We start from the raw sequence: 288,358 nt of genomic DNA, 5'->3' as shown, positions 1-288,358 counted from the left end.
CCTCTTTGCCAAATTTGGTGTAATTCCGTTCAGCAGTTCGGGCTGTAGCTGGATCAACAGGTCCTATGGGAAAATGTATGGGGAAAAAGCATTTTGGGACCCCCTTTTTTCTCGGCCCCCGCTTGACGAATCACCGTGAAATTTTCAGTATAGGAGCGGAGCGGAGCTGGCCAAAAGTTTAGAAAATTTAGCTAAGATTCGTCAATCGGTGCCAACTTTATTCCAAATAGAATGTTGCGGATTTCCTATGGAAAATAGGTCCCAACTATAACTACCTACTGGCGACTGCCAGTAGGTTTTATATATATATATATATATATATATATATATATATATATATATATATATATATATATATATATATATATATATATATATATATATATATATATATATATATATATATATATATATATATATATATATATACATATATATATATATATCCATATGAAGCTGCTCAAACAGTGAAGTGCCGTACGAAGGGTGCTTGGTTTTGCTGCAGCTTCCTGAATAAAGTTGGCAAAAAAGGAACGTCGTGTGTGGCACTTCACTGTTTGAGCAGCTTCATATGGATATGTAGTGGCCCGCTCTTGGCCACGAAGTTGCCCCACTACTGACTGCGTAGGTCCGGTTGCTCTTCAATTCAAGCACCACAAGGAACGATGTCGCCAGTTCAGCGAAGCACAAGCAAAGCAGCAAGAGCAGCGCTTCTAAGTGCAAGCAACCCAAAGGTAATTTATTGAAGGAAATCTGGGGGACAGCGGTTACTACTACAGTTTTCACTCACCTGAAACCACAGGAACCAGAATGCAATGCGCGCACACGCCCCCAAAGGGCGGGACTATTCACTCAAGTGCTCAGAGAGAATGCAACACAGCTGGTCCTTCCTCCACAAGCCCGCCAGTGATCAAGGGAGAATGACTCCAGAAACGCGTTTGGAAAACAGGCTTTAAAGACACAATGCTGTACGAAGGGTGCTTGGTTTTGCTGCAGCTTCCTGAATAAAGTTGGCAAAAAAGGAACGTCGTGTGTGGCACTTCACTGTTTGAGCAGCTTCATATGGATATGTAGTGGCCCGCTCTTGGCCACGAAGTTGCCCCACTACTGACTGCGTAGGTCCGGTTGCTCTTCAATTCAAGCACCACAAGGAACGATGTCGCCAGTTCAGCGAAGCACAAGCAAAGCAGCAAGAGCAGCGCTTCTAAGTGCAAGCAACCCAAAGGTAATTTATTGAAGGAAATCTGGGGGACAGCGGTTACTACTACAGTTTTCACTCACCTGAAACCACAGGAACCAGAATGCAATGCGCGCACACGCCCCCAAAGGGCGGGACTATTCACTCAAGTGCTCAGAGAGAATGCAACACAGCTGGTCCTTCCTCCACAAGCCCGCCAGTGATCAAGGGAGAATGACTCCAGAAACGCGTTTGGAAAACAGGCTTTAAAGACACAATGCTGTACGAAGGGTGCTTGGTTTTGCTGCAGCTTCCTGAATAAAGTTGGCAAAAAAGGAACGTCGTGTGTGGCACTTCACTGTTTGAGCAGCTTCATATGGATATGTAGTGGCCCGCTCTTGGCCACGAAGTTGCCCCACTACTGACTGCGTAGGTCCGGTTGCTCTTCAATTCAAGCACCACAAGGAACGATGTCGCCAGTTCAGCGAAGCACAAGCAAAGCAGCAAGAGCAGCGCTTCTAAGTGCAAGCAACCCAAAGGTAATTTATTGAAGGAAATCTGGGGGACAGCGGTTACTACTACAGTTTTCACTCACCTGAAACCACAGGAACCAGAATGCAATGCGCGCACACGCCCCCAAAGGGCAGGACTATTCACTCAAGTGCTCAGAGAGAATGCAACACAGCTGGTCCTTCCTCCACAAGCCCGCCAGTGATCAAGGGAGAATGACTCCAGAAACGCGTTTGGAAAACAGGCTTTAAAGACACAATGCTGTACGAAGGGTGCTTGGTTTTGCTGCAGCTTCCTGAATAAAGTTGGCAAAAAAGGAACGTCGTGTGTGGCACTTCACTGTTTGAGCAGCTTCATATGGATATATATATATATATATATATATATATATATATATATATATATATATATATATATATATATATATATAAACACACCTGGTCCTTAGTAGACTTACAGCTTGCTTTTTCGCCGACCCAGTCACCAAGGAATCACGAACCACGGATTTAAAGCAGCAATAAGTTTATTTAAGCTGTTGAATCCTTTGAAGACGCGTTTCGGGCGTCACTCGCCCTTGATCACATCAACGAAAAGAGGTAAACTTGCCATTTTTAAATTGTGATGCTACACCCATGTGACCACACATCGTGAATAAACATAAACAAAATACTTTGCACATTTGGATGTCAGGTATATATCTAAAAGGATATCATGGTCTTTTTGCAATGTTAATATTGTTTTACATTTCAAAAACATGTCCCTTAATTCAATACTATTGCTGTATTGAATTAACCTCTTATTCTAGTTGAGGTGAAAACCAAAATAGATGCATTTAAAATGTAATATGCAAAACAAAGTCCTTAAGAGATCATATTGGATTTCCTCAAATGGCCGGAAACATCAGATCCTGAGATAAATCTCATGGTGGGCAGTAGTGAGGATGGTACATTGCAATCATGCAAAATTAATTTCATCTGAAAAAATGAAAATATAAAATATATAAATATATAAATATATTAAGAATATTAAAATATTATACAATAATATTATTAATAATATTTGTGTGCAAAATCGCCATCCTTTCAATCTGCAACTCTTAGATAAGGAACCTGAAATGCTAATAATACTGCATAAATGCCAGTAAATGACCATCATATGATAGCCATGCCAATTACTGTACTTCTAGACCCAAAGTGCGGGCAAAACTTGCTTTTCTAATTAACAGGCCATTTCCTCAGTATAAAACACCTAAAATGTAACTGTAATGTGCAAAGTATAGTAAAAGTGTAACTGTGTAAATCACAGTAGTGTGATACCCATGGTACATGTATCCCTAAAAACATTTCAGCCACAAATAACAATAAAATATATTTCAATTAATTTATATTTCACTAGGCAAATATGTATGTGGCAATAATAAATATACATGTATCATATCTAAAAATATATATATATAGACATAAGGATAAGATACATAAAAAGAACCGGACTTAAAACAGATTTGAAAGATCTAATTTAATGATGCTAGTCTATAAGAAGTTATGCAAATCCTCAGTATTATTAAGGCCAGATGGGAACTTGGTATCGAGCTCAAGAATTAATTTAGATTCCAACTGTCTCAGGGCTTTCTCTCGATCTCCACCTCGGCGAAGTTTTGGAATGGCTGCTGCCACAAAATAAGTTAAACAACTAAGGTCATTGTTGTGAGTAGATTTAAAATGGCGTGCCACCGGGTATGAGGAGTCGTTGTTAACAATAGCGCGTAAATGTTGCAATATCCTGACATGCACCTGCAACTTAGTACTGCCAACGTACTTCAGTCCACAAGTGCACGTCAGGACATATACAGCAAACTCTGTTTTGCAGGTAAGGTTGCCCTTAATGGCTATTTTGTCAGGGCTGAAAGGCGAGAAATAGTGTGTGGTATTAATACCAAATTTACACGCCCTGCAAGTGGTCCATTTGGTAAAGCCATTTTTGGGCTGTAGCCACATTTTGGCATTAGTTAATTCCGGACATGCCTTACCTATTTGTGTGCACATGGAGATTCCCTTTCTGTATGTGACAGTTGGCTGGGATGGTAATCTGGTCGATAAAACCCCATCTGTTAAGATAATCGGCCAATGACGTTTGACTATGGCACGGATTTTCCTCTCTTGTTTATTATAAGCTGTGATCAACCTCACAGCAGATTTATCATCAGGTACAATGTCCACTTTGTTGGTGAGAAGGGATGCCCTAGATCTTTCCCTTGTTTTAATTAGAGCAGTTTTTAAAATTTTCTCATTGTATCCTCTTTCTTTAAATCTGCTGTATGCTTCCTCAGTGCATCTATTGAGATCCTCATGATTGTTACAGATCCTCTTGAGACGCAAAAATTCACCATATGGGATATTGTCCACCATATGCTTGGGATGTGAGCTGCTGGCATGCAAAATTAAATTGCCAGCTGTTTCTTTTCTGTGCAGTGTCGTACCTACAGATCCATCCCTTTTGTACACCTTAACATCCAAAAAGTCAATACTATTTCTACTCATATTGGATGTAAATTTAAGATTGACCGTATTGACATTCATTTCCTCAATGAATTGCAATGCTTCAGTTTCACTCCCTTTCCAAACTAAAAAAACATCATCAATGTACCGCATCCAGTACAAAACATTCTCCTTAAAAATATTGGCATGGGTAATCTTGAGGACCTGCTCCTCCCACCAGCCAACATGCAGACATGCATAGCTGGGGGAGAAGCAAGCCCCCATCGCCACGCCTCTTTTCTGTAGGTACACATCATTGCCAAATATGAAATAATTGTTGTGTAAACACCATGAAATTAGGCTCACAAGCATCTTATTATGCTGATAAAATTCAATAGGTCTTAGCCCCAGAAAATGTTCTATTGCTGCTAAACCTGTAGAGTGTTCGATACTGGTATACAAGGATGCTATATCCAATGTTATAAAGAGTAAATCCTCTGACCACGTAATGTTTTCTATCTTTGATAAGAAATCCCCAGTATCTTTGATGTAGCTTGGTAGTGTTTTAACAAATTCTTGTAAGAAAAAATCAACATATTGGGTCACATTTTCCCCCATGCTGTTGATAGCCGATATAATTGGTCTACCGGGAACTGGAGTAGTCTTTTTGTGTACTTTTGGGATGAAATAGAGTTTGGCCATTGTTGGATGTTCTATGTGCAGAAACTTGAATTCCTCCATAGAAATGACCCCTTCTCTTTTCCAAGCCATAAGTTCCTTTTTGAGAGTTTGTTTGGCCACATTGTACTTGTTAAAAGAGGTTTTCTCATAACACTCTACGTCTTGTAAGTGCCTTGTGGCTTCTAATATATAATCTTTCTGGGGCCAAATAACCATATTGCCGCCTTTGTCCGATTTAGTGACTATGATTTCATGCATGCTTCCCAATTTTTTAATCAACTTGGCATATTCTTTTTCTTGTTCACTTTTGTACCGCTTTTTATGTTTTGTACGGTAATGAAGTTTCTTTAAGTCTTCAATTACAACTTCATGATAAATGTCAATAGCATCCTTAGGCATAATAGGTATGAACTTTGATTTGGCTTTGAATGGACTGATGCCGGCTCCCAATTGTGATATGTGTTCTAGGCGTAGACCATCCTGCGTGGAGCTCAGCTCACCATCCAAATCAATCCCTGGTAATGTCTCTCTATCGAGGTGTTGCATATCTCGTAATAACATAGCATCTGAAGCATTTCATTCACTTTTACATGTGGTAAACTTCATTTGACATGTGTCTTGGTTGGCCTGTATTTCCTTCATTCCATCTTTGATGGCAAAGAACTTTTTGAGTTTTAATTTTCTAATAAAACAAAATACATCCACTCTAGTCTGGGAATAATTAAAATCGCTTACCGGACAAAAAGAAAGCCCCAAGCTCAAAAGTTGTTCCTCTGCTTGAGATAAAATTAATGGTGACAGGTTGATGATAGTATTATTGTTCGCTTTCACTTTCTGCGCCAATATGATTTTCTTGTTGGCGCTTTTCCTCTTTTTGCGCCGCTCTCTTCGTCGAATATTTTTACGTTTTCTTGCCTCTTGTTGGTTTGATTCCGAGGCCTTAGCGTTTGGCGTCTGTCGAAAGCTAAAAAATCAACCTCTTCTCCTAAGTTTAGGATCTTTGTTTGTCCTGATATTCCCAGACTGGACGTACTTTCATAATCAGATGAAACTTCACTTGTGAGGGAATCACTGTCAGTTGCCACATTTGTAGTGTGACTAATTCCTGCCGCCTCAGGCTTCTTCACATTTTGAGTGCTTTTTTCAAAAATCGCTTTTCTCGCGTTTTCATACTTGCGCGCGAAAGTAAAAATGCGACCTTCCTCATAATCACATTTGTCTCGTAGAAATTTCTGTGCCTTGCGATTTTTGTTTTTTTCCTCTTGTTTGTTCACCCTCTCCTCAATATCACGCTTAGTTTTAGTAATAAACTCACTTGGTTCTAATTTGGCCAGCTGCTCTGAGATAGTTGCTATTTCTTCCATAATAGCATGTCGATCTATTTCAGCATACTTAACCAAAATACGCACCAAATTCATTGATGCAGTCAGATTACTCTCTCCCCATTCCTTAAGCATGTTTGGGTTGGGGTTCTCGAAGCTGGGGGCTAACAGGATACGCAGGCCCCTGGGAATACGGCCGACCTCGATGTACTTAGTCAAGGATTTATGTTCCCACCATTTAGTCGTCTCCGCTTTCATGCATTTCTCAAGTTTCTTAAGCAGATTCTTCGCGTCTGTTTCCTTGCCGGTATTTGAAATATCTGTACCTTCCCGTTCAGCAGGGTTGTTGGGCATATCTTTAAACAATTCTTCTGCCGCAGCCTCTCGGGTACGGACTACCTCGGCTGACATCGTGAAAAGGAAAACACAGCAATATCACGGCAAAGGCACCTGGCGCCTGCCGAAAACTGCCTTAAATCACTTCCCCACCTTCGGTTGTACTGCAATGCTCACGAAACGTAGCACCAACGGAAAACAAAGTTAATATCGTACAGCTGTAAGCCGGTGCAATCTTCACGAGCGTTGTGCAATTCCAAAGGGGGTTACCGCCAAATCTCCTTTCTCGGATCCACACAGTTGTTGGTTGAGGGCGGTGACCTCTTGCAGGGGAGGGGGTTCGTCACGAAAGCAACCACCTTTCGCAAATTGGTATAGAAACACACCTGGTCCTTAGTAGACTTACAGCTTGCTTTTTCGCCGACCCAGTCACCAAGGAATCACGAACCACGGATTTAAAGCAGCAATAAGTTTATTTAAGCTGTTGAATCCTTTGAAGACGCGTTTCGGGCGTCACTCGCCCTTGATCACATCAACGAAAAGAGGTAAACTTGCCATTTTTAAATTGTGATGCTACACCCATGTGACCACACATCGTGAATAAACATAAACAAAATACTTTGCACATTTGGATGTCAGGTATATATCTAAAAGGATATCATGGTCTTTTTGCAATGTTAATATTGTTTTACATTTCAAAAACATGTCCCTTAATTCAATACTATTGCTGTATTGAATTAACCTCTTATTCTAGTTGAGGTGAAAACCAAAATAGATGCATTTAAAATGTAATATGCAAAACAAAGTCCTTAAGAGATCATATTGGATTTCCTCAAATGGCGTGAGTTATAGTTGCCTGCACTAACTATAACGGGGGAATTTCATTGGTTTTTTATCAGTAAAATTTCCGCTAACTATAACATGTGTGAAACCTATGGTTTTTTCAGTGAATTTGCAAGGTTTTTTAAATGCTAATTCCTAACTATAACGTGTGTGAAACCTATGGTTTTTTCAGTGAATTTGTACGTTTTTTTAAATGCTAAGTTACTTTACGCCATTCGAGGCGTGCGCGCCCACTTAACGCAGTGCGTTCCGTGCACGGTTTTTATCAACTTTAATAAGCCCTGTACATTTGGTGGCCTTCGGCCACCAAAAGCACAGGGGGTGGGGTCAATGTGGATAGTGTTTTTTTTATTTTGATTTTATAATTTCATGTTGCCAAAATATAGTTTTTTTACTGATGTAATAAGCCCTGTACATTTGGAGGCCTACGGCCACCAAAAGCACAGGGGGTGGGGTAAGTGTGGATAGTGTTTTTTTTATTTCTATTTTTTACCGTACGCTTACGGTAAGCGTACGGTAAGCGTACTCGGCGAAATTGCCGAAAAAAAAATAAAACCGTTTTTGCTCTTGGGGAATGTTTGGGGACTCACACAACATGACTATGTGGGAGGGAGTTGTCAAAACAGCCCCGTAACATGTTTTTGGGCATCATGTTTGATAAATAACACTCAGTGCGAGAGACAAAATGGCGGACGCCGCTTCCTGGTTTCGGCCGATTCGAATGTTTACTAAGATCTAAGAGCCAATCAGAATCGCGCTCGCGCACGCCACCGTACGCGTACGGTAAGCGTACGGTAAGCGTACCGTAAGCGGGCTCAGATATATATATTGATTTAAAGGCTATTTTCTCAGAATCTACTGAACAGATTTACACCAAACCTACAAAAGGCACTTCCTTGACATAGGGACTACCTCTCTGCCAAATTTCTAGTAATTCTGTTCAGCCGTTCGGGCTGTAGCTCGTTCTAAAGGTCCTATGGAAAAATGCATGGGAAAAACGCGTTTTGGGACCCCCCTTTTATCTCAGCCCCCGCTTGACGAATCCCCCCGAGACTTTCAGGGTAGGAGCGGAGCGTAGCGCCCCACCTATTTTGAGAAATTTGCGAGGATTCATCGACCGGCGCCAAAGTTATTCAAAATAGAATGTTGCGGATTTCCTATGGAAAAGGGGTCCTAACTATAACTACCTACTGGCGACCGCCAGTAGGTAATATATATATATATATATATATATATATATATATATATATATATATATATATATATATATATCCACAACACAAGGTGCCTGCAAAAGGAGGGACCCACAACAGGTAGATGAATTCTCAGTAAAATTTATTGAAGGTTGCCGCATGTAGAGCAAAGCTGCTGACACGAAAAATCACCCTTTCAGTCCAACGCGTTTCATGCACTTCAGCATTTCATCAGGGGCAGGGCTTCTCAACTAACGGGCTGACACCACAGTTTTATATATATGCTCGATATTCCTTCCACCACCTTCCCAGTCTCACGGAGCTCACGGAGCTTCGGCGAAGGATCACAGCACCACAGCCGGCAAGTAATTCCAAAGTGCTTTATTCAAAACAAGGTGACATAGACGGTAAGGACGGTCTACGCGTTTCTTTTCCCAGCCTTCTACTGGACCTTAGAGTCCTGGAGCCTAGAATGTCATTTTTAAAGTGCTAGTGCAAATGCCCATTTAAAAAGTGAAGACAGACTAGACAAAAATGCATCAATTAATTCAAAATTAACATTTTTCTTTTTCCGAATATACTAATCCATTAATTTTGAATTGGAGCAGCATGATGATAATTTGTAAAGTACTAATGAACATTAGGAGTAGTATCTGTTTTTTGGGGACGATGGCAAAATTCATTTGGGGTATATGTTTTTCTCTTTACTCTTCCCATCATTGTATATCTCAGTATAGAAATTGTGGTCATGGTCAAGTAGATATGCGGTATATTTTTGGCAGCATTTCTTCGTTTTGTTGAACCTTAATAAAATGGAATTTTTTATATATATGTGAAGTACAAATTTTTATGTATATGTTGGTGATTTTTACTCCCAACAATGTCTATATATCTATACTTTTATCTGTTTAGAAAAGACAGCCATTACATTAATAACTTGATTCAAATTTTTGAAAAAAGATAAAAAATATATGTACAGCTATAATGATTAAATGTAAAATACATAATCAATACCTAAATCCTAGATAAACTTTGGATTGAAAAATCGAATTGAAAAAATCACCTTTAGGTTCTAATCAAGCCACTTCAAAAAATACATGTATTAAAGTTCTCACAACAACAAAAAAAGGGAAATATGATTTTAGTCCATACTGAGCAAACATTATTCATCATGATCTCTCTCCCATCTATTTCATATGTGTCAAAAGAGCAAGTTTTTAATAGCAGTAATAGTGTTTTTCTGATTTTTTATTAGTTCAGGATTCCCGTGTCTACTTTAATGATGTAATTTCATTGAGGATCTCATCAGTCAATTTCTATCCTCCTTTATCATAGGTGTACGTGGAGTTCAGCGTCTAAGTTATGTCCTAACAGGTTCTCAGTACCAATGGCTAAGATTGTTCTGGACTCAGTTCTTCGTAGATCAAGGGTTCTGTTGCTTCCTCTTTCTTTTTGTTTTACGATCTTTATTCTTGAGTACTCTAGTTGCTTACAGTCACTAGAATGAAATTTGTGAAAATGTTTTGCCATCGGATATGTAAAATCTTTGTTTTTTAGGGCACGTAAATGTTGTAAAATTCGTAATTTTAGTTTGTTGATGGTTCTTCCTACGTATAACTTTTTGCACGGCATTCCAGACGATAGATAACAAATTTTGATTCACATGTTATATGATGCACACGTTTTTTCAATGTAACCATTTTGAAGCTGGTATGTGTTCATGTTTTGACCGTGATCACAGGCTTTGCACTTTGAGCATTTCCAGAACCCTGGAGTATTGAGCCAAGTTGAAGTTACCTCTTTTTTGGACTCAAAGTAACTCTCGTTAGTATGTCTCCCAAAGAAGCTGTTTTCCTATACGTTATTTTTGGTAAAGGAGACAATACTCTCTGAACGGTCTCATCTAACATCAAAATGTCCCAATGTTTTCGAATAATCCTTTTAAGTTCATTGCTTTGGTTGTTAAAGTCAACGATTAGTCTGGTCGTGGTCTCATCTGTTTTTTTACTTTTTCCTGGATTTTCTTTGTCTATTTGTAGAAGATCAGATCTTATTTTTGTGGTGACTCTATTTTTTGCAGTAATTATTACCTCCAGGGGGTATCCGCGTTGTAAAAAGAGCTCCCTCATTTCTTTTATTTGTAGATTCAGATCAGAGGTTTCAGAGCAATTCCTTTTTGCCCGCAACATTTCCCCATAGGGGATGCTCCATTTTAGATTTTCGGATGCCCACTGTTCGCGTGTAAAATGCTATTGCTAGCAGTTGGCTTTCTGTGCATTTTAGTGCATATTTTCTTGCCTTGAATAAAAACTCTACATCCAAAAAGATGATATTTGTTGCACTTACAGTGAAAATAAAGGTCAAATTATACTTGTTTGTGTTGAGAGAATGTAGGAAGTTCTGGAGGTCGTTGTTGTTACCTTCCCAAATAATGAAAAGGTTGTTGATATATCTTGACCAAAATTTGATATTCCCAGATCTTTAATTCTTCAGAACCTCCATCTCCCACACAGCCATCAGTAAGTTGGCATACGTTGGCGCAAAGGATGTCCGCATAGCGGTTCCTTGCTTTTGGAGAAAAAGGTCACCTTTGAATAAAAAAACATTGTGTGTTAAACAATATGTGAGCATTTGTATTAACATGTCTGTATGTTCAAGATGGCTTATGGATCTTGTTTCTAAAAACTGTTTTACTACTGCTATTCCATCAGTATGGAGGATGGAAGTATACAATGATGAGACGTCAATCGAGGCCATGATGTAATTATCTTTCCAGATAATTTTCTCGATTTTTTTCAACAAATCCATCGTATCCCTCAAGTAAGAGGGAAGTGCTGTGACAGAATTCATCAAGAAGATGTCAATGAATCAAGATGTTGATTTCAACAGAGAGCCAATGAAACTAACTATCGGTCTTCCCGGTGGATTATGGATTGATTTATGCACTTTCGGAAGAAAGTAGATAGTTGCAGTTATTGGATGGTCGGTTTTCAGATACAAGTATTCCTCCAGATCAATTAGGTTCTTATATTTCCATGCCAATAGTTTCGGATGGTATTCCTCCGTCCAAGTTGTTATCGGATTTGCTTTCAATTTTTCATAATGGTCTTCATTACCCAATTGTCTATTGGCTTCTTCTATGTAGCTTTCACGATTTTGGATAACGATGTTTCCACCTTTGTCTGAGGCCTTTATTATTATGCTCTGGTCTTCTCTTAATTCTTTTAGTACATTATGTTCCTCTAATGTAAGATTCCATGACTTCTTTTTTGCGTTTTTCTTTTTCTTTTTGTTGGTATTTGTGGGATTATTAATTGACATTTTATTGATCTCCTCCAGCATAATCTCATGGAATAAGTCAATCTTGTTTCCCGAGGGAAGTTGGGGACAGAAAGTTGATCTTGTTTTATATATATATACTTTAACACAATTAATAAATTATTTTTTTTAATTTATATAAAAAGTTTAAAATAAAATAAAAGATAAAAAAAGATATTAATGATTTAAATATAAAAAAACAAAATCTATAATAAATTAAAACATTAAACTATTAAAAGAAATGTAAACTTACATTTCACAATACAATGAGTGCAACAGTAGGGAAAGTGTTGGATAGCAAAGGGGTCAAAATAACTATTCCCACTCCAGTGAGTGCTACAGTAGGATATGTGTTGGATAGCAGAGAAATTTAATTTACTATTCCTTCTCCAGTGAATGCAACAGTATGGAAAGTGTTGGATAGAGGAGGGGTATAAATTACTATTCCCACTCCAGTGAGAGCAACAGTATGGAAAGTGTTAGATAGTGGAGGGGCATAAATTACTATTCCCACTCCAAATAGTGCAACAGTAGGGAAAGTGTTGGATTGCGGAGGGTTAAAAATTACTATTTCTACTCTACAGAGTGCAACAGTAGGATAAGTGTTGGACAGCGGAAGGGTAAAATTTACTATTTCCACTCCAGTGAGAGCAACAGTAGGGAAAGTGTTGGATAGCGGAGGGGTAAAAATTACTATTCCAACTCCAATGAGTGCAACATTTAGGGAAAGTGTTGGATAGCGGAGGAGTAAACATTACTATTGGGAAAGTGGTGGATAGCGGAGAGGTAAAAATTACTATTCACACTCAAATAGTTCTAAAACAAAAAATATTAAAAATTTTAAAAAACTATATTAAAAAAATGAAACATCAAATATATTAAATATATAAAAAGAACACATATTATAATATTAATTACATGTAACAAAAGCCTACAAATATTATATTTAATGAAATAATGAAACAAAATTGAAATAGAAAATATTTAGAAACAAAAAAATGTATTTATTTTATTTCCTACCCTGTAACACCATACTAAAAACAAAACATTTTAACATTTTAAATTGCATTTACTTCCATAATTAACATAATTAATAATCAATTTAAAAATGATTACCAATAAAAAAAACTTATAAACATTAATTGACTACACACACTTTAACACTATAATATCCACAACACACACCTAAATTAAATTATAAAATAATAAAACACAATTAAAATGTATTTTTAAATTAAAAATGAATACAATTAAGAACTAATAATAAAGTAATTAAAATGTATTTAATACCCACCCTTTACCCCTTTAAAAATAAAAACAACACACAAAAAATAAATAATTACCCAAAATAAATATCAAATAATTAACATTAATTAACTGCTATATAGTCATTTATTAAACACAAATTAATTCCCACACTTTACTCCTATATACACCACAACACTTAGCTGCGACGGGCCACAGGACAAATCACGATGAGGGAACGTTGGCAAAGGTGCGGGTGCTCAGCTGCAGCAGCTCTCTCTTAGCTGCGCAGCCCACAGGACAGATCCCAATGATGCAAAGTTGGCAAAAGAGAGGGCACTCAGCGGCAGCAGCTCTCTCTTAGCTGCGGCAGCCCACAGGACGAATCACGATGATGCAAAGTTGGCAAAGGTGCACGCACTCAGCGGCAGCAGCTCTCTCTTAGCTGACGGCGGCCCCCAGGACGAATCGTGACGATGCAAAGTTGGCAAAGGTGCGGGCACTCAGCGTCAGCAGCTCTCTCTTAGCTGCGGCGGCCCACACAGATTCAGCGAAGGTTCCCAGTCTGCGTTCCTCACAGTAGAACTAGAGGCTCCGGATTGCTCGATGGAGGCCTCACCTGCAAGCAGAATTCCTCGCACAGGAATTCCGGTGGCTGACGGGTGAAGTCTAATGTTCCTGAGACTTCGGCTGGAGGCGCTCTCAATTCAGGCCCTCGGGTAGTTTCTTCAGCAAGCTTGGTGAAAGTTTCAAAAGTCCTTTCCTCTGTTCACTCGGACAGAGTTTCACCTTGACATCCAGAAGGAACACACTTGGATAAGGTTCCAGCGCAGCGTTTTATACCTAAAAAGTATTTGTTCTCTAAAGCCACAAATCACTAAATCCAGTCAGAACCAGTTCGGTGGGGTCGGGGAGCACTTGGTTTACGAGGCGACAACCTGCCCTTTCGGAATGCGGGGTCTGCTATCAGACGCCCAGTGGGGGGGTGGAGCCATCATTCACCTTGCCAGGCAAAGAGTCACCCCTCCCTATGCTCTGAATACCGATCTCTCTCTGACCCAGCTGGCCCTGCTGTTCCAAAACCAGACGGCCAATACACATACTAGCAAAGCCTACAGGAAAGTTCAGGCAAGAAAATACCGCATTTCCAGAATAGGCATTTTCGAACATGGGATATATAAATGGTTCTAACTAAAAGGTGTATCTCAATGTCCTGCGCATAAACATATCAAATTCGAAGTTCCTATTAGGTTCTGGGAGTCAGATAGGATTAAAGAAGGTAATCCTCAACCTGCCGATTCTGGCATATGAGAACGGATAGCTTCACAATAGTAAAAGTGAAAGGGAGGGTAACTCGCTATTAGAACATGCTACACAGACCTAGGCATTATGGTCATCCTAATTTATACAGTCATATTTACATGGGGAGCATTCGCGCTGTGGCACTGATTAGCAGTGGCACAGCGTCCAGAGCATCTAAATCCAGCCAACATAAAATATAGGAAGCGAAAATAGGAAGGGAGACCCACGCCAATGATGCCAGGTCCAATATAATACATATAAACATTCTACTTTAGGTGAAATTATTTTAATGAATCTTTACAAATAAATGTATTTAATATATTATTTTAAAATTAATTTAATATTTAAATAAAAATAGTTCTATAGCATTGTTTTTCTTCTCCATTAACACATTAATATATACAATTACCTACAGTCAATGTACATTAAGATTTATCATCAAATATTTTGCCAGGTTTTTAAAGTGTAATAAACATATTTATTTTCCAGTATACATTACCATAGGGACATCTCTGCCCCGTTGACAGAGACCTCTGCCTTTGTGTGAAAAGTTACCAGCAGTAATTTTGCACTTGTAAATTAGTCTTCATTCACTGAATTCAGGGGTTGGGAACAATTATGTGTACATTTTGTGGGAACTTTACACTAGTAAATTATGAATAGCCAAAAGTTAAAATGGTACTACAAATTGTAAATGTATAGGATTAGATTTGCTCACATGTACCTTTCCCTTTGTGAATAAGCCCCCTTTATAGAAGAGATATGTGTGTGATAGTTGCATAACAGTGTAGAGTGGGGGAATGTCAGAGTTGCATGAGTGGTTGCATTATAATTCAGAACTCATAGGGATTTAGGTTTAGCCTAACATCGAGACTGATGGAAACAGGCAGGCCATATAGGTCAGGCGATGAGACAGAGGCAGATCCAGATGCCCCTCCAGGTACAAGCTATGACACCTGAATCCTGGAAAACATCCTAATCCTCCTCCTGTCATCCGACCATTTCTTTCTAATGTCCCCCCACACTGGGTGCTTTCTCCCCAATGCATTTACAAAGTATGTGACCCTCCAACCCACCATAATGCTGCCTTCTTTTCTCCATTGAGGTTGTATGCAGGCAGACCATGTACCTGCATGTAGTGTTTGACTGACAATGTAACTACAAGGGCTGTTTACTCCTGCATAAAGTTCCTCCTCTTCCTGAGTGTTATAGTATGCTTCTTGGAGCAGAATGTGGTTACTGTTGACCGCAAAATCACACAATACAAGGGAAAGATAACAAAGCCTATGGTGTGAGCTGTATTTATTTGTTTTTAAGTGAGTGGGTTTCAGGTGTGTGTGATTTGAGTCATGTATACAGTATTTGCTTTTTTCTTTCAATTCTCAGGTCTTCAACTAGGTGACAGAGGTCCCCACCTAGGTGGTGGGCATCTCCTTCAAATATGCAGAATGTAAATTATGATTATAAAGTTACTTGTAGTAACTTGAAGTAAACTTTAAAATCATAAGATTCAGTGTTAGGAGGCTCCACCGCCTCATGGGGAGGGAGAGACTCATAGGTTTATACCTGGGTGTAAATCTGCACTCTGAATGGTGAAGAGTAAAAAAAAGATGAGAATTTAACTTAGCAGTAGAAGTAGATCGAACTATGAAGAGACCTACACATGAAAACAAACCTTGTAAAGTTGGTGCATAATCTCTGCACCATATAAACTGCAACATTTCTTTTTTATTAAGACACCATAAATGTAACTTCTATGCCATTAGATAAAAGACAGAGAACTTAAACAGAAATCTCTGAACCTCTTTAATAACCATGTATGTTCATTAAATTTGTTTTTGTACAAATCTAAAAACATCATTTTAGCTTTTCAACACTAGGTGGCGATTCCGATCCGGTAAAAAAAAATACCGTACGACTCGTATCCGTATTTTTTTACGTACGAGTCGTACAAGTACCGTACAAACGGGCAAGTACGATCCGTACGTGAAAAATTTCTACGAATAGCGTCGGGAAAAGTCTACGAGAGTGCGCTGGAAATTTTTTACGTCCGAATATCGTCGGGAAAAGTGTACGAGAGTGAGCCGGACATTTGTACGTGCAAATCGTAAAACACAAGTCCGAACGCGCAAGTACGATCCCGACCGTCCGTCCGAATACACAATTGCACGGAAAAAGGCCCGTACGGAGCCAATGCAGTAGCACACATGTACACGGGTAAACCTATGCCCGTGTACGAGCCGTACAGCCCCCCCACCCCCAATTCTGTCAGCAACGTACACCACCCTGTCCGCACTGTACCCCCGTCCCACAACTGTATGCACCGTCCCCCCCTGTACGCGCATCACCCCCGCATGTACGCGCCGTACCTCCGCATGTACGCACCGTACCCCCTGCCCCCCACCGCATGTACGCACCGGACCCGAGCACCACCTGTATGCACCGCACCCCCTGCCCCTCACCGCATGTACGCACCGTACCCCAGCACCGCATGTACGCACCGTACCCCAGCACCGCATGTACGGACCGTACACCAGCACCGCATGTATGCACCGAACCCCCGCCCTCCCACCGCATGTACGCACCGTACCCCCTGCCCCCCACCGCATGTATGCACCGGACCCGAGCACCGCCTGTACGCACCTTACCCCCTGCCTCCCCGCCGCATGTACGCACCGTACCCCCTGCCCCCTGCACCCCCCATATATGCGCCGTCTCCCCCTGTACGCGCAGTACCTCCGCATGCATGCGCCGTACCCCAGGTCCACCCGTGTACGCACCGTACCCCCACCGCATGTACGCGCCGCACTCCAACACCGTACCCCAGCACCCACACCCAGCATCGCGTATGTACGGATCGCACCTACGCGAAAAAGACTCATACAGAACCAGGACACTGTAAAACAGCACAAGGAGGGTCAATTCGACTCACACAACACCACCAAAGACATCCACATGACAAAAAACATCTCAATGACTGACCCTGCACATCCAAACAGCCAAACAGAGGCCCCAAATCACAACCACCTCTTATAACACACCCACCAAAATTCAAACACAGCCACACCCAAAAATGGTCCAATAAAAAGGGCCCACACACACAACCCATGAGCCTTTGCAACAGACCCACTGCTGCCAGACCCCACACACAAACAACTCCACATCACTCATACCTTCACTACACCTTCACTCACACACCTTCACACAACCTCCACCACAAACATTCCCCTCTTCACATTCACACACACACACACACTCACATACACACCCACACACCCACAACCATCCACACCCACACCCACACCCCACACCATGCCCACAGACAAGAATCCAAAGTTCACTACGGCGGAGCTGGAGCTCCTTGTCAACGAAGTCATCAGAGTCGAACCACATCTGTTTGGAACATTGGTCAGACAGACCAGCATATCTGCAAAATCTGCCATGTTGCAGAGAATTGTCGACAAGGTGAATGCTGTTGCGCCCGTCCGAAGGACCAGGCATGAATGCCAAGCCAGGTGGTACGATCAGCGCCGGGCGGTCAAGAGGAAAATGAATGAAGAATATGCCCAGACTAACATCACTGGAGGTGGGCCGCCCCGCAGACTCGTACACTACCATCCCTGGGAGGAGAAGGTGATGGCCCTGCTACCGCCGGTGGGAGTACACGGAGTGGAAGGAGTCTCAGAGCCTGGTGAGTACACAAACAACTTACGTAACATGGGGGCAATGGGGTCCACGCAACATATACACCAAATGCACGCAACTTCCCCCAAGCACTCACCGCACACAACCACACTCACAAACCACGCTCATGCCCCTAACGTCTCCATGCACCCTTCACAAATCAAGGCAAGGCCATGTCCAAGGCTACAACAACCACAAACACAAGACTGGATGTCCGGGAGGCTGGGAGGGTGTGCCCCACACAACGCATTGTGGAAATGAGACGCAGACAACAATGCCCTCAGCCCATATGGCATATGTACATACCCATGCACAATGCACAGGGACTGGCAAACTACTGACAAGGTAGCTGACACTGGGCCCTGCTGTATGCAGCACAAGGCCCTCCTGGGACCACTGTACACTCAAACTCCAACTCCACAAGCACAGGTATCTAGCATAGGAACTCACACTCACTGTCATGCCAGCATGCACCATGAGGGGACAGACACATCACCTGGGAGACCCAATGACAACTCACACTACACACGACAGCACGCCCGGTCACACCCCTCCCCCCCTTACACAAGCACACACCCCCGGGGCAGGCAACAGATTGACACACTCCCACAATGGACATGTGACACAACTACACCAATCCAGAGCCAAATAAGCATCAGAGCCACCAATCTACAGGTCAAACACTCAGGAGAACATCCCAATATGTCCCCCGCAACATACCCATACCCAAGTGGACATTGAGAGGAATGCTAGGGACAACCAACTACCTGGAGGAACTGAGTCAACTTGAATATGTATGAAACATAGATGTGGCAGGAAACACCATTGACATTGTCTCTCTCTCACACACAGGTCAACGTCATCGATCTCCCCCCAACACTGGGGGGAAGAATCACTGTCCCAGGCTCCGCGTGAAGACGATCCCACCGGCAGCGATGACTCTCACCACTCCGTGGATGACCCCGACCAACCTGGCCCCTCTGGTGCCCAAGCACCTGCAGCACCTGCGTCAGGTACATCTGTGCCAACCACCACCCCCATTCCTGCCACATCCTAGGACACACCCAGGAGCCCTGCTCGCACTGAACAACAGAGCCAGTCTGACCAGGAGGGACAAGGTTCTCCGGGCACCCAGGAGGAGGCAGGCAACCCTGCAAATGCCATCCCTCAGGAGTCCGTAGACCCGATGTGCCCACAAGGGCAGGCCAGGCTCAAGTGGGCAGGGGTGGTGGGAGTGGAGGCAGGCAGAGGCGCGAACCTGACCAGCCAGCTCAGGACCCCGGTATGTCACACATACGCAACATCCTGGACTCATACCGGCGTGACACCAGAGGCATCGACCAGGTTGTGTCCAGACTTTCCGGGATGCAGGGGACCCTCGATGAGATTAAGAACCTGCAGGTCGAGCATCATGCCAGTCATCAACAACACCAAGGACGGATAGAGGCAAGACTGGCTGAGCTCCTGGCGGTGCACAGGGACGTGAGCCAATCACTCCGTCAGATCGCCCAAAGCCTGGCAAACCCTCCCTGTACCACCAGGCGTAGACCTGCACCAGACACAGGGAGGGACGAGGAGGAGGAGGAGGATTCGTCTGACGGAGCGTCCCTAACATCGTCAAGGCCTGCATCTGAGGGTCCCTGGAGGAAGGTGGGTCGTCCACGTAAAAGACCATGAGAGTCAGCGGACCATCCCCATCTCCCAGGTCACCTGGCCTGGCACCTGGCCCTCTAGCGCAACAGCAGCACCTCACCCAATGACATTCTCTGCCACATGGACTTGCTGGTCACAGTCTGACCAATGATGACCAACACTGTGGTCTGGACTCTGATGACTCAAACTGACAAGGATGCCATCTCCCCCTGAGAACTTTGGATTCTATTCCCCCGGTAGTGCACCTTAGCACATCTACCAAAAGACACACCCCAACAAAAATAAAATCTTATTTTTCTGCACATGAGATGTTGCTGTCATTTGGCATTATTCAACGACATATGTGTGTGGAAATGTCTAACTATGCCTGAGTGTTGAACTAACTCCAGCCATCCATACCCTGAGATCAGAGTCTGGTACAGGACACACATGGGTCACAAGGTATCCTACAAGGTAGGCATGGAGCACAACATTCACCTGTGATGGCCTCTGGCTGCTGAGGGGGTGCTTGCTAAACTGTGCGGAGAGACCTATTTGGGAGATTATCATCAAGGCGTAGGGGTCATGGCTCATGTGGAGGTACCCGGGGAGGGAGTCCCAGGTATGTGTGGCCAGGTGGGAGAACAATGTCCTGTATGCTGGAGTACAGTGGATGTGAAGAACGGTGCCCAGGGCAAGGTTGGATGCACGGAGATGGCCCAACGGGATCTAGGATGACAGACGTACAAGGTTGGTGTGGGGTCGGGTTTGTGGACTGCCTCCTGAGTGTGGGTGGAGAGTGTGGAGGTCATCCTGCAGCAGACAGTGATCCATTGCAGCTATCTATGCTGGACGGTGAGGTGGCTGGGACGCAGGGTGTTGAAGCTGAGGTGTGCAGATGCCCCCTGGAAGTGGACCAGTTTCCTGGGAGTTTGGATGTACTTGCTCCGTAGAGGGCAGGGCAGTATTTGACACGGATGTTGCCATGGACCTGGGGGATGGTCTGTCTTTACTTGGAGTGGATCCATCTGTGGATCAAGTGCATAATGCAGAGGGCGTTGAAGCAAGAGGTACAGATGCTGTGGACTAGCATGGCATATGTGAGCCAGCCAAACATGATGCACACCATCTTGTGTGTGTGGCCACTGGGTGCTTGTGCAGGGCCCGCAGCAGCAGGCGCCATCTCCCTTCAATATGCCACATTTTGCACACAAAGACTAGGATGTCAGAAGGACAACTGCAACAGGCGTGGGTGTAAAGTAAGGAGTGTCCAGTGTCACATGGCACACCCAGCGACAATGCATGCACAATCACCAAAGAGCCATTACACCGGATCAGGAAACTGAAGGACGACCTGCGCACAGGAGACACACCCTCAGCAGCTGTTGATGGCCCATTGTGTGGTCGACCTAGCAAAAAAACATACACGACCATGTACTACATGCCCAATCGGGTGCCTAATCCATGAGCAACTGCATGCATGTCGCTAAACTACACATGGACTCCTATGCATTATCTACAACAAGTATGCCAGATATGCCGCATGCTAAGTGGCAGGAGACCTGCATTGACAGTGATGAGGCACCTTGGAGTGTTACGAACACCTTTATTACTCAGCCTCACACTAATGGAAATGCAACCATTGGAACAGACTCACAGGTCATTTGGCTGAACATGTGTGGCCTACACAGGACACCCCCTTCAACACACAGATGTGGTAAATCCTACAGAGCTGGCACACAAGTGAAGGGGTTGAGCCTAACACCCCTTGCTGCACACGGAGAGTGTGCAATTCCCAATTGAGGCTGTCATGGGTATGTCCCACACCATGTCCACCATTAGCATCCCGTATGTTCCTGAGGGACGTTATACACACATTGATGCCTTCGTCCGAATCCACAATCCATGACAGATGACTGTCAGGAAGGGTGACTATCAATTCATGGGAGCCATGCAACACGTCATGTGGCCCATGGTGAGTCGACATGTATGCATGGTAACACAACATGCACAGGAGCAGTCCCCACAAATCACAAACACGTACCACCCACAAAACGCCTTGCTGAACTCCTTACCCCAAATGAATGTTCACCATGTCTGTGCATGTCACTCTGATCCAGCACACGTTGAAATACTCATGAGGAATAGCAGGACGGCAATGATGACATGAGCAGACGACAGCCGCAGGAACCTGGGGAGGACAGACACACAACAAGTCAGCTAAGAGCTAGTAATCCGCAGACATGTACATGTACTCTACAGGAATGATGCCGTCACCATGCTATTAATGATTTTTGTGTTACCGCAAAAATGTGTGGTTTGACATCATCACTTGAATGACACATCAGAACACACCTCCAAGCCACTCAGCACACAGTCAGCTCAACACACACATTGCAACACATGCCACACAAGGCTCTAAGCGTGCACACTCAGACACAGGGACTCACCATCATGAGAAGAAGTTGCGGATAAGCTGACTCCGGATGTCCTCATCCTCATCCTCCTCCTCATCCTCACTTGCCCCGTGCCCAAGCCCTTCATCCTCCACGGGTGGATGATCCTGCTCATCGGGATCCAGGATGAGTGGCACGGCCTTCTCCACTGCCATGTTGTGCAGCATGCAGCACACAAGGAAGATTTTTCAGACCTTCACCGGGGCATATGGGAGGGCGCCGCCGGTCTTGTGGAGGCACCGGAATCTGCTCTTCAGGAGGCCAAACGTCCTCTCAATAACGCTCCTCGTCTGCCCATGGGTGTCGTTGTACCGGTGTTCTGCGGCAGTTCTTGTGTTGCGGAGAGGCGTCATCAGCCATGGCATGTTGGGATAGCCAGAGTCCCCTACATGGAAACATCATGGGCAGAAGTGGGTCAGTAGAAGCAGTAAGATATTGAGATACCGCAAAACACTGGACTAACAGAGTATACCCACCAACAAGACATGCACGTTCGTTGCGCAGCTGCAGCATCATTTCAGGCACCCTGCTACGCCTCATGATGTAGGCATTGTGTGCTGATCTTGGAAACGGGCACAGACATGGGATATCAGCATGTTAGCAAGACATACCACAAGGGCATTGATGGAGTGGTAATGCTTGCGGTTACGAAAGGCTACCTCCTGTGCCTGTGGTGGTACCAAAGCCACATGTGTCCCATCAATGGCCCCAATGACATGGGGCATCCCTCCCAGGGCATAGAACTCACCCTTGACACCTGTCAACTGCTCACGAGTTGGAAAATGTATAAATTCATCCAGGTGTAACAACATGGCCTCTAACACATCATGCAGGACACGGCTGAACATGGTCTGGGACATGCCACCTACATCAGCTATGGTCAATTGAAATGTACCCGTGGCAAAGAAATGTAGGGCTGCCATCACCTTCATCTTGGGTGTCAGTGCAGTAGGATACCTGTGTAGTGGTTGGAGGTGTGGTGCCAGCCTTGCGGTCAAGTTGTCAATCAACGGTTGTGAGAAGCGGTAGCGGCGTATACAGTCACGTTCCCTCATGGCAGCCAAGTCTGGCATTGGTCGGGGGAGAGGCGGTGCCCTGCAGAAATTTGGAAGGAATAACGAAGATTGAGTACATCACTACACAAATGTCAATGAGCAGAGCACACGTCCAACAGCTAATACACATATGCCTCATACAGAGTCTGTTCTGTGCAATGAATCCAGGCCACGTATGGCAGCCAGGTGATACTCCTACGAAGAGTCAGCTACACACGTGGGTGCTCAAGGTCAACGCGACATGCCATGAAACTAGTTGTGGGCCAGTGTAAGTGAAAAGCCAGACGCATTACAGGAGTGACAGACATCCACATATCAGCATTTGAAGGATGTCATCTCATACAGACAGCTGGCGGGAGTCTAGACGCACAGGTCACATGTAATCTTGAAAAGGACAGACAACACACATTACCATGAAGGGGTACATGTCAAAAACTGATGACACAGACAATGAGAGAATGCAGATATTGCCTCATGTCAGGGAGGCATCTTCGAACCATCATAACACATGTAACGTGTGAGTCCACATGTGACATGGTGTGCGTATATGTGTGTCATGCACATATGCACACAGACACATGTTGGATGCTGCAACAGCAGATGGATTTGACGGAACACCAACGGAAAGCTCATGGGAACACCTGACACACACTTGACAAAGTCACATTGTGGCACGCTGGGAGTCACATGTGAGGTGTAATTATCTGTGTACCTGGCATCAGGGGACAGTTGCGGGTGTTGCTGACTGTGCCATACCAGTGATGCAGTGCTTGACACGTGTGTCCTACATGCACACATGTGCAAAGTGTGAATGGGAAGTGTGCCACGTAGTGCCCCATCACACATGACATGTGTAAACAGCTCATCACACATCTATTGTGCCACAACATGAGGAGACATGTGCCACATCACTGCCTGACACACCTAGACCCTGCACATGAAGGACTGCACTGACAATGACTTGATGTACAGCCTTGTGCGAGTCTGACGCCTCCATTCCTTTTGTGTGCGCCTCCTATCACCAGTGTAAGCTGTGAAAGGCAGTACACATGCTCTGAGGGCGTGTGTAGGGCCCGTACTCACACGTGTATGGGCCGTACACGCATGAGTACATGCCTATCACTAGGACCTACGGTACCCCCAACTATAGTGATACGGGCCGTACTGACGCGTGTACGGCCCGTACATGCGTGAGTACGTGCCTATCACTAGGACCTACGGTACCCCCAACTATAGTGATACGGGCCGTACTGACACGTGTATGGGCCGTACACGCATGAGTACGTGCCTATCACTAGGACCTACGGTACCCCCAACTATAGTGATACGGGCCGTACTCACGCGTGTACGGGCCGTACACGCGTGAGTACGGCCCGTATCACTATAGCTGGGGGTACCGTAGGTCCTAGTGATAGGCACGTACTCACGCGTGTACGACCCGTACACGCGTCAGTACGGCCCGTATCACTGTAGTGATGGTGCCCTAGGAGTACGTGCGAAACGCGCCGTACCTGTGTGGGGAGTTAAGAATTACAATGGGGACACATGAGGGACAAGTATTAGGGCCTAAATGCATGCAGGTTATCATGGATACCGAGTTTCACGTTCAAAATTGAACATCATGTGGTCTGGAAAAATCAGTTGGCCACATTTAACAATGTTGCAAAGTGGTTGTTGACTTGACATCATGCTGCAAAGTCGAAAGATGCAAAGGCTGTCACTGGTGTCTGTTTAAAGGGATTGGAGGAAACGTAGGATGCAAATGAGTCAGACCAATCACTCTGTCCTCCTGTAAATGAAATAGGCCAGCAGGGCAGATATAAGGCAGCCAGAACCCATGAGAGGGCACTTGCCTGCACAACATGTCAGTCGATACCACTGCTGCTGTATTGTCTCCCTCTGGCACCATGTCAAGGACTGTGGAGAGGGCCCAGCCTTTCACCCAGGAGGAGAACGAGGCCCTGCTGGATGTGATCCTCCCACAGTACCCCATGCTGTATGGTCGACCAGGGAAGCAGGTGAGTGCTGACTCCACTACCTTTGCCTGTGCACCTTTCTTGTGTCTGTCACTTCTGGCATTGTGGCCAGGTGTGACAGAAATGCAATGTTGGTTGGAGTGGGTCCCAGGGAGGGGGGGGGGCTTATGTCTCTCATGCAGTGCTTGATGTAGTTCATGTGTGCACTCCTCACTTGCATTGTGCTTACTGTGACATTCACTGCATAGTGCATGAAACATTCCGCCAGCCTAATCCTCTTGGGCATTCTTGTTCTATTGTCCTGCGGTGATTCAGTGGTCACCCTGGTGTGACAGGTGACTGCACCCACAGATGTGTGTGAGAGTTGAGTGGAGCTGTGGTGAAAGTGGTGAGAGTGTCCAAATGATGTGTACGCCCCCTGAACATTGATGTGTGTGAATGTTCCTTGTCATGTGGGTGAGTGTCCATGTGGAGTGTTGCACCACAGCTGCATGGAGGAGGCAACGCTCAATCCATATGATGTGTGAAGTAAGCCGTGCTGTGTGTCTGACTTGCTGAGGTAGCCCCACACCTGTGACCCCCCCCGGCAAGTGGCACATGTGCAGAGTGAGGTGTGCATCCACAGTTGGCAATGGTAGGTGATTGATGTGTGCCTGTGTGTGTCTGTGTGCTCTGCTGAGGTTTTGTCAGTGGCCTGGGGCATGTGACTGATTTTTGGTGCTGTCCATCAGCCTTCTGTTGCTTGGGATGCACAGTGTGTGCCATGATCAGGGATTGTTTCGCACCCCTCATGCCACCTGTGCACTTACTATGCCATGTTGTGCATTGTTGCGCCCACAGTGGAAAAAGGCCCTATGACTAAGGTGCTATTACTTGCCAGCATACTATGCCCTGTTCAACAGATCAAAGATGTTCAAATGTGTGTCTCTGTGACATGGTGCAGGTGTAGTGATGTTGTCCCACTTTGTCATCCACACAGGTATCCACCTACCACAAGGGGAAGATCTGGAAGGATGCCGTCAAGGCCGTGCAATCGGTGGAGGGTCGCAGGCGGCGCCTGCCACAAGTGAGGAAGAGATGGCAGGACATCCGGTGCTGGACCCGGAGGATCGCCCGGGTCATGCTGAAGGAGGAGGAGCCTCGCAAGCATGGCGGGCGCCGGCGCCTGACCCACCAGATGCGGCGTGTCCTGGCGGTGGTCTTCCCTGACCTGGATAGGCGGATACGGGAGTTACAGCAGCAGGAAGGGGGTAGGTACATGTGTGTTTGTTGTGTGTCGCCAGCTTTTTTGTCTGCTCAGTTGCCTGGATACACTGCCAGGCTATATATGTGCAGTGCATATCCAGTTCCCCAAAGTCAACCTGTGCTGTTCTTCCTCCCTTCCCCTCCTTGACATGTGTTACCTGGTCTGTGTGCCATCACTATTGCACATGGTCATCTAGGCTGCCAGTTTATCAAGGTGCACACTGCTTTCAGAATCATGTGTGGGGGTGGTCTGCCTGTGCCCTGTCCTGTTTGGTCATTTTGGGGTGCTTAATTGTTGGCACTGATGCTGAGTCTCAACATAGGAGTGTGAGGGTTCAAATGAACAGACTTGCAGCATGCATTACCAATGTTGTGGCCTCAGACATGATGTGCATGAGTGGGACATATGCTTAGTGCCGGGACGGTTGCTCCTGCGAGTCAGCTCATTCCAGGACCATGGAGCAGTGTGCACACCACAGTCCCCTGACACAGCCTGCCCTCCTACTCATGTGTGTCATCCAACACTGTGCACATTCACTGTGGGTACATCATGGCTCTGCCTCTGTGGCATTGTTCCCTGCCCTAGGTTGTATTTTGCACATGTGTGATACATTTGTCCACTGGACAGGGATACACCAGTTTGCTTGTGCATACTCACACTGGGCAGTGCCTGTGTGGCTATTCACAACAATCTGTTGATGTTTGTTTCAGACCAATATGTTTTGCCAGCCCTACAAGGAGATGTCGTGTTAATGAAGCTAGTTTTCAAGCACAGTTATTGTAACCCTGAATAAGAGGTGTCACTTCTTGATCGGTATCAGTCACATTGACTCAGGTATGGGTGGGTGTGTGCGGGAGGGGCGTACATGTTCAACCCTGATGTTTCATTGCCAGTTCTGACTTGTGTGTGATGAGTCATAGTACAGACAGTCATCGTGCAGTGCCCCTGTGATGTTGGCCAGTGCTTAATGTTCATGCGTCATTGCCAGTGTCAGTTTTTGACAATCATGTATCCTGGTTGTACATTTTTGCCACCTGTGTGTGGTTCAGATGCTACACAGTTGTGACTTTGTGTGCTGACATCTGTGGGTACATTCTGGCTTGCCATGAGGGGGAACCCACAGTACAGCTAGGCTTTTTTGCTACACAATTGCAGGCCCATTAGCTTATGCATTGTCCTGGGTGTGGACATGTGTGCCACTCCAGATGACAGTCAGTAGGTCATATGTGTAGCCAACTGTGTGATCAGGTGACGGATAGCCATGTGACAAATGACATGATTCAAGTTGTTACACAGAGAAAATGTCCATTGGCACTCACTACACCTGTCAACATGTCTCAATGTTTCATATGCGTGACCTTGTTGTTTTGTTGTGAAGGACAATGATGTGCCTGCATGCCAGATGTCTCCCAAGGAAGTGCACAAGACACCACCTTTACACTTTCCAGGGACACGCTGGCACATTTTACAGTAAGGCACAGTTTGAACAAAATTTGTTTGGAGTTCATACATATACATCTTCACACAGTGTGCTAGCAATTGGGTTCGTCCTTGGTTGTTTCTGATACCAACTTACGAGTGTCAAGTCATCCAGACCACCATGGTGCCATGTATATGTACTTACTGATACACCATTTCTGCCTAACAGTGGCTGATTTGAATGAGTCTGGCAGCTCAGAAAATGACTGTGTACATGTAGTTTGGTGTGCACCTCCTTGTGTGACTTCTGCTATACAGACACATGTGTGTTGTGTTCACAGAGTGCCACATTCACACATGCTAGACATGTCCATTATGTAAAGGGTTGTGAATCTCCAGGAGTCACAATGTATTGCTTTGGGGTGTCAAAAGTACTCACAGGTCTCTGAGTGTGGGGACACCTTCTGCATTGGCATGTGGTCTTTGGCCTTCATTGCAACAATACTGTTTGTTTCACAGTGAACAAGAGGTGGCATGCCTTCATAGTCTCGCTGTGCTCAACTGATCCCAGACACTAGCTTCTCATGATCGTGTGATTTCAAGTTATTTGCTGTTGTGTCCTAATTTTATTTTTATCCAAGTGGCATGGTGGGTCAACCAACTGGGAAGTGCAGGGCTTACATATGTGGGGAGTATCCTAGATGTTACTCATGATGCCTTTCCTGATATGCAGTGTTGCCTATTTTGTTTGGACTCATGTGTCAGATGTATACAGGTGACTGATTTTTTTCCTGTCTCTTCACCTTGCCCACAGCATCATCTGAGGACACCGAGGGAGACACCGGCACGGACGTCGAGGAGGGATCGAGCAGTGGTGCCACCACTGCTGGGGAGTCGGTGGAATACAGTGGCACGGAGGGCGAGGGGAGTGAGGCGGAGGACCTGCCCAGTACCAACACAGACTACGAGGCAGACGGGTCCGAGGCTGAGCTCCCAGAGGGGGCGGAGGCTGCTCCCACAGCTGAAAGCAGCAGTACATATCTCGCCGCCCCCTCCATTCCCATCACCGCCCTCCCACTTGCTCGGGTCCCTTCTGTCCGTGCTAGGCGCCCACATGTCTCCTTCATGCCAGGCACCGCACCCCCTACCCCTGTCCCCCCTACTGCCCTCGCTGCCGAGTCTGTGAACATTCAGCGGCAGTTGCAAGTTGGGCAGACATCGATCCTGACTGTCCTCCATGGCCACACCAGACTGCTGACACAGATGGTGGGCATGTCATCAGCGATGTCTGACCAACGGGGGTTGCTGAGGTCCATGGACTCAACACTGATGGCAGTAGCAAATCACCTGCAGCGCTGCGTCCCCCCTACCCCTGCCCCATCCACAAGTCCCACAACCATGCCTGTCCCAGTCACACCAAGACATCCACACACACGCACCCCACCAGACAGTAGCAGCACACCACCACATAAGGGCAAGCGCACACCTCCTGACACGCACACTCCGGGGGAAGCAGGCACACCCACTGGTCTGGGGCACACAGGCAGGTACGCAGCCACAGTCCTCGTCCACATGACTCACTCCCCAGTCCCTCCGATGTCACTCCCCTTGGCTCCCCTGCCCCAGATTGGGAGAAGGAGGCCTACTTTGCTGGGCTGGGCCTCAGCCCCACTAGTTCACCTGGGCGGAAACGGTCAAGGCACTCCACGGGTAGGGGAGTTAAGTCCCCCAGCCTGTCCACCACCTCCCCCAGTAGCGCTGCAACCCATCCCTCCGACTTCCCCCCCCCTCCTTGGGGCCTGTTGTTTCTCCGGGTGCAGGGGAAACGCTTGAAGAACTGAAAGAAGTGTGCAGCGCCGAGCTCGCCTCCACCTTTGGTGCTGCCCCACCTCCTGTGGTGGAGTCGTCCGTCCCTGCACCCACCACACCTACCCTTCCCCCTCCTGTCCCTGCTGTGCCTGGTCCTTCCCCACATGATGCCCCCCCCCCCAGTCGACGACACAGTCTTGTGATGTGCAGGCAAGCTAGGGGAGACGCATGGCCATGTGCCCCCCCCCAAGGACTGATGTAATGGACTGGCCATTGGCCTTTGTGAATAGTCTCGTTTACACATTATTATTTTGCTGCTGAATAAAGCCTTTTCTTTTTCGTTTGGAAAGTCTTGCATTTCAGGTATTGATGTTGATGCTGATGCTACAGGAGTTGGGGTTGTGGGCATGTGTTATGTTTCAGGGACATGTTGTACTCTGCTGCTCATGGGGTGGAACCTGGTATCTGCGTGCCATCACAAGGTCTCAGCAAAGATTCTTTGTAGTGTCTGCTCTTTGTGTTTGGAGACATTGTCCCAAGGAGTGTTCTTTCCTCTGTGTCACCTGGCATCTCCCCTGCAGAGAGTTACACAATTGTTGTGTTGCCCTGTGTCTACATATCCTTGGCTGATGATGGATCCCTTCAACTCTGGCCATGCCTGCTCAGCAATGTGTCCGGCTGCATAGTCTGTGCCATCCTTGGTACTCACTGTACTCATGTATAGAGTGTTTTGCCATGCCTTCAAGGAGACATTGTCCCTTTTCCGCACTATGCATGTGTGTAATCCCAGCCTAGCACACATATGGTACTTGTTCTGCAGGGTATTTGGGCACCTGACTCACAATTGTGGGCATTGTATCTGTGGTAACTCCACCCTATTCCTTCCATGAGAGACAACATCTTGGTGGCTGTCCCAGCACCTGTACATTCCCATCAGTCCTGGGATGTGCGTGACAGTGTGTATTCCCTTTGGCTCTCTTAGTTTAGTGGGCATTGACATGAGTATACAGTCTTGTGGCATGATCTGTGTGTGTGTATTGTGCTGCTTCCGCCAGGGGTGGGTATGCATGTGTCATTTGTCCTCACACCCACATGTGTTGTGTCATGCAGTGGGGGAAAGACATCCATCCTCCTGGGAGTGGGACACTGGTGTCAGTGATGTGTTGCTATGGCACTATCATCATTGTCCTAAGTTATGGATACGTACATTGACCCATGGAGCTGCAGTCATCTGATAATGATGTACACCCCCCCATATCTCTGTCCACTGCTGGGAGTCCTCTGCACCCACCCCCATGGCTCTGTCCACTGCTGGGAGTCCTCTGCACCCATCCCTCATATGTCTGGGCACTGCTGGGAGTGATAGGCACCCACCCCTCATGTGTCTGGGCACTGCTGGGAGTCATAGCCACCCACCCCTCATATGTCTGGGCACTGCTGGGAGTGATATGCACCCACCCCTAATATGTCTGGGCACTGCTGGGAGTCCTCTGCACCCACCCCCATGGCTCTGTCCACTGCTGGGAGTCCTCTGCACCCACCCCTCATATGTCTGGGCACTGCTGGGAGTCCTCTGTACCCACCCCTCATATGTCTGGGCACTGCTGGGAGTGATAGGCACCCACCCCTCATATGTCTGGGCACTGCTGGGAGTGATATGCACCCACCCCTCATATGTCTGGGCACTGCTGGGAGTGATAGGCACCCACCAACCCACTTGCGCCCTTGCTGTGGTACACTGCTGTCCTGGCCATACACCACCCCCAATTTACAGCTGATGTGCTGCCCAAGCCGTACGCCTGCATCCATGGCGTGTGTACGCCTTGTGTCCATCATGTAATGGGGCTGTAGGGGTACGCGTGTACGGACCGTACCCACGCTCTGGGGGTGCGGGTACAGTCTGTACACGTGTACCCCTACATCACCACTACTATTGTGGTACGGACCGCACCCACGCTCTGGGGGCTTGGGCACAGTCCGTACACGCGTACCCCTACATCACCACTACTATGGTGGTATGGCCCGTACCCACGCTCTGGGGGCGTGGGTACGGTCCGTACACGTGTACCCCTACATCACCACTACTATGGTGGTACGGACCGTACCCACGCTCTGGGGGCATGGGTACGGTCCGTACCACCATAGTAGTGGTGATGTAGGGGTACGCGTGTACGGACCGTACCCACGCTCTGGGGGCGTGGGTACGGTCCGTACATGCGTACCCCTACATTACCACTACTATGGTGGTACGGACCGTACCCACGCTCTGGGGGCGTGGGTACGGTCCATACACGCGTACTCCTACATCACCACTACTATGGTGGTACGGACCGTACCCACGCTCTGGGGGCGTGGGTACAGTCCGTACACGCGTACCCCTACATCACCACTACTATGGTGGTACGGACTGTACCCACGCTCTGGGGGCGTGGGTACGGTCTGTACCACCATAGTAGTGGTGATGTAGGGGTACGCGTGTACGGACCGTACCCACGCTCTGGGGGCGTGGGTACGGTCCATACATGCGTACCCCTACATCACCACTACTATGGTGGTACGGACCGTACCCACGCTCTGGGGGCGTGGGTACGGTCTGTACCACCATAGTAGTGGTGATGTAGGGGTACGCGTGTACGGACCGTACCCACCCTCTGGGGGCGTGGGTACGGTCCGTACATGCGTACCCCTACATCACCACTACTATGGTGGTACGGACCGTACCCACGCTCTGGGGGCGTGGGTACGTCCCGTAACACCATTATGGTGGTGACGGGTACGCGTCCACGTCCACTTCCGTTGTGGCGGGACGTGGGATTGGTGGACACGCCCCCCGAAGTGACCAGACCATGGAGGTAATTATTGTGCAGGGTGTATTAGTATTTTGTGGGGTGTGGGTTATGTTTCCTGCCCCTTGCACCCCCCCCCTTTGCCCCTGGGGGTTGTTCTGACCTTCTGCGGCGTCTGCGTCGGTTTCTGTACACGAGGTGGTAGGCTATGAGGGCCGGGATGACGCGTAGGTTGGGGTCCATCGCTGTCCGTCGCGTACCGGTGCTCCTTCTTCGCAAGGACTGTCCCTGGCCAGAGGACTGCCAGGAGGAACCACCATGGGACTGGATAGCTGAAATGCTGACTTGCAGCCTGTTGGGCTAAGGGAAGGACTGCTACTCTGACTACAGAAACCCTTGTGCTGGCCTACCTGCCTGCACCCTGTTGCTGGGGCCACGAGTGGTCTGCCTCTGAGGAGGGGGTGTGATTGCCTGTGTGCTCAGCTTCAAAGATGAAGGGTGAGCCCAGTGCCAGTCACCCTTCTATTTTTAAAAACGCTTTTGAAGCACTGCCTTTTTCGCATTTCGCTTTTGGGGAAAGCATGTAAAGAGCGCTCTTGTGTGCCGACAGCGCATGCAGCGCTGTCCTGCCTGCAGGGTTCTGGAGGGGAGAGCTGAGAAGGATGAAGCCCTCTCCCTCCCCCCTGCTCGTGAAGGCCGGGTGGGGCAAAGCAACTAGGGAACTGCAACTAGTGGGGCGTCAGTTGCAACTGGGACCCCAGACCAGGAAGGGATTGTGGCGTCTGCTGCATGGGTGGGGGCATGGCCAAGGGAAGCAGGAGTCTCCCAGCTGCACCCGGCAGACGAGCAGTGAAACGCCATGAGCCTCGTGTCTTTCTCAACAGAGACACATTGAGGGCTCCCCAAGCGATGGTGGTGCTCCGCCCCCTCCCTCTTTCTGGCTACAGAGCCGACCGGGGTCATTTTGTTGCTTGCAGTGTCTTCCGCATTTCAGAGCCCCGCTTCTTTCCTACACGAAGCTCAATTACAGGCACAGAAAAGGTACGGGGCTTGGCTGCTGCACCGCATGATCACTGCAGCTGCCCTGGGGTTTTGTTTTCTCCCAACTGAAGCAGGTGGGGACCCAGCAAAGTCTCCCCGCTGACTGAGGTGATGTGGGTGTGCACCCCCACACCCAGCTGTGGCATACCTGGGGGATACTTGTTGGGAAAACTGTGGGGTGGAATCTCCATGTAGGCCCCCTTGATTCCTGGATTCAGTGGAGTGCCCAGGAAGTATGGCATTCCCTGGTGTAGGCGGGCAGGTGGCCCAGGAGCCTACGTGGGAGAGTCAAAATTACCGTATGATCTATAATAGGAGCGCAGGTGCGCTTTTGGTATGGTAAAGTGTTTTTATGCCGTGTTGCTGCGATATGTATGTTGTTTTACCTTACAGTATCCGGGTCCTCTTTATTAGTGCAGGAAGTTGTCTGATGGGATGTCGTTGCTCATAACTCGCAATTGCCAGGAAGGCCACCTATGTGTTCAGTAATAGTGGTATGCCTAAGGTGGGCATGATGTGTTTATGATATGTGCACCGTACAAGTGGCTGCTATAGTGCACTGCTGATGATGTTTATACCTAATGCTTTACGCTAAGTGTAATCCTACCACTAATTACTGGTTACCCTGTTTGTGATGTTTATGACGGTGGCCTGATTGGCCAAGTGATTTATGTAATCCCGGTGAAGTCATGACTAGTGCCTAGTGGCACAATACTATATGTTATTGTGATCTAATGTGTTTTTATGGATAATACAAAGGATATTTTTATATAACCTAGTGTGGAGTTTCTTTTTATGGTGTGCCTAGTGTGTCACTGTTGTGTAAGTGTGCTGCGCAAACGCTTTACGCATTGCTTCTGGGATAAGCCTGACTGTTCTGCCAGGCTACCAAGGGGGTGAGCAGGGGTTATCCTTGTTGTTCAACTCCCTTGCCCTGACTAAAGTGGTGGGTTCTGTCTGGCTTAGGTGCATACCCTAGCCAACCAGAAACCCCATTTTTAACAGTGAGCATATCACAGAGGAAACACCTGGTACGTGGGTAAGTGTCCCACATGGTTTATATGATATACCGCCCCAAATGTAGGCGACATACCCAGGCAAGTAAAGGGTCTCTTTTGTAAGAACCTGACTTATGGTTACAATATTCTTTTGGCCAAAAAGGACTGGCCACCTGATTTCGTAGTGGATTGCCCAATAGGGGAAGAAGTTATTTTACCTGCTTTCCCCGACCTCGTACCACAATCAGTTAAAAATTAATATGCGCAGGAGTGGGCGGTAGCACTAGTTCCTGCACTTTACCGCAATCATGTTGGGTGGGATGATGCATCACCTCATCATGAAATCCTATGAAAATTGATTCCTCACCCACAGAGACAATACCCAATAAAGCATGAAGCAAAGAAACAAGTCATGGAGATCTTAGATCAATTTGAGTACCAGGGTGTGATGGAGAATTTAACCTCACTTATCAATAATCCATTGTTTCCGGTAATGAAACACAATAATTCACATTGTCTGGTCTTAGATTACAGACATTTAAATGCACCCTTACATTTGCAGTACAAAATGCACATAGTGTCGCACTGATGAATAACATTGTTCGGAAACAATACAAAACAACACTAGACATCTCAAATGGATTTTCTGTTAAAATATAGCGACTGGGAGCAGGTATTTGATAGCATTCTCATTGCTAGGTTCTCAACGCCAATTTTGTTAATTACCCCAGGGGTATAAAAATAGCCCGGGCTATTTTCAGCCAGGGTAACAGAGCTACTTCAAAATTTTCATGAGGAGGCATTCTCCTATGTAGATGACATCTATCTGATGGACAATAAATCAATGGCACATTTGTCTTGAGAGAACATAATACTTGGGTTTTCTCACCTGGGTTACAAATTCAATTTCAAAAAATCAAAAATTGCCCACCTCTGTGTCCTATTTGTAGGGCATGAGTTGTCACGTGAAGGGAAAAGCCTTGCTGCATAGTTTTCAGAAAAATGTTCACTGCTCCAACCTCTAACGACTTTGAAGAGACTACAATCCATTTTAGGATTTTTGAATTTTGGCAGGACATATATTTTAGATTACGCAGAAAGGTTGAAACCCTTTATGATCTAATTACATCTGATTTTTCAGTGCATCATTGGACAAAGGAACATACAAATGTTGTATGTTCCTTACAATCTGACATGCTAGCTTCTAAACATTTACACACATGTGTTAACGCGACTAATCTGGTGATACGCGTAGTTACTGGAGCAACTGGGTACACCTATATCACTTACAATGAAGGCGATACTGTCCCTATTGCATACAAATTACATTTGTACATGAACGCTGAAATGCGTTTTGCACCAACTGAGAAGATACTCACAGCTGTACAGACTACTGTAGTGAGAGAGCAAGAGAGAGAGAGAGAGAGAGCACAAGCGCAGGTGAAATGCATTATTGTCAGGACCCCGGTACTCCGACCTTAGAGGCCGGTACAAAAGCAAGCATCCCAAATGCTAAAGCATTATATCCAGGATGGATTCAATGGGCTAAGTACCTCACTGCAACAGATGTAGATTACAGATTTGATTCTACATTACAAACACATACATTTTTGCAGTACGAACAAGAATGTCCTCTGCCGAATGAAATTATGCCTCTAGATCAATATGAATGCATCATTTATACAAATGGTTCTGCCCAGCCAGACATAGGAATGAAACAGCGATATTCGGGGGCATGCGCAATTATAAAAGGGTGCATGCATGATGGAAAGTTCCGTCCTGGAAAAAACACACACCCAGTCCCTAGGGGACTGTACGGCGCAGCTGGTGGACCTAAAAGCATTAGTACTGGCACTTCAAAATACAGATAGTGAATTCTCCACACTAACTGTGTGTGATTCATTTTATTGTGTCCAGTCCTATAATGAATATTTACATTTTCGTGGCCAGAACGGATTTAGGGATTCCAAAGGTTGCACAGTAAAGCACAAGATGATTTGGGAACAAGTGGCGAAGCTGAAACAAGGCCTGCCACTGGCTCCTTTTATTTATACATTGAGTTATCAACATATTGGCGTGCACGTTGAAGGGAATTTGATGGTGAATAAAGGCGGAAATGCAACAGTTTGTACTGCTGCCATTGCTGCAATAACTTGCTCGAGTGCGAGGATAGACGAAACCACTTTGATAACTGTCAATGCCACATGTAATAGCTCATCCCTGCCGGAAGGCTTTCCACTCAAGTACTCCTATAAGTTAAATGCACAAAACATTCTGTATGATCAGATTCCAGGAGTGGTGGATAGAGTAATCCCAAACAGTGATCACAGATTGGGATTGATACTAGCTGCACACAAGGGTCTTGGTTCAGCTCATGCAGGCATTACTGCTACAGTTTCACTAATAAAGCAGCTCTATTGGTGGCAGGTTTCACTAAACAGACCAAGGACTTTTTCCTCAAATACGATATATGCTGGCGGATGAAAGGCTCCACCGTAGCACGTTCACCACAAACATCTTTAGTGATCTCAGACAAACCTCTTGCATGTGTATATTTGGATCACTGCGGCCCCTTGCACTCAGACGGGGCTTACAATTACGTCTTGGTGGCAGTACATTCATGCTCCAGGTTCCTGTGGGTTTCGCCCCAGCCCTCTGCTGACACTTGAACTGTTATAAAGGATTTGCGAGTCTTTATCAAGACATACGCAATTGGCCACTAAATGTCATCCAGGGTCCGATGTTTAGCTCGCTGGCTTACAAAGAAACCACGGGAAGTTTGGATGTGGCCTTGCAGTACTCCTCCCTCTATCACCCCGAGGGAAATTCAGTCATTGAGAGGAATAACCGGGACTTAAAGCAATCCTTAACAGTGAGGGTATTAGGTTCAGGTAGCAGTTGGGTCAATCACCTATATGGGGTCCAGAGAGCACTTAACAACATGCCAAGAAAATCCCTGGGGGCTTCATACACCTTATGAACTCCTGTTTGGGATGAGGATGTGGGTACCTAACCTCAATAGTGTCACCAGTATGGTGGCTGAAACCCCATTTGACATCAATGATTGTTTGGATGTTTTACAAGACCTTAAAGAATACCAAGCTTTACAAAGCAACGTCCAAGTAAAACCTCTGCGGAAGTGAAAGCAGTACCGGCACAACCTGGCTACTTCCTGAAGATTGGGGACCGGGTCAGAGAGAAAATTGTGGACAAAAAATAATTTGGGCCATCTCACAGAGCGCCTGTACCTGTCCTTGCTGTCGAAGGTACCAGAAATTTACTACTTCCGCAACTTGCTGGCCACTGAGACTAAAGATTTGTCTCAATTGATCTGATCAAATCACACCATGTGGTTGATTCTCAACAGTAGGCCACGTGGGCTCCTGGGTAGCCGTCGCACTCCTCTCGTGACTGTACTGGAAGTTCAGATGGAAGCTTTATAACAACTGAAGACTACACTCTCCAAAGAGAATCTGTAAACAACTATGAAACAACACCTCTCTCTGTTGGAACAACTACAACTGTACAATCAACAAGTATGGAAATTTCAGTTCAAAAAATTGATGACGTCTATGTAAATAAATATGCCACAGTTTGAGTCATCTACCAGTTCTACAAAACCTGCTGAGCTGCAAGATTAGACCGGATGGCATCTGGCTACTTCATGCATTATGCTGATTTCTTATGGTTTCCAAATGAACCTGAGCTACCATCGCAGCCTCTCCCTTCCTTTCAAGCTAGGAATCTATGCTCTCTATAATTGGCTTAAAAAGACTTAGGGGTCTATTATGATGTTGGGCGGATCGCCACCGCCCATATAGCGGTGGCGTTCTGCCTGACATCATCCCCCGCCCGCCTGCCATTTCCCTCCGCCATATTATGATGGCGGGGATTACCGTTGCGTACGGAAAGACCGTCCGCCACTTTACCGCCCGGGCGATGGTTGACCAGGCGGAAAGGGGTTGAATATGGTGGCGGTGTCTGCTAGACACCGCCATCCATATTACGATGTCAGCGGGAAGCAGCCTTTCGCCATGGAATGGCATGCGGATTCCTCAGTTGGGGGCCCGTTGCGGGCCCCCAGGATGTTGGGGGGTTGGGGGAGGCACATGGGGCATACCTATGGTACCCCCCTGCATTTGCATGGACGATGTGGCAGGCACCGCGCGGTGCCTGCCACGTTGTGCATGCAAATGCACAAATGCCTTTTTTGTATTGCGGCAGGTGCTTCTGACAGCACCGCCCGCCGCAATGCAATAAATGCAGAACGCGCCCGCCACTGTGGCGGGCGCATCCTAATTGCTTATGCGGGACCGCCGCACACATAGTGGGTGGTCCCATTTCCCGGGACGATGGCGGGCGGACAAAGTCCGCCCGACATCATTATAGACCCCTATCTTTGTTGTTCCCTGGATACATCTCAGGATTACAATTGAGTTTCTTTTCCAGGTACTTTTGATTGGTACAGTAACTGTCTTTTACTTACTTCTGAATGGACACTTTCTCCCAGCAACGCTCTGAAGTACAACTTGTGTACTTGGTTCTTAAACCACATGCATTATCGAACCATCAACTGTCTACAAAGGGTTTTGACTTTTAGAAAGACATTTTAGACATGAAATTGCTCTGGGGACAAAAGATTGGCAGGTTCAGGGAACAGAGGATTTATTTGGGACATGCCTCATACCACATCAAATGATTTTCCTGAACAAAACAGTGCAACAAACTTCTTGTCTTGGTATAGCAAAAATTAAGGATTCAAACGTACTGCGTATTCCCAGATTCTCACGCTTTGAGAATTGACAGCACTTAACACACTTCAGTGAGGATACACTAGATACCATGATACGTAATGGTTCTTTCATTTCATCAGACCTTAATTGAAAGGGTTGGTTGGTTTGGCCGATAGACACAAACAGGTGTCAGTTTAGATCCCAGGGTAACACCAAAGGATTAGGATCAATAGGCCTGGTCAGTGATATGTACAGACAGAACATTCAGGAGTGGTGACGTCATATAGTGTTGGGAAGTTATTCCTAGATTTGCTAAAGACCTCAACAATTTCCCAGATGAAGCAACGCTTGTCCCTTTTTCCTGATGACTTGAATCTCAGGGATTTTTTATGAGGTCCCCGGAACCCACGTCAAAATCACTTTTTGTATGGTATATACAACAAGCTGTGCAAGATTTCTCAACAGGAAGCTGCTGAAAGATTGCGCAAGATCAACAGGGTTAACCTAGAAAACGTTTTGGCTGTGGTTGACAATGGTATGTCCACATTATCATCCAAGATTTATTCACTGTCAACATAGTGTCTTCCGCCATTGACATAATACAGCAAGACATGCCTATTTTATGACATGGACAGTCACAATTACGGTCAATCGTAACACGGAGCTGGACGTTACAAACGCTACATTCTGGCCACGTGCCATGGCGCTACATCAATAGTACAAATCTGTTCTCGCCATACGAACTAACAGAAAGACAGATAACAATTGCACATAGAGATGCAACTTGCACATTGAAAAATTAGACCAATTATCTTTCACCATGGCTGAGACACCACCCACTGACTCTATAATCCATGGTTATATCACCCTACCCGTCAGAACGTAGCATTCCAATATTGTCTTCAATACCAATAGGTAGGCAGGTATGAAGCGCTAGAGAACGGTTAAGTGCATTAGTATTGGGAATGACCGTTCAGGTTTAGATGCAGGAATTGGGACACAGAGGTTTTCCTTAGTGGTTCAGATTTTGAGGTTACTTTAAGCAGTTCCTTAGTCTGCAAGCACATTGCTCTCCAAGGGTATGCAATGCTTCATTGGCGAACTTGTCTTGTTATCTGTAGGGTTCTCTAGTTGCTGTGATTCATCCGGTGCTCAGGCTGCTCTCGAATGGGAGCTATTTGATGCTGAATGCCCAAGGTGCAGCAGAATGGAACCGGGCATCGCTTATCTAGTGACGGTTAATTCCATAGTGACTTGTTGTACACAAGTACTGTTTCCACCTGCCCACACAATTATGGAGGCAGCGCTATGGCCTTCAATAAATGTTTCCGACATTCAGTTTGATTCTTTTAACAAACTGAAAGCCATGCTTTTTCAGAGGGATGTGGCCCTAACTTCAGCTAGAGAGACGTTTGATCTCCAGGTTGCAAGGTCCTCGTCTGAGATATAGACACTACTCCTCACTATCTTCCTACTGAATTTTGGGGAGCTGGTCCACCGTATCTCTAACATATCTGATACGATAGGAATAGTGAGCTTTTTCAAATGTATCGGCCCCAGACTGGTTAGCACCTTTTAGATGATTTTCGAAATTATAGTATCTTTTATACACTCAGTGTTTGGGAAGAGTTTTTGGAGAGCTTCCACTTGTCCTGCTACTTGTGGAGGGAATTCTGATTTAAATTTTTCTGCTCTGCAATGGATGTCCCAGTTCAACCTAGAATGGAGGCAGCACTATTGGTGCTGCGTTGCCGCGAGCGCATGGGATACTGCTTCAGCACATCTCGGCTTCGAGAATCGAATGAGCATTGGTTCTTATTCTTCAGGCCTGTCTGGCTTGACTGCATACAGCCTGTCTTCTGCTGTCTGCTTTGCAGCCACAAATGCATCCTGCATATATGTCGTGGATCAGAATTGGTTGTGCCACCGGACATTTAAGTACTGATGGATCCCTTGACGGACCATGGGTACTGCTGTACCCAGCATATTCCATTGATGATGAATGCATTCTTAAAGCCACCCTGGGATGCTTCAGGTTCTGGTGATATGAACAACGGCTCTGCAGGAAACTTATAGGATACAACGCCTCCGTGGTGGCTGCTGTGGAAACCAGATGGAATCGCCTTTGCTCCATAAAAATGCTAAGAGGTGGGCCTCTGGTAACGTCTGTGGTTGTGGGCAACAGTAATGTTATATCTACCACTCGGAATACATAAACAATTGACCTTTTCCATGTGGGAAAAATTTGGTCTCTTTTTAAACAAAATGAACCAAAATAGCTTTTGTTTTTTCTAGGCACTATGGCTTTCTGAGTGCTTGGGATTTCAAAAAATATAATTATTGATATGGCTTTTTAGGAGATATTTTTAAGGGAAGCTTGCTTTTAGATGATTATAGATCAGCTTTATGTTTTTTTAGCTTACATATTATTATGGCATGCAGACATTTTAGAATGATTCTTGATAGCTTTTAGATGTTTTAAAGCGTAGTTTTTAAAACTTTTTTTAAATGTTCTGCTGGCTTTATAGATAGCTTTTAGACATCAACCATTAGTGTGAGGAGTGGATAATTTATTCCCAAGTTAGGCCCATATAGCGAAGCAGCTTATTTCTTACATTGTCCTATTTTTCAGCAGTAAACTTTTGCACATATTTGTGTGCGCAACAATGTTGGATTAGTTTCCCCCGAAAATAACCTTGTTTACACATCTAGCTTCGCACAACATTATCACAATGCCCTAAATATCACATACACGATTAAATTTCACACTATGGGGTGTCAGGGCTATCTACATATCCATTACATCCATAATCTATACGCACATCTCAAGGCTGCTTTCTATTATAAAAGAGGAGCATCCCAATAGATTAGCAGAGGAGGCACTCCAGCTGTCACCAGAGGTCCTTGCATGCTGAGAATTTACCACGCAATGGTCTGACATCTCATGTAGGGTGTCCAGTTTGTGACCAAGACAGGGTCCTTCATTCTCTCCCACCAGGTAATGGGGTTGGATCATCCCTTGGGGGTTTCTTGGCTCTACACCTGAGTGGTCTGAGTTGTCATGGTCAGTGGTTGCTAGAAACCATTTGCTCCCTGGTAGGTTAGGGGGGCTTACGGCGGTACTGTGATCTAGCTGGTCTATAGGCCAACACATCCTACTGGGTTGTCCGTAAATAGTCTTGGCACCAAGTCCCTGGTTTATGTTGTTCAAACAATATGCAGATCCTACGGATTGGTAGGAACTACACAACACTCCTACAGCAACAAAAGCCCCCTCACACCAGTACAAGTAGTAGTAGTGCCCCAGGGGATTAGAAGGGTTAACCTTGGGCTCTGAAGTGGGTTGTCGCATAGTTAGAACACCCACACTTAGGGCCTCATGTAGGTAGCATACCAGTTACCACTTCTAAAATACCGAACGTTACCGAATCGGTATTTAAGAAGTGGTAACTCGTATGTAGGTAATGAGTCGGTATTTTTTACCGATTCGTTACAATTCGGTAATTACCGAATCGGTATTTACCGATTCGGTAATGAGGCATACCTTCCCATTGAGGGGAAGGTATGCCTCATTAACGAATCGGTAAATACCGATTTGGTAATGGTGGAAAACATGCAAGGGTGACAGGGTGTCACATTGACACCCTGTTGCACCCCTGATTCGGCCATGTGTGCACATGTGGCACACATACATGCCCTAAGGGCATGTATGTCTGCCACATTGCACACTGCTAAGCGTTTAAAAAAGCATACACACATCCATTAATTATTTACCACCAACTATAAGTTGGTGGTAAATACCGACTCCTAAACACACCCACACACTCCCCCTACATATCATTTCTGGATTCGGAATTTACCGAATCGGTAAAATTACCGAATCGGTAAAATTACCAAATCGGTAACGTTACCGATTCGGTAATTTTACCGATTCGGTATTTTTACCGATTCGGTAAATTCCGAATCCAGAAATTGTCCCCCTACATACCAATAGCCAAAATACCGGTCGGTAACGGTATAATTACCGAAAATCGGCCGTTACCGACCGGTATTTGGCTACCTACATGAGGCCCTTAGTCTTTTTTCATAACCATTAGTCTTTTTTCTTAAACTTTTAATCACCTACAATTTTGTTTTTATAAATAGTACCTTTATTTTGGTTTGTGGTACCCTTAATTTGAGTTTTAGAAATATGTGCCTATTTTGATTCAGCCAGTAATTATACAGATAACCTTATCAAAGGACCTATCAGGTCACATGCAAAAGCAGTATACACCCCCAAGATGGCGCCCGTCATTATGAGAGTTAACGCTCCAGTGTCTACTCCACAAGCTGTTTTCCAGCCTTTACGGTGCATATAACCTGAGCTCCCTGATTCACATGCTATTATGTGGTGATCATGGGAGAGAATAGGTCTCATGGCTGGAGGTGCTAACTAGACAAGTAAGATTTTCCTTTCACAGCTAATCTGTTCCAGTACTTGCTGGCAACCTTTTTTCTTTTCTAGCTCCTTGGCTCGCCAATAATGAGATTTTACTCATCACCTTTAATTCTCTAATTTAGGGATCTAGAGACCCTCTGCCCCAGCGACACCATGAAGTATAATAATACTTTTTAAAAAGTAGGTGAAAACAGCGGAATCCTTTATGTTTTTATGTTTGTATGTCTGTGTGTCCACAGTTTTTTCACTTGAGCACTTTTTTAAGAAAAACTCACTAATGCAAACTCTGTTACAGGAGATACCTGGCACCACGATATAACCTACTCCGATTTGTTTTCCTGTCCACGACATCCTGTGGACAGGTGTATATATCTAATCTTTGTGTGTCATTATATCTCTAAACAGATACATCATCCAGATGTGACTACGGATTATTTTTTCCACAAGGGAACCGTATGTATAGAAATAAGCATACCTAGTACGTTTGCTAAAAAATAAATACTTTCTATCTAATGCACGGAGTGGTACACACAGGGCTGGTCCTTGTGTGGTCCTGAGGAAGTGGTTGGGGTAACCACGAAACATGTCGACACAGTAAATAGGGACAGCCTCACATAATTGTCACTGTTCTCTGTTACTAGCCCCTTTTAATATACATTTACCAGATAGGAGCAGAATAAAGTCAGGGCTCACTATCTAGGTAATTTTTAATTCACTTTTGTCACTCCACATTCACAGCACAACACATAGTACAAAAACAAAAAAAACAACAACAAAAAAGTGCTCCAACGTAATCCGCAAGTTGCAGCACGCCCCAGACAGTAGATGCCTGGGAGGACCCCTATGAGGAAGCATGTCACCCTGGGGCAACCCTAGGTGAGTGAGGGGACTCTAGAAAAACAAGTGTTTTTCCAGGAATATTTTGTCTAGGACTCTGCCACTTTCAGAGTACCTAACCAAAGGTAGGTTTTTACTGGGATTCCTGAGGGAGATGACCTCAACCCCTGTGAAGGAACTGTCCCAGAGGAAATTGGGCCTGACATGGCAGAGTTCTTGGGGGCAGAGGGCCCTTACAGGGTAAACTTGAGTCTGGAGCAGAAAATCGCTTCCTTTCTTGAACAGCTCAGACAGCAAACTGCTGCTGAGGAGGCAGGGAATGTCAGTGGGCCCCATAGGATCTATAGAGAAGATGGGATCCTATTTTCTGAGAGTAGAGACCCCAAGCCTGGTGCCACCAGGAGGTTGGTCATACCTCAGAAATTCAGAGGGTTTCTATTATCCCTAGCACATGACATTCCCCCTGCAGGAAATCTTGGGCAAAGCAAGACTTGGGACAGGCTTGTCCCTCTCTTTCACTGGCCCCACATGTCCGAAGATACCAAGGAGTTTTGTTGCTCCTGTGTCACTTGCCGAGCCAGTGGTAAGTCAGGTGGCACTACAAAGGCCCCTTTAATTTCACTTCCAGTCATTGAGGTTCCCTTTGAGAGGGTAGGGTTAGACATTGTTGGTCCCTTAAACCCTCCAACATCATCTGGACATGAGTTATATACTAGTGGTGGTGGACCATGCTACTAGGTGTACAGAAGCTATTCCACTTAGGATCACTACACAGCTTCTGTGGCGGTTAGGTCCCTCCTGGGAGTCTTTTCCAGGGTTGGGTTTCCTAAGGAGGTCTTGTCAGACAGAGGTACCAACTTCATGTCTTACTACATCGCTGCTATGTGGAAGGAGTGTGATGTAAACTACAAGTTTATAACACCCTATCATCCACAGTGCAATGGGTTTGTTGAAGGGTTAAACAAGACCCTAAAGGGTATGATCAAGGGACTTCCAGAAAAGCTGAGGTGAAAATGGGGTGTCTTACTTTAAAACAAAGGAGAGTACGCAGTTCCCCAGTGGAGAAGGTGGATGAACCAACGTGGGTGGAGACACGCAGGAGGGGACTACTCCTTGTTGGAACTAGAGTCCTCACACACCCAGCAAGCTAGGTGTCATGCTTCATCATATGGACTCGCTCCTCGTCGGGTCGGCGGTGCAATACCCGACGGGCACCCATAAAGGGGCTCTTTAGCGGAGATCTTCTGTTCCTGCTGTATGGTACTGTGAGTGTGAGGGCCCTGGGTGTGAGTGTAGATGTGAGTGAGTGGTTAAAAATAGTTGGATAGTCCACAAGGAACATTTTATAAAGTGGTAATCCACCTTGTTAAAATACAAAAGCGGGGCTGCTCGCTGGCTCAATGGTCCAGGGGAGCAAAGCTCTACTCTAAACTTGAGGTCGACATGTTTCAAGCAGTGTGTTCAGAATGATACAGTGCATTTCATCAGGACCTAGAAACTATCTACACATAGTGGTCTGGTGGAAGAGTTCCAATCTCCCACTAATCTTGTGTGCGAGCACGTGGTCCCGCCAAATCTAGTGGAAACCTAGACAGGAATACACAAGCACAAACACATGGGAAAAGGTAAGCGGGGTCATCGTTACAGCCCCACAAAACGTGGTTCATCAAACAAGAGCATATGAGGCAGAGGTGTGTGCTCTTCATAACAAGTGTGTATAAAAAATAGGGTATAAAAACACTAGAGATGACTGGAAGAAAACGCATGAAAAAATGTTAATCTTGTAAGATGCCTCACCCTACTAGGTGGAAGCGCTTGCTTCAACGGTCTTCTCAGCAGTAAGCACCTCCGTTGTGGGGGCCCTGTATGACGGGGAATAAAACAATAGAAAGTGGATCAAGGGCCGCAGTACCCCTTGCAGCAGCATGTCGGGCAGTGGGAACCCCACTCAAGGAGGTAGCGTGCTGATTGTCCACCCCCACCATCGCTCACTAAGTGCAGAGCCCTCCGATGCCGAGAATGTCCGGCATGCTAGGTGCAGTGTAAGGGACTGGAGAGGAAGTGGAGGGTGCAAAGCGCAACACTACCGAGCAGAGTAGCCTCGGTGTGCGCTCCGATATCCCCAACACACCCGCCAATCCCAACACCATACACCCGCAAACTTGACTTAATCAAAACAAGAGGGCGGCGCCCAGTGGAGGTGCAACTAACAGGCAGTATCAGAGGTCCTCAGAGAGTAGGGACACACAGCGTGTGGACAACGCTACGTCTAGCAACACTTATACGAACACCCCCGCACAGGCTGTGACCCCGCCTGTGCACTCACCTGTCCGTAGTAGGACGAATGCCGGTCATCTACCCCTGCGCTAATGCCGAGAAGCCGGAGAGGAGTAGAGTCGGCTTGGCGGTGTCTGAATACATCGCTGTATTGGGGAAGCCGCCTGGTCAGGTGGTATGACTCTTGCGTGGCCCAGCATGGGTCACGTGGTGCATGGTGCGAAGATGCAGCGAGCAATGGGTGGCGGCCCCGGATCCAAGTTGACTATATTGGAATGTGTTCAGAAGGCCTAAGAAGGTGGCGAAATGGCGATCAAAAGTGTCACCAGGCCGGTGTTAAGGGGCGAAATAAGTCTACCCTTGGGAAATTCAAACACAAGCGCTCATAAAAACTCTCATAAAAAAAACACAGATTGATTTAAGGGTAATCAAGTTTCATCGGGTAAAAATGGCTGTAAATAGAGTATTGACTAGAGTATCACCTTGGGTGCCAGTGAGTAATTAAGGGCGCCAGGGTAGGGAGGTCTGCATGGACCTGGCGCTATAGAGTAGGTAGTCCTAGAAGAGCGATCTCTATTCAAAACTTCATTGCAGTAAAGCACTTCATTGTAGTGGATAACTTGGGAGCAGCAGATGGTGTTTTCATAAGTTACCACTAGTGTCAATGGTTGCGGTATGTGATGTCCGAGTCCAGAGTGGAACCCAAGGCATCAGCCACTTATTAGTCAAGGCAGCCCAGGGTATGTTGTCATTAAGGCCGCAGGTGTCGGTAGACAGGCGGTGCACCCATCTCTGCTCAATCCCAAAGAGTGCTTGGTGTGTAATCCTGGAGTGTGACTTGAGAACCATCCATTTTAAGGTTTCTACCTTATGGTTGAGGTCCCTACAGTGTGTGTATAGCTTAGTAGTTGTCTTCATGCATCTCACGTTACTTTTGTGTTCAGTAATTTGTAGCTTGATGTCTCATCGTCATCCTTATGTATTTTTTATCACAGGGACATATTAAGAGGTATATACATCTGGCTGTGTTGTAATTTGTGTGCCTCTTGAGTTGCCATGTAAAGGTGTCAGACAGTTGGATCTCCTTGAAGACATTTGTCTGATCACAGACTGAACATCCCCCACAGGGATAATGACCAGTAATCGGTGGTAAGTTCCATAGCGTCCTTTGGGCACCTGGTTCCTTAGTTCTAGGTCCAGTGTGTACCAGGGTGTCCTTAAGGTTGGATGTACGTTTAAAGGCAAATCGGGTCCCCTGTGTTTACTATACCCCAGTGTTTGTTAATCGTTTTCTTAATGTGAGACGAATTGTGGGGGAATGAGGTGACACAGGTGAGCGCATCAGTGAGTTTTTTATCTGGGACCTGAAGTAACGCCTCTCTTGGGTTCGTCATAGCCCTTTTGTAGGAGTGTCTGATCTGTTGGGCTGGATATCCCCTTTTCCTTAAGTTGTGTTGTAGGTGTTGGGCCTCCGTTTTGTAGTCAGATAGGGTGGTTCAGTTTCTCCTAATACGGAGAAACTGGCCAAAAGGAAGGTTGTTTCTGAGTGACCTCTGGTGATGGCTATCGTATAGGAGAAGACTGTTCCTGTCAGTCGCCTTCCTATAAAGGTTGGTGCTAAGACCCGTGTTGGTGAGCCATATCCTTAAGTCCAAAAAGGGGATGTTGGAATCGGCTACAGTGTGGGTAAATTTCAAGAATATGTTTTGTCTTACTACCCTGCCTTCTCTCTGCCTACAGAGAGATGCCACAGCCCATTTGAACATCTGTTTGGACATCCAGTTACATCCAGTTAAGCGTCCATTGTGTCTGGTTAAGGAGGGATGAAAGCAGTCTCTCCGACCCCCTATGCATGACATATTGAATTATGTACGTGGCCAGCATTCTCGTATACTGAGTATATGAATGAGGCCAGCAAAAATCCTGAGGCTAGCCAGGAGCTTCTGAAAGCTTGGCATGACCAAAAGCCTTTCCTGACTGTTAATCAGTCAGGGCAGAAAATGTGGGTTTTGGAGCCTGTGGCCTGAGCAGTTCTCCAGGACAAGTGGAGTGGCCCCCAAACCATGCTTGAGAAGAAAGGTGAGGTCACTTACTTACTTGACCTAGGCACTCCAAGAAGTCCCCAGAGGGAACTTCATGTGAACCACCTAAAAGCTTTTATTGACGGGGCGGACATGAGCTTTCTCATGGCTACTGATGAGGGATAGGAAGAAGAGAGTGACCCTTTCCCTGATCTCTTCCCTCAGGACCCTGCTGATGGATCAGTAGAAGGAGTAGTCTTGGCAGACAGCATCACTGATCAATAGCAGACTGATTGCAGACTGGGTCTCAGTCAGTTTTCTGGTCTGTTCTCTCTGATACCCAGTCAGACCGCCTGGTGTACCTATCAAGTCTACACAGGGTACAGCCTGCCTGTGAAAAGTAAAATCAACAGACAGCCTGACCATGTCAGAAACTGCAGCATCCACCCTCAGGAGGTATAAGAAAAGAAAGAAAAAAACTACAATTTACAGGTCATGTGCCTTACCTACAATGGTGGGAAGCACACAGTGTTTCTTAAACACCCCTCACACACCAAAAGGGCCCTTGGTGTCATGCTTCATCATAGGGGTCTTCCTGCCCTGCTGCGGGACGGGGCGTGCTACGACCTATGACTACGTGGGAGCACTGATGTCACAACAATGTGTGGTGTAGGAGTGAGCAGCAATTTGCAATGGTTTTTTATTAAGTTCCGGGTATATAGCAATTATTGTGGGAAAATGTATACATGGAAAAATCGGTATGAAAGACACCTATGTATTTCTGAAATGGGAACAAATTATAGAGTTTAGAAACAGTACATATTTGCAAATTTTCGAAATTGGGAATACTCATACTAGCATGAGAATCATCGGTCATTTTTCAAAATGACTTCTTTTTTACACAATGTCTTTCATTTGGAAGGCAGAAATGCATCAAAAATCAATAGGTAATAACAGTTGCTTTACAAACATGAATTACCCTAAGTCTCCCGATAAAAATGGTACCTCACTTGTGTGGGTAGGCATAGTGCCCACGACAGGAAATGACTATAAACCCAACATGAACACACCACATTTTCAAAATAAAAATTTACCCTTTTTTTGTGAAGTGTCTAGCTGTAGTTTTTTAACCCTAGCTCTGCCGGCACCTAGGGAAACCTAGCAAACCTATACATTTTTTAAAACCAGACACCCATGGGCTTCCAGGGAGGTATGGCTTGCGTGGATTCCCCAATGATTCCTTACACAGAATTCCCTGCAAACCTCAATTTTAGCTGAAAAAATCACTTTTTTCACACATTTTTGTGTGGGAAAGTGTGGCATCACCGGGCTCACACAAATTTCCTACCACCCAGCGTTCCCCCTCATCTCCCTATAAAAATGATACTTCACTCGCATGGGCAAGGGCCCAAAACCTATTGAGGCAACATCAAAATTACCTGCAAAATTACCTTGCAAAAATATGTGGAAAATATGTTTTTTTCAACTCAATTTGAGGTTTGCAGGGGATTCTGGGTAAGGAAACGTTGGGGGATCCACGCAAGCCATACCTCATTGAAGTCCCCAGGGTGTCTATTTTTCCGAAACATGTGGATTTCATAGGTTTCCCTAAATGGCGGCAAGCCCTGGGCCAAAAAACCAGGTGATCCCCCCAACTCCCCAAACCCAGGTAATTTTGCTTTAGGTAATTTTGAAGTCTCCACAATACAATTTGGGCCATTTTCTGTTTCAGTCACTTAGTCTATCCACACGAGTGAGGTACCATTTTTATCGGGAAACCTGGGGCAATGCTGGCTGGGACGAAATTTGTGGATCCTCCCAGATTCCAGAACTTTCCCGCACAGAAATTTGAGAAAAAAGGAGTTTTTGCAGCTAAATATGAGGTTTGCAGGGGATTCTGGGTAGGAAAATGTTGGGGGACCCACGCAAGCCATACCTCGCTGGACTCCCCTGGGTGCCTACTTTTCAGAAATGTGTGGGTTTGGAAGTTGCCCAAGATGGCCGCTGAGCCCGGGGCCAAAAACCCAGGTAACTCCCCTTGCAAAACCAGGTTGTTTTGTGATAGGTCATTTTGATGTCGCCTCAATAGGTTTTGGGCCCTTGCCTGTCACGGGAACTTGACCCACCCACACGAGTGAGGTATCATTTTAATCGAGAGACCTGGGGGAATGCTGGCTGGGACAAAATTTGTGGATCCACCCAGATTCCAGAACTTTCTCACACAGAAATTTGAGAAAAAAGGCAAGGGCCCAAAACATAGTGAGGCGACATCAAAATTGTCTATCTCAAAACCACCTGGTTTTGCAAGGGGGGTCACCTGGGTTTTTGGCCCTGTGCTCAGCGGCCATCTAGGGAACCCTACCAAACCCACATATTTCTGAAAACTAGGCACCCGCGGGCTTCCAGGGAGGTATGGCTTGCTTGGATCCCCCAATGTTTCCTTACCCAGAATTCCCTGCAAACCTCATTTTTAGCTGAAAAAAATCACTTTTTTCACCCATTTTTGTGTGGGAAATTGTGGCATCACCGGGCTCACACACATTTCCTACCACCCAGCATTCCCCCAGGTCTCCCTATAAATATGATACCTCACTCGCATGGGCAAGGGCCCAAAACCTATTGAGGCAACATCAAAATTACCTGTCACAAAACAACATGGTTTTGCAAAGGGGGTCTCATGAGTTTTTATCCTCGGCTCGGCAACCATCTAGGGAAACGTACCAAACTTACACATTTCTGAAAACTAGACACTTGGGGGTGTCCAGCGAGGTATGGCTTGCGTGGGTCCCCTAAAGTTTTCCTACCCAGAATCCCCTGCAAACCTCAAATTTAGCTGCAAAAAATCACTTTTCTCTCTTAACTTCTGTGTGGGAAAGTTCTAAAATCTATGTGGATCCACAAATTTCCTCCCACCCAGCGTTCCCCCCAGGTCTCCCAATAAAAATGATACCTCACTCGTGTGGGTGGGTCAAGTACCCACGACAGGCAAGGGCCCAAAACCTATTGAGGCGACATCAAAATTACCTATCACAAAACAACCTGGTTTTGCAAGGGGGGTCACCTGGGTTTTTGTCCCCGGGCTTGGTGGCCATCTTGGGAAACTACCAAACCCAAACATTTCTGAAAACTAGACACCCAGAGGAGTCCAGCGATGTATGGCTTGTGTGGGTCCCCCAACGTTGTCCTACCCAGAATCCCCTGCAAATCTCAAATTTAGCTGAAAAAATCCCTTTTTCCATACATTTTTGAATGGGATCACAGTGCTGGCACAAATGTCCTACCACCCAGCATTCCTCTTGTTCTCCCGAGTAAAATGATACCTCAGTTGTATGGGTGGGCTAAAGTCGTGTGCCTAGGAAGAGCCCAAAACATAGGGATTTAGAGTATAGCACTGAGAATTCTAAGCGCTATATTTTTTTTAAAATAAGTTTTTTGCCAGTTCTGCTTTGGACACCCACACAAGTGAAGTATCATTTTACTCAGGAGAACAAGGGGAAGGCTCGGTGGTAGGACATTGGTGCCAGCACAGTGATTCCTTGCAAAAATATGTGGGAAATATGTTTTTTCAACTCAATTTGAGGTTTGCAGGGGATTCTGGGTAAGGAAACGTTGGGGGATCCACGCAAGCCATACCTCATTGAACTCCCCAGGGTGTCTATTTTTCCGAAACATGTGGATTTCATAGGTTTCCCTAAATGGCGGCAAGCCCTGGGCCAAAAAAACAGGTGATCCCCCCCCCCCTCCCCCCAAAACCAGGTAGTTTTGCTTTAGGTAATTTTGAAGTCTCCACAATACAATTTGGGCCATTTTCTGTTTCAGTCACTTTGTCTATCCACACGAGTGAGGTACCATTTTTATCGGGTGACCTGGGGCAATGCTGGCTGCGACGTAATTTGTGGATCCATCCAGATTCCAGAACTTTCCCGCACAGAAATTTGAGAAAAAAGGGATTTTTGCACCTAAATATGAGGTTTGCAGGGGATTCTGGGTAGGAAAATGTTGGGGGACCCACGCAAGCCATACCTCGCTGGACTCCCCTGGGTGCCTACTTTTCAGAAATGTGTGGGTTTGGAAGTTGCCCAAGATGGCCGCCGAGCCCGGGGCCAAAAACCCAGGTAACTCCCCGGCCCTTGCCTGTCACGGGAACTTGACCCACCCACAAGAGTGAGGTATCATTTTTATCGAGAGACCTGGGGGAATGCTGGCTGAGACAAAATTTGTGGATCCACCCAGATTCCAGAACTTTCCCACACAGAAATTTGAGAAAAAAGGGATTTTTTTCAGCTAAATTTGAGGTTTGCAGGGGATTCTAGGTAGGAAAACGTTAGGGGACCCACGCAAGCCATACCTTGATGGACTCCCCTGAGTAGCTAGTTTTCAGAAATGTGTGGGATTGGTAGGTTTCCCTAGATGGCCGCCGAGCCCGGGGCCAAAAACTCATGGGACCCCCTTGCAAAACCAGGTTGTTTTGTGAGAGGTAATTTTGATATCGCCTCAATAGGTATTGGGCCCTTGCCTGTCACGGGCACTACGCGCTACCCACAGTGAGGCACCATTTTTCTCAGAAGGCTTTGGGGAACGTGGTTTGACTGGAATTTTGTGGATACACGCAGATTCCAGAACTTTTCACCACAGAAATGTGAGGGAAATGTGGGTTTTTTCGACAAATTTTTAGGTATGCAAGGGATTTTGGGTAACAGAACCTGGTGTGACCACATTGCGTTTTGCGCCGTTTCCTGTCGCGAGCACTAGGCTGACCCACACAAGTGAGGTGCCATTTTTCTCTGAAGACTTTGGGGAACGCGGGGTGGGTGGAAATTTGTGGATCCATGCAGATTCCAGAACTTTCCACCACACAAATGTGGGGAAAATTTGTTTTTTTTGGCAATTTTGTAGGTTTGCAAGGGATTCTGGATAACAGAACCTGGTGGGAGGCAGTCAAGTCACCCCATCCTGGATTCCCCTGGGTGTCTAGTTTCCAAAAATGTATAGGTTTGCTAGGTTTCCCTACGTGCCGGCTGCACTAGGACCCAAAATCCAGAGGTAGGCATATTGTTAAAAACAAATCCGTGCCTGGTCGGCTTTCTGCTGCCCTGGGGGGAGATATCGGGGGTGGGGTTGCCCGGATATGCCCCCAAGGGGGGCATAAACACTGTGGCTATTGTTTTGGGGGTGGAGGCATTGATCTGCCCATTCTGGGCAGCCCCCACCCCCACGCATAAAAAAGCCAGCGTAATCGTTGGCGTCTAGTTGGCTTTTTGCCCCCCCAGGGGGGCAGATTGGGGGCTACTGCACCCATCTTCCCCCAGGGGGGCAGAAAGTCTGTAATTTTTGTGGGTGGGGGATGGGGGCATTGGCATGCCCATTTTGGGAAGCTCCCCTAATTAAAATGTATCCAAAAAAATTCCTGGTGTCTAGTGGGCTTATTGCCCCCCCGGGGGGGGGGCAGATTGGGGGCTTCTGCCCCATCTGCCCCCGGGGGGCAGGAAGGCTGTAATTTTTGCGGGGGAGGGTGTGGAGGCATGGGTATGCCTGTGTTGGTCAGCCCCCACCCTAATTGAAATTTGCCCAATTTGGGGCAAATTTTAATTAGGGTGGGGGCTGCCCAAAACGGGCATGCCAATGCAGGGGGCAGGAAGGCTATACATTTTGTGGGGGAGGGGATGGGGGCATGGACATGCCCGTTTTGGGCAGCCCCCACCCTAATTCCAATTTGCCCCAAAAAATCCCTGGCGTCTAGTGGGCGTTTTGCCCCCCCCCCCCCGGTGGGGCAGAATGGGGACTAATGCCCCATCTGCCCCCCAGGGGGAGCAGAAAGTCCACTAGACCCCAGGGATTTTTTTGGGCAAATTTTAATTAGGGCGGTGGCAGCCCAAAATGGGCATGTCAATGCCCTCACCCTAATTAAAATTTGCCCAAAAAAATCCCCGGCATCTACTGGGCTTTTTGCCCCCCGGGGGCAGATTGGGGGTTAATGATCTCTTGTATAAATTCAAAGTCAATGGTTATTAGTCTCTGCATGTTTATGAACCAGTTAAAATGTGGGTAGTTCGCAGGAGAGAGCTTAAGGTGCAGAATCAGAGTAATTATGAAGCCTACGTCTTCAAAGATGATGCCTGGAATCCTACAGGTCCTCGAAGTTAGGGGTTACATGTTATCGTGGAGGTGCTATTAAGGATGCTGGTTTTGTTTATCACGTAAAATAGAATATGAATTTGGGCTTTTTATTGTTTTTTTAAATATGAGATTGGATATTATACAGGTTTAATCTTTTTTATATATCTTGCTTATCATATTTATCATGTAAAATGGATTGTGAATTTGTCCTATTTATTGTCTATTTTAATATGCGATTGGATATTTTGTAAGTTTGTCTGTTTCATGTACCTTGGTTATCATGTCTGCTATTTTACGCTCAATACAAAAAAAGTTTTTTTTAAAAGAAAGATGTCTAACTATATAGTGGCTGCCCCAAACCCGGTCATGTTAGGTATCAAGCATGTTGGAATTATACCCCACCACTGATTCCAGTGTTGGAAATATGATACCATGTACTGTGGGGCTTCCTTAAGATACCCCTTCAGTATACGGGTAACAGCCTTTCAGGGTCTGACAGCAAACTGATGCTGCTGCCAACCACAGACACAATTCTACCCTCCTGCTGCTGAGCCAAGCTCAAGAAGGGGAAGGTAGAAGAATAGGTGTGACCACCTCCCAGACAGGACTTGGTGTATTGGGCTGGGTGCTCTTGCCAGTGCCACCAGACTGCTTTGAAGGGCACATTTGGTGTCCTCCTTGGATACTCCAACTTGAACCAGTTCGGGGAGCCCTTAGCTCGCAAAACTGGACACATGACATGGGAGTATCCTCTCCTCTGTCAAGCCCCTACTCTGGGGGGGGGCTAAGTCGTTCCAACCCTTTCCCTAGGGTACTTAAGATCTTACCTATGGGTGGTTCCTTAGATTCATTGTGGGACAAGACTCAAGCCTGAGACCACATCACTCTTTAACGTCTGGACACTTGGACTTCAACTGCAACCAAGACTGAACAAAGGAAGACTCCTGCTGCTCCTGGTCTCGCTGTTCTGCAAGTCTTCTTCATCGTCTGTGTCTGTGCTTCTTACAGAATCTTCCCCAGACCTGTGGGCATCAAGGGCACCAAAAGTAATCTCCCTTGGAGTGAAGGAGTCACTCCCCTGCATCTGTAGGCACCACAATAAAGCTGACCAGTCTGCAACTCCTGACGTCTCATGGACTTCACCAGGCTCAGCAACACAGGTGGTTGTTCTGTAACTCCCTCGAGCCTGACCTGTTCTCTCAATCAATCAAAATATTCTTTATTGTTTTAGTTAGTTAAAACCATAACAATATGCTTGTAGCAAAAAGATACTTATACTGAATTTAAAAGAAAAATATATTGGTTTTAAAACATCAGTTGCCCATAGTGCATTAGTTACACATCTCATTTAAAACACCTCATTTAAAAGTGCTAAAAGTGACAAAATACAATAAAATCAGACTGTGGGACAAAATATTTGTTTTGTGAAGTACAGTCTCAGCAGGGACTATTAGGCTTACCACCTCATTTCATTGGACTTATTAGCATATTGACATAATACAACAAAATCGAGTCAGGGCCGGAAGAGGACCATTATAAAACATGTGGACTCTAAAATGCCCGTCTGTAACTCCCCTCAGACCGAACTAGTTTTTCCTACAGAGTTAAAAATTTCACTAGGCTAAAATAGAGATGTGGATCATTTGGATCAAGACATTTTAATATTGCTGTTCTACAGGTATGAATACCTCTTATATTAAAATGTTTTTTCAATAACAGAAGACAATATGGTTTTAAGGTAGGACAGACGCAAATTAGATGAATGAGGTCCTGCTTCAGTGCTTCGCAAAGGCTGCATGATTTCGGGCCTATGTATTGCCAGCTTGGTTAGTCAGCATGTGATGGAATGGAGCCTAAGGCGTAATGCTAAAAACTTTCTTTTCAAATATGGAGCGTACATCTGGCCTAAATACATTGCCGGTTGCAGTTTGGTATACGATTGCAAGACCATCCATGCATGGGCTCGCTTACTTAAACTTGTTTTGTCCTCCATTAGCGAGTGCTTTATGGCCACTTTCTTTAGCGCTAGCTGAAAGGAAGAAAATGGAAGATTCAATTGCCAGAGACCTGTAGTATTTGTGAGTTTTAAGGATGATCTTAGGTACTTAGTGTAGGCAGACTGGGGATCATCTTCTAGGGCCCTCCACAGCGCATTATTGATTGAATTTTGCTGATTGGACCAAATTTTGTACCATGTTTTATTGTTATGTATCTTCTTTGCACATGCTGGTGCTGCAACACAAATTCCAACCTCACCTGGGCCAATGAGGAGTTGGGGGGTGTTAGATTGAATACTATCTTGTAAGCTTTTGTTTGTAAGGTGTCCAGGGTTGCTGCGTCTTTCCCATACTGGATTTCACTTGCGTATGCCACTGTGGGCAAGAGTTTAGCTCTAATAACTGCCGACAGCGTGTGAAAGATCGACCTTTCATGTATCTTGCCATTGAGCAGAAAGTGAATATTAGCCAGTTTCCTTTTTTTGTTTGGGTCTCACTATGTTTTCGAAAATTGAGTCGATTATCCATGAGTACTCCCAGATACTTGTAGCTGCTAACCACTTCCAAGTCTGTATTGCTGATTTTAAATGGCAATTGTTTCTGAGCTCGACGACTTATAATCATGGCTTTTGTTTTTGAAATATTGATTTCCATCAGGGTTTCCTTGACGAATTATGCCAGTAGCACTGTATCATCTGCATAAGATAGATGGGTGATCGGCAGAATGCCTAGGCGTGGTGGATGTGAATTCACTTCATCAAGCTTTGGGAAGAGATCAGCCATGAAAATATTGAACAGGTGTGGGGCCAAGACACATCGTTGTTTTAATCAGGCATTTGTATAGATCTTCCTAATGAGCCTCTTGCCGTCGGCGATTTTGACTTGGATCCAAGTATTTGTGTATTGTAGCTGTATGGCTCTTAGTGTTTTTTCAGGAAGTTCCCACTGTCTTAGTTTATGCCACAGTAGACCTCTGTTTACTTGCTCAAAAGCCGCTTTGAAGTCTATGAAGCAAAGGTATAAGCTCTTTTGTTGCCGTAGACTCTTGTCTGCCATTAAGCCTAGGGCACGAACATTGGTAGTGGTGGTAACGCCTTTGCGGAATCCGGACTGGTTGAGAGGCATTTTCCTGTTGGTCTCTGACCAGTCTAACAGATCTGATAGAATCAAAGATGCGTAGAATTTTGCTTCTGTGTCAAGCAATGCAATCATTCGATAGATAGCTGGATCAGCTCGGCCACCCTCCTTTATATACCGGGTTAATTATTGACCCTCTCCAACTCTCTGGCAGGCTATTTGTATTACCCACCTCGTGAAAAAGATGAGACTGTTTATAGATTGCTTGTGGAATCCCATTTGGGCCTGGTGCCCCGTCTCGTCTGCCCGCTTGAATAACCTTAGCTGTTTGTTCTGCTGAATATTGGGGTAATTGTGGGTCCACTGCCATCATGGCATTTGGAGTACTTCCTAGAACTTTAGGTTTCCTTACCGTTGCTTGTGGTGGCCCGAACTGGAATATTTGACTTGCTGCTTCGACTGATGTAACAGTTTGCGGAGATTCCTTCAATAGAGTTGTTAGGAATATGGTCCAAGCTTCTATCAACGAGCCTTCCTGTGTGTCGAGAATTGCGATCAGTTCCTTTACCCTCAATTAGATTTTTGGGAGGAAATTGCTTGTTTTAACTTAAGTGTTGTTACTGATCCTAGTTCTGATGACGCTGTTGTGTGTCTAGGGAAAGAGGTTGTCAGCACGAGATGTTGGCCCGAGTGATCACTTTCAGTAGTGTATCTGATTGAAAATTCCTTTGTTTTTGCAAGCAGTGGCAGGGTGAGGATTGTATAATGTATGATGGAATGGTGCTTAGGGCCGTGGTAGGTGCAGGTCGGGGTTTGTCTTGTTGAGATCTTCCATTCAGTATCCGCATCCCTAGATGTTCTATATCTACTACCAGTTTCTGACCATTTGCATTGCAGTGTTTATGTGTGGAACGATCTTGATTTTGAACTATCCATATTGTATTTGCTGCTATTATGTTGTCATTCTCATCCGGTGTATGTATTAGATTCGAATTAAAGTCCCCAGTTACTATTATGTCCCAAGCTGGATGCTCAAACCTTATTTCTTCAATTGCCCTGATCAGATTGTTGAATAAGGTTTTTTGATCTCTCGCATTGGATGTGCATACACATTGAAAAGAATATTGGTGCTTGAAACTTTGTTGCATCTAAGATCCATTTTTATTATTTGCATGCCTGTCGTGGTGGCGGGCATTTGGGTGGAAGCAATGTTTAATGCCGTGGAGATATAGTGAATCTAGCCAGGAGCCCTGAAGGTTCTCTGTGTTGTTTATGGCCTTCTGGGTGTTGTCATTCTCTTTTTCCTGTTTTGGGGTGGAGTGGACTAAATTGCTAATATGCACTTGGGCATAAGCTATTTTCCTGTTCTTCTCAGAGCAATTTGTTTTTGCATCCACCTGTTTGGTGTTCGTTGCTGTCAACATTGAATTTGTAATGTCCTTTGGATCCCTTCCTGGTAACATTGGGCACTGACCTGCACCTTGGGTTAAGACTTCCTCCATAGAAGTGCTATACTTTTCCACTGTTAATGGTTTAGGGAGACCTACTATTTTATCAGTCGTGGCATAAATGGTCTCCGTTGGATCTTTTAGAAAAGTAAATCTTCTGCTGGGGTTATTTAATTTGAAAACTGAAAGTATGGGTGATATCAATGTTGCGCCGGGAGTTTGCGTTGGATTTGATGTACTTGCCCGGAGATTTGTTTCGCCTTTTGGCATGTGTTTTGGCCCAGGATTTTTTTGCACCAGTTGCTTCCTAATCTTCTCCGATCTCATGTTAGTGTGTTCACACTGTCTTGTTGGGTAGCTCAAGTCGGGGACCAATGTCTATTTTTCTTTCTGATTTCCTTTACAAATTCTCTTGATATGGTTGCTGCTTGCTGTGAGCTGTTTACTGCTTGCTATTTTGATTACTATTTTGATTGATTGGTCTTACCAAGACCCGGGTTAGTAGAGGTAGTCTCAGCAGGGCGAGAGCCAAGGGATGCTTGTCAGACTGCTCCCAGCTGGTAGTGAAAAGATAGGCCAGCTAAGACCATACTAGGGCTAAGGAAAAGCTGGGACTAGGCTAGGTAGCGGGCATAGTGACTTGCACCATTGTTTCAGCTTTACTGGCCCCTGTGATTGTTGGATCAGGAAGATGCCTAAAGCTCTGGCTCAGGCTAGGGCTAGGTAGGCAGTAACTTGGCTAGACAGTAATGCACCACAACTACGAGTCACCCACAGATGTTTCTAATTGCTAGTTGAGTGGAAAGGCTGAGTGGATGAGTGTCACTGCTTCTGCTTCATCAATACCTTATGTGAAGTTGCTGCGCATTTATAGGCTTGTGGGCAGCCACACTTAACGTGGGGCTAATCTCAGTCTTTTTGACACAGTGATCTTTCCAGGGAAGTCTGGTCTGGACTGGACTCACCCTTTTGCGTTGAGTCTCCACTCGCTCCAGTCCCGTCCTGTTCTCATATCCCTCCGTGCCTGTAATTTTGGATGCAGTCGTTGCAGGGAGCTCTCCCCATAAGGAGAAAGCGAAGAAAGAAGGAAACAAGCAGGGACCATACGCCGTGTCTGCAGGCCGCACCGGAACCTAGTCGGGCTGCCTCCCCAGACCGCGGTGTCTCACGCTCAGCAGCCACCTACTAAGTGGCCACGCTTCTTTTTATGCCGCAGGCAACGTTTGCCTTTGTCCCTGCTGGATTGAACCAGGATTGGATGGTAGTTCAGCAGGCCGCAGCGCAGGCCTCTCCAATGGTGACGTGTCCTCTCTGTAATTTTGAGGCCAGTATCCCTCGTCAGAACTGCTGGAACCAAACCCCTGTGCACCGCATCAACTTGCTATTGCCAAGGCATGTTGGCTCAGCACTTCCGATATCTTTGAGCCACAAGAAGCTCCAGCCTCCAGCCTCCCTTCCTGCCAAGTGCACATCCTCTCTGCATCCTCTGCACTGTGGGCCTTCTTTCTTGGTGAGTGCTCGAGGTCCTGTTGCGACTCCTGTGGGTTCCCCTAAGAGTTTTCTCCTGCTTCAGTGGGCTCCCTGGCTTGCTAGGACCTGCTCTGACTCTCATGCTGTTGGTGAGTCCCTTGCTGGTCCCAATGTCACTACTTTTACATTCGCCACGCCTTTTGCAGCTACCAAGGTTTGTTGGTGCTCCTGTCGGACACCGACCACCTATTCACCGACACCAGAATTTTGGAAGGTTTATTTTTTCCAACATGGATTGTACTTTATCCTCCGCGGGTGCTTCTTCCTCAGTGTGTAAATCACTAAAGAAAGCTACAAATTCTTTTCTGATGCCTTCTTCGGTGAATTGTTGATTTTTCACCTGAATCTTTTCTACCCTGTTACGTGTTGCCTCCGTTTTTAGCTTCCACGCTAGTAGCTTCCCACACCCCTCTCCGTACTCGTAGTGTGATATTTTGCTTGCATCCCATTTATCCTTTACAGTTGATTCAAGGAAATCTACCAATTCCGTTTTTTTTAGGTTCCTCTCTTCCTCGAATCTAGTTTTTGCTTCGAGATTTGATGTCCTCTGAGGCTGCTATTCCTTCCTCTAATTCTCGGATCTTATTCCTTCTGATCTTGTTTCAGTAGGCCGCACGGCTAATTATCCTACCCCTAATAAAGGATTTGTATGCCTCCCATGCAGTTTGCCTCGAGGTCCCTTCTTTGTTTATTTGAAATAACTCCTTAGTATCTTTTGCCAGTGTTTCTAAGCAGCTTCTATCTAGAAAGACCCCCCTATCTACCGTACATCTGCGTATAGGTACTAAACAACTAAGATTAAGATGTAAGATCACTGCTGAGTGGTCTGATAGCTGTGCTGGTACATGTTCGATTTTTTGTGCTGCTGTTAGTAGGCCCTTATCTATTAAGAAATAATCTATCCTCGATGCGTGCCCCAACCTCTTGTTTTGCAACGTATATCTTTTGGAATTATTACCTTTCTCCCTCCAGACATCCATAATACCGAGATCTTTAATACAGTGGTTAACCCACTCCCTCATTTTTGGTAAGTTAGGACCATGTTTTGGTGGGAATCTATCTTTTTTTAAGTCCAATAATATATTGAAATCCCCTCCCATTATTATTGGGGCTTGTGCAGTTAGAAAATGAGATTAAAGTTTTTGAAGAGGTTCTGGGTCGTCCTGGTTGAGCCCATAATATCCAACCACTGTATATAGATTATTTCGTATTTTTAATTTCACCACTATCCATCTACCCTTCTTATCTACTTCTGTTGCTTCAATCTGAGCTCCTATTGATTTCTTTATTAAGACCATGACTCCTTTCAAAGTACAATTTTGGTTTGTACATACTCAGCTAGCTATCCACTTTTGATTTTTGAGAAACTTTCCCCATTCTTCTTTTAACAGATATGCTTCTTGCAATATCATTATATCACAGTCAACTATTTTTAGATATTCCAGTATCATAGCCCTTATTTTCTTCAATCTGAGGCCATTGACATTCTATGTCATTATTTTAAGGGACATTTATTCCCCCCCCTTTTTTTTCCTCTCTACTTTGTATCTTCCTCATATTTTTTGTTACAGTTTTCTGGACTCCTTCTTCCTCATATTGCTTTATTTGGACATGTTGTTTTTTTTATATATTTTTTCCCCATTTTGCTCCCCACCTTGTGCACTTTTTTATTTTTTTGTCTGTTTTTTCTTGTGACCTCCGTCCCTCCCTGGAAAAGCCTCCCCTAACTCTTCTTGGGGCATTCCTTAGCCCCTCTTAGAACTCCTTGCTCTTTTTTAACAGGTTTTTCCTTGATATGTCGTATTGATCCTACTTTTGTGATTTAATTTGCTCTATAAAGCTTTCTACTTCCTTTGGATCTCTGAGATTGTGCATTTTATTTTGCCACATTATTCTTAGTGCTGCTGGGAATCGCATTTGAACTGTTGCCCCCAGCAACTTTAGTTGCTGCATGTACTGGCCTAGCTGCCATTGCCTGTCTTGCGTTGTCTTGGATCTATCCGATCTGACTCTAGAGGACCAGTCATTTTGGGGAATGAGCCTGCTTTCAGGCCCTCGCTCAGTATTCTTTCTTTATTGGTGTAAGTCCTAAAGTTCACAAGGATCTTCCTTGGGTTCTTCCTGGTCTTATTTCTACCAAATGAGTCCTGATGGACTCTCTGGATATCCTCTGCAAGATCAGTGGACTTTGTCCAAGGTATTATGTCGCCCAATAGCTTGATTATAAACGCTTTAATATTTTCGCCTTCTAGGCCTTCAGGCACATTTAAAATTCCTAGATTGTTCCTTCTCGCTTGGTTTTCCATTGCTTCCAATCTATCATAGACCTCTTTGTCTGTGGCCTTAAGTTGATCAATTTCTTTTTTGTTCTCTTCCACCTTCGTACTTAATGCCTCTACCTCCAACTCCACTGAAGTTACTCTCTCCATAAGACTATTTATTTTTTGGTCCATTTCTTTGCATACTTCCTGAATCCTAGACTGGTTTTTCTCTGACTTCTCGAAATTGGATCTCATCTCCTCTATCATAGTAGTCATCATATTTTCCAAACAGTCCTTGCTCTTTTGTGGAGTTGTGTCATCCTCGGGTTTCTCTATAATAGCGGGGTTAGAGGCGTCTGTTTCTATCTCTTGTCGATCAGATGTTTCTAGTGCGGCGTACCTATTACTAGTACTTAGTTTGGACATTTTTTCAGGTGCCTGGGCCTCAGCTTGATATTTCTCCTCCTTCTGGTTCTCCTGCACTTTAAAAAAGTACTTTAGAGAGGGCGTTATCTTTTGTTTTGTCGAGCCAAGTGTTTTTAGTTTGGCCTGACTTGCTATAGACACGGGATATTGTAGTTTTCCAGTTGTATTTTATTTCTTCTTCTTTTTTCTACTTTTGGGGACTACGGGGGGGATATGTCTGACAACTTTACTATCTCAGGATGGTGCTCTAACTCTCCCTCTTCTAACGGGGAGTTTTGCTCCTTAAAGAGTAGCTTATGCCTTCCCTTTGTTGTCTTAATGTCTTCGTATCAGTTAATCCTTGAGGGGGTGTTAGTGCCTTAGATTTAGCACTCCCTTTACCATTTGCCACTCTAGCCCCTTCTGCCCTTAACTGATCCAGCTCTGCACTCTGTATTGTTTCCTGTAACTTAATTTGCTTTTTGTACTTTGTAACAGCTACTGTGAAAATATAGCTATCTTGTACTCTATACCCTGTTTTTAGGTTACACTTTATAGAGTATTTTTACGTTTTCTCAAGCCAATCGCTGCCCCTTCCTGCACTCGCTATTTTAATACAGCCCCCCTCCTCTTCACTTACCCGAGCAAGATGAGGGTTCTGAATTCCAATTCCTCTGCCCCAAGCAACAGGCTATCCGTGTGCTTTCCCTCTATTTGCTAATCTTGCGGTAACTCTCCTGCTTTTCTGGAGAGCTACGGCAGCTTCAGTCCACACCTGAATAGCGTGCTCCTTTCACCTCCACTTTTCCTTTCTTTTCCTTTCGTTGTGTGGCTCCAAAAATGCAGTTTTGCCGTTTTGTCGTTTTGCCGCTGTTGCTGCCTGCCTTGACACGGAACAGCAAGTACTCTGACTCCAGTGCTCTCCGCCTCACCCCTCCTCTCAGTCTCAGTCTCTCAGCCTTGCAGCTTCCGTATCGCGAGTCCCGTACCTCAAGGTAGTGTGCTTTTAGTTTTAAGTCTTTTCCGTATTCTCCGTATATTCTAGCTTCCTGAATGCTGCTTCACTGTAGGATCTATCTTCCGTCACGCTTTATTTTCATTCATTTTCACTGGCGTAGTTTCTGCTCTGTTTGTTGAGCGAGGAGCTCACGACCGTGATAGACCAGCTCAAAGTCAAAGTTTCAGGCCAACCGCGATGAAGCCCCGAGCGGCTACCCCTCGGGGTAGGTCCCGGTCACAGTTTTTACCTTTGTACTTAGAAACTTTTCTGGAGCTTTTTCTCGCGGGTTCCCTCGATGCTCTTCACCAGGCCGGATTCACTGAGGGTTCGCAGGCATCAGATTTCTTCTACTGCCAGTCAAACTCTGGAAGTCGGACCTACGGAGCTTTCAGCGGGATGAACCTGGATGGCTTTGCCGTCTCGCAGTTGAAGGCAGGCAGCTTGGCTGGCCAGATTGAGTCAGTGCCCCTTTGGAGCTTTTTTCCAAAGTCGCTCCAAAGTTCTCCAAACTTCTGGAACTTCTTCCTGAAGTTCCCCAAAGGGTCCCACAATGTCTCAAACTCACTCCAAGGGTCTGGAAGCTCCAATATGGTCCTTGAAAGTGGAGGACTTCAGTTCCCCCAAGCCACTTGGACAAAACCATTACAAATCCACTATTAGTTCTCCAGGTTGAGGATCCTTGGTGGTGATATTCCAGGTGAGCTCTATTAACCTGTAGCTTGCAGGCAGTCCACTCTAGTTCTTATACAGCAAGGTAGTCCACAGGGCTGTAGTTCCAGATGGTGCAGTCTTCAGAGGGCAGGCCTTAGAAATTGCACACCAAACGTCTCAGCATGGCACGTCTTGCTTTCTTAAGATTCAAGCAGCAGATCTGAGAGACTCTGCCCCTCTCGGATACTTATTCCAAGTTCTCTGGGTCAAGCAGGAGGTCACTCCTGACCAATGGTAGCAGGGTAAATCCCCTAGGGTATGACCACATCCTGTAGAGTGTGGCATTATTTTGTCCCAGAGTGCACCAAATCCTCCAAATGCATAATGGTTGATTTTCCAGCAGGGAGTTAAGAGCTGGCTAAACACACCCCTAGGATGGCTAATTTCCATAGACTCTCCCCCGTGCATCTGCTCATTCGTTCCTTAAGCCTAGCTCTGGCTTGGGGTCAAAAGAGTAGAGTTGTAAATGACACAGAGGCCTTCCCCTTTCCTTTGAAGACCATGGTTTACGAATCCTTCCTCTGCTCTGGCATTCCTGTGTAGCCACACACTGCTCTACCAACAGAGCTGGTTAACCCCAGGGGCTCTTTATCACCTCTTCAAAGCAGCCTGGCTAATCCACTTAATTCTGACCAATCAGGACAGACCACTGGAAAGCTGAATCTGGACCTACAAACAAGAAAGTCTTATAACTTCTTGTCTGTACATTATGGGAGAAATTCAACAATATCATATTGTTGGATTTATCACTACCATTCTGGGAAGTCTTTGAATGGAAGTTCTATCATTCTCCTAACAGGAGTTATTTGTCAGACTCTAGTTACGGTACTCTACTACACAGGAACAGAGATGCTAGTTCCCAAATCCACCCCGACAGCCATCCAGAGCTTAGTGTGACAAGTCTCTAGAGTGGCTATCTAGGGGGAAGGGGGAAAATGGATAAAATAACAAAAGAGAGAAGAGACTGTTCTGCGGCTTCCTTCAGGAGTCCGTCCAGCAGACTTCTATTGCTGAAGAGGTAACCTGTAGACAAGAGTTATTGTTATCATAAACTTTTAGTCCTTGACCTCTCTTATCTCTTAACCCCTATTGCCTTATTTCCTTACCATGCCAATTCCAGAACTCAGCTTCTCTTCTATTTCTTTTATTTCTTTTCTGTGTGTGCCTTTTAATTCCTCAACTATATTCTTTGTCTGCAATTAGAAAGGAAACAGCTAGAACCCAAAGTTTATCTGCCTTATGTGAATCTTTCTCCCTGTGCTTCTTACTTACTTTCCTATTTTTCTTTTCACTCTTCTATGTTTTATCTTCCTTGGTATCTGTCTTAGTTCACAGTTTCTTTTTCTTTTTGCACACCGCAATATATTTACATATATCTGTTAAGAACTTCTGCTCTCTTTTAACTTGGTATTATTTATTTTAATTTGGTATTCTACTTACTGAGTTTGAGGTCTTTTCCTATTTGTAATTATTCATCTGTGTATTTAATGTTTTCTCTTCTTATTCTTTTCGTGGTGGTATTTTACTCTCTGTTCTTAGCTACTGTCCGACGACTTATTTCTGTGGTAAGTATTGTTTTATCTTATTCTAATTATTTGTAGTTGCTCAAGCGTTCTAACATGTAATGCAATTCTCTCATCGTTTTCTCAGGACTTGCCGTTACAACTCGTTACCTCTGTGAAGAAATACTGTAAAGCCACTTTCCTCACAGTAAGTTCTATAACTCTATAGCTATCAGTAATTTACTTCAGTTCTCTGACGTGACAAATATACACTTGTTAACTTAGCTTTGTTTTCTTTTTCTTCCTTCAGATGCTCCTGTAGACGCTGCTTCCTCTCCCTGACGACTCGGTACGAAATCTTCACAAAACTGAGACTTGCTGTTCTCCTCAAACATCACTCAACTTCATTGAACTCGGATTACTAACTTGTATCTACAGACTTCCGAAAGCCCTTCAGTTTTGATTATGAAAAGCCTTCAAACAAAACCTGAAACTCTTTTTGTCAGCGCGCTCTGAAGTGCGCACCTGACTCTCTAGAATTCTTGGTGAAGTGCGCAGTTCCTAAGCAGCGCGAGTCTCACCTAGGATTCCAGCGTGTTCTCTGCCAAACACTAGAACGCTAACAGCTACTCGGTTCTGGTGGCCTTTTCCGGCGCCATTTCCGAGTCAGCTCCACCCATGTACCTTCCATAGCTCGGGGTGTACAAACTTTGAGTCTTCGATGCACGATTAAACCTATCTGTAATCTTGGAGTCCTGACATTATTAGTTAATAACCTCTTGCCGTGTTAACCTATGTGGCATGGGATTTGCAATGGGAAAAATGACTTGGGCCATTTTTCCAGCACCAGGCCTGATAAAAACATATTTTACAAGTACTCCGCCTATATCTACAGGACCCCCACCCCATGGAACAACTAGGGAAGACTTTAGGGGTTCTGAATCTGTAGAAATATTAAAGATCCTCCCTCCACAGTGCTCCTGGCATCAAAGTCGAATTTGGGCAGCACTTTATCACAATGTATGGAGTGAAATGAGAAATTTCACTTAACCCAGGGCATTTAAAACTCATTTTATAAGGGTCCACCTTATAAATACCTGACCCCCACCCCTGGGACACATATGGGAGACCATGGATTTTCTAACATGCCAAAACATTGTAGGTTATCCATTTTAAGTGCCCCAAACATCAAAATGTACGTTTTAAAAGCAGTCCTGCCACCAAGGGCTGCTTTTAAACTGACCTCAGGCTTCAGCAGTGCACACATGCAAGTGCAGAAAATGCTGCTGGCCTCTAAACTGCCATGCCCTATTGTGTACTAGGGACTTCTAGGCAGTTTCAATCACCCTGCCCTATTATTTACTAGGGTCTGATAGGGTAGGTCATGCCAATCACAGGGGTTCCCCATACCATAGTGTGCCCTAGTGTATGTAGGAGTTTTCACTGTATTCTGAATGCCTCTCTTTCAGCATAGCAGCCCTGAGCCTAGTTAGGCAGAGCCCAGGGTCAGTCAGAATCAGTTACCACCAGTACCAGTCAGCAAAACGTTGGGGGTGCCCAGGGCACAGGATGACTTTGCAACAGGTGGACATTGCTCTTCCGTGCCTCCTGGTCACTCCTGAGTAGCATGTACTCAGTCCCATCTGCTTGCAAGTTCTTCACTTTCAGAATCCACTTTTCTCCAATTCTTCCATTGTTGTCTGCGGAGGTTTCCGACATCTTTCCACCCCTATGCACCTGGCTTCCCTGGTGTACGTAACTTGATCTCCAGGGCATTCACGGGTGAGGTGGCTCTCCAACATTCCATCCTCCAAGGGAATTCTTCGGGGTCCACTGGGAAGGGTCCTGCCTCTCCAAAACTACAACTGTGACTACTCCATTGACTTCCATTGGGCATGTGGCTGCGTTCCTACTCTGCACACACCCTCCGTGGGGTTCCTGGGTACTTACCTTGGGTGGTTCCTTGTGTCCCCATCTCCTCTGGGTCTTCTAGTCCAAGTTCCATCCTCCTTTGCGGTTCACATTCCACTTTCTTAATATATGGTTTGGTCTCCCCCCTCCCCCCCCCCTGTATTTTGAACTACTTACCAATTGAAGTATTGTGTATGTGTGTTGATATCCCTGGGTAGGAGATATATACCAATTTGTTAGTTAGTGTTGTGTAAGAAATAGAAGTATTTCATATAAACACTGAGGTCCTTTTTCGTTTAACCTACACTACATGATTAAACTGGTAAAACAAGCTGCTTAACAAACCTTCAAGATAAGCCAGAAGGCTGCTCTCCACGGAATACCACTTTGAGAGTTTTCTATGGTTATCAAAGAGCACTAAAATCACCATAAGGGTTGCCTGGGTGAGTGCAAGGTGCATCACTTAAATAAGTGTGCACCATATACTAACCCAGCCTTCTACAATACCTATTTTTCTCTTTTTATATTTTACCAAATGAATTGCTGTAAACCCGGTAGATGATGAAAAACCATTGCAAGGTGCAGTTCAATTATTGGCTCAAGTTTCTTCAGGTTCTTGGACAGCTTATAAGCCCTATATATACCTGAAACCAGAAGGGTCCAGCGGACGTAACAGTATATTGCTTCCGAAAATGTGCCACAGTTAGAAGTTACAGATGAAAACATAGACACAAATTGCTGGGGGGTTTTCAACTCACTTTCAATATTTTTTTATTTTAACTGTTTCTTTTTATTGGAAAACCTTGAAGGGTCTACACATATGACCTCTTGTGGAATTCAGAATTTTGTTTACTTTTCCGAAATGTATAGCATTCCGAGATCCTCCATGGGTTCCACACCCATTTCTACCACTAACTGGAAGGAGGTTGAAAGCACAAACATTAGGAGAAATGGCCTATGTCCCTGAAAAATGCCAAAACTGTGTTGAAAATTTGTTTTTCTGATTCAACTCTGCCTGTTCCTAAAAGCTGGGAAGATTGTGACTTTTTAACACAACAAATCGTTTGTTGATGCCATATGCAGGAAAAAAAGTAGCTTTCTCCTATAGCACATCTTTCCCCAATAATCAAATTTTGTTGTATTTTGGCACATTTCTCGGTCCCCTCCAGTGGAATCCACAAACCCTGCCCCTCCAGTGGAATCTACAAACCCTGGTCCCCTTCAGAATCCCCAGGATGTTGGAAAAAAAAGGACGCAAAGATGGTATGAATACCTTAGACAAAACCTTATGGGGGAGGTGCCTAAGAGCAAACTACCCCAAATAGGCACAAAAAAAAGGCTTAGCACAGGGTGGGGGTAAGGCCTTGTGGTGCAGGGGTTAAAATATCGCAATGTTGGTGAATAGTGGCGCCGTTGCAGTCCGAACTGCCAATTATAGTGCCCTTATCAAAGGTGAGCTACACTGCAGGGCAGTTTCTGCAAAGTGCTGCACTGGGTCACTCAGCTTTCGCCACATCTCTCCTTTAACAGCTACCTCAGCTCTCGCGCCCCAAGAAGGCCATTGGCCGCTCTCATATTTTCACCCCCGTCATCGGACAGTTTCGGGTGTCGCCCTTACAGTGGGCGATGTTGATCTACTGAGCGCCTCAGCAATCTCTCCTCCTAGTGACTCGGCAGCCCTGCTCTTGTAAAGTAACGCTTGCGAGATCAGCTGAGCGCCTGGAAGCGATGGGGGACCCCGCCTGAGGGGAGGCATCTGCCACGGGAAAAGCAAACACGCCTCAGACACAGGATGCCCGAAGACGACGCACGAGGAGGGTGACAGCGGCAGCTCGGAGTGCGCACATGACACCGCTCCCGGATCTTATCTAGCGACCGCAGGCTCGGCTCCGGGAGGCGTCGGCTTCGGCTTCGGCACCCCTTCCTCGCCGCCTTCCGCGTGCGGCCAGCTCGCGGGGGCCCTCTGGCGGCAGCGGGCAGTCCGGCAGCCTCCCGTCCGCCTGACGTCTCCGGTGCTTCTAGGAATGCCCCTTCCCTGTTACTATATTTGGAGGTGGCTTCTAGGAAATCATTGCCAATGCTTTTCATGCCTGCGAACGGTTGGACTTCGAGACACCTCCCTGCAGAAGACCCTGCTCCGTCCAGGGACCCTGGAGAGCCGGGGCAGCAGCCAGCGGCCTCTGCCTCACTGTGCAACACCCAGCAACCACAGAACATCCCTCCCCTGCTCTGCCCTCCTGGCATCAGGCACTGCTTGCTGCATTTCTTGTAAAACGATATCATATCTTTTGGGTTGCGCGCGTGTGTGTTTTTTTCACTGCACTTGTGGATCTTTGTTTTTTCACCCCCTCTTCTGGGCGCTGGATCTCCCCTCCTCCCCTGCTCCGGCCTCTTGTTTGCTTGCGAGCTGTGTTGAAGAAATCTCTCAGCTTGCCAGGCAGAGTGTGATCTCCGTGTCATGAGTCAGGAACTGGAGCAGGGTTGCTGCTGGTTGCCCGTCCTCGGAAACGACAAGGCGGTGCTGCGGTGCTCGGCAGCTGCTGCTGGCCGGACCTCACACCCCTCACTCGCACTGTAAGTGGTATTTCATATATTTTTTTTACTTCAACATTTTGGCCTGTCCGTTTCCCCCCTGAAAACTCCGTGGTAGCTGGCTAATTTTCTTCTCGTCAGGTGGCAGAGGACGATGTCTCTAGTCAGTTCTGCGCATCTGGGGCGGGGGCTTCGGGGGTCTGCACTTTGCGACCAGGCCTGTACCACTGACGGACCCCCTGTGTGCCTGCCCCGGCGAGATGACGGTGCGGATACGGCCAGGTCTGCAGATCATAGTGGGATTGAAGGCAGCCAGACAATGGACCTTTACCTGTGCTCCCCTGAGACTACGCGCCAGACTGTCTGAGACCCACAGCCAAGCTGCGGCCGCGCTTTTTCTTTACTCTCATTTCCTTGACTGTCCTATCAGCCCTCTTAATTTCATGGCCTTTCCTTTCCTTTTAATTATTTTCTTTTCTTCTCTCACCCCGGTATTCCATTTAATTTAATTTCCTTTCGGTATTCTTTCCGCTGTTCCCTTTTCCTCCTATCTTTTCTCACTCCTTCATTTCATTTCCTGTCATGTCCTTTCATTTCCTTTCCCTCCTTTCCTCCCTTCGTCTGCTTTCCTTTTCCTTCCTCCCTTCGTCTCCTTTCCTTTTCCTTCCCTTCCTTTCGTTTCCTTCCTTTCTCTTCCATTCCTTCCCCTTCCCTTCTATTCCCTTCCAGGGCATTGTTAATACAGAAACAATTTGCCAAGATATCACTTTTCACATAATCGTACCGCAAAGCACGATAACAAATCTCGAGTCACACGACACACTTTGCAAGAGATAACACACCCTAAACTGCCGAGACGTCCTCCTTTTGAATGCTCTGCCTGTGTGTGTGTGTGTGTGTGTGTGTGTGCGTGGCTATGTGTGCTGGTCTGAGCTCCAGTATCTGTGCATATGGCTTTTCAGTCGCAGCTTTTAGGCCTCATGCGCTATAGGTCGAACGGACAACTATTAATGTGAGTAACTAGTGTAGTAATATCATTTAATACTCATCGTCATGCGATCTTAGCATAGTTTCTGTACTTCAAGACACATTTAATTGGGTTTGTTAAAAAACATAAGGATAGAAAGCTGTCTTGAGAATCCTGTCTATTTCTGAAGAGTTAACCCATTGGTAACACCCTCAAATTCATTTACGTGTAAGAGATGTGGAGAGAACATGATTTGGGTTTGCTTTTTATGACAGGAAGATATTCAATTTCTTACATTTTTCAAGCCATGTCCTGAAATTTAGTTAATTTTTATCACGTGCTATTCCGCACACACCCTTTTGCTATACTACAAGTCCTAACACTTCTGTAGCAGTCGGCAACAATCTGATCACTGATCACATACATTTAGACATTAAATATGCTTGCTACAGGGATATGGCATTAATATTTTTTATTTTTTTCTGCGAATCAGCTTCTTGGCTATCAAATTTAGAGGCCTGAACTGCAAATCATTGTCCCGGGAGCTAAGGTTCCCTTATGGCCTCTGCTCACATTTTGGAGAGTTTGTCACACCTTTCTGGCAAAATATTTACCGGTGACCACAATGGATTTACTAGACGCTAATCCATAGTAGATACATCTCCAGATAATGTCACTTGCCCTTGCCTGATATTTTGCTGTTTAAAAATTGCAAAACCTTAGCAGGCAGAAAAGTAGGCAACTCAATTGTTTTAATTTTACAAATAACTATTGGACATTTGTAACCGCATTCCAGGGGGTCCATGTGAAATTGTTTAATTTTTCCAGAATTAATACATGCCACAAATTGGCATACAAAGTAAAAATAAAGGGTCAAAGAAAGCAGTGTCCGATTGCCATAACTATGACATTTTTCAAGTGTTTTACTTGTTACTGAGTCAGTGAAATTCCCTCAGGTAAATAACTTTTTATCCTCTGTGTATTTGTATAAGGGAAGGCGTAGAGACTATACCATCCTTTGCCCCTGTATGCGAATGGGCTCACTTCGGTGCAAGTTGCATTTTGGGACAAAGAAGTAATATAAATAATATGTGGTGTTTAATATTCATAAGTCGTGTAATCGCTCATAGTTTTACAGGGGCTAATGTTGCCTGGGGTTCCGGGTTACGTGATATAAGGCGTATTGTGCTTTGGTCTGCTGGCCCACTTGGGCACAACCTTCGACACAGCAGTTGACTCAAGAGAACACTGTTGACTTTGGGAACCCTGTGGAGCTGCTCCCTTCTTCTTCAGTCTGAGAAACATGTGATTCTGGAACCGGGATTTTGGGGGCGAGATGAGCTGACGTTTTATCCAACTGGCCCGCAAAGTCCCGCTTCTGGTGGTCACAGTGTGCAGCGGAGACGAAGCACCCCGAGGCTTGGTGGCTCTCAAGGAGACCTGTGTGCTACGACAACACGAACGCCACAAATTCAGCCCATAAAGGAGTATGTATGACCGAATGCATGTATATGTATTTCTAGAGCGCAAACCTGGCTAGAGAGCAATAGAGTGCTGAACAGAGACGGTCAACTCTGGCGACAATTACTACCAGCAGGCATTCATTGACAGAGAATGGTAGCGTAGGCAGAACAATTGTGTTGGGTGCTAAACAACCCCAGCCAAATAAGAAACATCCTTAGCTTTTGCTAAAACTCAAAGTCCAGCACACATCACACCAGTCAACGTGACACTCTGTTAAAGTTTGGTCAGCAGATTAATTATCTGGTCAAACTATTGACTAATTGACCTCAATCTACTTTCTTTTTGAAGCATTGCACCACATTAGTTCTTGCACCACTGAACAGCTTGTGTCTGTACAGTTGAAGAGGAAGGGACTTAACTTGCTGTTCAACTGCAACACATTTTGTTTGTGCTGTGTGTCACATTTCAAGGCGGATGCTCTGTTGAGAAGTCATTGATGGTTGCAAAATGTAAGTGTATAAGTATTCATGTGTGTTAGTTTGCAGCCTCTTGACTTGGCTTTCTTTCAGACACAAAGTGAACAGCGATTGAAGTGCTGTGTTGCAATGTGGCGACTCCCAACGTACTCTTTGCGATGTGCTATGGGCATTGAATCCAAAAATTGTATTGCCAATGCTGGTAGTTTCTAGGCAAGAGAAGATTCTCCCTGAAATTCACAGTTTAGTGTGATTTTCCTTCCTACTTTAAACATTCACTAAAATATGGGGTTAAAACTAAAGCTAAGAGCGGGCTTCTAACTGGCCTACTCCGTTGGCCAACGCTACGCGTTGCGCTGTTTAGTAACAGTTTGGAAATCTTTTCCGTAGTAGGCAAAAGGCATCTGCAGGGCAGAACAACATAATGTTTGAGCGTGAATGTAGTTGAATATACGTATAGCGAGTATATGGATGTGAATAATGCGTTTGGCTGACAGGTCTGAGCTCCTTTGGCTCGCGCGCTTTTTCCTATGCAGATGTAAGGTTTCTTTTCAGCGGGCAGGAGCTTTTGATCCAGTGCAGGAAGTTGGCCAGCACTCAACATTCCTCACAAAATATGGCATAAAAACGGAAATCTTATACGACTCTGTGTAGAATGTATGCATACACTTATCCTTCTGGTGCAATGTGTCCTACGAGACACACATTAACAAATAATTTCTCCAATCAGGCATATCTAAACTATATCTGTGCGTGCCTTGGGCTCCTACTTTCACACGTTGGACCCGGCCATGTGCAGAAAAGGAAAAGAGATACGTAATTTTAAGTTAAAAATGATATACGTTTGCATGTACTTTTCCAAAATGTTTATAGAGTTTGACGCCTTAATTTTTTACGGGTTCACTGTTGTTTTACTAATTCCTTCATGATGATTTTTGTGCCTGTGTCACTGTGATGTTTTTGCTGAAATTGTGAGAACTGGGGCACTAAAACTGGGAGTTTTAAATGAATGATAATATGTGGTTACATTGCTAATTTTAGGCCAAAACCAGGAAAAACTAAAAGGGCACAGAGGGAGCCTACTTTTAGTTAGTTCAAAATAGACTTTGTTCTAAAAGTTTTTATTGACCAAGAAATAGAAGTGAATCGGACTGGATGTAAGGGCACACTTACTGTAGTCCGTGGTCTATCAGCTATGACATCTTTGCTAAAATTCTTTTGCAAGTATCATTTCATTGAAAAGACTTAAACTTTCGGGTTGGAAGAAATGGTGGTTGTAATTCTGAAACTGTACATTAAGGTAGTTTCTACAAAATTCTACGTAAAATACATGCGGTAGGGCCCTTGTGAATTGCAGATTTTTAACCAATAGGAATCATGATTGTTATTTTTTTTTAATTACACATTCTTTTAAAAAGGACATTTAGGATAAAGAGCAATGAGTATTAGCTAATAATGTCAACCTCAGGGTACTGCTGACATACAAAAACTGTTGGCCTGGTACTTATCATGCCGGCAGAACCACAACGGTGGCAGTGTGGTTCTGAAATATTAATTGCAATTTCACTCATAATAATATTAATGTAACTAATATTACTCCTACCACTACTGCTAATAATAGTGATACAGATAATAATATATATATATTTAAACAGGAGGCATCATTTTTAAACACATTTTGAGTATGTAAAGTGTGTAAAGGTACTTTAGAGTCCAGTGACCATAATTACAAACCACTCGATTTTCTGTCTCATGATTGCCAAGCCTCTAAAATACACCACAGGATTGTAGTTTAGGGATTCCTGTAATGTACTTTTGTGTGCATGTATACTTTACGTAGTTTGCTACAGGCCTTCTCAGTAAAGTTTACACTGCAAATCCTGCCTCTGCGGCCTTCTGGGTAGGTCTTTTCCTTTTGCCTTTCTTAGCCAATCGTCTTGAATTTTTGTTAGTTTTTTTTCAACTTACCTATTCTAGTTTATATGGTAAATTGGTGAGGAGATTGGGCAGGGTAAAGCTATAGGGGAGCCCGAAAAACAATTTCTTGTTCAATAGTCCATAGCACTTAATTAATGTGTTGGTTGTTAAATATTCCTCAACCGAAAATTCACCACATTTATTGCATATTTTAACGTGATGTGAGATTATTGCTGCCTCAGTGGTGAGAGTAAGTGTAACCGTGAAAGACAAAGATGTTCTAAATCCGGCTAAACTAAGGAAAGGTTCACACCATGCAAATGCGCAATGTCGCAGCTCTTTCACTGCTGAGTGAGAAAAGGCCTGGAGTGGCCTGCTCGGTGGAGAAATGTGTGACGATAATCTGGGACCTATTTCATACGAAGCCTACATGCCTCACACAAAACATGCCAGGTACATGCTAGAGGTGTCATTCTGTAGGTTACGCTAAACGATGTGATATGATTAACTATTTTTAATATTTGATTATCTCTTAAACTGAGTTGCACATTCACCACAATGTATTCGTTTCTCTTTACACTTGTCGGAGGCGTTTTTTTAAAAAGCAACTTTTTAGAAAAAAACCTCCTCTTATGCTCTAATATAATACTTGCTATTTTTTTTTTTTAGGAAAGCTAGGTGGTTTAAAGGTACAATTTATAGTCGGGAGCCTTAACTACGCCAGTTCTTTTAATAAACACAAGGGCCAGTTTATGTATTCGAGCAAGGAACGCTGGAGCTTATTTATGAGGCCTTGTGACAGTTTTGCGCTTTCGTTGCGTCACTTTTTGTGACGCATCGTCGACGTAAAACATGCTTCCTGTTGCGTCCTATTTACAAAGTGGCGCATCTAAGCAGATGCACAACTTTGCGTTCCCACGTAAGTAAGCCTCGTAGAAGTGATGCAGTGACATCTACGAGATTTCACTGCGCCACTTCTAGGGTGCAAATGTGTCAATATCTCACGCTTGCCTCACAGCAGGCGTAAGACTGACGCAGGCCCTTTCACATGGGGCTTGCCCCATGTGAAAGGACACATTGCTGGAGTTGCGTCACTTTCACTTTTGTGACACGCTCCAGCAATGCGTCACTTTTGCGCCTACAGATACGTCGGTAATACTGACGTATCTGTAACTCCTTGCGACATGATGCCTCGTACTGTAAATATGACGCATCCATCATGTCGCAAGGAGGGAGCACTGAGAAGTGACGCATCACTGCTTTCACGCAGCGATGCGTCACTTCTCATAAATGAGGCCCACTGTTTCTATGCAAGTACATAGCTGATGAACATTTAGGGCCTCATTTATGAGAGGTGACGCATGCTGCGTGAAAACAGCGATGCGTCACTTTTCATTGCACCCTCCTTGCGACATGCTGGATGCGTCATATTTACAGTATGACGCATTATGTCGCAAGGAGTTACAGATACGTCAGCATTTCTGACGTATCTGTAGGCGCAAAAATGACGCATTGCTGGAGTGTGTCACAAAAGTGACGCAACTCTAGCAATGGGTCATTACACATGGGGAAGTCCCATGTGAAATGTGCCTGCGTCAGTCTTACGCCTGTCACGAGGCAGGCGTAAGATATTGACGCATTTGCGTCCTAGAAGTGGAGCAGTGAAATCTTATAGATTTCACCGCGTCACTTCTACGACCCTTTCTTGCATCAGAACGCCCACCTGCATACATTATACCTGGCGCAGGTATAATGTGGCGCAGGGGTTTACAAAGTGACACATCTACCTAGATGCGTCACTTTGTAAATATGGTACAAAAGGCACACTTTTTACGCTGCTGGTGCATCACAAAAAGTGACGCACCGGCGGCATAAAAGTGACGCAAGGCCTCATAAATAAGGCCCTTGGTTATTATTAGTTTCTGCCGACATGGAGAGGCCCTCACACAAATATAAATAGGCGGAATCTGGAGGAGAGGCAGACTAGGCCCAAATCCAAAAACTAGGAAGCTTCTACAGTACGATGAGAGCAATAATTTTTCGGGTAAAGCCAACTTCCACATAGTTATCAAATCCAATTTTTCCTATTGTAAAACGTAATATCTCATAGGATAAGTAAAATTAGCGACACACGTTTTCATACCATGCTTGGACTTTTCTTTCACATGCACAGCTGCCTATCAATCTGTGCCTTGTCTTATGATGGTAATTACAAAAAAACATTGAATACATGAAAAAACTGACAGCATATTCTGCGTTCCTAATATGTTTTGCCTAATTCACCATACTGACTTATGAAAATGTATCCAATGCTGGATCAGATATTGATCCAAATGCCAGGATACATTAACTGACATCATTGCAGGAGTTTTAAAAAATACAATAATTTATCGATGTACAATAAATTTCATTAAGTGCCTCTTAAATTGTTAGGTACCACACAGTGAGACCTCGATGCCCCAGGAATCTTTTATATGAAATAAACCTTACTTTTATGGCTTCTATTAGCCGAATAAAGAATATTTTGACTGACTGACTGAAATAACCCACTTTTCATGTTCCCTAAACGTCTTGAATGAGATAGTGCAAAAAGAGACAGTCACCCACAAAACAAACAACAAAAAAAAACATAAAAAACTAAAAGTGAAGAGAAGAGAAAACTTTGTCCAAATGCTGTAACTCCGCCCATTTATTTGGGCCCACCTTTTCTATACAGCCCACACCAGCACATGGCAGTGCCAGTGGGATGGGCGTTTCACTGAAGTAGAGTGTGGTCCTCACTTCTTATGTACCTGCTCTATTTCTATGACCATTTTTAGCCCTAAAAGGGGGAATTCTTTATGGCCGTCTGCCGCACATATTGCCCCTAAGGGCATTAGCACTCCACACATTAACCATAAAACCTATTTGTGTCTTGTGACTTTGCATTCTGAAGGATGAAACAAGTATCTGCTCATATTCTGTTTACCTCATTCAGAAGTTGCAAACAGTGCGTTACAGTGGCGTAACCGAATATGATGGAGCCTCCCTGCAGAATGTGGTAAGGGACCCCTGGCCCTCCCATATCTGGCTGATACTAATAGGCCTTGAACTGATAGGTGGTCCATGAAGAGTGGAGTGCCCCGCCCCCTTGTACTGCACCACAGTTGCTACAGGGGCCTGTGTTACTCCTCTGGGCCGAGATTTACTATTATTTGGCACAACGCAACAAGACAATTCGCTGGGCTGCGTCAAATGGAGAGAGCAGAAATGTCCAGTAACTACTAATATATGGTATATTCTTCCTCTCTCTGCGTTGGCACTCTTGTGGCTGCCAAGTGCCACGGCAGGCACCCTTCTGCCATGGTGCGAGGGGCCTGTGTCGCAGCCAGAAATGTTTTTCTGCAGGAAGTTATATCTTCCTGTAAAAAAACGATCCACTGAGGAATTTTCCTCTTTCTATGTGTGCTGCAGAATGAAGCACTCATAGAAAGATGAAATAAGGAGGCGAAATAAACATATTTCTCATAGTTATGCCTCACCTAGGAAGGTGTAGCAGTCTGACTCATTTCCAGATTTACTAGTCTCAGTAAATTTGTGAATGCGCCAAAAACCTTGGGTGGATGTGTGGGAACACCCATGCTCCACCCGTGTAATGCCTTTCCCACGCAGAGTAACGCAAGGCAGAAACTTGCACTGAACAAAACCACACAGAGCTACACCAGGTGGCTCTGCGTGGCATAGTAAGTCCTACAAAAGGACTTGCGTTGCCTTGCGTCGCCTTCCGTGACGCCAAGGCAGCGCAAGCCCTTGATAAATCTGGGCCTCGGTGCTGTATTGCAGTAAACATGATGGCTAGCGATCATGAGATGTGCTTATAACCTTACTTTTAACTCATAGGAGTATGGATATGGTGGAGTCGAGGATGAAAACATGCATACATACAATTACAAAAACGTCCATACAACCATACACTCTCACATACGATGGATGTACGCTTGTGCATGCATGTACGAAACCAAACACATAAACAGGAAACAGAGAGTGTGTGAGAGATAAAGACATACAATAAATCGGTATGTGGATAGATAGATAGGCAGATAGATAGATAGGTAGATAGACAGATAGATAGATAGATAGATAGATAGATAGATAGATAGATAGATAGATAGATAGATAGATAGATAGATAGATAGATAGATAGATAGATAGATAGATAGATAGATAGATAGATAGATAGATAGATAGATGGATGGATGGATGGATGGATGGATGGATGGATGGATGGATGGATGGATGGATGGATGGATAGATGGATCGGGTCATGGATATATAATAAACAGATTGCACATTACATACATGGTATTTTGTTTCACATCACAAATGTCACAATAGATGACTTCCGTAATGCAGTTACCCACATTACATATTTAATGAACTGCCAGTCAAATCTGGAGAGACAAACCTATGTCCTTGGATCTGAAGCATCATACAAGGCTCATAGCTTCCCTTTATAGATTTGAAAATCATCTTACATACCCACGCTCTTTCTATTGCGGCATGACCAGCTGAACAGGTATGGAAGAGGAGCACAGCATGACCGCTCCACTCTGCATCCTAGAGGGTGGTAATGTGGCCCGATGGACAGGGCTTTTGACTTTCAACCTGGAGAACCAGTTTGAGTTTTGATGTCGGCTCAACATCCTATGATTCTGGGCAAATCACCCCATCTCCCCGTGCTTAAAAATTGAAATGTAACCTGATGTTCATACAATTCAAAAGATCAACATAAATAGTCACATTATAGACATTTTGCATGACATTAGTAAAGTGTTAGAGCACAGAAGATTCTATCAAAATCTCTATTGCATGGATTCATTGTATCACACACTCTAGACCCTAGCTTAGTCTGATTGGAAGGAAACTAGCTCCTCATCCCCCTCAAGACCATACTTCCACCTTTAGCTGATGAAACATACGCAGAGCTATCGCATGGCCTGCTACTGGCAGCTTTACTTTCTTCCTGCTTTTGTTTGTCACCATTCCCCAAACCCTGAGCACAGTAGTGTGCACGGATTCCGAGTGCTGCGGCAGAACCTGGAGAGTGGTGCTAAAAAGATCACAGGATGCTGCTTAGATCCTAACAGCACTGCACTTGCCTTCCCTCACTGAGGCATGGCAGCAGGCGTGAGTGGAATAACTGAAGATCCCCGGTCTAGGGTGGTGGGTAGTAGGAAGGATACACTTGAAATACCTAAGCTCATTGCATGTCTTCCTCGGCTTTACCTCTCATTTCACAGCCTAGTGCTTCCTTGTCTCATGGGTTCATCTGGTGGTCTATGCTGTAACTAAAGTGGATGCTCGGCTCCTGAGCAGGGAGCTAGTGCAAGAGTCTGGAAAAAACAGAAAGTTCAATCACAGTCAGTATTGGCAGGGGTGTAGCTCCAGAGGGGGTGTTTGGGGTGTTGCACCCCTAAAAATGTATTCTGCAGTAAATAGTTGGGTACAAGTGCTTTCAGTCGGGTAATGTGAAGCATCTGTTGGATTTCCCCTGGGATTTTGACATTCTCTCACTGAGAAAAACACACACACACACACACTCTCCTCTATGTTTTGAAGGCCTTAAACATGTTGATTAGTTTGAAAGATATTGCATTTTAAGTACGCCTAACATTCCACACTCCTCTCTCTCTTCCCACTGTCCCTTAAGCCCCACCCCCTCATGTCCTGCGTCACATATAATGTGTTTTCACAAGATGCCCCATCGTGATTGTTGGGAAATCTGAAGCTCACACCCCACCAATCATACTGCCCAAGCTACCCCCTGAGTATTGGGCACCAAGAGTCAAATTCAGTTTTCGGTTTGATCACAGAACCAAACATACCACGTGATGCAAAGGCATTTTACATCTTTTAACCCCTTGAGTGCCCCGCCCTTTCCCCGCCCTGTGCCGGCCCTTTCATTAGCGGGCGGGGTTCATGACGAGATAGTCTCGTCATGGGCACAGCGCAACCGCGGCCCATGACGAGACCATCTCGTCATGGGCACTCAAGAGGTTAAAAAGATCACAGAAACATGTTGAGTGCCTGAAATGCAATCAATGAATGTCCTTCATCCCAATCTCGTTTCTCTATAATTGCATTTGTCTAATTACTTTTGTTTCTTTGTCTCCACAGACCTGAGAAATCAATCACCCTTAAAACAGAGTGGGCCCGATTCATAAAGCCATTCAGCTTGCACTGGCATAGGGTGTGATATCAGAATACCGAGTTTTAAATATCGGGCTACAATAATATCATAGTGAAAATATAGACAGCCAAAATACCAAAGACGTAAGTATATGTAGGTAAGTGGAGGTTTACTATACCCAACTCCACATATATATTTATCTTGACAATAAATATATATCTTCAACGTTGACAATGCACATATATCTTCAAGATATGTAGATTTGGAGTTAAGAATAGTAAATCTATAATTACCTATATATACAAACCTCACAATATTTAGCATGCCAATATTTTTGCTTTGATAATCTTGTATTTCAGTTGTCAATATTGTGTCATACAACCTGTGGAAATTCTTGATTTCTGGGTACAAGAAATCTTCAAAAGGGAATGTTACACTCGTAAACTAGTTTTTCCATTTGTCGTATTACCATACAATTGTTTAATATAACCATGGGTAAATTGTATTCCAAGGCCGGGATGTTGATCTTGCAGGGCGTTGATATCCTTGAAACTGGAGAAACATCTTAAAACTAGAAAGTTCATGCAAATTTGCATATCATTTTCCAACCCATTCCCACCATGGAAACAGTAATAAATGTATATTTGTCAAGGACAGGTGTGAATATTTTTTAGGAGAGGTAATGGAAAGGGAACACACACAAACTTGGAGTGAAGTTGTAAGGGTAGGGGGTTCTCAAAAGGGAAATATAATTTCTGCACAGATAAAAATGAAAAGAGTTCCATTTTACTAATACAATGAGGTCACTCAATGTGCAACTTTTCACCGTTCACAATTATGCATTTGAAAAACATTTTATCTACAGATAATTTGGAATTTTCAAAAAAGTTCAAGTTTAAATACTGGAAACCCACAACTGCAACAGGTTTTCAAGAGCACTCTTGGAAAGGTTTGTGAATTCCTGATATTCCCAAATCTGCCCAAGGCAAGGGTGAAAATCTGTGGGTGTAGATTTACGAAAATCTTTCTTTCTCGGGTTCCATGTATTGTGTGAACAAGCAGGGAGTTATTGCAAACCTTAGCCTGGATATGACCATTACTGACAACTCACTGAAATGCAGATAATGCTTTTAGCAAATGTTTTTTCTACCATTCTTGGATTTTCCTGTCCCTCACTCAGGTAGTTATCTGGTTTGAAATAATCTATGTGACTTGTATACACAGGTAATTACTGACTACATTTGGAGTCTTAACATGTCTAAGATTATGCTAATATATGTTAAGGAGACTTATTCTCATTATCCATTATCAATGGGTAACACCTTAGCAATTTGACTCCATCCATTAATTCACTGAAAATTTATTTACTCCTCCCCTTGACAGGAGTAAACATCTGATTGGTTCTAGAGTGGGAGTGGATTAGGAAAAAGTTTTTTTTTCTGGAGGTTCCCAAACTTTTCAGGATTTGCACGCCCGGGAAGTATTTACCCACGTGAAAATAATATCCATTGCAAGGTAATATGCATGTGTAAATCAAACTTGTTTTCTCTGGGTATCTGTTAGATTCAGTCCTGTTTCTATGCCATCCTTATTTCAAAGTCTACTGTGAGTGTTCCATTTTCATTCCCTCCTGATCTCGAAAGGAGTACATTTCTGATCGTTTCCACTGTGGAAATGTCTTGTAAACAAAGTTTGCAAATATCCACAATCTTTTTAGTTTGTGAATATTTCCAAACTTTCCAGGATTTCCACACCCTGGAATACCTACTCCCTGCCCCGAAGTACGATTAACTTGTGGTTATATTTTATTGTTGAGTGGTAATCTTACGCATGAGTAAACCAGATTGTTGCTCAAGAATTCTGTTAAGCATAGTTATATTCTCCTGGTTTTAATTAATTATAGATTGTGGGTGTTCCATTTCCGTCCCTTTATGTTCCCTTTTGTCAGATGTAAACTCCTTGACGTTTCCAGTATGGGAATTGATGGGACAAAATCCACAATCTCAGTCGTTTTAAATGTTGTAGATGTTCCCAAAACCTTCCAGGACATCAATATCCTGGAACACTGATCACCCTACCTGCAGTAGGATTTTCCCTTATTTAACATTACACCATCGTGTGGCAGTATTACGTGTAGCTAAATTGGTTTATGGGTGTAATTTCGCCTTTAAGGTTTCTTTGCATTCGTAAATCAGATATTTTGAAAGTGCAAGTTAAATGGCTTTGTGAGTCAGAAAACCCATGTTAGAGGTTGTTTCATTCATTGGGGAAAAAGAGTAAAAACCGAAGGAATTGTAGGGAAAAAAAAGAAAAAGAAAGAGTTGCAAAAATGAAAAGTATTTCTAAATGATGTAAAATGTATTTTTTATCAAAGTCATTCTCTAGGTCTGTAAGCAAAACTAAAACTGAACTTACTGTTTGTGTCCAGTCTGATAATAGTTGAAGCTTCTCCTTTTACCAGATTCACGCTCTACCTCCCAGTCACAAGTCGAGGAGTAAAACAGCCATTTTTTCAGACCTGTGGACCTGTGGTTTTTACTATTTCTTGTTGGAGTTCCTAAACATATCTATAATTCCCACAAGGACATCTAAATCTGTTTTCAGATTTTGGACTGTATAGGTAGCTGTCAAACTGACCTGTTGCTAAAAATGAACTTATTTTAGATTGCGGGTCCGCTCTTTCAACCATAGGCTTGCTTTGCTTCAGCCTTTGACGTGCAAATGTGCCAATCACACCTTGGCTCAGTCCAGTGGAGCATTCATCTCTTACCTAATGTTATTGGCTGCTCGGTGCATTTCCCTGCTTACGCTTGGGTGCTGGCTCTGAACAGCACGAGGGACTACTTTTCAACAATAGTCCTCTCCATCCACTCCTGCTGAATCCTTGCTGTGCATCTTGGTTGGTTGCATTAATATTGCATGCTTTAGCACATTAAACTACACCTATTGGCTTTGTCAATGTTTATTTTACTTAATATTTGGTTATGACCAACAAGTCATCAGACTGGCCTGCAGTTTATTCACTTTAAGAACAAACTCTTTTTTTAATTTAAACCAGTGGCAAGCAACCCTTTTTCCTATCTCTTGGCAATAATAGTGATATTTATCAGACTGATATAGACAAAAGTGCAGAATGTTAACTCCACTGTATGGTCTTTCTGCCTTGTGTATTATTATCAAAATTATCAAATAGGATCTCTCCACTCCATTGTTAAGTAAATGTTGTGCAACTCTTGAGGCAATGCTTAATTTGTGTGGGGGCTTGTGGGTGCTTGCAGGCGGCTAGCACCGGCACAAATCTTTTTGTGAACCAGGACAAATTGTTTGACATTAGATTTTGACCTGGAGCAAGACAGAGAAAGACTGAAAAGGGAGAAGGAAGGAGGAAGAAAAAGGTAGAAAAACAGTGACCGCTAGAGAAAGCAGATATGAAAAAACAGGAGATGCAGGCAACAGTGAGAAAGAGAGACAAGACGTGTAGGTGGTGGAAGTAAGATCCAATAGGTGGAATCAAGATTAAGCAGTGCTTAATTTGAGCAGGTGGTTTTTGGTGCTCGGCACCAGCATTTAATTGGCTGAACCTATGACAGCTGCCACATGGTGATGCTGTTTGTGTAATTTAAAAGATTAGCAGAAAAACTGTTGTTTGATAATTCAGTATACATTAACAACAACAAATACCTGCAACCAAGCCATTCTTAAAGTGTTTGCGGCCTTGAACAGTCTGAATTGCCACACTTCAGTGTGATGGTTAGTAGTTGTTTAAGTACAGTGGAAAAGTGTGGTGCACACTGCAGTGGCCTCTTGACGAGGGATCTGGCACATATTTTTGTTACAAATTAAACACTGGTCTTGGCATTCTGTATTCCCAGCATTCATCAGCAGCACTGGACGTCTCCAAGGAATAACTTGCGCCTTGCATTTATTTATTTGTTTTTTTTAACAATTAAGACTGGCTAGAGAGAAAACTTTGGGCCAACACGCTCATCTGTGTAGTAGGCGATAGGTTGCCAGTACAAATTAGCCACGCAGAACAAGTGCGCATGAATGAGTAACAGGCTTCTCAAAGCAATATCACAAGTTCTGCAAGACATTATTGTAAACTTGAAACAAATTCCACAGCCCTTTACCAAACGAAAATGTTTAAATGCTTTCTTTGCGCGTGTGCTAAATTGCACATCAGAAAGCTACTTATGCCAGACTTCTCAGCTCCCAAATCCCTACAGCAGTTTTGCACAGTAAACTTCTTTGCCCCAATCATGTTTTACTAGTTTTTAACCCGAACATCTTATTTTTATTTCTGAAAACAAAATTAATATTTAAGCAGAGAATTTTGAAGTAAACAATGTTGGCTCCTTATGTCTATACCAAGACTGCTATTTAAACAGCTTCCCATGGGGACCGGCCTGATAGTCTCAGAAGAACATTACAAGCCACTAAGGATTGTTGAAACCTATATTGTTATTGATCTTGCACAGCAACTGTGACATCACTCCTGCGCACACACCAGACACTTCCCCTTTTTTCTTAAACATGCATTAAACATGCATGTGCAGAGTTATTGGTTTCATCTGCACGGCACACCAACATTGTCTTTCCATGTTGTGATTAACTTTAACTTGCTCATGACATGCTTATTTATTTATTTATTTATTTAGTCTGGTGCTTTAGTAAAAACTCCAGACACAATTTTCCTCCTTTCTCTTTGTACTATCCTCGTGCTCCCTAGGTTGTGGGTAAGTTAGCTTGCCAGGTGAAAATGAGTAGCCATGAAGCTGAAACATTAATGCAGGTTCTGTCCGTCTGCATACTTAATGGCATGTCAGTGCGCTGGGATGGAGGACTGAACATGAGTGGACTCTGGCTGGGATGTATGATGGAAAAACGCAGTCCGTTGTAATGCATGCCGTTACAACGCGGTCGTTACAATGCAAGTGCCTTTACCACGCATAACCTTTACCATGCTTATTTTTACAACGATTATGCCTTTCCACGCATGCCTCTACAACGAATTTTGTGGTAAAAGTATGAATGTTAAAAGCATATGTGTGGTAAAGGCTTTCTCTGATCCCAGCCCGAGGCCCTAAATCCATCCCCAGCTCAACACCGCTAGCCCCAAGTTCTTTAAAAAAAAGCAGGCCCCAGCCCTGAGCCCTAAAACTGGCCCCCGGCACAAACCCCCTTGGCCCCCAGCCCTTAAAAGTAAAACAGGCCCCAGCCCTGAGCCCTGAAACCAAATCCTGGCGCCCCCCACACACTAACTAAAACCGTCCCTGGCCCAGGCACCATCTCTGAAAACCCACATCCCACGCTCTCTTGTGCAATCCCCTTACCTCAGTTGAGACGTGCCTTTTCCTAGAGGCAGACACATAGGTTGTTTTTCTCACCTTAAGTGGAAGCAGAATCCGGGTCTCTTCTTCTTGAATGACGCCAATAGCCTTTACCACACCATGCCCTTACTACTGTTATCATGCATATGACCATACCACCGGTATCACGCATATGCATTTTACGATCGTACCTTTACAACGTAGTTCGTTGTAAAGGCATGCATGGTAAAGGCATATGCATTGTAAAATCACGCATGGTAAAGGCTATGCATGGTAACAGTACATACGTTGTAGTAACCAGTGATAAAGGCTATGCGTGGTAACAGCCGTGTTGTAATGGCTGTTTTCAACTCCGACGGCTTCTGGAATTTGATAATCACAGAGTTACCGATTTACAAGTCTTACATAGTCTACCCTTACAGAGTGAATCCTCTTGAAGAGCCTATCTTCTTGAGTCAGAGGTTAGCTGCACTGAGCAAAGAGCACTGAAGACATACAAAATATATACGTTTTACCTTTTTCTCTAATGCTGTGAGAAATTGTAGCCATTTTTGAGTGAAATGGTTATTTGGTCCAAATTGGCTTTGCATTCACTTACAACCTTGTTTAACAATTGTCACTCTAAGTGTTCCTCACTTAATGAATGGAGATGTAGAAGATCAGAATACCTTTAGCTTTTGTCCTAGATACAGCATAGGTGGAACACCACTTTATGCGTTGCTTAGCCATTAAAGTTTAACGTGGATCCTGACAAAAACCAGTAAATGATTTTCTGGTGGAATACTCATGATATATTTGACACATAATGCCCCCATCTATCCTTGCTTCCACTTTTTAACCTTCTCCAGCACACTGTTCAGACAAGGTTGCTGGCCTGTAGCCTACAATACATTTGGAAATGTTTCCTCCTCTTATGTTTCCTCTTCCTTTGGAAGAATTTTGTTCAGAAATTCATAAAAAATTGTGAAAAAGCTATTTCACCATGAAGATCACTTTTGCTTTTAGGACACTGCTCCTCAAATGACATCCACATGTTGCACGTGTTCTCATAATTTGATCTTATTTCCCAGAAATCTGTGATTTTCATGCAATCCAAAGAAAATAGCTTCTGTAATGGGGCATCTAACTGGAGGACGTGAATTCATCCACTTTTAATATACAACGGCACAATCTCTCAAATTGGCCTGTTTTGCTACTTACGGTGAAATCTGGTTATCAGAACATCCACTTATAAATGAAAGTACAGATGTTAATGATTGAATGTCCATAGGAGAGGGGCCATAACATTTTTAAATACAATTTGTGAAATGGATGGCCTCTTTTATACTCAATAATTCCGATTAATGTCCTCGGATTGAAAGTTCCTTGTTGGACTTTCCACCTTCTATTTGATGAAAAGACTTGGACATAAACATTTTCCAGAAAACATATATTGACAGAAAAGTGCAATGTTGCTTTCTTCGGCTCAAGCCTTTGTCATGGCAGCCATTAAGCAATGTTGTACATGGCTTGAACAATTTCAGGTCCTGAATCTCTTTTAAGCTCTGATAGAGTGTTATTAGATTTGACGTGTTCCATTATCTAGAAAAGTGCAAAGAAGTCCAAAAAGAACGCGTCCACATACATTTCTTGCATCTGAAAATGCAATAAGAATTTCCTAAGCATCTATCAAGGGTGTGCATAGGGGGCATACTAATAGTGACGTCTTGCATGGCACGCTGTACCATTTGTTTGGTCTCTAGGCGCTGAAAAAAGATATTATTATCCAAAGAAATGTCTCTAATTTTATCAGCTTCAAAAGTAGGAAAGGTTGAATGGACCCACAGGGATCCAACCTGGGACCTTCATGTCACATACAGATCTCTACCACTGATGCATTAAACCAGTCTGATATTTTCCCAGCTATACAAATGACTAAAGTGAAGCAAATGATAATTATCTAAATGGTCATGGGGTTACCCCAACACTAGTTGATCTAGGACAGGCATCTCCAACGAGTTGATAGTGAGCTACCAGTAGCTCTCCAGCTACCCGTGTGTATCTCACTTGTGTGCATCTCAGACTACTAACATGAAAGTCTTTGCTTGGTTATACTATTATTTGTGTGCCAAAATTAAAAGGCATGTATTGGAGATGAAAATGTGTCTATTTTCAGAACTCATAAGCTGATGTTTGGAGAAAAATAGTTAAATTTCCCAAAATAAATGTAAAGCTATTATTTGAACTGGAGACATTTATTACTCATATTATTACCTCAGTGCTGGTGAATAATAGCTATGGCTATTATGGGATGTATGTCGTTACAACGCACACTTTTACAACGCATGCACTTACAACGCATTTTTTACAACGCACAATCCATTACAACGCATGACATTACAACACAGGACACTACAACGCATTTTTAAAAACTACCTTTACAACGCATTTCCATTACAACGCATACTACCTTTACAACGCATACCATTACAACGCATAATATTAAATTGCATTTAAGGTAAGTATTAGATAGTATAGGGGTCAAAAATACTATTCTAACTCCAGGGGGTGCAACAGTAGGGTAAGTGTTGGATAGTATAGGGTTAAAAATTACTATTCTAACTCCAGGGGGTGCAACAGTAGGGTAAATGTTGGATAGTATAGGGGTAAAAATTACTATTCTAACTCCAGGGGGTGCAACAGTAAGGAAAGTGTTGGATAGTATAGGGGTAAAAATTACTATTCTAACTCCAGGGGGTGCAACAGTAGGGTAAGTGTTGGATAGTATAGGGGTAAAAATTACTATTCTAACTCCAGGGGGTGCAACAGTAGGGTAAGTGTTGGATAGTATAGGGGTAAAAATTACTATTCTAACTCCAGGGGGTGCAACAGTAAGGTAAGTGTTGGATAGTATAGGGGTAAAAATTACTATTCTAACTCCAGGGGGTGCAACAGTAGAGTAAGTGTTGGATAGTATAGGGGTAAAAATTACTATTCTAACTCCAGGGGGTGCAACAGTAGGGTAAGTGTTGGATAGTATAGGGGTAAAAATTACTATTCTAACTCCAGGGGGTGCAACAGTAGGGTAAGTGTTGGATAGTATAGGGGTAAAAATTACTATTCTAACTCCAGGGGGTGCAACAGTAGAGTAAGTGTTGGATAGTATAGGGGGTAAAAATTACTATTCTAACTCCAGGGGGTGCAACAGTAGGGTAAGTGTTGGATAGTATAGGGGTAAAAATTACTATATTATGCGTTGTAATGGTATGCGTTGTAATGGTAGTATGCGTTGTAATGGAATGCGTTGTAAAGGTAGTTTTTAAAAATGCGTTGTAGTGTCATGCGTTGTAATGTCTTGCGTTGTAATGGATTGTGCGTTGTAAAAAATGTGTTGTAAGTGTAGTGCGTTGTAAAAGTTGCGTTGTAAAGGTTGTTCCCCCTATTATGTATTACCCATGTGGATGCATTCCAAATTGATCGTGTTTTTTAACTTTACCGCTGGCTACCCTGCCTAATGCCCTGATGTGATCACTGCGGACAGTCTTAAATGGACTATCACATCACTTATAGTAGCTTGGAATTATTTTCATTGAACTTAGTAGCTCTTAATACAGAAAAGGTTGGAGACCCCTGCTCTAGGATTGTCAACTGTAATGGAAGTCAGAGTTTTATTTCTCAGCATACAGTTGGTAGAATAAAGGTTTCTTAATCTCTGCTTACAGAGAAGAAATCTAACAAAGTCCTGTTTGAACAGGGATCGCCCAAGACCTCCTCGAGAGGAGTGATTAAAGATGTCCATCAAAAGGCAAACAGTCCTAGTCCATATTTCGAATTACTTCTACTGGCAGCATTCCAAAGAGAATTTGGTTGGGTTGGTTGGGGAAAATAGAGGAATAAAATGTATTTAAGTATACACTGAATTTCAGACAATTTTCTACCCATGAGATCTTGATCTTCGAAAGCATTGCTGAATGCTAGACTGTCGGAGTTGGGAGGTGGGAAAATTCAATGGATAAGCTGTTAAGATAGCTCAATATGTTAGGAGCTCGTTGTTGAAAATCATGTATGATCAGCAGGCTGCAGATGTTGAATCCAGGCAACGCCTACTCAAATGTTTACCCTTTTCAGGTCAATAAACTGGTCGATAATTTCTATTGGGTCATATATATTTTTTTTTACAAACATGTTCTATGTAAATCGCTTTGGAAGAAAGTGCTATATAAATTACTTATAGCAATTATTATTGTTAAAGCTTAATGTGTGTTGTCTAAGTAAAATAGTGCATTTCAACTGGATCTCGGAGTCTCAGTAACTGAAACCAAAGCCCATGCCATTATCATTTTTAGTTAAAAAAATCAGCTAGAAGGTGATTGACTTAACTTGATGGTGAAGAGCTCCACATTGCTGCAGCTGGGTTTTGAGAAATAACTTTTTAATTATTAATTGTTTCACCATAAAGGGGCAGGGTAACAAAATATCCGAAAGGCATCAAAGTATGGTTGCCATTGAGTTCACTTTAATTTAAGAAAGTGACAGACTTTGTTGCCCGAAGAAGGTGGTTCTGTGCGGCTGACATCTGCAATGATCTAAAGGTCCCTAATTTATATCCCAACAAGAGATGCTCAGCCTTCCGTATTTCACATGTGGGTAATTTGAGCTACCACTAAATTGAGTAACAGTAATGTGTCATTTACCACACTTAGAAACAGAAGATTTAGAAAGATAACAGCTGTTACCCGCCTCATCGGATTTAAGAGGCAATGTCTAAGAAGGACTCCAGTGAGGGCCAAAGACATGCAGTCAGTCCAGAAGTTATTTCATCCATTGAATGCAATTTTTTACTATCATTAAAGTTAATGCAAGTTACACAGTTTCCTCAATTTCCCTGCACCTCCCCCCTTCTTGGTAGGAGCCCTAACAATCTTCCAGTCAGACTGTTGCAGCTCTTTTTATGGGTCTTGCTCAGCACCAAACCCCAAATACTCCAATAAGCCCAAAACTCTGACTTTCATCTGCATATCATCTGAACATCTTGTCACATCCCTGTGACTGCACTGGCTGCCAGCAGCTCATGGGATGGCTTTGCTAGTCCTGTGTCTGGGTTATGGTTACCTATTTCACAAATCACTCATTTATGTCTAGCACAATCACATTCCAAGCCCCGATGTACAAGAGCAGGTGAACAAGTAGGCAGGACAGGAGATTCGCTGCCCTGGGGACCATACTGTACATTTTCTGGTGCCACCTGGACTCCAAACTCACAAGACACTTTTTGGGGATACACTAAAACGATTTCGGGACATATCAGCATCAGCCAGCGATAATTATCGCTAAGCGCGAGCATAATTATCGCCGGCTATCGCTGGATTATGTCGCCGAGATAGCACATTATCATCAACGCTTATCTCCAATGCGATAACAAATCCAGCGATAGCGGCAAAATGTGCGATTATCGCTGGAAATCCAGCGATAAAAGCACAGCGATAGGCAAATCTTTGTTGATAGGGCAGGGTGGACTTATCCATACAATCTACCTCCCATAGGATATAATGGCTAAGTCAGATTGTAAGCAGGCGTTAAAAAACCAGCGATAAGAGTGGTTTGTGCTACTTTTTACATTGCTACCCGGGTTTGTGGCAAGATTGATGATAGGAGATAGTTGTGTTAGCGACATTTACCAAGTGATATTAGTAAGGGACGCCCACTTTGCATATCATTAGCGTTTCGATGCTGAACGTTAAGAAATCGGGCGCTGAGGCATGGATTCACGCGCTAGCGTGTCCTTGCTGATAGTGCAATAAAATTATCGACACTTTTCGCCTGAAAACGGATGCTAAAGCGGTGATAATTTTATCGCGGCCCCTTGATGATATGCCCCTTCGTGTTTAAGAACAAATTACCTCCTCATCATAGGTGCTTAGAAGTGATTTAGTTCACGGATACACTTATTAAATTGGCATTTGTTTAGACCATAAGCAAACATCTTCCTGGCTAGCTGATATTACGTAACATATTTTAAAATATATTTTGGAGATTCCTCCATAACATTTGAACTGTTCACTCAATGCATGCCAGTTGTCAACGGCTGGATATTGTCTTGCTGAATTTATTTTTAAAAGTGCCCTGAGCTATGATGCATTTTTGACACTGGTATTGTGACGGTTTTTATTAACTAATAACAATAAACTTATTGCTGACTGATACAAGCAAATTAATCAACATAACTTTTCTGCTCCAATATTAACCATGTCCCTCGGATCAGGCGGCATTACTATATCCATCTAGTGTACTTATAGTTTACATCTGCGAATTTTGCTGGAATTATGTGAGGTTGTTTTTTTAGTTTATATATTTTTTAATAAGAGATACAGTGTCTTTTAACTGTACTGCCAACCTAAAGGTGGCACGCTGGGGGGAAGGGCAGACCTGCTAATGTTGGAACTGGAGAACTTGGTTCAAGTCCCGGTGTCGGCTCAACGACCTGTGCTTCTGGGCAAAGCACTTAATCTCCTGGGCAAATCGGACTTTCTGAGCTTGTGTGATGTAACCTGGGGCTCATATAAAGTGCTCTGATGCCTTTGGGCTAATTAACATGCAAAAAAGCCACACATGGAAGGGGGGACTGGTAGACACTGGTTTGCTTCTAAAGTTTGGAGGCATGGTCCAAGGTGGACACCGTTGGGGTTGGAATCCGACGAGGTAGCACGCATGACGGTGGGCATGCTGTCTATGTTGGTTACATTTCTGTACACACCGGCAATGTACTCAGCTCACTGCCCTTATGTATATGATGCTCTGCTGCTCCTCCGTGCATGACTACGAAAGGCTACATGCTGAGTCTGTCATGTTTGTTACGAATGCCAATAAAGATATATTTTTTAAAAAAGCCACACATACCTTAAAACGTTTGTGGAAAACGCGTTTCATTATAGAAGGTTGTACTGTTAGTTGCCGGGGTCTCTACAAGGAGATATGTTCAGTTTCAAAGCTTGCACCTATATAATAGCTCCACGGGGCCCCGTTCGCACTGTGCACAGAGGGGGGACCCTGGCTGAGAAGGGGGTCCACATTACTCTGCTGGGAGGGAGGGGGGGGGGGTCGCCTCAAGTTTCGTTCCTTCACTGGGTAGTAAATATTCTGAAGTCGAGAGTTTTTACATGACCGTATTTCTGTCCTCAGTAGTGTGGTATTCAGTCATGAGCACCACAGTGCTATTTTTACAGATTACATATTATATATATGATAAATCGAGCGCAACAGCCCACCCTCTCTATATGTACCTTTGGGCTATTTTGCATTATTTCTTTTAGCAGGACTGAGTGCTGTTTTCCAGCAGCAAAAATCAATGTTAGAATTGTATCTTCATGGACAATTTGCAAGCAGTGATTTCTGCTGCAGCAAAACTGCACTGATGTTGCAAGCAGAAATGGAGCAAAAATGTCTCCCCCTTGTAATAAATATGTCATATGTTGCTAAATCACACCACATTAACTTCACTTGGAGGTTTTCTGTAACCCTGCCCTAGTTTCACCAAATACTTAAATTGGTCACTGAAGGATGCATAATCTTGGAAGGTCAACTCTTAATGTTGTTTTGTAACCTCTACTCTTCTGTATAAACTACTCTGAAGGGGCCTTGAAGAGGAATGATAGCATAATAAAAACAAAAGAAAGCCTACAGATATTAATCCCACTTGAAAAGGGACTCCTGCCCAAAGCCAATTAAAAGCTTACATTCTATTAATACAACAAATTGAAGAATTGTAATTCTAATCACATCTATCATATTTTAACAACATCAACAGTATTAATTAACAGCAGGATTTGAGGTGTGTTCCTCATACCCACAGGATTCACAAACCAAATTACCATGCACAAGGGATTTTCTTGATTACAAAAATAATGCATGAAGCAGATTCTGTAATATTGGTGCATGCGTACGCTGCTAAGACACCTGAGGAAGAACATCTGCTCATTGAATGCATAAATGCAGTGACAGCGACAGTTACAGATGTTATACATGGAGTTTCATTACATTAGTCTCTTGGCTGGGCCCGCCGCCACCCCCTGGCTGCACGGGCGAGTAGGAATGCTTTCAGAATACAGGAAGGCGCTGCTAAGAAATTAGCGACGCGCGGTGGAAAATGTGTCCTCTTTCTTGGAAGGGTCTAAATTAAGATTTTGCTCCGCAGGCAGCGCCATGTAGAGTATGTTAAATGTGATGAGTAAAGAGGATGCATTTCCGCACCTAAATCACGAGCCGCGCATCAGGCTTTGTGGCCTATTTAAGTAAGAATAAGGCGAGAGATGTTGATTGAATTTGAGGCTAACTAGAGGCCTTATTTTGGCTTTGGCAGTGTGGGAGCGAGGCCCCATATGTATTCAACCTGCAAATGTTTTATCAAGTTTGAATGTCCAATGGGTTTTAGCCATTTAGAGTACAATCCAGTCATTAGAAACCCTTTGCATTGTTTCCTTACTGTCACACTTTTCATGGCAGACTTACCGCTATGAAAGTATGGTGTTGAGGAAACTATTAGTATGCTTGGGAGTGCTGCAGTGGCACCACCAGCATATTACTCGCCTCACACCGCTGTAAGACCACCAGGGATCGCAGATCCCTGGCGGCAGCAGTGGGGCTGTGGCGGTCCAACCACCAGCACTACTACGGCCATCGAATGGACCATCATAGTCTTAATAAGGCCCTTAGTTTTACTTGCTATAGAGTACTGGGTGACCATTGTTTCCACATATTCTTTTTGATGACGTGTACCCGAAAACCATGCCCCGTCAGGGCCAATTGAAACGCCATCTGGTGGACAGGCATCCCCATTAAAAAAACAAAATAAGGCGCGCTCGAAAAGGACTAGGCATGTTTATTATATCCCTTTATCATATGGATTCTGGGGCCTTCATTTTATTCGGTGGCACGGAGGGTTGAGGGGTGGTCTCCTGAACAGAATGCTGATCCACAAACCAAGCTCCTTGCTTCATTTGACAGAGCTTAGTGTCCTTATCACAGTCTCTAAAAATGAGCAATCCACCAATTCAAGGATAATTGGCAAGATATGTTAGTAAGACAGCAATGTGCTGTTAAAAGGCGTCTAAAGAAAAGATTAGAAATAAAAAAATATAAACCATCAAAGCTATTGAGCTAAGAGTTGAAAAATACCCACATAAAATAAAGGAAATTTGGCAAAAAAACTATTTGTGGTGGGGTGGGCAGGAAGGCTTAGTAGGGAGCTAGAGTGTAGGCTCCAGGGAGCTTATCTAGCCCGCTACATACACCCACATGACCTCTCCTTTTTGGCTTGCTGTCTCCCCGCTTAATCCAGGGTCCTGTTCTTAACCCCATTTCCAACATGGAAGAGAGGCTAAGTGGAGATCACCTAGCTGAAAGGGAATAGATATGATGCAGGTTTACTTGATTCATAGGTACTGTTGTTGCCTAACCATAAATCTAAAAGCACACAGATAAAATTACCGCAGACAGAAACCAAATCCCTAAAAGCACAAACTGTGCAAAAATGTTTACAAATCAGATGTACAAAAACATATCATTTATTAAATATAAACACAGAAACTGATACAATTATAATTACATATTAAAATGAGATTCATACATACAGTATAAATAGGGCTCCCGGTTTTATGGGATTTATTTTTTTGCCATTTCCTTTTGCATTTATCCACATTTATTTTTTGCAAATTTTATCTGTATTCATCCACATTTATTCCATGATTAGTGTTCAAAAAGAAGCTGCAATATATTTATTTCCACATGTATTAAACCTGAAAATGGTAATTCAAGTTTGAATGCCCAATGGGTTTTAGCCATTTAGAGTACAATAAAGTCATTAGAAACCATTTGCATTATGGAACAACTTAAACAGCTGTTCTGCTGCAGTTATTTATGCTTTATTAGAAAATCGTTTACATTTTTTAACTTCCTTCCAGTCAATCTCTCCATCTATTGACCTAGCACTCACGATTGGCAGTAGTTAGTGCAAAAGAACACCCATGTTCAGTATTTATTCATATTTGAAAATATATAGACAGGAAAATAGATGGTTTTCTCTCTGCAATTATCTGTAAAAATTAAAAAAAAATGGCAGCCTTAATTATAAAACACAAGATGGACAATAGGCACATGGTAAGTTATCTCTTCGTTAAAATTGCCACCATTGTCTATTTTTCTTTAAAAGGCATGACAATGAAGTTGACGTCTGCCCTCTTTTCTTTACCTGTTATCCCTTATCTACTAGAATTATTCACCAAGGTTTGGTGTCTCAGTGGACTAATGCGTCCACTTCAGGGGACTGTGTTTAACCTCATGGGCGTAGGTTCAAGTCCTGCCAGGTTCCCTCAGCCTTTCCTCCATCTGAGGTCAATACAATGATTTCTGTTGGATAACAATTAACATCTGTTGTTCAGTGCCAAGGATGAATTTGAGCTTTACAAATACAATTGTTATGTTATTCGTAGGTTTGCGGGTTTTGTGTTCGAATTTCAGATTGAACCACATTTTTAGCATGAGCATTTATTCTTTTTAATTGTTATTGTGGAGTCAACAGAAAATAAACTGATGGAGTTCCCCAAAATGTCCAACATTCACGAGTATACACAGTATATGGGCAGGGAGGTAGAGTGACTCATTTTCCTATTTGTGATGCTCACACCGTGCACATAAACCTCTCAATATGTAGTCTGAGTGCTGCAAAACATATACTTAGCCAAATATATATTATGTATATTTTGAGAAAGTATTAAATTATTGACTAACAGAATGCGGAGATAATAGATGGTAAACATTTGCTGCTGAACCCATGTATTATTTGTCTTGTTTCCTTACTGCAGTATGAATAATTCTTATTACATTTTAAATAAAATATTCTCAACTGATTACAAAAACAAGCATTGACAAAGCGTCATGGCTGCCTTTGTCTTTGCTGGTGCTTTCTGTTTGATGGTCTGATAGCAGCAGTGGAAGGATACCTAAAAAAGTAATTTAAGATACAATGAGATCAGCATGCTCCTGTGTGAGACAAATGCAAGAGTGAGGAGCAAAGCCATTGACTCATTCACCCTCTAGCATCTTAGGTTCAATTGAACCTTCTTATTCCCTCATTTTAAATCCTACATGTCTTTGAATTTAAGGGCCATTAAAATGACAAACATCTGATTGATTGTAAGTAAGTCACACAATTCTTATATTATTTAAAATATTAATCTCTTGCATCACTGTTCATAATCACCATTTTAGTTACAAAAAATACAATAGACATTTTAATTCCTAATGCTTGTGTTTTGATATATTTATAACATTCCAATCAATATTTAAAGTAATAAAAAAAACAATAAAATCCTTAATCTACAGTTGTTTGTTATGTTAACATTATGTCTCCAAGCCAATGTCATAAGAATTACTCACAGAAACACATGAAATCAATCCCTCTTGACAAAGATAGAGATTTTAGTAAACTTTAGTAAACTGTAAAATGAATAAAATTACCTTGGGTACAGGTTCTTTCATGTAACTCTAACTATGAAGTTTCTATATCCAACTACTTAACATAATGGGTCTGCCTTAAAAATTGAGCCCTTTTAGAAGGGCTTGCCTCCGACAAGAATAGGATCACCCTACAAATGAGAGCTCCCAGGACCTTTTCTTTAAAAATTCCTCTGATTCCATGGCGGGATATCGCCTTTAAGAGTAAACAACAATCCTGTTTCTGTAAGCTCCATTGTTTTCGCATAGCCCTCCTCCCTGCTGAGGGCACCATGAGGAACTTTGTGACACTGCTCTGAGATGTGTGTGGTCAACCCTATCATCCTAAAGCTTAGTACAATTTCATCTTACGCTAGTCTAATGTTTGCAGGCTGTGGTGTTTTAATATCAGTGACCTGCCCCATCCGAATTATAAATGTAAAAGGGGATCAGCACCCACCATACATTCAATTCACTATATAAGCTTCGCAGTAAAACACCATTGTTATATACGTCACAGACTCCTTTCCGATTTTTCATCAAAATTTCCTTTATTCACATCTTCTTGTTTTTTTGTAGAATTCCCTGTGCCGTATATAGCAATTGTGTTTTACTGTGAAGCTTATATAGTGAATTGAATGTATGGTCGATGCTGATCGCCTTTTGCATTTGTCTTTGTGAAACTTGTTCCCGTATGGGAAGTTAGGATGCTGGTTTCCCAGATCGATGCACCACCGGAGCGTTTAAACTTTACTAATAGCTGTAGGTGATATTTGATTGCCTCAGCCTCATTCTTGTAAATCACCCATCAGAATTATGATCTGTCCTTTCACCTTGAGATTCCAGATGCTGAAAACATCTGAAATCTCCATCAGAAAATATGGAGGAAAATGAGCAATTACTGGGGGAATGTGTCTCAAAACTACCAATTCCCCAGTAATTCCAAATTTTTATTTGTAATGGGCTGAATTTTCTCCACCCGGGACTTACTGGTACTCCTGTTATCGGTAACTCTGGTGGCGGAAAAACTCCAGCCCGTTTACCAGTTCCCTCATAATGAAGGCCTCGGTAACATATTTCACACAATTCACTGTACCTCTATAGAACAGCTTGAGAGCACATGGAGATAGTTGAGTAAGGACATCCAAGGTCCTAAATTAGATGTATGATACTCAAGAGCTAATATTATAAGAGACGTGTTGCCAGTCAGTCAAACGTATGGCTGTGGGCACTGGGCCCAATAGAGCAAAAGGCAATATGACTGGAGCTTAGTATTCAGAAAGCATTCCTTTGCCCTGAAAAATTTTCAGTGGTTTCTTGTAGCCGTTTCCTTACCACTTTGACACAGTTCATAGAGACTTAATTTATAAACATATTTCTATGCCCTTATAAAATAAAATGTCCTTCAATAAGCATAATTTTAATGCACTTTTGAGGTATTTCAAAAAATAGAAGAGATGCTTGATGGTGTAAGAGTAGTGTACAGATTAGCGGGGCAATTGTTTTGCATTGTGATTTTCAGTCTGTTTCAATGATTTTCCATAATTTTACATTTAGGTGAATTTCCTTTGATAGATGTGTATGCAGATAAATTTTATGTGATCAATTGAGTGTCAATTATGTGCCTCCATGAGTGAGGCCATTGGAATTATGTAATTCTGTGTCTGTGATTTTTTCTGTATAGTTATAGATGTGCCACATTTCTCACACAATTCCTCATCTGCATCACAATTTACAGATTAAAAATGTTTCTACCTCAAACTGATCAAAAGTTACTAAACATTTGCGGACATCTTTTGGTGCATTGCACAGTGGACGTCCCTTTGTAAAAATGTACTGGTCACCTTTCAGATGCTTATTGCTGCTTTGGGGTGTTAAACTGGCACTAATGAGGTAACATATTTTTCTGTACGGTGGAAACATTTGTAAAAACGTGTAAAAATGACAAGATAATTAAATAATATGTTCACAAATACTATCATGAAACGTGCTGCACCATGCTGCTTTATTTGCTTTCTCTTGCCGCATAATTTACTCAACCCTCCTGCATAATTTGGTCCTCCACTGTGACAGAATTCCAGTGGCCCAGCTTATAGCCAATCTACGTTCAAAGAGAATAAAAAAAAAATGCTATAGTTGGAACCAGTGAACAAATTGTGGGACAGACTGCAAAGCAAAATAACCAAATGTTTTCTGTCACATAGTTGGGGGAGCATGTGGGCATATTTTTGGAAAATCCAACGATATGGGGAGATGATATAGCCTTATGGCTAGAGCAGTAGACCTCGAAGCTGGGGAACCGGTGAGAGTCTGGGCAAGGACACTCAACATCCTGTGATTCTGGGCAAATCACTTACTCTCTCTGTGCCTACCAAAAAAAAAATGAATGTGTCCATCTGTAACGAAACTGGTGCTCATGTAAAGTGCTCTGATACCCGATGTCTCAGGTCTAGTTCGCCCTCTATAAAACTCTAAAAATAAATAAATAATAATATAGTGAGTGTAAAGGTCTGCTTATTTAAATTTCCTTCTCTGTGGAAAATACGTCGGTGCACGATTTTAACGTGTAATGCAGCTTCTTGTATCACTAAACAATCAGAGAGTCGTTGATCCTCGCCAACTGCCTGTTGGATGGTCTCACAGTCACGTGGGACTTATCCATAAATGAGAGCATAGCCTTTTTTGCTGCCTTTACGAGCACCGCGTGCACTGTAGCGTCTCCCAAAATGCACTGCGCGCTGAGAAATGTTGGGTTGGCCTCAGCAAGGCGACGCTGAGGGTGATTTACAACCGACCCTAAATAGGATGCGACAGCAATTGTGAAAAAAAAATCCTATTTCCCACCACGGGGCGTTCTGCTGCGTGTATATTTCACTCTTTCGGAGCCGTTTTGCAGTCGGAGGCCCTAAATTGTGCAACCAGTATTGTGCTAAACTGTAATTGCAACACAGACGCTAGTTTCGCTGACTAGATATGTTTCCCATCGGAATGCAAACTGTTTTCCAGATGTATGGAGTGCTCTTTACATTTTGGTTTCTGGCATTTTTACTTTCAGTTGTAATTTCTGCATGTTTCAATCATACTGTCATTTTCCTTTTCCAATGGCAGAGACTAACACCTTTGAGTTGACATTTCCTTTTTTGTGGGTCTCTGTGGGACAGAACTGTTTGGTCAATGGGAGAATTTTAGATTTGTAGATGATTCAAGAATCTTATTAGTGTGTATAATCCCTGTGTTATGGAGGAGAGAATTGTTTGGTTTGTAATTTTTTAACCTGATTTGTACTTTTATGACCTATGCTTTTAAATGGATCGAATAAAGTGAAATGAATGAATGAGTTGACATTTCACTGCAAGCTGACATGGCCCATAATATTGCGGGAAAAGGAGTGAAAACCTGAGCTGCGTGCGGTACCAGGGAAAGAATTCTGAAACAAACATAACAAACAGGCCGCATCAATTTAAAAAAAGAAAAATAAGCCTGGAAAGAGAGAATGGACTGAGTAAATGTTGATATATGTTCTGAGGGAATGAACCAAGCCAAAAAACGTACGCTCCCATTACAAGTTGGGTAATTTCACATTGAGCGGTAATTCCAGGTACAATAACCCCAGTCCCCATTTCAAGTGTATCTGGGCCTAGATAATTCCGGCTCGGAGCCACTGAAACTATGGCTAATGTTGCAGCCAGCAGTATTACCTGTCCACGACACATGCTCCCCTCCCCGAGAAGTCTTGGGGGGAGACAGTGCTCCACACACAGACATGCACAAGCGTGCCCTCCAATATCGCCCACCAAACCCACCCTCCACCACCCATTGGCACTCCGCTGACATTTTCTACCTGTTCAGAGCAGGCAGAACATGTCAGCCATTTGTGATCAAAATTGTGGAAAGCTGCCCGGTATAGAACCCGGTAACACCAGGTCCAAGCAGTTATTCCTTATTTTAGGGGAGGGGAGGTCTTAATGGCCAGACTTCGGTGTGGAGATACTATCTTGTCATTTTATTTCCAGACCCCTGTTGTCTCTGCACTGAAGATTGGCTAACTCATAACGAGGGCCTTAGTTGCTTAATTTAAGCCAGTGGTTGCAGATGTTAGGCACCAGGACTTAATAGTAGGCACGCTTATTATATTCTGCAAATCTGGCCCAGGGTAGCGGTGGGGACAGACTCCTGAGAAAAACTTTGGCCTCTGCATTTTCTTATACAAATTAGGCACTGGAAACTGACATAAGAGGTTGCTTAATACGAATGGTGGGCTAATGGCTAAATTGATAGGTTTGGTAACTGAAGATCTGAAATATAACAAAGCTTAAGTATTTGACGAAAGTCATGATATTCTTAGAAAAGTACACAATGTCTCTGTGCCTCTAGTTGCAAAATTGTGTAATGTCAAAAAATCTGTGTTCAAATATGTAACTCCCCACCTGATGGACATGATCTTGAATTGTCTCCCTACCACCCATGTATATGCAATTTAGATTCACTCCAAAGCTAGGTTTGCACTGTAGTCCAGGAAAGTCCAAACTTTGTTTCAATGTGCTAAGTCAACGCCAGAGTTCACAATAACCACTAACTGTATGAATGATTTCCGTTTAGACTCACTGTATGTACATTTACCCTATATGGATACCCTGAAAACCTTGCATGAATTCAGTCTTCCTGGACCTACATTGCACATCAATGTGCCACCCAAATGCCAATACATAAAAAAAAACTGTGTGTATGGTCTTAACTGTAATCAGGGCTTTAAGTGGGAAAAAAAACTGGGGGGTGTTCTAAAAGGGGCGTGGCACATTTCTTAAAGGGGTGTGGCCTATCTGAGTAGGGGAGTGGTCTAACTCAAGATAACTAGCATTGTGTGCTTAAGAAAATCATGAAGTCGCATCCAGCAAAGGATAATAAAATAGGCAAAAAGGTATATTTATTAAGTATAAGCCATAAAATACCAAACACTTTAAAAAACATGTAAAAAAAAACAGACCCCCACAGATCCTCCCCCCCCCCCCCACTTAAAGCCCTGACTGTAGTTCTCCAAAGGCCACGTGATTTCAGAGATTTCCAGTAACAACAGTATTAGCAATCTGATACATGAAGTAAGCGCTGCCAAGAAAAATAGTTACAACCCGAGTTACTGTAAAACGACAAGAAATGATGAAAAGCTGAATTGTTGGATTGCACTTCATTTTCCAACTAACGTTTGACTTTGTAATTCCCCTGTAGTTTTTTTTTTACAGCGATTACCTTGAACGTGCCAGTAAATCGCAGGGGAAATAAGGGACTTTTGGGGGCAGATGTGCTTTGTTTACACTATCATAATGCCCCTAAAAATCCTTATTGCTCTTGCAGTATTCTTCTCTTGTTCTGGGCTCAAGCACCTTGAAGACCTCGCTACACAATGTCAGCGCCATGAAAACACCCTGCCTGTGTGTCTGTATATGTGTTTCATATTGTCCGACTGAGCATGTTCAAGTACTGTCAGCTGCAGTATGTTTTCTTCTCCATTGACTGGAAGGTGATGTTGCAGCAAAGATGGTGATTTGAAAGGAGAGTTTTATGTTATGGAAGTCCACTTTTATATACTTTGGAATCACGCTGAATGCACCAGAATTGCTATGTAACCACTCCATTCAGTTCGCTGTCATTGTCAACATTTCATGTACGATTACTTTAAACAAGTACTGTCTTTTCGACTCATGCAAAAGGTGGTACAAAGGAAACTACAAGTCCCAGAATGCAAATTGTTGTCGGCTAAAAGCTGAGGGTGTCAAGCAAGACCTAGGGCCACTTAGCTATGCATGGGCCCTCATTCACAATCTATTCTATTCAATCTATCTGGGTTTTAAGAGACACAGGCTCGCCGCAATGAATATTCATGACATATTTTTACATTCAATGGAAATGAATATGGCTTGTTTGCATATTCATTGGCATTATGGAAAATCTGAGTTAGTGGTCCTCCCAAGGACTGTCAGCGAGTCTTCGTAACTTAATATTCGACCTACGCAATGGGGTCTATGCGCAAAAATGGACCATGTTTATAATTCAGTGTGCACTGCACATCCATGGGTGTACAGTTCAGAGTCAGTTCTCTCAGGTAAAAAATGCATATTGCATTCAAATTTTAGCCATACTGAATGGATGCCAGTTGGACCAGTTTCATGGGTAACATGCCAGTCCTATTAGCCCACAGCATTGTCCAGTGGGGTAGCAAGGATGCTCTGGGGAAACATGCACGTAAGCTAAATGGCCACATTCCCCTGGAGAATGGTATTATAGATTAACCTGCCTTGATTTTTATGATTTTTCTTTGTTGTAATTCTTATGTGTTTACTTTATTATCCAGCGTTTTGATCCATTAAACTGTGAATGCGAGGCTCGGTGATGTGGAGCAATTTAGATCAAAGATATAATATTCGATTATATCGCTAGGAGCATGTGTGTTCTACATCAAACTCCTTTTTTTTAACCTTCCCTTCCTCTTCATCTTTTGCTACTCCCACACTGTTTTTTCTTGTTACAGGTCGCCGTTGCCACTTGTTCTCTCACTTGAGATCTCACCCATCACTTCTTGAAGTTATTGTTATTGTAAAGCGCCAAATCACCAACAGTCTCTAAGCGCTAACACATTGACCCAGAACCCAAATGCCCCCTATTGCCAGCTGATCAAACAAAGGTGGGGAAGCTTATCCAAATGCCTCAATAAACAGAATGGTCTTCAACTTCTTCCTAAAAGGAAGTAATGTAGATTCTCCACGTAGGCTCTCCGGTAGCTTATTCCAGAGCTGGGGAATTACCACAGAGAAAGACCGCCCTCCCAACGTAGCTCTGTTTCCATATTGCTCTGTGAAATGGTGTGGTTGTGCTCTTGTTTTGTGTGCATGTTTTTGAGAAGCAGCTGCAATCAGTTATTCGGGATGTTTAGCTACATTCATTATGCTATATTTGTTCAATATAATCGGGGCTTTAATTGGGGCAAGGCCCTCTCGGTCTCAGGCCTGGTAGTAATTTAAAAAGGACATTGAAACGGGTCCATTTTGGGCCCTTCATTAATGTTCCTTAACAGTTTATGCAAAACACTCATCGATTTCTGAACAGTGAGTGTAAAAAATGTTAGGCAATTCATGTTGTTCCTACTTATATTTCACATGCTTTGCTGAATCATGCATTCCCCATGAGTGTTTTTGCTTTTTCCAGGATGATGTTATGTTTTATTTTTAGGCAACACATTACTCTTGTCTAGTGCGTAGTTTGAATGGAGTTGCATCCATAACAGGGCACAGTTGAGTTGTGACTGAAGGCAGTGTGAGTTTCTCACTGCCTGTTAGAGGCAAAACAGTGTTTAGAATACATGGTCATCCAATACTTGGCCTCTCTGCAAAGTGCACAGAGAAATTGCCATGTATGTCAGTTGCAGTTGTGATTCTATGGAAATGTGTGGGTAGGGTGGTAATCTATGCAAAGTTTCATTTATATGCTTGGTAGAATATGGGTTACTGGGTGACTGGGGTCAAGCAGTGACCACAATCCTTGTCAGGGTAAGGCACAAGCAAACCCAGAATTAACCTCTGCTCACCCCCGGTTGCTTGGCACAGAACAGTCAGGCTTAACTTAGAGGCTATGTGTAAAGTATTTGTGCAACACTTCAAATAGTAAAACAGTGAAAACTCCACACAAAAAGATCCCACAGCACATTAGGAATATAGAGCTAAATTTAGTAAATAAAATAAAACTGAAACGCCAAAAATCCAATGAGTAGAACCGGAGCTAGGACTTTTTAAAGACTAAAATGAAAAAAAAACCAGACTAAATGCATAAAGTACCAACTGCGGTTATCTGCTCATGCTGGACTGAGTCAATGTCTCACTCAACTTTTACCTTCTCAAGATTTGTGGCAAGAGTCTTGTTTAGTTTAAAGAGGGTCGCGAGGAGCAAGGAGAACATCATGGGCAGTATTTGGCGCGGTGCGAAGAGCAGGCCAGGCGTCACGGACAGGTGGGCTGGAGCTTTGCGTTGGTGTTCTGCCAAAGGGTATCCATGCGGCTGTGTGAAGAGACAGACTGGCATCGGCTCATGCTGAATTTCAGTGTGAGTGGGGTAGTTACGGTGTGAACAGGCCCATTTGTGGTCTCTAAGGGCCCAAAGGCTTGATTTCAAGAGCTTGTGAGCCATACCAAGGGTCCAGGACCTGAGAGACACCACTTTTGGGTCACAAACCCCCTGAGGAAGGGTCTAGGAGTGGTTGGAGAACCTTTTATGTCCTTGGGGCTCAGATCAGGAGGCCAGCAGACTAGTCCTTGTAGTCATTCTGGGATCCTCGGTTCAGGATGAAGTTCATGTCCAGTTCTTCATCCCCAGTCAAAAGGGCAGCAGGCAGCGGGTCAGCACAACAGGGCAGCAGTTACTTCGGAGCAGCAGTTCAGCTGAGTGGCAGTCCTTGTAGCAGCACAGCAGGCCTTCTTCGTGGCAGAGTATCCATAGGTCCAGAAGTGTACTGAAGTGGTGGTATCTGGGGTCCTTCTTTTATACACAGATGTGCCTCTGAAGTGGGTGAAGCTTCTAGAGATATGCCTTTGAAGTGCACAGATGGCCTGCCTTCCTGGCTCCATACTCGCAACAGGGGGGTATGCAGCCCATTGTGTGGGAACAGGACACAGCCAATTCAAGAAAATGCGAGGTTGGGCCCAGCTCCTCCCTCCTATCCCACCAGTGATGGACCATCCAGTCAGACCTAAGGTCTCATTGTGTGTGACTGTCTAGGAGTAATGTACAAAGCCCACTGCCAACTGCACTCAGTCATGTCACCAGATCCAGGCTGCAGTTACCAAACGTCTACGGCAAGAAAATGCCACCTTTCTAAAAGTAGTCAGATGAGTTTGGGCAACCCAGTATACCCTTGTGGGCTTGGGTAGTTAAAGGTAAACAAGAAAAGGTGCCTACAAGTGACATGTTATACACCAAAGAGTTTGTATTAATCTATCTCTTATTCAAGATCGCGAAATATGGCATTACAAATCAACTAAGGCAGTATATGCATCAATAAGCATGATGAAATAAATTCTATTAGCCCGGTACATCTCTTCTTATTTAGTTGATATCAAAATATACTAGTCATCCATGTAAAAATACCCATTTCCTTGATGTCATAACTGGTGTCTGTCCTATATATATGGTCTCCCATACTGATTTTAACAGTATTTTTATATTGATGACTAGTTGCTTTTCATTAAAAAACTGTAACAACTGTTATCGATATATGTGAATTTGTTTTTTTATGAACCCCTGACTCTATATATTTTGATATAAACTGAAAAAGAAGAGATACACCCAGCTAATGGTATTTATTTCATCATACAAATTGAGGCATATACTGCCTTAATTGATTTGTGATGTCATATTTAAACATCTTGAATAAGACGTAGATTGATACAAACTCTTTGGTGTATAACAAATCCCTTGTAGGTACCTTTACCTGTTCAACTTTCTAAAAGTGGCATTTTCAGAATTGCAATTTAAAATCTGACTTCTCCACTAGTTATGATTTTAAATTGCGATTCCAGAGACACCAAACATGAACTCGTGATCTCTTCCCATTTGGAAATTACACTTACAAAATGTAATAAGGTACTTCAATGTTATTCTATGGGAGAGGTAGGCTGTGCAGTAGTGAAAAATGAATTTAGGAGTTTTTCACTACCAAGACATGTAAAACTTAAAAGTACATGTCCAACTTTTTAAATATACTTCACCCTGCCCTTGGGGCTGCCAGGGCCAACCTCAGGTGTTACATATATAAATTCAAGTGGAAGGAGTAGGCCTGGTAAAAAGGTTTATTTGGCAGGTAGAAATGGCAGTTTAAAGTGCACACACAGGCTGTGCAGTCGCAGGCCTGAGATATGTTTAAAGTGCTACTTCAGTGGGTGGCACAGTCACTGTGTCAGACCGCTAGTTTCATTTAATTTATATGTCCTGGGCAGATGTAGTGCCACCTTACTAGGGACTTATGCATAAATTAAATATGCCAATTGGGGATATGCCAATATTACCATGTTTTAAGGAGAGAGCACAAGCACTTTAGCACTGAATAGCAGTGGTAAAGTGCACAGAGTCCTAAGGCCAACAATAAACAAATCCAGCAAAACTAGAGCAGTGAAAGCAAAAAGTCTGGGGAAGACTCTGCAGAAAGGGCAAAGTCTATTAATGTTTAAGCCACACACTTTTTTCATCCCACTTAACGCTCTGAATATGATTGTTCATGGAGGCTCTTGCTACAGGTGCTCGAATATTTATAACTGATGGTTACAGTTCCTGATAAATTAATATTTGATTCAGCAATAAGTCTTGGGAATGACATTTAGGTACATAGGGTTAAATGAAGAGAAATAATACTGGTGTTAACATATGCAATAGGAGCGTGCTCAGAGCTTGCGATCTGGGTGGCACTGCTAGGGGCTACTGTGTTTCCAAGGCAATATTACTGTGCTGGCACTGACTTATTTTGGTTGTAAAGATGTGTAAAATCCACCAATATGATGGCAGTGTAGGCACTGCCAAGCCTCAATGCAATAGGCAGTTGTCTGTTTTGTGGCAGTAAAAGGTTGAGACTCAGTGTGACCTCTGTAATGTGGAAGATTAGCCCTTTGGTACCAACGTAGAGGCCCAATCACAAGTGGCCTGGTGCAGATGGCATGAAATTTTTAGGTGTGGTATTACAATCACCGTAAGGCACTGGGTCATTAGGTAATTCCATATAGGGACCGACATGCAGGAATAAGTGTTTCTGTTGTGCTTCCTGCATGTGATGCCAATTTGTGGACGGATTTCCACCTGGGCATTTGGCTTTTTTCATGAAATGCCCTGGGTGAAGCACTCCAGTTTTAAATTTGTAATTACGATTCAGATGGTAACTCCTGTTACTAGATGAATCTGGTTACTGACCGACTCGTGAAATCGCCAATTGAGCAATTTGGCAGAAGTGAATTGCTGCCCCACAGTAGCAGTGCTGTCCTGGCAGGGGCAGTATTGCCACTGTCCTATGCTGCACTGTAAATCCCAGTGTCACAGTCTAGGGCTGTGACCTCTACTTCCGTAGTACTACCGAACCTGGCTATTGCTCACCTTTTAGGGATCAAAGCAAAAAGAAGGGGGGGGGGGCAATTACAGCATGGGCCGTTCTTCTAAGTGAAAAATAATCGAAGAGGAACACTCAAAACTTTAACCAAAGATCATATTGCGAAGTGCAAAGATTTAGTAGAGTAATCTCAAGGAACCTCAGACACTTAGGAACTACTTCCCATCCCCCCACTCTACCTTAACGCTCCCTTTCTGCACTTTCGCCCTAATTTTCTCTCTGTCCACTCAGCTCCTATTTCGATTTCAAAATACTTCAGTCTTAAATCTGTAGAGCCGCGATCGCGGCTTCCTACTGAGTCCACGTCTACTCTGGTGTTTGTTGTCCAGCCACCTTTGTTAGACAAACCACCAAGTCTGCCTCCTAATCCTCTCAGCAGGGCCGGACTGGGAACTCAAAGCAGCCTTGGCAATTCTTCCAGCCCGGTGAGGGGATAATGGGTGTGCTAGCGAGAAGCGGCACTACTTCCACTTAAGCACTGCTGCCAGCTTTGTTACAGGAGGCCGATATTGCAGCACTGCGGCAAAGCTGTCCCACACTGTTTGAAAACGTACCCTCACACTTTCGGCCCACCAGGAAAACACCCGGTGCCAGCTACGGCCAGTCCGGCCCTGCCTCTCAGACACCCAATAGCACCAACAGCACTTTCAAAAGTATTTAGGCTGGCTCAAAAGTTGTTCAACTTCCTTAGTTGTAATTTCCGTTTTCCCCAAGATAAATCCAGCTGGGCATCACAATGTAAATGTGTGTAAAAGTCAAAGTGGCGTTCCCAAGCCTCTCCCCCATCCTGGTCTCTGTAATCTGGTTGTAGGAGGATTCCACACACAAAAGTGTGGCTTTTTTCATTTGCAGTACCTGATGCGCTTTCCCTACAAAGCGCTTTGCTTCTCATCGAGCTAAGTTTATGCCTATTGAATAGCTGAAAAGATTATGGGTATTTGTTTTATTGTAGACAAGTGAGTGATAATTGGTTTTAAGCAGTAATAGAACATTCTCTGACCTGCCAGATTACTTCGGTGCCACTGAGTGCTGAACGGTAGTTGTAGTTTGCAGATTTATATAGCGTGGCCTATCACCCGTGAGGGTATCCAGGTGCTGTCCATGGGCACAGGGAGATTAAGTGATTTTCCCAGAATCACAAGATGTTGTGCCGATGCAGAGAAGCCAACTCAAATCCCCAGCGCCCGAGTTGGCAGCTCAGCCCCCTGTGCCACATCCTTACCCCACGGTATCATAACTCTTCCACATTCACCCAGTGAAGAGCTTTTATTATGCATTGAGCTGTTGGTGAGCTGGAAACCACTACACAGAGTGGGTTTTCAACTCTGCGTGTAGAGTTGTTGCACAGATGGGCTCCAATGCCAGTTTTTCAACCTTCCCAAGACAGGGGAGACTCAATCAGAAGCCTTTGTTTGGATTTTTTAGTGGGGGAGGGGCGTGAACCACCTACTGAGAAAGGACTAGGTCGGAGCCCCTCCTCCTTAATTGCCCCTTGACGGTTACTCGGGTAGTGATAGTCTCAGGGCTCCGCCACCTTGAAGACTCCACCTCCCCTTTCACTAGTTTTTATTATTTACAGTTGGCAGATCAGCACAATATGAAGGTTGATAATATCTAAATAGAGATTGCTTCTACTACATTCCCTACCACTACCTTATCGACATAAGGACACAATGACTTTTTTAAAGTTACCTGCCCTTAACTTGTGATATCATGGATAGGTCGATGTAGTGGATGCAATATTTTTGACATGCAATATATTACATGCAATGTAGTGGTGGCCTACTGCTTAAGCTGGTATTCAAGAAGGAACTCCTTCCAATAACCGCAAGGAAGATTTTTCACCCATCTAATCCATTTGCATTATCGTCTGATTTATGGTTGGGTTGTAATGGAAAATCCTCAAGTTTTTGGATGAAGATGGAGAAAATCCGCCAATGGATTCCCCTCTCGATTTGCCACTTTGTCGAGAAATAACACGATTCGTTTCCATTTTACCCTAAATCTATAGACTACTAGCTCTGTTCCATGAACCAGTAACTATAGCCACAGCACAGATAAAAGAAAAACACAGTGGATTGAGGGAGGGTTTTGAAAAGCTTGTGCTGCCTGAGTTTCTCACTGCCTCAATTAGAACCAATCACATTGGAAAATATGCCTACACCAAGAGACAAGTCCATAAAATTCAGAAATTTTTAGGTTACAATGTACACAACAGCCACACTGCTCTTTTTAGTGATGCAGGCTTTAAGAGAAGTCCTTGGCAACATTTTATTTATGCTGGGGTAATCTTCATTAATTTTTGGAATTTTGTGTTACTTGCTTGTTACTGAATTCCTGGAAAAAAGAGCCATAATGTCACAATTTGTAACTTCAAGGGTAAAAAATCCTGTTGTATGAGCACGGGAGCAAAGTGAATGAAGAGAACTCAAGCAGCTGCTGTTCGTGGCAAAGATGCATTTCAGCCTATAATTTAACTCTCAATGCCAGATTTGCATGTCTTGTAATTTAAAAGAACGTTTCAGAAATGTTGAGTGTTTACAGCAAAATGAGATTATGCTTATTTCACACATCCCTATTTAAAAGTGGACAGCATTGGGAAATATAAAGTTGTATGGAAGAGGTGACACAACTGGCTATACCAGAAGTTTGTTTTGAGATCAGAAACAAACAAGCAGAATTTCATAGTCTAAAGAATTCTCTTAAGCAACTATTCCTCATTAGTTGTCAATTACTGCGATTAGCATATTTAAAGGGATAGACAGTGCTCTGTCAGGGAATACTGTTCACAACATGCTCCGAACTGATCTTGTACTATATTATGTGTGATACATTTTCTTGTTGTTTCCTGTTATTTAAATAAATAATGGTTTATAACATCACTGCCTGATTTTTTTATTCGTGCAACATAAACTATGCTCTGTTTTTAAGCAATACTAGCGCTGCAGTGATTTCCACACAATTGCCGATTAGTCACAGTTACCGCATAATACACAATTTGCAGTTTAAAAAAAAAGGTTTCTAGTTCATTGGAATCAAGCGGCTAAAAAGTGTCACATGTGGTGCAGCGTAAAAACAGACTCTGCAAAGATTAATTGGTCTTAACCTAACTTTAAAAAGCGAGGACACAGTGTCTCGGTTGGAACAGAGAAAGGAAAGAACGTACATTTGCTATTTATACCCCCCCCCCCCCTTCTCGTATTGTTTTTGTGAATGCGCATTCAAATATTTCTTCGCCGAAGTTTTCAATAAATAGCGGTTCTTTAACAGAACCTTGTCGCATGTCATGAACTTGGTTGCTTTATTTTTTGAGCGACTTGTGTGAAATAATGTGGGCTCGAAAGATACGCGTTGCCTGAAGGTGGACAATCTAAAGAACCAGTAAAGGAAATACTCGTGAATCCGCCTCTCTTGTCTTGTCTCGGTTCTCCTCGCAGAGCAGCGCGGGACCTAAGCGCACCTGCGTGAACATCATTCACAAATTAATTTGAGATTCTGTGCGCAGCATCCAGGGAAGGAGTGAGTTGCCAGTTTAGCTCTTTGCCAAGCCCCGACGCAGTCGTTCAGATTTAGCAGAACGTAATTGAAAACCAAACACATGTTGGGGCAGTTTGAAGAGAGGTGGGCTGCCAACTGGGCAACGAGCACGGGAAGTTAAAACAGGGCGATGGCGGCAGTCGCCCTGAAGGAGGGGTAATCTGGTGAACGATTTAAAAAATATGAGTTTGCATAAACTGAAAAAAATGACACTGCGAATCATACAGCCAGGGCTTAAATGGGATAGGAAAACAGGGGTCCCCTAAAAGGGTGTGACCAAAGAGGCGTACCCAGGAGTCCTTCAAAAGGGGTGTGACTTATGTTAATAAAGGTGTGGCCTAAATCAAGGGAATCTAGAATCTTGTGCCTCATAAATTGTTAAAGCCAGAATGCTGGCCAAGGCGCTGGAAGGTGCAAGGACACAGGCCAGCAAATGAACACAAGGCTGAAAGAAAATCTGGCCAGGGTTCAGAGGGGAAATGCGGCCTTCTCCCATTGGAGAACCGTTCAGAATCACATTTTGGTCTTTCTTTGTGAGACTTGGTCGCTGCCCTGCCGCGGGCATTGGGAGTACAAACCATACATACAAAAAAATTGCAATGTTTCCAATGCTCACCCCCCTATCCGGCCTCGCGTTGCTGATCCGTCAAACAGAGTTCTTTCTATCAGCTCAGTAAATTAAGGGTCTAAATATAGAGCCTGAAAGCAGTGCTTAATTTGAGCCAGTGGTTTCCGGTGCTCGGCACCAGCACTTAATTGTCAACAACAGCACTTGTAACAGTCTTCCACAGGGTGGCACTGTATGGATAATTCAGAGATGACCACAGCAGCAGTCAAATCTTAAGAAGAATCTTAAGAAGAATTAATTCAATATACATTAAAAATTGCTATTACCTTCCATCCAAGCCATCCTTATAGCTTTGAGGGCCTTGAATAGTCTAAATTACCACACTTGGAGGATTGTGAAGGTTAGTAGTTGTTTTGTTGTTACTATTATTTGAAGCATGGCAGGGGCAACGTGTGGTGCAAGAGGCACTGGCCTTTTGAGGGGACCCCTACTACTTATTTTTTTACATATTAATTACTGCCTTTTTTAGTCACCATTTTTTTATGAAGGCCTGTGCGCAGACCTGGCAGGACCTGTTGCACTTTAATCCATGCACACAGCCCGAAGCTATGAGGCCTCATCTCGTTCAGACAGCTCACACCTCACAGCTCCAAGAGGCCATATCCAGTGTCAGACATGCTATATATATATAAATACCATACCATATCATCTTGTTAGAAATGGGATCTCTGGTTGGCTAAGGCTTGCGCCTAAGTAAGGCAGAGACCACCACTCTAGCCAGGGCAAGGGAGTTACATGCCAAAGATAACCCCTGCTCACCCCGTTGGTAGCTTGGCACGAGCAGTCAGGCTTATCCCGGAGGCCATGTGTAAAGCGTTTGCGCAACACGCACACAGCAACAACATACTAGGCAAACCACAAAAGGAACTCCACACAAGGTTATATCAAAAATAGCCTTTGTATTCTCGTAACACATTAGAATAGTAATCACATAATATACATTGTGCCACCTGGCACTAGGTAATATCTACAAGGGATTATGTACACCTGACAGGGCCATCTGGACCACTGTCAGAGCCATCACACAGTGAACTTAGTAAATGTAGGACATATCATAAACGTAGAACACAACCAGTAATCACTGGCAAACACGGTACTCAGCATCATCCTGTAACATAAACCATATTATGCACAGTATCACATTTAGGCATGAAATACATTCTGCGCCAACCTCACCAGCATAACCACATTATGCAATCATCTCATAAGTCTAAACGCATTAGACAATACCCTCACAAGCATAAACACATTATGCAGTAACCTCATCAGCATAAATCTCAGATTAGGGAACAACCTCCTAAGCATAAATCACAGAATGCAAAATACCTCATAAACATAAACCACATTAGAGGCATAAAACAGGGTGCGTAAATCATAGTACATGGATCGCATTTCCTAGCACCACATAAATCACATTAGGGCCTGGCGCCCTACAAACCCAACAGTCCCCCTGGCCAACTGGCCTTCTCAAAGGGGCTCAAATGCCCTATGTCCCAAATGACAGGGCGGCTGCCAATGCAGCAGAATCTCCAAAAGCGTGCAACTGCGCTGCGGCAGAGGAGTGTCTCTCACTCCTATCTCACACAATGCCCCCAAATGAATGATGGCTTAAACATTGCAGCTGCCCACTACTTGCTGGGCAGCTGTGAAGCAGAACGTGGGCCTGGGCACTCCCTCTGCCCTCTCTTGTCCCACTCATGAACTTCTAAAACATATGCCCATTGTTGTAGATTAACCTTTGGCGCCACTGCGCCTGGGGAGCCCCCCTCTGGGATTCTGTAAGAACAGATTTGCCCACACGTTGCAGCTGCCCGCGCTGGTGCGGCACAGCTGGGAATAAACAACAGGGGCCTGGGCACATCTGTGCCTCTTCAACCCCATTGGGCTTCTCTAATTAAGATTGGCCTCCCAAAGTTGGAGCGGCCCGGCCTCTGGTGGGTCCACTCAGGAAATAGGCACTACCAATGTGCCAGGCCAAGCCCTCACTCACCGGGCTCTCATGTCGTGCTGCTCCGGTCTCCTCGCTGGCGGAAGGCAGGCTCCGGGGTGGCATGTATCAGGAGGGCCCCCACTCCTCGGGGGCTCTCCCCTCACTTGTGGCGGTCTCGCTCTTGGTCGCCAGTGCGGGGTGGGCTCTCGCCTGGCTTCTGCGCACTTCACCCGGTCCCTCTCCGGGGACCGGGCTTCAATGTGGAGCCCGCGAAGCTCCGGACTTCCCACTTCGGCCGTGGCTCTGCCCAGAGTCAGGCAGCTTGCCTGGCTTCCGGGTCGCGCTGCTGCGGCCGGCAGCTTCTCTCCTCATCTCGGTGGCAATGGCGGGGTTGGCATCAGCTCATAAATAAAACAAGAAGCGGGGTGGGCACCCACTATTTAAACCCATAAGCGGGGTGGGCACCCGCTCCTTAATCCAGCATCACTGCGGGGTGGGCACCCGCAAAATAAAAGGTGAATGCGAGGTAGGCTCCCGCTTACGAAAACGGCAACTGCGGGAGAATCCCCATGTCGGGATTCCCTCTCAAAGGGGGCAGCAGCTCCGCGCTGTGAAGCCCCACACTCCCCTCTTTCTTGAGCAATTATGAAATAAAGCCCAGTGCCTATGATGCAGCCCAGAGCTGCAGATGCCAGCTCTTCCTCTCTGCTGGCAAGTTAGGCATGAAGCGCTCCCCTGGCCCTGGGGAATCCAAATATAGTGCTCTGGAGGCGATAGGAGCCATAGCTCCACAGCAAAAAGTCCTGAGAGATCAAGGGGGCAATGCAGGGCCCAGGGAAGCAAGCCCTCATGGCAGTTCCTCCAGGGCCCCAGAAGCAGCACGCCCCAGCAGGATTCAGGAACAAGACCTGCACTGAACATTTTCATGGAGTCACAGCCCCTATATTTATACCACACAATCTTTTGTCAGTAGTGCAGGGCATGGGGGAACCAGATGCAACTGGTTCAGGGGGGATTTGGAGCACTTTGTTTTGTAAGCTCCTCTTCCCCTTTGTCAGGTGGGGGCTAGGTGATCAGACACACCACAGGGGGCGGAGCCAGCATTGTACAGGGCAGGCACACTGCTATTCAGAGTCAGGGGATTACTCCTCCCACTACTCCCAGCACAGATGTCCTATTCAGCCCAGCGCTGACTCACCCTGCCCGTCCTGGAGCCACACACACTCCCAGACCCTGTCACTCACAAGCCAGACATGCAATTCACATCAGGCAGGCAGACATATAGCACACAGAAATGCCAACTTCTAAAAGTGGCATTTCTCCAACAGTCATAATAAATCTGCGCACACCATTGCGCAGCATTTAGTCTCACAATTTCATACATACTAAATTCGACCACACTGCTCCTCTCATTCCAGGAATTACCACTGACACACTTAGTCAGGGAATCCCAATGCATTCCTATGGGAGGGCAGGCCAGCCTTACCAAAAGCACACAGAGAGCGCACGCACTTTACACTGGACCACAGTTCTAAAGTGCTCAAAGGCCTAAAACCACCAACACCATGTCAGAACTAAGGCAAAAAGTTTAGGGGTGAACCTGCCAAAAAGGGCCAAGTCCAACACATCTCATATAGCTTAGTGGATGTACTGCATACTAACCCTTCCACCTTATTGACCCCTTTTCTGGCTCTCTTACGCATCACCCTATCTCCACCCTTAGCACCATGATTTTGAAACCGGTTACACGTTAATGAATGTATATTCCTTGTATGGACGTTAAAATTGTAAAGAGCACTAATGCCGACTGATGGGGCTTTGCTATATAAATACATCAAACAAAAATAAAATAATATATTATCATACCAATCATTAGCAGAAAACATAAAGTTGAAACTATTTATTTTTTACCACAAGCCCAGGTTCGTTTTAAAAAACACAGAAACATCTGTATAGCATAACATAACATGACATAACATACCATACTATAACATGACCTAATGTAAAAATAACATATTAGAAAATATTAATTTCGTACCACATGCATAGGTCTTTTAAAGAAACAGGACAATCCCCATCACATAACATGGTCTGACATTACAGGAGCACAACAATATCATACAAAATATTTATTTTGTGCTGAACGCATAGTTTGATTTTAAAATACAGAAATAATTGTTCAGCATAACATGGCATAACGTAACATTGCAACATAATAGAAAATATTAAAGGTTGATTAAAAAAAACAGGAACATTACATAACAGTTAAAATGAAAACATTTATTTTGTACAGCATGTATGGTTAAATTTTAAACAATACGAACATAACATAAAATAACGTAACATAACATTTTTAGTTTGTATTGCAACTAATGGCTAATTTGTAAAAAAAAAACACAAGTACATGCATAAATGATTATCATCATAGTAAACTTTATTCGATCTATTTGAATAGACTATAAATGTATAATAAAAAGGAAAACAATACAATAAATAATCAACGGTATCTTTTCAAATACATTATAAATGATAGCCCATAAAAAGGCAATATCATATCTTGTCATCATACCACTGTTTATGACATCCTAGTATTTCTTTTACATGTTGAGCTGAAATCAAAAGAAAAGGGAAAATCCTCGACTAGGAAGCGATCCCACTTACATAAATGATCACATCAAGCATGCCAAAGCAGTAAAAAGTAATCTGATGGTGAGTGCTTAGAAGGATTCTGTGAGCCTGTTGGGCAGTTTGTGGAGGATTATGCTTGAAAACTGTGGGAGAACAGAAACTGTCCCACTATATTTTTGGAGATTAGCCTGCCCAAAGGAGCAACATCAAATTGCTGCCTTCACCAGCTTTCGACACTACTGTTTTTTTTCCATTTATTTAAGGGTATTTTTAATGAATAACTGGCTGCTGTTTATATAAACACAATACTTGAATTCAAACAAAAATGACTGTGTTTTTGTAAGCTACATTTTTTTTTATTTTGAGGGCCGGTGGGCCACTGTTACTGTCTTGTTTATTTTAAAGCAATTTGATATCACTGCATAGGTTTTGCTGATGGACCTGGAAATGCAGAAATCAAGAAATATTACTCAAAGTAACTTTCAACTGTGATTGCGTTGTATTGCGTTGGTCATAGTTAAGATTGAATGAGGGATCATTACAATCCCTACCCTTGCACTAAAACTGGATTGTGCTTTTGAGGAAAATCATGGCCCTGATTCATGGAGCGGATTACGGTCGAAAATGGATCCATTTGTGCCAATCAAGAATCACCAAAGGATAATTTCATGCGTAGCTGTTTGTGTTGTTAATGACGTTTTATGTCCGGATTGAGAAGTTTAGCTGTCTATCAGACCCCAGTAATTAAAAAAAAAAGTGCAAAAAACATATGCACATACATATTTATAAAGTGCACAGCTACCCAACAGGGTCTTCCGGCGATCCTGAGTGAAGGCAGGGTAACTTAGGCAACAGGCACAAATATGAAAGAATAGGAATCAAGCCATGTCGCTGAAAAGCAGTCTTTAAGCTCTTACAAAAAGCTAACAGAATGACATTTCCTAAGATCAATTAGGAGAGCATTCTAGCGCTTGGGGCCCGTGAAAGAAAAGGAGTGACCCCTCATACAGACGAGTTGAAACCTGGGGACTGAAAAAAGTGAGAGGCTGAAGGATCTCAACTGTTGGGCCGGCATATAAGGTGTTACCAATCTTTGAATATAGGAGGCAGCAAGGCCACATTTGACCCAAAACATGTAGCGTAGGGACTTGAACTCAATGCGCTTATTGACTTTAGGCCAATGGAGTTGTTGGAGCAGAGGAGATGCAGAGGCGCATCTAGGCAGATGGAAAAGAAGACGAGCAGCTGCATTTGAATGACCTGCAACTGCTGCCATAGTCCAGCCTGGATATCACCAGAGCCTGCAGAACCATTCTCTGGGCTGCTGGTGGAATTACCACAGGATTATTTTGATCCATCTAAGAACAGCAAAGAATGATGCCGTAATCCTGGATACCCGAGGTTTAAGGGAAAGATTTTTATCAATAATAAAACCCAGATTTTGACTTTGGGGACAGAGGCAGGCAGAGGGCCCAGAGTGTCAGGCCAATGTTAATTCCCCATAGATCAGGGTTGTTACCCAGAACAAGCACCTCAGTTTTAGTGCCGTTTAGCTTCAGGGCATTACTGGCCAGCCACAAGGAGACATTCCTCAGGCCAAGCTGAAGCAAGGAGGGATCTAGGTGCTGGGCAGTGGAAAGAGAAAAGATAATCTGGGTATCGTCGGCATATGAAAAAATAGTCAGTCCAACTTCTCAGTAATGTCAGCCAAAGGGCGAACATATATATATGTTAAAATGCAAAGGGCTCAAAATAGAACCCTGAGGCACTCCAGAGGTTAGAGCTAGAGTATTAGATCCTACTTCATTCGAAAAGACCTGGAAGGTACGATCTTTTAAAAAAGGGATCAACCACCTCAGAGCCAGACCCACAATGTCAGAGGTTTTGAGACGGTCAATCAGAATGGATTGTGACACCGTGTCAAAAGCTGCACTTAAATCCAGCAAGATGAGGGCAGAAGTACCTTCCGGAGTCAAGTTGTTGCCTGAGATGCTCAGTGACCCCGAGAAAAGCAGACTCTGTACTATGGCCAGGTCTAAAGCCAGACTGTGAGGGGTGCAGCAAATTATGTGTTGTAACAAAAGAAGAGAACAGGAGGATTAATGTGCCGTTCCAAAATTTTAGAGAACACAGGCAAGAGAGAAATATGGAGAAGATTTGACCAACAGAGAGGATCAAGACCTTCCCTTTTCAATAAAGGAAGGACGAGTGCATGTTTCCACCTCTGAGGTACCAAACCTATACTTAAGTATTGAGAAGGTTCAGAATCACAGCGAAGGCAGCCTCGTCCAAGAGACTAAGGGTCTCATTACGATCGTGGTGAATCTGCCACTGGCAGCCTGCCGCTGGTGGATTCACCGCCAAATCGCGGCCATTCTCCGCCTGCCAAATTATGATGGCAGGTGGTTTTCTGGCGGATGGGAATTCCATCTGCCACCGGTCCGCCACAGGCAATCGTTCAGATTGCCTGGCAGACCAGCAAAGCATAACTAGAATGGTGGCGGTGCCTAACAGGCACCATCCGCCATATTAGGATGCTTCATCTCCGCAAGCCTAGAATCGCGGTTCTCCTGCCATTCAAAGGTTGGCAGAGATTGACTTCGGGGGCCCGTTGTGGGCCCCCCTTCAGCAGGAGCACTTCTCTACTGCACTTGGGGGGCACCTATGGTGCCCTCCACATTTCCCTGCACTATGTGGCAGGCACCGCATGGTGCCTGCCATGTAGTGCAGGCAAAAATGCAAACCCTGCATTTTTACCATTGCGGCGGGTGCTGCAGCCTGCAGCACTCACCACAATGGTAAAACTGCCTAATGCGACTGCTACCATGGCGGTCGCATTGTGATTCTATGGGCGGGACCGCTGCCATATAGGCGGACGGTCCCAATTACAGTAACGATGGTGGACAGACTCAAGTCCGTCCGCCATCGTAATGAGCCCCTATGTTCAGAAGGGGAGAGAGTATCAAGAGGTGAACCAGACTTAATAGATCTCAACAACAGTTTCAAGGAAGGCAAATCCAAAGGAGGCCAGGAACTAATCTGAGAAGAATCTCCAGACGCATGAGCCTGGGGGAAAAATTCAAGGGGTCCTACCGTTGGGTTGACAGGAAACATTAGATTCCCTTGTTGAGAGGCATCCATAGCAAGTTGGCTATGGATGGACCTGACTTTACTGTAAAAGAACAGCGCTAGCTCATCGCATTGAGGTTAGGAAAGCAAAAAAGGGGACAAAAAAGCGCTAACAGCTGAGAGTTTCATCACAACTTTAAACAACGTTTTCTGACAGTTTTGGGAGCTAGAAATCTTCTCAATAAAGTAGGCTGCGCGAGCCGGTCTGCAAAGAGCATGATATTTCTTTAATGCTCCCAAATACTCCAACTTAACATTAGACAAATAATGTTTCCTCCATTGTCTTATAAGGCTCTACAGCTTTTCTCTCTTGTTTAAGAGAATCAGTAAACCAGGGGGCAGGAGGATGGGTTCTGAGCTGTGGTTTTACTGAGAGAGCTAGTGCAGAATCGATGGCCGCTGTAAGCTATTGGTGCACGGAGAGCTGGTCTTGATCAGGGGTGGAAACAAGAGAGGTGGCATTGTCAAGAAGCACTTTGTTAAGTGCTGATAAATTAACTTTGGACCAGTTCCTAGAAGGGCTTTGGGTCCGCCCTCTTCTGTCATTGGTCTGACTGAGTGCATTTCACAATAACATTTACATGACAGTACCTAGCAGGGGGCAACGGGTCAGCCCACTTCAGCCACTGTTGTATAGTCCATTGAGTGAAGGTCTGATTACATGTGCACATCAAACAGAAATTGAGTGTGCATCAGAGCCAAGGCTGATGGGTTAGGCTTTTAGTTTTCCATTTGCTCCCTTTAGAGTACCGTTTCCTTTCTATGCTTCTCTTTTTTTATTTTGTTTTTCTAGAGTATCCTGCAAATCTTAACGCTAAGCCTCTAGCTTACTACTCATACAAACTGTAGTGCACTCCATCCCATGCAAACAATACTTTTAAACTGTGTGGCCTTCTTGGATTGGTATTAACCATTCTGTATGATTGATTCTAAGGTGGCTGCCCCATTTATAAGCGAGATGTTGGCCATCTTGGAGCGCTACAGGACTGACACATTATGCACAATAGCATTCCAGTATTGCCTTCCAATGCTATGTTTACTGGGTGACCATTGCTGAATGGAATCATGAATATTGTACCATTGTTTTAACATCCCAAGGTGGTTGGCACATTACTTCTAAATAGAGGGAGCCATGTTGGAACTGTAAAACAATGATACATGATGCAGAAATCATTCCAATATGGATACCCACAACTATTCTCAAGGCGTGGCATATTTCTATTGAAGCATAGGGTTGCCACCTTTATGTGGCAGCATTTTTCTTTTTTCTATTTTTTTTTATTGTGCAGATGCTTGTTGAGAGTGTTTGTGCGCATTTTGTTGTGGATTGGCGAATGGGTGTGATAAGTTGGGTTGTTGGTTGAGGGGAGTGAAACCTTACTCAAGCAACAACCACAATCCTTTCAGGGTGAACCACAAAAAGCCTAAATTGATCTGTGCTTCACTCTCTGGTAGCTTGGCACAAAAGCAGTCTGGCTCTGCTCAGAGGCAGTGTAGGAAGTATTTATGCAGCACACCAACAGCAATGAAGTGAAAACACAAGACAAGAAAAATCCCACAACAATTTAGAAAAATAGAGTACGATTTAATAATGTTTTTTACACCAAAATGACAAAAATCTAATCAGTAGATCCGGAGATATGCAATTTCAAAGATTTAACCTCTTGAGTGCCCATGACGAGATGGTCTCGTCATGGGCCGCGGTGGCGCTGTGCCCATGACGAAACTATCTCGTCATGAACCCCGCCCGCTAATGAAAGGGCCGGCACAGGGCGGGGAAAGGGCGGGGCACTCAAGGGGTTAAGGTAAGTATAGTGGCTAAATGCACAAAACCCCACTCACCTGATCATTCCAGACTTGGTGACAGCCACAAGTTCAGGCCGACGGCAATGGAGCTCGAGACAAATACAAAGACCAGGTTAGTCCCGCTGAAAAAATTACCTTTTAAAGTCCACCGCAAAGAGTTTTGTTTGCGGTGGAGGGGGCCGCAAGGAGCAGGGAGAGAGTTACGGGTGGTTGTCACTGTTACACGAAGCGTAGCTATCACATTGCCAGTTATTGCTGGCGGTTGCTGCAGCGCGAAAAGTGCAGTTCACTGGAGCTACCCTATAGCATGCGGCGCAGGTGGCAAGATCTTGGTGTGAACAATCCCGTTCGCAATCGCGAAGGGAGCCCAACACTTCAGGATTTCTCTTTATCTTCAAGGACAAAGTCAACTGATGTGACACCATTGCTCCAGAACTTGACAGACACCTCATGGGCATCAGGTCACCCCTGCAAAGGCCAGCATGACTCAGGCAGGTTTAGTGCAGGTCCAGGCAGTTCCAGCTGAAGCAGGTCAACTGGGCAGTTGCAGAGAGACCTCTGGAGCAATTCCTCAGACACCAAACATGGCTATCCTACCTACTCTTCATTGAAAGTTATCAGTATTATATGTAATAAGGTAACCCATAGGAATCATGTGGGAGAGGTAGGCCTCACAATAGTGGAAAACGAATTTGTGAGTTTTTCACTACCAGAACATTTATAGCTTAAAAGTACATGTCCAACATTTCAATTACAATGCACCCTGCTCTGTGGGATGTTTAGGGCCTACTTTAGGGGTGACATGTGTAATAAAAAGGGAGCTTAAGGCTTGGCAAGGGAGTATTTTGCCAAGCCAAATTGGCAGTTTAAAACTGCCAACAGGTTGCAATTTCAGACCTCGGATATGTTTTGAAGACTACTTAAGTCAGTGGCACAAAAGGTGCTGCAGGCCCATTAGTAGCATTTAAAATTTACCAGCTTGAGTATATAGCATACCACTTTACCAAGGGATTTATAAGTAAATTAAATATGCCAATCGGGTGTAAGCTAATTTTACCCAGAATTAGGGAGTGAGCACAAGTACTTTAGCTTCGATTAGCAATGTTAGAGTGCACACAGTTATAAAACCTACAAAAAAGAATTCAGAAAAATAGGAGGAGTGAAGACAAGAGAGGGCCAAGTCCAACAGTGTGTATATGCAAGAATGACTGTGTGTGTAGATGCATGAGAGGAAAAATCTGAAACAGGCGAATGTATGAACCGTTATTGACCACTTAAACTCACAAATGACTGAAGAGATGGTTTAAGTTACAGGCCAAACCTCTTGGCTTTGCCAATATTAAACCTTTGTATGTCCGTTGCAAAAAGACTCCATTTACCAATGTGATATCAACCAGACCTGCTACACATTCATTTACAAAAACATAATTGGTCATAGGATTGAATGTCTCTATGCATGTCGGCATTATGTATGCCACTCTTAAACCCGTGGATATGAAAAGTACTTGTTCTTTTATGTCAAAGCGAACAAAGTTGGTCAGGTGCAGTGGGTCTTCAAACCTGAAAGAGTAGTTGCATAGCTCGTAGGGTTAATGCAACAAGGATTAGTCTGTAGTTAATTCACATATGTTTGTTAAGATCATGATGTTCATCTGAGAAAAAGAAGACAAGACGCTGCAGTTTCAGTTTCTACAATCATCCTTAACAATTCCCAGTGTGGGTGCAATATCTTCAGTAAGCCTTTACCCAGACTATAAGTTATTCACAATTTTGTTTGACTTCGAGCAGATCTGTAGTTTAATATTGATTGTTGTCAGTGCCATTAGACGGACGTAATTCTGCAGTGTTTTTGCACGCTTATGCATTTATTGCATTTGACACATAGTCTACTTTCGGTACTTACTTAGCAAATTTCAACGAAATGTTGCTTCTAGCTCCAACCGACCAAACGTTAGTAATAAAGCACCTTATGTCCCTAAACAATATATATCTTCAAGGTACCTAGATGTGGATTTATAGAAAAAAATCTAAACTTACTATCACACATTTTTGTAGCCCAGTATTTCTGTAGTTGGTATTCTGACAACCACAAAAGGGAACTCATGATGATACTCATATGTGTAAGAGAATATATTTTCTTATTAATTAGTGTTCCTATAAAAATATGCTCACAGACTTAGTCCCAGATAAAAATATACAGAGTTTACCTCTTGGTGTTTGTTTAAACAATATTATTGAATTAAAATGTGCTAAAATAGACAACGCATCCTTAAATACTGCAGTTTTCCAGTTGAATTCTATTACAAACACATTTTCTTTCACTCTTTTCAAGCCTAAGTTGGTAGCCAACATAAATGGGCTGGGAAACACTTCAGCTCGTACTCTAGGAGGAAATTGCCTTGAGCTTCCGCAGTTGACACAAATGGACCAATGCAAACACAAGGAGTTGATGGACGGAGCACTGAAGCTTTTCATACACTCACCCCCAGTCACAGTTCTGGGTTGAATCCATCATTGTTCTTTAGCTCACTTCGTCACCCCAGTTCAGACACAATTATATGCAAATCAGTATTGACCCTGTGCCTCATGGGAACAGTCCAGCCCAACTGCCAAGACGGGTCTTCAAATGGACCAATACCTCTGAATACAATCAATGACAGACAACTTTCAATAGTCTATTCTTACATAATTCTTCAAATTTAGCAGTCACGATCCTGCCGCCAGTGCTAGAATCCAACACATTCTAATCCTGAAAATTCTGGGCTGATAAAAGTGACTGAGCTTTACTGGGTAACTGCCTGGCAAATAATATATTTGTTTTTGGGGTCAAACAGTGATGTTGCCACTAGGCCTAAACCATAGGTTAATTACAATCACCAGTCCATCTCGCCTAGCTTTGCCTTTTACCCTATGGAGTGGCTTGTCTTGTCTAGCTTGTCCGGCTTAAGAGACTGGGTAGGTTCCCAATTTAATTCAATATAATGGTTAACCACCTCCACTGATGTCCTGTTAGATTGCTAATTAAATCTCCTAACTTTAAATGATCAAATGTCACAATTATTGTTCTTATTTAAAATGATTTTTTTTTATAGCAATATAGTGACAGAGAGTGCTATTTACCACTTGTGCAGTGCGGAACAATTTTCTGTTGCGTTTGCAAGCTTTTCCAATGGCAAGAAATTGACACAATGCGTTGCTTCAGACCAGGCAAGCTTTAGCATAAAACATGAATTAATAACCTCCTTAATGTTTTCAACCCTATTTAGAACTATGGCAATAAAACACTCCTCAACGTAAATTAGATGATATTTGCCAGTTTTGGTGGGAAGAAGCCATCAAACAACACGTACCTTTGTAAAAAGGCTTGGGGCAGAAGACACCTGTTTGAAACCTATTCAAAACCTATAGCTTTGGGGGCAGATTTATGTTGCACTTGCGCCACTTTTGCGCCGCCGTTGCGTCACTTTTGTGACTCAGCAGCGGCGCAAATCCTGCGCCATGGTGCGGGGTATTTACAACGTGACACATCTGGGAGATGCGTCACGTTGTAAAGCCCTGCGCCACATGTAGGCGTTCCAGGGCAGGTGGGGGCGTTCCGGCGCAGGAACGCCTCCTAAAAGTGGCTGAGTGAAATCTACAAGATTTCACTCAGTCACTTTTAGGCCCATGCTGCGTCAAAACCCTGCACCTGCTTGAAGCAGGCGTAAGGATTGACGCAGCATTGTACAGATAGGGCCCCCCAGAACATTGCTGGAGCTGCGTCGCGCTTGCGACGCAACTCCAGCAATGCGCCACTTTTACGGCACAGATGCGTCACGCATCTGTGCCGTTTTTGCCCCATGGTGCGCCGCATTATAAATGCGGCGCATCCATGGTGGCGCAGCTGTGGCGCATAATAATTGGCGCATCCCTGCTGATATGCAGGGATGCGCCAGTTAACATAAATCTGCCCCTTGGTGTGTTCATCTCCCTGTTTGAAAAGTGGAGCCAGGTCTCTAAGTAAAGTGAGTTCAAAGAAATCAAAAGGTCATTGACAACTCCCACAGTAACTCATTCGTGCACTGATAAACTCTTAGGCTTCATATCAAAAGCATTTCTGCAGTCAAATGTGAAATTCCTAATGTAGATTTATTTGAACACTTGAGGCCCAATTATATTTTACCCCCAATCACAGGTCTGTTTACCTGCTAGAAAGTAATTAATTGTGGGCAATTTGCATCCAATTTTGGATTTGACTGGTTAGACTGGAGATTTAATCATAAACTGCACATACATTTATCCATCTGGGATGCACAAGATAGCGTTACGCCCAATTTTGCCAACAAATTTGCACCACATATTTCCTGGTAAAATGGTGGGAGAAAATGCCCAGTTGAGAGCAATTTGCACCTGCTTTATAATCCTGACTTCAGGGCAAAAAATAGTTTGCATCCAAAATGGGATTATCAGACAGATAGGAATCAGGGAAAAACATTTGCTTGCACAGAATGTAGGTCCCTTAAGTCCACTTGAATACAAAGGTCCTCATTGCGAACTGCTATGTCTCCTGTCCAGTAAGGGATAAGTATGGAAGCAAACTAACCCTGGACATTACAAGCAGGCCAGTGCCAACTGAGCCCTATAATTCCTGGTTTGGAGACCACATGACAGTTTCACTGGGTGTGGATGTTCACCTCCTGAAACTGCGGCAGGGCCATTTCAGTAACAAAACTCATAATTGGTGGATTTTAGTGTGGGTATACCCCTGGCATCCCCGCACCAAATGCGGCAAACTTGTAATGAGCTCAAAAGAAGACATACTCCCTCCATTAGCTGGGCCACAGCAACATGTCCCAAAAAATTATAAGACTCATTATTTGTTTAACAATATTTGTTTCATTCATTGAAGGTAACACAAAGTAGTACTTCAATAAAAATGGACACACATCAAATAGCCATAAAAAATGCAGGATGCAAGTGTTTATGTCATAGAAGTCTAATGGGATAATTTTCACCACATCCACACTACAGATAGTAAACTGAACCATCAAAATTCTGTCCTTTGTCTGATTGTATTTTATGTAAATGTGCAATGGATATATTCAAATAGATTGTAATGCTTCTTATTTCCATTAATCTTGGCAACACTCTTTACCAGTTTTCGAGGAGAACAGAACAGCAAGACTCATATGACACATATTTACAGCCTGGCAGAGGGTATCATTCATGCAGTGTTTATTCCACTCCTAGCAATTAAACCTGCTAGAAATAACATATTTTCTTGTGCTTCTAGTGTGTAAGATAATCAGGCTCATTAAGAACTTGGCTGGCATCTGAGGCACAAGATCTGCTGGCCAAGCTGTGGCACAGCATGGAGTTTGCAACACAATTGGTTCCTCGACCATGACTCAAGCAGTTTCTTCAAAGACTGAAAACGATGACTGTCATTTCCATCGCACTATAATGAACTGGCCAGCATATTTTTCAATTTCCAAAGCTCTGCTTTGCATTTTAATGAAAAATCCAGGTTTTTTTCATCTGCTGAGAGTTTTCTTCCAGGGTACCGGAGACGTTGTGACTTTGTAGGTCTCACCCAGAAGACAGCACATGTCTGCTGCAAATCGTATTGTAAGGTTGCAGTGGGCGTAGTGTCTGCCAGTAGCTTATCATGGGCTGTCTCATTGTCACTCTCATTGGGTTGCTTCTTATTTGTTAGTCTGTGGACTTTATTTGCTCTTCTTGTGTGTGTTCCTCCCCTAGAGCATTGGATGCATTACGTGGGTCCCACTGATCATTTTTCAGATGCAACTTTTTCCTTTTTGTTTAAACCCTCCACTGGAGTGCATGTGTTTTCCTGCTGTCTCCCTGGTGTGCTTTTCTACTGCCCTCCATGCTCTGTATTTTGCTATCTTGTCTGTATCCTCCTCCACCGTCCACTGTCCACTGTTGCTCTCTTGCCCATTTACTTTTCCTCCCTCTACTTCCAGTTGTTTGCAGTCCCTGATAGTTTGCTCCTCTTCAAGCACCTTTCATGTTGCTTACCCCCACCCATGCCCCCAAGTTGCTTCTCTCCCACCCACACTCTGTTTTACCCCATATCCCTCCTGACATTTTCCCCTCCCCGTCCTCTGCAATTGTACCCCTGCCCTCCATATTGCTCTGTTTCTTTCCCCACCACGCCCTCATTGATTCTGCCCCCAACACTCCACATTTCGTGTGCCCCACTGTGATCTACATTGCTGTCTCTCACCCGTGCCCTTAGCTCTCAGAGAAACTGAGTATATTTGGATCTGGTTAGCTTGGGAACAAACTACCTGCACAACGTTTGGATCAACTTCACCAGAAACAAATACTGCCGCTCCACTTCTAAGGCGGCGTTGCGGCACCAACAGCCTGGGACTGTTACGTTCTGGGCCCTACTCCCATATAGGGTATGAAGGATGGCACAGACACATGATTATGGTACTGGAGAACTAGCCTCGAGCACGTGCACTCGGGCTCTTTTATTTGCGGGGTCACCTGACTGGTGACGCCCGTGTTGGATGGGTAGGGGTGTGTGTGTGGGCCAACCCTCGGGGGAGTGGCTGGCAGAAACACTAGACTGTGTCCAGCAGGACACAACAGGGACCTAGTCATGGCGTGTGGTGTCACAGTGGAGGAGGTCTGAACCATGGCTTTCTTTCACTGAAGTGCACAACTCTCTCCTTGATACATACCACTGGTTGTGCTCCTGCACTCTGGGAGTGTGCACACTAAGTGCAGCGGAGGAGCAAAGTGGTTGCTCTTCATATTGCCCCACAAGGTTTAGATTTGTCTCCAAGAACTCTATAGTTTTACACCATAAACATTTTGAGTTCTCAACTACGAGACAGCTTTTGGCTGTCTGTAGGCAAAAGCTTATTGTGGACCACAGTCCTTTAAGGCTTTAAGTGGCATGGAAAATGTGCGGTGGGATAAATAAAAGAGGCGTGGCCTAAGTCATAAAGATCATGGTTTAAGACATGTAAACTACAATCCCTTGCCTTACACCTCATGCTGCCTAACAAATTTAGGTTTCTGTTTTTGAGTTTTCTGCTACTGTAATTGTGCATATCACATAATAAAAAACATATGCATAAAACAAGATGACCTATTGGCTCTGTGAGTGCTTGCTAGCAGTTTGATATAAATGAGAAACAGCAATGATTTTGTTTTTAATAATTAAAATTGATGATTACAAAGGATACATATGTGACCATCAATATGTGCATGCCAGAGAGAAGCCTATCTAAACACTGTTATATCAAATTGAAATGCACTGCCTTCAGCCTCGACAACGGAGCTCTCAGTAGTGTCCCATTATGAACACTCTTCCACAACCACAACTTATCTGAACACCTAAATGCGGCTCAGCTCCCTTGCACATTACAAGTATTGGAAAACCCAATTGATCAGCCTTGTTGAGCCGAGACCTGGCTTTGCCAATATTTAACGTCACTTCCAATTACAATACAGAATTGAACTAACGCAAAGAAAGTTTACAGATGTTAACAAATTCAAAGTCTTTACTTAGGTAAAATATGCAATGTATATATAGTAGCATATTGCTAAAACCATCGGCAAAGCAAATAGATCCCAAAGGCGAGATCTATTAGGCTTGCCAATGCTTGTTTACTGCCTGATACTGACATGGAATGCATGATGGACACAGATAGGAGAAACCCCACAGCTAGCGTAGTGTCAGAAGGTGCACCTAATACATGGTGAGGCTTGCAAGGCCATGTCGGTTGGTGGTTCAGTACGAGAAAGGGTGTTTCAGACAGACGTTACGGATATGACTCCTCTATTGGCAAACCAGTGCTTTTCCTGCTTCCTTGGCCTCTAAAGTAGGCCTGGGCGGTAAATTCCGTTCCGCTCGCGGAATTTGCGGAATTTCGGTAATTTCGCGTTCCGCGGATAACGCGAAATTACCCAAAATGCTGCTTTCCGCGACTTAGCGAAATTTTTTCTTGTTCGCGTTCTCAAAATGCGTGTTCGCGAGAGATTTCTCCCCGAGCACGCAAACAGCAACTGTGAACAGGAAAAAAGCATCGCGAACAAGCAATTCCGCGTGTTCGCGGAATTTCTGCATGTTGGCGGAGATTTTTTACCGTTTCACGGAGATTTGCGTAACGCGATTACGCAAATTCCGCCCACCCCTACTCTAAAGGAGCCAGGAAAAGTAAGAGGTTGGCTAGCCCAGACCCACTAATTCTTTGCAGGTGCCCTGTTATAGTCAACCTCTAAAAGAAGCCCAATAAATGTTCTATGCATTTCTGTTTAGCCAGTAAGCTTCGGCTGTCTATGACCACGCCCTCTTGCCCCACACTCACCCTCTCATCGGTATACCTACAAAATATGAAAACATTTTATTTAACCTCTGCTCTTTTTTTTTATTAGTAATGAGATGCAAATGCAGTGCACATGTAAAATGAGGTGGAGAAGCCATGCCCTCATTGTTCAAAGAGCCAATGCCTTGTATTTAAATGGCCATCCTCCTCATGTCAAACTTCCAATGACGGGCCCAAGTTTTTAAACAATTCTATAAAGTGTCTTTTGAAAAGCGTACGTGGCCTCCTCGACAAATCATATTAAAATCTCAAACATCTAATCATTTGGAGCACCATTGTATTCCAGATCTGGGGCGTAGCTTGGTCAGTATGATTGGGAGGGGAGGGGGGGGGGGGTGGTGAGCTTCAGATTTCCCAACAATCACACTGGGGCATTTTGTTAAAACACTATATGAGATGCAGGGCATGAGGGGGGCTTAAGGGGCATTGGAAAGAGAGGAGTGTGGATTGTTAGGGATACTTAAAATGCAAATGTTTTTTACGGCCTTCGGAGAGTGTGTGTGTTTTTTGTCAGTGTGTTCATGTCAAAATCCTAGGTGAAATCTCACAGACACTTCACATCACCTGACAGAAAGCCAACTATTTACTGCAGAATACATTTTTTAAGGTTACATTTAGTGCCTCAAAGTTAGAACTGGACCACCTCATGTCTGCCACACAAGTTCCAACCAAGACATATACGCTCCCTTGAAACTCCGCCCAACATAGACCTTAGGAAGCCTTGTCTCGATAGCAAGACACATCAGGATAGTTCTCATGTGACTCATGGGTCTCTTAAGAACATTATCATGTTACCCATCCCCAGCGCTCTTAATTGGCTGTCAGTGACGTGTAGGTCCTAGTCAAACTCCTTAAATAAAAAAATGAATCCATTACCGCACTGTGTCTCTTGATTCTTCTTACCGATTCTCCACCTTTCTGCTCTGCTATTGCTTTGCCACTCTCAAATGTCTTCTCCACCTAACCGTATGTTCTTTTCTACACTCAATTATATTAAATCCCATACTTCATCCTTCTTCTCTGTCATTATCTTTGTTGCTGTACTTACATGATATTTTACTATCCCTTGCTTACACCTGTTCCCTCTTTACCTCCCCTTTCCAGCACGACTCTGTCTTTCTTGGAACATAATCGTTTGACTCTTCTGATTTTTCAAATGGCATTTTCTCTTCCCTTTTTTTGCTTGCTTATTTTAACCTTTCAATTAGCACTTCAAAATTCAGTTTTCTCAACCACTTCCTTCCTTTGACCCCTTTGGTAAACCACACTCAGTGGAATCTCTGGACGTTTGGTGCGGTAAGTCTGAAGCCCACTGCTTTTAAGCAGTGTTGACACTCTCATTTCTATTTCTAGCGCCACATGTTAAGACAGGTAGCTTTTTCCATATGCCCCCTTTGTCTCCATTGCAGCTCCCTTTTGCTGAGACCTTTGTTTTTACTCCATCACTTGTGCCACATCTGCACCTATTGTGCCCACCCTTTACATCTGCTTTACTCCTGCCGATCCCTCTGTCGTTTTCTCAGGCCCACATTGCTTTTCATGCATATTTCCTCTCCATTTCTTCTACTTTCTAATCTTCTTCCCAGGAGTAGCAAGGCACTGCTAAGTCAATCTGCTTGAGAAACATATCTGAATATTGTCACCCTTCAGATAATGTGTTTGTGTGTCAATGTACCAGGGAATTTTTTCTTTAAGGCCATTTTCGCTTCTGTCACTCCCCACCCAAGGCTTTTTTGTCCCCAGCCTTCATGTACCCTTCCTGCATCTCATATAGCCTTAGAACTCGACGTAATGGTCTCTAATAGCCATTAAAGGCCCACTCCAATGGGTGAGGGCCATTAAATAGGCAGCAGGCATTATGGAGGGCTTTAAGGCTATTAGTACAATCCGCCTCTAGAGGACAGAATGTTCTAATTAGTTAAACAAAAGCACAAGGGGGTTGAAATCCCCTCGGGCCCCATGAGGCCTTTGTTCACAGCAACAGCTGTGATCAAACATTGGAATGCTGGTGCTCCAGGCTTCTACCGGCCATTAGAAGCCCAGAGCACTCCATTTCCTTCAATGGAGCGCTCAACATTCCAATGTTCTAACTCTTCTCCGTGCCTATGCATCACTGCTAGGGATTGTTGCCTAATTTACTTTTTAGATTGTCCAGTTGCGCAAATCTTTTATCCCACCTACTTCGTCTCCTCCCACCTCTGTTTTCCTCGGTGTTTACTTCCTCCATATTTCTGTTTAGTCTTTGAAGCCGAAGTAATTTCCTTCCTCTTGCTCTTGCTCTTGTCAGCCACACTACCTTTCTAGGTGTCTCCCACACAGGTCCTTTAAAAAAGATGGCCTCTGTCACTCCTCAACAAACTTTCCCTGTCCTATTTCTTTTTTTCACCTTTCTTTCTTATCTGTTTGGGGAAGTTTTGTTCAATGTTTGCCTGAATTTCATTGTTCTTCTGTATTGATTCTCACTTGTTATTGTGCCCTCTGTAGTCCAGCTTCTCTGCTGCTCAGTCCGTGGAAACGACGGTGCTACTGTCCCAGAATATTGTGGCCAAAATATCATCTGACAAAAATATAACGTCCTAAACATTGTTTTCAAAGATATCTAATTGGAGTTAATATTAGAAAATATATACCCAGTGGAGTGATATTTTTGTAAACGAACTTTATGACACAACATTTATGTCGAACAATATTTTGTTATCTATATTCTAACATACAACCATCACGCTCCTGTCTATCATAAGCCTCTCAAACGTTTTGCTCTTGACTCCAAAGACTCTTACATCTCAACCTTGTTTGAAGAGTTCCCAGCTTTTGAAACTGTTAACCTTCTTTTGACAATCTTTCCTTGCTGGCAATTTCTTGTATTGTCCTTCTGAGGTTGTCCTTGAATCTTTCTAATCGAACCTTTTCAATTATCTGGCCTGCCTCTTCGTCATCCTTTCTTTTGTTCCTGGCAGTTTCCCGAAAGGTCAAGGTTTGCCACTCTCATTTTGTCTAGCTACAATACTTTCCTTTGTTTTATTTGCTTCACTTTCCCACAGTCACATCCATATTAACATGTATCATTTCCCTCTAGCCATGTCCGAAAACTTGGGGGCATATCAACAACAACCGGCGATAATTATCTCTAAGCGCACTTAGCGCTAGGATAATTATCGCCGGCTAGCGTTGATTTTTATCGCTGAGATAGCGTGCTATTAGCAACGCTTATCTCAATAGCGATAAAAATCCTCACGCTAAGTGGCTAACATGAGATTATCGCTGGAAACCCAGCGATAATCTCACGTTAGCTTGTTGATAGGGACAGACAAACTTAGCCATGATATCCTCCTTCCATAGGATATCATGGCTAAGTCAGAAAAATACCAGACATAAAAAAGCAGCGTTAACCGCGGTTAGCGCTGCTTTTTTTGTCTCTAACAGTGTTAGCGATATTCTTGATAATAGGAGAAATGTCGCTTAGCAACATTTCTCCTATTATTTTACTCTGGAACGCCCCCTTTGCATCTCATTAGAGATGCAAGGGGAAGCGTAGAGTAAATGGGTGCTAACATGCAAATTTGCATGTTAGCACCCTGTTGTTGATAGGGTGCTAGTTTTATCTCTGCTTTTTTAGCTTTTAAAGCCAAAAAAGCAGAGATAAAGCCCTTGTTGATATGCCCCCTAGTTTCTGATCTACATCTGCCATTTCCAGCTTTTTATTCATCGTGAGTCTGTTTCACAAAGCTATCTGCACACCTCATGTACACATGGATTGCATTATTAGTGTAAATTCACGTTTTATGTTCGCAAATATGAATTTACACTTGCCACTTGATTTACCCGCGCATAACATTACACCAGAATGGTGTTTGTCTCCACATAGAGGAGGGACTGAACGTTTTAGGGTGAGAAAGATCGAAAAAGTAGGTGAACATTCACAATCCTGTGAGGCTGTGGCATTGACAAATATTTGTAAGGTGAAGCTCTTCCCTGGATGTGGCTGAATATTAAGTCCCTGCTGAAGGCAGGAATGGAGAAAGCACTTTAAAATTGGGGGAGGTGCAGAGGTAGGTATTTTTTTGGTTTTATGTGCAAATGCACTTTTTCTAAGTATTCCTGCATGAGTGAATGTAAACGGTTTCATACCCCAAAAACAAAACAGGTAATATAGTTTGGTCAAAACAGTGCGTCTGAAATATGAATTACCGCTATACCATGAAGTTAAATTCACACAAGTAAGGTTACATCGACTAATCTTAATCCCTATCCACGTACTTAAGACACGCTCTCTCTCTCTCTCTCTCTCTTTCTCTCTCTCTCCCCACCTCCAGTGGTTGTTGACGTTTTGGCAGGACGATGCTAAAATTCAATAAAGTGGTACAGTACCTTGCACACATTTTCACATGCATAAGACTTCATGTGGGTAAATAATCGTAAAAAATCCCTATGACCACCCGCATGCTGAAAACGATGTAAATTTACTTTAAATGAAGAATTAATCTACAAGAGTAAATGCACGTGTTTTTGGGGGAGGGGATCGAGACTTGTAAAATCTGAAAGTTCATCACTTTTTCACTTTTCATGTTTCTCAAATCAAACTTCTAGTTTCTCATATCCTGGTTATTGCCCCTTTCTGTCATAATCCTACCTTTTCAATCTCTTCTCCTTTTGATACATACCAAAATCTGCAACGCTTCTCCTTCTTTCCAAAGAACCATATGCATCAATACGCCGCCCCTCCTGCTGTTCCTGAGGGCTGCCACAACATATTATTTGAGGCTTCAACTCTATTATATGCCTCTGCTCTTCAGTAGGTTTATCCTGTGCAGTCCCTCTTCTCTGTGGTCTGTGCTCACATTTCTTTCAGTGCAATACATTTTCTCGCCCACAAAATGTGAGGGAAGAGGTGTGGTGCAGCGGCCAGGGCGGCTGACCCCGAACACAGGAGCTCACGGTTGGATCCCCGGTGTGGGCGACAGATTAGCCCAGCACCTAGTGACTCTGGGTAATAGCTTGCTTAATCTTCCCGACGGCCCCCAGCACCAGGAAACCTCTTGGAGGTAGATGTGTGCTTTACAAATGGTGGTATTTCATTTCATGGCATGGAACATATGGGCACTCTGTAAAGCACTCATTACATCGAAATCTTCAATATGTGTTACAACTTTCAACTCATTCCTAGGACTTATGGAAATCTTTAAAGTTCAGACAGCTGTAAGCTTCAGCAGCAATTAGGGGGATCTACCACCCTCAACCCCATTATTGACACTTTCCTTTCCTGTACTTTTGCGGGATCCTATTATGGACACTTTCCAGTCCTGGAATTTTGCGTGATCCCATTGTGGACACTTTCCGAGCCTGGACTTTTGCGTGATCACATTAGGAACACTTCCCAGTCCTGGACTTTTGCGTGATCCCATTATTGATACTTCCCAGTCCTGTACTTTTGCGTGATTCCACTATGGACACTTTCCAGTCCTGGGCCTTTGCGTTATCCCATTATGGACACTTTCCTTTCCTGTACTTTTGCGTATCCCATTAAGGACACTTTCCAGTCCTGGACCTTTGCGTGATCCCATTATGGACACTTTCCAGTCCTGTACTTTTTCAGGATCCCATTATTCACACTTTCCATTCCTGGACTTTTGCGTGATCCCATAATGGACACTTTCCAGTCCTGTACTTTTGCGTGATCCCATTACGGACACTTTCCAGTCCTGGACTTTTTCAGGATCCCATTATTCACACTTTCCAGTCCTGGACTTTTGCGTGATCCCATAATGGACACTTTCCAGTCCTGTACTTTTGCGTGATCCCATTATGGACACTTTCCAGTCCTGTACTTTTTCAGGATCCAATTATTCACACTTTCCAGTCCTGGACTTTTGTGTGATCCCATAATGGACACTTTCCAGTCCTGTACTTTTGCGTGATCCCATTATGGACACTTTCCAGTCCTGTACTTTCTCAGGATCCCATAATGGACACTTTCCAGTCCTGGACTTTTGCGTGATCCCATAATGGACACTTTCCAGTCCTGTACTTTTGCGTGATCCCATTACGGACACTTTCCAGTCCTGGACTTTTGTGTGATCCCATTATGGACACTCTCCAGTCCTGTATTGTGCATGATCCCATTATGGACACTTTCCAGTCCAGGAATTGTGTGTGTTAGGTTGCCTTCTGCATTCTGACTGTTATAGTTAAGTTTGCATTCACTGAAGTATTCACACTAACACCCCTGAGATCAGTAATTTGTATGTGAAAAGTTCAGGACTGGAGACAGCATTCATAATGAAATGCTGTCAGGTGGTCACCCGAGTATCAATGTCCGAGTATTCTACAAAAATCGGTGCAGGGTTCTGTTGGGGTTTTAAGTGATATCCTGGGGCTGATTCATTCACACACAGATACATGAAACTCTGGCCAGAGAATTTTGTTCCTACATGGGCATAACTTTACACATGTTCGGGATTCACAAAAGTTGCTCAGATTTCTGCCTGGAAGGCTGTGTCAGTCGTAAATTCCTTTCTTGGCATTTGGGTTGGCATGTCCCCAATGCGAATAATGAATACATTGTGCAATTTTGCTGGAGTGGAAAGCCAGTGCCTTTGTGCAACAGCACATTTTACCCCCCAGTGGGGCATTATATTTCCCTACAGAGAAACTCTGGTTCTATGGCCCATGTCACCTTTCATTCCCCTTCGCACCATGGAAAGAGATTTACTCCGGCCCTTGAGAAGGGTAAACCCGTGATCTTTTCTAGGCGGAGAGGAGCTTGTAATACCCACAAACACACGCTGTGAGTGTTCAACAATATTGACCTCTAAATCTGACTTGAAACATCTACCCACCCTCCTTGCACAAGATTTACTCCTGCATAATATTACAGTAAGCTGAATGTTCATATGAGTTTAATGGTTTTACGACTTCTAACCCCCTTTTGTGAATTGCTTGCAGTCAGAAATCATGCGTTCACCTGGAAGTCACATTTAGATGTGTTGAGGGCTATGTAAATTGAGCTCAATGTGTCAATTTCTCTGTCAGCGAGTTTGCCACTGATTTTCCACACCCTTTTTGCCACTGTCCTTTTATCTTCCATATGTCAGTGCTGCATTGCAGTACATGCTCAACCCTCTTCCTGCCTGCACCTATCTCAGGAAGGCAAGACCCAGTGATTGCATAATTGGAGATGGGGCAGAAATCGCAGGAGGCCGTCACCTAGTGGTGGTACGAAAGTATTTTGTATGTTGAGCTGCCAATCAATACAATTTCTAATTTGCTTGAACTGCTGAAAAGTCAAGCACCTTTATTCCTTGAACAAACCTTAAAGGATCCATGGGAAGGCATCTTAATGGACGTCCAGAGCAAGTAAAATAAATAACAAATGATGGAGCCTCAAATAAAAGTGACACAGGGAGTTGTGGGCAACAGAGACAGAGGGTGCCCTGGATGGGGTAAGGACAGCATTACAGTGGCGTAGACACTAACAGAGGCAATTCCCTTCTGCACATTCACATAGAAAATATTGATGCACAAAACAAAAATGTCATTAAAGAGAATGTTCTGTGAAGAATATGGACAAAATGTGGTAAGATCACCCAGAGACACCTCTATGATATCCATTAATATGTGACAAAATATTGTATGGTAGTTGCATCTATATACAGTTTCATACCCTGGAGGAGGGGCAGCACGATGCACCCTGTGATGTTATTGGTCGGAAGAGTGTTGCATCGCAATGTTGTTTATGAGGGCTTCGCTTTGGTGTAATGACTGGTCACTAGAGAGAAGCTCTTAAATGTCTTCTGTCACTGCAGTGAAGCATATTATATACATTCAAGTAATGTGGACTAGTAGATTTGAAAGCTCTATTAGCTTATGCATTCCCTACACCACGGCATGCTCTGGTTTAGCCTCTTCACTATATATATATTTCTAGGCTTGACTCTTCCTACCGACCAAGGGAATCATGCTTGTCACCTTTCTGTGAATAATAGTTTTATACTAATAAGCATGCTGTCTCTGCACGACTTGAACATCCTCCCCTACCCCTTCTTTCATGTGTTGCAAGTGCAGAATGTACCAGTATTTCCAACCTAAATGCCCACCAGGGATCAGGGCCGACATTAACACTGGTTGCGCCCTCTGCGACATTGTTTGTTGGCGCCCCCCCAATGACCACCCCTGATATAGATTCCATCACTACCACCCTTTAACAGTGCCCTTCAAGTCTCCATAACCACTGTCTCTCAGATTCATTTAGTTTTATAGCCCCACTCATGACAGTGTAAGGTGTCAGAGCACTTTACATCATACACACATTGCACAGAGACAATCATACGTGTGCAAATCAGTATATAGGGAATGTTACATCAGACAGGACTACAAGGTGTAGGAGTCACTTGTCATCCATACTGGTAGTATAGTTTAAGAGTCCTAAGTCTGGAAGAGCACAAATTCAGAATTTAAAACGTGACACCATTGTTAAGAGGTTCTCTTCAATAAGAATTGATTTCTACCTAAATGAACCCTTTTTGCAAGATTAGGATAATGAAAGACTGGGCAAAAGAAATATATCTCTAATATATAACTTGCAGTTTGCATGCAGCTCTTTGATGACAGTTAATAGCTCAGTGTTCGATACTAGGATTTTAACTTACAAACTACAAGTAACAAAAGGATCTCTCTGACAGAAACACACTGACCTACTTTATATTATATGCATTTTTTGATCTGCATGGTAAACGTTCTTTGCAGCTGGCATATACACCCTCAGTACTACCTTACAAGCACTCAAAACGTTCCTAGACAAAGCTCTGGTCTCTCTATCAATCTAGACATGTATATATACACAGATAAATAAAGATATATGCAAATTATACTGCCTTGTGCTAATTTCAGGTGAAAAGAATCAATTCGAGATGAGAAGGTGGTCAATGAGCACATAACAGTCATCAAACTACATATTCTAAATGTGTAAGTACAGTCATATTGCATTACTACTCAGTTTTTCTCCTCCACGCTTTGAGCAAGACCTGGTTTACCCTATAAGTTTGTGGACCCCTAGAAACCTGTGAGATTGTGGACACCTAGAAATTTGTAAGATTGTGGACACTTAGAAACTTGTGAGATTGTGGACATCTAGAAACTTGTGAGTTTGTAGACACCTTGAAACTTGTGAGATTGTGGACACCTTGAAACTTGTAAGATTGTGGACACCTAGAAACTTGTGAGATTGTGGACATCTAGAAACTTGTGAGTTTGTAGACACCTTGAAACTTGTGAGTTTGTGGACACCTTGAAACTTGTGAGATTGTGGACACCTTGAAACTTGTGAGTTTGTGGACACCTTGAAACTTGTGAGATTGTTGGCACCTTGAAACTTGTGAGATTGTGGACACCTTGAAACTTGTGAGTTTGTGGACACCTTGAAACTTGTGAGATTGTGGACACCTTGAAACCTGTGAGTTTGTGGACACCTTGAAACTTGTGAGATCGTTGGCACCTTGAAACTTGTGAGATTGACGACACCTTGAAACTTGTGAGTTTGTGGACACCTTGAAACTTGTGAGATTGTGGACACCTAGAAACTTGTGAGTTTGTAGACACCTTGAAACTTGTGAGATTGTTGGCACCTTGAAACTTGTGAGATTGTGGACACCTTGAAACTTGTGAGTTTGTGGACACCTTGAAACTTATGAGTTTGTGGACACCTTGAAACTTGTGAGATTGTGGACACCTTGAAACTTGGGAGTTTGTGGACACCTTGAAACTTGTGAGTTTGTGGACACCTTGAAACTTGTGAGATGTGGACACCTTGAAACATGTGAGATTGTGGACACCTCAACTTGTGCCTGGCGCAGCTTTCTGGGCATGCCACTGGGAGTGTTGTTTTAATTCCAAGAAGTAGTAAGTCTGCACCCATTTATAGATCTGTGAAGATACATTGCTTTTTTTGTGTGAATCCGGCCCTCTGTGAATTTATATTGTTGCCTTACTGTAATGAAGGACTTATGAATATCAACATTATGTTTCACAATAGAGTCTCCCATTGGAAGTAAAAGTCCTTAGGGACTTTTGAGCGCGAAATGGGGAGATTTATTCTGCATACTATCTTTATGTATATCTGTCCCCCTGTTAAGACAATTATTCATTTGAATCAATACTGTTCAGTTGTACATCTGAAAATAAATCACTGAAAGCTTCGAGTATTTGCAGCATAATGCTCAACCCACTCTTCCTTTTCCTGTTCAGGTTCTCATTTCATATTTTAGATCAAATATCTTGTAAGAATGCAACATGGCTTCGTACTTTAGTATGTTTGTAAGAATACTTTTTTCTTTTGCCACAATAATTTTACCCATCCTCCCCCTCAATGTACTGAAAATGAGGTAAATATTGGTGAGACCGCTTTATTTTCTATGACAGGTAAAAAGGCTAACTGTGTGGTCCTGGCTAGAATCCCTTGAAAAAGGGCTGAATTTTTGTTCACTCGTGAGGCACTCACTCATTACACACAGTGCTTAGCTGTAAAAAAAAAGGTTCCAGACCCCTAAATTCTTGAGTGTGTGACTGAGGAGGGTACAGTATCTTGCTCACTATCCTTGAATGTTAGCAACAGTCCTTCTTTTATTTTCATCGGGGTTTGCAATGGTTAAGAATCACTGCATATGTGGTCCTTCTTCTTTTTTCATGGCCACAGTTGAAATAAAAGTGGAATTGATCTGCGTGCTCATACTGCTGTAAGGTAAGGTAGCTGCAGATACGTCCGGGACAGTGAGAGTAGCTCAAAGATTCCTAGCCCCTTGCAATGAGGGCTAGTGGTGCACACCTGCAACCACTGACACAAATTAAGTACTTAACGTACTCAGTTGATGGCAAATAGTTTTCTATTGGAGAACACCCAGCCTCCTTCCCTTTCTACTCAACCCTTCCAATTATAGAGGCTACATATCCTGCCAAAAGCCACATTGGCAGCAAGAAGATGAATGTTTGTTCTCTTCAGGCACACTTAATTCAAAACACAATGATGCAATGTCAAGGGCTCAAACAATACTTAGCACCTTATTAAGAGATTGGCGGTCCATAGGACTGCCAAACCCATGGTGGTGGTCTCCCCACCGGCATACTGCTGGCCCGCCTACAGTAATATGAGTGTGGCGGTCAGACCGCCACAGGACCGCTGCAACAGCAGGGGATCGAGGATACTGTGAAGGTCGTACAGTGGTCAGGAGCACTAATATGCTGGTAGTGCTGCTGCAGCACCGCCAAGCAAATTAGAAGCTGCCTGTCCACAACCCTTTTGAGCCTACCATGAAAAGGGTGGCGGAGAGGCAGCATAGGGGGCTCTAACAGGGTCCCCTTGCAGCTCCAGGACCCCGGGGTGCATGCGGGTGACACATGTAGTGAAGTAGTAATAAGGCCCTAAGGCCCTTAGGCCCTTAGTAATAAGGCCCTTAGCATATGCTGCAGGTAAGAGCGATAGGGCGGTATGGCTGGCTGGGGGGAATTTCGAGAGATGACCACGAGGGGAAATTAACTATTTATTTAATTTTCCCTTATTGTCATCTCTCGAAATCTTCCACCAGCCGGCCCCACCGCTCTTACCTGCAGCGGCCGCGGCTGAGCATATTTAATGAATCTGCTGAAACTAGTCAGGCCAGGTTGCATATATTCATACTAGTGATGGGCACGTTATAACTGATCAATCTTGAGCAAAAACCTTTGCCCAGACCAGTGTTAAAAATATCAAAATACATTACTTTTTAACCTCTCAGTCAGTCCAAATGTTGGTTTCATATTGTCCAGCACTGTGTAAAATCACATAAGAAGGAGCCTTGTTTCCTCACTGCGCAACTCCTTTTACAGGCGTTCAGAAGAACACCAACAACCACACTGTAACTTTATTTTTAACTTCCAACTCCATGAGCACCATCGTCTCAAAGGGACTTGCAAGACATGCATACCTCCCCCATAAGAGAGCCAGGAAGATGGGGAAATTTAATGTAACAGAAGGGAAATCAGAAAAACTGTCGGTAATTTGGTACATCAAATAAAGGATGTGCTTTTAATTGACTGTGGCATAATCTAATGTCCTCAGTTCACCACACTACAGTGGGTAAGACACAATCAGTTCCTTCAAATTATTGATGACAAAATCCCGGCTAAATACTCCTCTAAACACATTACCTATGACCCTGCTCAAGTAGATAAACCTTACTAGACGAAGACCAACAATATGGCGCCCTGGCTATGTGCCAATTCACGAGGTCTTCATAATCCTCTGAACCATCCAGAGGCTTCGTCTGATCTCTAGTATTGATTCGGCCTCTCTGCGATCGATGGAGTATGTCTTGTTATCAGATCTATCTTACAGTTAATGTGTTTGATACCATATTTGTGTCGAAGCACAATATCTTTATTCGGCCAATAGATATGACCATAAAAGAACAAAGAAATAACATTTGGCAATCGTATAGTTACTACAAGACAAAATGATCAAAATTAATAAATTATCCAAATCCCTTTAAAAGCATACCAGCATACCAGATGTCATTCCATTCAGATTAAAACATCTTTTAAAATAACTATAATTAATTAACAACAGTGATTCTCAAGATGGATAGTTTTTGCCTACCCAGAGGTTAAAGTGCACAGGGGCACGTGGATCAAACTCCTCTTTTGTGACTTTCAAATAGCGATTTTTAGGGAATCGCTATTTGGTAATCGCAAATGCCTATGTATGTAGGAATCGCAAAAAAATTTGCAATTCCTTAACATTAGCAAATAGTGATTCGGAAATTGCAAATCGCTATTAGCTAATCTGACTCCATTCATTCCTATGGACCTTCAGGCCCATAGGAATGAATGTTAATGCATTCGCAAATTGCGTTTACCAAATTGGCAATGCCAAATTGCGAATGCAAATCCAAGGGTGCCCGGGGGCCTAAGGCACCCCTGAAGCACCCCCCCAAAAAAAGTAAGTGTGCACATGTGAAGCACACACATGCTGTGTGTTACATGGCACTTTGAAAAATGCATTTTTGTGAGTTTTTCAAAGCATGCACAAATTACCATCAACTTGAAGTTGATGATAATTAGCGGTTCCTAAATGCACAGTTTGCAGAAAGGCTATATGCATCGGTAAATAGGAATTCGCAAATAGCGATTCCCAAAATAGATTTGCAATTTAGGTAATCGCAAAAAATTGAGATTACCTAAATTGCTAATGACAAAAGGTACATGCATCTGAAAAGGTCTTTTTCCATTCACAAATGGGCCAATTCATTTGCGAATGGAAAAAGGCTTGATGTACGTGCCCCTTAGTTTTTTCTTAATTTATTTGCAGTGATAATATAATTAAGAACAGCGGTACAAATTTCAACTGAAGATAAATTTTGCAGGTAAGTTAATCCCTCCCTAAGAGATACAAAGCGCTTTTCAAATACAATTGGACGCAAAACACGTGTCATTTGTAGGGTCGTTTTGGTAAATTACCCCACTCTCGTTTGTCACTAAATCATCTGAGTGTGTATTTGTCTCTGTGCTTGTTGAATATGAACGCGTTATTTTATGCATCAGGTTTAATTTACCGCTCGTAGTTTAAATGCAATGATATTTTTAAGAGTTCCCTTCCCCTTGTCCTGTGATATGTTCAGAGTGAAACAGACATTTAACGAAGACTGGGATTTTATGTATTCAATTTCTCATCAGGACTATCCCATTTTTGTTCTGCCACATGTAAAAATGTCCAGCTCTACTCTATCACACTGCCCGTTCCCAGCATCCGTGCACTCACTCATGTGCACACGCAACACCCGTGAGTACATTTAATGCGATATTCACCTAATGTCAGTCAGAGGTGGCTCTTTTATACTCAAAGGAATAATTGAGCTTGGAATTAAATCAGTGAAGACAGTACCTTGGTTAGCACATTTAAAACGCACACTTTTCACTGTCATTTAAATAACGTGCTGCATATATGTTTTTTAAACAGGTGATTATTGTGGTAAGAGTGAGACATGGGACACAGAACAATTTCTTTTTTAAAAAAAAAAAAATGCATGCAGCACAATTCATCTACTCATTGGCAGCACAAAGAAGCAGTGACACTATTAAGAGGTGAGGTGGTGGGGCGAATGTAGGGGGCGTGGGAATTGTAATTTGAAAAAAACCCACTTCCAATCACCTACTGGCCACCTCCAGCGTTGTGTCACCCCTCGGTGAACTGTCTTGCGCCAGCAGGCACTGGGGCCGCGTCACAGACTCCCATCCAATCCCCCGCTCTGCTCTCATGGTTGAGAGCAGCACGGGGATTGGCCTGAGCGGGCTGAGAAGACGCTCTCCTCGGGTCAGGGAGTCTGTGGGGTTTCTCCAGCCCGGCTACTCAATGCAGCCGGGTTGGAGAAACCTAAGTGCCCATGTGTGTTTGGCCAGCCTGAGACGGCCAGCCAAACACACATGTTCACTTAGAAGTGCACATAGCACTCCTCCTCACCATGCCCCGCCCGTCCCTCCCTGCACAAGCTGGCTCAGAGCCGGCAAGTGAAAAACAAAACAATTTTGTTTTATTTTTCACTTGCTGGCTCCGAGCCAGTAGGGCCACGCTCCTCCGCCATTGTGGAGGAGCCGCCTCTGAGAGAAGGCTGCTATTGAGATGCATATTCTTTGAGAATGCACCAGCCTATAAGGCCAGTTCCCTATCTTATGGGCCTGGTTTACACTATCTGAAACTCCCAAAAAATATGCATTTCTGTAGGCAAGCAGCTGGTTGTTCTTTGGTGCTTAGAAGAGGAAAGGGTAAGAAAGTGGGACTGAAGAACACTGAAGAATGATGGGATGGTTTGCCCCAAAATTGAGATGACTTAGCAAGACCATTTAGCCATTACACATAAAGCGAGCACTGGGAGCACTAAATTAATACACAGAAGACAGCAGGAAATGTATTGAACAAAGTGGTGTAGTGAGGCATCCAAAGTCACTGAGCTCTGCTGCCTGCTAAGGGGAAAGAGCAGTGCAAAGCCCTACCGACTAAAATATGGCACCAGTGCTCTCGTCCCCAGTGCTGGCTCACAAAGAGGCAGAGTAGCAACACATCCACTTCTTGGCACTATTGCGCAAATGTTTTTGTGACGTCTAGCACAGGCTTTGTACTGGAAGGGTACACTTCCAGGGGAAAGGGTACAAGAGAAGGCACCCTTCAAAAAGGCCATGCATGTTTTTTGAAACAAAAATGTAGTTCCATAATTTTACTGTTTTAACTTTTGCCAAATATACAAATTCAGATGTCTTCATTTTTACTCAAATGTAACTTTTTGAACACATTTTTCCTACCTAGCATGTCCTCCATTCCCTAAGTTGCCTTTAAATTTTCATGGAAGGAATAACACCCGAAGAGGACTGGGTCCAGATTTCTTACAGCACCAGAGGTGATAAGTGGAAGGTTAATGTTGAAAGAAGATTGAAACTGTCAATTTTCTCTTGAGCAGAGCGATGAGTCTAATCGATGGCCTACACGTTCCACTGTGGTGCTCAGTCGGGGGATGAATGCATCTCCTAAAATAAAAAAATAGAATAGTTGGAAAGCTTTTCATTGGAAAATCAAGCACATGTCCAAATGTTTTAACATGTTTTAATAAGCAGACAGATATTTTGTGGATGACACAGATTGCGGATCACACACAAGTCTTCCCTAGAACCTCCTCCATTGAGGACATAATGACGCAGAGCTGCTGCCTTGAGAAAGTCAGTACTTTCCAAAAACCCCAAAAACAGAATTTCTTCTCCTAACTCTCAGGAACCGAATTTTGAAGCTGTCAGGCACGGAATTTTGACCCTATATTTCTGGACAAATTGAAAATAGAAGACGTCCCACTGCCGTTGTTGCCCACATTAAAATGTTAGGGTTTAATTTATCTTGATTGTACATTAGCTATTATTCCTCACCATGAGACCAACTCTGCTAACTTCTATAGTACCCAATATCTTATCTCACTTGCCTATCTCAGAACTACACACCAAGTCCTACTTATTTCCAGGTTTAATTGGTAACTCTATCCTGGCTGGTGCCCTGTGGTTCTCTAAAGCTCCAGACAAGGCAGTTATACATTTGGAGGTCAGACTTGTCACCACCTGAAAAGTAATCGATCACATCACTCTGATTCTATGTGATCTTCAGTGATTGTCTCCTACTGCTGGAATTAATTTCAAATTATGTTGCTCACCTCTCAAGCCATCCTGGAGGACCAACCAGCTTACCTGTCCAAATTATTCCCCTTCTCTGGCAGATCAAAAAGTCTCAGAAGTTGAACTTCCTTGCAGCTCGAGGTACCAATATGTAAAACCTCAATTTTTTAAAAACCTCTTCAACAGGTGATATTACAAATACTTTGAATTCTTCGCCTGTTGTCATAGGTAGAAAACCTACTATATTGTTTTAGAATAACATTTAAAACATAAACTCCCGTATTCTTGATGACTCAAAGTTATTGCTCTTAATAATTGAGATCTGAAATGTAATTCCTTATCTGCATGCAAGTCATTGTCTAACATGTCTCCTGTATCTGATGTAAAGTTCAGCTAAGTTCTATATAAAGCACCTAATACTTGCAGTGATGCAGGAGCGCTATATAAAACTACTAAATAACATGTTAATTGGCAAAAAGTGAAGTTCTTCTTTACAGTATTGTAGGGCCATATTGACACAGTTCATCCTACTTATTTCTGCCTATTGTGGTATTTAAGCCTAGTAAGTAAGTCACACAACAATGGGTTCACTCTATAATTGGGTCACACAATAATGGGGAAGGTCAAATGTGTTAAAACATGGTCTGCTTTGGAAATCGTGAAAAGGCTAACTTGTGTGGTTGTCTGGGCTGGTGTCTCCATATGGCGAGGTAAAATGTCACCTAGTGGTGGTAACACATTTTTTTTTTTTTGATAAACACATTTTTATTGTTTCAAGAGAATGCAACCACCATTGCTTTGACAGTGCATAACACCGATATTGACACAGTACATCTGGAAGAACACATACATTGCAATCAGGCCCCACCCTTCTGCAGTGAGTACAGTATAATGCGTGGATGGAACAAGCTACTCCACGGCACCCAGCCATTTGCCCCACACCTTCCGGTATTTCTTAGGAAACACATTTTTTAAAAGAAAGCTGTGGGAAATGAAGATGCAGGGTGGACGATAGCACAGGTGAAAACAGGATTGTTTATTCTTTAGGGTAAGAGTCATAGGTTACTAGTGGAAGACGGTAAGAAGAAAGCTCCACCGGGAGCAGCATCCTTACTGCTCAGCCCACTCACTCCAACTGGCATTCCTCCCACCAGGTACACATCAGCATTCTATGACCTCACACTCACACTGGCTGAGCAGCAGGGGACATATAACTAAGGAGAGAATGCATGGCATAGACATGGAGATACCACAAAGCCCCCCAAAAGCCTTTATTCCGTGTATGGTTAGTACTACTCTTCAGTGCATGATGAGTACTCCAGCTGCGAAATTGTATTTTGCTTAATAGGATGAAAATTCATTCACCTGCGTCACCAGCTGTCCTAACTGTGACAGCCATCTGAGTCACCTCCTTATCCTCTCTGTGCAAGGCCCTCCTTTGTTACCTGCATCTGCACTTCCCATCACACAGGAAATAGGAAGAGGGCTAGACATTGCAAAGGAAGAGCAGATTAGTCTAGTGAGAGGGTGGGCAGAAGGCATTACTCTGAATGAAAGAATGCATGAGGAAGCACATTTGTGGCCTCAATCTCAGCAGAGCAAAGATTACCTACAGTGCAGTCGCGAAATGGCAGCATTGGCCAGTCCTTAAGTGTTGCAAGCACCCTGGCAGCTGAGCTGTCAACATTCCTCTGCTCACAGTGACAAAAGCGGCTTTGATAGATCATGATTGCATAATGAGCAGAGCAAACACGGCTCTAATATTGACTTTAATGAGAGCGCGGCCCGGGCGTTCCCGCTCAAAACAAGCCAAAGGTCGAGCTCTACTTAGTTACACCATAATAACAGAACCGTGGTTTGGGCAGTACCTTTGACCCCTGCTATCTGAACATACGGCTGTCAAATGACAATCACTCCTGGTACTCGGCCGCTGGCGCGCGACCACAACCCGGAAGCAGAATCATCAGCGCGCGATGGAACCACGCTTGCGCGAGCAGCTGAAAGGAGGGAGTAGGGTGATTTAGACCTGGTTTTGCTTTTTAATTTTGACGAAATAACTAATGGCTGTCAGAACAAATAAGTGTCAACACAAACTCGTGTCAGAAATACATAACATTTGTCAAAACAAGAATGGACGAGACGGGCAGTAAAAGGCAAGCATTGACAAAGCAGATAGGTCTTGCCTATGAGCAGAATCACTGGAATTATGCGGCAGGGGAGGGCCAAATTATGCGGCAGGGTTGACTAAACTATGCAGCAACCAAAGGCAAATGATGCTGCATAGTGCAGCACACTTAGCGATAGTATTAATTCATTATTTTGTGATTTTCTAAATTGTTTCCATTGTCTGGGCATCGTTTACATATCATTATTAACAGTAGTACCAGTTTAACACCCAAATATAGTAATAAGCAACAAAAAAGTAACTAGTCAACTTTTGCAAAGAGCCTTTCACTGCGCTGCAACATGTTTTGCTGCGTTTTTAGTTACTATTTACCAGTTTGAGCTAGAAACATTTTTTTTCTTAAAATCTGCAGATTATGCGGCAGACAATGGATTATGTGGCCAAGGTGGCAAATCTATAATTATGCGAAAAATCACCATGGCCGAACAATCGCATAATTCCAGTGGCCCTGCCTTTGGGTGAGCTTTTGGCTTTGCCAATGGGTAGGATAGTGAATGGGAGGCAGGGCCGGACTGGCCGTAGCGGGCACCAGAAGTTTTCCCGGTGGACCGGAAGGGTGGGGACTGGCTTAGAGCGGTGGGGCCAGTTTTGTTACTGAGGGGCGGTTTTGCAGCAGTGCTGCAATATCGGCCCCCTGTAACAAAAGTGGCAGCATTGCTAAAGAGGCCGGCAGCAGTGCTTCTCACTAGCATCTGCCCCCTGGCCCCCACGGGGATGGCCCAGCTGTATTGCCAGGGTTGCTGTGTGTTCCCAGTCCAGTCGTGATGGGAGGGCGAATGAGGATGGTGAACGGAGGAGCGAGTGCGCATGGAGAGTAGGACAGCATTTTGTAAAGTGTGACTCTACTGCCGAGGAGAGTACCGGTACTCATGAAAGAGTAGGCTCATTGGATGTGAGTGCTGGTGAGCAAGAGTGGAACGTGTCTCTGGCAGCCAAGGAGCTGCTTCTGGAGCCCCGATCTGAGCCCCAGCTGAGCTCTTGAGCAGGACTCATTTGAATAACATCGGGTGCTCACCATCACGCTGTGTTTGACAGAGCACAGTCCATTCAGGCCCTGTGCTGTCAATCACATTCGCACTATTGAGCACATTTGTGCAAACACAGTAATCATGGCAATCCCCTGGCAGTGCCAATTAAAAAAGCCATGGTAGGTGAAGAGTATAAAACGGCTTCCATCAAACCCGAGTCTTTTGTGTCTGCTTATGTTTGTGTGTTTGCCTGCATTTGTATACCTGTTTTTTGTAAGAAAAAAAGCGTGAGAAAGAGAGAGAGAATCGAGACACTCTCAGGAGGTATTTTAAAGAAAATGCTTGGCACTTTGTGTGTACATTTCTGCTTGGCAAAGGTTCATAAATAACGTAAAAGGGAGGGTTGGTGGGTGGGTGAGTGAGTGAAAGGGTGGATGGATGGGTGAGTGAAAGGGTGGAAGTATAGATGGATGGATGAATGAATGGATGGATGAGTGAAAGAATGGATGGATGAGTTACAGAGGGTGGATGATTGCATAAAAGGGCGGCTATGGGTGGAGAAGGGAAAGATTGGATGGATGAATGAATGGGAGGGAGGATGGATGAAAGGGGGGAGGATGGATGAGTGAAAGGAGGGATGGAGTGAAAGGGTGGATGGAAGTAACGGGTGGATGGAAAAAAGGAGTGAAAGGGTCGATGGATAGATGAGCGAAAGGATTGATGGATGAGTGAAAAGGTGGATAAAGAGATGGATGAGTGAAATGATGGATGGATAGGTTTGGAGATGGATGGATAGGTTTGGATATGGAATGGTGGACAGATGGAATGGTGAAACACGTAATGATGGATAAAAGACTGAATAGACGACAGAATGTAAAGGTTAAATGGTGGACATCAGCAGGTAAATGGTAGGATGAACGGATGAATGGATAGATCGATGGAAGAGACAAAGAGACAGAGCCTGGAACGCCCTTCCGCTCCACCTCAGACAGACAACATCGCTCCCCATCTTCGCAAGAAACCTCAAAACCTGGCTCTTCGACAGACCCCCTCCTTGATGGATTGGATCGTGCACCCCCACCCCTGTGCCCTGAGACCCTCACGGGTGAGTAGTCGCGCTTAACAAACCCCTGATAGATTGATTGATTGAAGAGACAAGATATATCTTCTGGAGAGGGTCTTGATGAGTTGCTTCATTTGCTTGGTGCCATAAGAGCTTTGATTCGAAGTGGGGTTATTTTCAGTTTCTTCCTACTCACGTGCTCAAAAATATATAATATTGTGCCAAACAACAGCAATTAACAGTATGGCATTCAGAAGGTGCATCTATTGCAAAAAAAGTAAATGGTAACACATTATCACATTTGTCTTTCATTTTGTGTCATGAGTTAACCTGATTTGTTTATAGAAACACATTTCTCATGTGTTTTGGTATGTGCTGCAACTATCATAGAAGTTGTTAAGTATCACCATGTCTTGCCCTTAGCCCCGCCCACTCACTACACCTCTGGCTCATTTTAATGAATACCTGCACTTATTTTTTCCCATTTAAAACACTGGTTATACTAAGCTAGATGTGGCAGCAAGATGGCTGCCAGTATCTGTCAGAGCAATGCTTCATGGGTAGGTAGTGCAGCGGAGGTGTTGGTTAGCACCCACTTCTAGTGAGACACGACTGTGAGCATCTCTACTGCATCGTTATGCGTTCGCCCTGATGTAGATCTGTCATTTTTAATGGGGCAGTTGTTTTATCTCACTTGACTTGCCCTCTGTGTGGTTTACATTCACGGGAGTCTGTTATGAAAAGAGCCAACAGATTGAGTGAGTTCATTAATGCAAGGTCTCCTTTAAGTTAGACTTTCTAAATGAGGCGCTGATACCTGGATACGTTCACGTTGGCAAGAGCATGTGAACATATCACCTTCCTGACTACCTGTTTGCTCTTTGCAATGTTTCTTGCACGTCCGGGCACTGCTTCAGGTATTTTTAGGTTACATATGTAGGTCGTCTCTTTCAGTTTATCTGATACTGCAAAGTTGCACAGCTGCTGCGAAGCTGGTGCCGTTACATCTATTTTTCACGTGTTCTTTCGTATCCCTTTGTATAAGCGTGGTTGTCTGTCATATCGACAAGGGCTTCTGTTGAAAACACCTGAGCTGTCATGACGGCATAGGTAAGCTACACGACATGCTGGGTGGAAGTGTACTTTATTAAACTAACATAACATAATATAAGATAACATGACATCACACGATACGACACAACTCGACACAACACAACATAATAATATTTTTTTGTCTACTCTTTGATGGTAAAATAAAATAAATCCCAAATGATCAGCAAATTGTTGACTAACCATCAGCCGCGGCCCATGCAGGAAAGAGGGGTGGGGCCAAGTTGGGGAGGGGGGGATTCGACAGACGACAACAAGGAAAAATTAAATAAATAATTAATTTCCCCTAGTTGTCGTCTGTCGAACCCCCCCCACACCAGACCCCACAGCTCCACCGCTCTTACCTTCACGGGCCACGGCTGCATAACCATAAGCTAATCCCATAAAAACAACATGCAAAACAATAATTTAAGGCATTATCATGGCTATGGGTTTGGGCTGACTTGTGTCTTAAACAGTCAAAGAGCTGGAGTCGTTGTTTCTTACCACAGTAAACAGTGGTACATGGTTGTTTGTCGCTGGAACTTTGTAGGAATGTCCTGAATTTGGCATGAAGTGTAGCAGCACAACTACAACATAACACAACAAAGGTATTTCAAAATGTAAGCAACAAAATGCAGTACAGTATCATAAAGCAAGCAACACACCAAAGCAATTTAAAACAGCACACCAACGCAGCACAAAAACAACAACAGTAGCACAACACAAAATAGCCTAATACGACAACACAAATGAAAACAAATTTGAAAACAAATTTGTCAACACCTGCAATAAATAACAAAAACATAATACAAGTCTAATTGAGCTCAACAATGTGCCCCAAAGCAACACAATGCAATTCAGTAGACTAAAAGCACAACCACACCACAATACAGTAACACCACATCACTACACACAGAACAAAAAAGAACAACACAACCTAACACTACATAAGTGCACATTTCTAATGAAGTTGTTTTTTTGTGTTGGCACATTGTGTTGAGTTCTGCTTTTGTGTTGATGCCCAACAACGTGTCAGTATGGCTTTTCGCTGTTGTTATGGTGTTTAGGTACCTCAACTGTGAGTTTAAATCTGCACATGCTTGTCACTCCCCCACGCGCACACATATCTATTTTCATATTACAATGGTAAAAGAGGTTTTCACTTGCAAATGCCCTCCTTATCGCCAAGGCATGTATGTAATAGTTGAAATGATTTGTGGTCCAGTAAGTGGAGTGTCTCTTAACCTATTAATGTGCTCGGATTTGAATAAACAGTTTGATGTTATCTCACATTAACTGTGTCCTGAACTCACTAAGACAGAGCTGCATAAAGAGCAAAACAAAGTGAAGTGAATGAAAGGCAATTTAAAGACTTTATTGCTGTTGTAAGCTAAGTGTAGCAAATGAAATCAATTTACAAGTGTTTGCTCTTACTGAGGCAGGATTTATTAGAAGCTCTATTGAGCCACAAACTGGTTTTTAATAACCATTTTGAGGTTACGTTGAGCACCAAGTATATACTGTGGCATTCCATATCATCACATGGAACCAAATATCCCACATTTTCCTATATCAGGAAACATTTCTATTCTGAATTTGAGATAGTGATAGGGCAATTGTTGTCTTGATCTTTAGACACAAATTATTTATTTGAGATGAGTTAACTTCATGATTTTGTGTATCAATATACAACATTTTGGAACCCATGTCGGCTGCGTCCATGCTTTATAAACCTGCAAAATAAAATTGAATAATTATATAGAATTATATAGAATTAAATATGGGGACGACGCGATGAGCCTCAGAGGCATTGCTCACATATATGATCTTTGCTCTAAATAGAAGGAGCACAAAAGATAATTTGGAAATTGCTTCTTCAAAAAGGATGTAATCAATTCGAAAACGAAATCCACACTCATTACCATAACTAACAACTCAAATACAACGCTCATGATGTGACAAATGACATTAAAAATGACAGATGACAATACTTGCGACTTTCCAAATCAACTTAACATAAGTATTTATGAATGAATTCACTATGGCTAGAGTACACTTGATTTATTTTGATTTGTGTTGTTATTTAATGGTATAATGTTGTTTAGTCTTGTTCTTTATTGAAATAAATAGTGTGAGATTGAGAGCATTGCATTTGGGGTGCAAGTTATAGTTTCCATGGGGGCGTGAGTTATGGTTTACTTAGCTAATCATAACCTGACTACTCTCAGAGATTTTTCTGTCTTGTTAAATAACTACATCTTTACTTTAACTGTGATTTTTAAGGCTTATCACACTACAGTTTGGCATGCCAATCTTTGTGCAGCTTTGTACAGCGAGGACAAATAAATGGGACAGAGAACATTTGTATTTCCCATTCAAGTTCCCATATGAATATTTGTTCACTGCTATAGCAGTACCTGCTGATTAGAATTACATCACAAATTGTTAATTTTGGGATTATTTGCCAATTCTCTTATCCTACAATGATAACACATTTGAAAATAAATTAGATTGGATAAAGAAACCTTTTTTCTTTATCTCCTATGCAGGAGCCTGGGACCTATGGAAGAACTGAGGATCCAAATGATATGATTAACTGGGAACAACTCAACATTTTTAGAGTGGCATCCATTGCAGGATGCCAGGTATAAGAAAGTGGATTATTATTTAGGGTGAGTGACTATCCCCTTTAATGAATAATAACAGTTCATGCCAGGGTGAACCCTCAGAGTCTCTAAATTAACCTGATCCCACCCCCTGGTATCTATGGCACAGAGCAGAGAGTCTTAACTTAGGGCAATGTGTCAGTATTTGCGTAGTATCAAAACAGTAATAAAATCAAAACACAGAATAATAAAAATCACAAACTGAATTTGAAAAATAGAGTTAGTTTTAAGTGAGCTTAGCTCCTAAACTCATTCAGAGCCAATTATAGTGCATGTAAGTGGAAGATCGGGACCTAGGTGTACTTTCATACCAGCCGCAATGTATCCTAGGTCGAATACACCAAGTGGAGTTTGGAAGCAAAAAGGTTTTTAAAAGTCCCACTTCAGAATTGAACTATTTGACTTTTTTGAAGAAAAGTGTTCACATTTCTTCTAAGTCAATGAACTATTTGACTTTTTGAATATAAGTGTTGACATTTCTTCTAAGTCTCAAAACAGAATGGAACTCTGCCACTTTTGAAAAGAAAAATCCTCCCCAAAGGCAATTGCAGCCGAATCGGTAGTCACTGCAATGGAAGTGAAGACCGGATACCTGAAGCACGTTGATGCTGCTGGCGCTCTGGTGCTTTGGAGATTTCTCTCTGAAAATATTTTACGTTTCATTGCAGAATGGTACTTTGTTACCTTTTTGGAGGTTTAGGGATCTTTACCAGAATGAAGCTGAAATCCTATCCCTTGCTGTGATAATTCCAGTTGGTACTTTTCCCGGTGGGTCCCGCTTAAGCTCTAGAGAAAAAGTTTTCAAACGTTTCCAAACTTTCTTCTAGTGCTCAATGAACCACACAAAACACTATTAAGGTCCCCAGGATCTCAGGGGAAGGTACTTAGAGACTCTCAGGGTGTTGGCAAAGGCCCACAGCAAAGTACATTCCAAGTTCAGTTGCCACCGGTCAGCTGGCCCTCCGGGCCAAAGACCTCTTGCAACTTGTTGTGCCTCTGTAGCCACACAGGAGGTCAGTCCACATGTCCTGGAGTCCACTTCTTGTTCCGGAGAACAAGATGGAGCAGGTCCAGTCCTGCAGGGCTCCTCTCAGGCAACAGGTCCAGTCCTCTTTTGATTTTCCATAGGCCCAGAGTGTGTTACCCAGATGGTGTGTTGAGGTGTCACATTTATGCCTGACACCAGCTTGTGGACGAAGGTGACTACAGGCTTTACCCAGGGGCATAATGAAGGCCCACGCAGCCCCCTGCTACAAACAATCCCACATGTGCCTTATTCCCAAAATCCAAGATGGGGGAACCTTTTTACCCTGGTGCAGAGCTTGTGTGCTCAGAAGTGTGACCAGGGCAATGAGCAGTCCCCTTTTTGTGGCAGCTAAAAACCAGTTCTGAGGGTAACCTCCATTCCTTCGGTTATAGTACCAACTAGACCAGGGGTGCAAAAGATTGCTTCCTCCAGGTTAACCCTTACATTTAGTTGTGAAAGCTTCAATTCCCAGTTTAAGTTAATGAAGTTCCTGGGTCCACATCAACTGGTCTTCCTGCAAGAGGAAGAAAAACACCTTATCACATCCAGGCCATTGTTTCTAATCTGGGGTCAGTTTTTATACCTCATTCAGGCTTCTACATTAGATTGGAGTTTTATTAATTTTAAAGATAAGTCTTTTAATGAAGTCTATAGATGGTAGAGGTCAAAAGTTATAAATTAAAGTGTATAATCTATAATTTGACTTTTTCTATGTACCAGTTACAGCCTCACCAGTGACAAAGTCGTTTTGGGCCTAGTCATTGGGGGACCATGTCATTTCCACTGTCACACCTGTCCCACTCTCAAATATTAGGCACCCTACCTTGTGTGCAGCAATGTGTCCTTAGGGGTGACTTATTTGATATTTGAAATCAGGTTTTCCTACCTGTCAAAAGGGTGATTTTGAAAGGTCTGCGCAGCAGGGTGAAGCTGCTGTTGCCAGGCTACAGATGGTATGTTCTGAAGCTATGTTTTCACTACTACTGTAGTGGATAGCACACTAGATGCTGCAGTCCACAGTTGGCATTTAACACTTCATGCCAGGCGTGTATTTCTGAGCCATGTACTATGGCCTTATCAGAAACGTAATTGCACCAGTCAGGTTTAAGCCAATTTTGACATGTTTAAAGGGAAGCACAGGCACATTACTCTTGTTTAGCAGAGGTAAAGGGCACATAGCTCCAAGTCCAGCAAAAATAGGGTAAAGAAAAAGGAAAACAAAATCTGGATTGGGCACATAGAAAAGGCAGATTCCTTACACCAGGCACCATGGCTTGTGTCCAGAATTGTTTTAAAGGAGCCGAGCCAGGCAGGGAGAGATTTCCAGACCACAGGGGTGATGTGAGTGGCCCATCCTGCTCCCAAATTATTTTAAAACCCTGCTTTGTTACAGGTCTCACAGATCCTGCCTGCTGGCATTTTGTATTAGATTAAAGTCTATAGGATCAAAGAACCCATTGGAGTATCTGTGAATTTTCATACTGCAGATTTGAAAACGTTGCTAAAAAATAGTGCATAGAGCAGAGGCACAGGGACTGACCATAGCCTGCTTCACATAGGATAGGGCCATGCACACTGGTTTGGTGGGAATGTGGTAGCACATGGATTGGGGCAACCAATTCCGTCTTTGCATGCCTGAAAAGTTGCACAACATGAATGGGACACCACCAGAGTTAAGCATGATTAAGTCATTTGGGATTTCGCACCATCCACCATTGATGCCAACAATTACATACTTGAACATCCACCTGGAAGACCACGCCAACCCAAGTCAGGGCTGTGAGTGATCCACTGTGCTACAATCATGTCTGTTTTTATCTATCAACGTGGGGGCCCATGGGGCCCATTTTCCTTGCTTGCATCAGTGCCAACAGCATCTTTTCTATGTCCTTGCAAATGATCCCATATGTAGTTTACTAGCTTTCCTGCAATTGTCTTGTGAGATGATTTGACTTAGGGTACACAGATGCTTTTTGAGATGGCCTTTGGTAAAGATATGAAGAAAGTTTCAATAAACAAATGTACTGGATTAAAGAGCGAACAGATCTTCTGGCCAATATCGAGGACTCAGTTGCCAAATTCCTATTGATAAACAGGTCCAGACACAGTGGCCCCTTATATTTTTTTGCCAGTAATTCAGTGCTTAATCCGAGCCATTGTTTGCAGGTGAGGCCCACCAGCACTTATTTTTGGGTACCAGCATATATGCTTCCCTATCAGACTTTAGAGCAGACCAAAAGAGAGAAAACCCCAAAATGGAGAAAGAGAGAGGAAGAGAATTACAGAAAAACAGTGGCAAAGGTGGAAGGGAGGGATGATAAAGAATATACAGGAGTGAGTTTAAGGGGCGGGAGTTTCTGATGATGGATAAAAGATGCTTGAGTGGATATCAAGACTATGCATTACAACAAACAAATGATGGACGGAATGCTGACAATGCAAACATTCTCCCCCAGTCAAGAGATCTGGGTTAAATCCATCGTTCTTTTGCCCACTACACCACCCCAGTTTAGACATGGCCATATGCAAATCAGTCTTGACCCTGTGCCTCATGGGAACAGTCCAGCCCGAACTGCCAAGCCATGTCTTCCCTGGACCGGAATCAAGCATCCTAGGACCGGTTTCTGGCTATCAGCCGTCATCAGCCAGGATAGCTTGACTCCAGTGGCGTAGTGAGCACGGGTCCCACGTCTGGGAATACCCATCCCACTTAGGGCGAAAAGCGTTACAACAAACAAATGATGGACGGAATGCTGACAATGCAAACATTCTCCCCCAGTCAAGAGATCTGGGTTAAATCCATTGTTCTTTTGCCCACTACACCACCCCAGTTTAGACATGGCCATATGCAAATCAGTCTTGACCCTGTGCCTCATGGGAACAGTCCAGCCCGAACTGCCAAGCCATGTCTTCCCTGGACCGGAATCAAGCATCCTAGGACCGGTTTCTGGCTATCAGCCGTCATCAGCCAGGATAGCTTGACTCCAGTGGCGTAGTGAGCACGGGTCCCACGTCTGGGAATACCCATCCCACTTAGGGCGAAAAGCATTACAACAAACAAATGATGGACGGAATGCTGACAATGCAAACATTCTCCCCCAGTCAAGAGATCTGGGTTAAATCCATCGTTCTTTTGCCCACTACACCACCCCAGTTTAGACATGGCCATATGCAAATCAGTCTTGACCCTGTGCCTCATGGGAACAGTCCAGCCCGAACTGCCAAGCCATGTCTTCCCTGGACCGGAATCAAGCATCCTAGGACCGGTTTCTGGCTATCAGCCGTCATCAGCCAGGATAGCTTGACTCCAGTGGCGTAGTGAGCACGGGTCCCACGTCTGGGAATACCCATCCCACTTAGGGCAAAAAGCGTTACAACAAACAAATGATGGACGGAATGCTGACAATGCAAACATTCTCCCCCAGTCAAGAGATCTGGGTTAAATCCATCGTTCTTTTGCCCACTACACCACCCCAGTTTAGACATGGCCATATGCAACTCAGTCTTGACCCTGTGCCTCATGGGAACAGTCCAGCCCGAACTGCCAAGCCATGTCTTCCCTGGACCGGAATCAAGCATCCTAGGACCGGTTTCTGGCTATCAGCCATCATCAGCCAGGATAGCTTGACTCCAGTGGCGTAGTGAGCACGGGTCCCACGTCTGGGAATACCCATCCCACTTAGGGCGAAAAGCGTTACAACAAACAAATGATGGACGGAATGCTGACAATGCAAACATTCTCCCCCAGTCAAGAGATCTGGGTTAAATCCATCGTTCTTTTGCCCACTACACCACCCCAGTTTAGACATGGCCATATGCAAATCAGTCTTGACCCTGTGCCTCATGGGAACAGTCCAGCCCGAACTGCCAAGCCATGTCTTCCCTGGACCGGAATCAAGCATCCTAGGACCGGTTTCTGGCTATCAGCCGTCATCAGCCAGGATAGCTTGACTCCAGTGGCGTAGTGAGCACGGGCCCCACGTCTGGGAATACCCATATTCGGCACCATGACCTGCTGCAACTTGGCTGCAATTTCTGAATAAATGTTTGAGCCCTGGCACTTATTATTTTACAAGTTAAGCACTGGTAAGCATCTGACATTTCTGCAATCAATAACCTGTAAAAACCTATTTTGAATCCCAGAGGAATTTTTCACCTTGCTTTCTCGCCAGTCAGTGAATGTTTTAGATTGTATGCATTAAGGTAGTGATACTCAAAGTACAGCCTGGTGCTGCATGCTGCACTCCTGACCTTTACATGTGCCCCCTGGGCAGCAGAACTGGCTTCTGTTTACTGGACCCAGCACAAACATGAAAACATTTTTTTAAAACACAGCATGTACTTATTTAAAGGTTAATTGCAGTTAGGGAAAGGAAGTAACTAGGTCCTTAACTTTAGGAACACTTTAATTTTAAAATACAGCAAACTTGCAAAAATACAATAGTTTTTTTAAAATTCAAAAAGTGTAGAAACATTTCACCTTCATAAATCAAATTATAGTAGTGTAATCGGTTGTTTTTTATTTTTTAAGTGATGGCTTGCAAACATGAATTTAGAAACGTTCATGCTTCCCCCCACTCTGACAACGATGCCATTACTGATTACATCCAAGCACATGAGATGGTTTTGAACAGCATGCATCCTGAAGTCATGTATTTCAAATTCCTCTTATATGTGACAATGTAGAAAAACGAGGGAAATTGAAATAAAACAATTGCTCAAGGTCACAGAATTTGGTCAAGTGGAGAAGCAGGGGTTCATCCAAGGTTTTCTGGGTTCACATTGCTCAATTGAGTTCCGCCACTAAATATACATACGTTGCTTCCCCTACACCGATTTTACACCCCCGCTGTCATCAGGATGGCCTTTGGTCACAACAAAGACCACATTTTGTAACCCTGTTTGTGAGTACCCATGCATTAAGGAAACTGTTTCATTTGTTTTTCATTTGATACAAGATGCTGTAAGTAGGTGTTATGATCACTCAAAACTGGTACTGCCTCCACTGGGGAGTATCAGAATGATTCAGAAAATAAAGGCACATAGTTGTCTCAGTCTTGTGTGGTAGGGTATGTTAACATAGCTTTATAGCGCTGTATTCACATTAGTCTGGCCTCGCCATGCTTTTGTGTTCGGGCGCCTTCACACCCAGGTCTCAAGAACTCTGCCACAGACTGAAGTCTCTCTTTTATGTTCTGTTGGAGGTGGTGGTTTTTTAGCAGGATACCCTTTCGAGTGATTAGCTGCTCTTTATAAATCCTGATTGATTGATTGATGTAGTATTATGGCTGGTATTATTATGAGCTCAGTGTGCCCCAGATCTTAAGGAAAAGTCCTGGGAGCACAGATTGACACTTATTCCAACCACCAAGGAAGAGTTACTTGAAACAATGGATGTGAGGAACTCAGTGCTTATTAGAAATAAAATAATGCTCTGTTCCCTATAGAATTGATCATACATGCATATTATGATCCAGATCAGGTCTCAGATGCCGGTATATGTGACACCCATTTGATGTACAGAGTATTCAGCACAACAAAGCAGAACTAGTATGCTCAAAATTAGCCCTCTTCTTCCGTACCCGTGCACTGCGGTCCCAATTAAAAAAACCTTTCCTAATGTTCCCTAGTGCAGATTGGGAAAGGCTGTATTTTGGGCAAATTGTACATTGCAAAATGGGGTGCATGGAAGCAAATTGGCATGTTAATGCACATTCACAAATGTTGGGTGTGGTGCAGAGCAAGAGGTGTGGCAGTTGCTAATTCCAGCGCATCCCTTATTAACAGAAGGATGTGCTAAAATAAGCATTTAGCAAGCCGGCTGTTCCAATTTGGCAGTCCTTAACTGGCTCAAGGATGCCACAGGTCAAGTCGCAACGTGGGCCTGGAACATAATATTTCATGTGTGCATTGCGATCCTGTACTCCCTTGCTCATGAAATCCGTGAGCAGTGGAGTGCAGATTAACATTCCTACACTTTTTGGTGTAACTGTATATCTAAGCATTGCTAGATATGAGCCTTCCAATGCCAGAACCTAGCAGGGCATGACTAAGGGTGGCATGGATATGGGGATGAGAATCTGCTTACATAGGTAGGCCCCTATCGCCATATCCGAGTGTCTCATGACAGCCAGGGACACACTGGGGAGCCAAAGCAGCCCTCGCAATGTTCTCAGATCAAATACCCCCATCCCCCTCGAGGGGGGGTGCACGTGTGAAGCACTGCTGCTTTTGTTACTCGGGGATGATATTGCAGTACCACTGCAAACCGGTCCCAAGTAACACAACTGTCCCCCATCACTGCAAAACCGACCCCCAGCCTTCCAGCTTTCCGGGAAAATGCCTGATGCCCACTACGGCTAGCCCGGCCATGATGACAGCCACTGCACAGGGAAGCACCCCAGAGATTTGTTACACTTGGAAGGCAGGATCAGAACTACAACAACTCGGCTCTACTCCTGCACCCAGATCCTGTATATGACTCAGGAACACAGTGTTGAAACTGAAACCACACATTTGCAAGGCGTAACATGGCCCTCACAAATGTGTGGCCAAGGTTTTGTGAAGCAAGCTCGGTGGTTGCTGAGTTGGTACGGAGTTTATTTGCCAGACTTGTATGACTTCATTCTTACCAAATATCACACTTTGTAAGTGGTGCAGTGGGGGGCTCCTCAGCTAAGGCAGAGGAGCGTCGCCCCACTGCTTCAGCTGCAAGCTGTATGCAAAAATAAAAGGATTATAGCGTTTGATATTATCATTTTGTTTTTTTGCAATCAGCTTGCAGCCGAAGCCAGGTGTGGGGCAGGGCTCCCCACGCGTCACAGGGGGAGGAGTGGTGGCAGCACCTAAAGTGCGCATGAGGCTTTGGCCTGCCGTTTCGGGCCAGCCAAAGCGGCATGCGCACTTTGCATGTTCTCCACGCAAGCTGTATTACAGCCTACATGGAGAACATGCACAGCCTGCCAGCCCCTGTCTGAGCGCCGAACCATGATGATTCTGGGAGGCTGTGTGTTTCCTGCCGTGCAGAGAGGAGGACAGAGAAAGAAGAGGCAGCGTTAAAAAAGTAAGTCCTTTTTTTCATTATTTCCTCCCTCCCTCCCTCTGTCTCTCAGCCATCCCCCCCCACCCCTCCACCCCTGGTCGGTAGCAGCCGCTACTGAAGTGGTGATCCTCCTATGAAGCAGATATCTGCTAAAGTTCTTCAACGTCATTCTAGATACCCCTAGGCGTACTTAAACCAACTGCCAAGCTTTGCATCTGTGATTCTCTTATGGGCTGTGTTCCATAAACTTGCACTAGGGAAATGGTAGGACCGCTCATTAAAATGACAGTGCTTTCCAGGCTGATTTCAGTTTACATCCTTTACCTGTAGGTTTGGCAAAGACCCTTTGAAGAGCTACTTGTAACTATTGACATGGAATCAAACTTAAGAAATTGTTTAAACTTGAAAGTAAGAGAGAGGAAAGGTATAAATTGCAAAGTTTTCAGAACTTCGCCACTTATACCAAGTTAGAGTCAGAGATGGTGGGTAAACAATACTTGTATATCTCTATGCATCTCTGTGTGCCAAGTTCCTTAAAGTTATGTCTTGGCAAGGTTCTTCTGCTCGATTGTATTGGTGTCTGGCCAGGCTTCCATTCTCAGATCATAAATTTGGAGAAGTTGCCACTTGTTTGAAAGTTACAAACTTTATCTTACCCGATATGTTAATGTGAATTCAGAACTGCATCCTTGAAATAATGGTTCTTACTCATGGATAGTGGCAGCGTGTGTCTATTATATCCAGAGGTGTTTGCACTAATAAAATATAATTAAAATTCGACTGATTAAACACTGTATGGAATAGTGCAGCTTCTCTAAAGAGTTGCGGCGTAGTATAGTGCATTGACTACTTTGCAAACTTGCCAATTAATCCTGGCTCACCCACTTGACCAAAACTTTGTGATTTTGGTCAAAGTGCTTATGTGTGTGATGTATGTGACTCTGTGTGTATGTATATATATATATATATATATATATATATATATATATATATATATATATATATATATATATATATATATATATATATATATATATATATATATATATATATATATATATATATTAGTTCAGTTGCATCCCTGGCAGGGCAGCCTCCTCGTAGCCCCCGCGCAACAACACAAACACGGACCACCTTCTGTAGTGCAAAGAGTTTTATTTGCTCAACTGCTCGATGTCGTCATAACGTTTCGGCTCTCCCTGAGCCTTGATCACATGACGTTCATATATATATATAGAACAGTCAGCAATAACAACTCTGAAGTTGTGGTTAGGTCAGAGTGTTCTAGTCTGTTCTTTTCTATACAGCACTTATAGAACGCACAGCTACCCTTAGGCATCCCAGCACTGATAGTGCAGCACAGACAAGAGGGAGGAGATTAGAGAAATCTATTCTGGAAAAGCCACGTCTTTAGTAGATTTCAAAAAGGGAGTTCCTTTATGGCTGATCTCAAAGAGTGGGGAAAGGTGCTCCAAAGTTTAGCCACATTGTAGGCAAAGGAGTGTCCTCCATATTTTGCCTTTCTGATCCTGGGGACTGTGGCCAGATGGGCCATGGAGGATCGCAAAGTTCTCCCGGGAAGTTAGGGGGATTGCATAGTGCGAGAGATCTGAGGTAATTGGTCAAGGAGTGCCTTATGGGCGATACAGTGTCAATTGAAAAGCGCCTTTTTTGTGGATAGCGTTAGAGCCATTTGACAAATCTATGTAAAAACCTCCAAAAAAGCTCATCAAGTTTGGTTCTGACATGACTAGTTTCATACAGATCCATCAAGAGTGGAATACGGACGAGGTAAAAAAAGCAGCATTTCCCATTTTACCAGCCATATGATTTTTTTTGCTCTCTGCCAGAGAAAAAAGGCTACTATACTTGGAATGAAACTAAAACTTTACTCCGAAGATTGTCTATGCTTGGTTTGGTGCTCATACCTTCAACAGTTTTTAGGAAACTAATCTCATATAAATGTGTCAGTTGGACATTGCAGAGGTTAAAGTTAGAGTTATTTGGATCATTAGTTTGCACACTGTCTTTGAGCCCAGCTAAAAAGACACTTTACAGACTTAAAGTAAAAAAAAGAATGAAGTTCCCTCATTGGACAAAGGAACTTCTACTCATGTCATCCTTTTCAGGGCTGCAAACTCTGACTCAGGTTTGTGTACACTTATGCTCTGAATGAATTTCTGTGAGAGAAAATCTTCTCTTGCAGATGCTATTACAGGACACCCAGGACCGGATTTACAAAGGGTCTCCACCATCGTAGCGTAGGCCACACACTCGTGGCCGGAACTCTACAATGAGACCTGCAGTGCGGAGGTCCCGTCACGACTGCGAAGCCACAATCCCTAGTGTGGAGGACCTTTGTGAATCGGGCCCTGAGTGTGGCCCTCCATCCTAAAAATAAATAAATAGATACAATTTAATGCCATATAATGAAACTAGGGGCATACACCTTGACCGTAGCACTAGCAAAAGGAAATTCCAAAGTCCCTCGGAAGTACAAAAATGTAAAACAAGTTTTGTTCATCCTATGGGGTCCAGAAACTCATCCCACAGTTTGAGAACCCCAAATGGCACCCCCCTCCCCCAACCATGTTGGGACGTTTATCCACCCATGTTGAGTCCTGTTTTAGTTTGCCATCTCTATTCTGGGTTTTCAAATTATGAAACTCTGGGACCCATCAAAGGTCCACAGATTTCATAGATCAAAGGTTTTGCACTGAGTTAGAGGACTGCACTTACCATGTGGGCATGATGTGAGCCTGAGGGTTTTATTTAAAGTTAAAGAACTATTGATACATTTGGGCACATTTTAAATGTAGAAAATGCATTATTTCTTCAGTAATCATTTTTTGGGCGGTACAATGGTAACAGTGTGATTTATCCTGCATTTTAACTGAAATGGTTTTTTTTTTTGCTCACCATAACATTGAAAAAAATATTTGCTGCTTGTCTTTTGTTAACTTTATCAATACGTTTACCAACTAACCAGTTGTATATGAAAATGTGCAGTGTATATAATACTCTAATTAGTGATATTTGCATTTTATTGTCTGTCCTGTATAGAATGTAAAGCACAAATCTATTTTGTACTGTTTTGCACATTTTATTATCTGAGAAAATAAATAGAAATGTTAAAAATGAACATGCAGACATAGTGAGAAAAGTGTTCTTTATGCTAAAAAATCAGCAACACTTTCTCCACACAGTGCATTATGTGATAAAGCGGAAACAGCAGGGTTGTGTCACATTTTTGTCAGAGGCAGACCAGGCCCATTCAGGTGAAAGGAAATCTTCTCCCCCTATTCTAAATGCAGCCTGGTCTATTCAGCCCATCCCTGACCAATCTAGACTCTCTGGAGCCACTGCTCCTCCCCAGCCCCTGCCATCCCAAAAGCCAGACAGTCAATCCACAAACCCAGGAGAGGCACACTGGATGGCTGAGCAAGAAAATACCTACTTTCTAAAAGTGATATTTTCAAACACAGAATGTAAAAATCACCTTCACTAAACGATGCATCTTTAGATTCTGAGTTCGGGCATACTAAACTTTATTTCTCTACCTTGTTCCCAGGGCCAGTTATGTTTATAAGATGTTATAAACAAGCTCCCCATTCTGTCCTATGGGAACAGGTAGCCTTGAAATAGCGAAAAACGAAATTGGCAGTAATTCACTATCAGGACATGCCAAACACACCAGGGCATGTCCTACCTTTCACATACACTGCACCCTGCCCACAGCGGTACCTTAGGCTTAACATGGGGTGACTGACATGTAAGAAAAGGGAAGGTTAGTGCCTGGCAAGTGGGTGCACTTGCCAGGTCAACATGGCATGCTTGCAGAGACACTAAACCAGCAAAAACAGAGTTAAAACTGTGAGGCCAGAAAGCAAAAAGTCAGGGGAAACACACCAAAATATGCCAAGTCTAACAAATACCCTAATTACTGATATTTGTATTTTCTTGTCTGTCCTGTATAGAATGTAAAGCACAAATCTATTTTGTACTGTTTTGCACATTTTATTATCTGAGAAAATGAAAAGAAATTTTAAAAATGAACATGTAGACATAGTGAGAAAAGTGTTCTTTATGCTAAAAAATCGGCAACACTTTCTCCACACAGTGCAGTACGTGATAAAGCGGAAACAGCAGGGTTGTGTCACAATTTCAAAACCTGAAATATCAACCTACGGATTTTTCGTAACTATAATATTGAGTCCAAAATGTCATCCAGGTAAGTGCAAATTTAGTATTATCAATTCCACCTTGACAGTCGTGTGAGAGTAGATCCAACGGTTTCGATATCTGTAGATCGACATTTTGACAGAGATATTGTGGTAGGAGACCAGGTAACAGCTAAAGTAGCACAAACTAGAGATATGACTGGATTACGTGGAAAGAATAAGAACAAGAAAGGTACTGGCGATTGTCTTACCAAGTAAACAAATAATGAAGTTATTAGGTCAAGATTGATTGCATTCATGAACAGTGGCAGCTGCTATTGGCCCGTGGTGGTTGGGCAGGCGAGGAAGGGGTGCAGGCAGGGTGTGTTTAAAAAAAGAAAACTGCACTTACCTGGCCGCCGCTGCCTTTCCTTCGTTCTTCTTTTTTGACTAGGCAGGAAAAGGAAGCAGCCAGGCTCCCCTAGCCAATCACGACGCTGCTAACAGCAGCGTCGTGATTGGTCTGAGCACCGTGTAATACAGCCTGGGTGGAGAACATGCAAAGTGCGCATGAAGCTTTGGGTGGCCCGAGACGGCCAGCCAAATTCTCATGAGCACTTAAGTGCACATAGCACTCTTCCCCCTGCTGGCTGACAGTCCAGCCTCGCCCTGCCCCTTGATCAAAACTGTGCCAGTACCGTAAAAATAAAATGATAATAACACTACGTTACTATCATTTTTTTTTTCATGTGGGGTGCGGCTCCTCCGCCTTAGCAAAGGAGCCACAACTGTTCATAAACATATTCAGTGATTGAGAGTCAGAGGCTTGTAGAGAACATGTCCTAAGGAGCCATTCCAGAGTTACCTAAATGTGTACATGAGGAACTAGTTTGTTATCTGCAGTGGGACAATTGCTGAAGCCAGTTCCTAAATATCCTTAGTGTCATGTATCCAAACCCAGGGGGGGTAGTCAGGGCCGGACTGGGAACTGGTGGGGGGGGGGATTGTACTGCCAAACTGTTTTCTAGGGCCAGTTTCGGCTGATTTTGTTACAGGGGGCCGATATTGCACCAACCCCCGGTAACAAAAACGGCACTCAGGTGCCAAAAACTGGCCCCCATCCTGGTAGCCCACCGGAGAAACGCCCGGTGCCCGCTATGGCCAGTCTGGCCCTGGGGGTAGCAGAAGTTATATTACATGTGATTTGACCTTACCCAGTGATTTAAGAGATCCCAGAAAAGGGTGGTATTGCAGCTATAAAGCAGAGGATGTGTGTTGCAGTTAAGATTCCCTAATGACCCCAGTGGTGTAGCATGGGTTACAGTACAAACAAGGAAAATTGGTTGTCCACTGCAGCTTTGGCAGTAAAAACAGCTATAATTGGGATATAGTGGACTCCTCAGATCTCTGAGCCTCGGCGTCCCTACAGCATCGTCACTATTGATAGCTAGTTCCCTGAATGATCCCTACATAATATCCCTGCCATTAGTTACTGTGCCAGCAGAATGTATGGCCATGAGTTTTCAGCTGGTTGTTAATCAAAGTGCCCAAAACCCCCACATCTCCACTGTTGCAGATGCCAAAGACCCAGGAGACACCTCATCTCAGATTAGAAGTCTCGGCAGTCTGGGGAGGTATAGAGAAAACTCAAGGATTCTTCCTCAACTTGACCTCGCCAACCCTTATACCAAATCCATATATCACATTGCAGCCATCATGTAGTATACTCTTAGACTACATCATCCATCTACCTAAACGTATGGCCGCATTTCTATAGCACAAATGTCACTAAGCAATGGAGCACTGAACAGTAGATAAAAGCCCAAAATACAATCCAAATATTTTACAGTTAGAGTTCCACTGTAGTGGGGTGTAATGGTCCTTGGTGAGATGTGCCTTCAGTCTCTTACTGAATTGGAGGATGGTCAGAGCAACTTTGATAGTGAGGAGTTTATTCCAAATTGTGGGTGTCATCCAGATCAGGAACCCACGTTCTCGAGCATACAGGTACCAGACACACTATACCTCGTTTAAGCAATCCATGAACATGCACTTCATCCACTTACTACTTAAGGCATTATTTTAGAAGGCATTAATTGCACTCACCCACATCCCAACAAATGGCAAGACTAAAGTTTTGCCTTTTCTAACAGAGGACTTGTAATGCTAAAGGCATGTTATGGGCTTTTCGGCACCCATCCTTAAAGTCAAAGCCAGGCACCAGGCCACAACACAATGCTTGGGTGCATGTTCCTCAATGCTCGCATACCAATACCTATGCCAACACTATTATTTTCTACTACAAATCACTAATGCAAGCAAAATGGACAACACACTATATCAAGCAATGGAAAAAACACTAAAATGCTATGACTAGCCACCTTACCAGCAACTAGCGCAAGTTCCCATATACAACCACTGGAGTTTCGCTCCAAGTAAAGTGGTACTGGGGTATTACTAAATATCTCACCCACCACAAGAAACCCAACATGTTGCCACTCATCCATCATTACTTGCCATTCTATAGATTCGAACACTCAGTCAAACAGTTTAAAGAAACTACCCCACATACATCATCAGTATGAATTCCATCACCACCACTCTCAAAACACCATACCACACAAATAGCAAGTCTGCTGAACCCCTCGACCACATCAACATACTCTCAATGAACCTTCTAAATCCCAATCATAGCTTACAGTCCAAACACCCACTCATTCATTGAACTTGCCAACAAAAATTAGAACACTCCAAAACACACCCATAGACACACTTGACAGTCTCCATGCCACCAATACTAACCACACCACTAGAGAAACACACTACACAAAACACACCGCTGAGCAAACATCTGCACCCTGCAACATTGAAGGCACCATATGAATGAACCTAGATATTTACTACATAGCTCTCCCGCCACAACACACACACACTGCACACACAAAAGCACATATCCTAACCCCACCACTTTTTTACACACTGGGTTTTCCCAAATTACTATATAGGGTAAACAATCTGGTGATCTGGAGGACAGCACATTCTGCATCATCTAAGGAAAAACAAGCAATTCTGCTACAGTCTTCATACCTGTGGCGAACAACATAATGTCCACATTACCAAATCGAACATTTATTGCCAGCAGATCTCATACAGTCTTGCAATAATGGTCAAGTCCTTGTTCAGACACGCCATTCATAAAGGGTTTCCCTCATGTGACCAGTTAACTCCTAAGCCAGAGAATGAATGTGACTATCTGCTTGTATAGTGCATTTATTCATAATATGGGTTTACTTTCTCATAAGAAACTCGAACATTAGCTGTCTGGCTAGGCATACAATTTCTTGTCCTCCTACCTAGTTGCTCCGCTTACAATTGTATTATGAACTGACTACTTTTGTCATTGCGCTAACCTGTGTCCTGAAGAAGGATATCATCATTTTCTAAAAATATTTCGTAAATGTTTTCACAGTCACAAATACTAATTGCTTCTACAAGGGAAACTGATCACAGAAATAAACCTCACTATTATCAATAGCACATACATCACTTTCAATGCAGTGCCAAAAAATAACACATGAGAAGATTAAGGCATGTTTGTATCTTACATATCCTCACCCAACAGGCAGTGAACAGAAAAAATAGAAACAGTCACCTAGAGATATTCTCATTTGAGTGTGGTTTTAGGTTTTCATGCAACTGTCTCCACAGCACTAGGTCTTCACCTGGCTTTGAGTTGGGTCGTACGTCCTTCATACATAGCTCCTCTGTAATCATCCATTCATTCACATACCTTTGCCATAAAGAAAAGTCTAGCCTGTGCGGTTTTTCCAGTGTATTGCTATATACTGGCTATCCAGGATCAATCCTGGTGTTGTAGGTATACATTGCAAATATTTCCCCCTGGGTTTCAGGTGTGACCTAGAATACAGCATTTGAGTTCCAGTTTAGCCATACAACCATTACCTTGTGGGTGAGGACCACCAACCCCAAAACTCGCCAACTCTCCAGCGCTGCCTAGTAATATGCATAAAATCTGCTCTCCTATTCCTAGGGAATTTGGCAGGCATGAGATGGAACATTTTATGTAGCACAACAGGGGTAAGATGTATTATATGAAGGTATTTTAGGTGAGTAAGGTGAGAGGATGGGTTACTGGACACCCTTTAAGTGTAAGCGAGTATACTGTTCCATTCATTGTCTTTCATTGTGGCACTACAGTCTTCATCCCGTCTTGCCCTTACATCTTAACCTTGACCTGGGCTTTCTGCACAGAGCTCTAGATGGAGTGGGCAGTGGTTGTTCTCCCTTGGGTTAGGAACAACAAAGTTCCCAAAGTAATACATTCTGGTGGTTTACCATGGGCTCCATTCCATATAGTGTGTGCAGCTCAAACCTGTCATGTGTATTAAAGTACCTATACCATCTGCATCCCATGCTGAGACGTGGCCTCTTCAAATGTGCGTGGAGCTTCTCCATCATGTATGTATTCTTTGGCACAAACTCTATCTATTTAGCCTGCCACTATGGCCTCCAGGAGTAATTTCTTGAATAAACTCAAATATGGTGTAATCTTTGGTCATCATACTAGTGAAGCAATCTTTGCAAACTTTATGGCATTAAGGACGTCCATCAAGAGTCTACACTATCCGGTCGTGACAGGTAAACAAGTCAATACTGGAGATCCAAGCTGCCGTGCTGTAGCTCAGACACCATATAGTAGTCATAAGGCTTTGTAAGCCCACTCTACCTCTAGTCTATGGAAGCTGCAGTGTTTGAAATTTAATTTCCAGTTCGCTTTCTTGCCCACACCAGAGATGTCATTATGTTGTCTAATTCTAGAAAGACCCTCCTTGAAGTATGGTAAACACACCATGAAACACACACAAACATCATAGCAGCATCACCATTTTTATCAGGGCCATTCTATCAACCACGGAAAGTGTCAAGCTTGACCAGAACTTCACCGACTACCCTATTTCAGTGACGGCCCGGTCAGTATAAAGTTGAATATATGTTTCTCGCTCAAGTGTCACTACAGTAACCAAGACGTGTGGTATGCTATTGCAGACCCAAGTCAGGTTAAACTACATCTTCCCTAAGACATCAGGCTCCCCTTGGGAATAGCTTGAATATAGTCCAATTAGCCGGTATATCAGACAGACCACCAAAAGTATCCAGAATCTGAAGCGTTTACGCGACTGAGTCTGCTGTGTCCCTCAAATGTATCAGTGTGTCCCCGGCATAGTATGATACAATGTGCAGAGCAGACCCTACTTGAATTCCACATTGTCCCAGCTTCTCCCTGCATTAATGGGCCAATGGCTACCTTACCAGCACTATGGGGGAGACAATCATTTTCGGGGAATTCATCACAGAAAGGTTTTGTAAAGATCCCTTTTCTGTTGCCAGATATGTGGCAGGGGTCTTACATGCTAGTATGTACTAAGCAGTGGGAGAGTTTTCTAACTGCAGTCTGCTGAGGTAAAAGGAGTCTGAACTGCTGCCTGCTGTGTCGCAGGTCACAATTTGTATTTTTTAAATGAGCCGTATTGGCCTGAAAAAAAGGAATACATCTCATCATATGGGTGGTTCTCTTTCCACATGTCTACAAGCTACAGCCTATCCATCATTTCTCTCAGCCACAGTCAGTTTGGGGTCTTGTCCATCTTAATTGGTGATCTGGTATTAAACAGTAAAAACCCTGCCCATATTGCTGGAAAATTCAACCAGGGGGTCAATGTATCCTGATGTTTGGCCAAGAACAGTAGGTCAGAGGTATTAGCAGCGCTTAATTAGAGGGTATTAGTCCTAGTCGTCCAGGGAACCTTACATCAGCACATAACGGCATTCAGGGTCCTGCCATATCTGCGTCTTTCAGAGGGATGTTCCTCCTGCAACCCAAAACACAACTTCTCTCAAGTAGTAGGAATAGAAATAATATTACATCACTCCCCTCCATTTTATCACCTATTTTGGCATGTTCAATTGCATTCAGATTTTTCTTATGCATGAAGGCCATTCCCACATCCTGCAGTTTCAAATAAGCGAGACCCATGCGTTATTTCCTATGGTTATTCAATCTATGAATATTCCATGCCATAACCTTTACTCTTCTTGTTATGTGACAAGTTTCAAAGGTTAAATCAGTCTCCTTCCACTCATCAGATTTCAGACAAGTAGTCTAACTCTATCTGGTTTTTTCAAGCTGTCTTGCCATTTTTTACCTATATATACACCATGTCAAAGAACAAACCATTTCGAAACCCTCCCCCAACCATGGAACCGAAGTATTATCCGTGAGCTTAATCATAACTGCACAGTTCCACATTGTAAATAATCCCTCCACATCACATTTTGTCCTCAGTGTGAAATTAACATCAGCAACAGCAAACCTATGGAAATGCAACAAAGTAAAGCTTAAGACAAAAGCAGAAACTTGCGGTGCATGCAGGACATAGATATCTGATCTCCACAGTTTCAGGGGAACTCAAGCACACCATCACTGTGCCTATCAAGATGATTGGGAAAGGCATGCTTTTCTTGTTTCATTAGCTGCATTTTCATGGATTATCAGCCTCCTCAGTAATCTTTTGATACTCTTCAAGATCCAATGTTCTCTCATAGTCGACCATAACTCATCCAGGTGTCAGATTCTTGTCTCCAGTACAAGCATTGTCAAACTAAGTTGGCATCCACAGCCAACCTATCAGGTGGCCTGGAACCAGAAAATGGGCTGCTTCTGTGCAAGTAAGAGGACTTTTACCAGCTCCAAATTCAGTCCCAATCCAACTCAATGTTGTGAAAACTGAGCTTGGTCATCTCCAACCAACATTAACTTGGTGGGAAAGAAAAGCATGTATTTTATCCACTGTTCCTGGACGTGTCTATTGATGGCTTCAAATGAGGGGCGCTGGTGCCGGAGAAACTGCATATGGTGCTGAAAAATATGGATTATCATTCCCTCAGACTGGATATGGCTGCTGTTCTATGTACTCTCCATGCTCTTCTATCTCTATACCTGAAGTTCAGAATGAGAGCTGTGACAGCCCTTAGAGGTGCATCTAGTTTATACTGGGGCATCAGTGCCCTATGAGCCCATGTTGGTGAACTCCTTAGGCTTTAGGGATTCACATATCCATTATTCCAAAACCATCCTTCCACTCAGGAATCGAATGAAACGCAGTCTGTTATGCCTCGATCTTCTCTTTGCATCTTCTGCTCTCACTTCCAGACTGAGAGTGGATTCTTGCAACTTAAGGATTGCGGCTCACATGTCCTTCATATTATTCATGAGAGACTTGACCGCCTCTTCCATAGTCTTTGTTTTCTCTGCCACCTTCGTTATATGCGCCCGCTTAGGGTGATCTCCACTGAGATAGTCTGTTTTTTGTGTTTGAGGGCAGTGTTGGTCACAGTTATCGCCAGCAGTAATGCCTTTGATGAGGAAGTGATTACATCTGTGTCACCAACTCACACAGATCCATGAGTCTCTGGGGCTGCGCCTCCCATAGCAGATGTATACTGTACTCTTTTAATAGCCTGAGTAGGGTGACCTGCTTTCATCCAAAGGATGACTCGTCAGGCTCTGCAGATGTAATATCCCAGGCATCCCCACCAGCAACTCCCCCTTCCTGCTGTAGACCCACACCCTAGGCCTCCTCTAACACCTCAAGCCTCAAGTTGACTAATCAAATGTTACACTCCAGCAGTTCAGTTTGGGGTCTATCAGTGTTGGGGTGCAAGGCAATGTCCTTTAGGAGTACTTTGCACAAACAGAGCACAGATCACTTCAACCGGCATCCTGAGACTACACCTATACCAGAGTGGCCATCATGTTTGATTCACCGTTCCCTGGTGTTGCCAAAGTGCTCTTGCAGCCCAAGCCAATGATGTCCTCTAAGCTAGCTCTGAGTCAATAAGCAGACTACCAGGGTGCAACAAGCAGCAGATATTATTTTGTGGGGGCTTGGCACCTGCAGCAGGCCAAGACTGTAGCACACCACATGCTCATGCATAGCACAGTGGTACATTGTTGCACGACATTACCCTGAATCACCGCACTAACCTCATCAGTCAAGCAATGGTATCTGTCTGTCCAGTGCTCGGATCTTGCACTTTTCCTCCAGGCCTTCCGCTACGCCACCTGCATGTTGCACACAGCACGATTATATCATGTTACATCGCATGCTATCACAACGCGTACTTTTACAAAGCGGTCGTTACAACAACCGCGTTGTTAGTACACAATATGCTTACATCGCAAGTCATTACAACGACTTGCTATAGGGGGCGCGCTGGACTTAGAAATAGTATTATTTGCTATTCCTAATCCAGTTTGTGCAACAGTAGGGAAGGTGTTGGATTTCAGATCCAATACCTTAGCGACCCCTACAGCAAGTCATTCTAAGGACTTCCGATGTAAAGGTATTGCGTACCAACAACGCTTTCTTTGTAATGACTGCGTTGTAATGGTACGTCATTGTAAAAATAGAGTTGTAAGTGCTGTTTCTCACATAGCACACCGCCGGCAGCCGAGCACGCACATTCTGGGAGGGCACCTCCCAGCTGCCACCTTGGCAAATGTCTCCACTGCTCCCTCCATGGCAGCACCCAGTCAGCTTCCGGTCATCACCTGCAGCATGGGCCTCCCGATGTCTGGCCACTTTCTTACACAAATCTCTGTCAGAATTGCGTCTCCTTGTTGTTTTAGTGCCAGGAGGGTGCCGTTTTCCACATCTGTGAAGACGAGGGGGCTCGGCACTCTCACCTTGCCTCCCTCTGCGTCTGGTGTCCCAATGCACAGACCAAATAGCCCAGACTGTGGACAGAAGCTTCCCAAATGAACACCCGGCCGACCCTAGGGATGACGTAACAGCCCAGGGTTTGATTTTAACGCAGATCTTGGTCATCAGCTGGGGCTACTGCACTTCAAAAGTTGGCGGCCATCTTCCCAGTGAAGGATCTTATACTTGATCAAGCAAACATTATGGGCAGCAGCATTTTAGCAAACTGCTCGTTGTACCCGTTTTCCATAAAATTACATTATCTGAAAAAACACTGCCAATGATTTATTCATACTGTGCTCTGTAACACTGATGCACTGTTACATGCTTGTGAATGTGTTGTACACATTGAGACACATTCCTTATGTCGGGATATAAATGTTTCTTTTGCCTCTTTATCAATGTACTAATTATTCTACTGATTTATGTTTTCAAAATCATACTCTCTCTGCCAATAATAAGTATGCACTGGGGTTTATTTGTTTGTTCTGAACCTTATTATTACACACTCTTCCACTCATGTTTCCACTCTGATATATCGTGACAGGGAGTCTGTGTGGTCAGTACTGTAACTAATTCATAATTTGATTTAGAAGGGCAAGGAACTTAGAGGCATATTAACAAGGGCTGGTGCTAACATTATTGCTGCTTTAGCGTCCGCATTCGGGCGAAAAGCGGCGATAATTTTATCGCAATATCATCAAGGACACGCTAGTGCGTGTTTCCTTGACTTAGCGCCCGTTTCCAGCACGCCTAACTTTGCATTTCTAATGAGATGCAAAGTGGGCGTTACTGGGCGTACCCCTGATGGACTACCTTGTAAAATATTGCGAAATGTATATCGCGATATTTACAAGGATGCCCACGCATTTTTGCAGACGTTAAAAACTAACGTCTGCAAAAATGCAGACTTAACTATACCTAACAATGGGGGTGGATTATGCTGATACGACCACAGGGTCGTATCAGCAAGGTTATCGCTGTATTCCATGGAACATCGCCGGAAAACCAGCGATGTTCCATGGAAAACACCGCTATCGCTGGGAAATTATTGCCATTGCGCTATGCGTTGTTAATACAGCGATAGCATGGCGCTAATTGCCAGCGATAGCCGGCGATAAAAAAAATCTTGCTAAGAGCGGCCAGCGATAATTATCTCTGCCGCTTGATAATATGCCCCCTGTTTCTGATCGATAATCAATAATAATTGACTCACCCCCCTGTGACTTACTATTCCACACATTTAAGCCAGTCCCAGAGGGCCTCAGTCGTGCCCTATATGTTTGACAGAATATAAATCCTGGGTGCTTTGCAAACTGTACTGCATATAAATGTCTTATAAAACAGAATCAAAAGTCTTGCAGTTTTATCAAGTAATTACAGACTCTTGCTGTTCCCACTTAACCACTCAGTATTTCAATGCCTTTGCAACATATCATTAACTGATTTAATTAGAATGTGAGGCAGACACAATACATCAATAACACCTGTTTATGACTTGCAGGCTCACATCTGCTTTATAAATTATGTTGTGCAATGTGATGCTCTATCACAACGGTTTCTAATGAGACTTCTTTCTCATTTAAAATATTGAGTTAAATAAAGACCCAAACTGTCTGCTCTTTTTTTAGGTCTGGCTACAGGCAACTTTTTTTTGCTAATTTCGACGAGTTCACATCATCTATTCTACTACAAATTTCAAAAAGAAGCATAAAGAAGGTGGACTTTATTGCTTTTTCCAAATGTCAGCTTGTTTTTCATGCATACAAACCCTGCTTTAGTTTGCAATATATTTACATTCAGAACAGTAGATCATAAAAATATGTGTTGGACATTATGTCAAACCAAGGATAAATAACATTCGGTGTTACTATTTTGTGTGCAACGTAGTTGTCTGTGCGTGTCTCATGACCGCCATTTTCTTTGATGAAAAAAATTGAAAATCTATTTCAATTCACAGATGGTAACATAGATAAGAGAATCAAGTTAACACTCCACCCACTCATCTCTGAAACTGAGAGTCAACAGAATCGACTACAAATCATTGTCTCTCTTCTCCCCCCTCAGCCCCTCCCCCCGCCACGGCCACATCCTCTTATTCCGGATCCTTTATCCCCTAGTGAAGTTATTGTTTTAATCACTGCTATAAGATAAGAAGTCGCACACCTGAAGGGAATTCTACTGGGTGTAGTTAAGACTCTGCCGGCGGTACAGTCTCCCCCAACACCGTTGTACGACAGAGCTCAGCCAGTCCAAGCGCTGCGGGGTCAGCTGGCATCGAAATGTTTGTCTGTGCTTGCTGCTGCATTGTTTCCCTTCCCCTCCCAAGCAGCTGTCCAAAATTTACATAGAAGCCCCCCGGGCAGTTTGGAACATCACTTTAACATAAATTCTGATCCATTTCTACAGCAGCCAGTAGGCCTGTCTCAGTTCATGCTCCATCAGCATATCCACGGTATCAACCCTCCACTAGATTTATGTGGGGGACACAACATCAAGACGCACTGGCTCCACACAATGTTGCTCGCCCAAGGAGGCCGCAGAGGGGCCCTCTGCCGCCAATAGGCCATTCAATCTATATGAATCCCATGAAGGGAGTGACTCACTGAAGATCAAGGTCCTACATTGGATTAGGCATATCAGGCAGCGCCATTCGTTTGCATGCTCTGATATTATCTATGGAAAATGCCTCATAGCGGCTGCTGGATCTCGGGATGCAATTTAAGGGAATCTTATTTCCTCTGATCTGGCAGATGGCTTGAGCTCCTTGGATTTACGTTCGCGCCCACAAATGGTTCCGACATTCACTTTAAAAACAGCCAACTGCACCCCATCATACTGACCCCAGTGAAGATGGCGTACGTGGCTGTGAGGATACTTCCACATTGAAGAGTGACATCGGTTTGGAACATGGGGCACAGTGAGAGTGATCTGGCAATGGCTGACTGCAGAAACCACCTGTCCTTTATCCCTGGTATCTACCCATCTGTTTTCTCAATTGAGAGGATCCTTCCTTTTAGGATCCAGGGAGGAGGAGGCTATTCCTGCTTCAGCTACTTTGGGGTCTCTTAATGTTCCTGCACTGACAACGCATCCCCTACAACCCTCATTGACTGCTCTGAGGCCCCACCAGGCCCTGAAAATCCTAACTTATGCTCTCCATCTTATTTCCTGGAACATTGCTGAGATCTGGTCTAAAATGGATGATTGGGACTGGGGTTTGTTTATTGATAAATGTGATTTCTGGGGTTTTCAAGAGACTTGGGCACTCACCAAAGGTCATAGGCAGGGCTTCTTAACTCATAGCATTGAAGCACTGCCCTTGGTAGCAGGTAAACCATCAGGGGGGCTTATCATATGGTCTAAAATATTGCCTGAGTGTGTCATGAAGAAGAACGATACAGATTCCTTTGATCACTTAGCTTTTAGCTTGTCTCTTAAGTCTGGGACACCTTATTTGTTTATCAATATTTGTAACAGGCCTATCCCTTTTACTAAACCCTTAAGAATTTTGAATGCATTTTTGGTTGATTTTGATCCCAGCCCTAATGTGATTTTCGCAGGAGATTTTAATGCGTATTTTGAACCATACACCTCCTTTTTGGAACTAGTCAAGGAAGAAGATGACTGTGGTGGGATAGCCCCTCTATGTGTCCCTAGGAAATCCCCCAAAATGAGCTCTGCTGCTCCTCAGATAATTTATATAATGGTCTGAGACCATGTAACAGACGTTTTCCATCAGACTAAGCTGCTAAGCTTACATTCATTAGGGGCAATTGCAAAAGTCACATTGATTTTATTTTTTGGGTTGTACCGGCATGGCATGAAATGAAAGACATGGCAGTATTAGAGTATTAGAATTCCATGATATGGATCATTTTCAAATTGTATTAGACTAGGACAAATCACAGATAAGAAATAGGGATAATACAATCCCACACGCTCCACATATTTCTGTGGTAATACATAACAACAAACGAAAGGGGAAATGTGAGGATCTCTCTAGATCACAACAGGCCAGATTTGAAATCTATAGGTTTGTATCAGATGAATTGCAAATGTATGAGTGTCAAGCTTTAATCCCTACCCAGATTATAATAGTGCATGGAAATCTTTTTCTAAAGATAGGCAATCTGTTTGCAAAGGATTGCGAAAGTGGAAGGGGTCCTCGGACAATAAGGGTGCATGAGTGGTTTAATGAATCATGCTAAATTGCTATGAAGGCCTTGGCTAATGCCCTAAAGAGTAACAAAAGAACACTGATTATTGAAGCTAGAAGGAAATACACCAGGGCTATTAAAATCGGTAAGCCCGAGAGCGAGGTTGGTACATGGGATGATTTATTAGAAGCGCTTTTGGCATATGTTTTCACACAATGGGCTCAGAGATTTAAACCACCCTGACTGTCACATTGCCCCAGAAGTCTGGTTAAATCACTTCTTGACTCTTTATGGGGAGGTAAATCTATGTGATGGGTCATCAGAGTCCCTGTCAGCTCCCACTATAGATTCCACTGGTGAGGAGGTGAAGCAATTTTCTCTTAAAGAATCCTTAGCTGCAATCCAGACCCAAAAATCCGGTAAAGCCCCTGGCTTGGACAGAATCCACTCAGATGTATTTCATAGTGAACTTCAGATATGGCATCCCTATATAAACTCCCTGTCTGATGCTTTGATGGCTGGAGCTCTGATCCCGAGATCCTGAAAAGGAGCAGAAATAATTTCCATCCACAAGAAGGGAAACAAATCTACACCGGGAAAATACAGACCCATACGTCTGATTGATAACGTTCAAAAAGTTTATAGTATGCAAATCTTATCCAGACTATGGGACTGGATTTCCCAAGCTAAAATGTTATCCCACTCACGGATGGGATTTAGAGCCAGCACTAGCACAATCGACCAGATTGTGCAGTTGCTGTCTATTAAGTGGAAGACAGTTGACGTTGAGAGTGGGTTGTTGTATGTTGCCTTTGTGTACCTTCAGGCTGCGTTCAATTTTGCCCAGAGGTCAAAACTTTGGGAGGTTTTGTTCAAGATTGGGGTCTCGTGGGGGCTATTGTCCCTAATTCAGGCTTTATACATGGAAGATTTTGCTAGGGTCAGGTTGGGTCGTTGTGAGGAACTAACACAGGACATCCCAATAATGAGAAGAGTAAGACCAGGGTGTGTTTTGGCCACCACACTTTTTTTGGTATATAAATGGCTTCATCCCGTATCTTTCAAATTGCATAAATTACTCTCCAAAGGTAAAGGATTACAAAATACCTTATCTTCTTTTTGCTGATGACACTCTGTAATATCAAAAACTCCTCATGGTCTGTCTATTCTCTTGGACAAATGTAATACTTTCTGTTCAAAACACGGCATGAAAGTTAACAGTAACAAAACAAATTCCATGGTCTTTGGTGCCCAGAGGAAATCTACCAGGAGTAAGGTATTTTTAGGGGAGAGGCGTTAGATAGGGTCGACGAGTTTGAACATTTTGGCGCTAGAATAGAAGATTCCCATAGATGGGAAGCCCAGATAGAGAAAAGTGTCTTTGCTTTAAAACAAAGAGCAGGATCTTTTATAAGATTTGCCGATAGGTCATCCACTTTTGCCATCTCCACCCATGGAGCTATATAAGAGTTGAGCCTGTGGGGGTGCCCTGTATGGGTCAGACTTGTGGGGGCAAATGTAATCTTGGCGCCCTTGAAAAAGCTGAAAATGTCTTTATAAAAAACTCCCTACCAGTGCACCTACTCTTCCAATTAGATCAGATTTAAACCTTAAATCAATCTCTGACATCACTTAGTTGACACCTTTTCAATGTTGGATAAGACTTTGGACTAACAAGGATTTAGGACCCTATAGTGATTTTATCAGGGTCATATTAGATAACCACCATGTTTAAAAGATTCCCTGGCTTGTACATATTAAAGTTGTTTATTTAAATTGGGCTTGGAAGGTTTTTGGCTGCAGCCCTCTGCATTGCCCAGGATAAGCTAAAAAGTGTATTTTGGGACATTGTTCTAGGAGCCAAGCTTTCCACAGCATCCCCGGGTACCTTGGTAGACTCCTTCTTCTTGTTTAAGTGTGTATCAGTGTACTTAAATATGGTTATTAATCTTGCGGCACTTGCACTTTATGTAAGATTTAGATTAGGTAGTCTACGCCTGGCCACATTTACTTGCTCCTGGATGAAAAAGGGAGACACATTTACCATGTGCAAGATGGGTTGTCTGGTAGTTGAGAATATTGAGTATGTGCTTTTTATTGTAAGGCCTATGCCAAACAGCAATCTTGCTGGATTATTCCTCTTCGCAAACGTTTAGGTTTTAGGGATCAACACACAGCTCTCAGGGTATGCAAAACCAACACCAGAGACTGTTTGGTGTACTCAATTACGAGATATCTGTCAGCAATATGGCATATTAGGTTGAATGCACTTTCTAAACAGCAATGATTATCTTTTGAACATTTGTCACCCTGTGAGCTTAATGTATTTGTGATAGCCCTCGAATCTGCTTCTTCTGATGTTTCATTTTTAATATTTTCAAAGATTTTACTTGGCTTGTGGAAGTCTTTTTTAGCCAAAGGATTTTTCTCTTTTAAGGACTTCTAATATAATATTTATGGATTTGGAAATATAATGAGATTTGGATTGGTGAACTGCAATTGCCAAATAAGCCTGCCTTTTTAAAGAACAATGTCACTCTTTGAAAATGAATTTGCATTCTTTTATTGTATTTTTCATTAAATGTTCTACATTATACCTTTTATGGTTCTATGGAACAGAAATAAAGGAAACATCGTGATGAGGACTACCAATCATCTTTGATCAATCGAACAACAGCACAAATACAAATCTATCGCTCAAAATCAGGGGGAGAAAGCAAAAGAAAAAGTACTGCTATGTTAGTGTTTTATCAGTGGGCATTTAAATTTGTATGTATGTGTGGATAAAATGTTGGGATACCCCTAAGTTGTTTCTGAATTGGTCAAAGGGGTATTTTGATCATGAAAGCCTATGGTTTAAAGTCTGATGCTTGTGCTGATTACTTTATTCTGACTTCTGATGTAGATTTGATTTGAACTCTCCAGTATCAAGCCATGAGAGGCAGGAACACACATCCACCAGCTTCTAGTAAATAGAGAAGTGTTACTGCTTTAATAATACATATAATATAGCAGATAGATATAGTGTTGAAGTGGCACGAGTTGGAATAATGGATCTAATATTTATTTAAAGCATCAAAAAGTCAACTTTTCAAAGTCGATTTCATTGGGAAGAACCTACATGACGACACAAGTGATTTATGTGAAGAGGAAGCATCCATCTTGGTGAATGTCAACAATGTTTGTGCCTGATAAGTTCCTCGTGCATGTTTTAGTAAACAGTTACTTATGCTCTATGCCAAAGCAGCTGAGAAAAATCATGAACTGTTGGAGGTCGGTAAATATAACGCGCAGGCCACATGACACTGCATCATGCTGAACATTAACTCATGATTATGGCGGGATTCAACATTGCGCAATTGCAAATGCTTGTGGTGGAGAAGAAGTAACTTCATGGACAAAGAATATTTTAAGGTATGGTACAAGATCAGAACTAAGATGGCCGCGGTGGTAGCATGACCATAGGGGAAGAGAAGATACCAAGTAAAATAAAGACATGAATTTTAGATCTTCTTACACTTATTTCTTAAAGACGTAAGGACCACACATACAAAAGGTTTTTGCTCTCACTGATCCCACAGTGCAGTATATTGCAGACTTTGCAACTGCAAAATCCCCAATCGCTAAGTATTAACGACACATTTTGAGTCACAGTTACCCTTGGAACTCTCAATATACACATTTGTGAGTCCATGTAAAATATTATAAACAGGGGTCAGGAAAGAGGCGGTTCCCTACTTTGGGACTTACAAGTACATACATAAATGCTTTGCGGCAGCATCTGCGATCCCAGCCCAATCATAGAAAGCTGCTGGTACCACTTACAAATTCAAAGCTCTCCACTTCGGCATGGGGCAGAGCATGTCGGAGTACCTCAAACCGCAGCATGTCCAATGTCCCTTCATATCCCGCCTCTTTTTTCAGTTGCCCAATCCCATAACTGAGATGGGCAGGCAACACTATCACAGCATAGGGAGATTGCATATGCAGAAAGGGAGGTTGCCGAGCCTCGTAGGACTCCATTCCCTGCATTTGCAGCAATTCTGGAGCCTATGCAGAGGAAATCAGGCCTCATGAATATTCATGAGGCAGGTTTTCGGCGAATTCTTGTCAATGGACATTTTCTGCTGTGCTGGCTTGGTATATCTGACACAGGGCAAAAGAAGGGTAAGGTCTCACCGCACCACTGTGCAAAAACAGTGGCTGCTTTGCAACCAGTCCCTTGTTACATTCCGCCCTAAAAAAATAATAATAACATATATTGTGCACTTATTCACTGATCGAAAGTTCATTTTAATTTTCTGTTAGGTGCTGAGACCCACGGACACCAATTTGTCACTGAGTGGACAGTGGTTCTTCTAAAACAAAAGCTATATTTTTGACTGTGATAAACACTGTTACACATCTACATCTGATTTAACGTTAATTGTGTAGTATTTGAGGCCATTTTCTGAGATATCTGTGGCCATGCTTTGCATGGAATTATAATAATTACCACAGATAAAGCCTGTGAATATCAATAAACGAGTGAATATCCTTACACCATAGCCATTACAGTAAACTACATGTGAAGCATGAAAATCTCCCAGGTTTGAGGGTATTTCATATTATGCAGTCCATAAGATGCATACAATGAGTTTGGGGCTAGTAAAAGCTGTAGTCTTTGTCACAAGATTGCGGCTGCTGGACTATGTAAAACAATGTGTCGTTCTTTCTCTTGTTGGTGGTTGCCTCGTGGCCAGTATTTTAGCAGGCTGGTGAGTAATTTTATAAAAGAAAATATAAAGAAAAATGGGGAAAATTGTAGAAATCCAAAATTTGTTCCCTTTTAAATATAAACGTCAAACAACAAATACAAGACAAAACACTTTTACAGTATTTCAAGCAGGATCTGTAATTATTAAAAAAATAAATCACACAAACACGTTTTTGTGTTTTTTTAAGCGGGAGGGCAGGCAGAGGAGTGGAAACAACAAGGGAGATGGTAGGTGTTAACGGCAAAGCAACATAGTGGAGTTTTGGGGACTATCGGTGAAGCAACACAGAAGGGGATGTGAAAGCAACAGGTGGGGAGGTCTGGAGAAGAAGCAGAAGTAACAGAGTGGAGGGGTGGAGTGAAAGCAACACAAAGTTTTAGGGGAAAGTAACACAGAGGGTGCCGATGGGGGGAAATAATGGGGAGAACCACTTGGGATGAGGATGTGGTGGAGATAAACAGTTGGGCAACACGGAGTACAAGGTCGAGACGTTCATGAGGGAGACGGCTCAAAAACACATGCACTTTAATGGAGTGCTTCACAAAAGCAGGTAGGTAGTGGAAGCAGTGTCAACCAATCAGCGAGATTGTGAATAGGCAACTCTCCATGAGAGGGAAAACCACAAGATTGACAAGCTGGGGCACGAATAAGAAGCAGGTAAATGAGAGTGACACGGAAAGCCAACCAAAGGTAAATGATAGGCAGGCTCCAAGACCCTCAATGTGCCTGGTAAACCACAATATGCCTTGCAACAGACAACGCAGGCTCTGTCTAGTGATCTCGACCTAAAATTAGTTTCTACTGGCCCATCCAGAACCTTAAAATATGTACAAATAATTGGTAATTTTCATGCAGAAAGGTGGTAACTGTTATAGCAATGGGCAATTCAAGGCATCCTTGTCGCTAAATGACCAGTCGCAGCCGGCATGTCTCGCGGGTGGGTGGGCGGGGGTTCGAGCGGGAAAGGGAGTTGTGCGGGTTTAATTTAATAATAAAAAAAAATTAAACTTACCTTCCCTCCGGCCGGGTCCTGTGTCATCTCTGCTCCTGCTCTCCTGGTCTCCTGCTCTCCTGCCTCCGGCAGGAACAGGAAACCGGCAGCCAGGCTCCCACCCCTAAGCCAATCACAACGATGCAAGCAGCGTTGTGATTGGTCGGGACGCCGCCCAGCCAGGGGCTAATGGCTCAGCCATGTTCTCCATGCAGGCTGCATTGCAGCCTACATGGAGAAGGGCAGAGTGCGAATGACTGGTTTGGTCGGCCCCAGAGGGCCGACCAAACCAGTCATGTGCACTCAGGAGTGGGCACACCACTCCTCCCCTGCCCTGCTCGCAAAGCAGCCCCACTCACCCATCCGCCCACAACCAAACCCTTCTGCTTTTTCGCACTGCGAGAAGCAGAAACATAAAATTGTAGTTATTACCATTGTATGTTTCTGGTTCTCGCACTGCGAGAAAGCAGTGGGGTGACGCTCCTCTGCCCTAGTGGAGGAGCCGCTCCTGAGATTCACTGCTGGGTATCAAAGCTTCAGGAAAATTTAAGACCACAAAACAATTGTAGTCCAATTTTGCATTTTATTCAGAGCAGACACAACTGTGAATGATGAAGCACGCCTGTACTGCACCAAATAATGAACTAAGATGTGCTCACATTTCCTTTTGGCACAATGCCTAAAATATTATGCGGAGAACCTCTTTTATGTATTATAAAAAACAACTCCATAAGTGATCTAGTGGACTTTGGCCATGCAAAGTCTCAGCACTATCACAAACAGCTTTTAGTAAGTTTTATGTTACTTGCTAAAAATGAAATACAATAATGTTTATTGTTTTGCAATCTAACGAATGTCATCAATGGTGAATCTGTGATTGGAGTAAGAATATTGGAGTTTCTCATTTTACCCTGCCTGCATGTGCTAGTCAAAGGAAACAGGTTCTATTTTCTATGCTAATCATTTTTGATTTTTTAATTGAGAAATCATAGGCCATATAAAATAATATTGCAAAAGAACGACTTAGATATATTCCCATAGATAATAGGGAATACAAAATTTAAAAGGAAAGGAGGAAACGTCATGTGACCATAACACATAAGAAACAGGCGGATGAGAATATAAATAGACTTGGAATAAATATGTCCCTTTCATCCGTCTATCAGAAGCCTAAATGACTAGTAAAAAAACAAAAGTAATTACTCACAAATCATACTTACTGTTGTTATTTATGGAGTATAAAGGGGAAAGAAAAAGTGCCATCTCCATCCACCGAGTACCACAGTCACTCTCCTCCACCCCCCACCTTTCTGATCTGATGGTCTACAACCACCCACATGTTGCCTTGATTGGATAGTGGTCCAGAAAATAGGACCAACCTTGTCTAGAGTGAATGGCATGAGTATAGTAAAGTGCATGTTTGTCTGAGAATGTTGTACGAACTGATGGACCTTATAGTCCAAAGCTCAATAGTTCACCCCCATTTTATTGCAGTTGGCGATTTTAATGTTCACATTGACAGTCCAGACTGCCCCCTAGCCACCCAACTTATTTCTACACTGGAAGCAGCGAATCTATTCCAAATTATCTCGGAACCAACGCACAAGGCAGGCCACACGTTGGACCTGATATTTTCCAATATCCCAGACTGTTCAGCTAAAACCGTACAACCATTGCTTTGGACGGATCACTTTTTAATCCCTTTTTCTTTCTCCCTCCCCTCCCACCACCAGACAAAAGGGAGACGATCCTATGTTCGCAGAAACTGGGTTAATATATCAGCAGAGACTCTCTGCCCTGCTCTCTCAGCTACTACTCCAACTCTGTCATTAGATGTGAACACGGACGCTGTGGCTCTAAATCTCTGGATAGGTAATACGTTGGATACCATCGCGCCTGCAAAAATCGCTACATCACGCAGAGAATCCCCTTCGGCCCCATGGTTCTCGACTGAGCTATTGGCTGAAAAAAGTCATTGCAAAAAACTAGAGCGTCTCTGGCGGATAAACTATTCCATATCAGCAAAAATTTGCTACAAAGAAGCCTTGCGTGTTTTCCACAAATCCATAAAAAAAGCAAAACAATTGTTCTTTGTGTCCTCCATTCAGCAAGCTGAGCAATCTAGCAAAGAAGTTTTTAAAATTGTTCAATCCTTTTTTAAACCTCGTGCAATTGAAACTGAAGTGACTCCGTCGGAGAAACTCTGCGAGGACATCTCGGTCTTTTTTGATAAAAAGATCGAGAAAGTCTACGACACCTTCACCAGTCCCGAGCCCACAATCATGTCCGACACAAATGATAATGTGGCATCCCTCCCCGCCTTAGCTCAATTCCATCCTATTTCCCTCGCCGAGGCCAAAAGGGAATTACAAAAATGTAAATCAGGGGCTCCTGATGACCCATGCCCGCCCAAGCTCTGGAAAATGATGTCGGACTCAATTACCACCTCACTGTTACATATCTGGAACACATCCATTGCAACAGGTCTATTCCCCGATTGTTGGAAACATGCCACACTCCTGCCTTTAAAAAAGAAACCAAACGGTGCCCCGGATGATCTTAGCAATCTCCGGCCAATCTCCCTGTTGGCAGCCCCCGGCAAAATGCTCGAAAAACTGATACAACGCCAACTAAACAGGTTTATAGAAGAAAGAGACATACTGCATGAAACCCAGTCAGGTTTCAGGGCGGGCTTTAGCACTGAGACCGCTCTGATAGAAGTAGCTGAGTTGATCAGGTGGTCTTTAGATTCAGGAGCATCGGCTATGTTGGTGCTCCTGGATCTATCTGCCGCTTTTGATACTGTGGATCATGGGAGGCTACTGTTAAGGCTAAAAAACACAGGCCTGGAAGATAAGGCTCTGGGCTGGCTACAGTCTTGTCTCACTGATCGTACCCAGAAAGTAGCCTTGGGCCCCCTTTCTTCAAAACCCAAACCCCTCTGGTGTGGTGTCCCTCAGGGCTCGGCCCTCAGTCCATTACTTTTTAATATTTATCTGGCTCCACTCTTTTCTCTTATTGCTAAATGGGGCGTCAAGGCGATTTCATACGCCGATGACACACAACTAATTTTCCCCTTCTCGGATGTTTCAGAGGCAGCCTTCAGCAATATGAAGGGATGCTTGCGAGATGTTGCCAATTGGATGAATGCAAACAAACTCAAACTGAATGCGAGTAAGACGGAGGTCATCTTCTTTGGCAAACATACTCGGCCCCCCCCAAGCCTGTGGTGGCCCTCCGAAATGGGTTTCCCTCCTCTACCCAGCACTAATGCGAAAAATCTGGGAGTAAGATGGGATGAGAGTCTTTCCTTCTCTCCTCATATACAGCAGGTCTCTGCGTGCTGTCTCCATAAACTAAGAAACCTACGCAAATTTCTGTCCCTTCTGCCTGAAGACTGTCGCAAGACGGTGGTCCATGCTACAGTCACTTCCAGACTGGACTACGCAAACAGCCTCTACCTTGGCCTACCCAAATATCTGGTGCAACGATTGCAGATCGTGCAGAACGCGGCTGCGAGACTGCTAAAAAACATCCCTTTTAAACAGCATGTCTCTCCGCACTTGCGCGATCTGCATTGGCTCCCTGTAGCCTGCAGAATCAAGTTTAAAGCTCTAACTCTGGCGTTTAGAGCCCAAAAGGGGACCTGTCCCAACTATTTAAAGCTTAGACTCCCCAGATACTATCAGGAGAGATGCTTGCGCTCTAATTCACGACACCAGCTTTCTATCCCCCGCGCCAGGAGAGCCAGACTCGGAGGCAGATCCTTTTCTGCCTGCACGGCGACACTCTGGAACGCTCTACCGGCCAACATCCAATTGGCTCCAACGGAAGCCAGTTTTAAGAGGCAGCTAAAGACTTGGCTCTTTTCCCAGAATAACTAAACACTCCCTCCCCTTTCTCCGCCCATTCTGCCTGGAAAAATGATCACTCAGCGCCGGGACACCTCCTTGCGAGGTAGCTGTTCGCGCTATATAAATATCGGTATTTATTTATTTATTTATTTGTATTTTTACACTAGCCCTGTTAAGTAGTTCATGTGGAATTACTCGCTGCCTTTTGTCTTTGTGAGTTTAACTTCTTGACCAATTATAGGTGATCATTGCGGAGCTCCCACTAAACTATTATCTGCAAGTTTATCTAGAGCCCACCATTGAAAGGAGAAAATGACCCAATGGTGAGCTTTCCTTTTAATGAACTATCCCAGCGAGAGAGCAAATAGAAGGGAGAGCAACACACACTAAAACAGTCAGATAAGGTCCCAAGCTTGACACATTTATAATAACTAGGCGGATTTAACCTAGAAGAAAGCATGATTTATAGAAAAGGGAACTTTGTATCTGTTAGGGATGACAGCTCCATGAGCGAGCCCGTGGATTTTGGCCATGTCAGGCCTCGGCTCAATCACAAAAGCCATGGGAACATGCTTTCGCCAGTGTTAGATCCTTGCTAAGAATGAGATGCACTGATCTTTATTTTTGACAATTCAAAGAGTGCCACCTTCGGCAAATGTATTTCTGGAATATGTTTTTGCAGTAAAGTCATGTTGTCCTGTCTGCCTGGGCACTGGCTAAGTAAAGGAACAGGTTTATGACAGTGGAGCATCATTAGTTTCCATCAGTCGCATTCCAAACCTTGGAGCTCAAAGATATGCTTTGCTTGTGTATGGTCTTTAGACTTGATATTGATGCCCAGCTATGTATAAGAGATCACACAGAATTATAATTTGTAGATTTGAATAGCGAAGCGTATCACCCCTCAGGGTATCCAAGCACTGCCCATGGGCACAGGGGAGATTACGTGATTTGCCCAGAATCATGAGATGCTGAGCCAATGCAGAGACGCGAACCTGGATCCCCTGCTCCCGAGTTGGCAGCTATGGCCCCTTGCCATATCCACTATCGAACATCCCATGACCAGGGATCAAATGTTTATAGATCAGAGCAACACCACAGCAGTCTAAAGAAAGGTGACAAGTGTGTTCAAGCTTTCTAGCAGCCTACCCTCTACCTAATAGTGTAGTATTGTGTTTTATTTTTACAGCAAAACATTTATTTGGCACTGATCGCCTTACAACCAGTGGAAACTGTGCAATGAAAACTCTGGTAGCAGGAGTCAGGAAACTGAATACGTTCATTGCTCCATATGCGTGCACTGCCTTGAGTGAAGTTTTGTCCTTGAGAAAGAAATGGTGCTCCTGTACCCAGACCAGTACCATGCTCTACTACCTTACCAAGCCCAGCACTGTATTTCACAAAAGTCACCAACGCTGTCCATGGACACACAAAGCATGGAATCTGTGTTGATGTGGTGGTGCACTGTATCAAAGCCACTCTTAAGTGCCTTGCTCTGTCACTGCCTTTGTCATGAGTAGATACTGGTTGATCTGACTACTAACCCCTTTCCCACACTGCTAAAACCCTCTGCCTGCTGGTGTGATACATTTGGACTACTTCCTACATAGGTCACCTACGGCCACTTACTTACAGTCACACGCTGCTGTACCGCTATTCATATTGATAGACCTAAGATGGCCGCACGGTGAGGAGCTCCGGCCGGGAGCTCCCGGTCAGTCATTCCTGTTTTGGCCCTAAAACCCCTTTTTCCCCGGAACTTTCTATGGTATCCGGACAGCAGACACGGAGAAGACTTGGCCGATGCCTGGTGGAGCCGCTCGGTTCGGCTATTGGGGAGTCTGGCCCGGGTCTCTCCTACCCAGCCGGACATCAGGGCATGGCTTACCTCACCACGCTGATACTCCTCTTTTCGAGTCTACCGCCTCCTTCAGAGCTTTTCGTCCTTCTGATGACTGTCCAGCCTCGGCGCTGGTCCGGCTGCTTTGGATGGCTCCGGATGGCGTCAGATTGCTCTGGGGCTCGACACCACTCTTTCCGGGACTTCGTGACAACTTGGCCGATGCCCAGTGGAGCCTCTTGGTTCGGCTATTGAGGAGTCTGGCCCGCAGTCTCCCGCGGCCGTCACCTACCCAGCTGAACAATGGGGAAAGTATTATCTCACTCTGCTCACTTCCTCGGAGCTAGTCGCCGTGGAAGACTGATGATGGGGCCACCCATGGCGCAGCTTTGTCTCCTTCGGCGGTTTGTCTCTCCTCACTGCTGCCTCGCTGCTGCCCCGCTACCTCACCATGCGGGCCGCCTGCCTGGATGTGCTTTGCCTCGTCTCTTACTTCTGAGACCCGTGAGGCCGTCACCAGGTTTGGGGGCGTGGGTGCCACGACTGGCGGATTAACTACACCGATGCCCCAGTGGTCCCGAGCCTGTTCGCCTCATCTCCCTTCCTCCCGCCCCTAACTTTGAACTTCGTACCCTCCTTCGACTTTTTTTTTTTTGCACTCATTTCATGCTCCTTGGTTCGCATCTATGGACTTTTTGCCGTTTTGACTTTTGCCCTGCCCGCCATTTTGTTGCTGATCACCGCTGATTCCCTGGACCCAGACCCACAATCTTGTTTAACCTTTGTCCTTTCCCCCTTCCTCTCCATTTCTCCCCCTGACGATCCTAAAATGTATTTTTCCCTCTTTCTGGTCTACCTTACTCCACACCCCCGGCTCCCTCCTATCCCCGCACCCTCTCTCATAACACTATTTTTGTCCCCCTCTACATTCTCTCCCCCCTTTTGATTTTTCCACTATCCTTGTTAACTCCCTACTACTCGATCTTTCATTACTGTACCTTGACCCTATGTTAATCGCTATGATTCCTTAACTCTTGAGTCAAACGTTTTTCTCTTTTCACCCGGTCTGCCTCTTCTCCCCCTCCCCCTCAGGTTCCCTTTCCCCCTCCCCCACCTATCCTCTCACTCATATTTCTTGTCCCCCCTTTCCCTCTCTTCCTCCCTTGATTTGTTCATTCACTCTGAAATTTTCCGTGAAAATTTTTTAAATTATTATTGTTGTTACTCGCTCTTGTTCCTTATGTAAAGCGCTCTGATACCTTCGGGTCTAGCCAGCGCTATATAAAACTCAATAAATAAAGAAATACAAATTGCGAGTTTCAGGACAGCCAGCGGTCTCATATTGGTCTTCCTCCATGACAAGGCTGGTGGTCCCCTGTTGCCCATGCGCATGGTGATGCATGCAGGGGGGCACAACATATGCCCCCCTGTGTGCATGCCCCTTCCTGCACGGCAATGACTTTACAGTCTATGCCGTGCAGGAACTGTTTTTGGCATTCCCATTGCTGTGCCCATTTTCAGAGCACCACCGTGGGACCACCAATAAAAGCCCGCCAGACATGAAGAAAGTCGTAATCTGGCGGACGGTGTGACCATGGGTTTGGCGGAGCGGTCTGCTGGAGTTGCAGTCTGCTCCCGCACCGCCAAACTTGTAATCGGGTCCTAAGAGTCATCGTTGTGAATGTAAAATAAAAAAATAGTATCAATTGTGATGAAAAAAAAGAGAAAGCAGCCTATTTATGAAACGCCGGAGAGGCAGAATGCTCAGTCTAGCCCTGAGCCAGCACACAAATGTTTGTAGATGTCTTTAGAATTATTGTGTGTGTTTTCTATCCCAGCAAAGTTGATGGTGAAATTAGCCAGCAATATGCATCTTAGATCACTGTGAGTGCCAGTGCAGCAGGTAAGTATTAATTGCCATACCATTTAAGATATCTTCATGGCTCCATGCATTACCCCCATATTAATCAGCATCAGTAGCCCAAAGCACTGGTCACAACTTAATGTTCCCTCACTTCCTTGCAAGGATGGTTGTGTTTTTCACAAGGATAGTGGAGGCGGATGTGTCAGTGTGGTTTTTTTCTTCCACTAAGTCTGTTTACAGTTGAGAACAGAGAACCCTGGCAGCTGTAAGCAGTCTGGGTCCTCCGCACTGCCATTTTTGGTATATGTATACATGAACGTACATACACGCAAACAATATAGACAAACTTTAACACATATGCAGAAGAGCGCAAATGGTCCACAAAAAGCTGGATTTCCTAAAACTTGGCATTTTCAGCGTGAAACCTCCAAGTCACCGTACGGTGGCATACACCCAAGAAAACAACTGAAATACTTGCAAAACGAAATATTACTTAATTGTGCAAGCTGTTTGTTTAATGTTGCAAACGTCTAATTTTGTTTTCCTTTTTTTTCAGCCCGGTATCGCCCTTCTGAAGTTTGCTATCATTTTGAAAAAGGGTAAACTACAGATCAGCATTTTATATAAATGACATTCTTTTTTGTTGCTTTTATGCTTCATTTTTTAATTGTTTTGCTTTTATGCTTCATGTTTTAATTATTTAGCTTTTATGCTTCATGTTTTAATTGCGTACATCTTTGGTTACTAAAGTTATGATATCGCTGTTCTCGCTGCAAAACAATATATCTCCATTTAGTTTAAAGACCTTCCAGTTGGCGTAGTTCCTTGCAATAAATTGCTTTCTAATGGTTTATTATGGTGTCTTGTGTTTAATAAAGTATGCTTAAATATGACTACGGTGTATTGGCGTTGTTTTTTTCAATTTTGAATCTTATTCTTAAATTTATGAAACGTGCAATAATTAAAATTGTACAACTAGAAACTCACATTCCCTAATCAGCAGTCGGATACATTCGAAATAAATGCTGTGAGGCAAACAGACAACAAGAATTTTTTTTTCTTTAAAAATTGAGGGGCAGATTTATGAGCCCGTTGCGCCACTTTTGCGTCACTTTTCCCATGTTAAAAGTGACGCAAAAGTGGCGCAAGGGGCTCATAAATCTGCCCCTGAAAGTTTATTTTTTTCCAGCTTTTTTGTCTTTTTAGTAATTTAATTTCCGAAACCACACAATATCCAAGTCAGCTTAGGTCCCAATCGAACCTCACATATATGACTCAGGATGTCTGAGTTTAACTACGGTGGCTGAGAAAGGTCATGCGACAAACTCAGCTGAGGGGAACCTCAAACCCACATCCGGAAAGTAGTCTGTTAATCCCGTGACTGCCCTTCAGCGCAAGAAGTCTTGTGAATGTCAGATTTGTGCTTTTTAAAAACTGCATCAATAGACAACATTAGATCTGCGCACAATTGTTTTCTTCCGTTAGAGTTTGAGGGAGTTGTGGAAAGTTTAGAACTTTGCGGCTTCCTGAAATTGTAAAGTTTGTGGATTTGTACAAGTCTGGCGAGAGGCAAAGTGCCCACATAAAACAAGCAATGGAAAAAAGTCTTGCCATGTTGCACACCAGTGTGGCTGCTGTTCAGCATGGCTAAAAGTTAGTGGCGTGGAGTGTCCTGGAGTGAAGTGGGGGGAGCAGAGTATCATAGGCTTGATTTGTTGGAGTAGAGTGTTGTAGAGTTGAGTAGAGGGAAGTAGAGTTCATTAGTTCTGTGGCAGAGAGTGTTGTACAGTGCAATGTCATAGAGTGGAGTGGCATAGAGTGGAGTGGAGTGGAATAGGGATGAGTGGGTTGGAGTGGATTGAGGTAATGGGGTTGATTGGACTATAGTAGGTTGGGTGGACTGGAATGGAGTAGATTGGGTTGGATTGAGTGAAGTGGGGTGGATTGGAGTGGATGGATTGGATGGGGTGGATTGGATTGTAGTGGGGTAGATTCAAATGGGCTGAGGTGGATTGGATTGGGGTGGATTGGAGTGGTGTGGATTAGATTGGTTTGGGGTGGGATGGATTGGATCTGGGTCGATTGGATTAGATTAGGGTGGTTTGGAGTGGGTTAATTAGAGTGAAGTGAAGGGGTGGATTGGATTAGACTGGAGGGGGTTGGATTGGATTGTGGTAGGGTCGGGTGAACTGGACTGGAGTGAGGTGGATTGGAGTGGGGTGGATTGGAATGTGGTGGGCTCGATGTATTGGGTTGAGTGGGGTAGACTGAACTGGGGTGGGGTGGATTTGATTAGGGTAGAGTGGGGTGGATGGAAGTAGAATGGGGTGGCAGATTGAAGTGGAGCAGATTGTTTTAGACTGGAGGTGGACAGACTGGAGTGGGGCAGATTAATTTGGATTGAGTGGGGCGGATTATTTTGGATAAGTGTAGGGCAGATTCTTTTGGATTAGACTGGGGCAGACTGTTTGGGATTTGAGTGGGGCAGATTGTTTTCGATTGGAGTGGCAGATTGGTGTGTGGCACATGGGAGATGGGCTGATTGATTTGGATTGGACTGGGATGGATTGTGGCAGAATGGATTGGAGTAGGGTGGATCAGGGATGGAGTGGGGTGGATTGGAGTGAAGTGAGGTGGATTGCATTGGAGTGGGGCAGATTGGATTGAGCTGGATTGGTGTGGATTGGATTGGTGTGAGGTGGATTGGATTGGAGTGGGATGGATTGTGTTGGAGTGGAGTGAATTGGGATGAGCAGGTGGATTGGGGTGAGGTGGATTGAGATGAGGTGGATTGGATTGGAGCAGGCCAGATTGGTGTGGGGCAGATTGGAGAGGGGTGGATTAGAGTGGGGCAAACTGTTTTGGATTGCAGCGGGCAGATTGTTTTGGATTTGAGTGGGGCAGATTGGAGTAAAGCAGATTAGATATGAGCAAACTGTTTTGGGTTGGAATGGGGCGGATTTGAGTGAGGCAGACTCAAGTGGAACAGATTGGAGCGGGATGAATTGGAGTGGGGCAGATTGTTTTGGATTGGAGTGGGGAAGATTGTTTTGAATTGAGTGGGGCAGATTGTTTTGGATTGGAGTGGGGCAGATTGTCCTGGACTGGAGTGGGACCAATGGGAGTGGGGCAGATTGCCTTGGATTGGAGTGGGATCGATTGTTTTGGATTGGAGAGGGGCAGATTGGAGTAGGGCAGATTGTTTTGGAGTGGGGTAGATTGTTTTGGATTGGAGTGGGGTAGATTGATTGGATTGGAGTGGAGCATATCTTAGTGTGGAAGAGTGGAGTTGGACAGATTGTTTGGGATTGGAGTGGGGTAGATTGGAGTAGGGTGGGTTGGTAGGATTGGAGTGGGTTGGAATGGACTGGTCTGAAGTGGATTGGATTGAGTGGGGCAGATTGGTGTGGGTTGAGGTGGAGTGGATAGGCATGGGGTGGATTGGAGTGGAGTGGTATGGGGTTTACTGCATGATTATGTGTTAAAGCACCAGTTCAGAAACTACACATAAGAAAGAAACAATGTTGCTTTGTACAAAGTAAGAGAAGAAGACTCCCCAAAATAAAAGAAGGTTAATTATAGAAACTAAATCTTTGCAATTTTGTTTGTCCTGTTGGCCATGTTTTTGCCAGTCACATGTCTTCTACAATAAAAGTTAAAAAGAACAAAATAGTACCTCAATTACGTCGGGAGCAGCGACGGGACCTGATTAAGTTAAATCAACCAGCATTTGGTCCCTGCTTCACAGAGAGGAACGGAAATAATGCTTTAGGCTTGCCTTGATGAATTATGAGGCTGTAAAGAAGAGTGCCACACAAGCCAACAAATGGTAAGCAATGGGCGGGCTGCAAGCTACTTTCTGTATACAAGTGGGTCTCACAAGCGAGACACATGCGCTAGTGCATGCTCTCGCAGGCTTCACCCTATAAAAGGTTTTGCTGGAAGGGACTAGTTTACATTTGAAAAGTACACTGAACATCACAACTTAAATTCTTTATGTCATATATACATTATCTACAGTAAGTTGTCTTTTTTTGTCTGGCGTTAGCCAAGACCTTTTAACTAGAATTTTATATGTACAAAAAAAATAACTGACAAAGCCAAAAAGCTGGCAGATTAGACTTTCTGCCTATTGGAGCACTCCACGTGCACTGATGAACAAGGATTGACAAATCACTATGTCTGAAACGCAGTTGTGGCCAGCACGGCTTGCGGATGGCTGGGCTGGGGGTCACATTTTTTTTTTTTAAACATGCTTACCTTCCCGCCGGGTCCCGCGGGTCTCTGCTCCTGACCTCATCATCCAGGAACAGGAAGCTCCTGGCACACAATTTCCCCTGACCAATCACAACGCTGTAATGCAGCATTGTTATTAGTCTGAGCGCCGTGACACAGCACTCAGCCAGGGGCTGTAGGGGTGGGCATGTACTCCATGCAGGCTGTAATGCAGCCTGCATGGAGTACAGTGAAAGTGCGCATGACTGTTTTGGGCGGCCCGAGAGGGCCAACCAAACAGTCATTGTGCACTTAGGAGGGTTTTACCCTCCTCCCCTGCTCTAGAGCCCCCTCATGCAAGCTGCTGCAGCAGGAGGAAAAAATGTAATTATAATAACATTACGTTATTATCATTTTATTTTTTCTTTCTTTTCCTGCTTGAAGGCAGTGGGGCGATGCTCCTCCGCCTTAGCGGAGAAGCAGCCACTGCAATGTAAGCATGCACAACTGCTGTATGCCTCCTTTTGATTATTAAAGCCAGGTCTATTGGATTTGTCAGTGCCCATATTGTGAAGATCATGGAATTCAGAAATTAAAACGAAACTTTACGCAGTAGTTAGAGCAGACGTTGCTCAACCTTGCCACCTCTACACTTCATATGGTATGACATAAAATAATAAACATAGCCTAGCACAACACAACACTACACAACAAGGTATAAAACAATCGCAAAAATTGAAATCATGGCTAGAATATTATATTATAGTTTCGAAAGGTTTTCTGACTTTTCAATCACAGTTAAAAAGTCGATATTACAGAACAATCAAAACCCCACTCCATTGTGAACAAAATGACAACAAAACAACAAAAATTCAAATGGGGGATCAGTAATATGAACTTTAAAGTTTAAATTTAAAATTAGTGCCAAAGAGCTTTAAGCATCAACTGCTGTAATCTAATTGCACAAGAGCAGGACCTAGGCTTGATTTAATACAGAGTGTGAATGAGCACGGATCAGCTACTGAAACTAGGTTCACCTTGATAGGAAGTTTTACCTTCTGACTAAGTCTCAGAAATGGAATTCAAAAATCCTCAGCTGGGCAAGGAAGCAGGCTGTGGCCATGAAAGGGCCCCGAATGTCGAGGACAAGGTTCCAGACAAGCCATTCACCTTTGGCGACAAAGCTCAGACCAGGAGAAATTCAAAAATTGCCACCAAGGAAGATCCCTCAAGGGCCAGATATTTTTGATGCCTTCACCTGCAGAGGTAGCTGCTGTCAAGTGAAAGTTGTGGGGCAGTAAAGGGAAGAATAAGTTGATCAATGACACACAATGCCCTTGGACTTAATGCCAAAGCTCTCAGTCATGGACATTCCACGCTGTATTTATAACAGACCACGACTGAAAACTCTGGGGTTGCAAGAATCCCACGTGACAGTCAGTGAGTCAAAAGAAACATTTAATTAAAACTAAAAAGTTTAAAAGTGTACTTACCTGCTGCCTCAGTGTTCCTCCCCGGTCCTGGTAGTCCGATGTTCTAGAACAGGCTCCCAGAGTCTAGTGAACTCCCTTAACTAATCCAGACGCTCCTTTCATGCTGTCAATAATATTAGTCAGCATGAGAGAAGCACCAGGATTGGTTGGAGCAAGCTGGCTCGGCACTCACTCTGTGCAACATAGCTCAGGTTGGAGAGATTTAAAGTGCGCAGATCAGGCCGGCCATTGCAAGACAGCAGACCAAACTGACATGCGTACTTGCAGTGCCCAGCACTTCTCCCTGCTGCTGCCAGTCACTAGGATTGGCCCACCCTGCCCTTATACTCGGCTCGGGCTGGCATGATGAAAAACAAAATGGTAATACAATCATTTTATTACAATTTTATTTTTCATGTTTGCTGCACTCGCACCAGCGGGGTGACGCTCCTCCATCCTAATGGAGGAGCCGCCGTTGTTCACATAGTGAAGATGTCTCCGTTCTGATGTAGACCCTTTTTTGAAGCTCAAATTCCTCCAGTGGGGCAAGGTTGCAAAATGTAGCTGAGCAGGGCTCTATGAGGCTGGATACCCTCTCCGTGTAATCCCACTGAAACTGATTTGGCACTGCACAAAAGCTCTGAGCAGGATCAACCTGAATCTTTGGCCCAAAGGCAACGCATCTTTGTCAGATTTTACCTGGCAGGTTTGTCCCCATCCTCTGAATGTCTTTGGAGGCAAAATGTCCCAGGTTTTTCAGGATGGTAGGAGGAGTATATGTTGGCATAAACAAGGGTACCCGGAACTCATTCACAGCTCTTGAGGATAAAGTCTCACTCTGGCAAAAGCAACCAGCAGGGTCCAGGACAGGTCCAGTTGAAACTGGTCAGCTGGGTCCTTCAGGAAAAGGAGGTTTCTTGCAGCTCTACCTTAACAGAGGTCTCCATACTGACCTGTGGAAACCTCTTCTTAGTTCTGTGTACAAGTGGGATCAGGTCTAGCCTTTCAGGTCTTCTCAAAGGTCTTAACAGCAGGTGCAGCCCTTCATCTGCCTTCCACCTGTCCAGTAGTGTTCTGAAAAGGTTTGCCAGGGGTGCCATAGTTAGGCCTGGTACTAGCAAGTAGATGGGGTGACTCCTGGCCCTTCCTGAAAAATAGGGAAAAAGTTCTCACAAGTAAACCTACTCACTTTTGCAGCATGTCCTGTGGGCTTTCCTGCAAACAATCCCACAGTGCCCCTCTCTACCTAAATCCGTCATGGCAGAACCTTTCCTCCCCTGTATACAGCTCCTCTGCCCACCCTAGAGATATGGCTGGGGAAATGACCAACCCCATCCCTGTAGTCACTTCAAACAAGTGCTGAGGTCAGCTCCCCTCCAACTAGGATCGGGGTCTGCCTGACTGTGGTCAAAAGAGGGCACTGCCCAGGTATCAGATCATATTTGCTTGTGGGAGGATAGACCTCTTTGAAGTTAATCAAGTTTATGGGCACAGCCCAGATGGTCCTCCTACCAGAGAAACAGAAAACTTCCACACACCTTTGTCTAAACTCTGGGAGCAAATTCCAACCTCATCAAGGGCTATTCAGCACCTGTGTGGCAGTTGGAAGCATATGCAAATGGGCTTTTATAGGCTTTAGGCAGGAAGCATTTATTAAACATCTGAATTTACCAGTGAATTAGGCTTGTAATAATAATTTTTAAAAGTCCAAAAAATAACTTTATATGTGTTTCCTAGGTGGAGATAACAATATTAAATGTAATATCTTATCTCAGTGCTGTCCTATGAAACAGCTAACTATGTTTACAAATCCAGAAGGCAATGTAGGTTATATATAAATGATTTATTGGAAGCGGTACAGTACCAGTGATCCGTAGCAGGCAGATCCTCTAGCTAACTGAACACACTAGAACTTAGCAAATACAGCTCAATAGAGATAGAATACATAACATTTAAAGCAACACATCATGAGCTAATCTGAGGCAAGAAGGAAATAAAAAAGATGCAAGTAGAATATAACACTATGCTACAGTGAAAATAGCATTTGGGGCCTTGTAATAGCAATGGCATGTTTTACCTTACGTTTTTACTTTTCCTACTATTAAATACTATGTACCCTGCCTTTTGGATCTGACATGCTGTGATGCAAGGATCCAACAGTAGAGAAAGAGACAAGAGTGGAATTAGGCAGAGATACTTCCAAGGTACCATGAACACCACAGAGACCTGCAGGATGAGTCAAAAAGGTGACAAATGAGACATAGTCGCACCTCCATGGAGTTCTGAAAGCCTCAAATGTTTTAGCACTTCACCAGAATTCCCAAAGTTGCATCCATCTCCACATTGAATGCAAGGTCTCATGCATGCCTAGGGGTTACCCGTTGCCAACCACATTGGGCAAGAGGCAAAGACCCACTTACATTGGTCTGAAATAGGCAAAAAACAAATGTAGAACCAGAGGCAGTGCCAACTCAGGAGCATACACTAGGAATTTCACAGATCCAAGAGACAACCCCCTTTGAGAACATCTAGAGCAAAGGCAAACCTTCCCTTAATACTCAGACCAACAGGGAAAGACCAATAGAGAACACCAACAGAGGAGACCATCAACCAAAAGGGATGGCATTGAACTGATAGTGCAAGCAGACAGCAGAAATTATGGTGAGGAGCCAAATGTGCTTAGTCGATGTGAAGAGAAGAATCCACCAAGGATAGAACCACCAAATTCCCCCTGCAGGACTAAAGGCAACGTGCTCCAGTGGGGCCATTATGAACAAACTATTCTGCCCCACAAGTCAAGCAACAAAGCCAAACTATAAGACTGGGAATAGACTTGAGTCTCACCAATCAAGGGGAATGAGGAATACAGTGACTCAGCAAGCAGGGCTCAGCAGCCACATCAGAGAGAGGTGACCCAGACAGAGTATCAAGGTCATAGAGTCATATAGGAGCTGGAGTCTGGAAGAGGACATCAGAACCAGATCTTTATTCCTTGACCAATACCTCCCAGGAATGTAAGAACTGTTGAAGACTTTCTTCCAGCAGTCTCAGAAAGCAACAGAGAGGAGGAAACTGAAAAGACAGGACAACAGGATAGACACTCTCACAGAGGACATGTGAGATGGACCCCGGTGAATGCTCCTGAAGTCCCCTACCCACCCAGGGTTTGATTAGTCAAGGGATGAAGATTCCATTTGTAAGATGCATAACTAGAAGAAGAGCCTCAAGCTTGTCACAGGAGTTCCCCAGAAAGACTGCCACATTTGCCCCTCCCCCTTGAAGGAACTGTTAAAAAGACAGGAAACTGGGATACAACAAAGCATGTCCTAGAAAGAGAAGACACCAGTCTCCTGGAGACACTCCATCTGTCAGGCATTGGAGCAAATCCCACAAGGACCAAAAACCAAAGGCGGGAAGCCAAGGGTGTAGCACATAGTATGATAGAGAGTAAACAGAAAGAACGGTGCCAGTAGCATATGCCAGGCTGACAAACAAGCAAAGATCTCAGCCTGGTCAGAAATCCTCCACCAGTGACCAGGTGACATAGTCTAAGCCAGTTGATGCACAGAAGAGTTATTCCATCCACAGCAGAGGTGCCAAGGGCGCAATGTGACTTTCTTACAAGGGACTCATATAGCAATGCGGGAGGAACTTAAGCTTCAGAGACGATGGCGGAGAAGATGCTTCAGTACAATATATTTGGGCTATGCGAGAGGTCCCACTCATTTGGGTGCAACCTTTCATCCCCTTTACAGATGTGACGGAAGAGGTAAACTCAGGGGGCTGAGATGTATTTGCGGTGGGCCGACTGGAAGGTTCAGCTGTACTACTGGGAAGTTTGTATTTGCCAAACACTGCACAGGTGCAATTCTTGCCCCATATGTTGTCCATAGTGACCTGATGGGCTCATTTACCCTTTAGGAGGGGATTTTAATTGTGCATTGAACCCTTAGTTGGATAGATCACACCCCCCAGTCTCCCATTCTGCTAATGCGTGCATTACATCCTATTTGTCACAGTGGGTCATGCATTGGTCTCTGATCTGTAGCTGGAGTACATTCTACCCAGATGCCAGGAAATATTCTTACTTACCACCCCATGACTTACAAATCCGACTTGATCAGTTCCTCTGTCACTCAATCATCCAGCTTAAAGTAATGGAAGCAGAATACCTGGGAAAGGCCCTTTCCAAAGTCAAAGTCAAAGTCAAAAGTTTGCTTTATTCGGTTAAAATTTTAAAACCATCAAAGCACAAGACAAAATTTCATGGTACGGGTAAATGCAATTACAAAAAATTCACACAAAAATAAATACTATACATTTTGGCACTAAATACAATAAAAGTATGTCTTTCAATTAATTCAACCATATTACAAATCTATAAAATCATTTCTACTTCAGCATTCCGTCTTCAACAGTTATTAAAAACAATAGGGGGGGGATTACTGAGTGGGCTAAACCCTATTTCTACACCTAATGGCCCCGACGATGAAGCTAGCAACCCCAAAACAAACCAGAGGAGACTCCAGCATTTGTAAATAGGCCAAAGCAGGCCTCACTTGCTCAAAATGACGATTCTTAAAAATCGGGAGAATATGTTTTTTACGCTGTGAAGAGTAAAAATTACAAAAAAATACCATGTGCAACGTATTTTGTTCAGAAATGTTGTCACAAGGGCAAGGCCCCAAAGTACCCTCTTTGAAAAAACCTTTGGGGTAGGCCAATAGCCAGGGAAGCATTCCATGTTTAAACCTTATTAACAAAAACAGATGGAATGGTTTGTTTATATAGGTTAAGTATGGCTGGATCTCACAACCTAAACTAAGCATGACAAACTTCCTAACTGCCGGCTTCCCCAATTCATCTCCTTCCCTCAGCAGCATCGCTCTGTTCAAAAATTGGGTCTTAAAGGCCTTAATTTTCACCTTGCTCAGCGCACATGGACTGTCAAACAATTTGAGACATCCAAGTGACTCCAGGTTGTTTTCAATGTAACGAATCCATGGGATAGACATAGCTTCATCAAGGGACAAACAGTCTTGAATAATTTGTTGGTTTAGATTTGGAGGCTGCTGTGCCCAAACTCTAAACCAACCTAATAGTGGAGCCACGGAAATTTGATCAATAAGATATCCCACCCCCAAATCCTCATGTATGTTAAAAATTGAAGCAGAAGGGGGAAGAGACAACAATTTCCGAAAGAAAGTATTTTCTACTATTTGGATGTCAGGCGAGGCCTTATAACCCCAAACCTCGCTACCATATAGGGCCATGGGAATACACTTATCTCTATAAATCTTCATAAGAGCGGGAAGCGGTTTACACCCCAAACGTTTTGCAAAGCCCAACAGCGCTCCTGTTGCTCTAGCAAGGGTATTCTTTTTCTGAGCACGTTGCATGACCCAAGATCTTCTATCGTCAAATACGATCCCCAAATATGGGAAGGTCTGCACTTTTATTAGCTCCTGCCCATTACAGAAAAATTTAACCCTTTTCGCCCTCCCAGTACCTATTGACATGGAATGTGATTTTTTGAAATTTATTAATAAGTCTAAGGAGACCATAAAATCATAAAAACCATTTAAAAGAGCTTGTAAACCTCTCGCGGTTCTTGCCAACAAGACAGTGTCATCGGCATATAGTAACGCAGGGATCATTTTTGAGCCGGCTTTGGGGATATCTTTACTAACCAAGGTTAAAACCGCACCCAAATTATTAATGTAAAGCGAGAAAAGCAGGGGGGCAAGAATGCACCCCTGTCTTACCCCGCGCCTTACCTGCCAAGCATCTGACAGACTCCCATCTTCACTATAGCGGACGACTGCGGTAGTGTCCTCATGGATAACAGCCAAAAATGAAATCAATACTGGGTCAAGCCCCAAAACAGCTAGTAAAGCCCATAATTTTTGCCGATTTACAAGATCGAAAGCAGTGGACAAATCCATAAAAGCTAAATGAAGGTCCCCCTGCTTAGCGACCGTGTATTTCCCAATAATGAGATGTAAATTAAGGCATTGACCTACAGTACCCTTTCCTTGTCTAAACCCGTATTGTAGGTCAGAGATTATGGATTTATCCTCCAACCAACTTGTTAAACGGGCAAGGACCACTTTACCCATTACTTTCATGGCAGAATCCAAGAGAGAAATTGGCCGATAACATGCCGGATCTTCTCTTGAACCTTTTTTAAATAGTGGGATAATAACAGCTTTGCCCCAGGAATTAGGAGCACCGGCCTCAGATGCAGCATTAAAAACACAAGTTAAAAGTTTTGCCCACAACCTTGGATCTGCCCTATATATGTCCGCGGGGACTCCATCCGGTCCTGGAGCTTTACCTTTTGCCATTGACTCAATGGCCTCCAGGACTTCTTCTTCCTTAAAAAGGATTCTTGAGGCTAATATACTATCCGCAAAGTTTACTGGATTAAATTCTTGAATCTCCGAGTAAAGACCACTAAAATGAGCCACCCATCTATCTGGCGGGATAAGGCACTCTTTGTTAGTATTCTCCAGTTCATCGAAAAGTGGACTATTAATCTACTTCCAGAACTGGATACTATTTTTCTGAACACTTGCGTCTGACAAATCGTCCCATGCCTTGTTTCCTAACTGAGTTTTCCTGTCCTTTATTGCTTTTTTATAACATCTTCTTGCCTCTGCAATCTTACTTGGGTTTTTACCGGGTTCTTTCAGTGCCGACAAGAGAGCGGAGTGAGAACTAACACAAGCATGGTCAAACCAGTTTTTAAGTTTCTTGGGCCTTGGTCTCCCATGACTGGTAAGATTGCCCACAACTTGTTTAGTTATCCTATCGAAGGCACCAAGAATTTCCCTTGGTAGCGCCACTACCGAAAGACATAGACTAAAATCCTCTTTATTACTTTCATATAAGTTTTCAAGGAAATCAGCCGGGGTGATAACATCCCATCTCAGTCGTCTTCCCTGGCTAATAGACACTAAGTTTGTATTGGAAATCAAAGGCAGTGAAACCTCTTTCATCAAGGCCTTGACTTTGATTTCCACAGTGAGAGGATTATGGTCACTTAAGGTATTTTGAATAACACGAAAAGAACCCAATAAATCCTTCAAAAGGCGAGATATGAAGATATAATCAATCGTACTACAACGGCCTTGACCCGTGAACGTAGGGACAGGAACCAACAGGTCTTGAACAGGCGTATATAAATGATAAGCAGATACCATACTCTCTAAATATATCCCGCCCTTAAAGTGTTCAAAGTGGGTAGCCTCTTGCGGGCAAAGATCATGATTGTTATTGCCAAAACAATTAAGATGACATACATGAATATTAAAATCGCCAAAAAGTAAAAGAAAATAAGGTCTAACATTCATTGCATCGTACTCGTCCAAGAATGTGAACAGTGATTTAAGATGCTCTAATTCATCATGCCTAGTAAATGAATTATAAAAATTAACCACCAATAGTGATGGCAGGTTAACACCTTCCATTTTCACCGCTAAAATATGTGAGGAATTAGTCACTAACAGCTCCATACTATATAGTAACTTTAGGCTGAATAATAACAAAAGACCCCCTCGTGGTCTCCCCAAAATAGAAGGCACAGCATATTTAATAAAATACTGATACCCATCCAAATAGTAGGGGTCTGTAGCCTCCCATGTTTCTTGAAGGGCGATTATATGATAAGTAGAAAGAAAAGCCCTCCAATTTTGATTGCCTTTTTTAGAACGCAAACCCGCAATGTTCCATGATAAAGTAGTAATTATATCCATTGCTGGAGTACCCCCTACACACCCTAGCTCTTGTATTATGCTATTTTCCAAATTAAGTGAGAGAGATTGTGAATCAACTTCCACTCCGTAAATAGGCAACTCAACACTCGGATTTACAGGATCAATAGTGGGAGCTATACCGCTCCCAACTACAGGAGCTTCCTCAATGCGCCTCTGAATGGCTCTTTTGCCGTACTCTGCCTGTAGAGGTAACATTTTATCTGTTGAATCACTAAAGTTAACCGTATTTTCCACAGCAGGTGCCCTGGGCGATAAAGACCCAGAGAAATTAGCAAAGACTACTCTAGATACATCATTGTGGGTGTAAACTCTATCAACCCTAAGTCAGTCATTAACATCTAAAGTACTAAGGACCTCATATCTATTACCTAATGCCAATTATTTACTTACAGGGGCGTGCTGAAAAGTATGCTCTCTCATGCCGGCAGGCCCCAAAAATTGAGGTGGATAAAAAAAGCCCAATGGGAGAACATTAACATAGTCCTGTTGTATTCTGATAGACCCAGCTTGCCTCAAGATGTGATCTACTATATCAGGGGAAATAAAATTCACAACAACACAATCACCCTTCAGTGTCTTATTGGACTTCCCCACCCATGGAACCCTTCTCACCATTTTAAAACAATCATAGAGGTGACTCCCCAAAACTGTCTTACCAGCCAAATAGTGAAGGGCTTTATTTTTTAAGGAGGACCAATGCTCTTCCTTGCCGTCACAAATTTTCGGAACATTGGCCAAAAAAACAGTGTATGGGCAGGCCTCCAGTGGCAAATGTAATGGACGTTCCTTACGAGTAAGCTCCCCCCGTGAACTTAATCTTTCAGTGTGACCCCTCAACCCGGGACTAACATCACAGTTTGTACCCAGAGCAGGTAGTAGGGGGTTTATAGGACCAACAACAGGGGTCATCATAGACTCTACCAGTTCAGACACTCTAGATGTAACTATACTTAGGGGGTGGAAATCAGATGGATTATGCCTTAACACCGGTACGTTCTGACCCGCTATATGACGTTCAATGAGAACAAGTCTATCATCAATCTTACTAAGTCTATCCATGACTGGCGATATGATCGCTCTCAATCGCTCGTCCATAAGCTTAATCAAATTGACCGACATGTCCCCCATGGTAACTACATCCCCTTGAACCATATGCTCAATAAGCCCATTACCCTTATCAGGAGTTGCCTGAGCCACCAAACTACATTCTGGTCGAACCAACCCTTGAACAGGATCTTTAATCCTGGGTTGTTTAGCTTGTTGACGACCTCCTTTGGGGGCATAATTAGCTTTTCTCTTTCCCTTAGATGCTTTAGCAGGGGCAACAGAAGGGATCTTTAACTGCCTAGTTCGTGTGGCTGGAGGGGAAAGAGAGGGGCTAAAGACGTTCATAAAAAGGGGGGCTGTAACAAGACTGGGCTCTAATACAGGCCCAGAAGGAAGAGGATGGGTAGCCTGTGTAGAACCAAAATCTGCAATAGAATCACCATGTTGTAACACTGAGTTAAACTGGGTTAAAGGCTGCAATGACAACCTTCTTTCCACCATTTATATTTCTCTTGACACGGCATTTTCAGCTTTTTTTAGGTAAGCATCTAGTGTCCCTGACCCCCCCGCTATAGAGCCCTTATTGAGGATTTTCGCCATAGCGTATACTGATCAGAGACCTCAATGCGTTTATAACAACAACACCCAAAACGTGGAATCCTTGAAAAAGCAAACCTTGAAATCCAGCAGGATGTTGGAACACACAGTCTCAGAGTACGTCTAGCACTAGTTAGGGGGGTGGCCCAGTCCAGCCTCGTACAGCCCCGGACGGCCACAGACAGCCCGCCCTTTGCCCGGGCTTCGCCCGGCGTGTCCCGCACGCTTCCCGCGTAGTGGAACTCGGCGGCTCTTAAGTGCGCCTCCGGGCGCTGTGGTGTCGTCAGCTGTGAGCGCCGCCGCCGCAAAGGACCTTGGGAGATGTGGACCAGTGGCAGCAGCGCGGGTAGCAAAATCAGGGGCAGGGGCTCCTCTCGTGGGCCTCTCGTGAACAGACTCCTGGCGGTGTCAGCGGCAGGGTAAGAACCTGCTAATGATGCACAAATTGTCCCCTTTCCATCCTTTACCTGCTTCTATTGCATACTAAGTAGGGACCGTCTGCAACGCCGGTGCACACCTGATGCATACAACCTGCAGCCTTATAAGTTACTGTCTTCCGTGAAATGACTCTTGAAACACTAGTCAACTATATAACTGAAAAAAGTGGGACATCCACCGAGAGATTAATAGAATGGGATGATCCTAAGACTGTGGTGAGGGGCCACTGCATACATTAGATAATCAGGGCACGGGCAGAGATTGGCTGTGAACTCGCTCAGGTAGAAGTCTCCTTGGAAGGACTTGCGAGAGCTGCACTGACTGGGGACATTGCTCTGGAAAAGTTGATTGAAGCTAGGGACCACCATGTCCTCCTCCTAGAATCCTTGCATTGTGTAGATTGTAGGCCGTACCTGACAAAGCGACATGAGGAGGGAGATAAACTGGATTGCCTTTTGGCATGGCTGTCGTACAGCAGCACTCTTACAGACGTCGGTTGCACTCACCCAGGGGGCAATACATGAGGCTCTCTGTGCACATTACTGGGCCCTGTATAACCTAGAGCCAAAGCAGTGGCAATCCAGTATTCACAACTATTTATCTGCTGTCACCTTTTCAATGATCCCACCAGAGGGGAGAGAGGCACTTAATAGTCCAATAATGGAACATGAGGTCCACGGTGTCATTCGAGACTCTCCTACTTGTAAAACTCTAGAGTTAGACGGTCAGATTTTGTAAAACATATGAATCCCTATTAGCACCCAGTTTACTCAAGGTTTATACCGCTAGCCTCGATATGGGAAGTTTGCCTCCTCTATGTGGAAAGCTCTGCTGGTTTTCCTCCTGAATCTGGGGTGAGACTCATTGGAGATTTCTTCCTACAGAACTCAATTTCTGATGGACAGTGATTATAAAATGCTTAGCAAGCTGCTTGCAACACGGCTAATGGAACATATGCCGGTACTGGTCCCTCCAGACCAAAATGGACTAATATCGGGTAGATGCACGACCCTTAATATTCAAAGATTGCAAAGATTGCTACTGTAAACTGCGCAACAGTGGACCCATGTGGTATGCCTAGTGTTAGACCTGGAGAAAGCCTTTGACACCTTTGACTGGGAATATATGTTTGTGGCTTTGCAACAAATGGCTCTACGGGGCAGGTTATGTGGATGACAAAATTGCTCTATATGGTTCCTGTGGCAAGAGTCTGGGTTGGCCAGTGTATTTCTGCCCTTCTCCCGGTGAGCAGAGGCACATGTTATGGCTGTCCCCTCTCCCTACTGCTCTTTGCTCTGGCCGTGGAGTCTCTTGCGCAGCGACTTCAGCAATCTGGACAAGAATGGGGCATACCTGTTGGTGGTGTCACGCATGATGTCTCACTATATGTAGATGATGTCCTTGTGTACATAAGGGATATCCGTACCATCATCAGTGATATCACAAGTATTCTGGACGATATCAAGACTACATCAGATTTGGTAGTGAACTGGCAAAAGGCCTGTCATTTACCACTCTGTCCGAACTGCCCTCCTTACCCCAATTGGTGAACAAATTGATTGGTGGGAGCCTCACACCTTTCGATACTTGGGTATCAATATGTATCATATGACTAAGGATATCTTAGAGGGTAATCTCGGGACAGCAGTCTCCTCTGTGAGACCTCTTATAGCCTTTTGATGCTCTCTCCCCCTAACAGTGCAAAGCTGGGTCGCACTCTCGAAAATGATCATGCTGCCGAAGCACCTGTACTGTTTTACCAAGTTGCCAATTCTTGTCCCCTGCAGCATGGTTAAGACGCTGAATACAATGTTGGGTGAACCAGTGTTGAATGGGGGAGATGTAAAGTAGCATTGGCCAAGCTGCAGCTGTCGACAGAGCATGGAGGACTGGGAGCTCCGTTGTTTGAACACTACTGCCTGGAGGCACAACTCCAGTGGCCAACATGTTGGCTGGCTGAGTGCTATCTTGCGGGGGTATGCCTGGGTCAGTGCAGTGGGTGTTAAGGCGTGTACAGGAACTGTTTCTTCTGGGTTCAGTGTTACCTGAGTCTTCAAGCACCCTAATTCGAGTGGCACATTAGTGTCACTGTAGAGCGCTAATGGTTGCACCTGGATTGCTACTCTATGGTCCGAAGAGCCCTCTGGGCTCCATACATTAATTTTGATAGAGCCTAGATAGAGAGGAGTGGCACTTTGGGGGGGAGTGGGTTGACAGGATTGGATACGCTGGGGACTTTGTTTTCAAGATGGAGGCCTAATCCCCTTTGATATCCTGGCGGAGCAGACTGACCTTCCGTGGACCAATTTCTGGTGCACAGACGACTCATGTTGACACTAGAGCGCATGTGGGGCTTTACTGATATGGAACCCACATTGCACCCCCTAACTCAGGTCCTTTACACCATGGGTAACAAGAGGAGACTGATTACATGGCTAAATAGAGCCATCCCTTACACCACTCAAGATCTGTTGGGTAATATTTGGCAGGCCTAGGAGGAGAATGTCAGATGTGCATTGACACAAAAGGAGTGGAACAGGGTCCTGATGTACCCAAGCAAGTTTGGCGCAATGCCCACTTTAAATATATACAGTTTATTGTGTTACAAAGGGCTTACTTAACACTGGCTAAAATCCAAAGGATATTCCCTACCACATCTCCAGAATGCCCTCATTGCCGTGCCGCGTGGCAGATGTGGGACATATGTTTTGGAATTGTTCATATGCTAGGGCACTGTGGGTGGAAGTTTGCAATATGCTCTCATGCGTCACGGGTTGGGGAGACTTGGACTGTATGACTAGCTGCTTGCTGGGTCTTTCTGGGTGCCATAGAATGGGAGGAGCCACTACTCGCCTCATTAACCTGGCACTATTGCTAGCTAAGTGGACCATCAACCATGCACTGGAAGGCCTCAGTACTCACTGGTGTGGCATACTAGCAGAGTGTGACTGTCCAATGCGGAGCGGCGGAGGTGGATATGTGAGGAAGTATGAGCCTTACGCAGACACCCCGTCACGGTGGAATGGGATGCATTGCTTACCGCCCTTCAGGACCCCTCTGACGCTGATGAGAGGTCAGCTTATTCACATACATCATGCATATGCCCATCCTGGGCATTTCTATAACAGAACTTCCACTCCACCTGGCATGCCTCACGTCCCCCAGCCCGCCTGTCCCCATCCTCCCCTATTCAGCCCCCCAATCAAATGTATGGATAGCTCACAATCTGTACTGTATGCCTCTAACCCAGTTAACATTCCATGTAGGTTTCAAGTGTCATGTTCGGTTTGTTGAGTCTTACTAGTTACATATTACTATACTGTCACGGAATCTGACTACAATGCATAAGGCTGTGACTTGATGCGATTAATGTGCTTTGTCGATGTATAGATAATTTATGTACTACTGCTGATACTATATATTGGAAAACTTAATAAAGATGGTTTTAAAAAATCCATGAACACAGAGGAAGATGAAAAAGCTTGACCGGAAACAACAAGGACATGTAGCAGTGATCTACCGTAATCTCATCTCCATCATGGCTGCAGGACCGCACAGCCTGAATTCTGCAACGAGTGTAGGGTGGCACGAATTACCACAGAATGGACATCAGGGTTGGTTCTAGAAATTTTGGGGCCCGGAGCAAAGGGGAATGTGGGAGGGCCCTCTAATTTACATAAGCGACCCCTTCAGGGCTCCAGAAGCTGCTTTGTGCAGACTCCTCCTGTGCCACAGCTCCCCTCTCTGTAACCTACAAGCACTTCTTTCACAGCTCATATCAGGCTGAAGCTGTGAGAATAGCTTGCGGTCTGAGAGTTAAAACTGTGCAGATGGCAAAGTGCTGACAATGGGCATCCCTCAGTGGCAGGAGGCTTAATTGCAGGACAAAATGCGTCTCCTTGCAACTGGCACAAGATGAAGTGTCCCCTTCCCCTAGGCCTTCCCACACCATCCCTGAGAGGCCCAGGGAGGGGGGCCCCCTCCTGTAAGTCCAATTGCAAACAGACACCTTTCTTCAATGGGATCAGCAGGGGCACAAGAGGACCGGTGGTGTGTTGCACCGGTGTGGCACCCTGCTGGTGGGCAGAGTGTGAGGCCCGGGGCAGCTGCCAATACTGCCCATGCCTAGTGCCGGCCCTGATGGACATCACTCTTACCGGACACAGGGAAGGTCTGAAACGAAGGGGACCCTAACACCAGACTGACACAGTGAAGGCTCAGCCATGGGCCCACTCATATACCTGAAGCTTATTTGAGTAGGCCTGAAGTGCCTACCAAAAAAATTAATGTGTCCTTGTGTAACTGTTAGAAATATGGATCTCTAGTTGGCAGTGGCTGGCGCCAATGTCCAAATAGAGACCCTTCTTCCCAAGTCAGAGTAAGGGGGCTGCACCCTTTGATAACCCCTGTTCAACCCTGTGGTAACATAGCACAAGCAGACAGGCCTATCTCAGAGGCAGTGTGTGACGCATTTATGACCATACACAATAACGCAGTGAAGACACTACAAAGGGACACCACACAAGTAGTTATAGAAAAATGAGTATCTTTATATAGGCTTAACACAAGACTCAAAAGCGATCAAGAAGCCACAATGCATGTAAATATAGATTCACTTGAAAAGTAACAGAAGCAATCAAAAGCGTGTGAAACAAACTTAGTTCGAGTCCAGGGTCTACGCGACCCGGTGATGCACAATGTACCTGAAGTTTCAAGGGGCATGGCACGCAGCTTCATGAGGAAGCCACGATAATGACAGGCGGACTCACAGCGGTCACAGCCCCCAGTTGCAGCGGTCCGCAGCTTGCACTCACGATGATCCTGAGACGGTGTTTAAAGGCAGGCACTCAGCGGCACAGCTCCTCAGCTGCAGCGGCCCACCGTAGCGATAGCGATGATTCTTGTAGCACAGGTAAATGTGGGCTCTCAGCGGCAACAGCTCCTCAGCTGCAGCGGCCCACAATAGCAATAGCGATGGTTCTCATACCACAGGCAAATGCGGGCTCTCAGTGGCAACAGCTCTTCAGCTGCGGCGGCCCACAATAGCAAATAGCGATGATTCTCGTAGCACAGACAAATGCGGGCTCTCTGCGGCCACAGCTCCTCAGCTGCGGGGGCCCACAATAGCGATGATTCTCGTCGCACAGGTAAATGCGGGCTCTCAGAGGCAACAGATCCTCAGCTGCGGCGGCCCACAATAGTGATAGCGATGATTCTCGCAGCATGGTCAGATGCTGGCTCTCAGCGGCACAGCTCCTCAGCTGCAGCGGCCCACAATAGCGATAGCGCTGATTCTCGTAACACAGTCAGATGCGGGCTCTCAGCGGCAACAGCTCCTCAGCTGCAGCGGCCCACAATAGCGATAGCGATAATTCTCCTAGCACGGACAAATGAGGGCTCTCAGCTGCAACAGCTCCTCAGATGCAGTGGCCCACAATAGCGATGATTCTCAACCTGTGTTCCCCGCAGTAGACCCAGAGGCTCTGGAATTCTCGACAGAAGCCTCACCTGCAAGTAGAATCCCCTCAATAGAAATTCGGAAGGCTGATGGGTGAAGTCTAATGTCCCTGAAACTTCAGCAGAAGGCAAGCTCAAATCAGGCCCTTGGGTAGTTGCTTCAGCAAGATGGATAGAAGTTTCAAAGTCCTTTCCCTCTAGTTACACGGACAGAGGTTGGTCTTGACATCCAGAAGTAACACACCCTGTAGGGGTTTTAGCACAGATATTTATACCCCAAAGGTCTTTGTTCTCAAAAGTCACAAGTCACTAACCCCAGCCAGAACCAGTTGGGTGTGGTCCTGGAGCACTTTGTTTACAAGGCGGCATCCTGCCTTTCAGAAAGACGGGGTCTGCAATCAGACGCACAGTGGGAGGTGGAGCCATCATTCACCTTGCCAGGCACAGCCCTGCTCAGATCAAAGGGTCACTTCTCCCCATGCTCCAACTGCAGATCTCTCTGTTCAATCCAGGTCGGGCTCAGCCTGCTCTGTCCCTCCAAAACCAGGCAGCCAATACATATAACAACAGAGGACATTGGTAGACTCAGGCAAGAAAATACCCACTTTCCAAAAGTGGTATTCTCAAACACAGAATATAAAAATAATCCTCCCCAACAGATGCACTGGAACCCGGAAGTGAGTCCCAAACAGGTATTGTTAGAAAGGGTAGACGGACCGGGAGGGTCGGCCGGGGTCAGGGGGAGAGGTCTCCGGGGAGAGCCGTCTCCAGCGATCGTACAGACAAGTAACTTCCCCCCCCCCCACAGACAGATATCACACACGGATAAGGTTCAGTGTTCTTTATAAGCACTTCTTAAGGTACGGTTGAATGGTACAAGGAGGTCTGGACTCAGGGGTCCCCTCGATTCAAGTCTCTCAATGCAGGGTAAGGGGGAGCGGGACAGTCTGTTTACCAGTCAGGTAGTTCGGATGAGATGATGACTAGCTCACAATCCTCGAGCTTGGTGGTTTAGTTGGTACGGGCCGCTGCAGCGCCAGCAGGTCCCGGTCGAGATGGTCGGGACACGGTCCGCGGCAGCGCCAGCAGGTCCCGGGAAGATGGTCGATGTACGGTCCGCGGCAGCGCCAGCAGGTCCCGGTGAGGATGGTCGTTACAACGGGCCGCGGCAGCGCCAGCAGGTCCCGACGAGGATGGATGTTGCAGAAGGCCGCGGCAGCGCCAGCAGGCAGGACGATGGTTCACAAGAGCGGGCTACGGCCGCGCCAGTAGTCCGTCAAGGCTGAGTTCTCTCGGTGTCTCTCGACTCCAGGATACAACTCCCTTCCTGCTCCGGAGTTGCCCCAGTTATAGGGCAGGCGCTCTTTGATGTCCGGACCCTCGCACTTGGAGGTCGGAGGGCCCGGGATGAAGGTGTCCAGACACCCAGCAGGGGGTGGAGCCAGCGCCTGGGGGAGCTGGAGGCGATCGGCACCTGGCGGGGGAAGAGCTCTTGACACTTCGTCCTCCCATTGACCTGCCAAGTGGTCCGCTCACCTCCCGGGTGGATGGTGGTGCCGGGATGTCGGGGCCGGTCAGGCCTGGAGTTAGGGTCGGGGCGAGGCCACGCGGCCTCGTGGTGCAGGGCCCAAGATGGCGGCTTGAACCGGCCGGGGGAGCCGGTGGGGCTGGGCCCCGTGATGAGTAGAGGTCCGAGGGCAGAAGATCCGTCGGGAGACGGGGTACAGGTGCTTTTCGTGGGTTATGCCTGGTGGGCCGGAGCTCGGGCCCTGTCGTGCGGGGAGGGAGCAAGCCCTTCGTGTGGCCTGTCCAACATGCATCCCCCCCAGCTGAAGGCGGGGAGAGTCACCCATCTCCTTGGGGACTCTCTTCGTCGAGGCGGAAAAAGCGGGACAGGCCATCCGCGTTGGCGTGGTCTTGGCCTGGTCGGTGCTCCACAGTGAAGTCCATTCCCTGCAGGGAAATGGACCAGCGCAAGAGTTTTGGGTTCTCCCCCCGCATCTGCATCAGCCACTGCAGGGGTCGATGGTCGGTTTGTACCCGGAAGTGGGTACCGAAGAGATAGGGCCGGAGCTTTTTGAGGGCCCACACCACTGCGAAGGCCTCCCTCTCAATGGTGCTCCAGCGCTGTTCTCGGGCCAGGAGACGTCGACTGATGAAGGCCACCGGCTGGTCATGACCTTCGGGGTTTAACTGAGAAAGGACGGCTCCGATGCCGTGGTCGGAGGCGTCGGTCTGTACCACGAATTCCCGACTGTAATCGGGGGCCTGGAGCACAGGGGCGGTGCACAGGGCGGCCTTCAGCTTCTCGAAGGCCGCTTGACAATCGGGGGTCCAGTTAATCCGCTTCGGTTGGTTCTTGGACGTGAGACCCGTGAGGGGCCCCACGATGCTGCCGTAGTCCTTCACGAACCGCCGGTAGTAGCCGGTGAGCCCCAAGAAGGCTCGGACCTCGGTCTGGGTGACGGGGGGCTGCCAGGACTGGATGGCAGCAATCTTAAGTTGTAGCGGGGCCACCAGCCCGCTTCCCACTTGGTGCCCAAGGTAGGTCACAGACCCTTGGCCAATTTGGCACTTGCCGGCCTTAATTGTGAGGCCGGCCCGCTGGAGGGCCTGTAGGACCTCTTGGAGGTGACGGAGGTGGTCGGGCCAGTGGCGGCTGTATACAGCGATATCGTCCAGGTAGGCAGCGCTGAACTCTTCGAGCCCCGCCAAGACCTGGTTCACGAGGCGTTGAAACGTGGCGGGGGCATTCTTCATGCCGAAGGGCATGACCTTGAATTGGTAGTGGCCATCGGGGGTAGAGAAGGCTGACCGTTCCTGAGCCCTGGGTGTGAGGCCGATCTGCCAGTAGCCCGCTGTTAGGTCGAAGATACTGAGGTAGCGGGCGGCCCCCAGCCGGTCGATCAGCTCGTCTGCTCGGGGGATCGGATGAGCGTCGGTCCGGGTGACAGCGTTCAAGCCCCGGTAGTCGACGCAGAATCTCAGTTCAGGTGCGGTGCCGGGGGCAGCGGCTTTGGGGACCAATACAACCGGACTGGCCCAGGGACTGTCCGAGGGCTCGATGACCCCTATTGTGAGCATCTTGGCCACTTCCTCCTGTATGCAGGCCCGTACCCGATCTGGTACGCGGTAGGCCCGGTGTCGGACAGGGGGACTGTCCCCGGTGTCCACGTCGTGCAAACACCAAGGGGTGACCCCGGGGGTGAGGGAGAACAGGGTAGCGAACTGCAGCAGGAGGTTCCGGCAGCCCTGGCGTTGCTCCGAAGTGAGGGCGTCAGAGAGCCGGACCCCGTCCACGGAGCCGTCATTCTCCTGAGTCTTCAGAAGATCCGGGAGGGGTTCGGAGTCTTCCTCTGCCCCACTGTCCGTAGCCATCAGGAGGCTGAGTTCTGAGCGCACAAAGTGTGGTTTGAGTCGGTTGGTGTGGAGGACCCGAAGGGGGTTCCGGGAGGTCCCCAGGTCGATGAGGTAAGTGACGGGGCTTTTGCGCTCGACCACTTTGAAGGGCCCCGTCCACTTATCTTGCAAGGCACATGGTTCGGTGGGGGACATCACCCATACTTGTTGTCCAGGCTCGAACTCAACGGAGGAGGCATTGTGATCATACCACCTCTTCATGTCCTCCTGGCTGGCCTCGAGGTTCGCCTTGGCCATCTCTCTGAAGCGCCGGGTCTGATTGCGTAGGGCCAGGAGGTATTTGAAGACGTCTGGAGGGGTCTTTAGGGGGGCCATCTCCCAACCTTCTTTTACTAGGCTGAGGGGCCCTCGCACAGGGTGCCCGTACAGGAGTTCGAAAGGGCTAAAACCGAGGGACTTCTGGGGAACTTCTCGGTAGGCGAAGAGGAGGCACGGGAGTAGTACATCCCACTGGCGACGGAGGGGCTCTTCCAATCCCCCAATCATCCCCTTGAGAGTGCGGTTAAAACGCTCCACTAGTCCGTTCCCTTGGGGGTGATAGGGGGTCGTGAATCTGTAGGTGACCCCGCATTGTTGCCAGAGGGACTTCATGTATTTGGATATAAAGTTCGTGCCTCGGTCGCTGACGACTTCTCGGGGGAAGCCTACCCGGGAGAAGATCCCCATTAGGGCCCGGCCAACCACCGGAGCTGTCACGGTCCGTAGGGGCACCGCCTCGGGGTGGCGGGTGGCATGGTCCACCAGTACTAAGATGAACCTGTGTCCTTGTGCCGTGCGGGGGTCCAGAGGCCCCACAATGTCTATCCCCACCCTCTCGAACGGGGTGGTGACCACAGGGAAGGGTTGCAGAGGGGCTTTCAGCTTCCGACCACTCTTCCCGCTGGCTTGGCATGTGGGGCAAGATCGGCAGTGGTTCAGGACGTCGTTCCTCATTTTCGGCCAGAAAAAGTGGGTCACTAGGCGGCTGTACGTTTTGTCCTGGCCCAGGTGTCCAGCCAGGGGGACATCGTGGGCCAGGTTGAGCAGAAAGTCTCTGAAGCGGAGAGGTACCACCAGTACTCGACCGGCCCCCAGCTCGGCGATTCTTTGCTCGCTGTATAGCAGGTCGTTATCCCAGTAGACCCAGTGAGTTCCGGTGGAGTCCCCTGCGTTCTGGGCGCTGGCTTGTTGGCGGAGTCCCTCGAGGGAGGGACAGGTCTTTTGTTCCTGGCGGAACTGTTCTTGGGTGGGCCCCCCTTCTTGACGCCACTGAGCCAGGTCAGGAAGGTTCTGGGGTTGCGCGTCTCCTTCGGTCGTCGGGTCTGGGAGGCTGGCCTCGTCGTTGTCTTCTATTGGGGCGACCGGGGGCGGAGGTGCTGGCCATTCCGGTTCTTCTGATCGGGGGACGGCACGGGCGGCCATGGACCGGGTGGTTACGCAGGCCCAGTCCGGGAGGCCCAGCATCCCCAGGTGCTCTCTTCTCTCAACGGTGGCCCACGGGGAACTCTCGAGGTCATTCCCCAGGAGGCAGTCCACGGGGGCATCGTCCCGGACCGTCACCTTCAACAGGCCGGAGACCCCTCCCCATTCGAACGGGACGCAGGCCATTTGACACATACTCTCAGAGTTGTCTGCCGAGCGGACGGGGCAGAGAATGTTCGGCAGGATCTGCTCGGGCTTCACCAGGTGACAGCGGACGGCCGTCACACTGGCGCCTGTGTCACGCAAGGCCTCGGCTCGCTGTCCATTAATGGTCACCGACTGACCGTATTTCCTGGTGTTAGCGGGTAGGGGAGCCCGTGGGACCATGTCTCTTCCCCCTAAGCACGCCAGGACCATGGCGGCCGGTTCCCACTCTTGCTGGGCCGGCTCATACTCTTCTGGTTCCCCCGATAATCGCTCTTCCCCCAGGGCGGTGGCAGCTACCTGGCGGGGCTTGGGTGTTTGGTTCTGCGGGCAGCTCGGGTCATTGGCGTAGTGGCCGACTCGCTGGCATCGGTGGCACGTGACGTTGGCTCGGAACCCAGGACGCCACGGGGGGTTGCCCCGGCCGGCCGGAGGCGGGGTGCTGGCCACGGGTGTTGCTGGCAAGGCGTCTCTCCCTCGCCCCTGGCCCCCTCCTCCTCCCCGAGGACGGTGCTGGCCTGGGTTGCTTCTGTTCTGTTCGTGTGGCCCCCTCCGGCCCACTCGGGTGCTTTCCCATCGGTCAGCTTCGGCGGCGAGCTGCCGGGGGTCAGTCAGCTTACTGTCGAGGAGGTGCTGCCTGAGCTCGACGAAACAGTTGTTCGACAGGTGCTCCCATACCATAAGGTTAAAGAGTTGTTCGTAGGTGGTGACATGGCTCCCCTTGATCCAACCCTCGAAGGCACGGCTAAAATAGTTCACGTATTCTACCCAAGTTGTACCTGGGATCCGGGTGCAATCTCTGAACCTCTGGCGGTACATCTCGGGTGTGAGGCCGTAGCGGGTGAGGAGGGCAGCCTTCATGTGGTCGTAGGACGACATTTGGTGATCTGGGAGCTGCAGTAGGGCATCGCGACCCTCGTTGACAAACCTCCCCCAAAGTCCGGCTCCCCAATCACTCCGGTCGATCCGGTGGGAGGTCATGGCGATCTCGTAGGCTTTAAACCACTGTTGTATGTCGTCTTCTCGGACATACTCGCGGACAACATCCTTGGGGATGTGGACTTTTTTCTCGATTGGCCCCGGGGTGTGTGGTCGCTCAGGCACCCCCAGTTCTTTATTCTGTTTCCGAAGTTCTATCTCCGCTAGTTGGCGCTCGTGCTCGAGCGTTATTTTTTTCTCCTCCAGCTCTCTCTGTCTCTGCTTCTCTTCTCGTTCTTCTCGGAGCCGCATATGCTCGAGGTTGAGTTTCTGTTCAGCTAACTTGAGTTCCCCATCCATCTTGAGTCGTGCCATTTCCAACTCGTGCAATCTGGTTCTTTCTCTTTCTCGGATCTCCTCCTGCGAGAGGCCCGTTCCCCGCTCCTCGGGAGCCGTGGCGTTCCCCTCTGGTGTGATGCTGCTTTGGTCGGAGGGTCCGGCGACCCCAGTTTCTGTCCACGACTCTAGGGCGTGCTTTAGATCATCCTTGGTACTCAGGCCGGTGGTAGCAATGCCAAGTTCTATGCAGAATTGTCTCAGTTCGCGGTGGTTGTATTCTTCTAACTTATCCATTTGGAATTTCTCGGTGGAGCTGCTATCTTTGGCTGACATCGTGTTTTTGTCGTGGGGTGAGCTACTCTCTGTACGATTACGCGTTGATTCGGATCCCATCGCTGCCACCAATGTTAGAAAGGGTAGACGGACCGGGAGGGTCGGCCGGGGTCAGGGGGAGAGGTCTCCGGGGAGAGCCGTCTCCAGCGATCGTACAGACAAGTAACTTCCCCCCCCCCACAGACAGATATCACACACGGATAAGGTTCAGTGTTCTTTATAAGCACTTCTTAAGGTACGGTTGAATGGTACAAGGAGGTCTGGACTCAGGGGTCCCCTCGATTCAAGTCTCTCAATGCAGGGTAAGGGGGAGCGGGACAGTCTGTTTACCAGTCAGGTAGTTCGGATGAGATGATGACTAGCTCACAATCCTCGAGCTTGGTGGTTTAGTTGGTACGGGCCGCGGCAGCGCCAGCAGGTCCCGGTCGAGATGGTCGGGACACGGTCCGCGGCAGCGCCAGCAGGTCCCGGGAAGATGGTCGATGTACGGTCCGCGGCAGCGCCAGCAGGTCCCGGTGAGGATGGTCGTTACAACGGGCCGCGGCAGCGCCAGCAGGTCCCGACGAGGATGGATGTTGCAGAAGGCCGCGGCAGCGCCAGCAGGCAGGACGATGGTTCACAAGAGCGGGCTACGGCCGCGCCAGTAGTCCGTCAAGGCTGAGTTCTCTCGGTGTCTCTCGACTCCAGGATACAACTCCCTTCCTGCTCCGGAGTTGCCCCAGTTATAGGGCAGGCGCTCTTTGATGTCCGGACCCTCGCACTTGGAGGTCGGAGGGCCCGGGATGAAGGTGTCCAGACACCCAGCAGGGGGTGGAGCCAGCGCCTGGGGAGCTGGAGGCGATCGGCACCTGGCGGGGGAAGAGCTCTTGACACTTCGTCCTCCCATTGACCTGCCAAGTGGTCCGCTCACCTCCCGGGTGGATGGTGGTGCCGGGATGTCGGGGCCGGTCAGGCCCGGGGTTAGGGTCGGGGCGAGGCCACGCGGCCTCGTGGTGCAGGGCCCAAGATGGCGGCTTGAACCGGCCGGGGGAGCCGGTGGGGCTGGGCCCCGTGATGAGTAGAGGTCCGAGGGCAGAAGATCCGTCGGGAGACGGGGTACAGGTGCTTTTCGTGGGTTATGCCTGGTGGGCCGGAGCTCGGGCCCTGTCGTGCGGGGAGGGAGCAAGCCCTTCGTGTGGCCTGTCCAACAGGTATGGTCTCAGCTTCTTCAGTGCCCAGACCACAGCAAATGCCTCACGCTCAATTGCCCTCCACCTCTGTTCCTGTGGAAGTAACCTCCTATTAATGATGGCTACCGGTTGGTGTAGGACCTCTTAATTGATCTGTGACAGAACAACCCCCACCCCATGCTTTGAAGCGTCTGTCTGGACAACAAATTCCTTTGAAAAGTTGGGCGCCTGAAGGACAGGGGCTGTGCACATGGCAGTCTTCAGGGCGTCAAAAGCTTCCTGACAGGTGTCAGTCCAGTTCACAATCTTTGACTGCTTCTTAGAAGTCAGCTCAGTCAAGGGTGCAACACTTTTGCCATACCCCTTGACAAACCTCCTTTAATAACCTGTGAGTCCTAAAAAGGCTCTGACCTGTGTCTGGGTTTTTGGGGGTTCCCAAGCCAGAATGGTTTCAATCTTGGGCTGTAGGGGCGCCACCTGGCTGCTCCCAACCTGGTGTCCCAAGTACACCACAAAACCCTGCCCAATCTGGCACTTACTTGCCTTAATTGTGAGACCTGCCCTTCGCAGTGCCATCAACACTTCCCAGAGGTGGCGCAGGTGGTCCCCCCAGGAGGAACTAAACACTGCAATGTCATCCAGGTAGGCGGCGATGAAATCTTCCAGCCCAACCAACACCCTGTTGACCAACCTCTGAAAGGTGGCAGGGGCATTCTTCATCCCAAAGGGCATCACCCTGAACTGGTGGTGCCCATCTGGTGTGGAGAATGCTGACCTCTCCTTTGCCCCATCAGTCAAGGTGATCTGCTAATACCCAGACATCAAATCAAACGTACTGAGGTACCATGCAGCCCCTAGCCGATCGATGAGCTCATCAGCGCTGGGGATGGGTTGCGCGTCAGTCTTTGTGACTGAATTGAGACCTCGGTAGTCCACCCAGAACCAAAGTTCGGCGGTGGCACCAGGCCCTGCAGCTTATAGTACCAAGACCACTGGGCTGGACCAAGTGCTGCTAGAGGACTCAATCACCCCTAAAGCAAACATTTTGAAAACCTCCTCCTTAATCCATACCCTAACTCGGTCAGTCACTCGGTAAGCCTTGTGCTTAACAGGAGGACTGTCCCCATTGTCCACTTCATGGACACACCAATCAGTGACACTAGGCACCAGGGAGAACAGATCACTGAATTGCCCCAACAGTTGGCGACAATCACTCTGCTGCTCAGGGGTCAGTGTGGTGAAGAGGACCACACCCTCCGCTGACCCATCTTGCTCCTTTGCACACAGGAGGTCAGGAAGAGGCTCAATCACCTCCTCCATCCCAGCATCTGTGGCCAGGAGCATGCCCACTTTGGACCTCTCAAAGTGGGGCTTCAGGCGGTTGACATGCAGGACCCGCAAGGGGTTCTGGGGAGACCGCAAGTCCACCAAGTAGGTAACAGGACTCGTGCGCTCCACCACCTCAAACGGTCCGGTCCACTTATCTTGGAGCGCACAGGGCTCCACTGGGGCCATGACCCAAACCTTTTGACGAGGCTGAAACTCAATCAGGGTGGCATTCTGATCGCGCCAACGTTTCATTTCTTCCTGGCTGGCTTCCAGATTTGCCTCAGCAAGTTTTCTGAAACGCTGAGTCTGGTACCTGAAGGCCAGCATGTAACTAAACACATCCTGGGGAGGTTTCCAGGGAGATTGCTTCTAGCCTTCTTTGACCAGACTCAGAGGCCCTCTTACCGGATGACCATAGAGCAGTTCAAAGGGGCTGAACCTTAGGGACTTCTGTGGCACCTCACGGTAAGCAAACAACAGGCATGGCAAGATGACGTCCCATTTATGCCTTATGGACTCTTCCAGGCCCATAATCATGCCTTTGAGGGTCCGGTTGAATCTCTAAACCAGCCCATTACCTTGCAGGTGGTAAGGGGTAGTGAACTTATAAGTTACCCCACACTCCTCCCACAGAGACTTCATATATTTGGAAATGAAGTTAGTACCCCTATCCAACACCACCTCTCTGGGGAACCCCATACGGGAGAACATCCCCATCAGAGCACATCCCACCACGGGGGCCGTCACTGTCCGGAGTGGGATGGCTTCAGGGTACCAGGTGGCATGGTCCACCAAGACCAGGATGAACCTGTTGCCCATGGCTGTCTTGGGGTCCAGGGGCCCCACAATGTCAATGCCCACTTGCTCAAATGGGCTACTGACAACTGGAAAGGGCTGGAGTGGGGCTTTGATCTTCCCCCCACTCTTCCCACTTGCCTGGCAAGTTTCACATGTCCTGCAGTGAGCATCTAAGCTCCTGCGCATCTGGGGCCAATAAAAGTGGGTGACGAGCCTCTCTAAGGTGTTGGTCTGCCCCAGATGTCCTGCTAATGGCACATCATGAGCCAACCCCAGTAGGAAGGCTCTGAAGCACTGGGGTACCACCAGCACACAGGCTGATCCAGGCTCAGCAACCTTAGGCTCGCTGTAAAGGAGGTCATTCTCCCAATAGACCAGATGTGATCCTGACTGATCACCTGCTGCCTGGGCTGCAGCCTGTCGCCGCAGCCCCTCAAGAGAATGGCATGTTCCCTGCTGTTCACAAAATTCCTCCCTGCTGGGCCCTCCTTCCTGCTGCAAATGGGTCAGCTCCGGTAGGTCCCCCAGTTTGGCTACTTGTTCCCCTGTAGGCTCCAGGGCATCCACCTCAAGGTCTGCTCCCTCCTGGACCGTGGGAACTATGGGGGCCGGTTTCCTGTGACCCCCTACCCCTTCTCTTTAAGGCAGGGGCCTGGGCCATACTTTCAGGCTCCAGGTACTTCTGAACGTCCTTACTGGCTGCCATGGACCGAGTGGTCGCGCACGCCCACTCCGGCAGACCCAACATGTCCAAGTGAGATATCCTCTCCACCGTAGCCCACGGGGAAGTCTCTAAATCATTGCCCACCAGACAGTCTACCGTCATGGCTGGCCTTACAGCAACTTGAAGAGTTCCTGAGACCCCCCCCCCACTCAAAGGGAACTTGAGCCACCTCACACTGGCTCTCAGAGTTATCTGCTGAAACAACTGGGAAGAATGCATGGGGGACAACCTGCTCTTGGGACACCAACCGGGGGCTGACAGCAGTCACACTAGCTCCTGTGGCCCTCAGAGCCTTCACCCTATGGCCATTGATGGTCGCCCACTGCCTGTACTTCTTAGTGTTATCAGGCAGTGTGGGGTTAAGGACCTTTTTAAAGTCTCCTAGCGAGACAAGGGTCAATTCTACAGGATCCCACCCCTCTTAGGCACCCATCGCCTTCCCTCCCAGGGCTACACTAGCAAGCTGGCAGGTTGGTGCATGGGGTGGGGCATTGAGGTCCCTCTGGGGACACTGGGGATCATAATACCAGTTTCCCACTTGACCACACTTAAAATAAGTAAGGGGCCCCCTATGAACAGGCCTACCTGTCGGGGGCACTGGCTTCTTCTCAGGGTGGACTGGAACACCACTGCTTGGTTCCCTTAGGAATTACTATGGGGCCCTCTCTGGAACTCCCTCTGTTTACCCCTGACCCCCCCACTTCTCTGTTGGGGATCCTGCCCACCTTTGGCGAAGTCTCCCACATGACCTTGCGAACCCGGGTGCTCACCCAGCGGTCTGCCTCCTCAGCAAGCTTCCTAGGGTTAGTTAGCTTGCTATCAATAAGGTGCTGGCGTAGCTCTGGAAAACAGTTACTAGCTAAATGCTCCCACACAAACAAATCATACAGTTGCTCAAAAGTTTCCACTTTGCTACCTTTTACCCAGCGATCCATTGCTCTGCAAAAAAAGACACATATTCAACCCAAGTGGTACCCTCTAGCTTCTTACAGGTTCTAAATCTCTGCCTGTACATTTCTGGGGTCAAACCATATCGCGTCACCAAGACCTCTTTCATATGGGCATATACCATCCTGCTCTCTTCAGGCAGATCCAACAGGGTATCCCTCCCATCACTCACAAAGCGTCCCCACAACCCCGCTCCCCAATCCTTCTCAGGGACCCGGTGGGACACCATTGCTATCTCATAGGCTGCAAACCATTGCCCAATATCCTCACTCTTATGGAAATCCTTGATGACACCCTTGGGTATATAAACTCTACTCTCTGTAGGTACTAAAGGTATGCTGCCACCAGAGGGGGAGATCTCTAAACTCTTAGCCTTGATATCCAGCTCCCTCAATACTCTCTCATGCTCCAGTTTCATTGCCTCAAGTTCAAATGCCAACCTGTTATTCTCAATATCCAACTTTTTATTCTCTAGGTCCTTCTGACCTTCTAATTTGGTCATCTCCAAACTATGCCTCCTATCTCTCTCCCTGTCCTCCATCTCTTCTGGAGACAGGCCCTTTGAGGACACACTGGAAAGTGCTTTACCTCCCACTAAATCCACTTCGTCATCCTGCTGATTTCCAGTATTCTCTCCCCCATCCACAGGCTCTCTCCCATTCCCAGGGGACTCCCTCGCCTCTAACCAGGCCTTTAGCACCTTCTGATACTCCTCCTTCCTAGAGAGACCTGCAATAGGGACGGTGAATTACTTGCAAAAAGACTTTAGCTGTTTGGCAGTGTAAGTTTCTAACCTCTCTTTCTCAAAGGTGAGATCTTCCGAAGCATTGGCTGTTGGCTTACCCATTGTAGACATAACCGGCGATTACGATAAAAAATAGAAGAAAATCAAGAATGTAAGTGGTTGCGTTTTAGGTCTGCACTCACTAGTAGTGTACACCAGTTATTGTATGTGGATCACAAATGCAAGTCCTGATCCTCACCGCTGACCACTAATGTTGGAAATGGGGATCTCTAGTTGGCAGTGGCTGGCGCCAATGTCCAAATAGGGACCCTTCTTCCCAAGTCAGAGTAAGGGGGCTACACCCTTTGATAACCCCTGCTCAACCCTGTGGTAACATAGCACGAGCAGACAGGCCTATCTCAGAGGCAGTGTGTGAAGCATTTATGACCATACACAATAACGCAGTGAAGACACTACAAAGGGACACCACACAAGTAGTTATAGAAAAATAGGTATCTTTATGTAGGCTTAACACAAGGCTCATAAGCGATCAAGAAGCCACAATGCACGTAAATATAGATTCATTTGAAAAGCAACAGAAGCAATCAAAAGCGTGTGAAACTAACTTAGTTCGAGGCCGGGGTCTACGCGACCCGGTGATGCACAATGTACCTGAAGTTTAAAGGGGCACGGCACGCAGCTTCGTGAGGAAGCCGCGATGATGACATGTGGACTTGCAGCGGCCACAGCCCCCAGCTGCAGCAGTCCACCGCATGCACTCACGATGATCCTGAGATGGTGATTAAAGGCGGGCACTCAGCGGTACAGCTCCTCAGCTGCAGCGGCCCACCGTAGCGATAGCGATGATTCCCGTAGCACAGAGAGATGCGGGCTCTCAGCGGCAACAGCTCCTCAGCTGCAGCGGTCCGCGATAGTGATGTTTTTCGTGGCACAGGCAAATGCGGGCTCTCAGTGGCAACAGCTCCTCGGCTGCGGCGGCCCGCGATAGCGATGATTCTCGTAGCACAGACAAATACGGGCTCTCAGCGGCCACAGCTCCTCAGCTGCGGCGGCCCACAATAGCGATAGAGATGATTCTCGTAGCACAGGCAAATGCGGGCTTTCAGTGGCAACAGCTCCTCAGCTGTGGCGGCCCACAATAGCGATAGCGCTGATTCTCGTAGCACGGTCAGATGTGGGCTCTCAGCGGCAGCACCTCCTCAGCTGCAGCGGCCCACTATAGCGATAGCGCTGATTCTCATAACACAGTCAGATGTGGGCTCTCAGCGGCAACAGCTCCTCAGCTCCAGCGGCCCACAATAGCGATAGCAATGATTCTCATAGCACAGGCAATTACGGGCTCTCAGCGGTAACAGCTCCTCAGCTGCAGCGGCCCACAATAGCGATAGCGATAATTCTCCAAGCACGGACAAATGCGGGCTCTCAGCGGCAACAGCTCCTCAGCTGCAGCGGCCCACAATAGCGATAGCGATGATTCTCAGCCTGCGTTCCCTGCAGTAGACCCAGAGGCCCTGGAATTCTCGACAGAAGCCTCACCTGCGAGTAGAATCCCTCTCAATAGGAATTCGGAAGGCTGATGGGTGAAGTCTAAAGTCCCCGAGACTTCAGCAGGAGGCAAGCTCAAATCAGGCCCTTGGGAAGTTGTTTCAGCAAGATGGATAGAAGTTTCAAAGTCCTTTCCCTCTAGTTACATGGACAGAGGTTCATCTTGACATCCAGAAGTAGCACACCCTGTAGGGGTTTTAGCACAGATATTTATAACCCAAAAGTCTTTGTTCTCAAAAGTCGCAAGTCACTGACCCCAGCCAGAACCAGTTGGGTGTGGTCCTGGAGCACTTTGTTTACAAGGCGACATCCTGCCTTTCAGAAAGAGGGGGTCTGCCATCAGACGCACAGTGGGAGGTGGAGCCATCATTCACCTTGCCAGGCACAGCCCTGCTCAGATCAAAGGGTCACCTCTCCCCATGTTCCAACTGCAGATCTCTCTGTTCAATCCAGGTCGGGCTCAGCCTGCTCTGTCCCTCCAAAACCAGACAGCCAATACACATAACAACAGAGCACACTGGAAGACTCAGGCAAGAAAACACACACTTTCCAAAAGTGGTATTCTCAAACACAGAATATAAAAATAATCCTCCCCAACAGATGCACACTAATATTCTGAGCTCAGGCATACTAAATTCGACTTTCCAAACATGTTCCTTGGGTCAGCTAGGAATATAGGGAATACCAATTCATACAGTAATTTTACAATAGGGAGCATTCGTGCTGTGGCACTGGATGGCAGTGGCACAGCGCCCAGAGCATCTAACACCAGCAAACACAGAGGAGACAAAAGCGAAAGGCGGAAGGGAGACCCACGCCAATGGTGCCAGGTCTTACAATAACGTAACTGGTGCTCATGTAAAGCGCTCCAATACCTTCGGATCGAGTTTGCGCTATATAAATCTGCAAAACAAACAACCACAAAAAAGCAGGGCCTCGAAGAACCAAGGCCCACTCCACCAGTGCCAGGCCCGCCTTGCACATGAGAGAGCTTCTTCTTGTCCCTTCAAATCCAGAATTTCATGTCGAGCAGTAAGAGTCCGGCTGACCGCGAGGATAAGGTCAAAAAGCACATTGGGTGAATGAGTATAGGGGACTCCTATACACAGCCCCAGTTGCCGGGAGTAGATCTTCAAGATCTGATGAAGATGAGGATAAAATACTTGCTCAAGGGAGTGTAAGCTATTGATACAGTACAAGTGGGAAATACTCAAATATATGTCTTGTTACGAGAAGAAAACTGATACTTATTGGTGTAAAGTCAATGTGGCCTAATGTAATAAGCAACATGTTCTTTGCAATAAAAAGAGGTTTAAAAAAAAAGCACTTTGGGCAAGACCGACCAGGCCAACTTCTTTCCTCTTCCTGGACCCTTCCCCAGGCACCTATGAAAACCGCCCCCAGGCACAGGAAGAAAACCCATGAGCCTGTGAAGTTCTGCAGGTGGGACACGAGCCACAAGAAAGCACTATGGAACATCTTCACCGGCAAAAAAAAAAACATGACATTAGGGTAACGTTTCCCATCACGGGGTCAATCGGCAGGAAAACTGGAAAGACAATTGTGTCTGTCAGGATTGACTCACATATAAGCCCCGTGACGAGGAAGATAGACGGAGCGTTAACATCCAATGTATACATCCATCCGCAGTTTAAAACGGCCCCATGCCTTTTAACGTTGCCCTTCCTTGACCTTCCCACCGGCAGCTGCTGGGGTTGCAGGCTTCTTTGACAACTATCACCAACTTCCTGCAGAGGATGGCAGTTGCCCTGCATCCAGTGGTTTTCGCTTGTTTCTTGTGACGTGGATGAATACCAGCTTTGGAACAGAACAACCCCTCTAAACACACAGCGCTTGAATAAAGCTGGTTATTTTCAGATCATGGCCGCCGGAGATAGAAAGCACTAGCACATCTGTAAATGAAGCATGTTAGGCATGTCGAATCGCGTAAATGTGGCCGGCAACTATCCGAATCCAGGCTTTTGTGAAATGAAGCCGCGTGGTCACTTCCTTTTATCCGCATATCTCTCTTGTGGACGAATACCGCCAGGACTTCTTGTTTTTTGGCCACGATAATATTATCTGGGGCTCCTGAAGGAAGCGCCCGTTTAGTTCCACATAACGCCATTCAGCCCCTCAGCTTCTGTCATCCTGAAATCAATCAAGTCTCTTTTACTGGCAAAGCTAGACTTCCTATTTTAAAACACAACAGGGTGTGTGTGCGTGCGTGCGTGAATGTGTACGTGCCTTCGCGCGCCTATGTAAGTGAAAAAAATGCAAATTGTGCCAAAACAGTAGGGCTTCCAGACCGGACCAGCAGGTTTTTTATCAGCTCATTTTCTTGGAGTGAATCATAGTACCCCCAGGGGCACCCCGCTGTCCCCCCTCCCCCATAATAGGTACCCAAATGACACACACAAGACAGTTGGTGTTGGGTAACAATGCTACAGGTTTATTACATAATTCCAGAATATGTAATGAGTGGGTTATTTTACGGGCGATCCAAGGGCAGGCAACCAACTGGGTCGCCCGCCCGCCTGATGAGCCTGGCAGCGCGGGAGCGATGCCCGCCGTTGCTGCCCTCCCGGCGATTCTTTCTACGATCACATGCCGTTGGTAATTCTACTCACGCCCCCCCTCTCGGGGCGGAGCGTCGCATAGCAAGCCCCCGGTTGTTCAGGCCCACAACTGCCCGCAGGACTAGTGGGGCGCCGACACGGCTTCCGGGACCTCCCTTGAGGCTCCTCGGTTTTGGCTCAGGCACCCCCTATGGTGACGCGCAGAGGTACCCTTTGTACCGGCCTGCTTCCAGATCGCCCTGTAACTCCGCCACAGCCCTGGAGGCGGCTAACCGTCGCAGCCAGGGCCCCCCACCAAACACTTGCTCCCTACCTGCACCCTCTCATCTCTAATGCTTCGCTTAAGTCTAATAGAAACAGGTCCATGCCTACCTGGGACAGATGTACCCCATCTAAGTCGAAGTATCCCTTTATATTCCCCCTAATCATCTCGTGGCGAATGAAACCTAATCCCCTGTGCGCTGTGAACTTACGCATAGCACCGTTAATACGCCTTCTAGAATGTTCGACCGCCTCTATAGATTTAGCCCCCCGCCAAGACCTACGTGGGATAATCTCTGACCAAATGATCTCGCAATGGCCTAGCCGCTTGCAGATCTCCCCCAAGTCCCTCTTCATGGCTAGCAGCAACAGTCTCCTTCCAAGGGTAATGAGGTCATTCCCCCCAAGGTGAATCACCAATATGTGAGGGATGCTCGAGCCATGTGATCTCAGTCTCTGCTCAAGCTTGTTCCTTAGCTCAAACCATCTCATGCCAGGGAAACCCATCCACTCCACCTGAGACTGTGGGAAGTGCCGCATCCAGTTTCGGTGCGATGCCCATTGTGCAGCCCGGGCGACAAATGAATGCCCGATCACCCACACCACGCGCCCTAATAAAACAGGAGACTTGGTGTACACACAGGGTTATTTAATCATAGGGGTTATTCAATGAAAGACAAAACACGATAAATCACTGCAAACACACTAATAAGTGAAGCCAGCATCACGGGCGAACATATCTTTTATAGCAGTCTGATTCCCAGCGCCCTAATTTCTTCACCTGGGCAGGCGCTAAACCCGCCAAGTGGGCGGCTGTGGCAGCGCCAATGCGGAAAGAGTGGCTGGAGAACCTCTTTTCCGGCCGTGCGAGCCCCGCTCTGGACAGGCTGCCCCTGATCATCTGCTCAAACTGATATCTAGTTACAGGGGTACTGTCCCTATGCACCAACAGGTAGCCAGGAGCGGGGGATCTGCACTCCAAAAACACCTTTACCCAATGTACTGGGCAGAACCTGGGGTCACCAAGGGGCTGAAGGACCACATTAATCCCACGCCCTGCCTGATCAGTCTTGGACTTTCGTAGGTGAATGGACAGGGAGTCAGAGACGGACACATCCGACATGGCCAGGGCATCCCCCGAACAGTCGTCCTTAGACCTGGCCACTAGCTCGCTAATTCTAAATGCCCCAAAAAAGGCCAGGCAAAAGGCTGCAGAGAACAGCATGGCCTCATAAGGTGAGTGGGTGACCAGCCCAATGGCGCCCAGCATGCCCTTCAGAATCTCGAAGTCGATGGGAGCACGGTTGTCAGGTACCCTGGGCTCCTCCCTAGCCCAACCCTTCAAGGCAGCACGGATGGCAAAGGAATTAGTGGGGTCAGCCCCACCGGACAATCTGGTGTCGTGGCTCACAGTTGCCAAGTGACTACCCACCCAAGAATGACTTTTTCCTTGCTCCCTAGCCCACACGATAAATGCTCGGACTTGGATCGCCAACGTAGCCCTTGAAGTGCCTAGCGCCAAGGATGTTGCTCTAAAGGTGCGCGCGCCGTAGTGTTTCCTGGTACCTGGGGCCAGAGCTCTTTCTCCCATCGCCTTCAAGCTCAGTCCCACTGCAGGATCCTCCATAGACGTTCCGGGAATGGGATCATCTGTGCTCTCGCCCGCGGCCAGGCCTCCCTGAATCGTAGCCACTGAAAACGAGAAAGAGCATCAGCTGCCACATTTTTCACGCCTTCAATGTGCCTGGCCTTAAACTCTACATTGATGCGCAGGCAAGCCCTGACCAATTCCCTCAGCAAGCACAGCAGCAGCCGGCACTTGGCAGTCTGGCTGTTGATTGCCTGGACGACCGCCAAGTTGTCAGACAAGAATATGACCTTTCTGTCTGACAACGCTGCGGGACAAAGGTGCAGGGCAACAACGATGGGGAAGAGCTCAAGTACAGCAACGTTTTTGGTGACCCTGCGCCTGCGCCAGACATTGGGCCATTCCTGAGCACACCAGTCCTCTCCCAGGATAGCCCCAAAGCCTTCCCTACCCGAGGCATCCGTGAATAGACACAACTCCCGACTGTCCACCCAGGGCTGCCTCCATATTACCGATCCATTGAAGCTCGCTAAGAACTCATCCCAAACAACCAGGTCTTGTTTCAACCCTGACCCCAGCTTGACCCAGTGGTGTTTCTTCCTTACCCCTGCGGTAGCCCTGGCTAGCCTACGGGCGAAGACCCTCCCCATGGGTATGACCTTTACCGCAAAGTTCAGTTTCCCTAGCAAGCATTGGATTTCACCCAGCGTAGCCTTGTCTCTCCCCAGCAGACCGTGAATATCCTGCCGCAAGGCCTGTACCTTATCCGCAGGGAGTCTGGACTCGCCCTTGACTGTGTCCAACTCGATGCCCAAGAATACCAAGACCTGCGCTGGACCCTCGGTCTTGCCTGGAGCTAAAGGCACGCCTAAGTGTCCCGCCAATTCCTGGAAACACTGCAATGCCCTTGCGCACTCCTGTGAGTCAGCTCCCCCAATGAACAGGAAATCGTCCAGGTAGTGGATCACTCCCTCTATGCCATACCTGCTCATTAGGGCCCACTGGAGGAAGGAGCTGAACGCCTCGAAGTACGCGCATGACACTGAGCAACCCATGGGCATGCATCTGTCGTAAAAGACATTGTCCCCCCACCTGAACCCCAAAAGGTGTTGGCTATCTGGGTGAACCGGCAGCAGCCTGAAAGCTGATTCAATATCCGACTTGGCTAGCCAGGCCCCCTCCCCCGCCCTCCTGACCATGTCAACCGCCAGGTCTAGGGAGCAGTAGGCCACTGAGCACATCCCTTCGTCAAGCCAAAAGTTCACAGAGTTTCCTTCTGGGTGTGATAAGTTGTGAATCAAACGAAACGCTCCAGGCTCCTTTTTTGGTACCACCCCCAAGGGGGAGATCACAAAATGGGGCAATGGGGGGCCGGTGAACGGGCCCGCCACCCTGCCCAGAGACACCTCCTTTGCTATTTTGGCCTGCACTATCTCCGGGTAGTCCCTAGCAGATCTAAGGTTCTCCGCATCCCTGCTCACTAAGGGGCCTTGGTAAGGGATGCGGAATCCCTCTATGAAGCCCTCCGCAATGAGGGTCCTCTCGCTGCTGTTGTGGTATCCGCGGAGGGCGGTGAGGAGGTTAGTTATGCTGACAGGTGAGGGACCTTTCGAGAAATCGTGCGGGGCGAGGGCAGGCGCGCTGTTAGTTGCATTAGTTAGGGGCCGGTGGGCTGGGGGGAGGGCCAGCGGTGGGGCCTGCGGCCGCCCCCGGCTACTTGCTGGTGGAGGGCTTGGCAGGGCTGTCGTGCTTGGAGCAAGTGGTGGCGGCATGGGAGGCCCCGCACTTGCTGCAATTGTGTGTGAATCGGCACGCTTTGCCCCACGAACAGGATCCTGCGTTAAAGAGTCTGCATGTGCCGGAGGACCGTGCCCTAAAGCCCGGCGTGCGGCACCCCCCACGACCGCCCCGAAAGGGCTTCCTATTCTGCACTTTCCCCTCCTGTTTGTCTCCCTTGCTCTTATCGCTACTCGATGCGCCTGATTTTGCTGCTGCCTCAACTGTGTGCTTGCCCATGTGGTTTACCCATAACCTGACCTCCAACTGGTACCAATCAAGATCTGGACAAATGTCCCTCTGCTTCCGGAAGTCACAATCATAATGGTACCACCCCATGCCCCCGCACTTGGCCGCCTCCTCTGTAATTACGCTCGCATAGTGGAAGAGACCTGGCCCTTCATCCGGGAATTTCTCCACTATCACGGCTGCCATGATGGCGAAAGCCTGACCCCAGGTCACAATGTTTCTCTCAGGCCGTGCATGGTAACGCACCTTCCTGTCCTCCTCCTTCGTGCCCATCCTTCTGGTATCCACCCCTTCTGCCCCATGCATGAGAAGGGTGAAAATATCTATGAATTCCCTACGCCATATCCCTTCCTTGGCCACTAATGGAACCATCGAAGCTAGGGAGCAGCGGCCGGATACTAGCGGGGCAGTGGTAACCAGCGGCTTGGGTACTACAGCTAGAGTCTGAGCCGGCGGGGGTCCCACCGGGGGGACCCCCGTTGTTAGGTTGAGGGTGCTTTCCGCCGCACCCGCCACTACATCCGTCGGGGGGGTGGCAGCGGTGGGGCTGCCACCGCAGAAGCAGGCTGGCCCCAGACTTGCGTGAAGGCCCCCGGCCCCCGGCCCTGGAGTTACGCTCGGTGGGGCTTAGGCGGGCAGCCTGACCCCTGTGGGTGACCTGACAAGCAACAGACCAGATCTGACCTCCTCCATTAAGTTTTTTAAAGTGTCTGAGAGCTTACCCAGGTCGTCCGATGTCGCAAAAGTCACCTGGGATGGGCCCGGGAGTGTGGGGAGTGGCCCACTACCCAAGCCAGCGATTGCCTGGGGGGCCAAAGCGGCCCTTTGTGGGGTGGCGGTTCTGATCCGTGCCGGCGGTTGTTCGGCCGGAAAGTCCTTGATTGTGGGGCGGCTAATCCTTTTCGACCGCGAGGGGCCTGCATCATCTCCCAAATCCCTGTCTACGGATGGAACGTCACTGGTTATACCAGAGTCCGAGGGGTTACTGGCTTTCAAAAGTTCCGTTGCCCAAGCTAAGCCCTTGGTCTTTGCCAACTCCAAGAAGGCGGCAATCCGGGCTTCTTCCGATGTGCCTGCCTGGGTCTCCTCAACTTGTGGCCCTGGCGTGAACAGCGGGGGGGAGGATCCTTGACTGTCCATCGTATTGCGGCGACACTCTAGTCTGCAAGGGGAAAGAGAGACAATTAACCTCATGAACGCCCCCTTCGTGCCAGCCACCTTGCTCCTTGGCCTAAGGATGCTACTACTGGATCCCCCTTCCCCCACCTGCCCGTACTTACTCCCGTAAAGGTGCAGAGTACGGAGCGCGTCTGGCTCGCGTTTGGCTGCTGTCACGTCAATGAGCTGCCGCTTACGAATCCGGACGGTGCGTAACTGTAAAACAAAACAGCGTAAACAACAAGAAAGGGCCAATCAGAACACACACGCGCTAACTGTAAAGTAATAAAAAAGGGGGGGGGAGGCAGGAGCGCAGAGACAGGTGTGCATGCGCGCGGTCATACACATAACTTTTAAATTCATCCACCTCGTGCGCCTCTTCCCCTTTCTATCCCCATCCCTCACCCAACAACAGCACTTGGTATGCCATTCAAGGCCCTAGAGGTAGCATATTTACCGAGCGCAAACCCGACCTAGAGGTAGTGGGGCAAAATTCTCGAGAACCCTGCAGCCCCTGCATCCAGAATCTGCCTTCTAGGCAGCCAGCCACTACATGCTGCCTCATTATATAGCGCGAAATCGACCCCTAGGTATTGGAGCGCTTTACGTGAGCGCCGTATGCAAATACCACCTAATACAATACACACGCGACCTCACGGGGGCCGAACCTGCTTATTCACAACTGCGTCCCGCTATGCCGAGTAAATCGCCCACCCTTCAGCCCCGCTCCCCTCCCCGCCCCCACAACACCGCACTTGCACCGCAACGCAGGCACCGGAAGGGGCTCACGGGAGCGCCGCCCGCGATGGGCCAGGCAGCTCCAAACCTTGTAGTGCTGGTGGGGGTGGGGGGGAGGGAAGAGGCCCAGGACCCACGAGGCTCGCAGCCCGCATCTCCGCACCTTTGACGACACGCCGCCGATGGACCATTTCCCCAAGGCCCCCCCGGATCTAACCCGACGCTCACTGTACACACACTTTATGTGTCTGATTTGACACCATCCCGCTCCCGCGAACCGGCGGCCGGGCCTGACACACCTGAAAACAAATGCAAGACGCAGAGAGCAACGAAAACCACCCGGTCTCTACACTGTGTCACGAGTGCACCGCCTCCTGACTGGGTGTCACGTAACGGTAAGGGTGCTAAGAGGCCAATCGTCCAACAGTACATACTGCGCCTGCGCGAGGCTCAGTACGAGTAAAACTAAGAAAATGAGAGAAAATGTGTATTCATGGCTTCTTGTGTCTGTTACTTTGGTAATTGTGTGATAGGGTAGGACTCCTATCCTATAATCCTTTCCTGCCAGTTACTAGTTAACGCGGGAAAATTATTCCCCTCCAGGGAGCTAGCCGGCGGCACCGAGGGTACCAGGCCAAGCCCTGAGAGAGACGATCCCTGGATCCTTGGTGCAGGCAGTAGCATCGCTAGCTAAGGCGGTAGGCCACATCCTTCACCCCTACCGAGCTGGCGACCCGGTGCACGCCGGCCCGCAATGCCCCCCCGGAGAGCCGCACCAACTTCTGTGACGTTGTAACCGTGCCCGCCGTATCTAGGTCCCCCCAGGCAATAACAAAACCACATTCAGGGGTGGCGGGGGGGGGGGTTAAAGAGAGCCCTCCAGATGGGAGCCCGGAGATGCCGGGGGTTAGACCAGGGCCCATAAATGCAAGGCACGCTCTCACTACGGAGCTCACCCCTTGGCTTCCATAGCCCTTGTGACACCAGCAACACCCGCAGCCACATGGCCAACACCTCGAGCCTGGCTCCGAGCATGGCCCCCCCCGCCCGTGGTACTCCGACCACAGGGCCCCGTCTCCTGGTACTGCCCAGGGACAGGGCCGGGGCGAGGGGGTCAAACCGGCAAACTCACCGCAAAATCTTCCGGGCAGCTGAACGGTCGACGATCAACGCGAGACGACGAGACGACCGATCAAATGGCGAGGTGGGTGACAAAGAGGTCACCAGGTGGGTTGGGGAAGGCTAAATAGCTTCCCCCTCACACCAGGGCCAGGAAGTGACACGCATTGCGTGTCACTTCCGGTCAGCCCGAGGAGGGGGGCTCCGGTCTGCATCCCCGCCCCCCCAGTGGGAGGGGGTGTGGAGGGGTGACCGGTGCCCCGGGGGCACTAAGGCGCCGACCGCCGATTGGCCTCCTGCGGGGGCCGCGGTCAGTGCATTCCCTTTGCTGAGCTTATAGTGTGCATACAACATCGCCCCACGGCAAAACAACATCCTTATTCTCACTATCACCCCTTAGGCACCATGGAAAGACATAAGGCAGAGAGTTGGTCATCACTGCATAGTTCTTTATTATACCTTAAAGCAGAGTAATCTTTTATTGTTCTTTGACTGAAACACTTGATAATTTTTTCAAGGCATAGCTAAACCAAACAACACACATGTTAGCTAAAAGAGGTAGGTTATTTCCATTCCAAGGAATACATTCTGCAAAAGATATTATTTACATTCTAGGCATGGCCTTGGCCATCCGGATATTGAGGCACGCACTTCGGTAATGAATCCCCCTGTGCTTGCTGTGCCAGCAGGCCCCAACTTGCACTGTTTTCATCCATAGTAACTTTCAGTCCTCCATCCCAGAGAGAAGCACTACCACCAGGGCACTGCTTGCTCCTTGGCCCCACCCAGGGTCCTGAACACCGGACATCCCCTCCAAAGTTAAACACACACACAGGCATCTCGGGTAGGCCAGGAGAGTCCAGGACCACCAGCAGGTCAGTCCCCCCTCCCGCCAGCCTGAATCCCCCATTGAATGCTCGCCCTGTTCCAGGGTCAGACAGTTCATGCCAAAAAATTAGTCCACACCATTTGTCTTGCCCGGGACCCCGCCAATCCAGTCCTTATTCTCAGGGATGGGTGGGTGGGTAACTTGTTGCTGGTCCACCGCCTCCAGGAGCTGCTGTAGAGGACAAAGAGGGTTTCACTGCCTCTCCCACCGCTGTTATCTTTGACGAGGGGTGGAAGACGACCACCTGTGCCCTTTGATGACTTAGAACGGGGGGCGCCCGCAACACTCTTCGCTTCTGGCCCCCAACTTGTCCCACCTGCTGGAAAGACATAAACAATACCGGCTCCTGCCCGAGATGCAACTAAGGGCGCCACGCCCCTAGGTGCAGGTGGCGCCGATCATGGTGTGCATACAATGTGCGAATCACCCCACAGCAAAACAACATCCTTATCCTCACCATCACCCCTTAGGCATCATTAAAAGACATAAGGCAGATAGTTGGTTCATCACTGCGTAGTCTTTTATTATACCTTAAAGCAGAGCAATCTTTTATTGTTCTTTGACTGAAACACTTAACCATTTATTCAAGGCATAGGTAAACCAAACAATACACATGTTAGACAAAAGAGGTAGGTTATTTCCATTCCAAGGAATACATTTTGCAAAAGATATTATTTACATTCTAGGCATGGCCTTAGCCATCCGGATATCGAGACACGCACTTCGGTAATTAATCCCCCTGTGCTTGCTGTGCCAGAAGGCCACAACTTGCTCTGTTTTTATCCGTAGTAACTTTTAGTCCTCCAGCCCAGAGAGAGGCACTACCACCAGAGCACTGCTTCCGCCTTGGCCCCACCAAGGTTCCTGAATACAGGACACCCCCTCCAAAGTTTAACACACACACAGGCATCTCGGGTAGGGCAGGAGAGTCCAGGACCACCAGCAGGTCAGTCCCCCCTCCCACCAGCCTGGAGCCCCCATTGAATGCTTGCCCAGTTCCAGGGTCGGATAGTCCATGCCAGAAAAGGAGTACACACCATTTATCTTGCGCGGGACCCCGCCACAGGGCGAGGAGACCAGCCTACTAACCTGCGTCCTTTTTCCATCGATAGCGCTTCATACACCACCTACTGGGAACCCACTCGAGCACTGTCACACCACGTGGACGAACTAGGATGCCCATTCCACTCGCTGTAACTTGTTGCTGGTCCGCAGCCTCCAGGAGCTGCTGGAAAGGACAAAGAGGGTTTCCCTGCCTCTCCCACTGCTTTTATCCTTGCTGAGGGGCGGAAGACGACCACCTGCGCCCATTGACGAAATCGAACGGGGGCTGCCCGCTACAATCTTCGCTTCTGGCCCCCAACCTGTCCCACCTACTGGAAAGACATAAACAATACCAGCTCCTGCCAGAGATGCAACTAAGGGCACCATGCCCCTTAGGTGCGGGTGGCACCGATCATTAGGCCCTGAGGCACCTCATAGCAACTTACTGTGTTGTCTGGTTGTAAAAGTGTTTGAAAAGCGTAGCTGGGAGTATCACACTATTGGGCAGTGGGACTGACAATTTACGCAAACGATGGTTTACACGGCATGACAAACAGTGATGGCAATACACGATGAAGGCCACACTAGCCCAGTGGCGGCTCCTCCGCCATGGCGGTGGAGAGTCGCCTCACTGCTTTCTTGCAGTGCAAGAAGCAAAAACATAAAATCGTAAAAACTTTTATTTATTACCATTTTATGTTTTTTTTTGCTGGCAGGCTGAAGAGCAGGGCTGCTCTGCTTACAGAGCAGGGCAGGGCAGGGGAGGAGTGGTTTGCCCACTCCTGAGTGTGCAATGACTGTTTGGTCGGCCCTCTCGGCCCGCCCAAACCAGTCATGCGCACTTTCCCCTTCTCAATGCAGGCTTGCATGGAGAACATGCCCACCTCTCTATCGCCTACAGCGCTCAGACCAATCCAATGCTGCATTGCAGCATTGTGATTTACTGAGGGGTGGGAGCTTTGCTACCTGCTTCCTCTTCCGACCTGGAGTCGGACACAGGCGAGCAGGAAAGAAGACGCAGGACCCGGTGGCAGCAAGTTAAGTGTTATTTTTTAATTTTTTTTTAATGCAGCCCGTGGCCTAAACTCCCTCCTCTCGCCCCCCCTTACGCAAGCCATTACTGCTGCCCCTGCACTAGCTGGTCTGGAACTGCCGACTTTGGAGCGGGAGAACCAGGTTAGAGTTTCGGCGTCAGCTCAACATCCTGTGATTTTGGGCAAATCACTTAATCTCCCCATGCCTACCAGAAATGAATGTGTCCTTGTGTAATGTAACTGGTGCTCAGTAAAGCACTCCAGTTCCTTCTGGTTGAGTTTGCACTATATAAAACTGTAAAAAAAATCCACAAATTAACAGATCACAGGCAACATGTTTTGATTTTGTAACAAATGCACAGCAAACGGAAATAGAGAGCTTCCATTGGCGTGACTGGAAGTTTATTTGTTAATCTCACCTGTTGCCTATATTAGGGAAACATCGTTTACAACGCGGGGATTACATCGCGATGCCATTACATCGCGGTTTTTACAACGCAAGTCGTTACAACGACTTGCGCTAGATGGCGCTCTAGGACAAGGAATAGTATAATTTACTATCCAACACCTTCTCTACTGTAAGTAGACTGGAGTTGGAATAGCAAATTATACTACTCCTAAGTCCAGCTCCCTCCAACGCAAGTCGTTGTAATGACTTGCGTTGTAAAAACCGCGATGTAATGTACCGCGATGTAAATGTATGCGTTGTAACGTCATACATCCCCAATATTAATAATTGCAATTCCCTAAACCCTTGAATTGCAAAGGTTTTCTTTCTGGTTGGTTGTTAGGAAAGGTTTATTTGATAGATAAAGAGTTTTTTCCTAGTTAAAGACAACCTTAAAACATTCTTAAGACTTCCATTCCTGGCTAGTCTATGACTGATTTCTATTTTAAATTTTAAGCCGGTTAAAAACATCATGGGATTAGTTCAGAGGCCAATGTTAGTTAAAGACTGTCTTAATGCAGGCAAAGGGGCAATTCATCATGTTCATATGCAAATTAAACATTTTGTGGACAATTAGTAATTCCAGGTCCTTTGGTTGAAGGTTTCAAACAACGGGAAGTCACCTGGCCTCTTGTCACTTTTGTTTGCATTTCACTAAACTATTTGAGCTCAAGTAAATATTGCTGGTGGGAAAGCAAAAAAGTTTTTGGGGCAATCAGCCATCTTTTAACTGGGCTTTAAATAATGTGACAATGGAAAATATAATTCCTAGGACAAAGAGTAAGAACACAATAAACCTAATAACATACAAAAATGAGTTCCGAACCAGTTTATAAATGTCAAAATATTACTAATTTTAATAATAAAAACATCAATAATATAAAATAGAAAGGTGAAATTGATACATTAATTGATCCTTATTATATTTCATTTATCCTATTAAAAGAAATAACAAAACAATGAGTGGCAAATTTATGATCTTCGACGCGCGTTTTGGCGCTGTAGACGCCTTCGTCAGGAATAGCCACAAAATAAACATAAAAATTATTAAAAATTCATTTAGAACTCATTCTAGTAATTTTGAACAATTATTTGTTTCATATGTATAGACAAAACAACTGTGTTACTATCTGCTATTAAATGATATATCTATTAATAAACAACTTATCTTAATCACAAATAACATTGAATTCATGAATCAAAGAAAAAGATAGAAAAAGAAAGAAACAGGCAAAAAAGGAGTGAAGATAATCAAATAGAAACCAATTCCCAATTATATCTCCACCTAGTGATCTTCTATGTTTTTTAAAAGAAAAAGGGGGGAGGGACAAATATGTCTATATATTTATGTCTATCTAAGATTCAGGTGCCGATTAGGATCCTGGAAAAATGTTCCCCGTACGACTTGTATCCGGTCTTTTTACCGTACGAATCGTACAAGTGCCATACAAACTGCCAAGTATGATTCGCATGGGAAAAACTCCATACGAATCGCATTGGGAATAATTCCCCACACGTCCTCGGGTCGGAAAATGTGTCCGACACGTCCCCGGACGATTTACCGTACAAACGTGAAAAGTGAAGAACGACCGCGCAAGTACGATCCATCACATGCGTCCGATCTCACAACCATATGGAAAAAACACCGTCCGCACTGAACTCCCATAGCAACCATGGAGACATGTGCCCACATACGCGCCGAACCACCCCCGTATGTACGCGCCGAACCACCCCCCCAGCCCCCGTATGTACACGCTGAACCACCCCCCCAGCCCCCGTATGTACATGCCGAACCACCCCCCAGCCCCCGTATGTAAGTGTCGAACCCCCCTTGTATGTACACCCGTGTACGTACGAGTCGTACCCCTATGTATGTACACCCGTGTACGTACGAGTCGTACCCCCGTGTATGTACACCCATGTACGTACGAGTCGTACCCCCCGTGTATGTACACCCGTGTACGTTCGAGTCGAACCCCCATGTATGTACACCTGTGCACTTACGAGTCATACCCCCGTGTATGTACACCCGTGTACGTACGAGTCGTACCCCCCTGTATGTACACCCGTGTACGTTCGAGTCAAACCCCCCCGTGTATGTACACCCATGTACATACGAGTCATACCCCCGTGTATGTACACCCGTGTACGTACGAGTCGAACCCCCCTGGGTTCGACCCCACGCGCTGGGGGTACGCACCGTACATACACGGGTGGGGGTACGACTCGTACGTACACGGGTGTACATACACAGGGGGGTTCGACTCGAACATACACAGGTGTACATTCAGGGGGGGTACGACTCATACGTACACGGGTGTACATACACGGGGGGTATGACTCGAACATACACGGGTGTACATACACGGGGGTATGACTCGTACGTACACGGGTGTACATACACGGGTGGGGGTACGACTCGAACGTACACGGGTGTACATACACAGGGGGGTTCGACTCGAACGTACACGGGTGTACATACACCGGGGGGGCTCAACACGTACATACGGGGGCTGGGGGCGTGGTTCGGCGTGTACATACGGGGGCTGGGGGGGGTACGGCGTGTACCGGGCCCCCTAATCTGGTCGTTTCGCGGCGTACTTCGCTTTTCCGGCACTTTTTGGGTGCCGTGAAAATATTGCCGTCCGGACTGCGGTCGGTTCGAATCGTACTTCCTGGGTCGTGAAACGCTGCCTGAAAGCGTCCCGACGTCACGTCGGAGCATTCCCGGATCACATTCGTATGTATATTTTCGTCGGTCGGTGCTTTTTACGATTCGTACGGAAATGGTGTTTCCGTGCGAATCGTACTTCCATGTTTGTAAAGTTTTACATCCGGGTACGAGTCGGACGGAGAAAACGCTCCGACCGACGGTTCGTACCCGGTTTTTCCAGGATCGTAATTGGCACCTCAATCTATAGCTTACTTGTCAGAAAAAACTGTAAGATGTCTTGTTTTTTTAAAATTATGTATCTGTAAACCCAAGGTGTTGGAGAACTTTTCACTCTGCAATATATCAAAAGGCACGATTATTACATATTCAAATGTAATATTTCTCTAATTTGAACTGTTGCCAATTAATAGACCTACTTTAGTAAAATATTGGTATCGTAATTGATAGACTGAAGGAAGGTGCTTCTCTTTCAGATTTCTGTTTTTATTTAAAACCTAAAAAACAACAGATACAACAATGAAGTTTTTATCCCCTGAAATATATAGGATGGTATATCTAGATTTCCTAAAATTGTGCATGCTCCAGGCATCAAAACACAAAAAACTTATACTTCATACGAGGGGTTAACTTTATTTTATTTTATCGTGAGGTAAAAGTAGTGTCTATTTATATATTCACAGCGTGGAATCATTAAATGATATATAACTCTTTTGGTTTTTATCCAAATATCTCCTTAAGGCAAATTTTGCCTCTTTTATTTAAAAAGTGGATATTTATAATCCCTTTTAAATTCTCCACTATTTATCAAAAATAACAATCATAATTTCCTTTTTTTTTTGTTGAAAATGGCTACAAAAAATTATGAACGTCGTGCAGTAATGTGCTCCCTAAACTTAAAGCGGACCATCAAGTTTTTACGTCTTACCTTTTTTAAAAATATATTTTTGTAGCACGCATAAATCAAATGAGTTTCGATATAACACGAGAAAGGATGCGAGCCCTCTATGAATTCGAGTATCGGAAACCTAATTTAAAAACAGAATATAAATCATTTCACTAGAGTAAGTCGTTAGTTAGACTCCCCTTCCTACTACAGGATCAATGTTTCCACATACCTTCGTGTACGCAAACTCCGGATAAGTATATTTCTCGGGTCAGTAATGGCGCCAATATCGCTCTATAGACCCGGAAGGAAATTTCAAGGTCTTTTAAATAGGCAATCAAATAACCCTACGGAGTCACATGGCACCATCACGTCAGTTTAAAGGCCGACGTCACCAAAGTGTCCGTCATTCTTATTGGTCCAAATTAAGGAACTTCCTTATGTAGATTTAAACAACTAGACCGTCAAAAAGCAATCAAATCAACTCACGGAGTCACGTAGCAACATCACGTGAGTTTCTATGCCTCGATCACTTTAATGCGCATTATTCTTATAGGTACAAGTTACGTAGCTTCCCCAAATAGATGGAACAACTAAACCGTAAAATGTAACGCAATAAATTAAAACCCATATGGAAATAAAAAATTATGTGCCCTTTTACTACTGCAAATAACCTTTCCACCTACCCATAAAAGAACATACCTTGCGAGTCGAGAATAACATGAATCTCATTTTGTTGACCTGGAAATAATTTTTTTCAGGTCTTTCATTTAAGGAATCAAATAGATTCACTGAATAGCACAGCAAAATTCGCATACATCTCTAAAACTACAGTACTCTGATGAATATTCCTCTTATTAATCCATATGGAAAACAAACCACAATCAGGCACATGAGTGGCAATACACCAACAGGTCTAAGGCCAAATAATAATATTCAAATGAAGATGTAATTTAAAATAATTATTTATCTCTCCATCTTTGAGGCCCTTTCCCTCATGTGTGTAATCTGCACTCCTTATAGAAAACACAACATGATGGAGAAATAAACCATGTATAATTTAGATTATACACCTGCGTTCAAATGATTGCATTTTCCCAAGGTATATCATTGTTCAAACCACATTTGAAAGTATTTAACGAAAAAATCCAATAAACCTCTCTCTTTTTACGAATTTGCAGACCTCCTTTCTCTTCTTGTGTTTTAATCTTTTCTAATATCCTCCAGCGGATCTCATCTGGTTTATGATTAAACTCTATATAGTGTTTAACCAAAGGGGCTAGCAGTTTACCAGTTCTAATGGCTGACCGGTGTTCTGTTAATCTGGTTTGAACTGATCTCGATGTCTCACCTACATAGCCCAACGGACAAGGGCACAAAAGCAGGTAAACAACATTCTGCGTTTTACAGTTCCACAGTTCTGATGCTTTTATGTGGAAGCCATTTAGAATCATGCTTTCTCCTTCTAATATCTTATCACATGATTTACATGAGGAACATCTTATTGTTCCTTTAATAGGTGTACTACTATCAATAGTTTTTTGCAAAAACGAAGGTTTCACCGTATTTTTCAGGAATCTAGAGTGTACAATCATGTCCTTGATATTTTTATTACGGCGATGTGCAAACAACGGCTTTCCAATTTTTTTTTTTTGTTCTGGGTCACTATTGAGAAGGTGCCAATTAGAATTTATATTTGCTTAACTTTAGAATTCAAAGTAGAATGCTTAGTAATGCATACTAGCTGTTGATTCTTTTGGGTTTTATTGGCATTTAAAAGATGGTCTCTGTCAAAAAAACGTGCTCTTTTGTACGACTCTCTCAACAGCCGGTGAGGATAACCTCCGGCTAAAAACTTCTTTTTCATACTTGCTGCTTGAATATCGAAATCTGAGAGGTTCGTGCAATTCCGTCGAACTCTCAAAAATTACGAGAAAGGGATGCTTTGTTTCTGGCATCGCGGATGATTACTGTCGAAATGTAGAAGCGTATTCCTAGCCGTTGCTTTAACGAATAAGTCCACTTCTAATACACCTGAATTGTGTCTTATAAGAATATCCAAAAACTCCACTTTTTCAGTACTCATATCAGCAGTGAATTTTAGATTTACATCTATCAGGTTAAGCCATTCCAGGAATTCATGTAGGGTCTGTTCCCCATCAGTCCAGACAAAAAAAATGTCATCTATATATCTGGACCAATGGGAAACAGACTCATAGAATGGTGCCACCTCATTATAGATGAAATTATCTTCGAATTGGACCATATAAATATTGGCTATCGACGGTGCCACAGAGGCACCCATACTTACGCCTTTTATCTGGCGATAAAGTTGTTGTCCAAATTCAAAGACATTTTCTGTCAAAACCAAATTCAAACTTGCCAGTATGAAAGACTTAGAGCAAGGGACATTATATTTATCTATGAACCAATCAACAGCTTCCAAAGCTTCTTTCTGCGGTATATTGCTATAAAGTGACTCTATATCTAGAGTCACTAGAATATCTGACTGAGCATTGAAGCTAAGGTTTTCAACCTTCAGAATCATTTCTCCTGTGTCTTTAATATAGGAGTTGGTCTGGGGCACAAACGGTCTTAAAATGTTATCTATAAATTTAGAAACAGGTTCTGTAGGTGTCCCTATAGTGGAAACTATGGGACGATAAGGAGGATCATTTTCATTTTTACGTATTTTTAGTGGACCGTAAATACATGATATTTTATTTTTAGAATTGTTCAGATATTCATGTTCCTTTACTGTAATAATATCTGCATGAAGTGCTTGATTAGTCAGATTTTGAATCTTTTGTATTACTTTAGAAGTAGGATTTAAATTTACCTTTGAATAAAAATTAATGTCATCAAGCATTAGTCGCATCTTGAGTTCGTAGTCGTCAGAATTGACCACCACGATACCACCCCCTTTATCGCTACTCTTTACAGTTAAGGTATGGTTCTGAGTTAACGATTTTAATGACATATATTCTTCTTTATTCAAATTATATACTGGTTTAGGAATAAAATGCAGGGCTTGTTCAAGTCGGTTTAAAACTACTCTCTCAAAAATTTCAATTTCAGGTCCTTCTTGCTCTAGTGTGGGGGTAAAGGTAGAAGGCAATGATACAATATTGTCAATCCTATGTTGATTAGCTATTGTTTCTTCATTCATGAAAAATGTATGCAGCCTAATCTTACGAAAAAAGGAGTAAATATCTTGTTACAGTTCAAAAACATTAGCAGGGGCATGAGGAACAAATGACAAACCCTTGGACAACAAAGATATACTAGCATTATCCAGGGTGTGTGAAGACAGATTGAAAATTGGGATTAATTCCTGTGTTTCCAATACTGTCTGTTCCTGGTTTCCAGGTAATGTTGAGGATCTTGTTGGTAATGGTGTCTTTGATCTGATTGATAGTGATGACTCTGATAATTGTCCCTGGCTTGGGGTTGAAATCTTACTCTCTGCCGGCCTCTGCGAGCTCCACGCTGCCCTAAAAAAGGTTGGCGTGTATTTCTATTCGCATTAGGTATATTGTACGGGCCTTCAGATTCATAATAGTGGGAGCTATCTTCTCCTTCTGTGTTGGAAGTGTCTGAAAAAGTTGTTACTTTCTGTTGTTTTGATGTATACTCATTAGGGTAATGATTCTGTTTATAGAAATTTTCCCCTAAATACGGATATGTTCTCTCTATGGTATAGAATCTTTTATCCTTAAGTAATTTATCGGTCTTTCTTTTATTTAAATATTCTGCAAAAGATGCCAATTCTTTACAAGACTCTTCCAACTTTTTTGATGCCTCTTCTACACTATTCGATTTTTTAATTTTTTCTTCTAATTCATTCAATTCTACTTTTAGTGAGGCTGCCAGAGCCTTCGCTGTTTCTTTTCTCAAAATCATTAGATCCCTAGAGCATCTGTTTGCAATCATGCTCCACTTTTCTAGAAATATTTTATAATGAACAAATAAGCCCGGAATATTTCGAACTCGTAACCCCTGAGGTATTATTCCAGCTTTTAAATATTCCAACATATATTCCCCATGTGCTTCCATTCTTTTTAATTTTTTCTTCAAATTACATAGCTTATTTATATCATCATTTTCCTGAATACTAGACTTAGAACAATTATTAAACGAGTTGCTCGTCCCAACTAGTATAGCAAATTCGTCATCTGAGAAACCAAAAGTTTTGAATTGGGCCATTTTATTTACCTAAACTAAAATTCTATTTTTAATAACCCCAAATTGTAAGGGGCAAAAGGAAGAAAGAGAAGAAAAAGAGAAAAGACAGGAAGAAAATCAAGCAAAGAATAGAACTATACAGAAATTATCTTTCTCTTTATCTTCACAAAAAATGTAATACAAGCAGAAAACCAGTAAACCACAGTATGAAAATTAATATGATAATTATTAAAACAAACAGAACAGTCCCACACAGACCTGCTGTGGGTAAATAGCATGTAAATAATATTTAGTTCCTAGGACAGGGCAAATTGACAATGGAAAATATAATTCCTAGGACAAAGAGTAAGAACACAATAAACCTAATAACATACAAAAATGAGTTCCGAACCAGTTTATAAATGTCAAAATATTACTAATTTTAATAATAAAAACATCAATAATCTAAAATAGAAAGGTCAAATTGATACATTAATTGATCCTTATTATATTTCATTTATCCTATTAAAAGAAATAACAAAACAATGAGTGGCAAATTTATGATCTTCGACGCGCGTTTCGGCACTGTAGACGCCTTTGTCAGGAATAGCCACAAAATAAACCTAAAAATGATTATAAAAATGCATTTAGAACTCATTCTTGTAATTTTGAACAATTATTTGTTTCATATGTATAGACAAAACAACTGTGTTACTATCTGCTATTAAATGATATATCTATTAATAAACAACTTATCTTAATCACAAATAACCTTGAATTCATGAATCAAAGAAAAAAGATAGAAAAAGAAAGAAACAGGCAAAAAAGGAGTGAAGATAATCAAATAGAAACCAATTCCCAATTATATCTCCACCTAGTGATCTTCTATGTTTTTTAAAAGAAAAGGGGGGAGAGACAAATATGTCTATATATTTATGTCTATCCAAGAGTCAATCTATAGCTTACTTGTCAGAAAAAACTGTAAGATGTCTTGTCGTTTTTTTAAAAATTATGTATCTGTAAACCCAAGGTGTAGGAGAACTTTTCACTCTGCAATATATCAAAAGGCACGATTATTACATATTCAAATTTAATATTTCTCTAATTTGAACTGTTGCCAATTAATAGACCTACTTTAGTAAAATATTGGTATCGTAATTGATAGACTGAAGGAAGGTGCTTCTCTTTCAGATTTCTGTTTTTATTTAAAACCTAAAAAACAACAGATACAACAATGACGTTTTTATCCCCTGAAATATAAAGGATGGTATATCTAGATTTCCTAAAATTGTGCATGCTCCAGGCATCAAAACACAAAAAACGTATACTTCATACGAGGGGTTAACTTTATTTTATTTTATCGTGAGGTATAAGTAGTGTCTATTTATATATTCACAGCGTGGAATCATTAAATGATATATAACTCTTTTGGTTTTTATCCAAATATCTCCTTAAGGCAAATTTTGCCTCTTTTATTTAAAAAGTGGATATTTATAATCCCTTTTAAATTCTCCACTATTTATCAAAAATAACAATCATAATTTCCTTTTTTTTTTGTTGAAAATGACTACAAAAAATTATGAACGTCGTGCAGTATTGTGCTCCCTAAACTTAAAGCGGACCATCAAGTTTTTACGTCTTACCTTTTTTAAAAATATATTTTTGTAGCACGCATAAATCAAATGAGTTTCGATATAACACGAGAAAGGATGCGAGCCCTCTATGAATTCGAGTATCGGAAACCTAATTTAAAAACAGAATATAAATCATTTCACTAGAGTAAGTCGTTAGTTAGACTCCCCTTCCTACTACAGGATCAATGTTTCCACATACCTTCGTGTACGCAAACTCCGGATAAGTATATTTCTCGGGTCAGTAATGGCGCCAATATCGCTCTATAGACCCGGAAGGAAATTTCAAGGTCTTTTAAATAGGCAATCAAATAACCCTATGGAGTCACATGGCACCATCACGTCAGTTTAAAGGCCGACGTCACCAAAGTGTCCGTCATTCTTATTGGTCCAAATTAAGGAACTTCCTTATGTAGATTTAAACAACTAGACCGTCAAAAAGCAATCAAATCAACTCACGGAGTCACGTAGCAACATCACGTGAGTTTCTATGCCTCGATCACTTTAATGCGCATTATTCTTATAGGTACAAGTTACGTAGCTTCCCCAAATAGATGGAACAACTAAACCGTAAAATGTAACGCAATAAATTAAAACCCATATGGAAATAAAAAATTATGTGCCCTTTTACTACTGCAAATAACCTTTCCACCTACCCATAAAAGAACATACCTTGCGAGTCGAGAATAACATGAATCTCATTTTGTTGACCTGGAAATAATTTTTTTCAGGTCTTTCATTTAAGGAATCAAATAGATTCACTGAATAGCACAGCAAAATTCGCATAAATCTCTAAAACTACAGTACTCTGATGAATATTCCTCTTATTAATCCATATGGAAAACAAACCACAATCAGGCACATGAGTGGCAATACACCAACAGGTCTAAGGACAAATAATAATATTCAAATGAAGATGTAATTTAAAATAATTATTTATCTCTCCATCTTTGAGGCCCTTTCCCTCATGTGTGTAATCTGCACTCCTTATAGAAAACACAACATGATGGAGAAATAAACCATGTATAATTTAGATTATACACCTGCGTTCAAATGATTGCATTTTCCCAAGGTATATCATTGTTCAAACCACATTTGAAAGTATTTAACGAAAAAATCCAATAAACCTCTCTCTTTTTACGAATTTGCAGACCTCCTTTCTCTTCTTGTGTTTTAATCTTTTCTAATATCCTCCAGCGGATCTCATCTGGTTTATGATTAAACTCTATATAGTGTTTAACCAAAGGGGCTAGCAGTTTACCAGTTCTAATGGCTGACCGGTGTTCTGTTAATCTGGTTTGAACTGATCTCGATGTCTCACCTACATAGCCCAACGGACAAGGGCACAAAAGCAGGTAAACAACATTCTGCGTTTTACAGTTCCACAGTTCTGATGCTTTTATGTGGAAGCCATTTAGAATCATGCTTTCTCCTTCTAATATCTTATCACATGATTTACATGAGGAACATCTTATTGTTCCTTTAATAGGTGTACTACTATCAATAGTTTTTTGCAAAAACGAAGGTTTCACCGTATTTTTCAGGAATCTAGAGTGTACAATCATGTCCTTGATATTTTTATTACGGCGATGTGCAAACAACGGCTTTCCAATTTTTTTTTTGTTGCTCTGGGTCACTATTGAGAAGGTGCCAATTAGAATTTATATTTGCTTAACTTTAGAATTCAAAGTAGAATGCTTAGTAATGCATACTAGCTGTTGATTCTTTTGGGTTTTATTGGCATTTAAAAGATGGTCTCTGTCAAAAAAACGTGCTCTTTTGTACGACTCTCTCAACAGCCGGTGAGGATAACCTCCGGCTAAAAACTTCTTTTTCATACTTGCTGCTTGAATATCGAAATCTGAGAGGTTCGTGCAATTCCGTCGAACTCTCAAAAATTACGAGAAAGGGATGCTTTGTTTCTGGCATCGCGGATGATTACTGTCGAAATGTAGAAGCGTATTCCTAGCCGTTGCTTTAACGAATAAGTCCACTTCTAATACACCTGAATTGTGTCTTATAAGAATATCCAAAAACTCCACTTTTTCAGTACTCATATCAGCAGTGAATTTTAGATTTACATCTATCAGGTTAAGCCATTCCACGAATTCATGTAGGGTCTGTTCCCCATCAGTCCAGACAAAGAAAATGTCATCTATATATCTGGACCAATGGGAAACAGACTCATAGAATGGTGCCACCTCATTATAGATGAAATTATCTTCGAATTGGACCATATAAATATTGGCTATCGACGGTGCCACAGAGGCACCCACACTTACGCCTTTTATCTGGCGATAAAGTTGTTGTCCAAATTCAAAGACATTTTCTGTCAAAACCAAATTCAAACTTGCCAGTATGAAAGACTTAGAGCAAGGGACATTATATTTATCTATGAACCAATCAACAGCTTCCAAAGCTTCTTTCTGCGGTATATTGCTATAAAGTGACTCTATATCTAGAGTCACTAGAATATCTGACTGAGCATTGAAGCTAAGGTTTTCAACCTTCAGAATCATTTCTCCTGTGTCTTTAATATAGGAGTTGGTCTGGGGCACAAACGGTCTTAAAATGTTATCTATAAATTTAGAAACAGGTTCTGTAGGTGTCCCTATAGTGGAAACTATGGGACGATAAGGAGGATCATTTTCATTTTTACGTATTTTTGGTGGACCGTAAATACATGATATTTTATTTTTAGAACTGTTCAGATATTCATGTTCCTTTACTGTAATAATACCTGCATGAAGTGCTTGATTAGTCAGATTTTGAATCTTTTGTATTACTTTAGAAGTAGGATTTAAATTTACCTTTGAATAAAAATTAATGTCATCAAGCATTAGTCGCATCTTGAGTTCGTAGTCGTCAGAATTGACCACCACGATACCACCCCCTTTATCGCTACTCTTTACAGTTAAGGTATGGTTCTGAGTTAACGATTTTAATGACATATATTCTTCTTTATTCAAATTATATACTGGTTTAGGAATAAAATGCAGGGCTTGTTCAAGTCGGTTTAAAACTACTCTCTCAAAAATTTCAATTTCAGGTCCTTCTTGCTCTAGTGTGGGGGTAAAGGTAGAAGGCAATGATACAATATTGTCAATCCTATGTTGACTAGCTATTGTTTCTTCATTCATGAAAAATGTATGCAGCCTAATCTTACGAAAAAAGGAGTAAATATCTTGTTACAGTTCAAAAACATTAGCAGGGACATGAGGAACAAATGACAAACCCTTGGACAACAAAGATATACTAGCATTATCCAGGGTGTGTGAAGACAGATTGAAAATTGGGATTAATTCCCGTGTTTCCAATACTGTCTGTTCCTGGTTTCCAGGTAATGTTGAGGATCTTGTTGGTAATGGTGTCTTTGATCTGATTGATAGTGATGACTCTGATAATTGTCCCTGGCTTGGGGTTGAAATCTTACTCTCTGCCGGCCTCTGCGAGCTCCACGCTGCCCTAAAAATGGTTGGCGTGTATTTCTATTCGCATTAGGTATATTGTACGGGCCTTCAGATTCATAATAGTGGGAGCTATCTTCTCCTTCTGTGTTGGAAGTGTCTGAAAAAGTTGTTACTTTCTGTTGTTTTGATGTATACTCATTAGGGTAATGATTCTGTTTATAGAAATTTTCCCCTAAATACGGATATGTTCTCTCTATGGTATAGAATCTTTTATCCTTAAGTAATTTATCGGTCTTTCTTTTATTTAAATATTCTGCAAAAGATGCCAATTCTTTACAAGACTCTTCCAACTTTTTTGATGCCTCTTCTACACTATTCGATTTTTTAATTTTTTCTTCTAATTCATTCAATTCTACTTTTAGTGAGGCTGCCAGAGCCTTCGCTGTTTCTATTATCAAAATCATTAGATCCCTAGAGCATCTGTTTGCAATCATGCTCCACTTTTCTAGAAATATTTTATAATGAACAAATAAGCCCGGAATATTTCGAACTCGTAACCCCTGAGGTATTATTCCAGCTTTTAAATATTCCAACATATATTCCCCATGTGCTTCCATTCTTTTTAATTTTTTCTTCAAATTACATAGCTTATTTATATCATCATTTTCCTGAATACTAGACTTAGAACAATTATTAAACGAGTTGCTCGTCCCAACTAGTATAGCAAATTCGTCATCTGAGAAACCAAAAGTTTTGAATTGGGCCATTTTATTTACCTAAACTAAAATTCTATTTTTAATAACCCCAAATTGTAAGGGGCAAAAGGAAGAAAGAGAAGAAAAAGAGAAAAGACAGGAAGAAAATCAAGCAAAGAATAGAACTATACAGAAATTATCTTTCTCTTTATCTTCACAAAAAATGTAATACAAGCAGAAAACCAGTAAACCACAGTATGAAAATTAATATGATAATTATTAAAACAAACAGAACAGTCCCACACAGACCTGCTGTGGGTAAATAGCATGTAAATAATATTTAGTTCCTAGGACAGGGCAAATTGACAATGGAAAATATAATTCCTAGGACAAAGAGTAAGAACACAATAAACCTAATAACATACAAAAATGAGTTCCGAACCAGTTTATAAATGTCAAAATATTACTAATTTTAATAATAAAAACATCAATAATCTAAAATAGAAAGGTCAAATTGATACATTAATTGATTCTTATTATGTTTCATTTATCCTATTAAAAGAAATAACAAAACAATGAGTGGCAAATTTATGATCTTCGACGCGCGTTTCGGCACTGTAGACGCCCTTGTCAGGAATAGCCACAAAATAAACCTAAAAATGATTAAAAATGCATTTAGAACTCATTCTTGTAATTTTGAACAATTATTTGTTTCTTATGTATAGACAAAACAACTGTGTTACTATCTGCTATTAAATGATATATCTATTAATAAACAACTTATCTTAATCACAAATAACCTTGAATTCATGAATCAAAGAAAAAAGATAGAAAAAGAAAGAAACAGGCAAAAAAGGAGTGAAGATAATCAAATAGAAACCAATTCCCAATTATATCTCCACCTAGTGATCTTCTATGTTTTTTAAAAGAAAAGGGGGGAGAGACAAATATGTCTATATATTTATGTCTATCCAAGATTCAATCTATAGCTTACTTGTCAGAAAAAACTGTAAGATGTCTTGTCGTTTTTTTAAAAAATATGTATCTGTAAACCCAAGGTGTAGGAGAACTTTTCACTCTGCAATATATCAAAAGGCACGATTATTACATATTCAAATTTAATATTTCTCTAATTTGAACTGTTGCCAATTAATAGACCTACTTTAGTAAAATATTGGTATCGTAATTGATAGACTGAAGGAAGGTGCTTCTCTTTCAGATTTCTGTTTTTATTTAAAACCTAAAAAACAACAGATACAACAATGAAGTTTTTTATCCCCTGAAATATAAAGGATGGTATATCTAGATTTCCTAAAATTGTGCATGCTCCAGGCATCAAAACACAAAAAACGTATACTTCATACGAGGGGTTAACTATATTTTATTTTATCGTGAGGTATAAGTAGTGTCTATTTATATATTCACAGCGTGGAATCATTAAATGATATATAACTCTTTTGGTTTTTATCCAAATATCTCCTTAAGGCAAATTTTGCCTCTTTTATTTAAAAAGTGGGTATTTATAATCCCTTTTAAATTCTCCAATATTTATCAAAAATAACAATCATAATTTCCTTTTTTTTTTTTAAATGACTACAAAAAATTATGAACGTCGTGCAGTATTGTGCTCCCTAGACTTAAAGCGGAACATCAAGTTTTTACGTCTTACCTTTTTTAAAAAAAAATATTTTTGTAGGACGCATAAATCAAATGAGTTTCGATATAACACGAGAAAGGATGCGAGCCCTCTACGAATTCGAGTATCGGAAACCTAATTTAAAAACAGAATATAAATCATTTCACTAGAGTAAATCGTTAGTTAGACTCCTCTTCCTACTACAGGATCTATGTTTCCACATACCTTCATGTACGCAAACTCCGGATAAGTATATTTCTCGGGTCAGTAATGGTGCCAATATCGCTCTATAGACCCGGAAGGAAATTTAAAGGTCTTTTAAATAGGCAATCATATAACCCTACGGAGTCACATGGCACCATCACGTCAGTTTAAAGGCCGACGTCACCAAAGTGTCCGTCATTCTTATTGGTCCAAATTAAGGAACTTCCTTATGTAGATTTAAACAACTAGACCGTCAAAAAGCAATCAAATCAACTCACGGAGTCACGTAGCAACATCACGTGAGTTTCTATGCCTCGATCACTTAAATGCACATTATTCTTATAGGTACAAGTTACGTAGCTTCCCCAAATAGATGGAACAACTAAACCGTAAAATGTAACGCAATAAATTAAAACCCACATGGAATTAAAAAATTACGTGCCCTTTTACTACTGCAAATAATCTTTCCACCTACCCATAAAAAAACATACATTGCGAGTCGAGAATAACGTGAATCTCATTTTGTTGACCTGTGGAAATGTGGATTTTCCTGATCAGTTATGTCCCCTATCTTGGACCCCAACGGTTCTATATGCATGTTACAAGTACATGTATGTTCCCTCCAGTTCCAGTTTCTAAGACGCAAACATATGTGTGTCTACCGTCGACATGTTCTCTGTCAGATCCGCCATCAATGGGCTGGATATTCGATTCCTAAGCATGAAAGGCCACCGACTTTATATGGCTAAGTTACTCCATTTTTACAGTTCAGGCAAGTAGGCCCGATTCTGTCCTCAAAGCCTTTCCCTGCTCTCTGTCTCTGACAGCTTCAGCTTGAGCTCGCATCTGTATCCATGAACTTTGTCCTACTCCCTGTGCAGCTAACGGTGCCTGCCTCGGCCAGTTTTCGCCTGCCTGCCAAGAAGCTGTATTTCACCTTCGAATTATCTATTTTGCTCTCTAGCCGATGCATTCCTGTCTAGTGATTTAGGTAAACATTTCCTTTAGCTCACAAGCAAAGGACTCAGCCTTTCCGTCCTCCTGCAAATGATTCATAGCCCTGTTGCCATGGAAAGTTTTCTGCCTCTCGCATCTCATATAGACACTTAGGCGTTTGTGCACGCACACAGTCAGTATAGACTAGATTCTGTCCGAGAGTCCTTCCTTGTGGATAACATAGTTCTTTAAACATAGGATGTTAGATATGATTTGGGATTAGGTTGATTTGACCCCCCAGACTTCTCGTCTCCACATGTAGAGCTAAATGTCAAGTCCCTTCACCCCCTAGTTGCACGTCACTCACACGTCATGCTGCTGCGCGCGCATCTATGCCAAGTATTATCTTATAGATCCACCTATGTCTGATAATCCTAACCAATCATGTTTCTTTTATTCCTTATTACGCCTAGTTTCGATTACGTACCTGTTTTGTCACTTTTCTTATCAAATGTTACGCCTTCTACATTCGTTTCATTGTAATGTACTTATTATAAAAATGCATGTCTGTCAATAAAGTATTGTACTTCACTTCCTGAACCCTCGTGGTGACGGAACCTGAAGGCCGCGACTCGAGTCGGCCATTTTGAGTGGAATAAAGCCCATTTAGAAAACCTCTTATACCACGGATTCTGCCTCTTGTTATTCTGAGCTATTTTATTTTATTTCAAGATCCCGTATGAAATTCAGTCCGGTAAAGAAGATTTTATTTACCACATAATGGCGCCCGAACAGGGACACTTTCTCATCTCACGCGCCGGCGGTGCGTTGCAGGCCCGGTCTCCTGCCATAGCTGGACGGACCATAAACGCGTACCAGCAGGATTTCCTGTAAGCTCCCTCCGGTCAAGCGGGGGCGACTGAGGCTGCGATCAACCCAGACGAGGCGGTGAGAAGTGCGAAGTATCCCGACCAGAGCCTAGCTGAGAGAGCAAGATCCGAGGTATACAGAGGCCCACCAGGTTTCTCGAAATCCCGATGTCCAGAGGGTCCGCTGTCCGCAGTCATCGAGTCCTGTCCATTCTCTGAGGCCTTCCGTTTCAAGGAGCTACTCGGTGAGTACCATCGCCGGGGAGGCGTGTTGACGCGCACATAGGTTGTGCCGGTCAAGACGGATTTGGGTACACAAATCCGGTCTGCACTGTTTAGCAGTGTATATGTACTGTTTAGCAGTATATCAAGTATTCCGAAGTATTCAGTTACTGTCAAGAATTCAGCGTGGTGATTAGTTAGGCAGACTGTCATCATTGTCGGTCGTTGTTAAAATGTTTAATGTTTAATGTTTTCAGAAATGTCTTGCATATTGTGGTATGAATGATTGTTCATTGTACACTGTTCATTATTGGGGTTTTTTTCGTATTAAGTGAGTTCAAGAGTAAGTATCAGATCAGTTGTCAATATGCCGCTCTTCTCGAAGTTAAGACAGATTACTACCAGAAAAGGGGTGCTTGAAGAAGCAGTTCCTATTCCTCCTAGGGACACTCCAGGGCATTTTATGTACCATAAGCATGGCTTAGATGCCATATTGTTTCTTGATCTATGGGTAGATTATACCAAGGGATTGCCGGAAAGTCAAAGGTGGCCCGTAGAGGGAACCTGGGATGCAGAGTGCATCATGAAAGTAGAGGAAGAGTTATGGAAAAGAAAGGTCAGACAGTCACAGAAAGACGCTGTTGAGTTATGGCGTAAAGAATCTCATAGACGTACAGAAAAAGCACGTAGACAAGAAGAGAGGAGTAAAGAAAGTTCAAATAAAGTTCAAGAAAATCTATTAATTAAGGAAGGTATCCGAGTGAAATCAGAACAAGTAAATAGACAAAGAAATGCTCTTATGAATGGTATGTATCCCCTCCTAGCCGAAGGACTACCTAAGGCTGCTCCAGAGATGCCAAAAGACTTGCCACCCCCATTATTTCCAATTAAGGTACATCCTAAAGGGCATCCCAGAACCGCAGAAGATGTTTTTCTTTCCTCATATCTAGACGATGCAGCTCCCGAGTATGCTAACGCCACACCACATAGACCGTCTGGCGGAGGGGTTCAACGTCAGGATCAGGTATCTGTCCCCGTGCAACAGCAAGTCCCGACGCAAGCGTCGGCAAGCACATCTGTTTCCGCATCTGTCTCCGCAGTCGATCCTACAGGGGTATCGACACCCATAGTTGCTGTGTCACGTTCAACGAATCCATTCACACCCGACGCCCCAGATGGGGCCACGGGAGGTGCTAGCAGTACCTTTACACCACCCAGAATAAATAAACTTGTTTTTCAAGAGTCAGCGCATTCACGTACACCTAAATTCGTAAGTGAACGTACGCTTAAGGAACTCCTTGTAAATTGTAGATATGACCCAGTGGCTGGTAAAGAGGACGAAATGGTCCTGGCATCATTACGTATCAGGCGAGCCGCAGAGTATTTAGCGAGGTTACCAGGGATGATTACGCATCTAGATAACATATATCATTTTGTTCAAACAGGACGAGATCCAGGATGTATTAACAGAGCTATGGAATTCCAGAAAGTAGAGATGCAGGGGGAACTGTTACGTTTCCTCATAAACTGTGTGATCAGAAATCAAGACCGTCCGGGGGTAGACCCGAATGCAATGCTTATTCTTACAAGATGGAGTCAGAATATATCAGAAGGGAGACACGATAAGCAAAATTGTATAATAGCCATGTGCCGAAAAATCCGTAAAGAAATAGAGCGTATTCATGAAGAAAGATTGGGAACAGACGAGTTTGAGCAAGATGAAGTGTCCGAATCAGGGAATTCCGCAAGACAGTCAGAGACCATAGCCTATGTAGGCAGAGGAGGGTCCTGTGATAATGCTAGATGTTTTTCTGATCCCATACACTCAGTATGCCCAAATAATAGCAGAACGTATCCGACGCCTATAATAAATCTGAAGTCTCCTGAACATTCGTTTCAAGCCGCAGATAAAATACTACGAGAACGAAGGGGTTACCACCTCCTCGATTCCATGGATGAGCAAGAATTAGCCAGATCAGCCGTTCACTGGATTGACAGTCCTGAAAAATACGGTGATGAGACCGTAGCACACACGTTTTTTAATCTCAGTACAGATGAACAACGTTTAGCTGGAATCTATATGATTCAGCAACTCCTCATATTATATAAGAGCCAACATGCTGACCCTGGTCCTTTACCTGATATATTAACGGAACTACTCACGAACATATGGAGAGGTTCTAGTAACAAGCTAATTAAAGAGATATTAGTGTCACGTAAGCAGTATGTCCTTTTTGTAAGTCCGGATTCTCTCTCGCTGCCCCGCAGAGAAAGAGCGCCGTACTATATGGATAGACAAAATCCTTTACGAGAAGTGCACCCAATAAAAGGCGAAGACAATGAGTTTCACCGTGTATTTGTTTACACACCCATATCAAAAATGGAATTATTGGAAATGAAGAAAGTAGTACCTAGTCATGACAAAGACCCAGCGGGTTTCCACCGAGAAATTAAAGACATGTTACTAATGGGAGAGTACACCTTTCCTGATATTATGACGATATTAAAGGTGCTTTTGCCTGCTGGCATTTATGAAAAACTGAAAGAAAAAGAGTGGGAAGTGGGAGACCAAAAGATAGACTGGACAGCATTAGCAGAGGAAGAAAGGGGCCGAACTGCAGGTTCAGGGCTCGGGGATAAAGTTAAACTGTTACCAGGTTTACTAGTACAGGTACTGCCACGTTTATTAACTACAAAAAAGGAAGATTGGGGTGCAATCACAGCCTGCAAACAAAAGCAAGATGAAGACACAAGCGATTATTATGCTCGATTTGAAAAATGTTTTGGTATAAATAGTGGTATAAAAGCAAGTAGTGACTCATATCCACATTTATTTGTGACAAAATTAGTGGAAAATGCATTGCCTCCAGTAAAGAATAGAATATTGAAATTCGAGAGTACCTGGCAAAGTAACACTCCGTCGCAAATGCTACAAATGTTACAGTATCATCACAATAGAATTAGGGATGAACAAGAACACGAGCATAGACGCATGAAGGATACAAAAATGAAAATGCTAGTTTCTCAGACAGTACCAGCAGATGGTCACAAAAAGGGTGTGACACATTCTGGTGATTCTGCAGTTCCTGTAAAGGGAACCTGCAATTACTGTAAACAACTGGGCCATTATGTACACGATTGTCCAGTCCTGAAACGTAATATAGCTACAGGCATTGCAAAGGAGAGACCACGATTAGTTAGACAAGATCAGAATGAACAAGGAGCTATGCAGCATGGACAGTCCATGCCAGTTCAGCAACAGTCCATGCCAGCCTCACAGCAACCCATACAGTTTGTGCCAGCTGCACCACCGTTGCCTGCTACTGCCACACAAACCACAACACGACAAATGTATCAGACTGCACAGTATGAATACCCTGAGTATCAGCGTTACGCATGAACCAGCCTAGAGAGGGAAGTTGACTTACCGCTTATCGAGATTCCTGTAGATCAAGAAGGACCTTATGTACATAGTGAATTATTAGGTCAGGATAGAAAATTCTTACTCGATACAGGGGCAAGTCGAACAACCATAAAACGTAGTGAAGTTCCAGGGGCACCCCTCTCAGGCTCTCAAAATGTTTCCCTTGGTTTTTCAGGAAAACCTATTGTTAATGAAGTATCACAGCCTCTACCACTTACGATAGGACCTTTGACACGAACTACAGATTTATTGCTTACTAAATCATGCCCAGAAAATCTGTTAGGAATTAAAACTCTGAAAGCACTAGGAGCCATAATATGTTGTTCTCCGGAAGGAGTAAGGTTGTTTTTGCGTGATTTTAAAGGTCACTATGTGTCTAGAGACATGGATCCCCGACTACAGACTTTACCAGTACATCTATGGGCACAAGGCCCTACGGATGTTGGCTGCATGAACATTACACCCTATCGAGTCACACTGAAAGCAGGAGTGGTACTACCACGAATGCGACAATACAAGTTACCGCATGATGCTGTAGTGGCTTTGCTGAAAATCATTGATGAGCTGATTGCCCAGGGAGTAGTTGTAGAAACAGACTCCAATGTATGTAATTCACCGATAATTCCGATTCTTAAACGAACTGATCCTACTGCCCCACCAGTGTACCGATTGGTTATTGATTTGCGTGAACTAAACAAGTGCATTGTACCACAATTCCCTGTGGTCCCTGATATATCATCATTGTTGACAGCAATTGATTCCGAAGCAACATTCTTTACTGTAATCGATCTCAAGAATGCCTTTTTCAGCGTCCCAATAGATCCGGAAAGCCAATACTTGTTCGGATTCAGTTTAAATGGGCGCAGCTTTAAATTCTCACGCGCTCCCCAAGGATTCACAGAAAGCCCCAGCATCTACAGCCAAGCACTGAAACGAGAACTTGACAGTATCCACATGCCAGTCAATACTGCACTGCTTCAATATGTCGATGATCTGCTGATCACAGCGAGAAGCGAGCCAGAATGTGAAAAAGCTTCTCTGACAGTTTTACATTTCCTAGCCGACAAGGGGCACAAGGTGTCTCCTTCTAAGCTGCAATTCTGTGTCCAGCGAGTTATTTATCTTGGTCACTCGCTGTCCAAGGAGGGAAGGCAGCTTACACCAGATCGCATCCAGTTAATTGCTAACATGTCAATACCCCAGACACAAAAGGAGGTGCGGGCTTTCATAGGCCTCACTTCATATTGTAGGCAGTGGATCCCTCAGTACGCATTTCTAGCAAAACCACTCATTCAGTTAACCACACAGGAGGCAGCCACATCGACTGTTCTCCCTTGGACTCAGGAACATACACAAGCTTTTGAAAGCCTAAAGGAAGCTTTATGTCAAGCACCTGTTTTAGCAACACCATGTTATAGCAAACATTTTACACTCTTTGTTACAGAACGCGAAGGTACTGCCTTGTCAGTACTCACTCAGGATCAAGCAGGATCACGCAAGCCATGTGCTTATTTTTCCAGTACATTAGATCCCGTAGCTCAGGCTTTGCCTGCATGTCTGAAATCAGTGGCAGCGACAGCTTTAGCAATCAGACAAAGCGATGCCATAGTATTAGGACACCCATTGACAGTACAAGTACCACATGCAGTAGAGGTTCTTGTGAACCGAACACAAACACAACACTTGACCATAGCAAGACTTACCGGTTATGAACTGACATTGTTTCAACCACACATAGAGATCCGACGGTGTAATACATTGAATCCTGCTACACTATTACCTGTAATTGGAACAGACCCACTAGCTCATGATTGTGTTGAAATCATTGAAATAAAGACGAAACCTAGACAAGACTTGACAGACGTTCCATTGTTAGATCCAGACCTGACGTTGTATGTAGACGGATCGTGCATGAGAACAAGTACAGGAGATTTAGTGGCCGCGTATGCAGTCACAACAGACACTGAAGTTATTGAGACAAATTGTATAGATACTTTGTCAGCCCAAGCAGCAGAACTTATTGCTCTAACGCAAGCCTGTATTCAAGCCACAAATAAGAAAGTTAATGTATACACTGACTCACGTTATGCATTCGGAGTTGTACACGACTTCGGCGTGCTGTGGCGAGAGAGAGGTTATTTAACCTCCCATGGTGCCCACATTCAGCACGGACCCCTCATTCATGCCTTGTTAGACGCAATACATCTACCCACTGCTATATCAATTATGAAATGTAAAGCACACACGAAGGTTACTGATATCATTTCTCAAGGCAATGATTTAGCTGACAGAACAGCTAAACAGACTGCTCAGAATCGCACATTAGACATGACAAAGCCAATAGTTCAGACACCAACACAGTGTATGACAATTAAGGATCCCGCACTTGACGTAATTGACATACAGACACATGCCACAGCAGAAGAAATAAAGAAGTGGACTGAACTAGGAGGGATCCAGACAGATCAAGGATGGATGACGAAGGAGAAATCTGTATGGTTTCTCCCTGATTCCATGGTTCAAGCCATTATAGCTACAGTTCACAGTCCAGCACATTTAGGAGAGAAGGCTATGCTAGACAGCATTCAGCACATTTGGTTCAACAAACATTTACGAGCAGCAGCTAAACAAAAAGTTCGTACCTGTATGATATGTTGTCAGTTTAATCCAGGAAAGAGTGTTCCCGTAGAGCAGGGTGGATTTCAGCCTCCTGACCATCCTTTTGAAGTCCTCCAGATGGATTATATTCAGATGGAACGTTGTCGAGGATTCAAATATGTTCTCGTAGTTGTCTGCGCTCTCTCCCGTTGGACAGAGGCGTATCCCGTATCAGATTACACTGCCCCGACTACTGCCAAGCAGCTAGTTCGAGAATTCTTCCCACGGTACGGTTTACCACGTGTTGTATATTCAGATAACGGCCAGCCTTTCTCATCCGAATTAATGAAACATGTCTCACTTTTGTTGGGATATCAGTGGAAATTCCACTGTGTCCGACACCCCGAGGCAGCAGGTCTCGTGGAACGACATAATCAACTTTTAAAAATCAGATTGTCTAAAATATGTCAGGAAAAAGGGGTGGACTGGATAGTAGCCTTACCAGTTGCGCTATTTTACATGAGAATGGTAGCACACTCTCGAACAGGGCTATCCCCTTATGAGGTGATCTTTGGTAGACCACCGAATATGTGGGGGACGCCTATACCCCGTAAAATAACTGATGTTGACTGTAATATGCTGACAGATTACCTGGCTTCCTTGATGTCTGCACTACAATCTTGTCGTTCACAGGTAGTCGCAGCTTTTCCCGACAACACCGAGGTGAAACCTCATGATGTAATTCCCGGCGATTATGTTCTCGTCAGGAATTTCGATCGGAAAACCCAACTGGAGCCAAGGTGGAGGCTTCCTAAGTTGGTCCTGCTGACGACCAGAACAGCTGTGAAGATCGAAGGGAGAAAAGGCTGGGTGCATTCCAGCCATATCAAGAAATTTCATGGACTTCCTCCTGACACAAACAGTACTCCCCGTGTGTCTTCCCCCATTGACTCAAAGCTACCTTTGGCTGAGGCCAGTAGCACCGAACTCTATAAGCAGAAACTCAGGTCCAGATCCAAACTGTCGGACGATTTGATTGTTTAAGTCCTCTCCAAGGTGAAGCGGTTGAATCTGTCCCGACATGTATCCCTTAGGTCTGAATGATGTAGAGTCCAGAATCATAATGAAACGACATGCTTATTGTAAATTACTGCGTAGCCACTGTATTGTGACTTTATTAATTTTGTTTTCCTTGAGTTTTTTAATAGTTACTGCAAGCATATTGTTGCATATGTATTATCCTGTTTCTAAACGTGCTTTCAATATAACTGATGAACATTCTTTTAGTGAATTACCCCCACATGAGTTGTCCTATAGACTTGCGCTGCGCAACAACACCTTCATTAGTATGTTACATCATTCCCATCAGACTAGTAATGCCACCAATTGTTGGGTGTGTGGCCGACTCCCTCCCTATCAGAATAACAAAGGAGTTCTGCCTTTCTTTCCACATCCGTTCACACACAATGGCTCCTGTGGAGCATGGTTTAGTTTATTAAATTCCATAGACCCAGACACAGCAGTTTATCAACAACATTGGATATGGGGAAATCTGAATCTAGTTTTATTCAAAGTCTGTCACCCTAATAAGGAGGGTCACCCCAGTAGAACAGGAACTGATTTAGAAAATGAAGTGTATAAATTAGGTAATTTTACGCCTAATCTTATGATTTTGAATGTCAAAACCGAAGTTGAACTAATTCTGCCCACTATGTCAGTATTTCCAGTTAAGGGTGAATTATGTGTAAGAAAAGTTGGTTCCATACACATGGGCCATAGCCAATGCGTTACTACAGTAGAATATAGTGATCAAGGTAAATCTTCATTTAGAGCTTCTCGCCATTCTTACTTTATATGTGGTCAGACTGCATATATGCGTCTGCCTCTAGATTGGGATGGTACCTGTTACATAGCATTCCTTTTGCCACCTGTTTTTCTAGCTCCCCCTGATTATTATCGAAATGTTCATTTAGTACACAAAAGAGAGCGTAGAGATCTCCCAGTTGTCGATTATACTGAGACGGCATGGGACAAGTATGTAGATTTCAATAAAGGTATCTTTCCCTATATAGGTACCATATCAAATAGTAAGCTGATACGCAGACTCACCAAGACTCTTGAAGCTGTAGTAAACGAGACTATAGCCGCCCTAGGCAATCTGACAGAGGAACAATCAGTGATGAGAATTGTTGTTCTCCAGAATCGTCTTGTCCTTGACGTCATCCTGGTCGATAGGGGCGGAGCTTGCAGGGTCATCAGATCCAGCTGCTGCATATTCATACCAGAAAATTCGCCATCTGTATATAAAGCTATAACACGCCTTCATAAGATTGTGAGCCAGATACACGAGAATCCAGGCACTTGGACGTGGTCCGGGTGGTTTTGGAGTGTGATATCAGCCTGGGGATGGAGAGTTCTATCCTTCCTAGGTATTGGCCTTCTTATGCTCTTCAGTTGTTGTTTATGCCTGCAATGTGGACCAGCGATTTGTGGTCTGTGTGCCACATCATGCATTCCATATCACAGTTCTCGTTCAAAATACCGGAAGAAGAAGGAAGAAGAAATGATGCTCCATGAGCAAATCGATGGAATGATGAAGATTGATATCTCTTGAAGGGCAAGTAGGGGACAAGGAGGGAATGTGGAAATGTGGATTTTCCTGATCAGTTATGTCCCCTATCTTGGACCCCAACGGTTCTATATGCATGTTACAAGTACATGTATGTTCCCTCCAGTTCCAGTTTCTAAGACGCAAACATATGTGTGTCTACCGTCGACATGTTCTCTGTCAGATCCGCCATCAATGGGCTGGATATTCGATTCCTAAGCATGAAAGGCCACCGACTTTATATGGCTAAGTTACTCCATTTTTACAGTTCAGGCAAGTAGGCCCGATTCTGTCCTCAAAGCCTTTCCCTGCTCTCTGTCTCTGACAGCTTCAGCTTGAGCTCGCATCTGTATCCATGAACTTTGTCCTACTCCCTGTGCAGCTAACGGTGCCTGCCTCGGCCAGTTTTCGCCTGCCTGCCAAGAAGCTGTATTTCACCTTCGAATTATCTATTTTGCTCTCTAGCCGATGCATTCCTGTCTAGTGATTTAGGTAAACATTTCCTTTAGCTCACAAGCAAAGGACTCAGCCTTTCCGTCCTCCTGCAAATGATTCATAGCCCTGTTGCCATGGAAAGTTTTCTGCCTCTCGCATCTCATATAGACACTTAGGCGTTTGTGCACGCACACAGTCAGTATAGACTAGATTCTGTCCGAGAGTCCTTCCTTGTGGATAACATAGTTCTTTAAACATAGGATGTTAGATATGATTTGGGATTAGGTTGATTTGACCCCCCAGACTTCTCGTCTCCACATGTAGAGCTAAATGTCAAGTCCCTTCACCCCCTAGTTGCACGTCACTCACACGTCATGCTGCTGCGCGCGCATCTATGCCAAGTATTATCTTATAGATCCACCTATGTCTGATAATCCTAACCAATCATGTTTCTTTTATTCCTTATTACGCCTAGTTTCGATTACGTACCTGTTTTGTCACTTTTCTTATCAAATGTTACGCCTTCTACATTCGTTTCATTGTAATGTACTTATTATAAAAATGCATGTCTGTCAATAAAGTATTGTACTTCACTTCCTGAACCCTCGTGGTGACGGAACCTGAAGGCCGCGACTCGAGTCGGCCATTTTGAGTGGAATAAAGCCCATTTAGAAAACCTCTTATACCACGGATTCTGCCTCTTGTTATTCTGAGCTATTTTATTTTATTTCAAGATCCCGTATGAAATTCAGTCCGGTAAAGAAGATTTTATTTACCACAGACCTGGAAATTATTTTTTTCAGGTCTTTCAATTAATGAATCAAATAGATTCACTGTATAGCACAGCAAAAATCGCATAAATCTCTAAAACTACAGTACTCTGATGAATATTCCTCTTATTAATCCATATGGAAAACAAACCACAATCAGGCGCATGAGTGGCAATACACTAACAGGTCTAAGGACAAATAATAATATTCAAATGAAGATGTAATTTAAAATCATTATTTATCTCTCCATCTTTGAGGCCCTTTCCCTCATGTGTGTAATCTGCACTCCTTATAGAAAACACAACATGATGGAGAAATAAACCTTGTATAATTTAGATTATACACCCTGCGTTCAAATGATTGCATTTTCCCAAAACATAGAAGATCACTAGGTGGAGATATAATTGGGAATTGGTTTCTATTTGATTATCTTCACTTTTTTGCCTGTTTCTTTTTTTTTCTTTGATTCATGAATTCAATGTTATTTGTGATTAAGATAAGTTGTTTATTAATAGATATATCATTTAATAGCAGATAGTAACACAGTTGTTTTGTCTATACATATGAAACAAATAATTGTTCAAAATTACGAGAATGAGTTCTAAATGCATTTTAATCATTTTTAGGTTTATTTTGTGGCTATTCCTGACGAAGGCGTCTACAGGGCCGAAACACGCGTCGAAGATCATAAATTTGCCACTCATTGTTTTGTTATTTCTTTTAATAGGATACATGAAATATAATAAGGATCAATTAATGTATCAATTTGACCTTTCTATTTTAGATTATTGATGTTTTTATTATTAAAATTAGTAATATTTTGACATTTATAAACTGGTTCGGAACTCATTTTTGTATGTTATTAGGTTTATTGTGTTCTTACTCTTTGTCCTAGGAATTATATTTTCCATTGTCAATTTGCCCTGTCCTAGGAACTACAGGGGGTCCTTAATATTTACATGCTTTAAATAATGTGAAACAGGAGAGCATGAGTTTTTCTAAATATTACGAGGTAATTTTTCATAATAACTTAAATATTAAAGATTATATAAAGTATTCTTTGAATTGGGGGGAAATTATCCAAGGAACCACCCAAGGTGAGTGACTAGGAAGCCCACGTGGATCGTGTGCAGTGTGAAAACACCTCCGCGTTCTACGTACAAATCAACATGTAAATCACATTTGCAATTTTACAGATTAAGGACTCTTCCCAGTGGACCCTGAAGAAGCCCTGTGTAAGACAGAAGGTTGGAGAGCCACCTCACTCGTGGATACCCTAGTACCCACGTTACCTACACCAGGGAAGCCGGGTGCATAGAGGTGAAGTGGCGTCGGAAACCACTGTCAAACCCAATGGAGGACTTCAGAAAAATGTCGCTGCTGGAGAAGGAGAAAGTGTCCGATGGAAACTGAAGGTGGATTCAAGTTGAAGAGTACCTGTAAGCAGAGGGGACACAGTCTATGTCACTCAGGAGTGACTAGGAAGTCGAATGCCCACTGATGTTGGGTGTTGCAGGAGAGCTGACGGTGACCTTTAAACTGCAGCTGTGTGGACCAGGCGATATTGTGAAACACCACGGAGCCATAACGAGCTGTCCCACGTCGGTTGTCAAGACTCGAGCTGATGGTCAGTGTCCGGTGGGAGCACCAACAAGCCTTGGCAACTGCAACCGATGTAGGAGTTGAAAAGGGTGAAATGTCGGGACCAGCAAGGTCCAGGAGACTCACCATAAGCAGTGGAGTCAGGGCATGCCCCAAACAATCAGGGGAGCCCAAAAGAATTTAAAAGTGACCCTCGTTAGGACCCACAGGCCAGAGGCACTGGGGTAATAGAGGACCTTGAGCAGTTCACCAAGAGATGCAGGTCACGGCGCAGATCATGCAGTGTGGACAAAGATCTTGGTCACTGGAGATGTTTGAGGTTGGGGCTACCTGGAGCCCGAAGATATTGATGGATGGAAGTCAACAAGCCTGTGCAATGGCAAGTCAATGCGGTGCACAGGGGTTCAGTTGCTGCGGCTCCTACAAGGGATACTGGCCTCAAACTTGGTGAGAGGGCAGGACAGGCTTTGAGAAATGTGGAAAACCATAACCTGTGTAGCTGAGCATTGAGTGCATGGAAGCCCAGGACCAGCAGATTGCTCAGCTTAATTGTGGTGCCTGTAGATGCAGGGAGTGATTCTTCACTCCAAGGGAGATTCTTTCAGGTGTCTTGAATGCCCAAAGGCCTTGGAATATTCCTGTATGTTGCACATGCAGCAGACTGGAAGGGAGATGAAGTTGAGCCCAAACGAAGTCCTGCAAAGTCCAGAGTGCCCAGACGGTGGAAGTTGAAGTTGTGTCTGAATTGAATCGTGTCCCATGACAAATCTAGGAACCTATACCCAGGCAACACCTCAAGTAGCCTAAGGATGTCCTTTGTCCAGTGTCTCGCCAGAGCGGGAGCCAACGGCTCCCAGAGCTGATTTGAACTGGACTATGCAAGGAGGAACCAAATGTGCCCCATATGCAGACTGAGTGGCACCGGCAAGTGCACCCACCCTGCCCCAAAATACTAAATCCTGTCTGGAAGGTGGTCACACCTCCCTGTGACAGGATACCTATTGGTCTGGCTTCCCCTGCACAAGCTTGGCTCAGCAGCAGGAGGGCCGAATCGTGTCTCTAGTCAGCAGCAGCCATGTTGTGCTGTCCGGGTCTGGAAGACTGGTACCGGGAGCACTGAGAGCCTAACGGAGACCCGTTCCAGTTCTTGGAATCATACCTCCCACACCGTTTACGGTGTGGGGGATATGATTTCAACATATTTGATACCAATTATGATAGGATTTGTTGAGCGAATTTCGCGATGGTCATCGCCTATTTACATGGTGCCCCTCTATATGATATATCACTGCTTCCCTTACAACCCATAGGCTGTAGGGGTGTCCTGCTCATGCAGGGGCACCCTCACACTTAGAACCAAGCACCCTGCCCTCAGGATTGTAAAGGCCTGCTATAGAGGTGACATAGTTTTTAAGGGCAGTGACCCTAGATATAGGAGACCTATATCTTTTGTAAGTGGCGCTAGCACCATCTTATACAGGCTGCAATGGCAAGCCTGTAGTTACATTTTGAATGGTTTCTCATAGGTGGCATAATACATGCTTCAGCCCAAGGGGGTCCTCAGCGGGACCTATGCCCTGGGTACCTTAGTACCATATGCCAGGGACTAATAAGAGTACCTCAGTATTCAATCTGCGATGTATCTAAGTACTGAACATAACAATTTAGGGGAGAAAGCAGAGAGACTGGGGTCCTGCATAGCAGTCAATAACAGTCTAACACCAGGCAAAAAGTGGGGGTAACCCTAAAAACAGATCCTACTTTCCTACAAGATGTAACGAGGAGATATATCTTTATTTCTCCTCGTTACTTACCCTTTCTATGTGTGTTAAATTCTGCAGCACACATATAAAGAGGAATATGCCTCTCAGGATTGTTTTTGAGCAGGAAGGTGTCCCATCCTGCACAAAAACAATCCTGCATGCAACGCAGGTACCCTTGCGCCCACGTGCAAGGGTGCCTGGGTTGGTGCCAGGCAGCACATTGTGCACCAGCGCTTCGAAAAGTCAGGAATGTGCTGTATTGCTTTAAATACAACACATTTCTGACCTTTCTCTGTCATGCAGGTCAGTGTGGTGCAGCAAGGTGACTTGCTGTGCTGCACTGTGTAACATTTTGGTAAATAGGTCCCTGAGTGTCTATATTTCTTAACTTGACTAACCAGTAAGGGCAATGTTAACTTAGCTAAGCAGTGCTTGTTGTACATGAGAAAAAGTCAGGGTGTTATGCCTGAAAAATAAAAAGTGCAATTGCATCTTTATTTATCAATTACAAAATACGCAATACACTGTAAGATTTATTCATGGGCAATCAAATTCTCGTAAATAAAAAGCTCCCCAAGACAATTAATTATGGTAAAATCGTTTTTTGCTGACAGGCAGTTTATTGAAACTAAAAGCACATTTACCCTTTCTCAAGAATTAAGTCAGAGTCTGGGAAGGAAGAAAGAAAGAATATTTGTGTTTTATTTTTTTAAATGGTAATTTAAAGTTATGCCATTATTGATTATTATTGAGACTGAGAATTTATATTAACATGTATTTTAAACAGAAGGGTGAATTTCTACCGGAGCCAATCTCGTTAATAACACTTTTATCCCATAAAATGTCATTATTAGAACTCCCGGTTTTATGGTATTCATTTTTTTGACATTTTCGTCTGTATTTATCCATATTTTTTTTGCACATTTTATCCGTATTTATCCGTATTTATTTTAAGCTTAGTGTAAAAAATGTAGTTGCAATGGGTACATTTCAACATATTATTCATGTTTGTATGCCCAATGCGTTTTAGCCATTTATAGTACAATACAGTCATTTAAAACAATTTGCATTGCAGAACAGCTTACACAGATGTCCTGCTGCAGTTATTTAAGCTTTATTAGGAAATCTTTTTATTTTTTTTTCACTCTCCTGCCTGTCAATCCGCACAGCGATTGACCTAGCACTCATGATTGACAGTAGTAAGAATTGTCCAAATGAACACCTATTTTCAGTATTTATCCACATTTAAAGATAAATACAAACAGGAAAATAGATGTTTCTGTCTGTTTTTATCTGTAAAAATCAGCAAAAATGGAAACCTTGGAGCCTATGGGCCAGATTAAGATGCCGGTCGGACCGCCGTCCGACCGCCGCAGCCACGCTCCAATTCCGACCATCGAGGCCGTGAAAACTCCCCCCACCAGATTACCATGCAACCGCTGCTACAGCGAAGCTCTCATCGTCTGTGATGCCCCGCTCCCCCGGACAGTTGGCTGCAAGTGGGTACAAATGCACAGAAAACATGCAGTTGTGCACACATGCATAACACATGTGGGGCCATACCTTGTGCATCATGTACTCCACTGCCGGAGTGTGGCGATATGTGCATGGTCCAGTCAATGGGGATACAGGCCACATGAGAACTTACGCAGATTCAGCCGCAGGACTGTCTACCTCCGGATTCAGCTGCTGAGATGAAGGGGGACCTGGAGAGAGGGATCCATACCGGAGACCAATGAGGGGAAGGAGAATCGGCTGAGTGTTAACCCCTTCGCCTATGTTTCTGACAATATGAGGCAGATGGTCAGACCGCAACGATCAGGTCATCGGAAACCCACATTGTGATCTGGAAGGCGGTCAGATCTTCCTGTACAACCTTATGGCTACTGTTTCTCTCCGACCACCAACTTGGCAGTCAGAGGAAGGCTGTCAGAGTCGGCCGTCTGTCAGCGGTGGGTCAGAGTACATTCTGGACATATCGTAATCCGGCAGTCATTACCAACCGCCTCCGACTAGACCATTGGCAGTTTGATTGCTTCCAAAAGGGCAGTGGAATGCTGTCTGAGCGGCATCCCAAAAAGGCCCTTAGTTATTATGTCCCTTCATATTAATAGAGAGAAAGGAATATCTCAAACCAGTAATTAATGAGGTTATGCTAAAGGCTATGGGGCAGATTTACAAGCCACTTGCGCCGCTGGTGCGTCATGTTGCGTGACACAACAGCGGCACAACCTATTGAGTGATATTTACAAGCACAGGTAAAGCCACCCTGCGTGACTTTACCTGTGTGTGTAGATATCACCCCATTTCATGAAACACTTTCCGTGTTAGGGGCGTGACATGGGTGTTGCTGTGGGTGTTCCAACGCAAGACTCAACTCGATATTTGGTAGTGGAGCACTCCTGACTCTACTTCTTTTCAATAACTACTCCTATAACCTTAGCGTGCTACACTGGTGGGTATGATGTCGAACATGCCAAATCAAATTATAACCATATGCCCAGTACTGGTACTTGTCCAATGTGAACTGTTGCAAAAACAAATGTTTTACTTAAACATTAAATTACAAAAAATGATCAATTTCTTCAAATGTGTTTCATTTCAAAACATCATACATCTTAAACAAATACAATTTCTCAAAGGTGTACATTAACACTTTTTATTCTGTTCACATCACAGAAGTTTAATTCTTCGATAATTCATATGGAAATATTCTGTTCATCATTGCCCAATGCATTTCAAGACATGTGTCCCTTTATCAGGGGCCCAAATTTGATCTTATCACCAACCCTGCGCTGTAATGATAGCAATCAACGCAATCTGGGGTAAAATATAACACCTCCCGATCTAAATGAATACAGCTAAAATGGCATTGATGTCTGTATAATGTCTCCATCAAAGGTTAAGACGCCTCAAGGCGGCAGAAAACTAAAATGGCATTGTGTGTGGATAATGTCTCCATCAAATGTTATGATGCCTCAATGCGGTAGAAAACAACGTTTGTTTTCTACCGCTTTGAGGCGTCGAAACCTTTGATGGAGACATTATCCAGACATCAATGCCATTTTAGTTATATTCATTTGGATCGGGAGGTGTTATATTTTACCCCAGATTAAGTCGATTGCCATCATTACAGTGCAGCGTTGGCGATAAGATCAAAATTGGGCCCCTGATGAAGGGACACATGTCCCAAAATGCATTGCGCATGGATGAACAGAATATTTCCATATGGATTATCAAAGAATTAAACTTCTGTGATGTGAACAGAATAAAAAGTGTTAATGTACACCTTTGAGAAACTGTATTTGTATTTGTTTAAGATGTATGATGTTTTGAAATGAAACACATTTGAAGAAATTGATCATTTTGTGTAAGTTAATATTGGAGGAAAACATTTGTTTTTGCAATAGTGCACTTTGAACAAGTGCCAGTACTTGACACATGGTTGGTCCGACGCAACACCCATGTACACTGATGTATTTCCAGATTAATGAGCAATCGTAAATCTGGAAATGCATCAGAATGCTACGCCACCCTAGGGGTGACGTAGCGAGGTGCAACCAGGAGAAATGTTTTCATTTCTCCTAATTTTCCTCTTTCAATGCGTGCTGCATTTTACAGCATGCATTGGAAGAGGAAATCACCTCAATTGATTGTTTTTGTGCAGGAAGGTGCCTCTTCCTGCACAAAATCAATCTCCCCATGACGCAGGCATCCTTGCATGATGGTGCAAGGTTGTCTGCACCGATGCATGACAGCAGTTTGTGCGCTGCGCCAGCACAGGGGGAAGCACAGAGATACGACATATTTTTGTAAATATGTCGCATCACTGTGCTTTCGAAACTAACGCAGTGTGGCGCAGCAAAATGACTTGCGGCACCGCGCTGCCGTAGATTCTTTTAAATCTGCCCCTAAGAGTTCAGCATTTTAAGACTTCATCTACTATAGGATTTTGTGATCGCAAACCCAGCAATTCATAAAAGTTCTGGGTTTGTAGCCACAGAATCCCTATCTGTTATGTATCAGTCCTATTGTACGAGCTGGAACGTTTTTCTGCCTCATAAAATGAGTTTTGCGACCTTTAACAAATCATATTTTGAAAGGGGCATTAAAAGGGCATTCCTTACTAATTCTAATTCAGTGAACTATGCATCAATGGTTTACAATTGTATTACAGTCACAAACAATTGATATGTCATCGACTCCTCCAAGGAGATGGTAAATGATTTTCAAATGGGAAGGGGTACCCTGGTGACTCCCTCCGTTTTGGAATTGGGTCGACAGCCTTCAGGGGGAGTAGGAAAATGTTCAGAAGACCACTACCGGCACCTTCTGAATTTTTCCCAAACTGAAAACCCCAAAATGTTGAAAATAGCCCCCACTTGAGGCAGGCAACGAGTAGAACAGGGCTACAGTAGACAGAGTTTGGTGTCCACAGCCCATCCTGTTCTGAAAGCCTGCTTCCCCCAAAAGGCCTTGGACTCTGTCCTTAATTTAAGCCAATGATTGCTGGTGGAGTCCACCGGCACTCGTTTTCAGGGAACCAGCACTTAACTTTCCTGATCACAGTTTGATACTGACCAAAAGAGAGCAAAGCACAAAAAGGGGGCAGATGGAGGAAGAGAAAGACAGAAAGAAAGACAGAAAAACAGTGACTGAGGGGGAGAGCAGTCATGAAAAGAATGTGAAGCAGTGAGATAAAGAGGGAGGCAGTGCCTGGTGTCAGATTATAAAGACATGAGTTGGAATCGAGACTACGCAGTCTTGGTATTCAGCACTCCAACCTTTGGCTAAAGCTAACATGAGGTTAAACAACCCTTGCTCATGCGACACCAACCCAAGTGACTCTGATAAACTTCCCGTGAAGAGAAGAGTATTTGATAAAGGGATTTGTGAATTAAAAATAATCGAGATTCAAGACCAAACTTGTACCAAAATGAAGTCATGTGGGAGCATGAAAACAGGAGGTGGCACAGGTCAGCCAAGGGTGGTCGCAGGACCAGCAAGTCTTATTATTAGATTGTGTGAAATTAGCAATGGAAAGGGGGTAAAAAATAGTCTGTGATATAGGAAAAACATAGATTGAGTGGTGGATGCAGATCTAGAGATTTTTAATGATCTAGTCCATATTTTGCTCCAACAATCAGTGCTCCATTCACAACCCAAATCCGTTTCCCATGCGAGTTCCAACTGAGTTGTAGGCCGCTCCGGATCAGCAGAATTAAAGAACTTATTAATCAGAGAGGCTTTTGGGGAAACTGACAAAATTCTGAGAAGTGGATCATGTGTAGAGAAGGAATCCTCAGGGGTAAGGGAACAAAAAACTTCCAAAATTACTTCCATGAGTAGCGAGAATTTATGTAAAAATGAGCGAGGACATTTAAAAGTAGCTTGGAATTGGGGAAAAAAACAAGGAGAAATGCCATCAAACATGGCCTGAACCCACATAATACCTTTAGTTCTCTAAGAGCACCAATACAAAGGTCTATTGTTAATGATGATCAGACAGTTATGCTACAAATGAGAACGCAAAAATGTGTTTCTGGAGATTATCTTTGGTTGACAGAGTTCTTAACAGTGAGCATTTATGTTTAAATAGCGGAAGAGAAGTGAAATTGGTCTAAACCGTAAAGGTGAGAATCTCTGGGATATAGAAAGGGGAAAATAAGCAGCGTTCAATGCAAAACCATAAAGGAGTGATAGAGGAAACACCTGTATGGAGCCAGTAAGAAGCTTGTTTAAGACAAAAAAAATGATGATTCCACCTAAAGGTTGGAAAGTTCACACTTCTGGTAGTTTTTAGTTTTCTAAGATAAGATAAAGAGATTCTGGATTTTTTATTATTCCACAGAAATTTGGAAAGGAGGGAGTCAAGTTTTTTTTAAAATACATGGAAGGAATGTGAACTGGGATCATTGAAATACTATATAACATAATAGGAGTGACCATCATCTTGATAGAATCAAGGTGTGCCCACCAGGAAAGAAAAAGAGGATTCCAGGAGGAGAGTAGTTTGGAAACACAAAATGGAGTTAGTAAACCATAAACCTTGGTATTTCATTCTAGAGCTATTCCAATGAAATCCAGTTGGGTCAAAGTGATGCTTGAGGTAAAATTGGTTATAGGAAGAATTTCCGTTTTGTCATAGTTGATCTTATTGCCAGATACCGCTGAAAAATACGAAAATTCTTGTAATAACGGGGGAATAGAAACTTCTGGGTTTGATATAAAGAGTAGAATGTCATATGCATATGCAGAAAGTTTCAAGTGATGATCGCCATATAAAAATCCAGAAATAGAATAGTTATGACGAATGTGAGTCAGAAAGGGTTCGAGAGATAAAATAAAAAGAAGAGGAGATAAGGGGCAACCTTGTCGGACATCGCGATGAAGTGAAAAATGTTTAGAAAAAAGACCATTAAAAATAATAGAAGCAGTAGGAGTTAAATAGAGTAATGAAACCAGGGAAATGAATTTAGGTCCAAAACCATGCCAATTAAGTGCCCTAAATAAAAACAACCAGTCAACTCTATCGAAACCTTTTTCTGCATCAATAGATACAGCAGCTAGGGAATAGGATAAAGTAGGTGCTTTATTTAAAACATTAAAAAATAACCAAGAGTTATCAGAAGTTAATCTGCCCTTGACGAAACCACACTGTTCTGGCCCAATTAGATGGGGTAAGAATGATTCAAGACGTAATGCTAATATTTTTATCAAATATTTTAAAATCTACATTTATCAAGGATATAGGATGGTAATTTTGGCAGAACTTAGGATCTTTATCTTCTTTATGAATGAGGCAAATAGAAGCTTCCAGAGCAGTACCGCTCACCTCACCGATAGTGCAGAAATGTTGAAAGAGATTAAAGAGTTTAGGGAGTAAGAGATTTGAAAAATGTTAGTAAAATTCTACCTAAAAACTGTCCGGACCAGGGGATTTATTTTTCTTTAATGAATTTAGAGAGCTAGTAATCTCCTGGAGCGATATGTCTGAATCTAGGGAGTTGAAGTCAAGATCTGTGGCTGAAGAGGGAGGAATACTACTAAGATTAGAGTCAATAGGAGGGTCTGATGTGGGCGCTTCTGGAGTATATAGGTTTTCATAAAAAGTTGTAAATTCATCTAGAATGTCTTGATCTTTGAAAAGATGAGATGTTGTCCATCTACTGACTGAATAGAGTCTATCAGGACTCTCTCTTTTCTGGACTTTAGATAGTTATGCTAAGAGTGATCCAACCTTGTTATGACCCCCCATAATACCGGGCACTGCTACGGAGTAGAACAGATGAAGCATTGTCAGAAGAGATCTTATTAAACTCCAATTTTGCACGAACAAGCTTCTGCAGAATGGAATCTGATGAGGAGGTATAGAATTGATGTTCCAAGTGTTTGATATTTGCTAGCAGGGCCTTATGTTGAGTAAGGGCATGTTTCTTCTTTCTGGATATGAAATCAATGATGAAGCCTTGGGTAGTAGCCTTGAAGGTGTCCCAAACCAAAGCAGGAGATACAGATGGATCCTCATTAAAAGAAAAGAATTCTTCCGCAAAGGAAGTGAAGGAGGAGGAAAAAGCTGGATCCTGTAAAAGGAAATTGTTAAATCTCCATCTAGAGGATTTGGGCTGCGAACAGAGCAAGTCAAAATCAGCAATCAGCGGAGCATGATCTGAGATCAAAATGGGTTCAATTGAAGAAGAAATGATACTTTGAGCTAAATGTTTGGATATGAAGATGTAATCTAAACGAGTTAGGGAACAATGAGGAGGAGAAAAAAAGGAAAATTCTGTTTGATCTGGGTTGCATAGTATAGTCTCCAGGCGTCTACGAGGTGTGTCTGCATAATTGTACTATGAAATTGTTTGTGGGTTTTGTGAGGGATAAAACGTACTTGGGATTTACGGTCAATAAAGGGGCCCATGACTTGTTTACAGTCGCCTCCAAGGATAAAAAATTAATCTTTGTGTTGGATAATTTTTTTTCTAGTAGGCCAGAAATTATAATCTGGTTGGGTCAGACCATATATATTGAAAACAGTTAAAGAATTTTATTTTTAATAAGTAACTAGACCACAATCCATCTACCATCCATGTCTATTTCTTGTGAGGTAACAGAGCATTTCAACTTTTTATGGCATAATATAATAACACAATTTTTCTTTGTAGTTGTAGGAGAAACAAGAACAGAACCAACCCAATTGCGTTTAAGCTTAAGAGCCACACTGTCTGACAAATGAGTTTCTTGCAATAAAGCTAAATCTGGATTATAGGAGGCTAAATGTGAGATCATTCTCTGCCTCTTAATAGGACTAATAAATCATTTTACATTCCATGAAACAACTCTGAATGGAAGAAGATAAAAGTAAGTATGGAACAATAGAGCTTACAATAGTGAAGGCGTATAGGAGAAGTAGTAGACAAAGCAATAATAAAGGAAAGAAAAGGGATGAGAACCATAAGAGACAGAATAGAAAGGGAAAACATGAAAAGGGGAAAGGGAGACAAAGACAGACACGAAAGAGGGCAGTACATGTCAAAACAATTTGACGACTGCGATACATGCGTTTCGGGGAGCACAAAATGGAGAAAGGGACAGGAGACAGACATTAAAGCTCCACATCGGGAAGCAAGAGAAACAGAAAACGGGAGTATGGAATATATCCAATAAACTATAATAGTAATAGAGAAAACATATATGACTTAATAGGAAAACATCAACGAATAACAACCTGTAAAGTAAGTAAAAAGGTAATGGTTAAGAATAAGATAACAATGACCACAAGAAATAAAGTCAAGACATTTCCATGGAAGCCACAGAGTGAGAATTGATGAATTTCCGAAGGTCTGCAAGTTCTTCAAAAGTGGATGTGTGATTTTGAAAAGTCACCTTGAACATACAGGTATGAAACAAACCATAATGAGCACCCAAAGAGTGTAAGGCTGGTAGAAGTTTGAGGAATTATTTCCATCTCTTGGCAGTTACTGTAGACACATCCTGGGATAAAAACAATTTGGCTCCCGAGCAGGATAACAGTTTTTTAAGTTTTGCAGTATTCAGAACTCGCAAAAATAAGAGTATCACCCACCAAGGTTTTGAGGGTACTGAAGAAGGAGATAGGTGAGGGCCTAATCTATGTGCTCTTTGAAGATTCAGAGCTATTGATGCTGGTAAATCCAGAAGATTCTGGATAAAAGAAGAGAAGGCCTCCCGGTCACCACCCTCAATTCCCTCTGGAAGACCATATAAACAAAGGTTATTACATCTACTCCTGTTTTCAAGGTCTTCGGCAGATTTTTTTTAAGAGCAGAATATCTTTCTCCAAAGATGACATTTTTTTAAAAGTGTCTTGCACATCACCAACTTGTTGCTCCACCATGGAAATTCTGGACTCAAGTGATGACCATTTAGTGTCCATGTCTTGTAAGTGAGTATTAGTTTCCTCTACAAATGGTCACGGTGCCATTATCTCCTCCAAGATAATATCCAAGGATACAGGAAGGATAGTCTTCGGTGGGGAAGGAGGATCCTGATAAAGACGCTTGTTTGCAGGAGAAGGTGACTGCAGTTTAGGTGGAGCAATGGGTGAAGAAACTGCCTTGGAAGAGTTTGAGTGAGCCATCATTGCAGGAATATTTAGAGAATCCATTAGGAGATTAGAAGTAGAAATTTGGGATATAGGTATGCCAGGAGAGTGTTTTCTACTTGAATGCAACAATTGTTTACTTCTGCCCATGTAACTGAGGATGCGCCCAAGGCAAAGTAAGTTGAAATGTGATTCAAAGAGACCAGAATAATAAAAGCTCTTCTGAGAAAAAGGAACAGTGGGCACATATATAGTATGTCCAGTTTATATAGCTGAAGAAGACCCAAATCCTCAGAGAGTGATAGAAGTAAGGCTACAAAAGCCAAAAAGTGAATATCTGAAGAAGTATCCAGAGAGATAGGCAGAAAGTTCCTGTTAAGAAAATCCAAAATGGTGGCTGGAGAAAGGTATCAGAAGATGTGGGACGTCACATGGAGCTGTAGCCCTTTAAATGGTGTTCGGTGGCATCTTGTGAGTCACCAGGTGTTCCCCTTATCAGGCATCCTATTTTCGCAGAGAAAATCAGGAAAAAACAGCCGAAAAACGAAGCGACATCTCCAATGCGGGGCGGAGCCTCACACTGAGCGGCCATCTTGAAAACGCGCTGTCGCTGTGTACCACTTCAAGCTATCTTAAAATGGTGTTTGTTTGTGACCAAAAAATAAGCAAGGACAGCTTTAATACCACATTACTACTGATTTTCAATTTCTTTGAACACTTAGTGCTAGAACTGGGGGCCTCTAGTTGGTAGAGGTAGGTACCTTTGACCAAGTAGGAACCCTTGCTTCAAGTCAGGGTAAGGGGGCTACACTCCTAAATAACCCCTGCTCACCCCCTTGGTAGCTTGGCACGAGCAGGCAGGCTTATCTCAGAGTCAGTGTGTAAAGCATTTGTGAACACATACAGTAATACAGTGAAAACACTACAGATGGACACCACACAGGCTTTATAAAAATAAGTATTCCTTATATAGATTTAACACAAGACCCAAACGACAAAAATCCACAATACTGTAATCAAAAATAGACTTAAAGATGGTAGAAATAGCTTAGTTCAAGTTGATGGTAAATGCGACACATATCTCATAAAGTACCTGAAATGCGTAACGCAAAACAAACAAAAGGTTCACAGGAAGGGTGATTTATCAGTTCCTTGCTTCGGGGGAGGCGATACGTCTATTCCTCAGTGGTTGCGCAAAGTAGGCATTGCATCTTTTCCTTACTGGAGAGGAGGTGATGGGTCGATCTCTTACTGCGTTCTGGTTACAATGCGACAAGATGGCACCTCGATGCGATACGATGATCCGGTACGATGTGACAAGATGGCACCCTTGATGCGATGGGATGACATGAAGACCATGCGTGCACACCCGACAGGCGTGCGGCGAACTCTGTAACTTCTGAGCCGCGACAGGCCCGGCGACACACTTCTCCGGTGATGCGATTATGAGCCTTGCGGTGGCGACACGCTCCTCCGGTGATGCGACGATCAGCAGATGCGGCGGAGACACGCTTCTCAGGTGATGCGACGGTAACCCTTGCGGTGGCGACACTCTTCTCCGGTGATGCGACGGTAACAGCTGTGGAAGCAACACACTTCTTTTTGTTGCGTCGCGCTTCCATCTCCCAGCAACACGCAGGCTTCTGCAGACAGAATCCCCGGCAAGGGCATTCAGGGGAGAGCCGGTGGTGAAGTCTTGCATCCCTGACATTTCAGCAGGAGGCAAGCACAATTCAAGCCCTTGGAGAGTCTTCTTCAAGATGATGAAAGTTTCAATAAAAGTCTTTCCCCTTTCCTTGTCAATAAAGAAACCACTGCAGGCCAACCACAGAAAATAGCACACTGGCGCAGGGGCAGTCAACTCTTTCAGCTTCTCTGGTTCTTCTCCTTGGCAAAGGTCCGTTTTGATTCCTAGAAGTGATCTAAAGTCTTGGGGTCTGGGCCCCAATATTTATATTAGTAAATCCTTTGTCCTCTGAAGGCAGAGGGTGCCTGTACCTAGCCAAAACCAGTTATGTGCAGCTTCCTGGCAGGAGGTGGAGACAACATTGTTGAAAGCAGACCTGGCCCAGGTAGCTGAAAGGAAATCTCCTCCCCCTACTCTCAATTCTATGAAGGCTGGGGGCACTGAAAGGAAATCTCCAACCCCTACTTTCTATGCTGCCAAGGTCCTATTCAGCCCAGCCCTGACCCATCTGACTGCTGGAGCCCGAGCCCTCCTGTCACTTACAAACCAGACATGCAATACACAACCTAGAAGAGGTAGACTGGATGGTTAGACAAGAAAATACCTACTTTCTAAAAGTGGTATTTTCAAACACAGAATGTAAAAAACAACTTCACTAAAAGATGTATTTTATCATTCTGAGTTCAGGCATACTAAATCCGTTTTTCTACCATGTTCCCTGGGTCAGTTAGGATTATAAGATGTTATAATCAAACTGCCCATTCTGGCCTATGGGGACAGGCTGCCTTACAATAGTGAAAAACGAAATTGGCTGTAATTCACTATCAGGACATGCCACACACACCAGGGCATGTCCTACCTTTCACATACAATGCACCCTTCCCTAGGGCCTACCTTAGGGGTGTCTGATATGAAAGAAGGGAACGTTTCGGGACTGGTAAGTTGGTGCACTTACCAAGTCAGTATGTCAGTACTGGACTGCACACAGGCTCTGCAATGGCAGGTCTAAGACACACTTTAAAAGCTGCTTCTGTGGGTGGCACAACCAGTGCTGCAAGCCCACCAGCAGCATTTGATTTACAGGCCCTAGGCACAAATGGTGCACTGTACTAGGGTCTGACAAGTAAATCAAATAAGCCAATCATGGAGTCACTAATCCATCACATCAATTTAACATAGGGAGAGCATACGCACTTTAGCACTGATCAGCAGTGGTAAAGTGCCCCGGGTCATAAAACCAACAAAAAAAGGTCATAAAAAATACAGGAGAAAGGCAAAAAGTTCAGGGATGACCCTGCAAAAAGGGCCAAGTCCAACACTCAGGATGTAAAAATAATGCATGTGTGCTATAGGGACGGGAATAACTTGCGGAATTCGACTCTGCAGAATTCTACGGAGTTACATAAAAAATGCGGTGAGATTTTGCAGAGTTCCACAAAGAAGAAGAAATAGCCACGTTACGTTGCTTGCGCTGGGATTTAGTGCTGGTAGCTTGTTCAGTGCTGAAAAATCAGCGCAAACTGCACCACTCAGTGTGCCAGAGGGCACAGCTACTTGAGCTGTGTTTGCTGCCGGTCGAGTAGACTTTCTACTCGAGTGGTATCCTTCTGACCGCCCGCTTAAGAAAAATCTCACTGGATGTCCTCTTGGCAAGCGGAAATCTCGTTCGCCAACTTACTGATCTGGAGCTGTGTGCAAGACATTTTTTGCCACGTGGTAATTAGTGAAATTTATACGGAACTCCGCGTTACAAGAGTAACACGGGGTTGCCAATTTCGGCCAATTCTGCAGGCAGAATGGAATATTATGCCCAATCCTGATGTACTGCAGAACAAAAGATGACAGTCAGTGATTCTGCTCATGTCCTTCCTAACCATTCCCCTTTCGGCCACCTGCTCCTCAAAACATGCATTCTCCAAACATAATGTTTCATTTCCCACCACAAACTGGAGAGGACACAAACTATGAGACTACTACCAGTGAGTTGGCTCATTATTTTTATTGGAGGACACCCTCCTCTTTAGATTTATAGGATGGCGCAAAACCTATAGATGCACCATTTGTACGGTCTGGTTTGACAGGGCAGCTGTAGCCAGACAATTATGTGAGCATCACTAGAGACGGGCTTTCCCTCTGCCCACATGTTGAGAGCCAAAACTACATGTTGTAATTGGGAAAAATTGTGTACTTCCACAAAAAGTGACTGCACTCCATACAGCTGTGATCATTTTGCTTATTTATCCAACTGAGTTTGAACTTTCATGGGCACGCACATGGCATTGTAATGCTATTCAAGTGTCTTAGATCATTAAATAACTGATAGTATTTTTCTCTGGCAGCAGTACAGATGGGAGGAGGGCAGCCCCTAACCTACGTCGATATTTAGGTCTGGCTTGACAGTGCAATCATCACGTGACCTTTTAACCCCTTCAGCGCGGCGCGGATTACCACGCCGTGCTGAAGGTTCGTTGCGCGGGCAGGGCTGTGACGGAGCGGTTCCGTCATACGCACAGCGCGACCGATGCGCATGACGGAACCGCTCCGTCATGCGCATCGAATGGGTTAACTTATGCCAATATTATTCTACAGTTCTTTGCTTCCATGGAAATACATATCTATTCCCATGCCTTTTACTTGCAGTGCTTCACATTACCAAACAACGGGCCATATTATCAAGGAACGACGATAACATTATCGCTGCTTTAGCGGCAGGAAACTGCCGCTAAAACGGCGATAATGGGCTTGATAATATGCCCTTGTGAATTCCCATAGAAGCCAAGGTTCTGGTGTGAACATGGGCTTCTATGGGAATTCACAAGGGCATATTATCAAGCCCATTATCGCGGCAGTTTCCTGCCGCTAAAGCGGCGATAATGTTATCGCCGTTCCTTGATAATATGGCCCTGCATTCCTTTGAAGCCAGACCTTTTGCCATTGCCAATGCTTGTTCACAGTTTGCGCAAGACATTTCTAGAGGGAAGCCCCCCTTGAGGTCATACTGCTTGCATCCTACAACCCCTTGCTCTGCACATTATGGGTGTTGGTATGACACATTCTGCGAGCGCTGCTTTAGGTTTCCCTGTCACATCAGAATACAACATAGCAGCAGATCACATTATATTATTATATAGTATCACCAGAAATGCATGGAAAGTATTTTTATAAACTGTAAATCAATCCAAGTCATTCATGTATGGTTCCAAGTAGCTTCAAAAGACGCAAATGAAAGGATTGAAATCTATTTACAGAGTTAACTCTCTTGCTGAGCAAAAGGACCTACCTTATGTTTGAAAAGCACCAATGCTTTTCATCTGACATCTCTGAATGCATGATATAACTGCCTTTCATTTTATTCGCCATAAAGAAAGGTGGAAAATGTCCTCTTTTTTGCAGGGCCTTCCTGCAGTGACACATTCCCATCAATAAGAGCCTTTCAAAATGGAAGAACTTTAATCCTGACTCACTCGTTTTGCACTTATTAGCTGTCTGGAGCAAGGGCTGTTCTACTGCGCTATCATGTGCATGCCAATAGGTCCACACATTAATGTGAGCTCTGGCTGCTGCTCCTCCATGTTAACATGATGACCATCACATAATGGAGCAGATGCCATTCACAGCAACATAACACAGTAGTACTTTTACCTTAATTTGAAATTCCGTAAAGTGTCCTCCTTTAGAAGCACCACTTAAGCTTTAAAAAAATCATTGCATTCTATTTAGCAAGAAAAAACGTAAACGTATGGACTGAGATTCACATCTCTGTCATAGGGTACTTATATATTTTTTAAGTACTCACAAACATTCCCAGTAGCACACCTTCAAAGCTGCACCATGCTCAGATTTCTAGTGATGACACTTGATATTTCATGTGACAATTCCCATGAGCTCCTAACAGCAGTGGTTAATTTGTAAACAAATAAGTGCCGGGGCTCTCGTCAGGAGGCAGCTTGCAC

General features: G+C 44.4%; 1 protein-coding gene across 5 annotated transcripts; it reads left to right on the top strand.

Moving 5' to 3' along the window:
• Window positions 1-70,436: 70,436 nt before the first annotated feature.
• Window positions 70,437-195,744, top strand: LOC146789967 (uncharacterized). Of its 5 annotated transcripts, none has more exons than XR_014969505.1 (5): window positions 70,449-71,345; window positions 141,116-141,190; window positions 156,257-156,379; window positions 168,563-168,673; window positions 195,408-195,744. XR_014969505.1 is itself a non-coding variant. In XM_085628289.1 (5 exons), the coding sequence occupies exon 5, from the start codon at window positions 188,724-188,726 to the stop codon at window positions 191,175-191,177; it is 2,454 nt and encodes an 817-aa protein (XP_085484415.1). In that variant the 5' UTR covers window positions 70,449-71,345; window positions 141,116-141,190; window positions 156,257-156,379; window positions 168,563-168,673; window positions 179,017-188,723; the 3' UTR covers window positions 191,178-195,744. The 5 variants fall into 5 exon arrangements, 3 of the variants coding, with proteins under 3 accessions (XP_085484415.1, XP_085484417.1, XP_085484416.1); XM_085628289.1 differs by having other exon boundaries at window positions 179,017-195,744; XR_014969506.1 differs by lacking the exon at window positions 168,563-168,673 and having other exon boundaries at window positions 70,437-71,345.
• Window positions 195,745-288,358: the final 92,614 nt, after the last annotated feature.

This window comes from Triturus cristatus, chromosome 10 (genome assembly GCF_964204655.1).
Source record: "Triturus cristatus chromosome 10, aTriCri1.1, whole genome shotgun sequence".
In the NCBI taxonomy this organism is placed as follows: Eukaryota; Metazoa; Chordata; class Amphibia; order Caudata; family Salamandridae; genus Triturus; species Triturus cristatus.
Note: the sequence above shows the minus strand (reverse complement) of the source record. Positions and strands in the feature narration are given on the sequence as shown.

Coding starts and splice junctions, on each gene's coding strand:
- LOC146789967 (XM_085628291.1), top strand. CDS start 188,724: ATGTTGTACGAACTGATGGACCTTATAGTCCAAAGCTCAATAGTTCAC.